Below are 248,949 nucleotides of genomic sequence, written 5' to 3'. Positions count from 1 at the left end.
GATAAGCGACAATCGTCAGTTTATACAACAATTGTAAAACCGACTATTGAGAACTTGAAGAAGACTGTGTAAATAAACGTGTTAAATTCAAGTGTTATCATCAATAATTATTTCAATCACGCATTGTGATGGCTGGCTGGACCCGTAATAAACAATTATCAGATTTCGGGTCAGCTGAACGAGAAGACCTGGGGAAATGATCATCAGATTTCCGATATTAATATATTCCTCTCAAAACGTAACACATCCACCAAAAAGGTAAGCTAAGGTAAATCTTTTATCTAATAATTACTCCTTCCCGGTTTCAGCTGATTGGGTCAATCGAACAACCGTTATGTCGTGTATTGTACTTTATCGGTAATTGGTGATTCAAACTACTGATATGAATCTAACTGTACTTGCGCAATCGATTCCAGTGTCTAACATTTAAATTATTTCACAAATAAATATGATATACGCTGAAAAAATGAGTCATTCTTTTAAGCATTTTCATCGTTGTTAAAAAAATTGTAAGATCTCTTGTTGAAGTTAGGAATTATAACAATGTGATATTTAAAAAAAATATATTTAATTTTATTTTTTGATTTCTAGAGTACAAATTTTGATTATTCAGAAATAGTTTTTGCTTGTAGTGAATGAAACGTAAAAGAATTAATGAGTATTCTAGACAAAAACAGGATTAAACATTAAGGAGTTCATTAATTTATAACTATGAACATTTTTTCGAACAGGAGTGTGTGTTCAATTATTCTTGTGTCTATAAATAATTCTAATACACGTGAAAACGTTAATACGTCTACAGTAATGTTTGCTTCAATAATTCTAGACTGATACCAAAATTTGCGTATATACCAAATCAATCAGAAAAATATCGCTGACCTGAACAGTAAGCGTTTGCTAACCGATACATCGGATTAACCTAATGATACTCGTAATAAAATTATTGCTGCAAAATAGTGATGGAATTTGTGAAAAATAACGTAAGTAATAAGGGTATTTTGAAGTTATCATACGAATTTAACGACTTAGTTTTTCAGTATTAATAAAGTTTGAAAATGCTGCATTTGTAATATGTAATGAAACTTTTATTAATTAAAAAAGACTTTTCAATTCATTGACATATGTATCTTTAAATATCGGAGTCCACGTATCTCAAACGCCAAAAACGGCTCCACAGCCCCATTCTTTGCACAATTCTGCACAAAAATAATCAAAAAAAATTTCATTCGACACAGAAATGAAGAAATGACACGAATTCTGCGAACGCGCAATAGTAAATTCATAGAATTCATGGTATTTTTGATTTCTGCGTTAACTGAGAATGTATTGGAGTGTTTTTGTTCAGAAGCTTCTTGAAAATGGGGCTGTTAAGCTCTTTTTACGTCTTAGGTACGTGGACTTTGAAATTTGGAGTTATATACGTCAACGTCGAAATCGACATGGGCACCCCCTCAAGCGAGATTTTTAATAACCACAAAGCAACAGTCTACTCGTGTTCTTCAATCATCTATAAGTCTTAATTCCGACAAGGGAAGGGTAAGATGCTTGCATCACGTATTCGATTCATCTTTATTACACGTGTAGGTCATGATCAGAAATGTAACAGGTGCAAGTAGTGAGGTGTGCTTCTCGACCATTTCCGAGAAATTAATTAAATGAATTATCAATTGATTAGTAATAAAAATTGAAAATTAAAATTGGTAATCAAAATTTTAGTGGGTTTATGTGCATTTTACGGAATCGCTCGATCGAATCCCGCCGGTGAACTTATTTTCTTTCGTTTTTTTCATTCAAATATTTCACACCTTTTACAAATTTGTGTGTCTCGAATAATGTTTATTTCAGAATAAATTGTAAAAACTTCTTTTTTTAGTGGGAGAAGGGATTCTAAACATATCTTATCAGAGTTTGAAGATTTAGTACTTTTATTCCCAGTATTTTTTACTATTTTAGATTTGAATTTTGATTACTTATCAATTATCAATTTCGTTTGATTTCTCAGAGACGGCTGTGAGAAACATGCCAGAGACGTAGATTAATTTGGTATCTTCGACACAGCTAATATCGTTGCAGCTTTTGCATGTTAGCTTTCCTGTGTCGTTTATCTTTATGTTCAAACGTGATACCGAGGTCACCAAATCGACGCTTTGAGAATCTCCAGATTCCTAGGTAGAAAATACGTATTTAAGAATTATGTACGTCAAACGCAGTGGAGTAAGTATTCGTAGGATTATTTGCGAGCATATATGAGTCTTGCGGAAACCTGAAATTAACAAGGAGGATTTATAAGTACTTACCGAAAGAGATACAGACTTACTTCCATTCAATGATGGATAGTAAGGCCATTCCATGTAACATCATGTTATCTTACCATCAATTCTCAAGTGAAGATCAATTTTATCCTCACTATTTTTGGTCCTCACGAGAATGACGTAATCGCCATTATCGTTCACGTCCAAATTATGTATCTCAAAAAGGTGGCTTAGATTTGCGCGTTTTACCTGGTATCTGGTGTTATTCTTCAATTCGATTTCCATGTCTCCATCATCTTTTTTCCTGTACCTACATAAAAGCAGCGCAACATTTTTGATTTTAGTATAACAGCGATTACACTATGAAGTAATCCTTTACTAACTATGTAAAGGTTTCATCCTGCACTATGGGAAACAGCGTTCATACGAAAATGACCCGGATCCACTCCACGTCCAGTGACACACGCACTCGAGACGGTCAATTCTTTAAATTCTATCAAAGTTCGTGAATATATTGTCCTTGATCTCAGAGAACTTCTCTAATTTGCTTTTGGATTCCAGTGCGAGTATTTTCGAAGTTATAGGGGGTGAAAGTTTTAAATTCAATAAACCGTACTCCGGAACATGGTAATTAATTACGCTTTTCTTGGAATCGAGTATGTTTTTCAATTGGTATAAATATTCGAATGGATATTTCACCTTGATCTACACTATTCAAAACTTTGAACAAAATACCAGCCTGTTTCTTGTTCGATTTCCAATAGAAACTAAACCTTTTACGATGTAGAAGCAATGAAATGCAGACGAAAAAAACACGGTACCTGAAAATTTGTATTGCGAAAAATCCTTCTTAGGATATTCCTTTTTCACACCATAATTTTTTTCGATGAGGTCAATTTGCTGAAACTATAAGAGAAGTTGCGTACAAGAGATTATTTTTACCGGAATGATCCGCGGCACACTATCCGGCCATGCTTTTGTGTTATGGTCAAAAAACAAAAAAACTGCCAAAGCTCTTATTTTTGCAAAAGAATATAATTCTTGCAGTTTTGTAAAAAACGAGTGATTACTGGGTTCCATGAAATTAACCATTTTCAATTACTATTTAAGAATATCAAATCTTCCTCTATATCAACAACGTTGCATCAGACAGAACTAAAAAAATGAGATTTCATTACTTTTGACAAACACTGCATTATTTCTTTATTATCAGTGGATATTAAACGAGAAACATAATGTGCGTATTTTTTTTTTCAAAATTTGTGGTCCTGCAAGTCATGGTGAAAGGTCCATTTGGATATTTATACCGATAACAAAGGATTTCCTCACAATGAAGTGAAATAGACGTACATGTACAATATTGTACACGAGCCAAATTCATTATCTTTAAAATGTATCCCATCTGGGCCCTGTGCGATGAATAAGTCCAAAGATATGAGTAATAATAGTTTTTGTGAAATTTGGAAATGTCGATGTGAATGTTTCCCCCACAGGTGTGCGGTTTGACGTGGAATGACTATCCGCATCATCTTATTTTTATTCTCACAGCGTAATTTGACAAGTACTGAAATATTTCTGATAAATCATCTCGATTACTAGACAACTAAGTATGGAACTGTTTAATTGTATAGAATCAACGCTCACCAGTGCAGCTCAGAATATTCGGGATATGTGTCAATTATAATATTCCATCTGGAAGTCTCTCCCACATTTCCCACAATTGAACGATGACCATTACTGTCGTAGATACTTATATTGATAAAAGAGTAATTCGGATCTGCAAGTGAAAAATTTGGCATGCATTAATGTATCATTCTGTAGAAATTTTGAATGCGCTCTTCTGCGCAGACCGATTGAAGCAATTCACTGTAACAATCTGACGATACGATATCGGTCTCACTTTGTATTATATACAGCCAGCGTTAACGATTCCGATGCTTAACCCAAAATTTTATGTGATGCGTGTCTTCTGTATCCACATCGCCGCGATGTTCCGGTAGGAAACAAGTATAGTCACCGCCATCACTTTCCCTCACACTCTTAATTGTCAGATTGGAAGTGTAAGTGACTTCGTCTGCTTTCGTAACGACTGTGAGCTGGGTGGAGTTTCGCCCCTGATTCAGGAATGTCATTGTCATCACATTTTTCTGATCACCCACAACACTGAATAAATCTATGCGACGATTATGTCATGCATATGTACGTACACGCACAGCAAGACTTGGAATGAAAGGAAGTACGAGGTAATTTTAGCGAAAAGCGATCGAAAGGTGCATTTCTACGAAGTTACATTTCTCTTTACACATATGATGTTATCGGCGTATAATATTATGTAGCTACTCTGATTCGTACTGTTCCTCAGTTACACCGTACTTTGAATTTTTATACTAAATAAATTTGCCGTCGAAATTTTACAAACATGCATGGGGTTTATTACTGTAACGGCGTTGTTGAGTACTTCACTTACCTGGACTGATTTGGGGAGTTTCCAGTCAAGTGCGTCTTTTCCGAGATAATGCGGTAGTGTAACGGTGACTGTGCAAATTGTATTTTGATCTCTCCCCCAGACCATGTGGTGTAACGCGGTTTTATTAATCTGTGGTTTGGGTTTAGCGACGACTTCTGCGTGCAACAAAAAATCATTACTGCAACGAGCAATCATTTATTATAATAAACTCACTTATATTTCTTTAATACTGGCATCCAAATTATCTGAATACAATTTGATCATATATGAGCATGAGCAGAAAAGTGTTCGGAATGCTTTATTGGGAATACCTCTAATACATTCCAAATACAACCTCTTTACCTAATGAGGTCGGAGACAATAAAAACGTTGACTCACCTTCTATTTCGGTTATGCTATACATAACTGGTACTACACCATCTAACGTGTTGTTCTCATTGTCGATTGCGTGACATTCAACTATCTGATCGTTCAGGGATTCTACACCTTACTCCACAATGAACCCGATTTCCGGATCGAACTGTCCCGGCACATCCTTTGAATTTGATGCAAACGTTTAAGAATTGTTACTCAAGTATCATTCGTTTGTAATTTCAAACTTTTAGAAGATTGATATTGCCTCTTTTACGTCAAACTGACCTTTAGTTATCTAGATTTACATTAAGAAAAGTGATATTGCAAGCCCCATTACTGGAAATGGTGTGAATTTCAACGGTTCGTGTAGTTCATTAGACTATTCTCCATAGTTGAATCAACTATTTTCTGGCGTAAATGATGTCAATTTTGCATGCACAGAAGGAGAGTCTACACTATTGACGTACTTTTAGAATTCAATAATTTTCATTAGATATTTCTCTCGGTGCAACAGTGGAAATTACAACATTGATTTTGAATGCATATTCACTTACTTCGTCCAGCAAACGAAGCGCTACTTTCCAGTGAGGCGACGTTGTTCGACATGGAATGACGGCTTGGCCTTTTACCACTATGTCTCTGTATGCGATCGTGTCGGCAAACGGTACCGTAGCTGGAACAGAGAGAATTTTGCATTTTTTTTTTCACCTGAGTACCAGTTTTTGTTATTGTTCTTCAGTGTTGTGACCGTATTTATTACGTGCAATTTGAAGTTCTGGCTGTAGATGATGCAGAGGTGCGTTAATCTGAGTAAACACTGATTAAGTAAAGACATTAAAACAATCAATTCGATTGGCGTGCCCCTCTGGCACTTTGGCCGCAAAAGAATTTGTAAATGAGCGGAATGAGCCAAAGTAGGAAATATCGTTAGAAAAGTTTCAAGGGCCGAAGAGTTACAACCGAAATAGCCTAGGAGGCTGGGTTCTAAGATTTTTATTGAAAAACTAATTCATTAACCATTCATCCTATAGTGAAAATAATTTTTTTTATAAATTCAATAACGAATAATGAAAATTTCTTCTTATTAATTATTATTGGAAATTAAATTATTATTGGAAATTATTTACTATCGAAAATTCAAATTTAATGGATAATAGAGAATTATTACTTGCTAAAAATACAAATTTAATGATTAACCCTCGACTGGCATACTTTTCAACTGCCATACTGGGACGTCTCTTACCCCAGCCACTAAAATACATATCGCAAGTAAACTACTGGTTATTTCAATTTGTAAAAATTATCAGAGAGTGCTCAAATTGATTTCGGAAGAATAATCCAGTTCATTTTGAATGAAAAAAAAATTTAACACAGAAAACAGTAAATTCCAATTCAAATCGACAAAATGAAGATATTAAAAAGAAAAAAAAATCAAAACAACTTTCTACTGAAAAATCTGACACTTCAAATGAATGCACCCAAATATAATACGTCAATTGTAAACATTGTTCGATAGTGGTTGCTGGAAAAAAATATTTATGTTGACACATAAAAAAGCAGGTTTTGTTGAATTTCAACTCAAATTCGCAAATTCTCTGCTAGGTATGCAGAGCTACCCACAACCCGAGATATCAAGATCAACGAAAGGTGATGGTAAAAAAACTGTCAGAAAAAAAATCCAATCACCATACTTGGCACACTAGAGTTCTTAGGGACATTGCTGCATTTACCTCGACAATGAAAACTAGTCGGACGCTTCTAGAATAATACTGACGAATCTCCGAAGAAGATAGCCCTTCTGGCTATAAGGACAGAAGTCGTCACGAGGATCGTTTGACGAATTTTCGATGGCTTAAAATAAGTATGAACAAGAATGGAGCGTTTAGTGCCCCACAGTGCCAGCCAAGTGTTGATGAGAGTTATTTTCCATCAACGATTAAAATTTAATTGCTGAGGGATATATTTTGCATTAAGAATTAGGAGTTGATAGCTAATAAAAATACTGATTCATTAAAAAAATGTGCATTATTTACAACCCTGCCAGGAAGCGATCGGGCGTCGGAGCCTCAGGGGCTGTAAGTCCTCAATTTTCTGATAGCCCGGCCGAATCCCCGGGTCAAGTGCGTGGAAACAGCGCCAGGAATACCCTGAGACGAAGCCCTTCTGGGTACCTCGGAAGGTACCTCTTCCACCACATGGGGTGGGGAGCATGGAAAGGCCCTTGAATCCCTTATATATAAGATAGTACCCTTCCAGCAATGCAGGTCTTCAATCATTCCTCTAGCTCACGAGTTTCCTCACATGTTGAATGAATCTTCGTTCATCAGTTTTCACCTTCAATTATTCCATTGTTCTCTTATTTTCACACCCTATCAAATCCTCAACAAAACACACTTCCGCTAACCTCAAATACCTGTGTAAAAGTATGCCAAGAATTCAAAACTTCTGTTCGATACTTGTGCAGAGTCGATTTTAACCACGAACCCAGCAATTGTAGACATGAAAATTTCGAATCAGCGAGTACAAAACTTTGTAAAAATGGCTACTCGGAGATTGCATTCACGAATGGTACATCGACACTCTCTGCTTTACGGATTTCGAAGTGATCGAAAGGAAGTGTTTACTTTCTGCAAATCATTGCATGGAAAACGACTGATCGCCCATTGTTATTCACTGCAAATAGTGAATGGAAATTGCGTCAGTAGAAGAAACATGCATTTCGGATTCTCATAGGGATCAAAATGATAACTATATGCTTTCTACATATTATCGTGTGAAAAAAAAGGATCGCACAATCGATAGAGACACGCAATCTTAGAACAAGCATGACTCGTCGTTAAATTTTATGCTGCAATATGTGTTCTTACAGATCACAACTGGTCGTAATGGTTTCCAAGCAAGACATGTAAAAATTGGACACGTTAATCTTTCCGTATAGCTCCACTTAGTTCATGAACCAAACGGGCAAAAACTCTAATATTTAAGCACAGAAAATATAGCTTACAGTTTACGTAGATATGAATCCAAGCGATGTCCTTATCAGGGTGTTGAAGAGTTTGGTCAGTGTTGCGGATTTTGATACCCTCCTCCGCACAAGCATACCGTCCTGTGTCTCTTCGAGTAGCATTATGACAAACTAAGGAGGCATTATTCTCACCTAATTTCAGATCATGAATGCACGGGTCTGACTGCTGTAGGGTGTAAAGTTATTAGTGGCAGAGAGATACTTGTCGTTTTTCTACCTGAGTATAGGCATGGTGGCAACATTTGATACTTGCGAGTGGAACTTCCATGACTGAGAAGTGGAGTTTGCTGCCACCCTCACAGGATATTCTCAGTTCATTTCCTTCTTGGATGATGCCGTTCTTCGCGTTGGATATTATCGTTGGTTTTCGTGCCGCGACGCCTGCGTCAATACATGTACAGACGAACTGATTAGACTTATGGTAAGCATACCAGTTCCATGAGTAGAAGAGGTAACATTTACAGGACCGATATGTATACTATCGACGTTGTTCGATGTAAATATCTTCAAAAGTGTTCTCCGTTAACCAGGCGATAACTTATGTCTAAGTAAGCAGCATCGCTTGCTCTTTTTTTCAACTATCGCCGAGCAATGAAAACCAAGCATATGTAATTTTGATCGTGGTTTTATAAAAATACACCCGTCAAATTTGTTCGCACGCTAAAAATATGTTCGAAGTATTTTTCGACCACCAGTAAGAAGCACGAGAGCAATATTTTCAAGTAACATAGGTAAGAGTGGTTGCCAAGATGACATTATACGCACACCAAGTTTATGATACTTATTCTTTTGTGTATTCTTCGTCCAAATTGATAGAACTGATTTGTAACGTCTCATATGCGTGTATGAAACTCGTGTGGATTTGAAGAGTTTTTGAGGAAACCAGTTTCATTAAATCGATCGTACGTTTCACAGAGGACGTGCAATCGGATTATTGAATGACTGAACAAAGAAACCGCAAGTAACACGACTTACTATGAGAAACAAGAATGTACTAAAAAATCCTGTGACGGTTCAGGAATCTAGCAACAAGTAAAAATTGCTGATCTCGTGATTTGCAAACTATATCTCCAGAACAAAAGAATTGTTACCACCTTAAAAAAAATCGAACGACTAGGACGTCCGGGGGAGGTTTGATTGGTTTTCTCTTCGGTCTACAAGATTCAACCACACGGCGTAACTTTTATGACGAAATCGACACGCAGTTTGTAATACAATTATATAACTTGGACCCTATGTGATAATCATACTGATAGCATCGAGTGTACGTCTTTTGCAAAGAAGCAGTTCAATCATTCGGTCGAAAATCAAACCGAAGAAATATCTACTATGGTAAATCAGTAAGGTTTTCAAGATTTTCAAGCTTGAATAAAGTTTGCCCAGAGCTTAGCGAAGTCTTTACGCTCCAAATAATATAATCACCAGATAGCTCGCACTGGCATTATGGTGCATGACATAACTCTCCGAAGTATAGAAAGGAAGTCGATGGTGGTTTCCTGGCCGCAGCCAACGGAGGAATTCAAAACGATTCATGAAGTCAAAGTAATATTGAGTCGTTCTACGTCTCATAGTTATGGGTGAATATGAAAAGTTCAATAGTGAGATACAGATATCAAAAGCCAGGTCTAATTGAATTTCACTGCTTAAAAGTAGTTCGTTCGACATATAGGTTCATGTCCCCTATAATTCTGTTATCTCTAACAATGATTCTGTGTTCACCATGTCGTTTTTAACCCCAAAAAAATAAACTTTCCAACTTTTTGGTATCATAAATTACTACGAAACTAAATATTTGAATGGTGAGTACAGCTTGTAGGTACGTATTGCAACAACTCGACATGGGTTGATTCCAATGATCCGCATTTGCACTATAAAATAAAAACAATTTTCTTTCGCATCATCGTAGATGATTTTACTCAAAAAGTGCAAATTTAAATAAAAAATGTGTCGGTCTTTCTTTTCTTTATGAAAACGCGGTCTCATTCAGAGTCTATTATTCGATAAAGAAAACTATATTCGCTTTTCATGATAACGTATGTCAATGGTCGAGTTAAACATCGAAATTTATACTCGGTAGTTGCAAAAAAAGCGATAAAATTCATCAATTTTTTACAAAAAAAAATTTGACTACCTCATCATCGACACGTCACCACAAGACGATCGATTCGACTGTTCAATACTAAGAAATTTAAAGTCCGAAGTTCAGACTTCGAATTTCTCAAACCTGAGTTCTAAAATCACCCCGAAGAATTTTAGGTTTACTTGATAGTACGTTAGACGTATTGTGTTTAAAAAGTTTTGGAAATTCTGGAATTTTCTTGTGAATCTACTCAAGTTGTGCGTGTGCAAATTTTCTACAAAATACTTAACAATATCGAATTTCAGCCAAGCCCAAAAAATTACCATGTTAATTCTGGAATAAGACAAGTAATCAAATTTTCAAAATGCGTTTTTATCGATTGTAGGTACTGATAAGGTGTTAAAATGCTGCTTGGGCTCACAAAAAATTATCAACATCAATTATACACCCGTTTTACGTCTATTCTTTTCTTCTTGTATTAAATTCACAATCCATAATCTTGTAAAAATAATACACAGATTTCTTGAAACTACGGCACTAATACTTAGTAAATTTACAGTAATGTCACAGTAAAACGAAAATACTCGTTTTTGAAAAATACCTGACAAAAGTAGAGTAAATTTATATTAACAAATATGTTATCAGCATATAGTGTGGTTTAGTGTGGTTTGCAAATTTACATCCATGCAGTCCTGACACGATGAAAACAACGAAGAATGTAAAAATGACGCGATCCATGTTGTTCCACTGACTTTGTTTTACTTGATCACGAAATCTAAACGCATTTCTTTTCTGGCAATCAACTCTCGAAAAATCACAACGCGCCCTCATGCCACACGTTGCCGTGATCGTAATGTCTTCGACATCGAATGCTCGCCTTATACGAAGAAGCCGATAACACTTATCTTACAAATCTCCTCCAGAAGCTGTGACTCGTTTATTCCATTTCCATCTGCACATTATCCCCCCATTTAGAAATCACGACGTTAAACAATGTTGGTCATATTACGACAGTATAACGTTTAATCCAAACGACTGATTTTGACTCTGAGTACACAGATCGATCGTCAGTGGTTTCGCGGTTTATTTCATGCAGGTGAATTTATCCACCATGGTATTCTCACACGCAGTCCACAGGCAATCATCCATTTTGAATTTTCATCCATTCTATATCCAGAGAAATACAAAAACACATCACCTATGCCTTTAAGATTAAGTAATACTCAAAAGTCTGCTTTGAGTCTATGGTAATGGCTGTTTGATATCGCCTGATAAATTAACGAACATCTCTTTCGCAAGCTGAGCGCTTGTGGTCTTGCGAGACTTCCTTGAAACCAGGAAATAGCGGATTAGCACGTAATTGTGAAATATAGGCTATAGGTCTTCTTTATAATCCTTGTTACAGATTTAGCACCAGTGCCGTACCGTTAAAGCAATGTAAATCAGTCGAGATTTGTTTTTGTACTTTCACACAAAAGACCTCCACATATTGTGCATTACGATGGGTGTCGGTTAAGTCGTAAATCTATCTAAATATTAAAGATTATACATATATATAACGAAACACTTTAATTTTAGCTAGCATTGAAAGATATTCACAGAATAAACTTGCAAACGGTGGAATGAAAATTTTATCTATAGTGTGACTGCCAGGTCAATTGAGATATCTTGTCGACGTATCGCGGAGTTTTCCTCGTTTCGTTCGGGATTCTCCGGTTACGTAATGCTGAGCTCAGTTCCGTTTTCTGTTATCAACAAGGAAAAAATGAACGATTATCTAGAAATTGTTGGTAAATGATTAATAGCTAATTAGTTATTTTTAAATATCTGAAAAACAGTTTTTTCCGCATTTGGATCCTATGTAGATAGCGTTCCGAATGATTTGAATATAATTATAAATGATCAGAAAATAAAAAAGTGGAATTCTGTAAATACTTATGTATAGTATTAGTTGGCAGATTAAACTGGAACGAACATGTAGATCGTGCCCATAAAATAGTTAAGAACGTCGGCCTTTGATTTTTTTGACAATGACTTTGATTTGTGATTTTTCCGGAATTTTTCGAGTAGAAATAGCGGAGTTATCGCGAAAAAACTAAAAATCACGTTTTTTGTGATAACTTCGAACAAAATGGAGGTAGAAGGCTAAAATTTGGTATGGGTCAGTCATTTACCAAGAGGAAACAGTTAGTCATCGAAAGAATTCATTTGGTGAAAGAGCACTTTTGGCATGCTTATTCGGCTATGCCCTTTCCTGACGAAATTAAGGCCCCGCTGACCTGGCATGTCATATATATATTTCGTGACGTCAGAAGCGGGGAAATTGAGTGAAAAAGCCTATACGAATCCTGCGATAACGAGAGTATGAATCTTATTTGAAAATATTTTAAATCGTAGCTCGAATAATAGTGTACGTGTGAATCTCAGTCACTGCTCAGGCAAATCGCTGATAATGTTTATAATAAAGAATGATGAAGTGAATAAAATCACGCGACAACAAACATGGCCGATCGGAGCTACCGCATGTTGAATATTCACTGATTGCACTGTTCCACAATTTCTTTCACCCTCGCCAGGGAGATTCACACGTACAAAAGCACACACGTTATCCGGGAAAACTTATACTATCAGTTATTTTTTTGTAAACATGGCTCGATTCGTATATGCGGTTTTCATGTGACAGCAGCCCGTTTATGGTCCACAAGAAGTATGTTTCGATCTGTAACTGACATCATTGGTTGGATCTAACAGAACAAGCCAATGAAATCAGCGGCCTTAGTTCACTGTTCAACGTTCAGAGGCGCTGCACGTATTTATGACGTCACGATTTGATATTTTCAAGTCAGGTCAGCGGCACCTTAATTTACTGCGGCAAAAGTGCTCCCCAGTGGGAATTAAAACTAGTGTCCTAAACTGCATAACGAAATTTTCCGGTAAAGACCCTATAATACTAAACTATATTTTTTATTCTGGAAGTGAGGCCAGGTTTGCTGAAGGCCTAATCCAAAGAGTATGGGATAGAGTGGAAGGTCCCAAAGTTCCAATGTATAAAAGTCTTAGATAAAAGCATACCTCGATTTTCAGCACGCTCTAGTGGCTCAGAGGAAAAGTAAAGTACTCCCACTACGATTTTGGCGCTCCCTTTAAACCGGGGAATGTTGTACTGCATACGTTATCCTCAAAGCTCCATATACTTAGCCCCTCATCCGCACCGATTGGAATAAGTCTTTCAGAAATCATTTGTTGGTCGTTTGTTGGCGTTTGATAGTGTATTCCCGACGTTTGATAGCCAATAGTTTATTTATAATAATTAAAACAAATTTGCCTAGGGAATTTAAGTGAGGTTGGCCCCTCATTAACCTTATTTTTGATAAAACGCAATGTTATCAATATGCAATTGTTTGTTGGTGTTAGATATCATATCATCAAAGTTTAGAATCCAGCCGTTTATTCGTAAAAAAATAAACAACTTTGTTACGGTAATATTTCTGGGGAATTTTATCGATTACGAGAAATTTACCCAGATCTAGAGAATTTCCCTAGGCTTATTTTAGTGAATTTCTGTTTTTCATAAATTTTAATTTTTTTTATACGCAATCGTTTGTTGGTCGTTTGTTGGCGTTTGATAGTGTATTCCCGACGTTTGATAGTCAATAGTTTATTTATAATAATTAAAACAAATTTACCTAGGGAATTTAAGTGAGGATGGCCCCTCATTAATCGTATTTTTGATAAAACGCAATCGTTTGTTGGTCGTTTGTTGGTGTTAGATATCACATCATCAAAGTTTGGAATTCAGCCGTTTATTCGTAAAAAAATTGACTTAACGATCGAGTTATATAGTAGGGTGAAAGTATCAATTTTTCTGAAATGTTTGCATTTCTATTCAATAAAACTTAACTTCCTACGGGCTTTTGCTACACTTAGCTCAATCCTTGTGTGGATTTTTAAATTATTGACATAGAGTAGGAATTTGGTTTTTCTAACATATGTTACAATATCGTAGAAATATTACAGTAATAAAATTGTTTTTTTCTTTACGAATAAACGGCTGAATTCCAAACTTTGATGATATGATATCTAACACCAACAAATGACCAACAAACGATTGCATATTGATAAAATTGCGTTTTATCAAAAATACGATTAATTGAGGGGCCATTCTCACTTAAATTCCCTAGGTAAATTTGTTTTAATTATTATAAATAAACTATTGACTATCAAAAGTCGGGAATACACTATCAAACGCCAACAAACGACCAACAAACGATTTCTGAAAGACTTATTCCAATCGGGGTGGATGAGGGGCTAAGTATCGAATTTGGTATGGACCTTCAGTACACATCCCTTAGCCCCTACCACAGGCATTGAGAAATTGTTAGTACAATTATTTAAAAAAATTAAAAGCATCGGAAAAATAGTGAACAAAATCAAGTTTGCTTCCAAACAATCGCCATTTTCGTAATTTTTTTTTCAATCTTGTTGCGGGCTAAAGTAACTTTTTTACTGATCTAGAAAATGCCTGGTTTTTCTGTTTCACATGAATGGGAACACTGGAATCTTATCAATCGTCTCATCCAGTTTCTTTGTCACGGCCGTATTTAGACGCCCATAACTTTTTAAATTTACTTTTTTTTTTCAAAAACTTGACTGTAAGTTTTTCAAACACCAGTAAAAAGATTGTGAAAAATGGATGGTAAAAATATTTTGGTTTTTTTTTTATATCAGGCCCGAGAAAAAGCCCGAAATTCAGAACTTTAGACTAGAATACCTCAGGGTGTAAAGTGACTATAAGACTGTACAAGGAAATATGAAATCTGGAGGACGTAACACAATGATCAGTAAGAACAAAAGATTATTATTAAAATAATTTATTTACTTATTTTCGCAATATAAGGATTTACAACATCGCAGATATTAGGACAATTTTAAACGCAGATCTAAGAGTGTCGGAGCGAAATGAATATTGTTTCGATCCTATTGTATGATGAACGGTTGCCCAATATACCGTTACAAATATAGCGAATAGTATCCGAGGAATAATGTGTAACGGTACACTTTTTTCAATTTTCATTTAAATTCTAAGGATAAATAAACCTTTTCGATTCACACAACAGCCATAAATATACAGGTAATTACCATTCTGTACAGTACAGTCAGGGGCATTACTTGTGATACACTAATTACTTGATAATCATCAATTTCCATCATGTGTACATTCTTATTATTATCCTAAGTATTTGGGATGCATCGTCAACATTTATTCATCTTTTTTATGCAATATGTACCACCATTTTTATTTTACAATTTTGAAACCCTATCACTGTTACTTTATTTTATTTGATTACAAAATCATAAATCTAGTTAATAAAAGTACCTGATATATGGCAAACGTAACAAAATGTTACGAAACACATTTTGATTATTTGTGACGTTCTCATTTTACAGTTACCATAAATAGACGCGTTCCTAGAACCGAAACATCAAAAATCATCTAGAAAACGTAAAAAAAAACGTAGAATTTGATACCGTATTGTAATATCTTTTATTTATACAGCATCTGCTGGATATTCAGTAAATAAACAACTCGTTCAAACTGTAGCTAATTAATCAAATTTGTTGATTAATTATTGATTTATTAGTTATACTTTGAACGAGTTGTTTATTTACTCAACATTCAACATATTCTGTTTACATAAAAAATATGACAATACGATATCAAATTCTAAGTCTTTTTTTTTACGATTTCAAGATTATTTTTCATGTTATGTAATTTGATTAATTTAGCCTTACAATGTGGGCATATGTTTACTGAATGTATTTGACCAAAAATTGTAATCTCCTCGTGAGATTAACCATTATTCACTGGCCATTGGTCGATATCACGATACTTTTGAATTTTCTATGCCTATTGAAGTACCTTGCATTTTAATGTGCTACAAAATAGAGGAGACGACTATTTGTATAGAAATTAATCACGATGGTTACCTTGGCAAAATATTCGTTCTAATAATTAGTAATAATTATGATAATATCCGACAATAATAAATTTGTCAGACTACGAACACGTATACTATAATTTAATATAATTAACCTTTACCCTGTCATATGGCGTCCTTCGTGCTTTGCATGATTTCTTGTTATGTATATATTTTGTAAACTAGAAAGTGCGCGGCTTTTCTCCCAAATAAATAATTAAATGAACAAACTACTGGATCTTGAATTAGACGCCTCAAAGGACATGCATGAATTTTTTCAGAATTTTTGGCGCAATTAAAATAGCCAAAATAAGGATAAGAAGCAAAAGACCCTGTGTGACACCCAACATATACTGAAAACTATGTAACAGGGTAAAGCTTAAGATTTGATATATCCTACGAGTGCATTCTATAAATCATCGATAGATAAAAAACCTTGTCATATGTTTACATAAATGTACTGTGAAAACGTTTTCTGAATATTGTACGTGACAGCTGTGGAATAACTAAAAACCTTTGAATATTTAAAAATCTGTTTCTCAGAGATTCCTCGTTTAAAATTTCGTACAGATTTGGAAAGAAATTTCAGACAATGTGACGAAAAGTAAAAATTTTAAATAAAATCTAGTATTCTTCTGTACGTTTTAATATGTATATCTACTTTGACTACCTGTATATTCAATTTTAACCAAGATTTGTGGTTGCGTCTGGAGTGTATTATAGTTCAGTGAATACTAAGTAAAGATCAGTTAAACATTGTTTGGACGAAGTCACAAACTGAATTTCGTTGGTAAGCGCATCTACATGGGGTCTGTCCGCATATTTTTTTGTCTTCTAATTATCGCGGACCCCAGTTTAATTGTACTCTTTTCAAAGCATCTACAATTGATATACTGGCAACTGTTGGTAATATCTGTACAATTGCTAGTTGGAATATAATAGTTTTTAAATCTGCCAGCCATAAAAGAAAAGTAGAATATTTGAAAGTAGGATCAAGTTTTTATGCAAAAAGTATTGGAACTGGATATCAACTTTAAAACAGTGAAAAAAGAATATTGAAAATTTATTATAGATATATATGTTAGAGCAAATTAAGTGTCACTTTGAGCAACAAAAAAGAAGTTTAATGTCATCTTGCAATACGGATAATTTATTCGGCATCACTTTATCTTTATAGCCACATTTCTACTTCTTCTTCTATTTTACCCAACGTTACTAATAAGTCATATATTAATTAGGAGTGGTGTAACAAGATGGTGTAATGTTGTAATGTGATATATTGCCAGGGATACGACGCGTTAATTGTAAGGTTCTTGGTCATCGTCCTAATTCGGGTGAAATTAACGACGATAAATTCGATACTCTGTTCGTGAGTCTGGTTAAACGTAATAATAGTAATTGTACACATTCAAGTTGTGCGAAGAGGAGTGCATTCCGAAGAGGATATAAACTCGGTGTCACGCATTTGGCAGGTCGCTGGAATCTTTAGTGAACGTAGCTGGTGGCTGAAGAGGTTTCTCCTGAAGTGCTAGCTTCTTTACTTTTGCTGCCCATATTTGACCCTCAGCTAAGACTCTGAAAATCGAATTAAAGAATTTGTTGTGGTAGAATTCGTACTATTTTATGCATCTTTATATCTCTAGAGAATTGGAATATTTGAGAAAAACTGTCACGTAGCTCAGTTTTAATCATGAAATGAATCGAAAATTTGCATGATTCATTTTTGTTTTGTTAGATACAAATCATAAGTCATGTAGGTTTAAAAAGAAGGTTTAAGAAATACTGGAACGTACATGTAAAGTGAGGAAATCTTGTTCTGAATGTACAGTACGTCTAACGCAACGTAGTTTATATGAGAGTAGATTTGCTATGAATCTTTGAAAAGTCATTTAAAAAGGTTTATTTCGATAGACTCAGCAATTATTTTTCATTGACAATACTCCAACAAGTATATTATTTTGCAAAATAAAATGTTTAGGCAGTTATTGTGTTCTCTAATCGTGGTGGAAAAGCATGGTCCGACAATATGCTGTGGATGGCATTAGAAAAAATAAATTTTTGCGCGCAATTTTCCTTTTAGATTCAGTAAACTAACCTAACCATGCAAACGGAAAAATATTGTTGATGGCGTCAAAAATGAATACTTTCAGAAATACGATAAAACTAGCAAATTACTGATCAAAAATCTCCTTGAATTGTCTAACACATTTACGGTATCAGAATATTAAATCTGATGGAAAATCATGTTCGATTCTGATCAAAGTGTAATTGTTATACGTATTCTGAAGTGCATTTTTAGTAGCTTCCATTTTACCATTTTACCGTTTTTTTTTCAGGCTTACGGATCGAATAAGAATTTTACAGGACATAAGCCTCTGGGAAAATTTTGAAAAAATGTATGACTTAGGTGAAGATTGGTATTTCCTTATAATGTAAAATAATCTAATATTGAATACACCGAGTACGAAAATATAACCCAAATAATACTTGAAATGCAGTCAATATTAATAATGATATTTATAGGATCAACACGTAGAACAAGTGGGGTTTTAATAAGTATTTACACTAAATTCGACTAAAAGTTGCAACTAACTGAAAAAAATGAAGCAATTTCATTTTTCAGTAAAAAATTAGATCCCTATTTTTCACGTTTTTGGGAATATTATTCGAACTGAGTGCAAGCCATACAATCAATATCGTCAAAAATTTGGAATATCCTGATGAAAACATTGATAATAGATCGAAAAAAATTCGACTCATGTTGGATTAGGGAAGACATTTTTTTCTGTCCAGAGAAAAGACATCAAAATTAAAAATTGCGTATTTTCGTAATATGCTATTTCTGGTTTAAATTCGAGAATATCTCGTCATCGTTAACGATAGGATTTCCAGGTATTTTGTTGCAGCAATTTTCTAAAGCATGTCAAATGTAAGACAACTGGTAATTCTTTGCAACTTTTGAAAGTTTGTCGGTCGAAATCATTAGGTGTTAAAAAGAAGTAGGAAAAAACGCTTTGGAGTACAGTTGTACATTAAAAAAAGTAATCGAAAAGAAATTTTTGGCTCAAATCTGAGAGTCAAGATTGAGAAGACTTTCGACCTGATTGTGAGCGAGAATTGCTCGTATACGTATAGAATAAGTAATAATTATCTTTCTTTTGTTTTTTTCCAAACGTTAATTGTAGATATATATAACAAGAATAACTTGTCCTGTAAATTAGCGTTTTGTTTTCAATATGCGTCGGCCACTTCGAGGGGTTTTGAATTCGATATTTCTAACAGGGTTCGTAAACGGTCGATACTTGAATAATGATGAATTTTGCGATACATATGATTTTTTTTATTCTACTGGACTACTTGGTTAACAATAAGTGCTTCATATTGACTCAGCTGAGTCGCTTGTCTATTTAATACTCCATAATTTTTATTTACTTAGCTATGTCGTTGACTATATGAGCTTAATTAACTCACACTGTACCCGAGTAACAAAAAACAAATTGAGTAAAACATCGATCAATAGAATCAATTCGAACCAGGTCCAGTGTGGATTATCGAATGATCATATATTGGAATAGCAATGTTAAGTGAAACGATGCTACATGATGAAAAATCTTGGACATATAACGCATATATTTTTCGGTTATTTTTACACAGATAATGTGTTGCTTTGACTTACGTCATATCATTCCAACCAGGTTCGTGTATAAAGTTATATAAAATATTACCCACATCCAGATGTTATACAGATTATGCTACTGTTTTGAAGAAATTATAAATTATATCCACTAGCTAAAAACGCCGTTAGTGATCAATAATTGCTTGAGATGGCAAGCTTCAAAAAGTCTTCACTTTATATCACTTCGATGTTAATTATCTATTAAAAATCTCTACGTAGGCTCAACATCAGGGACATCAGGGTGGATTGTAGGGAGCACAAAATTTTCTTGACAGCGAAAAAATGGCATACTTTATATCCCTTAAGGTGCTTATAAAGACGCGTTGTACACCTCGACTACGCGGGGATGCAAAACTCTTATACCATTCAAGCGATCAGAGTGAAACTTGGGCAATTAATGCCTTATTTTGGCAAAAAGTGGAGCGTATTTTTACTTTTTCAAAATTTGGAAAAAAATTTTACAGATTGGTTACCACTCACAGAAATTAACCAAATTTTCACAGTTGCACTAAATGGATTGAAATATCCGGTATGATGCCACTCGGCGGTGATGAAACACACATTTTGAGCCCAGTTCCATGAGATTTGATAGTGAAATGACGAAACGGCAGCTGATCTGGTTTTCGATCACGAAGTACAATGAAATCTCATTTTGAAGACATTTTACCGACCGAGATACCGACCTTTCACGCATGCCGGTAATTTTTTAACCGACATTACACGCATACATTACCGGCATGCGCGTAATGTCGGTAACAAATGTCGTCAAAATGAGATTTCGGTGTATTTCGTAAGCGAAAACCAGATCAGCTGCCATTTCGTCATTTCACCATCAAATCTCATGGGACTGGGCTTAAAATGTGTGTTTCATTACCACCGAGTGGCATCATACCGGATAGTTCGATCCATTCAGTGCAACTGTGAAAATTTGGCCAATTTCTGTGAAATCATTTCCTACCAAAAATACCGTCTAAACACGTTTTTCTCGAAACAGATTTTTGCAACTTGTGTGCTCGATATCTAAAAAACTATTTAACAGACTGCTTTCAAATTTGGAAAGCATGCTCAGTCGACGTCCATCTAACGTTTGATGAAAAAAAAGCAATACGTTGGACATTTTTTTGTTTATAACGAAAAGAACGATCTATTTTTTTTTGATCAATCGGTATTTTGAATTCATAATATCACGAATTTTTTTTTCGCATACGTAAAGTAAAATGTTTTTGGATTTTTGCAACAGGATCAATGAGAAGACTCAAATCATGCACCCCGTCAACTGGGGATCATCGCAGGTCGAGGGGGGTGGGAGGCGTATTTTTGGGGGGAAATGATTTTTAATTTTTTTGTGAATAGATAAAAGATAAATAAGTCCACATGTCAAATTTCGCATTGATCCGTGGTGCAGTTTCTTCGCCAAAAAATTTAAAAAAAAGCGATAAATTTAGAGAGAGAAAAAAAAAAAAATCCCCCCTTAAGGAGTGAACTAAAAATCGTCCACGCCACATATCCCTCGGGTATCTGAAAGGATCATCGTTGGTCGAGAGGCGTGGCTATATCTTATAGAATTAGGCTGAGAAAGTGCAAGATTTCGAGTTATGTTATATACCTTCTGGTATTATCGCTGACCAAGCTGTCCGGGGCTCCGTAAACTGGAGGATTGGCGTAGGGGTCGTAGCCGAGGACCGAGAGCATCGGAGCGATGTCGGGCATGTCGCGAACGACGTCATCCGGGATGTGGCCGACCCACTTGGTCAGCGCCTCGAGGTTTACGGGCTTGATTACCTGATCCGATGACCGCTCAACCCTACGACAAGAAACGACGGTATTTGGTGAGGCGATACTTGATCCAATAACGAGATTTTCCTGACAGGAGGGTGATTTTTTATCTGAGTTAAAGAGAGGATCGTTAATCGAGAGTAGAATGACAGAAGACGTTATTACTTACTTGCTGAGAGGTACACCTCCAGGTTTGTTGATAAACTCTTCATGATGAAGAACAGATTCGTTCCATGGAACATCAAGAAAGGCTAGTATTCGCTTCATCCAATCTTTGGGATGAAGAACCAACTGCTCGTAAGGAACCATCAGACATTTATCAGCCCCCACCTCCTTACACTGACCGTGCATCACGGAAATAGCATGATTCCATTTCGTCAGACATTGTCGGTATGAGGTGAGATCGAATCCTGTAATCGTTACCTGAAAAAGATGACCAAAAGCGGATCAGCAACGTCGTTAAATATATAACATCGTCTGGAGAATTCTTGAATTAGAATGATTGAATGTAAAGCTTTGGCACGTGTTCGAGTGGGAAAATATGTAATTTAGTCGTATTGTTCAAAAAGAGAACACTGACAATTGCACATTTTTTATTTTACGGTGAGTCCTTGTTTTAACGTGTTTAACCTAGTTTTCCGGTTGCCACATGAGATCGTTACTAGGTACTCTCATCTTACCAACTAATTCGGACAATGAAATAAATACATGGATTATTAAATTCTGAATTAAATCTAGACTTGTGCTTTCAGATGTTAGTTCACGTAGGTATCTGATGACCGGTGCTGTTTAGTAATGAATAATTTTGTATCGTATACCTTTCAGAAACTACTCTATTATGACGTGGTTATAGTTCAGGCATGTCAATGTAAACATAGAAATTGAACTATTTAAGACACCCAAGTTTTTTCCTGCTGATTACCAATATTTACAACTTGTTGGACAGTCTATCCTATTAGCGGATCACTCTTTTCACTGCAAGAACATGGAACTCATTAAAGAGGTCCTCCTTCTTAACAATAATCCTCCGTAGTTGATTGATCGGTGCATTTCGGACAGGGTTTTTCACCTTAGAAATAAATTAACAGAAGGATCGGGCAGTCATAGGTGATGATAATCCGGAGGTCAACAATAAAGTTTTTATGACATTTCCTTACGTTAAAGGGCTGTCACAAAAAATAGGCCGCGCTCTCAATACGGTTAATGTTAAATGAGTTTTTGAAAATGTAAGCAATTTGTCAGGGCTGTTTGTTTTACCTAAAGACCGCATTCCTATTGAACAATGTTCCAATGTTATGTATAAGATTCTGTGTGGTGATTGCAACAAATGCTATATAGGTCAGACTAGCAGACACCTGAAGACCAGAGGCAATGAATATAAACGTAACATTTTTGCAGACCAGGAAAAATGAACAGCCCTGACAAAACATAAAGTAGAACTCGATCATAGTTTTAATTTCCTAGAAGTTAGTTAGTATCCTCCACCGCGAGAAACATTATAGAAAGCGGCTCATTCTTGAAATGTGTAGTATTGTAGGAGAACGCAATTCCTGCAATTTAAGATCCGACACGGATAATCTCAGCAATGTCTACTTTAACCTCATTTTGAATAACTCAAGACATCCAAATCTTCCCGCGGTGGAGGATCTAACTTCTTAACATGTTGGACTAGTTGCCAACGCCACACCGCCTGTTTGGCTCCATGTTTCCGTCCTCACATATCGCCGTGTTGAAATCCTTTGTTTTGGTTTGTGGTCTTCTTTGCTAAGTCCATTCCGCCATTAACATCGACTCCGTCTTGCTATTTCGTTCTTGGCACGAGAGATTGTACAATTTGGAAAAACATAAGATGGGTCATAAAGAACCTGACATATAAGTCAGCTGGGTCCCCATTTCCCGGTAAGCTACTTTGGCCTGGTGACATTGATTGCAGATAATTCATCCTTTCTTCTTGACCACAATTGACAACTAGGCGATTACACGAGGTTTCCGTCTTCTTCTGATTTGATACCGCTAACGGCCTTTAGGCAAATTTCCATGTATCCCAATGTAAGTTTCCTTCTTTCTATACTTTCTTGTAATAATATTGTTGGTTTATATGAACCTTTATGTTACATAGTGTCGCTAATTTTTGTATGTTGACGATGTTCGTAATGAAAGTTCTGAGGAGGGCCTCCCCCCCCAGTAGGGCCGAATAGTAAAAAATGGATTATTTTCCTGATAATACAGACCGATGACACCGAGAAATCAATATTCATTCAACAGTATACATACAGTTAATTTTCGATACTTAATAACCAAACCAATAATGTACGGAATTCTATTGAGCCGATGCATCATAAAACGGTATATAAAATTTTTCAAGCCGTTTGGAATGACTTCTGACACCTCATGAAATATCGAACCTGAGGTTAGAGCGAAAATAATTTTTGAACCTATCTCCTTATCTTAAGGATAGCATATTTTTGTCTTCGTCGAAAACTCGTAACATTTACCTATTCTAAAATATGCTAAGAAAACTGGAACTTCGGGAAAATGAAAGTCAGGAACTTTCAATCATTGTCGTCCAAAATGTGAAGCTGCAAATATTTTTACCTAAAAAACTGGAGGTATTATCTACCAAGCCGTTATAAATGTGAAACCCTACTAAGAAATCAAAACTTTTGTGATAGGAAATATATTGCCGTTAAGCATTATTGGAGTACAGTTTTAGAAAAATATAGTTGAATCTACCATATTTTGAATATAAAAAGGGTGACTACTATATTTTGTTTTTGAATAAACACCTATTGTATACTGCAGAGTTATAAATTGTAGTAAAAATTTTTTATACACACTTCAATATGTAGCTATTAACCACTTGAACCAATAAATTTATTCCCTTCCATCGTATGCTAAGTAAAAAAAAACGTCGCGGTTTGAACGACGCGGTTACCGACAGTGCCAATACATGCACAACTTTTGCCGGATTGTGAGCCAAGCGTAGCGGACATATGCTGTTGACGAAAACTGGTGTGTTTTGGCGCTAGTGGTGGTGACCCATAACTTAAAGACTGCGCGGTCTGTGCACCGAGCTAAAGCCATGATAAGATGGAGAGAGCAACAGCTGGGGCCGGCCCTCGCCTCTAATCGGTGACTTGGCGGAGGAAATACAGCTTATACAAGTATATTTCCTCGCTTGCCTTATCGCTTTGCCCGCCTGGCGTTGCTCCCTACTGTTACGATCGTGCAACAGAGAGGGCTAACCCAGGACTATCTCTGTCCTTCGGTTTGGGCTTCAGCGGCCCCGTAAGACGCGAAGTCTATCGCTATAAGTCTATGGACTCGGACTGGGTGCTATCAAGAACTTTCCTGTATGTATAACATTTTTAACCTTTTAGTTAAGTTTGCATTTGTAACTCTTGATAAAGATTACGATCAAGATTTCGGTTTCATGACCTGCATGCTCCCACTTCCCTCATGAGTACAAAATTTTTATTACTGCAACCAATATTTCCGGTACAAATTCTTGACGATTCCCAAATTCCCTCCAATCACGATAATCGACCAATCAGCAAGCAGCAGCACATTTCTAAAAATCTTCCAAATTCCTAATCCGATCAACATCAAATAGTAAGTAAACGCAAAAAGGTCGGTAACTTGATCTTACTAAATTAGTAAGGACAGGGGGGGGGAGGGTTGTTTTTTTCTGAATTTTTCTGATTTTGTTTTATTCACTCCAACAGTTCGAAAATAGTACGCTGTGTGCTATTGTTTTTTAAATAAACTCATTTAAAATTCGGTCCATATCAATTGATCGACAAGTTCGTTGTGAATGTGAAGACAAGCTATGCTGTTTAATCGCAGCTGAAATAAATACACTCGTGCGAGTCCTTCACACGCATTTGAGTCGCGAGAAAACTAGCATAGCAAGGAATTCTTACACATAAAAAGTCACGTTGTGAGATTTCAGGGATATTAAATGATTTCAGATAATGTCAGAAGATTTCAAGAGATTTCGAAAATTATAGAAGATTTCTAAGATTTCGAGAAATTTCGGAAGATTTCACGAGATCTCAAAAATTACAGAAGATTTTAAAGATTTCGAGATATTTCGGAAGATTTCACGAGATCTCAAAGATTACAGAAGATTTCCGGAAAGTGCACACCAGATTTTACTAGTAATTAACCCCTCGTTTTGTAACCAGATTTCTTATATTCAACTTGTAAATATATAGTTAGGTTATCCAAGAATCGACTTACCAATTAATTCCCAATTAAATACCCTCCCTCCACTAAAGTGTCGTGCGGGACAATACAAGATATATGCTCTTTACTTTGCAGATGAATCAGCTATAATACCCTTAACTAAACTCGAATAAATTTCACTTTGATTGAAGGGTATAATTCTCATCGATTGACGTTCACCCGCATTAGTTTGGTTCATTTGCAGTTTAACGAGAGTTAGGTGTTGTGCTCAGATATAAGAATAATTGCCAATGTTGATGGTATGCCCCCAAATTTGAGGCTGTACATACAAAATCAAGGGATCACTGTCAACTCAGAGAAATAAGCCCAATTGTTGGAAGTTAACCTGTAGGCTCATGGGGATGAACTTTCAATTACTGATGGATTACCTTCTACTTTTTGGGATATCCCTCGAAGTTAACGTTGAACGCCCAAAAGTAGGGGTTCAATCCACAAATAAGGGGTGTATCCGCAAATTTGCGGTGTCACCATTAATGTTTTTTATTTTTTTTTTATAAAGGGACCATATTGAACAGCCAGAAACATTTTGTGTTGATTTTACGATCTGACGGCTCAATTATACGCACAACGTGTAAACAGAAATTGACGAAAAGTAGCTATTTATGTGGCATGCCCGTAAACCGCTTGTTTTTTGGCAAGGATAAAGATTTCAGGACGAGCCGGAAGCGAATGCTAAAATTATCCGACCCAAAAAACGGTTTACGGGTATGCCACATACAATACTTTTTTACGGTATGGCCATTGAAAAGTAAAACGAAGAGTGAGGTTATGTCGCGATCTGTTCGACGAAGCTACTTTATTCGGCAGTTTGGAATGCGCACTTCGAACTGCGCATCAAAACTGCGAAATAAAGACTTTATTCCGCAACTTTGTTCGCTGCCGAATAAAGCGTCACTTTACGGAACGAAAACTGCCACAAAAAGTGAACTTTTCAATGCCCATGCCGTAAGAACACTATTTAATGTATATGATTGCGGGAGTGCTTACCTTTCTCGAGATGATAGAATGAACTGTTGCTCTGCCATCGCGTACCATAAAGAGGAATTTTGCATTTGGGAAAAGCTCGAGGACGTATGAGCCCATCTTGAGGGTGAGTGGATCTTTGTTGCACAAGCGAGGAGCTGGCTCACCATGTCTTGCGATCACTTCTAAGCAAAATGCGGCAATTGCGCTGTCCATCACCTGTTCAGCAACATAATATCGCAAAGATCTAATTTTGAAGAACAAAAGCGAACAGTTGCAATGAATCCTCGTTGAAAATTTTGTTTCACGACCGCTTTAGCATAAATGTTTAAAACTTTATTCACGCAGAGCCGCAGTATTATTTTATTACTGTGGTACTTCAACAACTTTTCCTGCCAACTTTTCCCGTCTTATTTCGGCATTATAGACAGTGCCGTGCAGCACACGTATATACATGCCGCAGTCCACGTCAATTCGACTAGGGTCTGACCTTAACCCTTTTGGATTGGGTCGGCGATTTTGTAAATTGTTGTTTCGACCCTAAAAATCATTCCAATTTTTTTTCAGATTCTTCCTACCCTCTCCAGAGCTCCCGAAGTGACTTGAATGATCGTATTTCAACAATTATTTCGACATCTTTTTACATTATGAAAAAAATTACGTTAATTCTGTAGCCATGACCAAAAAAATTCCAACCACAATTGTAATGCGCAGAAAAAAACGCTTTTTTTCATTCATTTTTGAACTGACTAATATTTATTTTTCAATTTTCAGTGTTCGGTATATCTTTCCTAAGACAACAATCTTTACATTTTATTTAAAGTTCAAAATTGAAAAATGAAAATAACTAAAAAAATGTTGAATTTTTTTTAGAATTTCAATTGAAATTCACAGATCATTGTTGTATTAAGGAAAACATATCGAACCATGATAATTGAACAAAACTTGCGCTATTTCATTTGTGTCAGTAGATACGTAACTTCCTGGTTCAGTAATTACAGATTGTAGAAAAATGATAAATGTGGAATGGATATAGTTTAGTTAAGTTCATGTAGTTCCTAGATTCTCACCTCTTTTGAGATTCCAGCTTCCTCTAGCCTGATACTTTCTCGTTCAGACTTCAACCAGTGAGATCTCATCTGTAGAATACGAGGTATGACTCTGGTCTCTTGACCACATCTGAAACATAGTTGGTTAGCATAATTTAGAGTCTAATGACAGACAATATTAAAATGTTGAATCAAAATTATGCAGAGATTTTGATGTTCGTTTTCCCTTGGAATTCTTTAAAAATTGACAATACTCGATTGGAGCAGGGAAAAAAATGTTTTCGAAAGTTTCAGTTATCTTTCATAAGGTCAATTTTTCGTAGCAATTCATAATGGAAGTACCAAGAAAATAGTAAATTGTTTCACAATGCCAGAAATTGGGCGATTTCCGATAAGTGTAAAATTAGAAGCACGAACAAAAGCAAACGCTGTAATTATACAAGTCAGACGTGTACCCCCCGCAATTTTTCCAACACTTGTAGAGCAAAATTTGATCTGAGAAGTGTCAAGAGTGCTACTACCGGTGCGCAAATTGTGACTTAGGTTACTTACGCCCAATGAAACAGAGTGTGAAATTGAGTTATTCAGAGTGCGCATGCGCCAAAAAACCCTACTATATGAAATCGAGTATATGAATTGTGCGCATGTGCCAACTTCCTTTTACCACACTACTCGGAAATGGGGCAGTTGATGCATGCTCTACAGGTTTCGAAAATCGAACTTTCCAAGAAGGTATGGGAAAAATTTGTTTTCAATTTTCTCCATAACCAGAGAAGCGGAAGTACCAGAGGTCCAAAAATTTGAGTTCCCATAGTTTTTCGAGACCAGTAACGAAATGTCGTCAATACGAATTGATAAGAAGTAAGTGCAAATTTATCTACCTCAACCCCCATGAACCTCTAATATGCTAGGTCGCTAGCAATGTGGAAATTTATGGATATTTTACTTCGATGAAGAAAATTGATGTAAAATATCACACCAGCTTTTAAACTTTCTACGACGTATACAAATGTATGTCCAAAAATTGTCTACAAATTTTCAATGTCAACTTAACATTGCTTTAGACTAATAGCTCATGTAAGATTTTCTCACTATTTTTATTTAATAAATATTGTAGTTCTAAAGAGCCCCCCCCCCGGACAAGAACCGAAACGTCAAAGTACACTTGACTTTTTATTTTTGAACTATCGACACCGAGAAAATTTTCACATACATTATATGAGATCGAGAAACAACTCCCTTCAAAAAAGATGTGTAATAATAAATGTGCTTTAGACTTCGCCGAAGAAGGAAGAGCGAGAAGTTAAAAATTTTACCTTACAAATAGGAGACCTCGAAAATAAATAAGATCAAAGTGGAAAGATTATCGTATCGCCCTCTTGCCATCTGAACCGGGATCGTTGTAAGGTCGTGTAAGTTATTCATTATTAAGCTTATGACCGATTTGAACTAAAAATAGATGGTCTTTATGTTTTTATAATCAGTGATTAACAGCAGGGTTGTAGATAATGCATTAGCGTCATTAGCCATTAAGGCCCCGCTGACCTGGCATGTCATATATATATTTCGTGACGTCAGAAGCGGGGAAATTGGGTGAAAACGCCTATACGAATCCTGCGATAACGAGAGTATGAATCTTACTCGGAAATATCTTAAATCGTAGCTTGAATAATAGTGTACGTGTGAATCTCAGTCACTGTTCAGGCAAATAGCTGATAATGTTTATAATAAAGAATGATGAAGTGAATAAAATCACGCGACAACAAACATGGCCGATCGGAGCTACCGCATGTTGAATATTCACTGATTGCACTGTTCCACAATTTCTTTCACCCTCGCCAGGGAGATTCACACGTACAAAAGCACACACGTTATCCGGGAAAACTTATACTATCAGTTATTTTTTTGTAAACATGGCTCGATTCGTATACGCGTTTTTCATGTGACAGCAGCCCGTTTATGGTCCACAAGAAGTATGTTTCGATCTGTAACTGACATCATTGGTTGGATCTAACAGAACAAGCCAATGAAATCAGCGGCCTTAGTTCACCGTTCAACGTTCAGAGGCGCTGCACGTATTTATGACGTCACGATTTGATATTTTCAAGTCAGGGCACCTTAATTCCTAATTTTTAGTGGAAAATAATTCCGTTAACCATCAAATTTCAATTTTCAATGGGAATTAATTTCGATCAAACATTAAATTTTAATTTTAGTGGAAAATAATTTCCATTAACCACTGAATATTAATCTCAATAAAAATTATTTTCATTGCACAGTAAAAAATTAATGATTAATGCATTACTTTTTCATAAAAACTTTACAACCCTAGTTAGGAGCAGCGTGGGTCTGTTTATTTAAGTGTTAAAATTGGCTATTTCTTTGACTACTGTTATTTACGTTGTTGCCAGGCAGCAACATTACGTTACCAGCAGAGAATAGCGAAAGCCCTCTTGCTGAATTCGTTTACTTATCCGTCAGCGAAAAATGCTTCACGTTGAAATCCTTCGGCGAAAACTTTCGGTATAATATGGAGTTCGCCACGGTCAAAATTCCAGTCGATAATGGTTTCAACTGTAACCAATAGCAGTATCGGTGCTGCTCTTTCAGGATTTTTTTTCTAGAGTTCGAAGAATAGGACATTACTACCGATTATGGCGTTTAGCTTCTTGATCATTTGTTCCAGACTGTTAATATATATATATCAGTTTTGGAAAAGGCGCCTGGTGCACTGTCGAAAGCCGAAGTAGGCACTTACTATTTTTCGAAGTTTCGGTACATCACGTACAAGGGTTGAGCACCTGATCCTTTTCTCTACCCTCAATAATCATATCGATGATGTGTATCGAAATACAACTTTTTATGAGTGCCAGCTCAATGTCAATCTCCGTAACGTTCCACAAAGGTCATGGACCAATCTAACAAGGAGACTCTATCAACCATGGGAAACCGATTGGGTCCATCTCTAATATACGTGTAGTCCATGACTAGGAGAGTAACAGATGCAAGTAGAAAAGCGCACTTTTCAAGCGTTTCCGAAAAAAAAATCTAAAATTTCTACGCCTTTATATACTTTCCACATTACTCAATTTTCGCCAAGCGTGTGGCGCAGCCAGCAAGCGCCTCGTTTCATAAGCGCAAAGGGGTACCCCTCAAAGTCTCGAATGGGAAATGTTCTGGACACCTTAAAGTCTCGAACCAGCATTGTCGCTTTGGTTCACTGTCCAGAATGCGCAGTCTCGAACACGCGCTGTCCCGAACGAGAAATGTCACAGTCGTCCGTAATATCAAACGAGAAAATTCAAGCCCGCTTCTCGTCCCAAACGAGAGATGTCACGAACGTACGCTGTCAGAAACGAGGAAAGTCACGGCTGAGCATTGTCCCGAACAGGTAAGTCCAGCCCTTCCGTTATCGCGACCGAAAAACGTCACGGCTCGATATTTTTCAAAGTAGAGAATGCCTTGGGTAGGATTGTATCGAGATTCGCGGCAACGAACCGCTGCCAAATACCTTTGACGGCGAAATCCAACCAAGAATCTTTACCCGGCCTAAGTACTCCCTATTTTTCCCTTGTTCCTCGTGCGAATGCAAGTGTTTCTATCTGCGACTGTCAACCCTGTTTATTCTCCCTCATTTCCTGTCGATTTTCAAATATTGTTATTGAAAATAAAAATATTATTATTATTATTATTATCTTCCCGTGTACAAGCAACCTATTATATCTCAGGCATCCAAGAATATTTTTAAATGAGACTTACACGGTTGGTACTCCCAGCCGATATAACCTTAGTGTGAAAGTCTCATAGTAAGCTTTCAAGTGGTTTTGGTACTATTTGCTATCAAAGATAATGAAAAAAAACATTTTTCTTCTTTTTCTTCTCCACACCAGAGCACCCTGTGAACACGATTTCGATCGAACGCGTGCATCAATCTACTACAAGTTTTAAACACAGATATTTGGCATCGAAATCTCGCTCTCTATTGATTTTGGCATGAATCTGAATTCGTATTCGGCTAGTATATTATCATAAAGTTGCGAAGTGAGTCGATAAAAAAATGGCCGCTAGGTAGAACAGTTAATAATATAACCGCCCGATGGCGTTGTGTAGACCTTTAACCGAAATGGCCGCCCCCCTGGTGCTGTCATGCTGTGGATCGTAAAAATATTTATACTAAGTTATGATTAATTGTTTATATGTAATGTAATCTTGAAATCAATTCGTAAATTTGGTGAAAATCGGTCATACCAATTATTTCACGAAATAAGTGAGTGAGTGAAACAGTGATAGATTGTCATAAGAGTGTAAAAGTCCGACGACCGTGGTTTCATGTCGATTGATGTTAATTATCACGGACACTTGGATTACGGACTCTTGTGATTGCACAAAATAGATCCTCTGAGCTAGGTGTAAATGAAGAATCGAAATAACGAAGATGCGATATTGTGCAATCGATACAAATTTGCAAAACAGCCTCAATAACAATCAGAAACATTTGTGTCACGCACAAATTACTAGCAAGAAAGTGCCCAGGAGAAGGTTGTTCGTTCACCATGGATCTGAGAAAACAACGCTAACCAGAGCTAGTGGAAGAATAGTCATGGTGCCTCAAATAAGATGGCATGTTACGTACGTTGATTCGCATTCGATTATATTTATTCACGTAACACGCAAAAGATGAATCGATTAGCCTAAACCTTTTCATTTCCACCAAATGCATGACTCATTTATTTGTTGATTTGTATGTTTCTATCATCGCCTATAGAACATGTCCCAATGACCAATCCGATAGACTAGACGAACATAAAGCTTCAAATTAATAATAAACAACGCAATCAAAAATGAGGTCTGCTTACTGCTATGAAACTCACAATCGACATTGACACACTACCATATTTCATATCGGTTACGTTACCTTGATTTACATGAAACACGATTGAAAAATGAGAAGCAAAAAAGTGGAACCTTTTTGTTGATTGCTTATTATTGTGTACGTTTCACAATCACTTGGACCATTCTATCCTATTATCGATCCGTTGGAACAGAAAGATGTTTTACTGTGACGAGATGACGCATGACGTCGCAAAACAAGAGGTGGCACACAGGTATGGCAAAAGTTAACACTCTACGTATCTCATCAGAATGAACCAACTTCCATAAAACTACCAACCACTAACTTAACCTGTCAATACTTTGGCATCGCTAACTGCTTTCATGAATAGTCATAAAAATTTTTTTAATCTTTTTCATTTGAATAAATATTTTTTCAAACAGATTGAGTTGTGGAATCATTATTTTGACCATTCGTGTGATTTTTTTCGTGTTTTGATCTAATTGATGATAAGTTGAAAAAAAACATACGCCCTTTTGGCTTTAAGAATTTTTTTCTTGAAGCCAAAAGGGCGTATCCCAAAAAAAAAATTCTTCTCATCTTTTCCATAGATTTATACATTATACACATTTTTGAGTTGATTGGGGAAAAAAATTTCTTTTGATACGCCCTTTTGCCATTAGTAATGCGGTATTTTAGCTATTCCGTTATTATTTATTATGCATAAATAAATTAATTTTATATACTCATTGTCTATTTTTTTTAGTTTTCATGCGCCAATTTTACATAAAAATTAATACAAGTAAACATCGTTTCAAAAACACTGGCGTATACACGGTTGACAGAGCGGCGAGATACGCAGGGAGAGCAGTGCAACACGTAGGGCGAACGCTAATTAGCGTTAAACGTGTGCAGTTTCTAAACTATCGAGTAGACCGAAAAATTGTTTAAACATTTTTTGTAGAGAATTGATTAAGGAACAAGATAAAAAAAAAATTAAAATCGGAATTGTAGTTCCCGAGGTATTTACAAAAAAATCATAAAAAGTAACTTTTAATTGTTTAAACAATTGAAGCACTGAAAATTTCTATGTTATTTTTTAGGATTGGCATATTTACTTATGTCTGAATCCAATAAAAAAAATTTCGATGGTTCCAATTTTTCCCTCTAAATAACCTATGACCACTGGACAAAATAGCCGGTGTGGATTAGAATCGGTGATGGTCACTAAAAAAAAGTGGCTCACTTTACGTTAAATGCTTCATAAAACATCGTACGGAAAATTTCCTCAAAGTAAATGTGTTTATATTGAAAGTAGTCTATTCAGTTTTATGTTAAACTTAAATGATTGCTTGTGTTCAGGGTATAAATGGCAAATTGGAACACTATCAGTACCATGCCTTGCTAGTATTGTGCTTTCTGGAAACGAGTTATCGAGTAACGTCACTTTGTTCGGACTTCTCCAATTCTTTAAGGTTGAATTTGTAACACTCGATGGCCAACTCCAAACAAATTGAAAGTAGATTAAACCGATTTAGCTTACCTTACGTCGGGGTGGGCGTCAAGCATTGCTCGCATCAAGGTTGTTCCTGACCTGGGAACACCGCCGATGAATATCAACGGCATTGTTCTGTCATAGGTATAGACTTTGTGATCAGAAGCACCCATTACATATTTCTGCCAAAAGAAAGAAACGCAAATTTAAGAGAAATGTAGTTGGGATCGCTTCTTCGATTTTACATTCTTTTATTTAGTTATGTTACACACAAACTGCAAGCAATAGTATTATAATACCAAGATAAGAAAGTATGAAATAAACGCCGAAGAAGTAGAAGGATATCCGAAGGAATCATTATAATTGAATGCGGTATTTCTATGACATGACGAAATTTATCAAGGAGTCTGTTGTAATTATTCAATGCACTTAACACTTGACAAATGGATTGGAATTTGATGAGAATGAATTAATTTGTGGTTAATAATCAATGCGCATATATCGAACGCTAATACTTGATGAATTGTTATCAACTAATTAGGCTAGACGGTTGAATTATTGGCGGATTAATTGGCCGATCGATAACGTCCACTGTCGAGTATCTAAGGTGCTAACAATTTCTTGACTGAATAACGTGCAATTACAGTAATTGAAATTTTGTTTTTCTGACAATTTTGAAGAACAAAAATGATAACTCTGATGAAGATTAATTTTCGCGGGATTGAAGTTTTTTTTTTTACTCCTCAACAACTATAGTCATTTGAAACCAAAATGCGTTTAAGTTTGTATTGATTATTTAGAAAATATCAAAAAGCAAAGACTATACCTAGCAGAAGGATTAAAAAAGATGATTGAATATCCTGAAAATATCATAATTGTGTATTAAGCTCTCTGGCGCTCAAAATTTGATTGTTTGGTTCGTTAGGTAGTCGGTTACGTTGGCAATACAGATTCAACCTGCAGTGTCATTGTTGGCTGGCCGCTACCTACATCTGCATTGTCAACGTAACCGAGGTGTTCAAAAGCTAGTCGTCTCAGAATCACTGCCCTCGTGTGTACATATTAGACTCGCCATTAATAGGGATCAAATTCAGTTTTGATCTAACTACTAGCAATTCTAGCTGTATAGGTTTAGCGGAAGCATCAAATTTTCTTTATTCGAGTGACTTTAGTTTGCTTCCAATTTTCTCATTACCGAAATCATTTCTTTGAAAATCTCTTCATATGCAATAGTTTATTGGGGTCCTAGTGCGGAAAGTGGTAGATTTCCAAAGAGTGTGAAGCTTGCAGCATGATTCAAGGCGCATGCTGTGATCACACGAGTGCTTAGTCCACAATTTTACAAATCTGTATCAAAAGTATGGTATGTATTTTAGCGACACATGAACCATTTTCGTGTTTTGTTAACCAAAAATCCTAGACTGAAGGCTCCATTTCACGACTGGCGCGTCGGTGTGAATCTTCGAAGCCAGTCTGAGTTTGTTCCATCGGTTTTTTTCCGCTCAGAGTTGAACCGTCTCAAAGACACTTTATCTATGCAATTTTAAATCTGCTGCGTAATTTTCATAGTATAGAGATAAGGGGATACAAAAAATCTACGCAGATTCATATGAAACTTGGTTCAAATCCGGGTTTTACACGTATTAAGTAAAAACTCTCAAAGGAATACGCTGGTAACGCGTTTTACTCCCGTTGCTTGATTGGTCTTCATAGAAATCGTTTAATCTTCAGGTTCTATTACACATCGCATCTTGCATGCGGATACAGTCGAAGTGAGATTCTTTGTCCTATACAATTAATGAAACTTTGCCGATATCTACAATCTTTGCTTAAACCCCATATTTGTTGTTTAAAAAATATGCTTCTATTGTGTAAAGATCAGATATTCCAATTTTAATTGAAAATATCAGTAAGAAAAGCGTTGACGGTGTCGTTCAAGTGAGATCAAGCGTTCACACACAGGAGAACTTGAGTTTCAGCATCAGCATAGGGCGAAAGCTTCAGTAAGTCAAGGGTTATACCAGCATCGAATCAATAGTTCGTGGCTACTCAGTGTTGATGCATTCACCCGAGATTAACTTAATTTCTCCGCATAGGCAAACAAAAACTTGTAGAATAGCATGCTTTCTAACACGACAATCAGCTAAAGTACATGATTCGTTAAGAGAAACCGGGAAGCTTACCTCTTTGGCAATCATCACTGAAGTCGGTCCGTCCTTGGAGGATCCGCAAATGATACCGAGCTGGTAGAGGACCAGAAGAAAAAGCAGTCCCGCAAAGCAGAGAATGGAAGCCTTCCGGCCCCCCCGAGGTGACAGAAGTGACATCCCTCGGGTCAGGCACGCCCTCGCAATATAATGCCGATTGTCACTCCTACTGTTCCCACTGATTGTAAGAGCCAAGCCAAGTGAATGGGCCTGGATGTATCTACGCCTAAGTCATGCCACCTGAAATAAATCAGAATAGTGAATGTTTAGGGATACTTCAAACTGAATGAGAGATAATTTATAATCAAGATCCTGAACTCCGTCAGGAGATGTGAGTTTCTCTATGCAAAATTGCAAAAGATTTGTTGGTGCCGTGTATTAGTTATATTTGCAGTAATACGTAGCTTAATGTCAATAATCAACCTTCAGGAAGAAATATATAATCATGTCATACCAAGAGTCTCACTTGAAAGTGCAAACTCCAAGCAAACTCCAATCAACTCCCAGCGCCAACTCACGCATAAGTTCATATCGCAGCAGCATTTGTCGGCTCGGAGTTTGCACTTTAACGTGATACTCTTGGTACGTTCTGCACGAAAAGATTTTCACACTTAAACAAAGGATCAACTGGAGAATAAGGTGAAAACATATTTAATGAAATTACTGCGCATACTTTTTGCTAATCAAGCTTACAAAAAGTATTTATCTTTATTACCGACTGGGCCTATTCATTTAGAAAGCAATGCGACCTGAGGAAGAAGGAATAGATATTATTTGATCTAATTAAACCAAAATTTTGTCTTTATCCAATCGAATATGATCTGATCAAACTTATGAATTATATATCGTCAGATCTATAAATTATGTATATATTTAGATCAGTTTGGATGAAGATAAAATGTGGAGCAAATTAGATCTAATGAAACTTAAGCAAATCAGACGATATCTATTCATTTATCTTGGGAATGTAGGTCAGTAATTAGTTTGTTCCATTACATTTAAACGATGGTTGTTTTTAATTTAATGATTAAATCTCTCTTGTACCTATTATAATTAGTATAATTTACCGCATGGTTAGACGAGCTGTTTGAGCTTGTGAAAATGTGTTTAGTCTTTAGCTAAAACTAATCAAATTGCATTGGTGAACTACATCAGTCTATCTAACGGCTACAGCTGTGACAACACAGTGACGAATAGTGATTATGATTGGTAGACGGTATGACTCATTCTACTTTTTCATATATACAAGACATTTTCCTGCCGATTAATAACGATAACGCAACGCGTTGTACTATTTAAATTCAGTATTAAATAGGTTCTCCAGCTGTATATTTAATGTTACGAGTTGATGACTCGGTTTTCCGCAGTCTCAAAATTGGATTTCAAAGTATGGGTTCATAATTTTCAAAAAGACATTGCATCTTTGGTGAAATGATACTTGGGTGAAAGTTTACTGCCTAAGATACTTCAATTTTCATTAGAAAATTTGGTCACGTTCTAAAAATTGTATATTTTCAAAAATCACTCCTTCGCGAAAAATCATTAAAATTTCTTCTACTTATGCCAATCGTAGGTTTTTTTCTACAGGATCAGACTCTCTAAAAGTTGAAATTAAACGAACGATCAGCTGGTCGGAACTCCTGCTGAATACACTAAATTCTTTAATAGGGAACATCACCGTAGGATTTTGGAAAATTTGATTTTGCCGTAGTGCCTCGAAGCAGATCGATAGATTCTGACAGTGGAGGTCCATGCTATGAAAACTGGATGAAAACTTAATTCGCAAAAACTAAAATGGCATAAAATGCCGTACATAATATTTTGTAGTCCGTGTTAATACAAACTTGGACTTTTCAAATTCTCTAGATTCTTGAGATTTTGCTAATAAAAATCGACTATTTATACACAATATCGAAATGATCTGGACATAATATGACGGAAAAAATGTACCCAAAGTTAAAGTAGGGAATCGATAATCAATGTACAAATGCTTTTTCAAATTCTCTGATGTTTCGAAATGATAATGCAATTTGTGAGATTAAAGAAAATTACATACTTAGTAGTAGAGACATAATTTTCAAAAACTCGAATACAATATTTTGAATCACTAATTTGCAATACAACAATCAGACGTTTTTCCGCAGCTTTTCCATTTCCCATCATTGTAACCACGTCAATACTATCTTGAAAGTTAGGAAAGCCCAAGGACAACCGATACAAACGGTGGTTTCTGATTTTTTACTTCCATGCACTCTTGTATTTTAGCTATTCTTGCGGCTTGCACGCGGTGCAATATAAACGAAATGCAAATGAGGGTGTGGCTGTAATTTGCTGTCTCTGACTACAATCGATTAGTAAACTCGGTAAGAGGTATTTTCAGGAAATCAGTACAGTTCCGAAAGGTTTATATTATTAGAGAATTTGGCACTCGCAGTTATAGTGAATTAATGTATAGACAATGAGGAGTGGCCCTCAAGCTTCTGTATCATAAACTATAAGCATGTTACCAATACTAGGATGGTACGTGGGATTCGGATAGATTCCGATAACTATTTAAAGGAAACAAGAAAAAGGTACCGAGACGGGAGAAAAGTTGAAGTAGTCAACATGATGTGTTTGACAGAAGTGAAGTTTTTGGCGTCTAAGAATCGCGAAAGATATTTTCTGAACATAAAGATATCTTTTCGAAGTCAAGAAATGGATCATGAGCCATACTTCGAAGGTCTTTACGGTTATCTACTTTAAAATTTGTGCATTCTGGATATACGTATATATATACGTAAGTTTATTATGAAACTTCTATTGCTTTATTGCTGCTACGGTTATACGAGACCGGATTCCATGAAGAATCGTAAAAATGACGACGCTGTTTTTAATACTCAATAGTGTACACGATAATATTCCAGAGACGGAAGGAAAATATACGAATATAACAGATAGGAATGAAAATCTTTACATAAATGTATTGCATGAAAAACTTTCAAACTATGTATAATTTCTCAAGTCTATACCCATCAATCTTTGCCAAAAAATTAATTCAGATATGTCAAAACAAATCACGGATACAAAGTGCACGATTTGAAAAACCCCAAGATGACACGATTCTGTACTATAGGAGTGAATTTAATTATTCATAAACAAAGAAAAAAGAAATGGAGGCTTCAACGAACTTTATGTAACATTTGCAAGAATCGTTAAGAGCTGAAGCCCCAACATTCACGGTGTAGGCAAGGTATAGTAGCATTCACCTACGGGATAAAAAGTTCATTCAGTGAAAGAGGTAAATAAAGTAGTGAAACAAAACCAACTACGACGTATCGCGTTGACCCTATTACTCGAGGGTGGTTTTTGTGGTGAGTATATCCGTTACGCCTTGGGCCGCTAGGTCCACTGTCAAGCAGCCGTTGAAGAGCTTTTTTTTTGGGGAAAGAAAGAGGCCGAGCATTAAGCTCGAGGCGAGGAATGCCGTTGCAGAGACAGGAGAAGAAGTGTCCATTTTTCGGGGGTGGCTCTCGCGCCCGTGGTGCGGGAAAGGCCAGCTATCAACGCTCATATTTCACCCAGCCTGGGTTCTTCGCTGCCGTCTACGATGAGAGATGAGGACAATCACCGCACTATTGCTGCTGGCTGGTTGGCTGGCCCGTTTTCATCTCTATAGTTTCCTTCAAACTCACCGCCGCCATGCTCTGTTCCACGTTGGTACATTTTCTGCTCCACTCTGTGAACTCTTAGATCAATGTTTATGATAGCGCTCGCGCTGGTGGGTGGGTGATGGTCGACGTTCAAACATATTGTTCCTGTGACGAAGAGAGTTTTCGCTCCTCCTTCTAACTCCTCTTCCTTCTTCTTCCCCTTCTCCTTCAAGTTCTGTCGTCTCATCGCTTCTTGGTCGTGGTCGTTCTTGGATTACTGTGCTGCTCCAGTCTACTAGCGTTGTTATACCCACTCAACTCGAGTAGTTCAACCTCAACTCTATTACATCACATACACTCGGTTGAAAGCTTGCAAAGTTTGTATGGTAGTAGGTTGCTGTTGATTTTCACAAAATTTATGACTGATCAAGTTTTGCAGGGCATTATTCTCTAGTTTATTTTTCCCACCCAAGTGTTTTCCGTCATTTAATACTATACCGATACTCACCGCGACGTGTATTGGTTTTGCAGCTTGTACAGACTCTTAGTTTGATTTTCACATATTCAAGGCCACCGATGGTACCTGTTTCATGTGTTAAACTAGTGGTAGCAGACCACATCGGTAGCCTTGATTGTGTCAGAATTCACCTTTGGAAGGTGGGCATGGGACACCTGCTGCTGCTGCTGTCATTTTATGCTTATTCGACTAATTTTTTATCAATGTAACTTTCAATTGTGTCGAAATTTTTTCTTTTACTGAATAGGTTTTCTAAAATTCCAAGTAACTGTTCTGAATATTCGAATCTTTTTTTAGTTACATTGAAATTCTTAGAAAATTCTTGAAACTTTTATCTTCGCCCTGTTCATTAGAAGATCAGTTCAATGGCAGTCATTTTTTTCAATTTTTTTACAGCAATGAAAATTGCAAGACATTCGAAGTCACTGCAACGCGGTAACAAAAATGTTGACATCGTGAAGCAAGCGGGATCAATGTTTTTATTATAAGTATCGTATTTTCGAATAGTTATACAAAAAAAGTTAAGAAAATAAAACCGGTAATTAACCCTTTGCCCTGAAACTACGTGTGAGACTCGGGGTACGTCGATCGGACCAAACATGAGAATCGCTAGTGAGAGTCGTGGTATTTACACGTGTGACCGACCTTGATGTTAATTAGGAGCCCGTGCGATCAGAACTTAAATCGTAGGAGAAGGGGTTAAGGGTATTCCCTGGTCGATTTCAAGGTTGGAACTGAGTATATATCTCCAAATATCGAAGTCCACATATCTTAAATGCGAAAAAGGGCTTAACAGTCTAATTTTAAACACAATTTGAAACAAAAATACTGCGCCACATTTTCGTTTGACGCAGAAATAAAGAAATGGCATGAATTCTAAAAAATCGCAATAGTAAACTTGTAGAGTTCATGCCATTTCTTTATTTCTGCGTCTAATGAAAATGTATTGGAGTGTTTTTGTTTAGAATTGCGTGCAGAACGGGGCTGTTAAACCTTCTTTCGTGTTTGAGATATGTGGACTTCAATATTTGGAGATTCCTACTCTAACGTCAAAATTGACATGAGCACCGCCTTAAGAATCCTCGAGCCAAATGAAAACTGGTGACTGAAAACCTCGTAGATTTGGTATGAAATACTCCATACATGAATGCCAGCTTTGTGCTTTGATTGCTGAGGGAAAGATATCCATCAAAATATAAAAGCGTCTCTTCTCTCACTTGTAACAATAATTCTTATGCTGAAATATCTGCTGCTTCGGGGAGAACAGAGTAAAATTTTTAGAAACTCAAAAAAAAAAAAGATGGACATAGAATGAGGATAAAGAGCTGATACCTAATCGCACGACTTTGATGCGTGACCGAGATGGATTTGACCATGGATTCATAATGCATAGAGTTCTAATGCCCGCGACAACCAATAAAACAATTTTGATGCGAGTGAGACTGTGAGACAAAGAATGACGAGATCGGTCTATCTTTTTATACATGCATGTGTATGAGTCCAGTATATAAAAGACTTGTGTGTGGCTGTATGGATGAAAAGAGCCAGACTCTCTATTTTCTGGCGTAAAAATTTGCAGCTCACGGTTTGACACGAGTCCATGTGTTATAAGCCCATGGATTTGAGACAGTTACCCGTAAGTATTATGAGCAAAACTCGAATGACGTAAGCCTTAATCACATTCTGGCCGAAAGATTCTTGATGTGAAAAAATAGAGATTCTATAATAGTGAATTGTTTCCTTCATACAACCAAGTGCTACTGAAATTTTAATAGAGTGCAGAGAATATACTAAAGATATACCTTTAGAATGTTCGAGTTCAAACGAAAATTAAGGAGCAGAGCTTTTGAAATTTTTGTGCCGTGAAACGCTGTAAAAGCTATATTTCAAAGCACCGTTGATGTGTTTCATTCATCCGAGAAACATGTATCGTTTACACTGACGATATACTAGGGTTTCGCTTTCTCTACTGTATCCGGTGTTAGTTCGGAGTTTGATTAAAAAAGTTCAAGAGCTCTTGCAGCGCTTCGTCCTTATACGGTACTGAAGTTATTCTCTTAAGTTTTTGCTCGGCAACAATTTGTGGGAAACCTGGTTTCAAAATTAAACGATTGATATGAGAAAGGTACCAAATTTTTTGTTATATAACTAAATCTATGTTGCCCACTAGAATGCAAAATCGATATTTTTATTTTAGGAGTTCAGAACACTGCGAGAAACCATATCAAATATACGTACACTTTTTCCGTCGGTGGACGTTTGATTTAGACTACTTGAAGGTCATGTTATTTTAAATTTCACCCTGCGAGATAGGAATATTTCGATAAATATACGTAAAACTACAGCAATGAATCCGTGCAGAGACTTTCGAATGAAGAGTTTATTGTATAACAAGGAGGCAAACACGGTTTTTTCGGGCAGAGTAAATACACGAGGCGAAAAGACTGTTGCCCCGATTCCTACCTTATCGACAGTCAGTATGTCACCTGCACAGAGTAAGCCTTACCGACGGTTGGTGTTACGCTCGAGAGAGTTACCATACGCTTGCGCTGGTGGCGTCCTTGTCATCGAACAATCATTGACCCATCGATCGACATTGCTTAAGCCCCATTTATTCAACACAAGATAGCAAGATTTATGAGGTGGTCGAGGGGGAAATGTGACGTTTGAAAATAACGGTTGAATGCTTTGAATAGACGTTTTTTTACCAATTATGGTAATATTTATTTATTGATTTATTTATTTAGTATTTTTCCAATCTTTACAAGAAATTCACGGTGAGTCATGTTTGGTAGACATCATGTTGGCCGAAGTGCCACCCCATTCTAAAATTGACTTATACCAATTTCTTCACCACACCGCTAATTAGACTGTAATCGACGATGCAATCATTCATGATTACGACTCTGATTTTGATAGATCACTCTTCATAAAACACCGCGAAACGTGAAATTTCCTCATCAATAGCACATTCGCCTGAATCAATGTTGGCGAGAGGCTGGTGTGGTAGCTTTGTTAATTTTTGCCGATGGTAAACACAGGCCCGCCGCGGTAAGATCTCAGGTATAATCCCTGGCCACACGCATTCGCGCCTCCATTGCTGCATCTTGCCGTTGGGCCTTGGTCAAGATGGCATCCGCGCTCCAGCTATACCCGCAGACACCACCCGCTAGAGCCGCAGTAGCACTCAGATTGGTCAGAATTGGAATGGAATGGAATGTAACGCGAACCGTATGCGATTTCTCCTGTATCCAACGCGCAGCAGTTGTTTCCCCATCGGACGCTACCCGATAGCTCTCTTTTCGTGGGTAAATTTCCTCACCCAGCGGAAACTATCAGGTTCAAACCAGCAACTATAACAAAGGCGGCAAAGGGATTCGACGGAACCAAACAGACTTAAATTAAAGATTCAAATGATGGGTGTTTTGGTCAATCGTCAGCGAATTATAATTTTATTAAAGATGAACGGTCGTGCATGGCCGACCATCCTCAGTTTCTGTGGGAGAGGAATACAAAGAAAAAAATAAAACTAAGCCAGAATATCTGGTAATGTGTACGAAACGACTGAAAAAACCTTATGTGGGAATTGACCACGCGGGTTAGCTAATCCTAAAGCTTTACATTGCCTTATTTACAAACTTCAAATTATGACAACAACAAGCTTAATATGTACACCTATATATTATAACAATTGCAATAGGTGCATTGCAGTAAATCCTATTCCAATTATTATTTACTTACAAAATTAGACTTCTAATAGCGTGTCCAGATGTTGTGTGAAGGTGCGAAAGCGGAGAAGTGATCTTTTGATAAAATCAATGTAAGGTCAATACATCAGCAAATTTATTTAACCATTTACCTATATCGAAATTCGCAATTTGAATAGTTGGCATAAGATTTAAAGAAATTTTACAATAGATAGATATAACTCTCATTTTTTACAAGCATGCATAAGGATTGCTAAGATTATCAATATTTTTGCTTATGTTAATCATTTCCCTAATTAAGCCATGTTGAAAATTGGATTCATGGGCCAAAATTTTTGCATTGTCAAAATCAAAATTATATCCTATCGTTAAACTGTGATCAGTTTGAGCTGATTTTTTAATATCTGTGCAAACAATACTGTATTTATGATCTTCGATACGTTTACCTAGGTGTTGCGATATTTGACCAATATATGCGTTGAGACAATCTTTGCAATCTGGTTTGATAGAAACCACGGAGTGGGAAGTTACATCGCATTCTAAACGCGAGTTATACTAATTTCGTTACCATACGGCTAATTGGAGTGTAATAGGCAATATAATTCTGCAGGATCACGAACCCAATTTCGGTAGATCACTCGTCATCAAGAAACGCTCTGAAATGTGAAACTTTCCCATCTTTGGCGGATTCGCGTAAATTAATGTCTGCTAGAGGTTGGTGTGCCACCTTTGTTACTTTTTTTCACCGGTTGTAAACAAGAGCACGCTGTGGTAGAGTCATCGGCATAATCACTTGCCCCACGCAATCACCTCCATTTCTGCATTAGGTCGTTTGACATCGGTCAAGTAGATGCCCGCGCTTTAGTTATAGCTGCAGCGTCACCCTGTCAGAGCCACCTTGAACAGCCAGAATTAGAATGGGATATAACAAGAATTGAATGTAATTTCTCTTGTATCCCATGCATAACTATTTTACCACCAAACACCGATATTAACCTGATGAACTCGATCGTGATTTCTCTGTGCCACCCCGTTATATTGTTTTAATGTTGATGATGATGGGCACCTGAACCGATGTCAAACGACATAATGCAGCAATGGGGGTGATTTAGTTGGGTAAGAGATTATACTGGTGACCCTACCGCAGCGAGTCTCTTTTTACGACCGGAGAAAAAAAAATAACAAAGCTAGCACAGCTGTCTGTCGTTAACATTGATTTACGCGAATCCGCCGAAGATGTTGCGCGTAGGATACTAGAGAAATTGCGTGCGCCTTGTGTTATATCTCGTTCCAATTCTGATTGATCCGAGCGCTCTGGCGTGCAGATATAGCTTTGGTGTAAGGAAACAACATGTAGTCTTGCGCATCCAGTGGCCCTTCGGCTATTCAGAATATGCCCACACTTAACGTCATTTATATTGGACTATAATTATCGTGACGTCACGTGCGGGCTATCACGTGACTTTGCTACTGCGTTCTCCGTTTAAAACACACCTTGTTTTCTAACACCATGGGTATAGCTAAAGCGCGGGCATCTACTTGACCGATGTCAAACGACTTAATGCAGCAAATTTATGCGAGGCCTTGTATGGAGAGCAGATGTTATCGCGTAATGTGCACGGCTTGTTGCATGTGGTCGATGACGTTAAAAAATTAGATACTTCAGAAGCATATAGTTATTGTTGTTATGAAAACAACATGACTGAATTTCGAATATACATCCGAAAGCCTCATCCCCCGCTCCAACATTTTTTCAAAATGTTATACAAACTAAACGATTCGGTTACAGCACCTGTAGTGGATGGCAACGTCCACATCGTCCATCGAAACTTTACGTTAAAAGCTCTCTCGCTAAAGGCATTTCTGATAACCGCAGGCACTTTGCTGAGATCAAAATTGGGAAAGTAACACTTGAAACTAATCTACGCGACAACTGTTGTATTGAAAAAGATAAAACTGGCTATCTCGTTCAAAATATTTACAAGTTGAAATGAACGGTATGTTTATTGTCAAACAAAGACAAGTTATGACACAAATCTACGATTTTAGACTAAAGTCAGATTTTTTTGGTGTATATCATTTCAAGAACGTAGCAGACGAGCTATCATTCAGCACAGCCAAAGAGAGTACGCCCTACGTAAAAATCAAGTAGTGGCAGACTGATCAGGGTACCTAAAAAATCTCAACAACGGCTTCCGATGGGGTACCTGGTTATAAGAGACCTAAAACGGCTGTAACAGTGACGAATGAAGTAGAACGCGCACAAACTTTATAGGACAGAGATGTTAAGCCAATTTCGATATTTAATATTCACGTTGTGAATAAACGATCGTTACTTTTATTAATGATATAAACTGATACATCTTCCTTTATGTTTCCCTTTGTATACGTTAGATCTATATCAGAACTGATGCGTGACTGAGGACATAGCCCGCGGTGTCTCGTTCCGGGCGACTAGCCAAACATCCATTGTCTACATGATCACACACACATATTAATACACACTTATTGAATAAAATCAGAGAAACCTATTTTTTTTCAATAAAAACCATGGCTGTACATCGATAACAAGTAAACTGATGACGAGTAAACCAATGACCAGCGAAACAACAACGAAAAAATATGAGGTACGCGTAACGACGAAAAATGAAATGCTCATAACGACCAAAGATAAAACACAGGCAACGTTGAAATAAATCATTCTCAATTTAAATGTTGGATATCGACAAAAAATATACATAAAAATTGGCTTCGAAACACTTCGCAATACAACACATTTCGTTTCTTCTTATTTCTGACAGGACAATTGAGAAGCAAAATAGAGAAATACTAGAGGAGAGTAGCTGCCGAATGAGAATTTAAAACAAATGTCGTTATACTCACCGCCAGGAGGGTTTCCGTTACAAAGACTTTTTGATCTCGAGATATTTTAACAAGATAAACAGGCGCAGAAAAATTAATACGATAACTACCTACTTATGAAATATTGACGGAGATCGTTGTACACGAGTGGACGAATTCGTCCTAGATGGCCAACGCGCAACGGAGGGTTAATCCTAGCTGTGCCGTGCACATAATGCACCAAATATAGAAATTATGCTCAGAATACGAATCTGGAACGTTGTAGTAAATCAATATGATAATCAAGCCCATAGAAGCTTATAGAAGCATCCAGAATAATAAGAACACTCTGCAAGTTAGTAGAAGGTTGTAGAAGCTGTTCGACGGCGATCGTTCTTATACGCGCGTTCTTTCCAAAAACCAGTAAAGTCCGATCCTGGAATAAACGGTCTTAGTCCAGCAAGGGGAAGAATTTTTCTGAGAATCGCTATACCCCCACCACGCGCTATTCCGCACGTCTTTCTGCTTCGTTTTGTCTCTATCTTTATTTTGATGCGCGATCTCTCAATAAGCTCGGCTGCTCTATCGCTCGTCATGCGAAGTTCAACTCGAGCTGAAGTCTCAAATTCATCGGGAAACGGAAGAAACGCGCTTATTTCGAGGTCGAGCTGTACTTATTACTCGCAACGATAAGAAATTTACAATAGTCGAATAAAACTATTTGTGCTTGAGATAAAGCGACTTCAAACTCTACTAACTTACAAATAATTAATTAATATCTAGAATCTGATTTAGCCTGTAACTTAAAATTTTTAATGCACGTTCGAACAGCTCCCCGAACCCCAGGGCAGAACCCAAAAGTAAGGATTTTGCGATAGTAATCGTCGATAATTTTGGGAAAGAGCGCCAGGACAAGGATCACACATCAGAAACTCTGAGAGAGGACACTTTACAGGCTAACGAAATAAAATATTTCAAGATTTTTGTTTTCGAGTATTCAGTATTGAGCGACATCATCTGGCGACAGCAGCACGGGTGTTTTGGGCGAAGATCGACGTGTGTACGGCGAAAACCGTGAGAAGGCCTGTTACGAGGCAATAAGAAGGGAGTGCCAACGTAAAGTTCTGCCGCGAAGGAAACCGAGGAGGACGAGATTCCTGTCGTTGGCCAGTGATTCGTAGCCTCTTCATGCTACACCAGCGCCTCACCGCATCGTGAAGCCGTCATTACGCCACGAACGAATTCTGGAGCAACGAGTTATACCGCTCATCAGTGTTTCATGACAGCAGAAATCGACTTAGCGATATGAGAGATTAAAGAAATATGTAATCGCAGAGCAAATAAGAACCGGGTAATATTGCGAATCGTGAAGGCAGACGATTTGAACTTCCAGCTCCGTGTAGCGGAGCTAATTAGTCCTGTCTTAAAAATAGTTGCGGTAGAGATTAGAGGTTTCAATTGAGAAATTGAGAAAAAAATTATCTGCTGTAGCGAAGCTACCTTGTTGGATAAATAAGAAGAGCATTGTGAATTTTGAGTCTGGCAACATGGCGGCATGCGCTATAATTGTAATTTCACGATCTTTCGAGAGAAGTAGTCGTGGCAGTCCGAATAAAGGCTAGCCATGTTGAAAGATTGAAGTCGCGAAACGTGATCGAAATTCACCGATCTTCTTGCTTGGTGGCCCGGGCTTAAGTTTTCGCGATAACGCGTACAGTCAAGTTTGTTTGTTGTAAGATTTAGAGTGGAGTCACAGTTTCTAATAGAGTCATTCCGTTTGTAAATTGCGTGTAGCCAAATTCTGTTGCACGGGGTTTAGTCGCGTATGCGCGTTTTGAAAGGGTCACCTCTCGTCTAGGTAGCGTATCCGAGAGCGTATCACTATGTGTGAGCGTTAGGTTAAACTGTATGTTAGTTTGCTTTTGTTCATTTCGGATTACTTCACGATTAGCGCGTTGATTATTAAGGTTTTCTTTGGCGTCGTTGCGAATAGCGCATCGACCGTGTTCATAAATTAATATAATTTTCTTTGGCGATTAGCGTCATAATTAGTTATATGTTTTGAAGTTGTTCTTTAGTTTTCTTTTGTGCTTGGCGGATAGCGCTGTAGTTAAAATTAAACTGAAATCCGTGACGGTTAGCACCTTAGTTGATAACGATCATGGCTAGCACGTTTGAGTAATCTTTTGTTTTTGATTTTGTTAATTTTTTTTTTGTTGGTGAGAGTGCGAGTGGCGCAATTAGATTTATCAATCGTTTGATATTGTGTTTTTCTTTAATTTCACTTTTGAAATCGCGAAGAGCAAATTGAGTCATTTGTTTTTCTTTTTTGTATCGTACGTAGTAGCGTAGTGTAGAAGTGTCCGTTTTTTCTCTCCATAAAATTACCCCTCCCTTCTCCGCGACACTGGGTTATGTGGTGCCGAAAGAATGTAGCCGAGGAGGAGCGAAGCTGACTACTGAGAGGAATGTTGATCACGCCAGGCGCCCAACAGAATCTCGTGATACGTTTTATAAGATCAATTTTCCAGCTTTCATCGCAGCCCGCCAAATTATTGTGCACGCGGTAAGTTCTCGGTCACTTCCCCAGGTGGACGAGTGTAGGAAAAATTCCAAACCATAAAAATGCATAGAAAGCAATAGAACATTCCAGATACACATACGCAAATGCAAGAGATCCAAAAATCTGTGTGATGCAGTAAGTAAGCGATGCAGTCCAGAACCCCTCAGTTCAATACCGCATAATCTATCAACCGCGAAAAGTTGATCTAGTGAAAGAATCTCTTCCTGAATTTGTGAAGTGACCATAATAATATATAACTTAGGTTATTGTGATAAAATAACAATTTCGAAGTTTCTTAAGTTAACTTGAATCACATTATATAGGAAAATGTTCATTTCGTTAATTGGTCAAACACCAATTAATTATTTTCTACATTTCTTCTATATTTTCTGTATTTCTTTCATTTTTTGAAATTCGGAAATGAATAATCAAAATAACTGAAAAAAGGGTGCCAGAAAAGAGGAGAGAGAAGGAAAAAAGTAAGGTGAAATCGGTCAGATAAGGAAAAGAACTAATTCTTAAAAAAAAACGGATTTTTTTATACTGCGAGATAAGTTTTTTTATTCGAGAGATCTCTAGCGTAGTTGTTGCGAGATATCGGTAGTTGCCCGCTCTCGAATCAACCCGGGATCATGTGTCAGATTTAGCTGGCGTCCGGGGTTTCAACGACCAGCGCGGACCATGGAGAGAGGCCCACCGGGTGAGCGAGCTGCGCGAGCGGGTGCGCGAGCATTGACGTCATTTGTGTTAGTTTGAGCCATGTGCGCCGCCGACATCGATACCGGTCAGCCGAGCTCGGTTCGAGCGGGTGAGTGTTCGACCAGGGTGTGGCGGATAACAAATTTGCAATTAAAAAAAAAACTGCTTATTACAATTTCAATTTATCACTAGGAAAAAAAAATTACTATTTACAAATTACAATTATAATTTTTGTTCCTCTCGTTACAAATTCAAAGTAAAATTTTGTTTTTTTATATTACAAATTATATTCGTGATTTGTAATTAGAATGCAATTAATTAAAAAAGCGCCCAACATTGATCTAGATACATTCAAGTTTACTGCACAGAACAATCACAATGTGACTGTACTATATCGACATGGCAATGCAGTCACGACGGGAATGTCATATGCGTTGCATATGAGGACGCATACGTTGGATGCAGTAAGATCAAAGCGTGAGTGTTAACCATCCCAACGTGCACGCATGGTGCCCGCATTGTGAATTCATTTTGTTATCTGGGGAGTTCTAGGACGAGGGTCACACATCTGAAACTCTGAAAGGGAGGCTCAACAGACTGGCGAAATATATTTCAGGAATTTTGTTTCTTCTGTTTTCGAGTATATACGACACCAAGTCATAAGGATCGGTAGCGGTTTTAATGGAATTATGTGACGGCAAAATGGCGGCGATTTCAAACAAGATGACGACGAGCATAAGGTGACCACCAGCAGCAGAGATTGACAACGAGGCTATGGAAGCAGCGCCAGCGTAGCTTACATCAAGCTGGAACTGCCACATTCGAAAATCTGTAACGTCTCCTATGGAATAATTGAGGGTTAATTAAAATGCTCTATTTTCAAATTAAATTCTCCACGTTTAGAAGAAAAAAAAAAAAATATCTGGCGGCGTCACCTCGAAATAAACCTGAAATCGCTACGCCAAAAACAACGGTATCGGAAAGGAATGTCGAAAAACTGTTCTCACCAGAATTAAAGGCTCATTAAAGGCTTCAGGAACCCATAAGTAAAACATTTTTTGAAAGCCACCCCTCGGCGAGAATACCCGCCGAACTGGAAAAATTAGTGTAACTCTTTGACGAAACAAGTTACAAGGTTCCTAGAGGCGTAATTATTACTCTCGAATTGGAGGCTCTTGATATACTACCCGTGCGAATCAAGTGCTTCTGCCCCAAGGGGGCGAAACCAGTCCCGAATTCAAAAAATCGGTGTAACTCTTTTACGAAACAAGTTACAGGATTTCTAAAAGCGTTACATTTATCTCACAATCAAAGGCTCTCTGCTGTACAGTTTACAAGTCTGTATTCCATGAAATCCACTCAACTTTTGAGGTAATTCTATGTTACTTTTCTGATTTCAGTCACTCAAAAACAATAAATTTTTGAACTATCTCGGATAGCAGAAAAATTTCCAAAAACACAAAGCCCAAGAAAAATTATCAGAAAAATTTTAGTGAATTTTTGGGAACACAAAATTTTTCAGTGTTCAGTTGGCTCTACTTATCGCCCGTTAACGATCGAAGAGATTAATCCGTTCTGTTAGTAGGTAATCCAAAATAATTCAAGTTCCTCGGGAATGTTCGCCAGAATAATTTACTACTTTGACTTAGGAATCACGGAACCCCTTTTAATTTATGATCTATCAGACCGATTTCATTGACTTTTTCTCGTTTTGTCTGTAACTTTATTCTGGTGCTTCAATAAGGAGATCTACTGGAACAGGTGTCGAAATTATTCAAAATTCTTTATCGCTCACAGATTTGTAGAACCAAAATGTTCCGCCTGTATAAACCAGTCACCATCATCCAAACGATTTTTCACTCTACGTTAACTAGGTTTATTCCCGAGATAATTTTCCAGATTCATTAAATGAGTTCACCCATGAACGAGAACCGTGAATCCATGACAATTAATCGATGACATTTATCTCAAGGTGGCACCGCCACAGGTTTATTTTGAAAAACACAGAACATTTAATTTGAAAATAGAGCATTTAATTAGCCCTCGATTATTCCAAAGGAGATTTACCGATTTTCGAATGTGGCGGTTCCAGTCTGATATAACTCGTTAATATAGAGCTCTGCTGCGAGCACGGTCTTACATACAGGTCTGGACACTCGTCACAAAATCAGGTGGTGGGGGTGGATGCTTATGGAAGCACTGGAGTAGTTTGTAATCCCGTCACTACTCGTCTCTGCGATCTATCCGCCTACTCAAACCTAACCTCAAAATCCCCGTGTCGTACATTGTGCCATTGTAATCGCGCCGGAGTTTAGATCGCAGCGATCACAGTGGGCGATACATGAACTACACGTCTGGCATCAATAAGCGACCTACCCCCTCCAATGGAGTTTCCAGACCTGTATGTAAGACCGTGGCTGCGAGGGAAACCGAGGGAGACGAGACTCCTGTTGTTAGCCACCTGACTAACTTCCCGGCAAAACACCTGGGCGTTAATTAAACCGGCTAAAGCATCATCCAATTGGCGTTCTGTGACAGCGGACATCCACGTTAGTGATATGCTAGAATTTAAGAATGTCACATGTTCGAATTTTAGCTCTGCAAGCTCTTCTCACTCTTGTCCAGGTTATGTTACAGATAAGAAGTTTTTGGTTTTGATTGAGGAATTGAGAGTGCCGATAGTTAAAGAGTAGAGTTGGATTTTGATATCGAAGTACGAAGAAGGTGGCGAATGTATGGTCTCGGTATGTAGCAGTAAACGCTGTTTAATTTCTCGCAAGCAAATTTCGAGATCGATCAATTACTGGCGAGCCATAAAACGGTTGGCCATTCTGAGTTCACTTCTCGAAAAGGGCTGAAAATTCGTTTGCCGACCTTTGTGCTTGTTGGCCGTATCCTGAGTTTTGTGATTACATGCAGAGTCAATTTTGTTTGATCAATAATATTTTAGAGTAGAGCAATCTTTCCAGATCGATTCACTTATTTCGTTAATTGTGTGCAGCCAAATTCTACAGCATATGGTTCGAGTTGCGTTCGCTTGTTTTGATAGTGTTATTTGAAAAATTTTGATTTTTGATTTCCTCAATTTTTTTATATTCTTTTATACCCCTCAAAACTGCGTTTCTGGTAAGTTTTGAGATTTCTTTGATTACTTGTTTAAAAAATAACAAATTCTCAAAAATCGAAAAAATAGTAATTCTGAAGATACGCTCACTTTCAAAAACACGATTTAACACATCAAACGCAAAAATCTTAATCAAAAATACTGTGAGTATTTTTGTTGTGCTTTTTCCTGTAAAAGCCATCTCAAAACAAAGATTTCCAAAAAAAATTTCAACTTGCACCATTATTAAGAAAGTTATTAACAAAAAACCAAAAAAAGAGCGATTTTTTTGAAAATTTGATATTTTTTAAACAAGTAATCAAAAAACCTCAATTTTTACCAGAAAGGCTCTTTGGAGGGGTACAAAAAAATATCAAAAAATTGAGGAAATCAAAAATCAAAATTTTTCAAACCGCCCGATTTGGCGTGGAATGCCCTATGTACAATGTCGAAATCGACTAGAGCATCCAATTAAGCTCATATGCTTGCTTAATTTCTAGTGAATCAATATTTGGAATGTGATGGAAACTCGATAACTACAAACAAAAATTCACGTTTTGTATATTCTTGGAGAATCTTATTAGCATTTAATTACTGTGTAGTTGATTAATGGAATTTGTCACTCCTATAGGTGGAGATTCACCCGCTGACAGAGTCAGTAGCCCCACAGATACAGAAAGGAATCGTAAAATTTTCGAAAACGAGCATCAAATTTGGGTTGTGGATATTCTTGGAGCATCCAATTAGCATTTAATTACAGTGTAATTACTTTCTCGAATTTTATCACCCCTAGAGTAGATTTGCCCGCTGACAGAGTTAGCATTCCCACAGATAGTAAAAACAACCCCTAAAAAAATCGTAAACAGCGAGCATCAAATTCGAGCTTTGGATATTCTTGGAGCATCTAATCAGTATTTAATTACTGTGTAATTACTTTTTCGAAATCACTTACTCTTACCAGGAGACGGCAAGGGTGTGCGGTATTCAAATCAAAGTAAGGTTATGTATGTAATCAGTAAGAGAACTCATATGACCAAGCCGTAGCGGGCAGTAATGAGTCATTATTAAGAAAAAAAAAATTTGAAGTATGAAAAAAAAACTTCCTTTTTCTACTATATGATATGTTGTTAGGATCAATTTTTTTTTTCATTTTCAGTTATTATTGATTGACAAATTGAATAATTAATCGAAATTCCCAGAAGACAGAAATTTAAATTTCATAAACGGTTGTGATTTAAAAAAATTCAAATCTTGAAAATAATATGTAGAAATTATAAAACACAAATTTTTCTGTTCGTAAAATGTGTTTTATTTGGAGTTTATTTGTTTGACCTGATTGTATTTCCGTTAAGTCATGCTTCTACATATAGAAAAAGATTTACGCAATAGAAAAAGAGAAGGGAAGGGGTCCACAGCCTTGTAATGTTTACTTTTACAGACAAGTTAAAAATTTGATTAAAAAAATACAAAATTGTTCGCAATTAATTGAAGAAAATCGGTAAATTAATTGACCGTGAGGATCGTATTAAAATTCAATCAATCATCAAGTTAATCATCAGTTCAATTTTCGAATTTTTTCGAAAATGATCAAGTATGCTTGGTATGCGTGATAACTATCTAAACATCGAGAAATATTTTCTGAATGTAAATGAATTCTGTTTCCCCGAAGAAATTCTAGACACCTTGCTTTTGTGAAAAAGCTTCGTTTATTTGTTGTACAAGTTGTCGACATAATTGGTGTTTTTCTTGTGTTTATGATAACTATCATCCAGGTTCTTGTATCGAAAAAAGTGAATGATTAAATCAATAATTTCTAATGCTATAAAAATTATATGGTATGTATTCATTATATTTAGTAATTTAATTTTTTTTATGAATAATAAATAGTAATAACTTAGTATTTCATATGTATTCTATTCAAATTTCTTGGTTTCTTATAAATTTTGATTATTAAAAAGTAATCAATCATTGAATTTGTCCTGCAATAACTTAAAAAATTTCAGTAAAAAAATTGAACAATAACAAAATATCATCTAGTAATAAGAGAATTTTTTTTTTTCTACCTGAATTTTTTTTCTCAATAATAACTAACAATAAGTACTGCGCGTTATGACTTGGTCATATGAGTTCTCCTGCTGAGTACTGATTACACAGATACTTTGAATTGAGTACTCGACACTCTTGCCGTCTCCGTATTAGTAGACATCTCGATGTGTCGCTGCTAGCTTGCATCCAAGTTGGCACCACCACAGATTTAGAAGAAAAAAAATTGCGGAGCGACAAATATGGCTTTACAGCATTTGATTTATTATCATTCTATTCTAGATAGTAAACTACATATTTTTCATGTGGCGGTGCCAACTTGATAGAGGCGGCTGTTTTTTATTTTCGATCGATTAGAACCCGAAATACATTGGTTTAAATATTGTCGAAAAACATTTTTGAAAAAGTAGGAATTCTAATATCTTTCTAACTTTCTGATACTAAAGGTCATATAACTGGGGGTTAGTTTTTCGATAATGACTAAGAACCGAGTCGTAGATGCTTGTTAAGGTCTGTGACTACGAATACCCCAAATATACAATTTGTGTGTAAATGATGCAAAAGCGGTACTGTAATAAATGGCGTTTTATCAATGGTAAACGGCGAATCCTATTAGGGGTGAGTATGGATCCCATGATAAAATAAAAAGAACGAAGCGACGTGGGACGCGTGCACAATTGCGCGGTGTATCACAGCAGGGGCATGAAATAAATAATTGCCGATTGCTACCGAGGAATAAAAGATATATAATTATTATTTTAATTTAAAAAATGGTACCACGTGATTCTACATTAATATTCTTGCCGAAAAATGCTTATGATCTTTGTTCGTTGTGCTTATTCTCCTTCTAGTTTTCAAATTTTCCGGTATTCCATATGATAATCATAGCGCGAGATTCATGGAGTGCACTGAACAGAATGAATTAATAAATCTTGCTCATATTTAATCTAAAGATTTTCGGTTTTTACAAGTATACGAATTCTTATATACATATATCAGATATTCACATTTTGAAAAGATTTTATTTATTGCAACTTTCATACCAGAGTTGAAGACATCAAACAAACTTGGCAAACTCATTTGTTCGTTTTTACGTGACAAATTTTGAAAGGATACAAAAAAAAAAAAATTAATTACGTACCTATTCAGAACTTTTTTTCACTTGGAAGCACGATTTTATTGTCATAAGCATGTGGAATATGGTTTACTTTTTTTTTTAATCACAAACCAAGAATTTGATAAATTCAATGTTGTAGATAATGAGATTCAACGATCAAGAGTTTTAGCTGATTTACAATGAACAATCTATGTCATCGAAACCTAGTTTCGGGAACGGGGTACCGACGTCAATTGACGGCGATTAATGAGCGATTAATCTACGCGTCGATAGAACAATGAATTTGGGAACGAAGCAAAAGTTTTCTACAATTATTGCCGGGGGGCGGGGGGGGGGGGGATATTAGGGGTTGGGGTGGTTTTCAAGGGTTGGAAACTGATATCTATTAACAGCAATTAAGTAGCGAATAAATCATGCATCGAATATTTTCAGTATTTCCACGACGTGCTAATACCAGCTCAATCTTGCTGGATTTGTCACGGTTTTTTCTAAAATGGTAGAGATGAAAAAAAAATTGTCCCGAATCAAAAAGCAACTAATTAGTGACTAATTATCACATTTCTTTTTAATGGTTCTGCTACATTGGCATTGCTTGTAAATGAGTGATATTTCTAAAACTAATCGATTACCTATTCGTCACTGGCATACAATACAACAAACTCCTCTAAAGTGGATGGTGCAGGTATATAAGGGATGAATAATCACAAGTTAGAGGCAGGAATTATAACATAGTAGTAAAGATAATGAAAATTAAATGTGTTTGTTTGAAAAAAATCAGTGGGCGTGTATAATTAATTTAATTATGATACCAGATGCGAAAGCCTTAGTTATGCACAAAGGTAAGTTTTCCGTTGTGGAAATGTCAAGTAGATTGTAAGTGTAACGTAATGTATTTATTTATTGTTCCTCCTGGGAAAACATGGATCTCCATCTCCTTTACATATTTTTATAAAATTTCCTCAACCTACCTTATCCACTATCTTAGGTATTTATGTTTCTCACAGTCTTCGGTATTTAGTTAGAATTTTAGCTCTACTCAACCTGTTATCACTACCATTCCGCCTCAATGCTTTTACCTAAAATCGCATCCCAACCAAGTTGGTTGTAAGTGCAATATACAGGTTTGCAAAAGGATTTCTGCATTCTATCCGGAAGAGTAACTGTTCATGTGTTTTAGGGTCACTACTCTGTAAATATATCCTCGAAAATTTTTAACATGGATATTGTGAATATAAAAAAACTTTCGCAAAAAATGCTGCGAATTTTCGACATGTTTATCCGATAAAAATTTTTTCTTCAGATCCCACTTTTCAATTGTTGTAAGAAAATCAGACTTTTGAAAACTTGAAAATGAAAAAAAATAATGACAATTTAAATCATCACTCGATTAATTTTGAGAAATCGGAAATAATCGGAATATGAAAAAATTTCGGGTGGCTTTGATGTATTAAGCCATTCGATAGGTATTGAATCGATCCAAGAGGTTGATTATGTTTACGAGCTGCGACGTTATACAATAAGCTATGGTTTGCTATCGGAAGCCATGAAAATAACTCTAATGTGGTCTTTACGTGGCAGCAGGTTGTGGTGCAGGGTGCACACCGGAGTGTTAATCCAATTAATCCTTAGCATACTTCATATACAGCCATAAATTAATACAGGGCGATATTCGCTCGTTAGCTAATACACTGCCTTTGTAAATATTGTTCTCGTATCGAATACTGCGGGTGGAAAGTCACGGTACATAGAGGTATGATCAAAGTGCGATAGGGGCTTGAGAGCATGACGGGATTAATTAATTCAAAAATAGACCAGAAAGAGAACCTCAAATGTATCTTCTGTTAGAAGACCAGGCACTTTGGTTTTCGCTGGATGCAGACATTTGATATTTCAGATTATTCACGGCAGTGCTTTTGTACAATGAACGCGTAGCCACGTATATTTGTCTTCAAACTTCTACACAATTTAGCAGAGACCGAATTTCACCTGAAATCAAGTAGCAGCGTGTATACCTGCGCAAACAGATTTTAAAATCCACGACTCAGCCAAGTAGCAGGGAGACGAGTAGATTTGAGAATGAGTCGAGTCCTGCACTTAGGTGGAGGCTTTTTTGAAGACGGCCGCGATGGACAAGTTTTTGCAGGCAGGTTGCCGCATTGAACCTAATTTGACTCACATGATCCTCCTTCTACCGCATTTATGGTTGAAATTAAATTTTGCAAATTTTAGGTTATTTGGATGTTGAAATTAACGGATTACTTATTCCATTTTCAATTTCTGCATTATTTATGGGGACTGGATTAACCTCAGTAGTTAGACCAGACAACAAGTCAATCGAGACGGTTTTTCGAAATTTTTTGTAGATCTGTACATTTCAAAAACTTGAGAGTTTTGCGAGAGATACGAATGTAGATTGTTAACAAGGCATAAGTGAAAATCGGGGTCATAACGGCTGGTCTACATAAGTGTATAACAGCCTTTTTCGTGCCGATTTCAATGAATCCAGTCTTGCTGGGTATCTGACCTTCTACATAGTGCATCAAGACCTGCCGGTAATGTATGCGTGTAATGCCGGTCAAAAATTACCGGCATGCGTGAAAAGTCGGTAACAAATGTCACCAAAATGAGATTTCGGTGTACTTCGTAATCGAAAACCAGATAAGCTGCCATTTCGTCATTTCATCATCATATCTCATGGAACTGGACTCAAAATGTGTGTTTCATCACCGCTGAGTGGCATCATACCGGATAATTCGATCCATTCAGTGCAACTGTCAAAATCTGGCCAATTTCTGTGGGTGATAACCAGTATGTAAAATTTTTTTACAGATTTTGAAAAAGTAAAAAGTCGCTCCACTTTTTACCAAAATAAGGCATCAACTACCCGAGTTTTACTCTGATCGCTGGAGCGGTATAGGAGTTTTGCATCCCCGCGTTTTCGAGGTGTACAACGCGTCTTTTGAGCACCTTAACGGCGTTCGATTTAAGCTACAGTACCCACCATGTCGCATTTATCGATCGGTTTGCCACGTGGTAGGAGAGAGTGGAGAACGCTTTTGGTCTCCACGGTCAGGCCCGTAGCATGGCATACATATATTTATTACATGCAGGCTGGTTCGTCCATATAGCGCAGTCGAATTAGACCAAAAAAAGGGCTGACGTCGCAATAATTGTAAGTAGCGATTTTCCTTCGGAAGTCGTTGGGGGGAAGGGGGGTCACTGAAAGTCTACATTTCGGTTTTCAGTATTTACACCCGATTGCTTCAGCCGCCACCTTGAATTCGAGGTCTTAATCGCAAAATATCGATCTTGGGGAAAAATTGATAAGGATCAAAATTGTAGGAAATTTAATTCCAAACAAGTTTGGAAATTACCATTTTGTGTGTAAAATGGAAAATAAATGAAATAATACAATATTCAGATTCACCCCTAACCTCCTTTCAATTTCCAAACAAAAAGTAATGTGTAATGGATGAATGCTCCATTACAAATACGAAACGTAATGTGTAATAAATGAGTGCTCCATTAGAAATCACTGTTTGTACATATAATGGAGCACCTAGCCATTACACGTTACTTTTTGTATTTGTAATTCGGCACTATCCCTTTCACATCACGCAGTGTTATGTGTAGTTCACAACCCTGGTCCCCCGGCAGGCATTCATAGACCTGGGAACGATTCTCGGATCACACGATTATTTTTCTCAAAAACAAATTTTCCAATATAAAAAAGTTTTTCACTCATTTCCGGGTCGAATTTTCGATTCAGAAACCTACGGCTTTGGAGCATTGCGGAGCAAGGTTTCACCTATCCAAAATCAGTTTTAGAAATTTTTATGTAAAAAAATGGGGGTTAAACTACCGTTGAATTTTGGTTTTCGTTTGAACACTATTCATGTCACAGCATTGTTGTTCTGTAGCAATGTTCGGAACAACTGAAGCAATTCAGAGCAACCGCGAAAAATTCACTTTTTCAAAAACGGGGGGCTGGTGTGAAAAAAGGTTTCTTCATATTTATTTCTTCGATTCTGGGCTTGCAGAAATACTTTTTTGGAACAATGTAGAGCAACTCCGGAGCAAACCAGAGCAACTCTCGAAATTCGAAAATTTTGAAAATAGGGGGGGTAACATCCCTTACTCGAGAGTGAGCGCGTAGTGATCACCTGTATACAGTAAAGACATGGGGTTTCATCAATTTGGCGAAGTACGAACTTGGCCCTAGTAATTGAGGTTTTTACACTACTTTCCTCAAACACAGTTATTTGCGAACACTTCGAATGCGCGATTTTATGACACAGGCAAATAACACAAGTACACAAAAAAAAATTTCATCCGGCAAACTAAGCCACCATACGCTATATGTTTTTGGATATGCTGGATCCAAATCCGGTGTCAGGATTGCTCACTCATCCCCAGATTTTGAGTTATACGTGGGTATTTCATTCTAACTTGCAAATCGAAAAATTTTGCAATGTTAGAGGTCGACAAACCATTCTTTCAGGTAGAAGTACTCAAAATCTGGGGGTGATGGAGCAATCCCGATACCGAATCCGGAATTAACATGTTCAAAAACATGTCGGCATGGTGGTCTAGTTTTCTAGACAAAATACTTTTTTGTGTGCCTGCGTGATAAAGTTTTAAACCTGGCCTTGAATTGGCCATAATGTTTATTTGATGTATTAGTAATCATAACGTAGTTACAAAGAAGTATTCATATAAACGTAGATGTAAAGCGAAAATTTACATTTAAATGCTTGTGAGCCTCACACAAGAGGTGAGCTTTCAAAATGAAAGGAAAAACAGGGCAAGACCGCAACAGCTGTGAACAATACCGCCAAACAATAGCGCCGGTATTATATTATCCAATAAAACGACCCTCAATCCGAGTGGTAGCCAGTCATGTTCTAAACGATGACTAAAGATTATGTTAATTCGCATATCAAAATCCAGTGCGATCCCGAGCTTAAAGAATTTTAAAAACTTACCAAAGTCGACAGACGTATTACACACTTTCATCGGGTTCCTTCGGCTTCATCGTTTATTCCAATTAACCGTTATTTAACAAAAAATCTGACGAGGTTGGAACCCACGTCTTTTTGCCAAGGAAGAAGAAGCGAGAGAGAATTATGGGTCGAAAATCGATCGCAATCTAAAAGGAAACTCGTATTATAGTTATGAAATCGAGGGAAAAAATGGTGGGTTCAGATAGTTTATAGAACATTACTTTATAAATTTAATGATTATGTAAAAAAAAATTATTGCAAGACTTCAAAAACTGTCAAATTTACTTTAACCTCGAATAACTTTTGAGCGAGTAGATTCATGGAAAAATTATAAGAGACCTTTTTTGTACAGCTTTCAATTTCTTACAAGAATATGCATCGATCATTCCTCTACTACTGTTTATTTCGAAGATGAAAAATTAATTTGAAAAAGTACAAAAATCCCATGTTATTTAAATAGGAAATGTTACCCCCTTGCCACATTTGCCGAAGCCAGACAAACGGCAGGAATAGAATTAGGCGTGTTTTAATAGCCTTGTCAAAGCTAAAACGCATACAAAGTACACCCTCTACTGGATTGCCCGTTGCAACGCCCGAGATTTTACCCAGAAGAGCATCAGTTGACGAGCATGCCGGCGTGGAAGGAACCCCGTGTCTATAATCCTTTGATAAAGCCGGTACGTATACGGATCGTTGGATTCGACATGCAAGCTGACGTAAACGAACTTGAAAGCAATCGTGACACGTTCCGACGCTTTTAGAAGCAGGCAACCGGAGTGACACGTTATATTCAGGTTGAGCACCGTATCCGCGCCTCAATTACGACAAATGATATTTGACCAGCAGGGTATCTCACGTGGTTTCGCTCTTTGATTATTGCCTATCCTCATGGAAAGCTCTCTCTCTCTCTCTCTCTCTCTCTCTCTCTCTCTCTCTCTCTCTCTCTCTCTCGCTCTCTCTGCTAAATTCTCTTCGAAGTACGAGGTACTGTATCGTCTTTAAATATCGTATCTCGCTAAAATACAACGTGGCTAAGAACTATTACAATATTTAAATATAAACTTGACACATGAAGGATCGTCAGATCATAAAATAAACAGAGAAGTGAGATTTTGACAAGTTGAAATGTTCCTTAGACAATGTAAAACAGTGTAAATGAACCTGTCGTCACGTGAAAATCATCGATTGAGGAGTATCAACAACATTCAAGCCAGTTAAGTTGCCATAATCAGTACGAATTTCAAAGTAAAACTATGAATTAAACAGAGATTTTTGCAAATAAATTACAGAGCGGCGAGAGGATTTACATGTATACAATTTGAACTAAGGAAAGACGTTTTATTTATACCATTATGCCTAAAGAGAACCGATTTACATTTGCAATTTTACTTTATTTATTATATTTACGAATGATTTCTTGGATAAATAAGAGAAGCACACTTTTTTTATAGTCTGTCATTAGAACACCTTGGTCCTCGATTCACCTTATAATACATTTATGTGGTAATCTAACCTATACACAACAAACTGAATTTGATGACAATTCGACTTCTGATTGCCTCATTATTGCCTTGTTTGACTGACTAAATACGATTTTTCATCATTTTTTCTATTTCCTAGTGCGGAGGTTAATTTGACAAATAATATTCTACATTTGGGGTGGCCATGGCAGGATACAGTTCTCAAGCTTAACATGAGCTCCGAGTCCGTATTGTATATGTAGTACCATAAACCCTCAGGAATAAGGTAGAAATCTTCTTTTCCCTTTCATCGACCGAGAACGGGTCCAAAACTGATTAACTGCGGAACGCTCTGGAGGTGTCAGAAGAACGTCGTACTGAAATGAGAAACTCCAAAGCAGAACAAAATGAATTTTTTGACAAAACAAATACTTTTTCCTAACAGCGTGCGCAAAGTTCATTTTTGCACACTAGTTTGCGTGCGCAAAGTAGTACTTTCCCACACGCTTGTACTTTCCCGCACGCTAGTACTTTCCCGCCTCCAAGTAATCACGTTCGTCAAAATCAAACCATTTTTCCAATTCGCGTCCGCCATATTGGATCCACCATTTAGAATTTTTGCAACCCGGTTACAGATTTGGATTCGACGATTTCAAAAACCGTGATTTCCCAAATTACAGTTGAATCAATGAAGTTTAAACACCTTCTTTTTAAATGCTCACATATGTGTCATGAGACAACAATGACACGACTTTTCTCTGCCCTTATGTGTGTCACTGACACTCAAGGGGTTAATATTATTCATATTTCATTATAGTACATTTCTCAATCCGCTATTGGCGTTGTCGTCATGTGGCATTCTAAAGTTTTACGTGTTGAACCACTCATTTACGTACGAACGTGCAGGCGGTGCAGGTCCGAACATGTGTTTGTTTGTTTGTTCTCTTCAAGGGCACACGTCCACTGCTCGCGTCAGAGAGTATTGTATTTACGAGTTTTGTTTTTCAATTTCATTTTAATTTTATCTTCAATCATGGAATGTTTTCAAGTGGCCCAACCCCCCGGTGGGGGCTTCACCCCCTACACCCCTACCAGGGCTTCCAGCCCTGGACCCGCTCCCTCACCCCACATTCCACCGGCCTCTGCCTAGTCACTAACCTGGGGTCCAGTTGACCCCAACACCGACTTTTATGTACAATTTCAAAATCAGCACGCTTGAATCAGGTTTGTTCGTGCAAGTCAAATAAAAATGATAAAATAACTTAATTTCTGGATAGTGCTCGAACTTTGCGCAACTTGTTAGGAAAAATGGTACGCGCAACACGTGCGCAGAGGTGTATGTCGCACTCGTCTTTTTGTCGCCTTCGCTGCGTTCGGGCGTCAAACCCGACTCGTGCGACAAACACCTCCTTTGCGCACTTGTTGCGCAATGTACTATATAAGAATCTTCTTGAATTTTTCGTTTAAAATGATTTGAAATTGAGACATCATGGTCGCAAGATTCGAAAAGGATCTATTCAGGTAGCCGTATCTAGGCCGGATAAAAAAAAAAAATTTCTGCGCTTGAAAGATGTAACTTACGATATATGGGTATCCCAAATGATATAAAATAAATTTACTGTGAAATTTTTTTCGAAAAAACAGCGTTCTATCTGGGAAATCCCCCTTAAAAAACTCACAGTATAAACGGTGTTCATTCATATGGAGAAAAAGTAACAGTTAAGGTGCAGAAGGCTAAGAAGATTGAAAAAATAGATGAAGACATTAAGGTGTCGATGCAGGTTTTGATGTTTTTTATGTTTTTCACATTGAAACTTTACTTGGCCGACGACTGGAAAAACAATTTCCTAACCTATCGGTGGTGATCGATAATGTTGGTAATTTTTTCAGAGATGAGCAATGGACAAAGAAGACTCTCAGGTTTCGGAAGACTGCAACTAATTCATCTACTCATGTTTGACAGGCGTATCGAATTCCAAAGCCACCTGTACGTATTTTTTGCTTCAACATGCTTTTCGCATAAAATTAATCAAAATCTGTGACACGCGGTTGTAACACTAGGTATTCCGGAAAAAGGCCATTCATATATTACGACACGCTCTGGGGGGAAGTGGGTCCAAAATGGCCGAAGACAGGGCGATGAAACCAAAAGGTATTTTCACTCGATTAAAGGACGACGTGACTTGGGGATTGTATCATATTTATTATTTGCAAATTATGGCAATTGTTAGCTGCTCATTTATTCATGTATGCATATTTGTAGAGAATGCTAAGCTGAGGCCATTTTACGCGTTACTAGAATTGTGTTTTCGTGAACCGCTGTTTTTGTCGAATGGGTAAGATTGTCGAAGTATAAAATTGGAGTTGTGTACGATAAGAGTTGAAATCAGAAAAAATCAATTCTGTCACAGAAACTTTCGCGTTTACCAAGTCCAATTTCAAGCATGCACCCTGAATGAAACTGCCCAGCGATATAATCTACATCTTTGGAATACGTATCATTTATTTTCGAAAACTTGCATCAACTTGTTTGTTCACTAAACAAATGTTCAAAAAACGAAGATTACCACTCAATATACCTATAGTTCTGTCAAGTGTTTAAAAAAGAAAATTAGATTTAAGTGTATAACAAGAGTGTGATTCACGTTTTTTCACAAAGCACAAAATTGAGGTTAGGTGCTCGTAATGTAAGATTTGTTCACCTCATCAATTGCATACTGGCGGCCGAGCATATCATTTGATCAGTATAACATATCCTTCATCTAATTTCACTTGATTGTATGATTTTTCATCTTGTTGGTTTAATTTGGTTTCGTTGGAACTCCATGCCTGGCGCTAGGCATTTATTTCATGTCTTTTTTCTGTACTTCTTTCCTTTTCTGGTTATTCTGTTTGACTTATTTTTTTTTTTTTTATTTGCGACTTCGGGCGTATTTAGCCCGTTTAAGACTTGATTCCCCGTTTTGTTAGCACGGCTGTTACGATATATATATGGGGCATTTCACGTCAAATCGACCTGATCAAAAGCCTGACCCCCTCAGAATCGTTCTAAACTTCGTGAAATCTTTTGAATAGTCGTTAAGAGTATGTGTGATTTTTTTCAGGTTTGTATTCGATGCCGTTCAGAGTTGAGCAGCCCATATAGATTATGCAGACCACGAGAATGTCCCAATATGCCGGTTTTGAGTAATCTCAAGAACTAATATTTTTTTGAGTTTTTAAGAACTTTCAGCGGCCTTGATAAATTTTTGAATATTTTCTCGTTAAAGTTCACACAAAACTGAAACTTTTTTATGTAAACATTTTTGTTATATGATCAATAGTTTACGAGCTATAGTTAAATAAAATTGGGACATTCTCGTAGTCTGCATAATCTATATGGGCTGCTCAACTCTGAACGGCATCGAATAAAAATCTGAAAAAATCACACATACTCTTAACGACTATTCAAAAGATTTCACGAAGTTTAGAACGATTCTGAGGGGGTCAGGCTTTTGGTCAGGTCGATTTGACGTGGAATGCCCCATATATATATACATATATAATATTGTTACAAAGGGTGAAATCACCCGTTTTACCCCCTGCCAGTTGATATAGTAGTCGGCTTGTGACGCAAGAAGACTAAGCTTTCTAATGTCTTAAAATGAAGAGGGTTGCTGAGACAACAGGTATTATTGTAAAATCAGTCCTCTTTCAGACATAAAACCGAAAGCACATATAAGCATTAAGGTACTTATATAGACGCGTTGTACACCTCGAAAAACGCGGGGATACAAAACTCCGATACCGCTTGAGCGATCAGAGTGAAACTTGGACAGTTAATGCCTTATTTTGGCAAAAAGTGGAGCGACTTTTTAGTTTTTCAAAATTTGGAGAAAAAATTTACAGATTGGTTACCACCCACAGAAATTGGCCAAATTTACACAGTTGCACTGAATGGATCGAAATCTCTCGTATGATGCCACTTGGCGGTGATGAAACACACATTTTGAGCCCAGTTCCATGAGATTTGATGGCGAAATGACGAAATGGCGGCTGATCTGATTTTCGATTACGAAGTACACCGAAATCTCATTTTGGCGACATTTGTTACCGATCTTTCACGCATGCCGGTAATTTTTTACCGACATTACACGCATACATTACCGGCATGTGCATAATGTCGGTAACAAATGTCGCCAAAATGAGATTTCAGTGTACTTCGTAATCGAAAACCAGATCAGCTGCCATTTCGTCATTTCATCATTAAATCTCATGGGACTGGGCTCAAAATGTGAGTTTCATCACCGCCGAGTGGCATCATACGGGAGATTTCGATCCATTCGGTACAACTGTGAAAATTTGGCCAATTTCTGTGGGTGGTAATTAATCTGTAAAATTTTTTCCAAAAGTTTGAAAAACTAAAAAGACGCTCCACTTTTTGCCAAAATAAGGCATTAACTGCCCAAGTTTCACTCTGATCGCTTGAATGGTATAGGAGTTTTGCATCCCCGCGTAGTCGAGGTGTACAACGCGTCTTTGTAAGCACCTTAAAAGCATTTTTCGCAATTTTTCTCATTTTTTGCCTTTCATTGATTCCGCTAACGAAGCTCTCGAAGCCACTTTTATTCGAAACGCGAGTCTGTTTCAATATATACCTATTTGTGTTTTCTTTATCCGCATGATTTCCCTTGTATCTGACAAATGATGCGGAGCGGCCCTTCGGCACAGATGCAGAAGAAGCAATTGTTTCGAGAATTACAGCTGCCATGCTGGTTGTCAATCGACCGGCTTTGAAATTATCGGAAAAGGCATAAGAAGAAATACTTATTCCTCATTTTCACAGTACAACGGAGAAATAAAGGGGGGGTCAGGAGTTCTACTGGGACGCAACGAATACAGAAATTGGTCGGAAATTTGCACAAATCGATCATTCAGGATGGCTAGTGTGTAAATTGCAGAAAGAAGTTTTGAAATATTATCAATTATTTTTGGATGATTTTATGATCCCAATACCGTCGGTGCTGCCCTTGCAGAATATCTATTTACAAATGTTTGATTTGATTTATTCAATACCTTTCTGAATTTATTTTTTTTCGATTGAATTAATTCACTTCTCTGCGGCTAACAATAAGATGTAACAAAAGAGTTCAACAAGATCACAATGCATGTTGGTATTTATGGGGAGCCAATTATTAGCAATTTTGTGTTCTCTCATTTGTTCTAATAATTATTTCCACCACAAGGCAACTTGAAATTGAAACTATTTCGTTGAAAATGTAAATAAACATATTAAATTCTTCAAAATTTTCCTTCATTTAAAAAAATGAAATACTCAACTACTTTCCATCGACTTGAAGCATCAATCCCCATGGTTCGACAAAACTACGAATCGTGATTCCGGAGTGATCACGCGTCTCCCATAGCCACTATTAACGAAACATTGGGGATCAATGGCTTGTCTCACAAAAAAATGGCAGAGTATTTAACTTTATAAAAAATTGAAAATTGTTGCAAGATTTCGAGATTTTTTTATCGAATGGTGGGTATTGACGAGCGACTAGTCTCTTCAGAGGCGTCTGTTCGAATCCTACCGCTGCCACCAGTTGTTACGAGATAGAGGGGTTGGTATTGACGAGCACTGTGAATATGCTTTATATCCACCCAAGATATTGTTTGGGTCTGTTCGCGTCAGCACCTTTGACTCGGGGAAAGGCAGAAGGAGAAATAAATGAGATGGAGGAAATTTATGATTGAACGTATAAATGATTTATTAGGATAGTGGTTAGTGAGAAGTATAAATAAGCAACTAGATGGAGAAGATTGGTCGAATGTTGGAATTGGAGTTGATCTTTCTAAGATGGACTAGAAGTATACTTGCTGAATCTTGGAATGGAAATGGTTGCAGTTTGTGAATAACCTGCTGACTCGGTATAGAATCCGAGGTAGCTAGATGAGGAAAAGTAGATGAAGTTGAGTGTAAAGTAACTGTAAGTCTGTGGGAAAGGAATCTGATGTCCTGAGGACGTAACATTTTTTTGAAAATCAATCCCATTGAAAATACATTGTCAAAATACATGTTCCCTATCTAAAATCATAAAGTACTTAAAAAATCTCAAAAGTGGCGCAATTCAAAATCAACCCGTATCATCATTATCTTTCCCCCTCAAATCCCTCTAGGTTTTATATCAAACTTTTTTTGTACCTCTTCTAGTTTTCGAAATGTTCGCCTGGAGCGATTAAAACAGACCACCCTACATAATACAGAAAAATTGAAAAACCCGATCTTTTAGCCCAATATTTTGCAGAAGAAAGTTAGCCAGAGCATATATCTGAAGTTGATAGCCCAATAGGACCTCGATTCAAAGGTAAAAAATAGGTTGCCTGTACCATGCTACTACGCTGACCGCTAGCCCAGTCGGGAATTATATTGTAAATTGTATTTATTCCGAAGAGTAGTTTTCCTTTACGAATCGTTGGGGAAGAAGGACATTGGTAGTTTAAATTCAGATTTTCGGGAATCCAGCCTTCGTCCTTCAGTTGCCATATTGAATTTGAGGGTGAATTTTTTAATTATTAAACAACTTGCTTATTTTCAACTTTACACTGAAATTGGCGTAGCCAAACGTGCAGCAAATTTTATATTCTACAACTTTGTGACTACGTGAAAATCAATGAACCCGGTAACCGTATAACTTTCAACCATTTTTGATGATTAATGGGTCTTAGCCGATTAGCTGGTTAAGCCTTTGGTTAATTAACCAGGTGAAGCGTTTTGTTTGGGCAAGCCGTTTAAATTATACAGCTTTAGTATGAAGCACAAGAACACAATTATAAATAATTTCGGTTAAGCTGATCGTTCGAAATAGGAAAGCAGATTCCCTATTTACGCGACGTCACTTTGACGGGTTCAGTATGATTTGAAAGTTCTTCGATCAATTTTTGCAACACACGAAAGTAAAAGTTATCACAAAAGAAAGAAAACGTGTCAGTGAGAAAACAAGACTTTTTGATGGATTCAAATTCTGGAGTCCGGTTTTCTTTTACTTTAGGTTCATCAATGCATTTCAGAATAGGCATGTTGAATCCAATGGCATCGAAAAAGAAGTCAGAAAATTGATTTGATTCTTAATTCCTTTCGATGTCAAGGGGCATTTGCCATGTCGTTTATAAGAATTTTTTTATCGCGTTTGACGTGACTGCGATATTCGTTGGCTTCGAAATCGCCTCTGCCTGCGTTATGACATTAATCTAGAAGTTTGTCCTAGTGTGTGTGATCCCGGTCAGGATAACTAACGACGTACGGGAACCCGTGGACCCGAACCTTCGATCCGGGTCTCAAAGTTCCATCGAAAACTGTTTCCTGACGGATGTAGAATCCTCAGGAGTCGGGTCGAGCAAGTTGGTTTATACTCGCAAATCGCTCTCCTCCTCGCAAGTTCGGCTCTTTGGCTGTAAGACGAGGATTCCTTTTTCGGAGATTAATACCTAGCGGTATACACTTTGCCTCTTGAGATCGTACCTCTTCAGAATCGATAATAAAAAAGGCAGAAGGATGCGAATTCTTCTGCAAGCAGTAGTTGACTTTTGGAACTGCGGGTTGTTGGTTGTTGATTGTCATTTACCGCCAGTATCAAATGATGACAACCGCATAGCACACTTTATCTCATGTCATACCGATTACGATTTTTCCATACAAAAAATTTTCCAAATTTGACGGTATTGCAATACCGATGAAGAAAAGATAACACTCAGCGAAATGAATGAACTTAGTATTTGATCTTTTGTAGATATAATTTGATTTAGTGTTCAATTACACGAATGATTAGACGGTTGAATTGAAACCGATTTCTAAAGTTGAATAACGGAGCAGATGAATTTTTAACTAATCGTTTGATCAAGTGAACACATGACGAGTACTCAGTACTGGATCCTGTACGATTAGATGCCAAATACTGAGAAATAACTGCTTTCTGAAACCAATTGTAAGCTTGCCTCGAGTTTATATACTGGGTATATAAGTGGAGATTGTTTAAGTTATCCAAAGTTAATTTTTGCAAATTCAAAAAGAGACACAAGTTCTTCTCACGGAAAGCCGATGGAGTTCTTCTGTCAAGGGAAAAAATAGATGATCGACCTACGTCGCCGAGCCAAATGTGCACACAAGAGGCGTGGATGTCTTGGTGGACCCGAAATGGGGATCAAAATCCTGAAAGACCAAAAGGTCGACTGGTGGAAAAACCAAAATTTTTGAGATACGACTTTTAAAGTAACGAACAATCAGTGTACCGAAATTCGTATTATTGATAAATAATCCACTAGAATAAGTGTTTTCTCAAAAGTTCATTTAACCGAAGGCTCTTTCATCCGAAAAAGTATGTTCAGAACAGTCATCAAAAGGTACGAGTCTGACATTTGAAAACTCGACTTTTGACTGGTCGGTATTTTCGCAATTCAATATTCGGCCCTTCGAAATCTTGGCCATACTATAAAAAAAAAAAGAAAAAAAAATGTCGGAATGAATTCATTTATACATTTCTGCGTTCTCAATTTATATCTTTCTACAAGTAATCTTTTCGGTTTTATCGTCCTCCTTATAGATTTTTAACTGTCAGTAATTTGACTTTCGGAATTTCGACTCGTCGACTTTTCGTTCTTTCGCCCCACCCTCGACGCGTTTCGGTGTCAACTACTCGTGCCGTGGAGGAAAACTGGGTCTATCCAGCTCTACGTGGAGTTTAGCCACTAAGAAAAACAGCGAGTGGAAGTTCAGAGATCCAGATTTCTCTACGACAGAGGAGGACATCTTCTTTAGTGCCGAAGCAGTCTTGCTGTATGAATACGAAAGTCAAAGGAGTTAACATCATACTTCTCTCAGGCTCACATTAGTACCAGACCGTCCTAACAATTCACAGCTTCACCAAACAGTTTCGTCGTATTACAATTGCAGACAAGCTGAACTTTCGACCAAAATTGAGGCCGGTAACGATGAAATGGCAATCTATAAATGCTTGTATACCGGAACAATTCGTAGAAAGGAATTCGATGGCAAGTGAGCAGCCGCAAATTTTTGCTATGATGCTCACACCTTGACACAGACTCTACTGACAAAAAAATTAGGTTTCCTAAGATGTTACATATTATGATTCGTTTCATGCATGTAAGGATCGTAATCGTATAGACCGTGCACGGTGTCTGCCGTTTCTGAAAAGATGTCCATCTGATAGCAGCCGACGTGGACTTTGTGACTATGGATTAGCAAACGTTGTTTTTAAGAATTGATTTTCTCAAGATTTTGTTACGAGATTTCAGCAAAGTGCTCGAATTCATAATAGCAATCCAGTATCAAATCGATTAAATTTGAATATGATTATCTTACGACAAGTTGGATAATGAACAATTTCATTAAGGGGTAATGCCACTTTAGAATTTTGAAAAAATTTGACAATCTTTTTTAGTGGAATGATGCTTTAGGGTCTTAGAAATAAGGTACAATAAGTTTTATAAGTAGAAAATGGTTTTAAGCGCTTATTCCGTGAATGCGGCTGAACACCTGACAGCGCACTCCGAGCCCCTTCTAAGAGCCTCTGCTCGGCACGTTGCTTTTGTGACTATAGCCCCTGGTGTAATAAAGGAAGAAAAGGAAGAGAATGTCAATACAGAAGGACAGTTGTATCGTGCAGGTATCGCAGACTAGAGGTAGATGAAAAATTTGTATAGAAAAATGTTTGGTAAAACTTGGAATGCGATTTTCTTGAAACTGCATTTCTCAAACTGGCAGGAAACATAACTTCAACGGATATTGATCATTTCGCTTGAAGTTTTACCTGTAGCTTTAAAATTATACATTATCTAGAGAAATGCGTAGGGATCTTACGCTTCGTTGTGAACTTTTTTTGTTATTTATTATTATTTATTAAATATGAAGTTGAAAACTTTTTAGTTTTTATTCCAGGTTGAAAATCAGGAGACAATCTTTCCGACCACTAAAGGCTATCACTAAGGAAAGTTTGCTTATGCTAGGTCCTGGCACTGCCGTTTTGTAAAAATAACATATAAAAAATTTGTGCGTGTATTTTAAAATATGTAGAATAAAAGCTTTGAAACAGATTTTGTGTTCCATTTACTATGTTTCCCCTGAAAAATTGTTAAAATTAGTGGGTTTTTTCGGATGCTAGAGTGGCGTTCCCCGTCAGAATTGTTAAACCTATTAAATATTTTAACAGGTTCACGACTTGTAAGAGGTCAAAAACTATCCCAAAAAACTCACCGCTAAAATTCGCAAGGTTATGCAGATCTGTTATTGTTTGGTTTTTATTCATTCATTCATCATCATAGGGCTTAGAAATTTTTTTGCTACACAAGGCAAGCTATAAGGTTGCAGATAATTACTTGAACACTATTCATAGTTTAATATATTCTTCGAATCATAACTTTGAGTGAAAACATATGTATATGAAATGTATAGCACTCTACTTTAAGTAATCTATTTTTCTGTCTATCCTGAACATTAAAATATTCTTTGTATTTTTTAGACACGAAAAGCTTCGACAAGCTTACAAATTAGTCATAATCATTGGACTACTTTAAATTGGTTTAATGAAAAGCGGAGCTCTCGATAAGGCTTAATGCAGAGTTAGTAGTCTTGCGTAGCCAAAGTTTATGTCTGATTTATTTTTGTTTTTTTTAATTATCATTTGTAGTTAGATAAGTTAGGGATAATCTGACCCCAGTGTGGCAGCAGTGTGATTCCAGAGGGATGTGGAAGCTAAGGGTTAAGTTTTAATCACGCTTTTAATGTGAATTAACAGACATGTACTTGCCGGTAGTATGTGATCTTAATCTTTTTTCATAAAGGATGAAAACAGATTTTTAATTTGCTTGGTGAAAGGATTTGCACGAAAGGTGCTTTTTGGGGGTTCGTCGACCAAAGTCAAGTAATCGTGAAATTATCAGGGTGAAATTCATGTGATTGGATTCTGAAGTAGGTTCGATAATCAATTGCAGCACGTTCCTGAAATCATGTTATTTCCGAACATATTTTACGAAATTCAATTACTGACGACAGCGTTCATCAACTTGTATTAACGAAGTCTGCGTGCGCTGCTGTCAGAGAAAGATATCTTTTCAAAATCGACAGATACCGTACACGGTACATGATTAGCATCCTAACAAGCACGAAGCAAATTATATTTAACATCAGTTGCGTGTCTGCCAGCGAAATATTGTTCGCCTCGGGACCCTTCGTCGAAAATTTTCGGTCTATTTTCTGTATAATATCGAAGAAAATCATGGTGACTAGTCGGTAGTTTCGTATATCGCGAGGAAAGGCAGTCTCAGGCCAGACCTCAATTTTTTTTATCATTTCAGTGCCATAAAGTCACACTTCTAATCGTAAGCGTTCAGAAAATAACCATGGATGTATGACTATTTCTAAGTATGTGAATTGTAAATGAATTTCTTTATTTGTTTTGTTTTGCGTCGTTATTTCACGGTAAAAAATACATTACGCGCACGCCGGTAATGTATGCGACAACAATTTGGTAACAAATGTCACCAAAATGAGATTTCGGTGTTCTTCATAATCGAAAACCAGATCAGCTGCCATTTCGTCATTTCACCATCGAATCTTATGGAACTGGGCTCAAAATGTGTGTTTCATCACCGCCGAGTGGCATCATACTGGATAGTTCGATCCACACCGTGCAACTGTGAAAATTTGGTTAATTTCTATGGGTGGTAACCAATCTGTAAAATTTTTTTCCAAATTTTGAAAAAGTGAAAAGACGCTCCACTTTTTGCCAAAATAAGGCATTAACTGCCCAAGTTTCACTCTGATCGCTTGAGCGGTATAGGAGTTTTGCATCCCCGCGTTTTCGAGGTGTACAACGCGTCTTTATAAGCACCTTAACCGCGAGAGTACCAACGAGAAAAAAACAGCTGCGAAACGGATAAGGATTAATAACCCTGTAAACCAGGCCGGTAAGAGCTATTCCAGCAATAACTGTGTAACCCACAGGCACCATATTTTTATGCTCTCAAACATGAAATCCTGACATCCTCGTAATTTTCTGCCGTGAACTTCGAGGACGGATATTACATCCTTAATAATCGATACCCTTGTTTCCATTTTCCTACGAGAGCAAAAAACATTGAAAGTATGGATTTTTTGTAGATTGAAATAGATTCATTTTTCAACTTCATCTTACACTTCTGTATTATTATATTCAAACCTTCTACTTGAAGATATGAAACTTATTTGACAAAAAACGTGATAAGATTGGCAATCCTGCCTCTCGTTAAAGACAACTCATTCAGATCATTCTATTGTCGATAAAAAAGAAAATAAAAAGTTACTTTAAAGTCGATCAACCTAATTTTACGACGTGAAGAGTTAGAAAGCCGAGAACGGTTAGACAGACACGTAGAGTGGAGAAGGGAAAAAATGGATTTTGGTAAATTCACGTCTGTGTAAAATTTGATTTTGTAATTACGTTAAAGGCGTGTCGCCATGAATAATAATTGAGATTTTCTGCTGCCGGGATACGAACTATATACGCACACACACTTGGCCCCAGCCTTGAACTTACACAGGCGAACACCGTCCATGTCTATGACTCAAGTGTTTGCCACTGTATTACACGAGCTTCTCTAAACTAACGTTAACGGCTATTGACCGATGAATTAATTATGCATAGGTTGGGCCTGTCTATTTCGTTGCGGCGAAAGTTTGCGCCTGTGCACATGCTGATTAAACCTTAATCTTTCTCCAACATTTATACCTCAAATTGCGTACCAACCGAGGCGAAGAGAATCCGCGAAATAATTTCACCATCAAGTCTTACCCTGCGAATGAACTTTGCGCTAGAATACTCTAGCAGGGCTCATTTTCAATGCTGGATGCACGTCTAGAACACATATGCTTATAATGTGCCAGACTGCACACCTTGAATGCAATGGGTGCTGGTTTCGCTCATCTAAGCTTGACTAATGATAAGCCATACCGTGCTCTCACGAGCTCGATTATGCCATTTACTCAACACCGAACTACGGCACACGTGTTCGGATTTTCGGTCCACCACAGGATGATATGAGAGATGCGGGAACGATGGTGTCCAGATAACCACATTCGGAGATTGATCAATTACATGCGCATTAGCGCGTTGACGATTTCATATGTTACTCGTGTGCACATCGAGTCGGTGTATGCTGCACGTAATCTTATTATACACGCTGTTTGAAGATATTGTGTCTTACAATTAGATCTTAGGTCTTTTTGGATGTTCCTAGGTGTCTATTTTGACGGAAGTTCCATTCTGTTATCATAGTTAATCTTCTTTTTGTAGAATTTTCAAGAATCCGAAATGATATGATAGACGAATTTTATAACCAATCACGAATCGAAGTTTTGATGAAGAATCCGTTTTTTGCCCGAAGATAGTAGAAATTTTGTAGTACAGTGCAACTGATTTTATATTTTGTGTTGTTCTTAATTTTTTTTTTTTTTTTTTTAATCAACCTGATGAAATGTGTCATAAGAAAAACAAATTCACAATAAATTTTCTATTCATTTTAGTAGGTATAATACAACAATTTGTACATGGAAGTTCTTCGTCAAATGTGGCATTACCCTGAAGACAGGTAAATGTAATAGAAACTTTTTCGGTATGCAACAATGAATGTGCATGTTGCAATTGCGCGGAGGAGCTTCTAAAAGAAGTTCGTACTACTGCAAGTTGTTTACTGCTTTTCTGGTTTTAGAGCGTGGTTGTCTTGTACAAAAGGCAGAAACAGAGGTAAGGTTAGAACAAACAAAAGGAATACGGAATTGTCGTGAATATGGAACACAGACTAATTCGTAGAGTGCTCAGTGTGTTGTTCGCGAGACATTATGCGCAATTCCTTTTATAGTAAGACACCAAGGTTCTCCGCACCCTTGGAACTTCGAAACTGAATCTAGTTTCAAAGTCTAGACTTTGTGCAAAAAGTTTTTTAAGCTAATGTTTGGCGTAAAGACGTCTTGGTGTCTCAAGAAACAGGTGCCAAGTGGATTCGGATGAAAGTTATAATTAAGCAGCTTGCGTTACGCCTAACATAGGTTGACATGTTTATACAGTCATTAGGTACTTCAAATTAATCTGAATCACGAGTCAAAATGAAGCCCAAAATACGACATTATTTCTACGTAGATAAAATGAAGCGTCAGGAGTAATTTCAAGTCATCAATGTCATGCTCAAAATTGTCACCGTAGTTTTTGAGATTTTTCAGAAAATTAGGCTCCTATGTTACGTCCTCCAGACCTTAGATTCTGTTCCCACACTCTTAGAGCTACCTTACACCCTGCATCCTCTTCTTAGCATCACCTTGATACCTTGGTTTCCATACCACATCAGCAGAATGCTCCCTCTATTCCTGAACTGCGACTAGCTAGTCCTTTGCATCATTCATCCCATATATTCACTCTCGAGTCACTTTTCATTAGGCCAACATCTGAATTCACGTCTCTTCTTCCTCCACCTTATCTTTTTATTGTACTTTCCATATCTTTTACAACAAATCAATTATATATTCAAGCATTCTCCTCAAACAAACTCCTCAATACCAAATTCCGCTCATTTTTTCGTATCTTTCGTATGTGCGCATAGTCAATATATAATAATAAACTCAAAATAACCTGTAATAACATGTCCTCATATTTCCCGCAATTGCATTACGAAGGAATAATATGCTACTTTCGTTCCGCTTTCCAGGTCAAAAAGGTTAAAATTGTGGTTGAATCGGAACTAAAAATTTTTATATAAATTATATAGCAAAAAATCGAATAATGCGATAAGAAATAATTTCAACAAAAATGAAAAAACAATTTTACGAAAAAAAAATCTGTCCGGCTAACTCCTGCGCTGACCTCGGAAACGGCTTGATGAAAATATCTAGAACTAGCAGGATTTTACAAATATATGACGGTCATGAAAAATCGCCATTTCCGTTTAATCTGAACTTCCGGTTCTACCGGAAATGAATCGATTCTCAATTGTTAACCAACAAATCTATACTTTTACCTCTTTCTCACTTTTTTAAATGAACAATCATGTTTTTCTGACTTTATTTATTCAGTCTTAAAAAATTTCATGAAGATTTAATTTTTCGGATTTTCTTTTTTCAATTTTTCTTTCTTCATTTTGAGTTAGTTTCAAATTTTTCATATAACTGTTTTCATGATTATCGCGGAAGCTTGTCGGACAGACTGACATACTCTTCCTTTTTCATGGTGATGAAAAGTATTGCGAAATATACTGTTTTTCCGGCTTGTTTTTTTTTTCTTTTATGTTACGACTGATTGAGCAAGAGTCCTTTCCCAAAATCATGAAGCTTACACAAAGTACGCTGCTACATCCGAATACTTTAACTATTCACATAAACGGTAAATATGCTTTACCCTGAATCTATTAGTGGCGTGAAATATATGTGGAAACAGAATGAAAATAATTCGGCTAAAATGGCGATTTCCTGAGGCTTAATCTGTGGTTTCAGTCAAAAATCCTGTCTTTTTCACACCAAAGCCCCCTGTTTGTAAATAATTGATTCGCAGAAATACCAATCAATCGTTCATGCAGGGTGAAACCAAGGCGAGGTTGATAACGTCAGGAGGGTGTGTCGGATATCGATTTGTCGTGTAGAAATTGTAAAGATGAGTCGCAGCGTAGCTATCACGTGATGTGGAAATTTATATTCTTACCATTTCGCTCGCCAAAATCCTCGGACATGATGAGTAATTGTTCAATCACCGAGGAGTTTGCATTATAGAGAATCAATTTTGCTTAGTCTCTTTTTTTTCGTGGTCCTTGCAGTGTTGCACTTGTAGAAAAAATTTTGAACTTGTTTGAAAAAACAGATTTCATTTTGATAGAAACACACCTCTCTATATCCATAAAATGCTCTTGGTAACAGCATGAAGTTAGCGTTTATAAGTATAGCATAAGGTTAGCACTTATAAGTGTTGGTTCCATATCTATCTATATTAGGGTCGGCCTTATTTGGGAGTTAGAAAAACTTTCATTGGGACGCTCGCCAGATCTGTTCCAAATCATTAGAAAAAGTCTGTATAAAATTTTAAGCCTTTACGTTAACTGGAACACGTGCCTCTAAGCTCCGAGACTTTTAAATGTAAAATACATGTAGTTTTTATAACCATATATAACCAGTAACTTCGTTTTGTATGATTTTGGTAACTTGTAGGATCGGCACTTGGAGAAACGAACTTGTAGGACCACAAGTTGTAGAAACGAACCTTTCGGGGCAAATCGGGAGAAACAAACTTGTAGGATGACCACTTGTAGAAACGAACTTGTAGAAATGATACCCTCTCAAAGAATTTCTGGGATTTGAAAGGGCATTTTAGGCGAAAAAAAAGAGCCTGTGCATAAATCGAGTGAATAATTTAAGTAAGCCCCTAGAATTAACCTTAAATTTAGCCCAGCGAATGAGCAATAAAAGGTATAGGTACCTATATCAAGACCATTTTTGAGGTAACTACAAATATTCCTTAATTTCAATTCTTACCCCTTGACCGCAATAAGATGCTGATCATGTGACACTGATTTTCAGACAAGTAAGCTGCAGCCATATATTAATTTTCCAGTAACCAAGTAACCTTGGAATGTAACGCCTTTGCCTGAGATGTATTAAACAAAACCAAACGGCATTTGACTGAGACCTGGATACTCGCAATAAAACTTATAGCATTCTCACGATAATTGCTATTTCGATATTTTTAGATCGCTGATTTCGAATGCGATATGAATATTTTAACCGCTTAACCTAATATGGTGGCTTTTTACACGAAATTTGTATATATCTGCAGTAGTTTAAAACATTTCTCTGTTTATAGAAACTCAAATTCGTATAAATTTCCCTGAAAGTCATAGACTGAATTAAAATTATCTGAATTATCAATCAAAAACTGTTAAAATTTGCAACCATTGGAGTTTGACGATGAATATCTTTGAAACGCTTAATTTAATCGACAAATCATAAAAGACCATTTTTGTAGAACAGTTAATTTCCTACAAAACTATGGACTGCGCCATTCATAAATTTTTTTTTTAACGAGTTATAAAATTCATAAGCAATACAGAAATTTGTCTTAAAATAATCAAACTTAAACCTTTGATATCTTTCAAACGGTGAGGCTTACGGAAAAATTATACGAGACCTTTTTTGCAGAGCGTTCAATGTCCTACAATAATATGAGGAGAGATATTACTTAACGAACATTTAATAGAGAGATATAAATTTTCGTTTCCAATACTGAGGAACAAATGGAAAACTATAAAGCGGAGGACCTTCCTATCAAAATTAAGAGCTCATATTTGGTGAGTATTTTTTAGAGGTGTATTGCAACCGATTTTTCAGAGTATGAAGTGAAAAAAAAAAATAGTCGGTTTTTTTGACCCACCCTAATCTGCAGTGAGGCAGTTTAAACCGATTCTTTATAAACACCTTAAGTATAACGCTATCGGAAGGGGCGTGTCCGACCACCACGTGGGATCTGTTATAAAAAGCAATATAAGTCTAATTTAGTTTCTGAGTATGAAAGCCCGTATGGTGGCTCTACCTAAAGACATCTAAATCCTTTTTGGGTTGGCACTACTTGCCTCCGACAGGAAGATCGGCTATATACGTGCAAAAGAAGAAGTAAAAAGGCCTGTTGGATGCTGTAAGCGTTCTATTCATTTTAATAAACATTATAAACCACTCTGTTAATTGTGGGACCATGTCAAACTCATGAAACCTAATCACTCTGCAAAACTCAAGTGGATCTACGTTATTGTTAATTAATTTCAAGTCTTTTTCTCATAATACACACAAGTTTTACGTTCAAACTCTCCTACTTCTCTTTAGAGCCCCGTCTCTCGTCCATCCCCCGATCCCAAAATTTCATACGGACTAATTCCCCGTTACAGTGTGAATTTGGTGGCACGAGCTGAAGGCAAGTGCTGCAATCGCATGGGTACTAGTGTGGCCGCAGCATGAGCCAAAGCGATTGCTGTAACGGCACGATTTAGATATCACTTTCCGCACGTGTTACATTCGCTATTTTTTGGAATACCTGTGAAGGAAAGTTTGATTTGAGAAATTACTGAATCGTGTAATCACAGCGCTCGTTTTGCTGATATTGCAATCTTCACACTTCTCGAATATCACCCACTTTCATGTTAATTTGTTTTATAATAATTTTATTTTATTAATGGTCTTCGAAGTAGTTTCTCGCGAATTTTACTACAATTTTCAAGTTATTGATTATTTATCAACAACTGATTGGATCAACTGAATTTGTTGGGTAAATCATTTTTTTCTCTTCGAATGTACATACATTCTGGTCCATGACTAGAATGAAATTGAAGTTTTCTTCCAAAGCGGCTGAATATCATGAGAAAAAGTATGTTATCAGGAGTGTTTCTCTTTTTTCAATACTGTGTCTACCTGGGCGCAATGCTCAAAACAATATTGTTTTCTATCAGGTATTCTTGAAATCATTGGTAATGTAAACACGTGCAGCCCTATGACATAATTAATATTTCTTAACGGTTTTTCGTAGCCTTCTTGATCGGTGTAACCTGCGAGAATATGTGCCACGTATTACTTAGGGGATTCGAGGAAAAAATATCAAACACCAATTGAAAAAAATCGAATGAATTTGAACGCCCATGTCCGTTGAGCTGCGCGTTCCTCCGTCGGTACAACAGCGGGCAGACGGTAAATGTGTTTGCGTAAGCTGTCCACGTAGCCGCATTGAGGTCTGCACGTCGCGTGTGCTATACAAACGTAATTACGCTACGGAGATGTAGGTATACTAGGCGATGCCTATGTTCGAGATTCGATCGCCACGTCAAGATCCGTGAGACGAGATGGCCTGGCAGGTACACCTTCATTGTGCTTGACACATTCAATTACCAACTCCACTCGATCAGAAGCTTCGAAAAGAAAAGAAAATGAGATCGAATAAAGAAAAAAATAACCTTTTCGCTGTCATGCGAAAAAGAGGGCATTGTGTGCCTGAGGTGTTGTTGACATACAAACTTTCCGCTTATTCTGGTGGTCATACTTAGAAGCAAAATTTGAAAAAGCGAAACAAGGGATTAGATACATCGGGTAAAGATTCAAAGAATTGAACTTCCTTGATCGTGACAAAATTAACAAAAAAAAAATGTCTGCGTATGAATTATTCGTTCATCAACGTAATGTAGTGAATGCAGCTTGAAAATATTTCGAAAAATTTCAATTTTACTTTTGAATGAATTGATTTTTATCAGGATCTAACTCCTTTCGGGAACTTTCGTCCATCATATGGAAACTGCCCGTTTGAATTTTCGTGATCATTGTCAAGAAAGAAGGTTGGGACGACGACCATACCATATATCTATCGTCACTATATTTTTTCGAAGAATTACGTGGTCAGTCATATCTGTTAAAATTGATATAGTTGTGCATGTTCCATTTAAAAGGACTCTCTTTGCATCTATCCAATGTGCGCTGCGAGGTAATTCCGCGTGTATTTGCTGAAAACTCCGCCAATATAAATTAATTGTAAGTTTGGTCGCGTACTGAGCATAAGATACATTGCCGAAGTCAAGTGCTCTTCGACGGGGAAACGCTTCGTCTTTTTCGGATAGAGTTCCAAAAACCCATACCGCTGATTAATTCGAAATTTCTTCTACCCACATGTATTTTGACTCACTATAGAATCCTTTGTAGTTAATTGTAATAGAAGAATTTGACTTTGATTTCATGTGAAAATTTAGGGTTCCTCGTTATGAAGATTAAATGAGTGAAAAAATGTTTGAAACAATTCTTGAATCTATTGGAAAAAATGCTTCGTATAATTCATGCACCCAAGATCCCACTGCCGTACCAATGAAAAATTTATCCTCGGTTGAGATGTCACGTTCTTCTTGCACAATCTGAGATGTCACGTTTTTCTCGCATAGTTTCAGATGTCACGTTCTTCCATACTGCCGTCGTATTGTAAACTGCACGAAGAAAGGCCCAGTACGTAGAATTACGCATCAAAAGCCCGATGTGTTAGCCCCAAGAAACACCCTTAGAAGTTTGAGCAGAATCCATGACTTGGAGGTCTGATAAGAGAAACGCCTTCTTCCTGTGCCCATATGCATCATTATTGGCAAAGGGCTCAAAGAGGGGCAAGAAATGTAAAAATTTCTCTAAAAAATAATGAGAAATTCGAGAAAGTTTCCATTTATTTTTCACTAACACTTGCAAACGAAACAGTTGTCACGTTTATAATATGTGACAAAATTAAGATATACTTTTAGTATACGAATGTGGTATTTTGGCACCTTACTGTTTCAGGAAATCGCAAACGAACATCCGTTGTATTCTATATTTGACGAAACTTTTCGACGGTAAGTTCTCACAACAAGACTTTGCTTTTGCGAACAGATGAGACATACATTACAGATACAGACGTCAAGCAGTCCATATATAGGGCATTCGTAGTACTACCTTGCAATGAGATTTTGTGGCTCAAGCGTTCGCTTCCGCGAACGTATACGGAATACATATATTTCACTCAAGTACCATGGTTGACAGAGAAATTCCATATGTGCAAATTATAAAATTGTCTAGTTTACAAATCACTTCCGGATGTGCTTTTCTTCATTCACGCGTAGTACCTACTTGCCACTTCCGGGATGAATACCAGTTCAAAGTGAATGAATGATGATTCATACAATGATGGCTCCCTTGATCGTATATGGTTGCAGGACAATGTAAATGAAGAAGTCTTACGAGGTGTGTTGATCGTATGAAATTCATTCGTACTTTGGTTCTTCATCATTTTCACTTTTTTCGGTCAGAAACTTCATTGTCTTGACACTTCTTCATTCAGGAGATTGCTTCGTCCGATCACTTCTTCGCCTGGAATTTTACCGTCGGGGATACTTCTTCATCTGAACATATGTTCTATCGGACGTTCCTACGTCTCGGAAAATTGATTTCCCAGTATATACACAAAGGGAAGATTAGGGCAAAATAAGTACCTCGGCAGTGGTATCTCGAAAGTTAGAATTGAAGTAGTTTAGTAGAAGAAGTAGAATTAGGCTTGAAGTAGTTTTGTGTCACCCCGAAAGAATAGAATGAGTAGGTGGAGCACAAATATGCAAAAGACCAAAAACTCGAAGGTATGAAATCCCGAGAATCAAATTACCGACATCAGTTACAAACATAGAAAGATTATAAATAAGGAAAGTTGTCTTGTGGAATAATAAAAGTTGAAAACGCAAAAACGTAGAAATAAATTTAAACCGAAATTTTCTTTTTTTTGACAATGGGAAAGATTACGAAGTGCAAAATATTGGATTTCGAAAATACCGAAAAGTCAAAAAGTCGACTTTTTAAATGTGAGATTCGGGTCTCTTTCGGAAATTGACGAATCCGAATTCTCAATTCATCCATAACGACTGACCAAGGACTCGAAAGGTCGAAATCTCGAAACCCACGTCAGAAACACATTTATTCTTTCCAACGTCATCAGTTGCAGCTAATAGACAGGGGACAGAATGGTACACGATTTGATGTAATAATTTCTTGAATAAATTAAACTTATGGGAAAAAAGGTTTACCGATTCAATGTTATTGAAAATATGTTACTTATTCCTTTGCGTTTTTTTTTGTCTTTGATGACACAGGCGATTGTGTAATACAATGAGATAATCTTGATAAAGCTATCATCGAGTTGACACATGTCAGAAATTCCGAATTTTCAAGAGATTCGGTGCTTTTGGCTTTCGGCATTTCGTCCTTTCGGGATTATGGTGCTTCTGCATTTTGCGGATCGAAGTTTTGTTCCTTCTAGGCTTTAATTTTTGATAAATGATTTCTTTGGTATTTCGACTGTTCGAAGTATTGGCCATTTTCAATTTTTCAAGATTTGCATCTTCACAATTTGTGCTTTGTTCATTCGGAATGCAGACTATTTTGAAAATACTTTTTCGGATAAAAGAGCGTTCGGTTAAATGAACTAAGCTAATTGAAAACAATTATTGTACTGGGTGATTTATAGAAAATCCCCATTTTGGTACACTGATCATTCGTTATTATGAAATTCGTAACTCGAAAATTTTGGGTATTCGACTAGTCGACTTTTTGATCTTTCAGGATTTTAACCTCCACCCAAATAAGTTAGGCTTTGGATGATCTGTGCCTCGAAAGGCTAGAATAATTCAAGCTTTTAGTGATCTCTGAAACTCTGACAGTTGGAATAAGTTGGGTTTATGGTGACCTGAGGCATATCTGAAACCGCAATATTGAACTACCTCATAAAAAATAAGGTAAATGTGGCAGGTGGGGATAAAAATGTAGAAATATTAGAAACAAAGCAGGTCAACATATCGAATTTCTTTGTATTCTGTTTTGTTTTTGATATGTAGGAACGCCTGACAATGAAACGTCTGGTCAAAGAAGTGTCTTAGACGAAAAATATCCAGACGGAGATGTGTTTAGACGAAAACGCGTCCAGGACTATTGTCCTTGACGACGAAGTGTCCGGATGGAAAACGAGCGACTAACAAGTAGGGTGCGAATAAGTTTCATATGATGAAATGCCGAGTAACTTTTAAAACTAGACGCAAATTCAAAATTTGTTTTTTTGTAATAATATGCATTTCAGTTTTTCTTCTCTATATTCCGACTGTGTATTAGTGGGTCAGACTATCAACGGGAATTATGAGCCCATAATATATTGATATAACAGATTTTTTTTTAATATGCTATTTTGGATGGTCGAAAATGCGGTTTGGCTGGAACAAGTTGCCGTTTTACGGAAAAATAGTCTCTCGGAAGATTGAAAAACAAATTTAAATTTCTGGATTAGAACTTCTCGGGAGATAATGGAAGTTATGAAACTGACTTCCTAGATTCACTGTTATCTCTCTAAAGAAACTTTGTTCGTACCATTGAACTTGGAATGGGTTCCTTTATCCAACCTTAAGGTACTTATAAAGACGCGTTGTACACCTCGAAATACGCGGGGATGCAAAACTCCTATGCCGCTTGAGCGATCAGAATGAAACTTAGGCAGTTAATGCCTTATTTGGCAAAAAGTGGAGCGTCTATTTAGTTTTTCAAATTTTGGAAAAAAAATTTACAGATTGGTTACCACCCACAGAAATTGGCCAAATTTACACAGTTGCACTGAATGGATCGAACTATCCGGCATGATGCTACTCAGCGGTGATGAAACACACATTTTGAGCCCAGTTCCATGAAATTCGATGGTGAAATGACGAAATGGCAGCTGATCTGGTTTTCGATTACGAAGAATACCGAATTCTCATTTTGGCGACATTTATTACCGATCTTTCACGCATGCTGGTAATTTTTTACCGACATTATACGCATGCATTACCGGCATGCGCGTAATGTCGGTAACAAATGTCGCCAAAATGAGATTTCGGTGTACTTCGTAATCGAAAACCAGATCAGCTGCCATTTCGTCATTTCACCATCGAATCTCATGGAACTGGCCTCAAAATGTGTGTTTTATCACCGCCGAGTGGCATCATACCGGATAGTTCAATCCATTCAGTGCAACTGTGAAAATTTGACCAATTTCTGTGGGTGGTAACCAATCTGTAAAATTTTTTTCCAAATTTTGAAAAAGTAAAAAAACGCTCCACTTTTTTTCCAAAATAAGGCATTAACTGCCCAAGTTTCACTCTGATCACTTGAGCAGTATAGGAGTTTTGCATCCCCGCGTTTTCGAGGTGTACAACGCGTCTTTATAAGCACCTTAATGCGCAAGTTGAGACGAAGAAGTGATGTGAAATATTGCGAAGAGGGGAAAATGAATGAATAAATTCAGATTTATTCCAGTTTACGATCTAGTAGGACTAAACTTCCTTAATTGTCCTCTATGGACTTGCTAACTGTACAGACAGGAGAGTCAAAGTCAGGTTCACCTACCTCGATTAAATTTGTATAAGAGTTCGTTAAAGCATTCAATTACTCCCTAAAACTCTAACCACCGTACATCCTGAATATATCAGCAACATGTGACGGCAAGTTTTGGAGGGTAATTTAATTCACCGATCGTTCACATAGAGCTTCCAGTATATCTTGCTTCGGTGTACTTAACTAAATTAACGTGCTCTTACGCTTATGTAAGTAATGATGTCCTCCATTTGTTGTGGTTCTGAAAAAAAATAGATCTCAAATGTATTTGTGATATTTTTTTTTAAATGCAGGTGCTCGATTGGTTAGTTTAGTCATTTATTCTCCAAAACTGTGGCATCATTATTCTTCGTGAGATAAAATACAATTGAAGGATCGCAGAGTCCAGAGGTCGTTTTCAAAAGAACTGAACTTTTCGGAATAGCAAAGAAACATTGGCATTCCCGCAAATGTATACCGAATCCTTTGAAAAATAGGGTTTGTATCACTTGGTAAACTGGACTAAATAGCGGAATAAATTCTTAAAAATTGATCTTTTTCAGAATGGTGACACACTGTTAAAAATGTTCGTAAATTTATTACACATTTACTGCACAAAAGTGTAGGTGAAAAAAAAATTTGATGCTTTAAACTGAATTACTAAACTTTCTCATTGAATTTGCAATTAAATTTCCTAATTTTGTTCAAACTTAGTTGGAGAAACGCAAAAGCGTATTTTGAATTCACTAAATTATATGGCGAAATGTATTATATTTGTAAATTTACTATACATAATGCTGAATTTACTGAATAAAAGGATAATTACGATTAATTCATTCAAGACAAGTAAAAATTGGTAAACAGTTAGAAATGGAGTCTGGCGCTCCTATCAAGGACATGCGCACGAGAATTTGAAAGCATGGAGCCTGAAGAATAGTTTTTTAATAAAAAGTGAAAAAATTAAAGTAAAACGAATCAGTAAAAATAGAGTTTAGAAATTTTTATCGCGTGGCTCTTTAGTTCTTCTGCAAATTGTGCTATAAATTGTTTCCACATTCTACAAACTGTAACAGAACGCATATAAGATAATATTCATTGGTTCTCCTTGATCTGATTCCCAAAAAAATATGAGATCCACGTTATCACTTCAACTCATGGAAATTAAAAAAAAATTTTTGGTACAAGAGTTTAGTGCTATTTATCTGCTAATCTCAAGTCCAAAGATAAAAAATGCAATTTAATACCTTCCATAGGTATCATCAAAAAGAAATTTTTTTTCTCAAAAACTATTTGACCTATTTTTTCACCTGATTTGGGGCTGCACACACGATGACACTGGTTCTAGAACGACTAATTTTTCGGCCGGTACTTCGAAGGCTAGAACGAGTTAGACCATAGGTTTCACATATTTTGCAAAAAAAAAACGTTCAAATCAACGTGCTAGATAAAAAAGAAACAGACGAACAAACATCTGTATGACAAAATGCTTTGGATGAAGAAGTTTCTCGGTCGATAAAGTATTCGGACGAAGGAACGGAAGACAAGTAAGTGGAGTGCGGATCAGTGACATACGATAAAATATCTGATCAGCGGTTGGGTCCAGATTTCCCATGTGATGTGCAAAATCTTGAGGTGATTCAATTTATATGTTTACAAACCATACACCCACAGCTTCACCTGCATCAAAGTTGGGGTTTCTCATCGAGAGACTCACGGTAATACATGCAGTAAACTGTTCAGCCACCCAGTAGTGCTGCGATCATGGTGATACTGTGTAACGCCAAAGGCTATTCGAATTGATAACAAATTTTTGTTTATTTCGTTTCAGCATCTCGACCACTGCAGTCTCGTAAATTTTCACTACGCCAACCCTTCGTAATTTAATAATGTACGCGGATTTCATAACAAAAACTGACAATAACGCACATTGATATACATGTTTTCACTGGCCTAGACTGTGTAGCATACCAATATTTTCACCACCGCATTGTTGTTCCATACTTCAGCGATTCCTCTGCCCCTGGTATCCGGATTTTCAACAAAAATCTTCATCCAATTTTGGCAACAGGCGCTAATACTAGAGTATAGGCCTGATTGATCTCCTATATTCTACTCGATCTGATGGATAGGATCGCTTAGATGTGCCGCATAGATATGCATACTGTAATGGATCTACCAAGAACTTCGAAGAACGTCACTTCAACATAGGATTCAAGTCACAAACTTAGAGTCACCCGTTTAGTATTTTGTTAGCTGTCATTTATATGCAACAACGGTTGTACTGGTAAAGTCAACACAATGAACAGGGGTTAGCCAAACTCATGGATAATAGAAAAACAGCAGCTCGAAACAGGCTGCGAGGTTCCCCTTCTCTGCGAATACACATGCGCACTAGTCAAATCTTGTCTTTTCGAAAAATACAAAATGGCGAGTACCGTTGCTTTAAAAAAATATTGTCAGGAGTAATTTGAGTATTATTTTCTTGTAAAGAATCCTTCAGTGCCCGGTGTTTCGCGCGTAATGGGTCACCCTGTATAATAGTGTATATTATCCGAGTAATAAATTAGAAGCACCAAGGAATAAAATGTGTTACAATATATGTGCATAAAGAAAAAACTCGATGCGAATTGGTTCGATCATGTTCGGAAAAGGTAAAGAAAAAATGGTTTTCCGTAGATATCTAGCGCATGCATTAATCCTATGAAGAAAATAACGAAGTTAAGAACTGAAGCTTATTAAATTCTGTGCAAAAAACATTTTGTAGACTTTTCTTCTTTAGGCAAACGTTTCAGAGCAGGTGCCATGCAAACATAAACGAAATTTGAGCTACACGTCTTTGAACGCAGTAAATGGAGGGTTTGGCTTGAGCGCTGTAGCAATTGAGCTGGTAATCGAATTTCTAATTTTCATCATAGTCTTTTATAGGAAAAAGAACAAACCAAACGTTACTCTTTGTACGATCTGGATACATACAAGAACCTGAGAGTTGTAAGTGATTGAAGTTCGCAAATTTGAAATTTGCAACCTAGAATTTTCTTCTTTTTCGGAGCAGGCTAAAAGTACCTTCGGAATCCAATATAAAAAATTCTTTGCACGTTCGTAATATTGCTGCAGCCTGCTGAACGTATTAATTTCTAGAACTGTGATTTATATACTTACAATTAATTGGATTAGTACATCGCCGATACCTTTTTCTGCCGCTGTATAGTTTGAACTTCAACAAAGTGTGGTGCTGGAAGAAATTGACTTTAACGACGAATTAAAAGGACATCCTGCGAGCAACTCGAGCATAGAGGAGTCGGAAACCACTCCTCGATCAAGGAATGGCACTGACTCTAAAGACGCTGAGGCAACTCCTAGTCGAGCCATGATGTCAATAGCTGCCATACCTACAGATGTAGCAACATCTAATGAACCACGAAGCATCAACCAAAAGTGTAGAGCCGTAGAATAGCTATTTATGTGGCATGCCCGTAAACCGCTTGTTTCTTTAGCAAGGATAAAGATTTCAGGACGAGCCGAAGGCGAGCCGGAATCGAGTACTGAAATTATCCGAGCCAAAAAACGGTTTACGGGCATGCCACATTCAATATTTTTTACGGTATGGGTATTGAAAAGCAAAACGAAGAGTGAGGTTATGTCGCGATCTGTTCGACGAAGCTACTTTATTCGGCATTTTGGGATGCGCACTTTGAACTGCGCATCAAAACTGCGGAATAAAGACTTTATTCCGCAACTTTGTTCGCTGCCGTATAGAGCGTCACTTTACGGAACGAAAACTTCCACAAAAAGTCGACTTTTCAATGCCCATGCCGTAGAAATAGAACTAAGATCTATACTTGAAGAGCATCCTCTAGGACGATTCTTACTGATAAATACAAGCAAGAATTGAGTTCGGTAAGCCGATCGTACTTGTGCGTCCTGCGTAAGTATATGTGTAAGAAGTGGCTCAAAATTATTTTCTACTGTTAATGCTATACTTTTTCATAATTATAATATATCGCTTATCTTGTGTGAGAGAACCGAATAAACGTTATTCTTTGAGAAAAATAATAACAATTTATTGCAAAACTGAACAATCTTTCCTTCTGATCCACGATTCCGTTGCAGTCTATGATATACAAATTTGAATTAAGTTAGAACGTAAATTCTCTTGATCGTTCATTATTTAAAGATAACTGCATACGGTACTGATAGAATAGCACAATTTATTAACTGTATAAGTCTTCGATTCATTGAGAATTTATCATAGTTGAACTTCTTGATCGTTCAGTTTATACAACTGGTCCGGTTTAAAGAGAAATACAAATTTTTTTACCGACATTACATGCATGCATTACCGGCATGCGCGTAATGTCGGTAACAAATGTCGCCAAAATGAGATTTCGGTGTACTTCGTAATCGAAAACCAGATAAGCTGCCATTTCGTCGTTTCACCATCAAATCTCATGGGACTGGGCTCAAAATGTGTGTTTCATCACCACCGAGTGGCATCATACCGGATAGGTCGATCCATTCAGTGCAACTGGGAAAATTTGGCCAATTTCTGTGAGTGGTAACCAATCTGTAGAATTTTTTTCAAAACTTTGAAAAACTAAAAAGACGCTAGACTTTTTGCCAAAATAAGGCATCAACTGCCCAAGTTTCACTCTGATCGCTCAAGCGGTATAGGAATTTTGCATCCCCGCGTTTTCAAGGTGTACAACAGATCTTTATAAGCACCTCAACAATCTACTAACCCACGATCATATTGAATTCGGGTAGCAGGAGTTTCGTAAAAGTAATCCCTTGCAATGGTCGGTTATTCTGATTGGGAATGCGGGTCGGAAAAGATTATAACGTAAAATAACAAAACGTCAATTACCTAAGTATTATACATTCAGTTTGTGAATTCATACACTGAGGATTGCAAGCAGCAAATTAATCGGTTCGTTAAGCTGCCGCAGCTGACCAATTCGACCAAACTCAACCATTTTATCAACGTTATATAAATTGGACAAAATGAATCAACGATGAAAGAGCGATGAGCTGTGCCGACATATACCTGTATAAATTTACACTCGAAAAAACAGTTCCGGAATTGCATTTGCCAAATTCTGCAACTTTAAAATTCATGTAAATTTATGTTCTCACGGCTCGCCTCTTTTCGCCTTTGCTCTGCACAATTTTTCTCTCCTCTTTGGAATTCACTAATGGATCTGTATGTTGGTATCCTTTTATTGACTTTGAAAGCTCTTTCTATCCCCGCATAACTAAGGTATGAGTATAGACATAGAGTGCTCAATTTTCTTCGATGGCTGAGAAGTTGCAAGTACCTGGTACGAAAGCGACAAAAATTCATCTGCGTAGATACTTTGACGTAAAAATTGACCAATTTTTAATCCGAAATCTAGCCACGATCAAAATCACGAGTGTGGTTGGAAAACTGTTACAAACGAAAAAAAAAGAAGTCAACAATAACTTCGTCGAAAACATTAAGCAGCCGTGACTCGAATTAAATGAAATAACAATTGAAGCATTCATCCCCTAATTAATTACAAATTCTCGATAGTATGACGACGTTTATAAGTCATTTGTTCCTTGTGCTTTGAAAAGCAGAGCCATTGGTGGCCGGAGAATGCATGTTATTGATTCAGTCACATCATTCAATACTACAAAACAAAAAAAATATATACATATATGCATATATATACATTAGGGTGGTCGTTAAATAGTTTTGTTTTTGGAATTTCAATGTTGGATGATCGTAGATCGACTTTAAATATAAAAAAAAAATCTCTAATTTTTTCAGATTTTTCTTTCGAGCCCAAAGTCTCTTGCTGGCCTTTTTTGTTGTACTTAATTGAGCATTAGAATGGAATTCCTCGTAAATCTTCTTTCTATACCATGAAAATTAATGAAGATTAAAAAAAAAGTATAAATTAGGACGTTACATAGCTTGAAAAATGATTGAAAAATAATATGCTAAATTAAAACACCCACGACTCATGTGAATCATATGATCTACAGGGCTGAGAATAAAAATCTAAAAAAATTAGAGAGCGATTTTTTCTACATTTGTAGCCAATTTTTGATAGTCCAATATGATCTTCCATTTAACGACCACCCTAATATACATAATGAAAACGACATTTTGATACACGATAAAAGAGAAAACGTTATGGCAAAAACAAATTCACTTATATGATAGTGTATATACATATAATATACCCGATTATATTACAGTGAATCTATTGAAATTATTACGAACGTAGACTGAACAATACGAAGAATGGATTTGATCGGTTGAATAGGAGATTATTGGTTTTGCATTAGCGGAAAATAAACACGTACCAACACAGTATGTATATACATGAATTATATTTTTCCTCGTTATATATTCGAAACACAACGAGCTGCGCTAGTTAATTGCAAAATGGTAGCGATCCATTAATTATGTAGCTCACGTCAGCAGAAGAAGGTAACATAATTAATTTATTTTGCGAGCTTAACGGGCAGAAGTGTAATTTTTACGGTCGAGGGCAACGTGTATTATCCAGCAGAAGTCGTTACAAGCCAACGTGAATGTATTATTCTTTACTGAATATACGAAAGGCAGAGACGAGAAAAAAAGTCCCGAAGAGAATTGAAAAAATATCTACTACTTAATGAAAAATTGCCAACTAGCTCAAAAATCAATTTCTTTCTACAAATTATTGTACTTGATGATGCGAGACTATAAAATGCTAAAAAATGTGCAGATCTTAGAAATCGGATGTCTCATCTAAAATTACGTGTTAGCATATTTCGAAAAAATAGGAATAAGGTATCGAGAGAAGTTTCAGTCGAGAGTTCGATGATTTCAATATAGACACAAATTAGCAGTGCTAGTTTGACTGCAATTTTTCACTATTTATCACTTATGTAGTGAAAAGAAAGGTACTGTTTTGAATAAAAAATGATTCTCGATTTTTTTTACATTTCCCTACGTTTCATGACTTACAGAAACGAGAAATAAAAGTTCTTAGGGACTCGATTGTCTGCGGAATGGCCATAGCTGGAAATCCAAGATTTTCAAGATTACTTAGTTAATATCAAAGTGGAAGCTTTCCATTTTTGGCTATCCCAACTTCCGGTTGTTTATTCTGCGGTGAATATCTCCTGGCAGCCAAATCACGAAAAGTCCCAAGCAAGCTTGTTTGTCACTTTCTATAGTTTTCTATAAAATTTATAAATGGCTAAAGTTGAGCCAAAGTCACCTGTATTTAAAGTTTATCGCTACGATTATTTTTGTCACTATGACTGCGGTCGTAGGTGGAATTCAATTTCCTGTGTTTTGATGTATTTTGGAACTCTCAAAGTTCTTCTCTAATCCTCAAAGACATGTGCAATTTTTTTCTTGACTATATTTTTAGGTTCCAATGAAATAAAATACATAATTCCTGTTCCAACGAAATAGTCACGGCTAAGATTTTCCAAAATGATCACCATCTTCATACTTCACTTATATTTCAGAATGTCTTAATGGATTATTATTTGAGAGATACCACCTCGTACATATCAGCTATGGAAGACCTGCTTCGAAGGCGATTCATCTGATCAAAAAAGTTTCAGAGTGTTACATGCTTTTAGAAGATACATACCTACACATAAATCAATTTTTCCTGTACGTTATGCAGCTGTATAGGTATAAGGATGCCTATGTGGTGCATAATGCGGGAGAATTATTCAAGAGAGTGGCAAAATATTATTTGTAAAATAAATTGCGTTATTTTTCTCCTGAAGTAAAATATTTCGCAACCCGGGCCACCGCAAGGGTGGCACTTCAATTTTTTATGAAAAATATCATTGGATATTGGAGGACGTGGACATTGAATTTATGACGCATGGAAGGAGTACGTGTGCCTAGAAGACCGTAACTAAAGTAGACATCAGGAATTGTACTAAAATACATTGTGTTTGTAAATCACCGGATTTATGTATATGGGGCGTTCCACGCCAAATTGGACGGTTTAAAAATTTTGATTTTTGATTTCCTCAATTTGTTGATATTTTTTAGTACCCCTCAAAAGAGCCTTTCTGGTAAATTTTGAGATGTATGTGATTACTTGTTAAAAAAATATCAAATTTAAAAAAATCGCTCTTTTTTGGTTTCTTGTTCGTAACTTTCTTAACAATGGTACAAATTGAAGCTTTTTTTTTAAATCTTTGTTTTTAGATGGCCTTTACAGAAAAAAATACAAAAAGAATATGCAGTGTTTTTGATTAAAATTTTTGATTTTGAAATTTTAAATCGTGTTTTTAAAAGTGAGTACATCTTTCGAATTTTTCTAAAATTTGATATTTTTATAACAGGTAATCAAAAAATATTGGAATTTAACAGAAAGGCTCTTTTGAGGGGTATTAAAAAATGTAAAAAAATTGAGGAAATCAAAAAACAAAATTTTCCAAACCATCCGATTTGGCATGGAACGTCTCATATATTCCCGATCATCTCTTAATCGTCATTAGTTTAGTGACTTATTTTCCGATTTTCAAAAATATGATCCCTGTTAAAGGTGACTTTTTTTTAAGTCCATTTTGATCGTTTTCCTGCCTAAAAGAGCCTTTGCAGTAAGAACGAAATATAAAATATGTTGCATGGCAAAGTTCAGTTATGAAAAATGTTTTTTGCTATCAAAAACTTTGCTGCATGGACTTACCTGATCTTTAATATGCTTATTAAGGTTCATTATTTGATATCAACGTTACTATACCTGATTGAAATTTTCTACAACTAGTATTTTGTGAATGAATGTATCCTATTTTTGTGCTCCGGTAGATTTATTTCTGTATTAATTGAAAATAAAAATATCATTATATAACGATTTATAAACTAACCTTTATTAGGGATCAATTTCAATTTTTATCCGGTCGCCTTCCAAAACGATTTCGAACCTGCAAAAGAAGAAAATCTACATTATATCTCAACTTATGTATTAAGTGGAAAGGGAATGCCTGTAAGCATTAATTTTTCTTCATTTAAGTAAAATTAGTTTTTTATGGCTAAGTGAAGAGAATATTATTACATATATTTCTCTCCTTTCATGATTAAACGCGTCGTTCGAGGACTTTATTTAGAATGTGGGTTTGAAGATTGATCGTTTAAGCTTCATTTCAATACAATTAGTGAACGGAAAGCCGATGTATAACAATAATTTGTGGTATTTCAAGTGCTCAATTCAGTTAAGAACTTTTGACTCCTCCTTCAGCTCACAGATGTAAAACATTTTTGCTCAAATGTTGTACGAGCATAAAGATAATATGGGAAGGCATCGCTCTATGCAGAAGTTACTAGTCTAGCTAAGAATCTATCTATATTTTGTCTATGATGCATGGAATTTGCATATACGGATAAAAATGACGTAAAAATTCGCTCAATCCAAGCGAAACTTACATTGCCTTAACAATGTTGTAATTTGGTACATGACAAAATTTCGTTAATAATTCATCAGCTGCGTGACACGTGATATGAACGGATGAAAAAAAAATCCGAGCCAGTTCTTAAAAGTTTGTAAATTTAAGAAAGAATCATAAACCAATAAATAAAATTTACGTCGATTTATATCCGCAATGCATACCTAAATATTAGTAAAAAATGTAATTCATTATTACGTCTAACCGTCTGCTGAGTATTTCCAGCTTGACGTAACAAAATGTGTAATCTGCAGAACAGCATGCTTCGTGGGATGTATTTTTATTTTTGACTCACTAATTATTACACGGCGAGACAGTGAGAGGGTAATTAATTAGAGAATCGTAGCGCTATATGAGTTTGTGGTTCTCGTACAAAGGACACAAACGAAGATTATGTGTCACATCCCTAATGTCTTCTGCCCCTAGATATTAGGTACATTCTAAATTGTGTTATACCTTCTCTTTATTATTTCATTTGTTCTGTTTTCTTCAACCGCTTGGGCGTTTGGCCGTTTTTTCTTCTTTCTTGTAAAACGAAATAATCTTGACATTTTTTAATCGAGATCGAGAAAAAATATTCGATTTCTTGGCCCACCCTACTACGCTGGACCCAGAAGGCAGGCGTAGTTCAGGGCGAATGACAAGGCCCAAAATATTATCTGTACATACTTGAAACTTCCTTATTGGCCTAATTTTGCTAAAAATGGAAGGAATCAACGTTATAAATCTGCACGCTAAAAAATAAATCCTTAAAAAGCAGTGTAGTAGTTCGTCAATAATCTTTTAACGAGACAGTTCGAAATCATCTCTTGAGCTGAGCAATTCTTCGTCGACCTTCTATCGGAGTAGTTCAAAAAATCTTTTAAGATCTTGACGAATTAAATAGCTTTGAAGAAATTCCATGCTTCAAATATTATTGAATAATATTATTTTTCATAACAATATTTAAACATTATAATTTTAATTCAGTTAAATTTTAATAAACCTAATCATTTTGTTTAATTTACATCGCGAGTTAACCTGATTAGTAACCTTTAACGTAAGTAGATCAATCTGAGTTACTTATCTAGATCTCTTTTACCTAATCCATCGACGCCTGTTTGGTCTTGGTGAATTATCTTTCTTTCTGCTGAACATCTTTCACAAAAACCCAATTTAGATGCCAAGAATTAAAAAAAAACGGAGGCAGAGCAGGTAGAAGGGTTAAATTTCGTAAACTTAAAATTTTATTCTTCAGTAAATAGAAGCCATTCAAGTCAAGGTTAAATCAGAACTTAATCAAGTATAAGGAAGGTTGAAAGTGCGGAGAATAACGATATATTCCGAAATGCTAGTAAGTAATTAATAGAAAATTTCGTTCATTCAGACAGAGATGATAACTTAGTTGCCGCCGCCAGAGCAATTGTGCATAAATAGTGTCACACAATTTTTAAACGGTGTGCTTTCAGACAAGATAGAGACAATTTCGCAATTTATTCCTTGTCCAATCTCCGCTGGACTCGCAGAGCCGCCCACACAGCCCGAGACAATCCAGATCGACTGAAGGTAAGTTAAAACTTTTATTTCAAAAACTCAACCAAGAGAGGAAAATTCCGCGTTCATCTCAGGTAAATCAAACCATTTTTCGAATTCGTGTCCACCATATTGAATCTGCCATTTTGAATTTTGAAAATCTCAGTTTTTTCCAACACAAAAGTGGGACGAAAATCTCATTTTTGCTTAACACTTAAGGGGTTAATTATTAGATAGATACTTCGGGTATCCACGTCGCAGAAGCTTTCGTCTTGTTGAGTTGAAGAGCAGCAGTTGCAGGTTGCTGTATCGTGGTTCGAGTGGCATTCACCGGGCTATTTGAAGATATTTTATTATATAATATATATTATATAATAATACTTGCAATATTTTGCCTCATGTGGTGAAGAGTAAGAATAGCTACTGTACATTTCAAACTGCTGTTAAGATGATAAATCACAAAAGGCAACAGATATTTATGTCAAGAAATAATCCTACGAAGGAGATGTGACTTGAGTCACCAAATATGTACGAAGCTCGAAGTACCAAAGCATCGCCGCACTGCTGGCGATAGTGAAGTTTGATTTATCTAACGGGCAAATTCCCTCCCGAGCGCCATTAGTGTCACACGTTTTTTCACCTAGACAGTATTTTCAAATTTACAGCAATTTTTAACTTTCACCAGACGAGGTAAAAGGTTGACGTGTGCATTGGTAAATTAATTCAAAGTGTTAAACTGAACTTGATATCGACCGACCTACGTATCATCAGTATGGCAATGCAGAAAAAATATTTAGTGCACGAATAAGATTTGAATGAAATTTTTCCACTGATTTGGAACTATTTTGGGAGGTAGCAAGATCGAAATTGAATTTGACGCCTACTAAGGACCAGCCTAGTATTGATGTATCTCTGCTATCGGAGATTCCATGAAAAGATATTCCACATTAAAATCCGAAGGTAACAGTTCGAGGAATGTTTTACAGGGTTGAATTAGCGTATTTTGACCTATTCTCAAGTAAGTAGAAAATCTAAAAACGGTAACGTTCCACCTCTTTTCATTCCGTCACAAATTTACCTTAGCGTGGCTCTTTTTTTTTTTGCCCTCCGGAGTTGGAACTTTATTATTGTAAAATTTTGTTCCCCGTGATGCAATTATACGTGTTACGAGCGTCAAAAACAGATTGACGGGTAGGTGAAATGTGGGCGTCACTCCGCTTACGCTCTTTTATCAAAAATCAATTTATAATACAGTATTTCACTTCACGTTTCTAAGGAAAGAACATTCATCACAAAAATTCATTTCTTTAGTTTCTTTTTAAGAAAATATCAGGATTCGAGGAAATCAGGAAATTCGTTCGACCTCTTTACAATGTCTTACAATTTTTCATCATGAGTAGTTGTCTGAGAATTCAGATATTTTCATCGAATCGTGATTTAGAGAGATCTGATCTTCGATTGCGAGCAACCAGCTTCGGGATCAGAAATCTATGGAGTACACATAACAGACGCGTGATATTATTAGTGTTAAACATGTACGAAAATGGGAAGCATGCAGAGAAGGTAAAACCAGCAAGCGTTTGAAATAAAAAACTGTTAAATATTTTTGAACGTGAAGCTCGCGGAAATATTGGGTCAAGACCGAGACAGATTAATGAATATTTAATTCACGGGTAAAGTGATGGCTGAATGTTATTTCAAAATTCATAATAACAAACTTGCATGAAAAAATTGAGGGACAAGATGTCCTCCTTTTGCTGAGTCACTGATAAAAAACAGTTTCTTGACGTTATTCAAGCGTCGGAAGGTTTTTGCGACGAAATTAATTTTAGTCAAAATGAAAGCTATATTATGTTCAAGAACATAATTTGATCGTTTATTTAAAAATATCGATAATGAAAATCAGAAGTACTGATATTGACTATGATATAAAAGTTACTGGTGTACTGGTATTAGGTCATGAAAACAGTTTGATTGAATTAAAAACATTATAACAGAGTATATTACTGCAAATTGTAAAGTAAGAGAATGTGAACCGCCGTTATTGGTGCAAAAAAAAATGAGACAGCCGTTCGAAGTGGCGAATCCTAGGCGATTGAATTTTACACGCACGCACATACAGGGTGTCCGGTATTTTGTCCTTGGAGAGCCTGGGAAAGTTTATTTTACCTACTTCAAGACCAAGAATGTGAATTTTCTTTGCTCTGCTACAATTTCAGGCGGGCAAACCCAACGTCAAATATTTTACCCTGCAGCAATGGAGGGTGGGTCATGCTTTAACGTGCAGGTGCCTAGCAGCAAGAATATCGTTTAGATTTTGCGTTTATGAATTAGGTATGAGTAGAGTGCTCGCAGGAATAAATTCATACGCGAAGTACATTTTCTTGAGGGATTCACATGGTGTCTGCATAGTCTTAAACTCAGACGGAGTTATCCACCTTAGCGGTTTTTCTGCGGACTAAAGCGACTGTCGCGACGGCATTTAAATCCTGAAAGTTTCAAAGTGGTTATAAAAATATTACCTTTAAGCCTCGATTCTGCGTTGGAGGGTGATAAATGACGATAAAAGTGTTTGGAAAGGAAGTTACTATGAAACTGAGCGTTGATTTAAATTTTTTTTACTGAAACATCTTGACAGTATTAACACAGAATTATCTTTCGAAAACTCAAAATTTCGTTTCAATTTTTGAAAGTTATCTGAAAAAGCATGCTGGAGTTTTTTTTAAAGCATATTCATACTGATGTGAATTATGTAAGTCCAATGGGACATTGTAACGTGACTCTAACAATAAATTCTATGTAGAAACTTCATGTTGAATGATGTGACTAAACCAGGTAATTTGATAGCGTTCCTAGATCCTCTATTCCAAAGGAAGATAACGAATAAATGGAAAAATAGGTACATACGTTGAGTACTTGAACTGTTTTTTCAAACTTGATGATAAATTTTACAGCGAAATTCTCGGAATATTATCAACATATAATATTATCAATATATAGCGACATCGCAGGATGGAAAGTCGAGAAATAATATCAATTAATCGTCAATCAAATCTGCTCAAGTTTTGAACTTTACGGGTATTCAGTCAAAAAAAAAAACAAAAAAACAAAACACATTCCATGGCGGCTAATCCTTATAATTACAATGAATTAAGTAACAAACAAGAAACAAAAAGAACTTTAGAAATACTTGTTATACTCTGGATTTTGGGCACCACTGAAGAAGATACAACTCTGGAGAAAAGGGTGCCTGCATTATTGGCTTTAGAATGAGAAATGTAAAAGTATGTGAACCAAGATAAAAAGAATCTCGGGATTCGCACTCGCTGAGGTTTCGTTGATGAAAAGCTTGGGATTTTCTGGGTAGAAAAGAAGCATGGGTTATACCGGCGGTTGAGTGAAGTACCGAAGAAGCCAGAGTGGCTCTATTTTGAACGTATTTTTAAGGTGAGTGCAATTACACGATAATATGTACGCTATGGAAGAACCACTAACAAGCAAAATTAGCGCGCATGTCGAAATGGTCTCGAACAGAATTAGACAAAGCGATGTACATTCATAAAAATTTCGAAAGTTCAACAGTGTATTTCAGTCGATTCGAATTTCAGAATGATTTAGTTCGTATATGTATACGCAGCATTAAATTATTATGACACAATAATTTAATGCTAGACGAGTCTGTGGATAATTTCAGTTTAAATTTTCAGACCTGATTCGTTATTAGTTTTTGCGGAAACAATCAAACAAAGTAAGCATAAGTTTTATGCACCACGTAAAAACTGGGAATCAATATTTTCCATACAGTGGATCGCTCTTAAAATTAGTGTAAAATATCGCAAGTTTAGAGAATCTGAGCGTTTTTTTATCTAAAGTTCGTCAATTTCGAGGACTTAAAAGTGTACGAATGCGCGAAAAATATATGACTTTTTATAGCCATAATCGGATTTCTTAACCTCAAAAATACTTGAAACACGTGCTTTTTTGCGAGAACAGCTGTCTTCTTGATTGTGTTTTTTTCTCTCTCTTTTACCAAGTTAGTAACTTACGAACCCCTAGTAAAAGAATTGAGAAATGTGTGCAAGTGACATGAGAAAATATTTGTTCTCAGATTTGCAAAGCTTTACCTTTTACGGTCGAATGCCACAGTCTACAATGCCAACGTTTTATCGTCAATTACCACCATCGTAATGTTTTCGGTAATTCACAGTTGGCTCAATTGTCGCATCCGACCATCGAGTAAATTAAATTTCCAACGTTGGTCCAGCATTGGGAATGATAACGTGGGGACGATGCTGGTCAGATTATTATGTCAAAGTGTACTGAATTCTCTAGCTACGAATGCCTTGTATCGTTGAATTTAGAAACAGGGTGTTCAGTTATTTGCGAAAACGTAATTCCCTGAGAATTCCAGGTTTTCCAGACAAGAATTATTATTTATCTAGGCTGCTCTCATGTACACAATAAGTGAAAAGTACAATAATTATACGAACAAGAATATTTTACATTTGACTAGAGCACAGCTCATTGTGAGGCGAATTTGTAAGAATTCGCTAGCAAGTACAATTTTTAAGAAATCAGTGCTTAGTTCATGACCGTTGCCTTGAAAGTTGAAGAAAAAATTTCTATTTCTCACCAAATGGTTTAATTTTTTATGAACCGGGAATGAAAATTAGTACGGATATTCCAAATACGACATGAAATTCCCTGAGATTTCCAGGTTTTTTTCTAGGGGATATCAAATTTCCTGAGAATTCCCTGATTCCATAATTTCCATGAATACTGCACAGCCTGAGAAATTCAACCTTTACCAAGAAATAATTCAGAATTCGCTGCACCGACCGAAGTGGAATAACTTGAGAGAAATTACACCAGTTACATTTGACTTGGGTAAAACGTTCTAAAAAATCTCAGTCGAACCCCTTTAATCTCCCGTTTTAATCGTTATTTAGAAAAGAATATCAAGTTTCTTAGTAAGACTTATAAATATATTTCAGTTTTCGATCCATACTCCTAATCGGTCTCTAATTAAGACACTCAACCGATTTTTGGAAGTAGTTTCCGATGAATAATACGTCTTTAATATTCATAAAAAATGGAGCCGTTGTCAGCCAAATAAAAAAAAATCAGTCAAATGACAAATCGAAATTGAATCATGTCAAGAAATTTGGTGGAATTGCGTGCCAAGTACATTAAAATAAATATTTATCACGAACTCGATCACATTTACAAACCGCAACAGGTCTCGCTCGAGGGGGGGGGGGGGGGGGGGGGGGGGGGGGGGAAGAAGCTATCAATCAATTATTTTTATTGTATTTCCAAGTGACATGGGAAAAACTTTTTTTTCTTAGTATATATTTTATTGTAAAAGTAATAATGCTAAAAAAAAAATTTGTAACTGTGAAGTTAGTTAGTCGGCAATAGTGCTGCTGTCTGGGCAAAAATTTACATAATCATACCACGCAATCTCGACGAATTGCACATCCTCGAAATCTAACCTTTTTTTGCATTCAGAGGAAGTGCAATTTGTCTAGATTTGCTGGTATCGTGATGTAAAATTTTTTACAGATAGTAGCACTAATGCTCCCTAAAACCTGGCAGTTACAAATTTTTTTAAATATTATTACTCTTGCAACAATATATATATATATATATATGTATGTATATTGAGGAAACAAGTTTTTCCCATGTTATTTCCATAAGAAACTTCGATCACAAATCGGACTAACCCAGAGTTGAGGTAGAAATCTGAAAAAATTAGGCAATTGTTTTCGAATTATTTGAAGTTGATTTTGGGTGTGGGGTGGTAAAAATTGGTCAACACCCTGAATAAGGGACACCCTAGTGATTACTGCCCGAGCGAAGAAATAATCTCCGACTTTATTCCGTCGATTGCCAAAAATTAATTTTACCAACAAAACCATTGAGCCCCCCCGTTCCTGTAGCAACTTCCGATTGTGCTGAATATGTGTTAATTGTTATGATATACTCGTTGAAACTTCGTGCAAATTAAGTAAATTGTTGGTTGCGAGGTGAAATTTTTTTAATGGAAAATATTAAATAAAAAATTTGTGTACATTTTTTTTTTTACTCTAAACAGCAATAAGGTTTTTCAAACATTTTTCACGATATATTATATTCAAAATTAACAGTCTGGATAGAAACTCTGCGCGGATTCGTGAGTAGTAAAAAGATCACGTCAATAAATATAAAAAGCACACATGCTCAAGTATTCACAGTCGAAACACCTTCAATTATATATATATATATATAACTTCTCTGCTCCGCTTTGCACTTTTAAGTACATTTCGACGATAACTGTTCGATATTATCTCCTTTAATCATTTTTCGGTATTCTATTTTACAACGTTTTTGGATTGAATTTTATTAGTTTCTATTGTCAATTTCGTGTATAGCTTGCCGATCACCATAACAAATGAACAGTTGTTTTCAATATTATTTGCAATTGCAATTTTTATGCATCTTTGCACAGATCAGTGATCTTTGCTTTATAATGTAGTTGCCTTTATGTCTATTGTTTTATAAAACGTGACATGTTTTCAGTTGTTTTCGCAGTACACGACGAAATGCGATGCTTGATGTAATAATGTGTTCTTCAATCGCGTTACTTTCACTAAGGAATCCAAATAAAAAATATATTCGAATGATTTAGAAGCCTTTATCATTACACAAATTCACTGAAAGTCTACTATATAGCCAGATGTATTCTAAACTGGAATAACCATTTCAGAAACGTGAGATCGGATTACAGCAGAGACTTAGTGCTCTTTTGTTGCTAATTCGGTTTCCGATTCCCATGTTGTTGCTCGAACCGTTTCGCCGGAAACGATGGCGGTCCCAGCTTAAGATAAAATTAATAAAACCACGTCTGGGAGAGGATTTGAAAAATTAGTACTAAATCGCGTATTTTGTTGATATTTCGTTGCTGTCTAGTCATAATAATTTTTAAGCATAGATATCAACCATTACTCAAAATGGTAAAATGGTACGTTTTAACGTAACGGTTTTTGGTAATTTCCACGTCAAAATTTTGCTACCGCACCGTGACCCTTCAAAACCCACCCCCATACCCTTAACGCAAATATCTCTCCTAGACTAGTTATGCTGAAGCATAAGAAGTAGTAACCTTTCGGCGATAAACTCTGTTCCTGCATGTGCTACTAAAAAAATACGAGTGGAGGACTTTGTTTATCGCGCGATTTCAGCCAAGATCTCGCTCCTCCCTTTTATTGCTCAACAAATACGAGTCGAGGTGTTTTGACCTTATTTTCTTCATCTAGAATCGGGGTTATTGTTCCGGTCGATACGGCAGGACTCTGCCGTGCGCTCGGGCCTTGGTGTGCTCCAACGGGATGGAGGGTCAGTAAGGGGTTGTGAAACAACCACCACGTCTCAGAAACACGTGGGATCGGAAACTTTCCAATATGCCTGTCAAAGCTTTTTCTTTAATCACTCAAGAAACTACGGATTATAGCGATCCTGAAGAAAAAATTTGACAATTATCGCTCGCGGTGCATGTACGGTGGCATTTCTCCTGTATTTCCTAGTCTCAAAATTTTGCTAATTGAGTATTTTGTCGATGAAAGACCGCCCAGAATTACGCTTCAAGAATTGAAAATGGGAAGTCAAATCGTATATTTGTAATTGATTCAAAAACATATGAGTCAATTATAATTGTAATTTGTGATTTGTAATTAGTTGGTTACAAATTTGTCCAAAATTGTTGTATACACGCTATATATTATTCGTTTTCGCACGGCTATCGTCCAATTCATAAGTTGACTACTTTACGCAATTTTTGCATCGCGATAAGTCAAACTTTCCGTGTAGATATTACAAGTAATTAATGATCAACAAAGATAGATAACATTTGAAGGAAAAGTGAAAAAGAATTTTCAAAATTATTCGGCTACTGAAAAAGTTCATGGGGTATACTAAACTTAAAAGGTCATATTTTCAAATGATGATGTGGGTAATGAAAACTTCTTCAACGCCTCCCTTTTATTTCAGCACTTCACCTCTCCCTCGAACTATAACCAAGGGAGAAAGTCATGGTTTATAAAACGTCACACTGTGGTTAGATCGAGTTCAAATGAGAGCGGTTACCACAAGTACGACGCAAACTACATTGTTTGTAAAATCGGTTGAAATTCTATTGAAAAACAAACCCTGATAATAATAATGTAAGTCTAAGTGACGGTAAATTTTTTTACCATCAATCCGAGGTACAACGGAGTTGGTTTACTGGAACAAAGCCAATTAAAATAACCTTGTGAATTGAATAAACTATGAACTATTTCTACGAAGTTTTAACAGTGTTTGATGAACGATCCAGACTACCTCGCAAAAACTGTTCTTACTTTAACTGCAGCTAACTACGAAGAGCGAAGAGGTTCTGCACATCCTGACTTTTACTTGAATATACTTTCAAAGAACGATAAAAAGACTAAGATAGAAATATGACCCGAGGTGGTTAAAAACTCCACCGCGACACTGTACTTCTCGTGAACTTATTACCAAGTAGAATTGTATTTAAGGTGAAACATATTTCGTGGTGTACTAGCAGGAACGAAGCTTAAGGTGCTTATAAAGACCCGTTGTATACCTCGAAAACGCGGGGATGCAAAACTCCTATACCGCTCAAGCGATCAGGGTGAAATTTGGGCAGTTGATGCCTTATTTCGGCAAAGAGTGGAGCGACTTTTTACTTTTTCAAAATTTGGAAAAAAAATTTATCGATTAGTTACCACCCACAGAAATTGACTAAATTTTCACAGTTGCACTGAATGGATCGAACTGTCCGGTATGATGCCACTCGGCGCTGATAAAACATACATTTTGAACCTAATTCCATGAGATTTGATGGTAAAATGACGAAATGGTAGCTGATCTGGTTTTCGATTACGAAGTACACCGAAATCTCATTTTGGCGACATTTGTTACCGGCATTACGCGCATGACGGTAATGTATGTGTGTAATGCCGGTAAAAAATTACCGGCATGCGTGAAAAGTCGGTAACAAATGTCGCCAAAATGAGATTTCGGTGTTCTTCATAATCGAAAACCAGATCAGCCGCCATTTCGTCATTTCACCATCAAATCTCATGGGACTGGGCTTAAAATGTGTGTTTCATCACCGCCGGGTGGCATCATACCGGACAGTTCGATCCATTTAGTACAACTGTGAAAAATTGGCCAATTTCTGCGGGTGGTAACCAATCTGTAAAATTTTTTTCCAAATTTTGAAAAAGTGAAAAGTCGCTTCACTTTTTGCCAAAATAAGGCATCAAGTGCCCAAGTTGCACTCTGATCGCTTGAGCGGTATAGGAGTTTTGTATTGCCGCGTTTTCGAGGTGTACAACGCGTCTTTATAAGCACCTTAACGATGAAATATGTATACTGAGAGTTTTTGGTCAACTGTCCCGGTGTGAACGATGTTTCGCCAGCAGATAGACAACCTAAGTTACATCTACCTATGTATATTTAACAGAAGTTGAATTGGTACGAGGATAACTAATTGGCAATCAAAATGGGAACAAAATATCTGACTCGTATTTCACTGTACTATTTAAATCAAGCTTTTAAAGTTGAAATTGTTTTCTATTCAAGGTACAAGATAGACAATCTACAATGCCGCTTTTGTGGGTGACATTCTTTTCCTACATTTTACATCTTGTTTACATATTTGGCAGCCACGTTGTCGGGTACTAAACAATTATTGTATAATAATCACATAAATCGGAAGCATACGGTTCGGAACTTCGGCAAGGAATCCAGGCCGATAAATATAGCGATTCCGTGGAGAATGGTTCTAGGGTGAAGAAAGAAGGTACTATTCTATCGAGGATCTATCGAAACCTTGTCATAGAATGTTCAACGAAAATTTTTCCAAGCTTCTCATTTTCAGGTGTAGTTGTTTGACTAGACAGGCATCAAATCAGAAGAAAAATAGCAGCACAAGACAGCCCAAACAGCTTTTCATTTTCAGGTATGGTTGTTTGACTAGACAGGCATCAAATCAGAAGAAAAACAACAGCACAAGACATTCCAAACAGCCAGAATGAACAATTTCAAAAATACATTGATATATCGATTTGTTCCCTGATGATGTTTATCCTGTCGAACGAATGTAACTCGATTAGGCGCCAGAGTTTGACGGGTGATTGAGATATTGATATCCATGTCAGCGTTCCTCTTATCGTTCAAAGTGTCAGTACCAACCATCCAGGAGAAACAAACGATGGGCAAATACTCCTTTCGTGTCATACTTCACGACTCGTCACTACCAAGCCAAAGTTGGCCCTTTTCTGGTAGCTAGACGTGTTTTCAGTTGCACTGCGTCATTTGGTGTATCCACATATGAACCAGAGCTTTGCAGGTCCTCTTGGATACTAGAATGGACGAACTCGTTGAAGAATCAAAAGAACGTGGCGACGAGTTTTTGCTATTTGCAGGACAATCAATGGCATTGGCTAGCGCTACTGGGTTTATTCTATGACTTATTAAACGTAGAACGTACTGGAATGGAGACTTTTGATTAGTAACTGTAACTTTGATCTGTGCTAATAAGAGTTTACAAAATCTTATAATTGACGTGGGAAAGTGGAAGGATTTCAACGTGGCATTTGGCCTGTCATAAAACTTGACTAGAAAAAAAATATTCCTTCGATTGTTTACGATATCAATATGGTGGAGAGTTTTTCAAAAACCTTGTCCACCGAATTATGCAACCATGTTTCAATTTCTGGATCCGCATCGTTGACAATTATCTTTCACTGGAAAGCAGGACAGTCTTTTGTGCCACGCGACGTCGAATTTACTCATTTTGTTGCCCCAGGCCGATAAATATATGACTTTCTTTACGAAAAACTAATGTACGTTGGATGGTTATAAGTTTTTGATGAAATACAGATGTACCAGCATATATATGAATTATGCTCCAATTTCTGAAGGCAATTCTCGATCCCATGGTTTTAAAATTTTCTGTAACTTTGGAAACATGTCCTATCGAATGAAATGGATTTTTCGAATTTTTTCAGATGCTTGTAAATAACCGGAAGCAACGCTTTCGACGGCGTTTTCTTTTTTTTTTATCCTTTACTAGATTTTGAAACAAAATTTCTTCGACAAATTTCCTTTGTGTAAATCTTTTAACTTTCTAGAAAAAAATACAATCGTCGTGATCAAACGATCGCAAGATGGTAAAAAATACGTTTCAAAGAAAAAAATATCTTTCTTAAGCATAAATATTCATTTCAATTTTCAAATTGATATTTCTCTTTGTGTGCAGCGGGTATTTTACCATGAATCTGATATTCACAAGTGTGATCTTAATGAGATTATTCCATACTGGATTCTATCATTTCTCTTTTTCGAATTTTGTACTGCAAAATCTGAAAAAAATTCTGCAATGTAGCGCAGCATTCCTTTTACGTTGGCGTCTCTACACTGTTAAGAACATCGGTCTTGAAATTAATACAAGCATGCAGGAATCGTTTGTGCAGATACAGTTTATAAAATTTAACAGGCAATATTGAAAAGCAAAAGCGTGACATTTTGAAAATAAAAGTATGGACGAGTAATATTGATGCGTCCATGTATTGCAAAAATTGAATATGCAAATGAATTTTCTACCTAAAGTATGAAGAAATCAAGAAAAATTTGCTGATACCAATATACTGGTGTATACTCGTATTAGATTTACTTTAGTTTCATTGACTTGCCGTATAGTAAATGTACTGCATTTCAGGCTTGGTAATATTAAGGCCTTAAATACGTTTAGCAGCGCCAAACACGCGCTACAAGAAATTGTGTTTTTTTTTAGTAAGGATAACAATAGAAATTAATAAAAATAAGTGATACATGTTGTTCATTGGTATTTGAACTTTATAAAAAATTTTATTTAATTTCATTCTTATAAGAATTACTGTATAAAAAATCACGTGATCCACAACTATAAGAACAAAAAGTTTCTCCACGGTCGACATCATATCTCCGGTAAATGTTTATCTATCTGCAAAATTTTAAAAAATTCTTGTAAAATAAAGTTGTAGTTATAGTCTGTCGAGCCGGAATTTTGCATTTCGACAAATTTAGCAATTTATGGCAGTTTAATAAAAAGTATCCGTTTTACGTTTTAAATTTTACACTTTAATTGTTTTTATAAAATTTTTAAATCAAAATATCGAAAATCCGGCTCGACAATCGATAGAGAAAACTATTTCGAATATTTGAAAAAAATCGCATCAATAAATATCAAAAACTGTACGAGTTATCGTGTAGACCGTGTCGGAAAAAGTAGTTTCGAAAAAAACGCGTGTAAAGTTTCAAGTGCGTTTGCTCCAAGTCACGCGCAGCTAAAGCAAGAACTTAATGAATTTTTTCATTTGTTTTGTAAACTTACGTTTGGTTTTCTATTGCGGCTTCGTATTGCACGCCTTCCTTGTCGGTAGTTAATTGTTATTGTTCATTTTTTTACAGTCGACGAGCTGTTCCGGCTTCTTTCGTCGGACAGTCACATTTCATACCATAACTTTGGACCTATGAGGAATTTCGCAATCGATTTTCGCAGAAATAAACCTAAAACTATAGAGAACAACAATATATTTAAAAAAAAAAAAATCGATTTTTTGGAAATTCTGGACGTTTGTGAGACCTTAAACAATAGACTTGTAATTTTACTTTACTCTATTTTAAAATGACTGTATCTGATTAAGCACTTACAAAAAATTGTGCCCTCGGGTACATGTCCTTTTTCTCACCTAGGGTACGTGTAGGCTGATATTTCAATGCTCAATATACTTATGATGAAGCACCTACTAATTAAAACGCATTTCCGCTTAAAAAACTAAATATTCAGATATTCATTGAAATAAAAAAAAGGAAATGGATTAATTTAGAAACACTTATAAGACATTGATTTCATAATATAAAGCCGCTGTTTTTCAAAGAGTTTCATCTAGTCCTGCAATTGCATTTTTTCATGCATTAATTGTTCACCGTTTATGATTAATGAGTAATAAATTAGGGTACAACATTCTCCAGTAATTAGATATACAAAGTTTTGAAGCGAAACGCTATTGTGCGTTGATTACAGGCTTCCCTTCGTTTTTACATTATTTATACCCACTAATAACTGGAGTGATTGATGATAGGGCGGGGGGTGATGATGAGGCCCATCGCATAGACGGATAAACAATATATGTGTTCAACACTTTCGCGGTTTATTGGTTGGCTGATAGATTGATTGATCGTACAAGGTGATTTGATTACCTATAATACCACTGCTAAATCCTGTTTTATAATTGACATTAAAATGAAGTAATTATAATTGTATTATACTTTATAATTTCGTGGGTGATTGCACGTTTAGTTAAAAAAAAAAAATCAACATTTTAAAATGAATATAACATGCGCTCGTACGCATGTTTATAGCATGTACAGTAATGTTCATCAATGCCTTGGGCTTCCGGCTAACTTGTTTTCGGTCCAGAACAAAATGCGAGTTCGATTCTAAACGAATTATGTGACAGTGACTCTCAATCTCTCACGTCGGCTACATCGCCAGACATTGTCACATAAATTCGTACAAAATCGAGCTCGCTTTTGGTTTGGGACGAAAACAAGTTAGTCGGAAGCCCAAGGCATTGTTGTACAATAGTAATGAGTATTTTTTTTTACTTTTTTTTAGTCGATTGCAAGTTACCAATGCAATTAGTAATTTTGATTTAATTAATTACGCAAAGTAATTAGTGGTTCATTACCCCTAACCGATGCCTACCCTATAGTATGTTCCCTACAAGACGACGCTTAGCGGGATTTTTTAACCAGTCGTATCTGGCGAACGAAATTTGGAAATCACATGTTCCTCAGGTTAATTTACTCAACTCAACCTCCTTTTTAACCCCTTTCCCTACCGTTTTGTGTACTTACTTTTGAGTCACCCTGTAGAAGTGTAGAATCAGAATTCCATACTTTGACCGAAATTCGCTAACCAACAGCAGCATTAGACAAATCTCAGTATCAGGTGTATGGAGAGGAATTCTCTGTATAGACATTGTAAAACAAGTTGTCTTGATTTTGTGGTGAAATACTTTCTTGTAAATTAATTTCATCCGAGTATCTGTTACACTAATTTTGTCTAATCTAGTCTGAACTAATTACAGCTCGGCCAATATTTCACGCCATTCTACTACCACTTTTACATAGTGGGGAATATAACATCTTAGTTTCGTTAAGAATAAAAAATACGCGCGAACAAATACTTATGGTTTGCAGGGGCCTGTTCTAGTGATTTTAGTAACAAAAGTAAATACATTGCACTGAGCTCAAAAATGTGTTTGTTTATAATCGCATACCTGATGACAAGTACAGATATTTCAAGTGACCATGTGTACATATATACTGTCAGCACAACGTTGGACCAGTGCTAAGCCAATTGTTGTCATGTTTAATTAACGGTACTTTCCAATGTTGGCCTAGTGTTGGCCGAATGTTTAGAAAAACATCCAGCCGGCCGTGGTTCAACTTTTATTATTCAATTGGAAGTAAAATCAAACGCAACTAAATATGAAGTTGAAGTTATAGAGTTACAAAGAATGATAAATCTCTAAATACAAGCTCACCAATTTTTGCTTTAATGATTTTGAAAATTTTTAATAATCTTTAAGTTAAAATTAACAAGAGAAAAGGATCATATTATATATTTTCAAACCTAACTTTAGACGCACGATTTCGTTTTTGGATATGAGATTAAGATTTGGTTCCAACCAAAAGAAAACATCTTACCGTCACAATCTCTTCTCTCAATTAAGAGAGAAAGAAACAAAATCCGTTAACTCTTTTATACTTCAAAACGCGTGGAGATCAAGTGAAAATTTAACTGTCCATTTCAAGGTTGATTATAATAACTTCACTCTTTTTTGGAAAAAGTTAAAGTATAGTAACTAAAAAAGCCACAAGACTCAAATACCTTTCCTCAATTACAAATACTAACGGTTGAAGAAACGCTTTCGTTACATTTGTCGATCAATGTAGGCCGTTAGGATATGTTAATGGCCTGAAACATTAGCATAATATTCACTGTGATATGGTCATGCCACGTGGCATAAGTTTTAACCGATATCTCTAAGAGTCTAGACTATAGTATACCAGGGTGCAGAGATAGACAGAATTATTTTTCTTCTTCGAACTCAGCGTCATGCTTATGGATTTTCCAATATTTATCTAATTTCCTAGCATTAGTTTTGAAGAAAAACGTAGATGACACAAGTTATGAAGTTCGCTAATCTCCTGTTCGTCTTGCGAGGTATGTTTAAAAGGAAAGTGTTTACATCAGGGAGAGGAAAACTGGAGCGAAATTCAATGAAACGACATTCTCCAGGATGAACTTTCTTCCACCACTTTCTCAGCCTCGTAAAACTTGCCTTGCATATTTCCTACGGAATAAAATATTCCATCGATATGCTACTCATATGTCGGACTTTTTTTCTACCACCTTTTCGCTTCCGTCATCCCCCTTTCTGAAGCCATTATGGTACCTGATTTTTTTTTAATGGGCACAACAATCTCTGATAATAAGTTCGAAAGCCGATGGTTCTGATCATTGGAATGAGAATATGATGGGTCCAAGTTATGTCATGTCAGTGTCGTGGTGAGATACCGTCTCATTAACGATTGATAAAACGTTCCTATAAGTCGGTCCGAAAAGATAGTAAAATAAACATAAATATTGTTTTTCCTAGTATAGAGAGACCGTTGTATCGAGATCGATTAACCTAGTTAATTTTTTTTAAGTTTTAAGAAAATTGCTGTAGTGTATCAAAAACAATAAAGGTTATAGACTCGTTTACGAATTCTAAGGGACGTAAAAATTCTATGATAATTCATTTTGAAAGGTAGCAGAACATTACCAATTTTTAAAGAATCAAAATTACCGCCATTTCACAATAATGAATACCAATCTTCTTCATATTAGCTCAGGACATTTGTAACTACGGGAAGAATGTAAGAGCAGATTTCACTTAATACCACATGCAAAGAGGGACACACAAAGTTTTTTGGTAAAAAAAATATCGAAGTCAACAGTATTTTTCAGTATAAATGTAGCAGATTTTACTCTGCAAACAGTGGTTTTCACTATTGATACAGTAAATTCTGCATTCTGCGAAGTATATTCTACAGAAAAACCTGACATGTCTCTCCCTTTCTGCAATTTTGAGTAGAATCTGTTCTTTCATTCTCTCAGTCTGGGAGTAACCTGAATTCTAAGATATTCTTTAGAAATTTCTACCGAACACTCAATTTTTTGTTTGCAAAAATTTTATTCAATTCGTTGATGAAACGTGATTTTCAGGTACGGAGTATTCTTTGGCGACGATGTTTTTCACGATGCTAGATATGATAGCTGTTTCATATTGCAAGTGTTAGATCTTCAGTTTTCATTCGCTCTCAAATTTTATCCTTCGTCTCACCTGTATGGAAGCCTCTTCATTTTATTCCACTAATCAATTTTTCTACTAATCCACTAATCAATAAACATCAAACTGATATTCTAATCATAGGCACATTTATTGACCCCTACTTTTCAACCGCCCTGTTATTCCGGTAACGTAAAAGCAAATAACCGAAGCCAAAATCGTTATACAAGAGTGCTTTATTGACAAATTGATGAAATTCTCTACGAAATACCGAACCAACTGGGTTCAATATCTGAAATTATCACAACCAAAGCAGTTCATCCATGTTTGACTGACACTGTGCACGGAAAAAGTGCGGTAAAATTTTTCCCTCATCTGTTTGAGTATAATGGGACTAATTCGAGCAAAATCAAGTGAAATCCAATCAGCGAAAGCTTAAGCAGGGACAGAGAGTACGTTTTGTGGTCGAAGCGGCAACGGTGAACGGATGATCCTTCAAAGAGTTTGTGAAATAATTTATGAACGATGAATTTTAACACACCCAATGGTATGTCGAGACCAAGCTATGCCTCGACTCACGCTGCAAAAGTGTCACCCCCCACGAAACATGAAACGAAAAAAGTGGGGCAAGGGTTTAGCGAGCTTCAAGCCTTCGCAGGAAACGACCGAAAGCCACGCCAACGCTAGCTTATTACACTCGCCGAGTCGATATCGGAGCTAATACATAGAAGTGAAAAACACCTCCTTGAATATCCTTTCCGCTAGAGGGAGGGCGCGTCCAGAGGTATTCCTCGACTTTCGATTGATCCTTTGGGATCATCGCCACAGGGTTAAAGACAATGCTGAGGCTTGAGATTGGTTGCAGACAAAGACTATCTACCAGGTACTCGGAAGGACCCAAAGGATATGTAAAAATTTTTTCAGGCTTAAATTGTACGTAAATTTAAAGATACGTCAGCTGTGCAGTACTTCTGTAGGTCCGAAAAAATTGGTTGAATGCAAAAACGAGATCTAATCAAAGTTTGAAAAGTGACATTTCATCAAAGGATCTCTCTTTGATTGGGAAAACACGAATAAAAACTGTGCATTCCAGTAAAAAGGGTGCCCTTGTTTGTACAAAGAACCCTATACAATCTCTATGGTAATTGGCTTTCAGTTGAATTCACTCAAATTCAGTCGACATGTCAAGCCAGACTGATCAAAACCTCATTGTCACCATGACTCGTTTTGACTCTAGGAGCTAGCAAAGGGCGAAATATTTTTGCCACATAAACTGAAAAATGAATTTATTCGAGTAGATTAGCAATCTACCATACCATAGACGACGATATACATATATATATATATATATATTAGGGTGGTCCTTATTTAGGGTATGTTCGAATTTTTTTCCACGATAGTTCTGAATAGGTTCCAAATATATAAAAAAAAATTCGTACCGAACTGCAGCTCTTAATTTTGAAATTGACCCGGCCCCCACGACAGCCAAAGTTTTAAGTTGAATTAACATGGAAAAAATTCTATTGTTACTTTGGAATTTTCTAAGTGATGCACAAATGAAAGTATCATATCGACACAAGATAATTTTTGTAGCAAATTTAAATTTAACTTTAAATTTAAAACTAGAGTTCATCAAAATTTTTACGAAATAAAATCCAAATCTTTCAACAATACGCCCAAAATATCTTGAGTATACCAAAATTTGAAAAATGCTTAAAACTTACTACAGTTCAAGAACATAAAACATTTAATGTAACTAACGTTTCAGGTTCACGGTTGCCCTGAAAGTTTCCTAAAAAAAAAAACCATCTAGTCTATAAATTATAACCTTTTATTCAATTTTAAATCATTAAACTACGATGAAAATAAAAAAAACCATGGAATAGACTAGAATTTTGATTTTGACGTCGAATAACTTTTGAACCAATCAAGTTAAGGAAAAATCATAAGAGACCTTTTTTGTAGAGCGTTAAATTTGCTACAAAAATTATTGTGTGTCGATATGATACGTTCATTTGTGCATAACTTAGAAGATTCCACAGTAACAATAGAATTTTTTCCATGTTAATTCCACTTAAAACTTTGGCTGTCGTGGGGGCCGGGTCAATTTCAAAATTAAGAGCTGCAGTTTGGTACGAATTTTTTTTTATATATTTGGAACCTATTCAGAACTATCGTGGAAAAAAATTCGAACATACCCTAAATAAGGATCACCCTATTATATATATATATATATTATATCTTAGTACTATGACCGAAGTTGTGATTTTTTTGTAAAGGTCGATAATCTGAAAAAAAAGTTCGCAATATATGAAAAAAATTACGACACTTACGATCAGCATAAAAAACACAATATTCACGAACCAAAATTACTTCGAACATAATTCAATCGTAATATCAAAATTGAATATTTCTTGAGACAGCTCAAAGTCAAGCGTCCCGATGCAAACGAAGCCTGACGGTATAGAGGCAATCGAAGTTACATTTTCAGGATCCTTCCTTGAAAACTATCGGTATGTAAGTAAGTTCCGGTTTATAAACGTTTATCTCATTGTGACTTTCGGTTTCTGTCCATTTGCGTTCAAGTGTCAAGAATGTAATTCTAAGGGGGTAAGAAAAGTTGAAATGTGTAAGAGTACGTCAATTCTTTATAAACAAACTAACACGTTGGGTCTCACTCGCGAATTCGCGAAAGCGTTTTCCTTTTTTCGGATCTCATTTTGATCCGAGAACATGTATACGTATAAAACGTATGTGCAGCTGCTCATTCCGCATCTCAAAGTTCGCGAGCCTACACACCTTGTACCTTCGTTGGGTACCTGAGTGCCTTTTATCGTTAGATTCGGTGCCTCCAGCGAGCAGTGCCTGAGTGCGTACAAGCATTTAGCCAATTTCTGACGAATTCCAAGCCGAGGATCAATATTCACGAATATACGCACCTATCTGTTCGCCGCACGTGCAATCCGCGAGTGAAAGTAAATAGCGGGGTTGATATCTGCCTGGCGCTGGAACCGGAATTTAAATTTCAGCAAACCCATTCTTCATTTCTGATGCGTACTGGGTTCCGATTTTTGATTACATTTTATTTTCATTGCGACGCTTTTTCCGTGACTTTTCACTTTAGTCGTATTTGTTCAGAACGATTTTTATAGCCGGTGTTGTCGATTGATGATTTTCACTGACAATGAACGCCGGTAAAAGCTTTGCACCGTTAAAACCGAGGCTCTTAATGGTTTGCCGAAAAATGCTTATAATTACATGTAACAGGTTTATTTAAGTGGCCGTGGAACAACTGCTCAAACAAGTAATATGTCGAGCAAATGTTTTCACGCTAACTCGCCAATGCCTTTTAGATCAGTCGAAACTGAAAAATTCAGTTTCTCAGGACAGTTTCACGGAATAATATGCAGTGTACTATTTTTTTCCTGCTAGAGGAATACTTGACACTCGAAAACAAAACATAACAACGGTAATGTTGATGCGAGGTTGCTTCAATTGCATTGTTTCATAACGAAATCTCAATAGAATTTTAGTTATATTTGTTTATATGTTCATACAGTTACTTGAAAAATCACATTTTAGTCAGAATATTACTACCAGCTACACTACGCCAAGCAACTGCAAGTACATGTCAAATTTATGTGGTTTTATGTTGAAAATTCGATCTACGACTCAGGTAGAAAAGTAAATCATACCTTAAGGTGCTCTATTATAAAGACCCGTTGTTGTACACCTCGAACACGCGGGGATGCAAAACTCCTATACCGCTTAAGCGATCAAAGTGAAATTTGGGCAGTTAATGCCTTATTTTGGCGAAAAGTGGAGAGACTTTTTACTTTTTTTAAATTTGGAAAAGAAATTTTACAGATTGGTTACCACCCACAGTAATTGGCCAAATTTTCACAGTTGCACCGAATGGATCGAACTATCCGGTGTGACGCCACTCGACGGTGATAAAACGCACATTTTGAGCCCAGTCCCATGAGATTTTATAGTGAAGTGACGAAATGGCAGCTGATCTGGTTTTCGATTATGAAGAACACCGAAATCTCATTTTGGTGACGTTTGTCGGTAATTTCTTACCGACGTTACACGCATACATTACCGGCATGCGCGTAATGTCGGTAACAAATATCGCCAAAATGAGATTTCGGTGTATTTCGTAATTGAAAACCAGATCAGCTGCCATTTCGTCATTTTACCATCAAATCTAGTGGGACTGGACTCAAAATGTGTATTTCATCACCGCCGAGTGGCATCATACCGGATAGTTCGATCCATTCAAGGCAAATGTGAAAATTTGGTCAATTTCTGTGGGTGGTAAGCAATTTGTAAAATTTTTTTCAAAATTTCGAAAAAGTAAAAAGACGCTCCACTTTTTGCCAAAATAAGGCATCAACTGCCCAAGTTTCACTCTGATCGCTTGAGCGGTATAGGAGTTATGCATCCCCGCGTTTTCGAGGTGGACAACGGGTCTTTATAAGCACCTTAAAAATTAGTTTAACATCGATGAAACATCAATAAACACTCCAAGGTGTAAGATTTGTGCTGAGTTTCTGAGGAAAGATTTTACATTTTCAAATGGCAAGTATTTTCGGAAGTGTAAGACACAAGGACTCGAAAATCGAATCAATCCGGATTAAAGACGCGATTATTTTGATTCCGTTTACCGTCAATGAACTCGGTACTTGGAGGCATCAGCAGTTCGAACGCGGAATTTGATTTCATCACATTATCAGACGAATGCCGTAGTGTGGGAATAGTAAATAATATTTGACGAAAAGGCAAATCCAAAAGAGATTGCAGAAAATTGTCTCAATAACTATCACTGTATCATCCAGGAAGTGATCTACAGCCGCGTCGTCTCCCGAAGGTATTGCAAATAACCGTCATATTTCCCGAAAGGTCGGGCGAGTAACTTTGAGCAGTGCCTAGGATCGAGTCTCAGGAGAAATATAAAATTGAAACCCTAGTGTCGAATTATACGAGCCTCGTATAGTAGTAACTGCAGCATGCGTATTTTATACTCGTAAGTTAAACACAAAACTAGACATTCGAGAAGTCTTTCGGGAACACTCATACAGCACCCCAATTTCTGCACAATGTGTTATCAACCTGATAGAAGTTTTACGCATTGTAGGTATAGAGGTATCACCTTCGTTTCACGAAAAAATAATTCTCTTTTATACTGCGTTACGTAGTGACGTTAGACGATTAACTTTTATGGATAAAGTACGAGAATAAATGAGATAACATGAGATTTTCACCGAAGTAAATTTCTTACCAAAATGTGAAAACTTTGTAAATCCGAAAAACAAGATTTTTTCTTCACCACAGTAGATTGGATTGGTAAAATTATGGGTTTTAGAAAAAAAAAATCGTCGCAACAAATGCGACTTCGTCATTTTTTTTTTTTTTTAACAGAAACAGAACTTACGTCTAGCCCACCAGTCTATACGTTTCTTCAACTTTTTTATATTTTCAAAGGTCTTCGACATCCTGCATCCTTTTCTTATTTTCACCCGGCTACCTCAGTTCCTGTTCCTAGTTAGCAGGGTACTCCCTAAACTGCTAGTTGCACACTGCAACTAGTCGGTCTCATACATCCTTCTTCCCATAGGTATACTAACTTTGAAGTCATCTTTCATTTCTCGTCCCACAACCAAACTGGACTCTTGCCTTCTCCCCCCTACAAACAATTTCTCTTCCACGTATTTTCATTGCTCTCTTCATATCTTTCTTAACAAATCAATTTCGTAATCAATCATTACACTTCGGAAATATCAGTCTGTTTTATCTTTCTTTGTCATTCATAAGTGCATATCGATGGGTCGTGAATCCAAAACAGACGGTCATACCATCACGGCTGGATGTGGATACGGTTATCGACAGCCACTCGTCGTCCCTATAACCATCTATTCCGTAACACGTAATAGAAATAATCACACAAATAAACAAAATTATGTTTTTACAAAAACACCGGAGGAATAGATCACATATTACGGGTTTTTATGGAATGCGTAATTCTTGATTGGAGCAAAAAGCATAGTCAATAGCCAGAAGTTTCAATTTAGTGTATAAACTGGTAGATATTTTAAGACCAGAATTAATGATCATAAGCGTAATATTTATGCCGAACTGGCAAAACAAACAACCCTGAGAAAACATAGGGAAAAGAAATTGATCATAATTTTAATTTTTCTAATGTTAGCATTCTTTGCTACGAAAGGGATTACAAGAATATACTCATTTTAGAAATGTGCAATATTGTCGGTGACAAGATTACTCTCAATCTCAGATCAGACACTGAAAGTTTGAGCAATGTACACCATAATCTAATGCTAACAAGCATTGATCATCTCCCTTTTCATGGCAAGGGATTTAAAAATTTTTTAAACTAGTTAGTTATGTTTATGCCATGACATTTTACATGGTTACTCTAGAAATATAACTAGCGACTGAGTTTCCGATCACGTCACAATCGATCGATGATCCTTCTTTCTTTTTCGCTTTCGTTCTTTGTGGTGTAGCCAGGCTCCATTTTTGACATCTTACTTTTTGTTATTGATTATTGTTAGTCACCGACTGAATAATGACACCGAAAGAATCTGATAAATAGAACTCAGTTCTCTTCGACGTTTGGTAAGCCTTTCAATTTAAAATGTTTAGACGTGATAGTAACATTAACCTGTCATTCATTAGATGATGACTTTTCCTACACCGGACTTAATATAGTATTTATAAATTTCACCGTCTTGTCGCGGTTTTTTCCGTTTAGTAATTTTGTTTCCAAGTTTTCACTGTTTTAAGGGAATTCTACGTAAATGAATGTGAGTTCATTTTACTGTATTTTTGTTTAACTGCGTCAGCTATCGCTTATAAGGAACAGAATACGGTGTGACATTTCTTTTCTTTTGTTTTTTACAATTGTATATTATATTCTTTTAGTTTTCTCTGTTGAATTTTGACTTTCCTTCCTTATTTGATCTTGAACACCGAGAATATTTACACATAATAAATAATATACGTCAAAGTAGATTTCTTTTGTTAAAAGAGTATTTAGCGATGCTTACATCACATAACAAAAATTTAATGAAAAAGACATAATATTCTATTCCAAGGAAAATCTATAAAGCTCTCGTCTGTACATACTTCATATATAAGGCGTAGAAATTTTCAGCTGAACGCTGAGCAACCACGCATAAGCAATGAAGAATGGGTAACGATAATATCAAAATTGAATTCGAGAGTGTCGAAACACGAGCAGTTCCAAAATTAACGACGTACCATCTACCTACACCGAGAGTTCTTCTTGGAAGGACCTGTTCGTAACGTTCGCGATTCAACTTATTTGACTTTAATTGGAGGATATCCATACTTGCGTATGTATCCTGATGCAAATCGTTACTGACGACAACAAATTCCCTAGAATCGACTGGTTGACAAGTGACAGTCAACCATAACCTCTCGCCTACTAAGAATTGTCGGGTTACCGCGGCAAAGCGATCCACTACACGTTGGTCACTTTGCCTACCATGTTGGCGACATTTTTATGAAGCTGGCTACGCTTTTAAACTGGACGAGTTTCAATTTTCAAGCAAATCCTTTCGCTGGACACAAAGAGAATGGCAGAGCAGATGTTATTCAAAATCACAGGAAAAGAGGAACACATCAAGGTTTTTGATGAAAAATACTCACGTTAACTATATTTTGCACTATAAATGTAGCAGATTTTATTCTGTGCACAGTGGTTATCACTGTTTTGAGAGTAAATTCTCCATGTACGGAAGTATATTTTACCGAAAAACCTGATGTGTCCCTCTTTTCCTGGAGTTGTAAGTAGAATCTGTTCTTTCATCTTTGTGTGAAAGACGAACATAATCATGCCCTCCAACATGTCGTCACACTTTTGCAAATCCTTTGGAAGCAATTTGTATTCAAAGCCTTGTACATAATAGTTCAATGAACAATGTAAATTTAGATCAAAATGTAGTGATAGGGTCGATCGTTAATATGTTCGTCAATTTAGCACAACCACTTAGAAATATCGAAACAAAACCTTTTAGATAATTAGCCTTCAATTAACGGCTAATTTTGGAAAAAAACTTATCCGGAAAACTTCAAAATGAGTTAACTCAACGATTATGATACGACTTGCATAATGTGTGAAGCAGGAGTGTCACAAGTCAGAAACGATCAAAGTATTCTCTGGCACTTGTTTGTTTACGTTGTTTAGCAGAAGAGTTCAGTTTTTTTTATTTAATCCATTCAAGAAGATGTAAAATAACTTAACGAACTTGTTCTGTTGTTAAGGGTAGTTACCTAACCTTAATCTCACGTGCTGTCAGTGGCACTTTCGGTATAGATAGGTAATCAGATAGGTAATATGTGACTTGCGTGATCACATCACTTGTTTAGATGACGCCCATTCCCCGCACCTGTCACACAATATCGTCTTTCGGCACAATTGTCAGAGAACTGCTATCGAGTGCACTTCACTCTGGTTTTCTTCATTACAATTCAAACAAGCCTGGTACTATTACCCGTAGTAACTAATCTGAATTTGATCGATTCGACATTCCAATATTTTGGAAATTCGGAAATTAATTTAATAAAAAATTAAAATTAATTAATTCCTACTTCTGACTTTTGTGCTTTTGGAACACTTATTCCGAAGTACTATAAATACTGAATGTATTGTGTACGCATTCACCTACGCGTGACAATCACGTCGGTACGCACGTAGGTACCGTTATGCAGGATACGTACCGCGGTGAACAGAGATTAATAATTGAACACAGCAACCTCACTTTGTTTAATAGTAGTAGAAGGCTCAGGCTGTGTAACAGGTTTTCCCTAATTTGATTTAACCAAGGCAAGGAAAGCGACGAATTAGCGGAGGCGTGATCATACTGGAACTGTACCAATATAATAATTGTATATACCAACGTAGAATTCGGTGAGTCGCGGTAGCGATTTCCAGCATTATTAGACGAATGTAATTAAAGAAAGCTTGTACAATAAAATTGCCTAAAAATCTTTTTCGTAGCCCGTAATTAATTCATCTTATTGGGCCATGGAATTTGTTGAATGCAATAGAATAAGATTTCATTTTGGACAAACAAATGATCATTTAATCCTTTCAGCCATAAATTAATTTTCTGTTGACCGATTTTGGTAAAAATTGTTGTCTGAAAGTTTTTGGGCTCGCTAATTACGAATCTGGCATTGGATTTTCAAAATTCAAGATGGTGGATATCAAATTTTTAAAAGTAATGAATTTTTAAAATTTGATGTCCGCCATGTTGGACCCGCCATTTTGAATTTCGAAAATCTAATGCCGTATTCGTAATCAGCGACTCCAAAAAACCCGATATCCAAGCTTTGGTAGAATTTGGTACCGTTTCGAAAGTGAAAATGAATTTTTACCAGAAAACGAGCATTTTTTGGGTGATGATTTATTGATAACAAATGAATAAATACATATTTCGAATGAAATAAAATTTGTAAGTAAAGGTGGAGGTATATTAAACCTAAAGACTGTAAAAAACCTGATTACAAATGGTTGAAAAGACGTTTTAAACACCAAAAAACTGATATGATCAAGGTGGGTCACTGGGTGATGATTTATGATTTGATGATGATGACTCGAAGATGATTTATTTTCGAGTTGTCTAAGTAAGAGAATTGCGAGTGACAGTCATGTACAAGATCGTATTTGGCAGTTTAGCAGTTGCAATTCAATAACAATCGTATCTATTCATCTTTCGTTAACATACTCGCACGCAACGTATGAACCTATATGCATAAAATATACCTCACCGCGCAGTCATAAATTGAGTTCAGTTTGATATGAAAATCAAACATTCAAAGGCTTCCTGGCTTCCTACCTCCAGTAGTCAGGCACACGTTTTTTTTACGTATCCACCAGCAATTGATCGGAAAAGGGATTTTTAATAATGGTGTTTTTTTTTCAGGATATAGAACAATATTCGATTTTTGGTGATGGACGTGTGCATATGGGCTCCGTGGTGGAATCGCGAATAAATAACATTCACAAAATAGTAGATAGATAGATCACTCCAAACCTGAAGAAAAACTTGTATGATTGAATGATTGAATTATCAAATGATCGAACAAATTAATACAAACACTACGAATGACTGTAGGAACGACTTAGTATCATTCGAACTTGTGAACTGACGAAACAACTACTAGTGATGAAATAAATCAATGAATGAAAGTATAAGAATAAAAAAGTAGTGATTGATCGAATAAATGAATAAATACATAATGAAAGAGTGTGTAGATACATGAATAGATATGCGATTAGATAAGCTGAACGGATGAATGATCGAACAAGCAAATGAAAGATAAATGCACTTTATATGATGTATAGTATAATGTATTTGCATTATAATTAGATAAATGCATGGTAAGTGAATGATTCCATTGATCAATCAATTATGATCTAAATACCAAATTTCTGTAAAAGTAAATAAATAGATCAGATAATGAATCCAGTGACGAGTGAATAGCGAAAGAAACAGATAAAGTGACTGAGATAAATATGAAATGAAGCAATTAACAAAATTGAATAATTAAATAGTACTTATTGTCAGTTGGAACAGCAATTTGAATACAGAATAACATAAGCCTCGCACGCTGCGTTTACTAATTGTTTAAACTAACAATCCGACATGACCGCCGTCTTCTCAATGAACTTGTCTCCAACGGGAGGGACACATAATGAAGCAAGTCGAACATCGAATCATATTTCAGCCAATATCCAATGCACACCTCAATCACTCGCTTATTTCTATTTTAAAATTTTCACATTATATCAATGTTATGGTCATCACGTGTCTCTGAATTTGAGCTTGTGCTAGTTGAGCAAATTTCGAAATATTCCGATCGTTTAGTGTCGTACAATAAGTGTTTCAACGTACACTCTATCGTACAATTTCATGCATTCATAAGAATGACAGGCGGTTTGAAGTACCACAGTGGAATGCAGGGCATGTAATACGTGAGTCGAAATTTTTCGCGTGCGTCGGATGCTTCATCCTAGTGAGGGGGATTCTCTCAGGCTACATTGTCGATGTTCATTAGATACGCATTAATCATCACGATTTAGTGGCAATTTTGAGAAACCGTTTTGCCGTGGAAAAATATTCACCAATGTATGTACTCAACAATTGGAGACTAGCCTGATTGCCGCAATTAACATGGTTTGCGCCTAGTGGAGTCCCATGATGTAAAGGTGTAGCGCAAAGGGGATCTTGTGTATCTTAACTAGCTTGATTGCAGTTACTTATTTCATTTTACATTTTTTCCCCTCATTTTTGACTCTTATAAATGCCTTTTCACTAGCTTGGGGTAGTATTTTGGGAGCCCAGATGGTTTGACTGGTTGCGTCCGGAAAGTCACAGGGGCCTGCAACAAGTCCCATCCACTTGGTAAGAGAGCTCTCTTAGTTGGTTAGGCGAGCGAATGATCATTCCAACTGCGATAGATTAAGTTAGAAATTAAATCTCGGACTTGTGATGGTTTGTTGACACCTTCATGTACTTCGATTTCACCTGAGTCTGGTCAATAAATTTACTAACTTCCATTGGCTTGCTTGGGCTTTTCCCTCTACTCCGTGAGGGTTTTTAAGGTGCTTATAAAGACCCGTTGTACACCTCGAAAACGCGAGGATGCAAAACTCCGATACCGCTCAAGCGATCAGAGTGAAACTTGGGCAGTTAATGCCTTATTTTGGCAAAAAGTGGAGCGACTTTTTACTTTTTTAAAATTTGGAAGAAAAATTTTACAGGTTGGTTACCACCCACAGAAATTGGCCAAATTTTCACAGTTGCACTGAATGGATCGAACTATCCGGTATGATGCCACTCGGCGGTGATAAAACACACATTTCGAGCCCAGTCCCATGAGATTTGATAGTGAAGTGACGGAATGGCAGCTGATCTGGTTTTCGCTTACGAAGAACACCGAAATCTCATTTTGGTGACATTTGTCGGCAATTTCTTACCGATGTTACACGCATACATTACCGGCATGCGCGTAATGTCGGTAACAAATGTCGTCAAAATGAAATTTCGGTGTACTTCGTAATTGAAAACCAGATCAGCTGCCATTTCGTCATTTTACCATCAAATCTAGTGGGACTAGGCTCAAAATGTGTATTTCATCACCGCCGAGTGGCATCATACCGGATAGCTCGTTCCATTCAAGGCAAATGTGAAAATTTGGTCAATTTCTGTGGGTGGTAAGCAATTTGTAAAATTTTTTTCAAAATTTCGAAAAAGTAAAAAGACGCTCCACTTTTTGCCAAAATAAGGCATCAACTGCCCAAGTTTCACTCTGATCGCTTGAGCGGTATAGGAGTTTTGCATCCCTGCGTTTTCGAGGTGTACAACGGGTCTTTATATGCACCTTAACACCTCAGCAAGTTGTTGTTCGTTCTTAGTTTGTCCGCACAATTGACGGGTTTCTTTTTAAAGGACTCGATTGCTCATTCCTTCCCGAATTATCCCTTTTGTAGAATACGAATAATTCACATATCCTTTCATCAACCATCGAATTATTCACTTTTGAGACCTTAAATATCGCTTATTTGACTAGCAGATTACGATTACCTCGAAGAATGACGAATTTTCATTCAGATCACTGGAAATGATCAAAACTAATTGTTTCGCTAAATAATTACTCGAGCTGTTAATAGACCGAGTTATTGGCTCTCTTTAAATCCTTCATCCGTAGCCTGACTCGGCTCGTTGCTGCTATCATCAAGCAGCTATAAGAGCCGATAGGTACATCGATATCGGAAAACGATTCAGGTTGCTAATTACCTCTATTTCACACTTTCAAGACGATCGTGATCGCTAGGTGTAGGGAAGACAAGCGACTACTGCGACCGCAAACGAGGTGAAATGGGTCGATAATAGCTCAGGCAGCGGACGAGGAGCATTACATATAATACTAGTCATTTAAATTAAATTGCTGTACAAATAACAATAATATGCACCGCAGTGTTTCCTACTGTCGTTTCAAGTATCCATCCATTTAAACTTAAAGACACCTCCGTTATTCCCGTCATTGAAGTGAAAGTTATGTCTTTTGCTACTCAACGGTTAATTGAAGATGTTCAATGTAAGAGTATTTTTTCTCACAGATATGGCAGTTAGACGAAGTGAAAATTCAGAAAATATGAGATCACATAGGTAAACATGTGTATTCACGTGGTTGAATTGAATTGAACTGAAAAAATATCTGCACATACAATAAAAATTGCTGTCATGAATGAAACGTAAGGTGCATAAATGAATTTAATCCCACACCTTTGTTGATAAATTGGAATAATTTATTGATCCAGGGAATTTACTGTGAATGAAATTAGCCCGTATTGCATGTAATATCTATTTTCTTAACCATACTAACCACCCTACCATCTTCAACGCTACATTAAATAATAAAAATCGAAATCATATTTAGTCTCTTCAAACTCTCTCTGCAATTGGTTATGAAAATAAAGTTATTAACACTACAGTAATGATGCGTGTTTATAAAAAAAAACTGTTACTTGACACATTTAGGATTGTCTGAAATTGAACAAACCATTATAAACAAAACATACCCATATATTTAGAAAAGTCGACTCCTTAAAAGTCATACAGACATTAAACAATAATGTTTCCCCCCTGACGATTCGTTACGTCAACGTTACTAACTTCAAGTTCTCTCATAACAGGTTCCTAGTTCCTACACCAAATGAGGTCAAGAGATATATAAAGTTTCATGCCTTTGTTCGTGCAAATCTGACGTGGCTATCATAAATTTGTCTACGAGTTCTCCATTAAAGCAAAAGTGTTTACATGACACCTGGAACTCACTTGAAATTAATTATAATTTACAAAAAGCAATTATAAAAGCTCGCGTTCTTGACCGATAAGACACTGCGAGTTTCGATAAAGATAGGTTGCGATTACATACTGATTCGCAGTTTATTATTTCACGGCCTTTTCATCTTTGAAGGTATTTACTTTAGTCGCAAACGCCGTTTCCTGGGTTAAGGTAAACTACGGAAGAGGGTATAGAAACCGTCTGTATTTGTAGAGAGCAGCAGCGTGTGCAAACAACATACGGCAATAGAAGACCACCGGAAGGATTCCTCGAAGTATCCTCGAGTTTGCTGAGCCAGGATTATACCTCCGTATAACAGAGCTTCTTTACGGTTCTCCTGGCACGAGGCTTACAGCTGTGAACTTGTGTTACGTCGAAAGAGATCAGCATAGTTTCCAGCTCTTGGGATCCCGGGTCTGATTTCTCTCGGCGCAGATTACAATCTCCATTTTGTTGTTATAAGCAATCTCGGACCACTGAATCCTGAAGCTACATTAAATTCAGCGTAAGAAAGCACCGGCTATACAATTTACAAGACACGAATTGTCTGACAGCGAACGTCCAATTAACCCAGAGTAATATCAATAAGTCACTTTTGCATTATCTATAACAGCGATGATAACAAAAGCTCATGAAAATGATTATATTGGCAAACGTAATACGAAGGTCATATTGAAAGTCCTAATACATACAGAATCACATTTCCGGAAACACTGAGGTAAATGTCTGTCTCCGTAAATCAAGTTTACATCGAAACATTCGTGTAAAGTTGCAACGAAGTCCTAAACATTTACGTTCACCGGAGAAATTAACCGATTTCCTTGAGTTTGGAGGAGAACACGCATTTCTTAACCTGCAGCATATGCTGAGAATTTTTTTGGTCATAAACAATAATCGCAAGAATTGACAATAATTGTGTGAAATTTATTTTCGAAAACTAGCTTGCAATTAGCCTAGTTACAACTCTGAATCGTTGAAAACGAGAGGCTACGCGATACAGTTTTTTAACTTCACAGTCACACGAATTTGCTCCATTTCTCCATGAAAAAAATTCAAACTCGCATTGGGAACAATGACTGGAGGTTTGCAAATTTATTTATCAAGTTTAAGTTTCCCAAGAAACGGCAGTATTGATTTTGATATTCTACTTGGCAACAATCTTTAGTCAAGGAAAGAAAATTTCAGACTTAATTCATTACGGGATGATTTTTTTTTATTTAATAATACTTTTTCAATCAGCACTTTTTGAAATGAAACTGACTTCGTCAGTCCTAATTGTAATTAGCTGTGCAAAAACGCGAAAAATTTAGATAATATTTCTTTCGAAAATAAATGAACAAAATTTTATTCTATTTCTCACCATTTCAAAAATTTTATTCAATTTTGGTTTAGTTTTTTGTAAAATTAATTCAACTAACATATTTGGAAATTCTGTACACCGTACTCATTGTCATTTTAATTTTCAAAGGTTCTACTTTAAAAATAAATAATTGGTAAGAAAATTTTAATGAGGTATTTTCGAAACCTTCAATTTTGTGTCATTGTTTTCGACAGGAGTTTGAATAATCATGTTTAAAAAAGTTTGAGTCAAAACGAACAATTTGTGTTTCGGCAGTTTTCTTCATACAATTAGAGTTATCTTCAATAAAACAAATGTTATACATTATCAACTGATAATTTTTAGGAATTTTTAATGATTGATTAGTTATAATCAACAAGTGTAAATAAAAGAACGCTCCCGGAATGTAATTTTACGTTCAAAAAGTTAGCTTGAACAAAATTTTTGAGTCGATTCCAAGAGTGAATATTTATAACCCTTTACAAGTGAGCGAGAATAAGTCATATATCCTGCTGCTAGTTTCCCTACACGCGAGGGAATTTGAAAGCAAGTCTTGTTCTCTATCAGGATTCTTGAACTACTGCAATTCGAAGAGGGAATTCATATTACAGAAGTGAAATAAGATAAGGTGAGTTCCCTAGCCCGCAAGGTATTTCAGGATTGCGGTATAGCGGTATGAAGGTAACAAAGTTAAAGGACGACATGAGGTAGGAAACAAGATCAGAAGCCACAAACTGAAAATAACAGGAATATTGGATTCTCTTGCTGCTCAAAACTTTCCCACTTTCTGATAGATAATATTATTCACGGGAGATTTTTCTTCTGTCCAGCTTTTCTTGAAAGTATGGTTCAGGATGAATCCAGCGTTCACAGAACCGAAAACTTTGCAGCTCGGATTCTGCATCAAGTGATGATCATTTGTTGTTTATTTCGATCAAAGTTCACAATGATATTGTTCGCAACTTGATCCCCGGCATCAAATATGTAGAATCTTATCGTCGTTACAAGTCTACTTGCCGTGTGTAACAGTGATCAACCATGACTTTGCCGAAAATAAAGCACTCGAGAGAAAGACTCCTTTCCGTAGCCACTTCATCGTCGATCATGATTTATGGCATAAACTCGTAGCACGTGGACTCCTCGACACGTAGTGAAGCCTTTTTATGAAGAATGTCCTTGCCCGCTACTTCACTTTATCGTACGGATCGATACAACTTCCTCTGGGCTCTTGTTGAACCACCGAGAATAGCAATTGAACCAAGGGATGCAACGATGAATGGATGTATCTTAAAAAATTGATTCTACGACCATATTCGACAGTTTTCTTCATTGTAGTACAGTCAATAGTAGGCTACATCACACCGCTGTTTAAAGCTACATGATATAATCTAGAAATTGCTATTTATGTGGCATGCCCGTAAACCACCTGTTTTTTTGGCAAGGATAAAGATTTCAGGACGAGCTGAAGGCGAGCCGGAAGCGAGTACTGAAATTATCCGAGCCAAAAAACGGTTTACGGACATGCCACATACAATATTTTTTACGGTATGGCCATTGAAAAGCAAAACGAAGAGTGAGGTTATGTCGCGATCTGTTCGACGAAGCTACTTTATTCGGCAGTTTGGCATGCGCACTTCGAACTGCGCATCAAAACTGCGGAATAAAGACTTTATTCCACAACTTTGTTTGCTGCCGTATAAAGCGTCACTTTACGGAACGAAAACTGCCACAAAAAGTGGATTTTTGAATGTCCGTGCCGTAAAAAATTATTTAGAAAGATTTTGACTGTATCCATTAACTGATTTGATCTAATTCGACTATTCAAAGTTTTGATACATGATGATGGTGTATAGCCTGAGATTGAGGGTATTTGAAAGCTCAATATCGATTAAATAAGACTTGTTAGCAAACTGCCGATATAACTGCTTTTGCTGCATTTATATTGGCTCCAACGCATTTAACGGTTTTTATGTTTACAGATCTGTTAAAGTGGTGCAGAAAACGCGTTTTACGAAGTGAGAATGGAACGTGATTTACACGTACATTGGTCGGATTTGATGAAAAAAAAATTTCAGGCCATGGATAAATATTTGAAACAACATAAAGTCGTACACAATGCAATTTTTTATGACACGGACGTGAACATTTTACAAAATTTCACTTAGGTAAAACCTTTATTCATATTTAAGATGAAATTAACCACGATGATCGATGTAGATTAGGGTTTTATGCCCAAAATTCCAAAGCAAGTCAAATGATGAGTATTTTTGATTATTATAGTATCAGTAAAACCACGTTCTACTTCATTAGTAAAAACGTTTCACGGACCACGATTTAAAAACATATTAACTTTACATTTATATAAGTAGGTAAATTTTAAAACGTTAACGTGTTTCAAAATTTTATGATCTCTCGAGAGAAATATAAATATGATTCTATCAATCGACAATTTAAAGGGATTCTCGTTTTTCTGCGAAAGAGTACAATGTGAAATTTATGTAGGTAGTCAACGTATATACTTGAATTATATAAATTCATGCGGGTATACAAAGTCCGCTACATTCATCCCTCATTTAGTTGAGGAAATAACGTTATTTGAGGGACAGCGAAGGTAGGTCCACTTTCGATGAACAGAGGGACATTGAGGTAGGAAAAGCAGATGCCATGGAAAAGCGGGAAGGCAGACCATCCGCTAGAGAAAATAAAAGGTTGAAAATCCTTTGAAACTGGTTTAGCATTTTCCACATTTTATATCAGGTTTTTTTCTTTTTTTTTCATCCTTCGAACGACATTCTTTAGAGGATTTCACAAAGTGGGCGAGAAGTATGTATATACAACAGACGTATAAAACCACTTGCGGGAGAAGTGCTCGCTTTTAGAAGATATCGACCCAATCTCTAGCCCATGTCCGATTTGCATTCCCAAAATTTAAGACTTCGAGGTTTCATTTTTATGCTCTAGCTTACTCTACGAAATTAGAACCGACTTCAATTCAACTTGAAAGTTAGTGTTTCAATCTACAAGGTTTGCTTGATACACTTGAGAATTTGAGAATACTCTTATGGTATTGGTCGTGGACTAGTTTGCACGACGGATAGAACAATCTAAAGGTGGCTATCTACACTGATAATGGTTGGTACCATTTACGAGTTGGGGATGATCCGGTGATCGTCGCGTTCTAAATGAAGCATTACTGCCACTTAACTCTTATTTATATCCGCTTGGAATACCATCTATTGATTTGGGCTTGTACCAACTGTATTGAACGCTTCCATCACTTTTCTTCTGATTTAGAGGAATCACAATCTGTTGAGTCTATGCTCAGCTAGCTCACTGCTTCCTTGATCTTGCGTAAGACTGCGTTTGGTGCTTTCAGCAATGTTGTAGTGTCGTTTCATGGAAAGTATAAATAATGTTTCCACGTGTAGTTCACTAATTTGGATATGGATCGTCCCACGTCGTCACGTTTTTTGATGCTACTTAATTCGAAAATCAAGCGCTCTTCCGAATAGAAACATCTCAGTATGCATTCATCTTTGGTTTGTCTCTTGTTGAAAGGTTCCATTTATGTCAGTAGTACTTAGCTGTTAAGCTACTAAGATTGCTAGTCAATTGTCCGCCGATGATACAATCAACGCGTTCCACTGTAGACTTTGGGGAGAAGATACCATACGTGCCTCTATGAATCGACGTAATGGTGCCAGTGTTCTAGCCACGATTCAGAATGCAATAAAAAGTGAACTTTCGCTTGTCATACCTGAAGAACACATGTGCATCACTCACATAGAGAATTAGATGAATAAATACAGTCCAGCATTGGAGAAGACATCAGTGAAATTCGTTTCGTCAACAATAGATGAAAAAATCAGTCTCCTAACAGTATGTCATGCAGAGGTCTCTACGATGATGCGCTAATGTCCATATCAATAGACGTTACTTTCGTTATTCACAGTACAGTTATGTTAAGCACTTGATTCTCTAAAAAATGTGAACAAAGTCACTTATTAAAGTAACCACTCGTTACAATAATTACAATGATATTTGTTGAATAAATCGTTATCATCTACTCCTGCGCAGGAGTCATGTGCCCATTACTATATTTTCTTTGTGTGACGTATATATTGTTGAATAATTTAAATTGGTCTTTTAAAGTCAGAAATGATCGCGGAATAAGTTATTATGAATCCTTTGCTTTTCTAAAAATTTGAAATTTTTTTGCGGGAGGGTGTTCCATGTTGCCCCGGAAAATTTCATTTTGCGGGTGTCCCATCTCGCCCCGGTATCCCCTACTTTATGTTGAGGGAGAATGAGGAGGTTTTAATGGAAATACCAAACATAACAGACAGAGACCCATAAACCGCTGAAACGATGACCTACCAAACCAACGTCTTTACATAGGACTGGGATATAGAAAAGATTCAAAGATTAGTCACGTCTCAGTACTATCAAGCGAAAATTTATCGGGTTTGGTTTGTACATCAAAATATATGATTTCAATCAGTTGGAAAGATACGCTTTTAAGGCAATTTTTAGGTTGTCGTTAGCGGTGCCTCGGACAATATGGTCTACTGTGGAGAAATAACAATCATCGAGGTGTCTGAAAATAAATCTGGCTAATTACTAGAATGTCAGAAACCTGAAAATAATAACACGAGAGAATGAGGTTCGGACGTCCAGAACAATAGTGTCGACTTTTATCTTTTGAAGCTGCTATCACGTCATAAGCAAGGAACATGGAACGTTTAGTTGCTATAAATGCTATAATCAGTTCTAAGCTTGCGTTCATTGAGACCAAAATCATTAAAATCCGGTAACTCATATATCATCTATATACGTCCGGACGTCCGGTCCATCCGAAAAAGGTTCTCTAGGTTTCGAAAGTCGAGATCTAGAGAAAGCTCAACTTTTCTTTCTCGAGTTGATTGCAATAATTTCCGTTTATCTCTGAAAACAGAGAAACGGGAATTTAAAACAGTCAGGATTAAAAGATACGATTTGCCGTATTTGACAGACGTTCGATATCCCCTCAAAAGCGAAACGCAAAACACAATCGGATCCTAATATCATGAGTTTTTTGTTTCACGCTAAACCAAAATCTGTTCATCATTTCCTTGCATATTCATTCACATTCAGTCAAATATACAAAAACTGATTGTGAGATATTCAAATGTGTTTCCAATATTTCTACACTTTAGGATATATTTTAAACGCTGGTTAATATGCATTTTAGGTGATTTTGTTTGTGTTTTAATGATACTGGTTTACTTTAAAGAAGATGTCCAGACAAGACTTCATTTTTAAAGGGGATTTGCTAGGCAATAAAACGATTCACTTTGACTTCTCACTATTAAATGCTGCTATCAGATTCGTTTTGAAACTGGCAATTTCGTCTGGACGAGAAGAGTGAGACTTTTTACGGAATCAGTCTGATCTCTGAAGTCCTTTGAGACATTTTTAAGTTTCAACTACCGTGTAAAAGGAAAGGCTCTACAGATGCCTTCTAAAGTTTTCTCGATTCTTTGCTAAAATATTAGAGGTAGAAAAAAACGAAGGTTAAAACAGAACTCATTTGAAGTTTGCCCATTAGGGATTTCCCATCCCACTACGGTATCAGCCAGACCCGTCAGGAGGTAATTAAAATTTGCTTTCAAATTTTAGGAGAGTTTATAGTCGCTTTTGATTAAATGAATATCCGACCAAGTGATCAATTACATATTCCTTTCGGGAAAGTCAACCAGTCCTTCTGTTGATTGCCTTCAATTATAGACTTCGCATAAAGTACGTTTATAATTGCAGAGACTAATTAAAATAGCTCATTTCCCCGCTTTTCAGCTCCTTACCTGAAGGTTGTGCGAACGATTTGGTGACAATTTCTAAGATGATTGAAAAATATTTGTATAACAACGAATATAATGTAATAAACAATGGAACCAAAATGGCTGCCGTAGACAGCTGGGTGTTTCTGTAGCTCTTATAGTTTTTTTATCTGATTAATTAAATTAATGGTACTTGGGTTGTTAATTCTAACGCAATAGATTCCTGTGATTGCTTAGTAAGTGAGATACACTAGTTCTTAAAATTTTGACTGCTTAGACTTCTGAAGTACTCGATCTAACCTGAAACTTAAAAAGTGGTCTATTCGCGTGGTCCTTCAAATTTCTAACTATGGCGGGTAATTACTGTTTCTCTTGCAAAAACAAAGATGGGAATCTTAGTATCAGCGGTGCATCCGAATGTACAGCACTCAAAGCATATTTCGATAAGAGTTATGCTAAACGGCTGTCACTGAATAAACCTGGCATCAGAAATGTATGCTGCTCTAAAATTAATTATGTCACTATCAAGAATAGCAAATCAGTTGCCTCCTCATCTTGGTCTCTAGTAAATATTGGTGCTTAGCTTGATAACTCTGTTGCTCCCTAATGGAAATTGATTGATTCTCATGTACTTGAGAAACTTGACTATTGCTGAAAAGATCGATACTATTGAAGAAAGGATCGGCGTGATCTCAGGTGTTAATCACTGATCGATTTGATATACACCTGATTTCAAGATTACAAAGATCACAAAAGACTTTAAAGGATTTCAAGTGATTTCAAAGGATTTAAAAAAATTTGAAATGTTTCAAAAGATTAAAGACCTGAAGAGATTTGAAAGAATTTTGAAGATTTCAAGAGATTTCAAAGATTACAGAAGATTTCAGACGATTTCAAAAGATTCACGGAAAAGTGTACACCAGATTTCACTAGTGATTAACCCCTCGTGCCTCGGCGTGATCCAAGATAATCTCGATTCTATGATCGAGGAGGTTATAAGCGAAGTAATGAAATAATTTGGCGTGAAAAGAATATAATCATCTATAAGTTTCTTGAATCGGTAATTTATTTTTATGATTATAGATCCCTTAAATCGTATACTAAAGTGTTTTTGAATGGTAAATAAATTATTATTTACATCCAAACAGCGCGGTACCTAAGATAAATAAACATCACTCGAGGTACAATTTGTGGTTGCAATAGATTTTCGTGCTTACCGAGCAAGCAGGTGAATTGATGTCACTTTTCACTTTAACTTAAAATATTTATTACAAGTACTTAACAGTGCCGTTTCCGTTTCTTGAAATATTCGCCCGAATCTGAAACCCAGGGACTTACCGAAAACACTGCATCAGCCACTGGTGGTGTAAACAAACAGTTTGTACAGGTACTATATCTATATCAATAGCGTTTGGTAAGATGGCTGACCAACGGAATCCCCTTCCATCTTTTGGGTCAACTCCGCAGAGGATTGCTTCGTTCATAAATCCGTCTCTCACACTCAAGCAATCTGAATTCTCCAACAAATTGAGGGAGGATATCGAGTTCAGAGTTACCAATGAAACCGACTCGTAAAGATGTTGGCTCTGCTCAGAGTAATATCGAGAACAATCACGAACACAATGAGGCTAGCTAGAGCATCATCATACAACTTCAAAATGCTCTACTAAAATGTGAACAGTATCCGAGGAGGATTATCTGATTTTTGACTGAAGGTCAATATTTTAGATCACTATGATACTATAGTGCTAACTGAGACATGGCTTAATGATGATATCGACAGAAATGAACTTGGCTGAGACAAATTTAACATTGTTCAGTGTGACGGGTAAATCTTTACTAGAACTAAAAAGCGTGAAAGAGGTGTGCTGGTTCCAATCAATAGGAATCTGAACTACAAAAACATTCCACTCACCGATAACTCGTACGAAAGTATTCTGCTGAAGGTGTATTCTGATGGATTATTTCTGTTACTTCGTGCATCGTACATAGCTCCTAATTCGTCATCCAATTGCTTTCTGAACTACGTTTTTGACAGTGTTAAATTCCCTATCTCATTTTGCATGTACGTTGGATTCGAAAACCTTTTAACGGTTGGCGATTTTAACATTCCAGGTTTTAAATGGCTACGCCAAGGTAATTTATTATACGCTCAAGGTTATCACAATAATGGGAAAATTCGAAACGCTGCATCCTATGCTTCTGACTTCTGACAATGTATCGCCTAAGACAACTTAATGGTTTCAGGAATTCGAAGAGTAATATTGTTGATCTAGTTTCTTTCAATATCTTTAACCTTGAATGCCATAATTCACTTGACGTTAACGTTTGTACTAAACTTGGCTATGCAGTTGCTACCATCCACTCGAAACTTTCCAATGCATTAGATACTGTCAACATCGACGTCAACATCAACATGCTATTCGAGAAACTTGATGCGTTCGGCTTATCCACTTCTTTCAGACCTCACAGATGTTGCAGGAACGCTACTTTTGCTACAATGTGTTCTTGTGCAAGCCGTGGAAGGAACTCCTCGCTAATTTGTGCTGACTTTTTTCATTTGGTATTCATGAGTTTCATTTTAGGAGCCAATTAATATTTTCATCATCAATTGAACGGTTAGTTTTTTGCAATTTAGTACGTGACCAAATGTAAAGAAAAATCACTTCTTATTGAACCAAAAGTCTCCGGATTTTTCGACAAATCAGCATGTACGCCACATTTTTTTTCTTTTTCTTTCTATTCGATTTCAATCACAACGTGCACCGGAAATGCTTTACAACATTTCTGGAATGTCACAATTCAGTTGCTCTAATCGTGTAGAATAATTATTTTGTGATTTGAAAAGCGAAAGGAAGGCAATTAGTTGCGATCATCGTTCAGCAGCTCAAGTCCTGTAGAAAAACGATCGCGTAGTCACAGGACCAGTGATTCTGTTGACCTTTTACATCTGTACATAGTCATTATCATTAGTACACTGAAGTGATATATACGACACAGTCTTGAATACAGGTTTGGTGTTAGAGAAGGACCACTTGGTGAGCCTGATTATATCGTGATCTTGTTTTGATTTTGAATCAAGCAGTAACCCTACATTCAACAGACGGACATTGGATTGCCAATCGGATGTTTGCATCAACTTAGGACAATGTGCTAAATTTGTTCAAGTGTTTCTATACAGAATATAAAAAGATACGAACATTTTTTTCCAGGATGACAAATCCATTAAGCTTCCGCCTTAGAAATCATACATGAAACAGCAGGGTAGAAAAGAAATGGTAGCATAATCCGATTTGGAAGTGGGTGTAGAAAAAATGAAGATTAGTGGAGTCGGGTGTCGAGAACAAGGAAGAATGGCTGACATAAATTTTATTGGACCCGTTATACGATGTTTTATTCAGTAGATTTTTGACAACAGATATTGAAGTATGTGGTACCATTTTCCGTGGCATCGAACGGAGAACCAACTCAGCCTGAAACAACTCGACGATCAATTAAAATTGATGGATCCACGGATACGCGAACTGAATGTTTAGTCAAAAAAGAGAAATACCTGTTTCGCAGTTTTTTATTTCTGTCCTCGACATAAAAGCTTCTGGATGAGATGAGCTCTAATTAGCCAAGTTTATAAACTGTCGTAAAGTTCAGCTGAATGAGACTCGGAAATGAATCGAATTACCTCGATTAAGGATTAGTTACTGAACGATAAACTTTTTCACAGCTGTAGACACTCATCAGCGGGTCAACCATCGTATGAAATCCCTTTCTTTTTCTTTTTTTCCGTTTCGTAGAGCGAAATCCCTTTCTTTTTCTCTTTTTCCGTTTCGTAGAGCTTTCTCGATTACGAGTATTTTTACCTACTTCTAAGTATCGACTCTTTGCTCGTCTACTATGTCCAAATCACTTACGAAATATGTGCGAACATGTGAAAGATGCTAAGGTTAGTAAATTTTCAACTGCAATTCTGTGAAAAAATATCAAAAGTTTTATCTGTGTGTAGCGATACCAGTGGAATGTCCCTTCGTGCAACTGTATGGAAAAGCTCTATAATGAAATGTTTTCTGGGCACGATATGAAACGTTATACTGCCTGCCATCACAGCATCAGGCCTAATGAGGCATGTAGATCAGGACACCCGTTTTGCAACCAGTTGTGGTCTGCAACTCCTATCACATTTTTTTGGGGGTCCATTTTTTGAAGAGATATACCTTTGAACTTGTTTTACGTATCACTGCTTTAAAGTTTTGGAAAGATTTGATGGATTCAAGCAAATGTATCAAAACGCGGACCATAATTTTTGAAACTTTACAAAAATTCAATTGCATGCTATGCAGATAGCCACATAGTATCAACACGGTCCGATCACGATAACGATCTCCTCTTCAAAATCATTATATATCAATTTACGTGATGCTACACTTATCATCGATTGTCTTCTACCTTTTTTAGAAAGATGTGATAGAAGCCTGAAGTGCAGTGCAAGCTACAAAAAGTTTAAATTGTAAAAATGTATAAAAAAGATTTGCAGAAATATTTCATTAGGATAAAGTATTTAATATAAAGTTCCGTAGCCACTTGAACCAAATTCGTTTCAAGCTCTATCATAGACCCACATAATGTGCCAGCCGTTATTATCCTGCTATCGTCATAGATAGCCTTTTATATAGAAAACTCTCCTGGACGAGCGATTTGAGGTAAAAGATGAGAGGAAAGCTCTCTCAAGAATCCTTTTTCAAGTCCCGATGATAAATGTACGTACCTACTGATTTACTTGAACGTCTTTTCTTCTCATAATATCCATTCGACATTGGTATTTGCCTATTCATCGGCATTTAGACTGATGCGAATAAAAAGGTTGTGCAAAAAAAGTTTACAGAAGTCAAATAAATCAACCGAACCCTAAAGATGACTACGGGATATTCACTTCTACTATCCGATCTCTAGTTTTTATGAGGCGAACACGTGAAATCGAACGAAATTTCTTGACAATTCAAATCTAATATTGTATAAAACTCTGAATGATCCTATACATGTAAATTCTATATAGAGTCGAGTGAGGTCATTATCAGACACTTTTGAAAACTTTAAAAAAAATTTCTTTCTTCTCATTTTTGCCTCTCGACTTCAAAATGAATTACATAGACTGAAAATTTAATAAATCAAAATTTCTTCGCATGACGTACATAAAATACAATCTCCACTGTATATTGGATACAAATTTTAACCTCAAATTCATTTATTCTCTATGAAACTACTAGAAATATATTAAGCGAAAAAACAGATAATGATGTTTGGATAGTTGAATTATGCTGTGTTATTCAGGAATGAAAAAGTCTATGCAATTTAGGAGTACTTTGATAGGTAGGTTTACATTATTTTTCTCTATTTTTAAAACCTGTCTCATTATTGTCTGACTTTTTTCTTGCCTAACTTTTACTGCGCTTCGCCCTATGAAAGCGGAAAACGGCGTTTCTTTGACGTCCTTCTTGAAATTTTCTCATTACAGTTACTCAAATCTAATTTTTCTATATGGGAACGCATGCGGAATTAGAGCTTTGAATACGTAATTGCTCTGCTCAAGAAAACGCTACGAGGCAGCTTGGATCAAAGAAGAGCAGCAAAATAATTTTTTTCCAAGGTGGCTCCAGTTTTACACACTCGTTTCATCACTCGTTAGAACCGCTTCAAAAGACATTGAGGAATTTATATATTATACGTTTTTTCTGTTAAAATTTTGTGGCCTCGCTGGTGCAGATGCGAATACAAAATATTCTTCCACTACAGGCCACTTTTTTAACTTCCTGATCCTCGTTGTTCAAAGAAAAAAGAGAATAAGAGAAGTCATCATACTCATCCCAAAAGTGAAAAGTAAATTTGAAGTTGTGGAATGTGTTGAGTCGATAATTAATCCTGTATTCTTGGTGCAATAAATCAAATTAAACACGTACCAATTGTAAGTCTGAAAACAATAGACTGGGAAAAAATTGAAAGACAGACTGAATTGACTTGCAAGTTGAGGAAGCTCCAAGTATAAATTACCCTTCTCGTCGCAAAGAGGCTTGTGCATTATCTCGAAAGAGGTACTTCGAGCTTGGATAACAATTGAGACCCTCTTAGGAAGCCAGTCGTCGGTTCTTAATGCAGAAATCAAATATCATCGCGGGTATCGCAAATTGTGGAGCGGGAAACTATGAGATGAAACCAAAGTTCAACGGAAGTTTCTTGATTCCATAAGTGACCCGAAAGTTTCTATACAGAAAATACGGTTATGCATATACCTAGGGCAATGATGCAAGAACACATCTCGTGTGGTGCAAAATTATACGAGGTTTTTTGTTAACTTTTACATAATTTTAACGACACTAGTTTATAGCATCACACGTTGTCAAAGCGCTTACCTGTCCCATCATAGTAGTTTTCGAGCAGTCGTTGTAGCTGAGCAGAAGTATCAAAGAGCTCTTCTGAGTCAAGGGAGATTTAGGAAATTTTGTTTGATTTGAATATAGATTCACAAACTCAAATTATGAAGTAGAGTTTAGAAGGGTATAGCAATCAAAGGAGTAGAAGAATTGAGGTAGAGCAACCAGTTTATTCTAATTTCACAGGAAAATATTGTAGTTTCTGAAGTAGAGTCTGATCGTTAAACTCATAAACAAAACACGCATAGCAAGGTAGATTTGAAAACTAGATTTTTTTAATTTCAATTTGTAAAACCATTTTTATTTTTGTTAATTTTCTTTTTGTACAACTCGCGTTAAGAATTTCTTTTCAGTGTAAATTACAAATTCAATGCACTGTGAGCATTTTCATTGAGCGGCAGATTGTTTGTTTCCTCATATTACAAGGCTAGGAATCGTCTCGTTAACACATATCTTAGCTACGGTGAAACAAATTTGGTTTACGGCACTACATTACTCTGTGTCCGATGGCCGATACTTGGGGATCTCGAGTCTGAGTTAATACCCCAAATTTGCAGGTAGGGAACTGATCGCAAATCAAATCAATACATCAGTAATCAATAATCATGCGAGTCATGCGAGTCATGCGAGTCATGCGAATGCGGCGACGGTAATAAAAAATACTCATTTAAACAAAAGCAACATAGGATTCTATCACCTAGGCATAACCTAAACCTTTTATATTCTGTTCGTCAGAGGTGTTCTTTTTTCTTACAAACTTCAACAAGTAATTATCTTATCACAACTCAGTGAACTCAGAGCCGCTACTGCTTTCACGAGCTGTCGTACTTAGAAAAGCGATAAACGTCACAGTCATACAGTAGAATTTGTTTTGATTTCTGAACCTTTCTTTGTTTTCGCAATTTGATTTTTCACGCAAATTTTTTCCTCAAATTCTTAAACCATCGGGTGAATTCAAAAGAATGGGTTTCGTGTTTCTCTTACAGTTTACAGAATTACAAAGAAATAAAATTTAAATGACGATAGGCCTTATTTGGCTCAAATGTCTTTGTCAACTCTACTACCAGACTTCCCTTAATGAGCATTCATCCGATTAAAAACAGACGTCCATTTGATGGAAATTTAATGAGGCAAAACCAGAAATTCATTTTAGCAAAAACCTACTTCGAATTTTAATTTTTCAGGATCTTGCGTAATAACATTGCGTTCTAAACAGCATTGTGTATCTGTAACGTGGAATACAGTAAGGTGGACTCAGTGCAGCAGTGGGATCTACCGTAAATGGAGATCAAGTAAATACAATGGAGTAAAGTGAATATATGTAAAGTGAAAAAGACAATTCAGAATGAAAAGAATACAAACAAAAAAGAACAGATTCAAAGTCCAAAGACGGGGTCGAAAATGTTCGCCAGACCAATATGAAAAAATCATGACAATTCGTGCTATTGCGGCATCGGACTATTTGTCTTGTACCATTGCGTTTTCACAATGCATGTTATGGACCACCACCCCCACTTTTTCACAAGCTCTTTACAATAGTATCGACAAGAAGCCAAGACTCACGATCTGGTCAAAACTGGATCTTTGAAGAATATTTCTAATTCTGTTATTTTGTATACGTCCTAAAAGTGCCACTCAACTTAACTTTTCCACGAGAAATCAGTACCACGACAGCGCCGAGAGAGAAAGAAAAACAATAGAGGTTAGGACGCTAACGCTGTCTGGGCATTACCATTCTACTGCTGCATTAAGATTCAGCTTGAAGAGAGGATGCAAAGCTACTGTTGCCGAGATGCCGTCAACATGACGTCACTACGAGAGTACCTGTGTGTCTGTCGTTAACAGTTCCAGAGTTGTCGTCACCAACATCGCTGCTCAACCCCACTGACCAGCTGACAGGGTCGAGCGACTTAGGTTAAGGTGCATATAAAGACCCGTTGTACACCTCGAAAACGCGGGGATGCAAAACTCCTATACCACTCAAGCGATCAGAGTGAAACTTGGGCAGTTAATGCCTTATTTTGGCAAAAAGTGGAGCGTCTTTTGACTTTTTCAAAATTTGAAGAAAAAATTTACAGATTAGTTACCACCCACAGAAATTGGCCAAATTTTTACAGTTACACTGAATTGATCGAATTATCTGGTATGATGCCACTCGGCGGTGATGAAACACACATTCTGAGCCCAGTCCCATGAGATTTGATGGTGAATTGACGAAATGGCAGCTGATCTGGTTTTCGATTATGAAGAACACCAAAATCTCATTTGGGCGACACTTGTTACCGATCTTTCACGCCTGCCGGTGATTTTTTACCGACATTACACGAATACATTACCGGCATGCGCGTAATGTCGGTAACAAATGTCGCCAAAATGAGATTTCGGTGTACTTCGTAATCGAAAACGAAGACGGTCTACTTTTTGCCAAAATAAAGCATTAGCTGCCCAAGTTTCACTCTGATCGCTTAAGCGGTATAGGAGTTTTGCATCCCCGCGTTTTCGAGGTGTACAACGGATCTTTATAAGCACCTTAAGGCCCGAAACTATTGGGTCCGCTGGTACAGATTTCGACGGCACTGGCGAGATCTATCCCCATAACTAGGAACCATAACGTTCATTCAGCCTGTCTTACTGCCCCCTCTGTTGGCCAGGTTAACTTTGTATGTGGCCATTTCTATGTAGTCTTATCAAGAGAACCAGTGAGTTGAAGTGAATTCCAGAAGTCTGAACCATCATTCATGTAAATCATTTCATTTGTTATTCCAAAAACGTAAGGTTTTCAGAAAAGTGTCGCAACGCAAAGGAATCTATGTTTCTGCTATGTTGTGAAGCTCAGCAACTTGTCTCTTTGAAAAAAAACGTTTAGGGAAATAATCATAATAATAATTAAAATAATTACGATCAGTCCCCCATACCTTTTCGGGGATGTTCCCATAAGTAGATAGCCTGTGCGAGGCGAGGGAGGGATAGGTTGGTGAACATCATTATGTGTCTCATCTTGTCTATTGACAAAAGCGTGAAATCTTTTACCATTGTGAAGACACTGGTGTACTCGGTTAGGCGTATACTTTCAGAGAGGCTCGAGGGTGCGCAAGCCAGTGAAAGACATGCTATATCAGAGGTTACCCCGGGCGACACGGGCCATTGTTCGCCTTTACTATGAAGGAAAAGGAAAGAGTATATGCGAGCAGGCAAAGAAAAGATGGGATACGAAAGAAAAAGATACCATCATGACGGTGAATTGAAAGAATCAAAGAAACAGAGGTAATAATTGAGAAAAGACAAAGACCGCAAGCGGCTCCGTTGCCCAGGGTGTAGAAACGACAACCGGAGAACAGCCCTATCAGATGGCCCTATCGTAGGTCTAATCAGACCAGGAATGAAGAAGCAATATGCATGAAAAGGCGTTTGAAACAAGAGATTGAGCTTCCTCTCAGTCTTCTCATATGTTTCGGAAAAACGCGAAAACAGATGGTTGTCCTGGTGATATTGCTCGCAGACCCGGCTCTGGAGTTATAGTAGAGAATTGAGTATCAATCGATAAATTACGTGGAGCGATAAGAATGGGAAGGGTCATCAATGGAATAAAGTCATCGAAAAATTCTATGCGAAGGTTCAATAGAAGAAATATCATATCATTTATTTATACATATGTATTTTAAAATAGTATAAGTAGGGTTAGGAACAGCGAGGAAGGACCGACAGTCGTTCGAAAATAACATTTTATCGCTCTATTTGTTGACAGTTAAACGGAAAGGCGGAATATAACTGAAAAAATTAAAAACTGCAAACATAAGAACGAGTAAAAAAACCAATATGAATAAGAAATCATATTTCCTTTTACACCTTGTCATCAACAAATGATGAATGACAACCATAACATGAAAGCGGAACGAATGACTCGGAAAATTCGGCGAAACCTACTATTCAATTTAATGTAAAATTCGATTGATTATACTTGGAAGTTGTATTGAAGCGATGCTATACATTCCAAGAAATTGTGCAAACCTGTTACTGTCAACAAAAATCTTTGGCTCCTCGTACAAATCCACGTAGCTAGGTCAATATCATACTCTAACAGGTATGAAAAAAAAATTGGAATACATTATTTGAAATTTGTTTAGATGTCAAGACGATAAGAAAAAGTTTAAAAAAGACGCTAGCCGTTCGGGCGAATGAACGCTGATAAACTCCGATGCTGATAGGAATTTCAATGAACATTTAACAATTCAACGTATAAAATATTCTGCAGAGAAAATTAGGATTTACAATGTGCAAGCGAAGAGTAGCGGAGATAATCTCTGGTGAATCTGGGTGAAAATTTTTCAACGAGGATAGGGCTTTAGTTTGCAAGTCACGTTATACCTTCTCCCTTCCTTCAGCCCCATCAGATATTTATTATCCCATTTAAATTTGCATTGAAAAATTGGCTAAACTTTTACCACGATAAGGCGAACTTGCTCGATAAATCTCAAGACTTACCCGATAAAAACCTTCGGCGCAAACGCGTCGACTTTCCCCATCCCATAAGGATTGGCGTGGATTAGCAGCAAATTCTTTCGCAGCTTTCCCCCCTTTGAAGATGAGCGGGAATAATTTTTCAACCGTCAAAATATTTTCATCTTACAGAAAGTTATGTGAATTAGAAAAAAGAAAAATAAATGGAGGTCGAAGTTCAACAACAGAAGAGTACGTACGTACGAGGTCTTTCGTGGTCGCTCTTCCCATACCCTTTAAAATGCTTTCTTGTTTGTTCAATTATCTTCATTATTTTTGAAGATATATCCACCAGAAGGAGAGCACTTGTGCCAAATTTGAGATTTGAAATTATATTCTAAGATCGAAAATATGGATACCAAATTTGATTTGTCAAAGACGTACCTCTTTCTCTTGTTCACAGAATAAGTCGCAACAGTCCAAGCAAATTACAAATGGCGACGTTTCGAGAGTGTTTGGTTTGCCGCAGAATGACTCTGATTCAATTGGTTAAAAAATTAATTTTTAAAGTTATTCATGAAACTGATTAACCATTGGATTCTGGCTGGTTATTTGACAGGTCATTTCAGATGTATTCAGTTTTCAGATGTAAGGCAGAGACTTGAAAATATTCTGATGACGAAAAAGGGTTGAATGAAAATAAAGTAGTATCCTCATCTGTTATAGAATAGAATAAAAATATTAAAGACCGTGAAAAATTGCAGAACAGTATTCAAAACTCGAATGGACGTATTTTACTGGATATTATTTTTAGGTAGTGACTGTGTACAATTGATAAATTGATCATCAGCCAGATAACTTGCAAATTTCATCACCAGATTATCCGCACACGAAGCAATCAATAAAAGTGAAATATATTTATACCAACCAGATCGCGTTTGCTTTTCCAACGTGAGGGGAAAGGAATTTATTATTTTATTATGGTGTTCAAGATAAACTATAATAATGTCAAATTGGTAACAGAAATTTTGATAAATTGGAAACGCATATATGCGTACCGTATTCAACAGCAAATATTGAGTAAATTGCAAAGAAAGCTGAAAACAAATAACATAAAAATTATTTCCCAAAATAATGAGACGGGTACGACTATATGTAATCCTCCTAGTCTAATCAATAATTGCTCGCCTTCAATTTTCTCAAGTTACAAAAAAACATAAAGTGTTTCAAGAAAGTATGTCGGCTGTCATAGAATATTTTCTAAAGTGACGTTTTAGAATCACCCGTTACAAGAGCACAAAACTGAAGAAAATTCTCGGAAAACGCGTCCCTGACGGAGTACTTCAAGCGAACTCGATACAAAACAGGCAATATATAACTACTAGTAGGCAAATTTTTTCTTTATAAATTCTGTAAATTCGTGCTTCAGCACAAGCAGCGAAGGTGCCAAGACGAAAACGACGATTCTTTCGATGACTTGATCTACCCACTTCTTGATGTGACTGACCATCGTTTTAAGTACGGAAATGTAAAATCCGCTCAATAGCCGAGTGATCGTCTCTCCTGAATGAGCCAAGGAGCCAGCCGCCCACTTTCTCGGATACCTCGGAAACGGTGTACAGGACACCACACATCCTCCCATTTCGCGACTTCCTGAAAGGACGGCGGATCGAATTGTAAGTACTACTGTTCTAGTCTGTTATCGGCGTCGAGAGTATCTTTCAGAACAGATGACGCGTTCCTGTCAGCAAGGATCACTATCATTGTGGGTCATGGTCCACGACTCTGAAGTGCACTAACAAGGAAACCGTAGGGTAGTCGGGTCTCAGAATATCTCCATACTTGTCGCAGGGGAAGGTTACCTCTTGACTATTAAGTGCACTAAGCCATTGGGCTAGATAGCGAAGAATATTCGAGAAAAACGTCTTTCTAAAATATGAAGTGATTTACATTAAGACTGAGTAGCCTAGACTGTATCATCAAATAGAGTATTTTATTTCGAAATTCAAGTCGAAAATATTGTTCCAAATGACGAAAAAAAGATGCTGTAGTAGTGCTGATTGTATTTTACCGCGTGTTGTATTTTATTTGCTATCGTGCATGCGTTTGTCTCATAAATCGAGTTCGTTAGAGTACAACTAAACGTAGAAAGCACTAAATATCACTGTACCTGATTCTATCGCTTATTAACAATTTGGTATCGATTATTATCTGCTATATCTTCATCAATTTAAATCCCGGTTATTATTTCTGATTTTATTGTAACAAGGTGTATTTGGTGTATTCTGGTGTATTCTAAATAACTGCGACTGTCAAATTGTCAACCTTTTCCAACAAATTGCAGATGGCATGTGGATAGGTTAGACTTTCAACAAAATCAATTTTTTCAAATCTGATTCGTTTCCATATTCACAGATTTTTAAATTCTATTTTGAACTAATAAAAACATGAAATTTTTACAAAATTTAAAGTTTTTATCCTGCTTATTTATGTCAAGTTATGTTGAGGGCATCGTTCCAATCAAATTATTGAGCATAAATTATTTAATGAAAATTAAATAAGTCAAGATTTTCAGTCGATACATTTATGCCTTTTACGTCTGATGTACTGTTTCGTCTCAGTCGGTAATCACGACTACGCTACCAATTACCGACGTGCAATTACCAAACGTCTTGCACGCTCTTACCATAAGTTCTTAGATCTATATCGATCCACACAGTTACGCAGCTTAGCAGTATACCTATAATATATACTTTCACATTTGAACGACATCTATTTTTAATATTAGCTTGCACACAGGATGCATAAACTTAGATCTGGATTAATAAACTCTTGCAACAGATTTTAGACAATAAGACAAAAAGATAAATCTGTATACCGAAACGCAAAGAGCGTGAGACAGGAAATTCGTAAGCATGCTTCATCATCCTCTATTCCTCAGCTATGCGAATAGACAAGATGTCCTCTCAGTATTGACCGATTAGCCTTCACAGACCAATAGTCTTGCGCTGAATTACCTGAGAACCTAGTTCACGAATGAAGAGCTCCTTCTCAAACTCCTCCTAGATTCATCTTCTCAGAAATCTCGAATGATACAAAGCAGACGATAATTTAAGATCAAAGAGTACAGAGCGTAATTGAACATCAAAGAATGAAGAACGTAATTGGACTTCAGGTAATAATCCAACATCGAAGAATCAAGTACTAAATTAAACTTAGAATCATTTCCAAAATCAAGTGCAGAGCAAATGAACTAAAATCAAACAAAATCATAGATTCAGAACTTCGAAGTACAGTATTGCTATTGCAATTGTGATTGAACAACTTCACGGGTGAATTAGACATTGTTAAACCCCAACGCTAGGAATTGATCGATAAAATTTGTTGTTATTTATTAATAAATATGTATCTTAAGTGTGAAGAGAATTATCTCAATCACGCATAGTGATAGTTGGCACGCCCCAAAATAATCAAATTCATAGATAGTGAAGAGCTGAATCAGAATCCTGAACAAACCGACCATCAGAGTTCAAACATATGGACATCGAAAGGTTTGTGAATCTAAATTTTATCTGTATAAAGCAGCGAATAGAAGATCTCTCGCAAACCTTCTTCCAGAATGTAACAGTACAATTAAAAAAACTGCACTATACCAAACAATGGGTTCTTTAGTAAAAAACCGAAAAATGGCATCTAGCAACATCAATATCGTCAATTTAATATAAATTTGTCAGAATTACATTCTATAAATTCTCTTTAAAATTGAGTTTGTCTTCATTTTGAACATTTCGTATTTTTACAATTCTTATAGGTGCAAATTATTTTCCTATTTATCTTATTGGTCGACGTACCTATATCGTGTTAATAATATTTTTTTCCAAAAATGTGTTTTGAATTTATACAAAAGTAATCGAACAGTTGATATTTTAGAAATTTATAAAATCAATCGTACTTCTCATTCTCATTGAGGCCAAAATATTTGGATCACAAAATAAAAATCCTAGTTTTTCCCATTTCTTAAAGATTGTTTTACAACCACGTGGATAGCGTGCTGGATTCATAACTAGAGGGACCCCAGGATCATAAATTCGGAACCCAACTTCGACGAAGAAAATCAACCCTTTGTCTGGTTTGGACGGGTAACTCGGGCCCATATTACACTTAGAATGGTTCAGACAAGATAACAGGTTAGATTGTAATTATACGCTTCAAACGGTCTAGACGAGATAGTCTACGCGCATACATTGTGTTTGCTAGTGAAGAAAAAGACAATTTTCGTGTCTATCGCCTCTTCGTCTGGATTTTGCTTTTATGATTATTACAAATATTCCACATATTTCGTTGTAACATCTCTACCTATTGCAATATTGGTTTCCGAAGTATTTCGCCCTAACGGTCTAAACGTAATTTAGGTTATCCCCTCGGAAACAGGTTTTTCATTATTCAAAAAGTTCATCATCATCATCAGGCTAAGACGTTGGTTCAAAAATTGAAATCATACTGATTGATTTCAATGTTTATCTTGTAACGGTTCAAATCTACCGCGGACGACAGTCAAAACAAAAATTATAGGACAAATTTGACTAGCAGTGTTCATCACGTGATGGGTTCCATCCAATGACACGCATGTTTTTCAAAATGAATATCTGCTCGCTAATCCATGTTAATCTCTCTCTTCACTCACCTCTCGTTGGAACAACATCTTTTAAGTTTTCGTCTACAAGTTTCCACGTTCTTTTAATTTTACATCAAATCAGAGTATGAAAGTAATCTACCAGAATTTATTAGATAAAGAACATTCATTCAACGAAGTTCGAGTAAAACTACGAATCAAAAAGACTTTTACGTTTAAAATAATAAAATTTCATCAAGATTATATTGAAAACACGATACAATGGGCGTGTAGCCATTAAGAACCTTCGACAGAACTGCGCTTTAAAATATAAAAGTTAGGTAAGTATTGACACGCTGGTGAAAATAGAAGAACATTTAAAAGACAACAAATTAATAGATAAATTTTGTCATTGAGAGCAACGATAATCGAAAACTATATAGAAATTGATAATTTGAAAAACGAGAGATAATCAATAAAAATCCTCTTAGTTGGATAAAGACATTTTTACATTTACAATTTATACACGAGAAAATGATTTACACATTTACAATTTTATATTTGCATACGTTTTATTATATACAATTTGTGTTGAATGAATGAATAAGTGCGCGGATGGACGAATGAGTCTATAACGTCACAAATTAAATTAACTAGATGATCGTAAGCTCAAATAAATGAAAAATTTATCATTTTTCAATTTCATAACATAATACTTGTATGTTATGTTTTTTTTTTATATTACCTTGAATTTGATTGAGAAATTAAATAAATATTACAATTTTACAACGTGGTTTTGACATGAAAAACTGGTGGTTCGTGCCAAACCAGATGGGACGGTAGAATTGTCAGAGCCTTACGTTTGCTGTTTTATAGTTACCACTCTGGTTAATACGGTTTTCAACAATATTACCCAAGATTCATCCCTCAAGAGTATAATTTTCTTTAAATATTTAGTAAGTGTCAAATGTGCTTATTTCGTCAACACCATTTGCAAGTTTTATTATAAATACGTCGAAGAGTTGATCACTACGCAAAAATTGCGTGCACTAATTACAATTACAGAGATCACAAATTGATTACAATGATTACAGGGATTAAACATTGGAACCAAATTCAAATAAATAAATATATATATATATTGGAATTTATTGCAAAAAAATCTGCGCCAGCGTTACGTAGAAAATAGTTTTATCGACATAATAAGCCATCACGGTGTGAAATCAAATGAATCTCATGGATCTTTTACTACTTTTAAACCTATTTATAATTGAAAACTGATGAAAAAAACTTTTATGTTGTAGTTTTAATGATTTCGTTTTCAGATAAGTATTTAAATAAGCCCTAAAATATTTTCAGAATAAGCAAAGATTACTCCATAGACGAAAACAGCAACTTGTTAGACAAAATCAAGGCCGGTTTTAATTCTTTTTATTTTTATTTTTCTTGGCCGCGTTTTTGTGGAAAATTTGGCGAACATTGCATGCATAGTCCTTAATCTAGAGCTCCAAACTTTTTACCTTTATTTATAACCCTTTTCTTCATATTTCAAGATCCTTTATTCAAGATTTTTTCGTCGCTGCAATCTCGTGTTATTCATATTTATGGCTTTTCTTAACATCCTTAAAAAAAACTAGAGTGTCTATAGTTTCATTACGTTTTACTGTACACCTGAGAATTACTTTCTACTAAGATCTTCCAAGAAATCCAATATTTAGGTGAACCTTACTTCAACTTCTAAGACTCCTATCAACAGAACCTTTACCTTTAAGTCTTGACCAATCCAGATATTTTAAACAAACGCAAGCAATCAACCGAAATAACAATTTTCTTACTCCTACCCATAATCCACTTACATTCCCATTACTGTCGCAAACGACGAAAATTCTACTTGATTTTTAAGTCAGTCTCGTAAAAATAGACCTTAAAACACGCAAATATTTTCTCTTTCATTTTGGATTTAGTGTTAAGAGTGATCAAAATATATGAAAGTTTTTTTAATGCTAAACATCAGTGAGTGACCATTAAAACAACCAACCGACTTGAACTGGTCACGGCAAAACGTTGTTCTCGTGTGACGCTCGAACACATCATTTTTTTTTTTTTTTTTTTCTAATTTTTGTTTAGGTATGTTGAATTAAAATATAAGGCTAGATTTTTTACAACACATTCAGATATATTTTTACACAAGATACACATATTTATAGATTTTTGAGCAATTTTTATGAGAAAAAAAAAAAAAAAAAAAAATGAATATAAAACTGAATGTTTAGGTATAAAATGAACAAAATTAATCTTTTAAATAAGACTTAAGAGTGTAGATAAATAAAAATGCTTTTTCATATCTCTTTCTACTTGTCACAAAACTCCTGTTCAATCTTTTTCTCTTGTACTTACATAGCTTTAGATATACTTAAAATCACCATAAACAACAACTAGTAAGAATAGATAAATATTTAAATATCAATACTACCATTAATACATACATATATATATTTAAGACAGAAATTGGAAATTAACTGTATTAGTACTGCGAAAAGAGAAAAAAAAAATTCTCAGAAAATTTACGTGATGGAATTTTTTAAATATTTTCTTCATAGATTCGTACCTAATGTCAACCGAAATTACTACTTAGTTTTCTGGGGGGGGGGGCTCGTAGGCTTGCGTAATTTTCAAACTGTTAGCAAATCGAGCAGGCTGAAACGATAACGAGAGCCAAGCGACAAGGAACCTGGGACATTGATGCGTTTGATCTTTGTTTTAGCGACCATTACCGGCATCTGTGAAATAGGACAATGGGTGACCCAGCAAACTACGATATTAGCTCAAAAGACCCTCTCTATGTAAGAAAGTTGATCCCATGTTTGTACAAGAGTGAGTTTCGCGACCTACAAGGAGTTTTCCAAGTGTCGAAAATGTCGCTGGACATTGCAATGTCGATCAATCAACCGACACGCTGTCAAGGGTGTGTCCTGGTCGATGTCGACATTGTAGTAGGTATACAATATCTCAAATTATCCAAGTCAGAAATTTTTTTTAACAAAAGCACTGCAATATATTTTCATCTAACGCAAAAACAAAGAAATGATCGAACAAACCGACAGATCGAAAGCCAGACCGATATTTTTCCAAAAACATATTTTTCGGATTATAGAGGTTCGAAAACGTAAAGTTTCGTTGAAATTAGAAAAAATGATTTTCGACCGAGTAGCAATACTTTTCTCACATCAGCAAAGGTGATGAAAGGTAAAAACAGGCTCAAATTGTTATATATAAATTTTGTATGCAATTATTCGGAATGTTTGTGTTTATTCTGTTGATTTGTTAACTTTATTAATATCGTTAGATAATAACGTAAGCAAAGAAACAGTAGTTCAAACAAAAATAAACAAGTACGGCATACATCTCATTTAAGGGGGTATTCTGTCTAGAGGCCTAAATGGCTCTGAGGCATTTTTTAAAGTAAGATAAAAAAAAAAAAGAAAAAACACTTTTACCATCCATTTTTTTATATAATATTTATTGACATTTTAAGAACAGGAAATAAAATCAAAAATTAATAGGGTTATAGGCTGGTGACGTGGGGGCTACAAAAAAAAAGGTGCATTCTGCTCGACGTGATTTAAACCCTCACAGTAGTCAGAAACAAAAAAACTTGAAAAATTCTTAATTAGTAAAGATGTCGCTATGGTTCAACCGTTGGAGCAAAGAAAACAAAAAAATTCACAAAATGGCGACAATATGAAGAAAAAACTTCTTTACCCGTTTTTTTTTTTTTTTTACTTTTCCGAATTTTTAAAAAATAGTAGAAAAAAAAATTTCTACATATCCAAAGATCAAACTATAGAGGGATATATACAGAAAATTTCCACCAAATTTCAAGAGGATCGTTCGAGTAGAACTTGAGATATCATGTCGAGCAGCTCGAAAAAAGTAGTTTCCAGAAAAACGCGTTTAAAGATTCGTTCCGGCCGGACCGGTTTAGTTAACGCGTCACAAAAGTAACTGTAACTCCGAAAATAATTTGAATTTTGAAAAATCCTCTTAGAGACTTATTCTTAAAAGTCTAAGCTTCGAAAATGTGGAGAGAAAAAATCGATTGTTTCAAATTTCTAGACTAGAATATCCCCTTAAATGAAACACATTGTGCAGACTACAGAGGATGGGACACAGAAGATTTTTCATCAATATAAGAAATATCGAGTAGTTGTAATTAATGCGTATTTGCTACATTTTTTTCCTAAAAGTGTCTGCCTTCTATAAAGTAGTGATAAATATTGTCCCACGCACTCCGATCTAGATTTATTGAATTGCTGAAATAATTTCTTTTCCATTTACGGGCTTTAAGAGTTTTTGAAAGATCGAAAGGTACGAAATGTGAACTTGAGTCACGAGGTGAGTTGGTTAAGCACACATCTCACTTCACAGATCGCCGATAACAGTATTATCGACAGTGTGTCAAGTACTTGGTGGATTAGGTTACTAACTTCTGACAGGCTGCATCTTCAGTGATTCATAAAAGGTATTGGGGGTTAGTAAAGATTTTGATAACGTTTTCTGTAAGGACAAAAAACAGAATTTGCACGCATGACCAGATTTTTCAACGTTGAATATAATATATAATATATACATATATATCTACTAAACTGATGATAATGAAAATTCTTAATTTTGAGTCAAGGCTTGATAAAATTTGACTGTGCGTCCCGTAAATTGATTTGTTAGCATTTCTGATAGAAAAAAAAAATATATATTTCACTTTATTCTTATTACTTTGTAGAAAATTTGCTGTAATAAGTTGTTACAACCTAAAGTAGGTTTAACAATGAATTCAGAAAACGGAATTAAGTCGATTTTGAAAATGCATGCTGGTATCTGAAATGCGTATAACATTTGATGGTTTGAAAATATGTTTAAAATTTAAATCGTTTTGTTTGAGGCGGTACACGATGTGTTCAGTCACCAACCTCTAACTCACATTGGCCTCTCAGATTTTTACAATTTATTTTGAGATCTTTCTTTATAATCTTTCATTGTTTTCGTAAAGAATACTCTGAATTCCGGAAATTCTAAAATTTTTCTAATACGGTGATAGTAATTACTGTTATTGTTGTTTATAATTGATTCAAACCATGGTAACAATGCTTTGCATCTTTGCTTCAGTAATTTATGTAAGAATATATAAAACATGGAATTTTAATGTCAGTAGCGTACCGTAATCTGAAAACAAGTGGAAATTAGCTGCAAGTACATTTAGTGTTTTTGTAAATTTTTCCTAATTGCAAACCACTATAAATTATCTAAATCCAAAACAATGTCATTACTCTAAAGAGGAAAAAGAGTAATTTATGGGCAGTGTGACACCTCACTAATGGGACAAAAAGAACAGACACATTGAAACATTTGGGTTGTGACATGTATCTCAATAGCTGAAAACTCTGAGGACAGCTTCAATGCAGTATGTGTGTGAATGTACATATATCATGCTTTGAGACAGCCTATTGAGAGTCCATCAATTATAGCGTCAAAAATAAAGAATAGAGAATAAAAATGGCCTAGTATAGGCAGTCTTAGTAGGATTTCAAGAAATCCATTTTTACGGCATGGGCATTGAAAAGTCCACTTTTTGTAGTAGTTTTCGTTCCGTAAAGTGACGCTTTATACGGTAGCAAACAAAGTTGCGGAATAAAGTCTTTATTCCGCAGTTTTGATGCGCACTTCGAAGTGCGCAGCCCAAACTGCCGAATAAAGTAGCTTCGTCGAACAGATCGCGACGTAACCTCACTCTTCGTTTTGCTTTTCAATGCCCATACCGTAAAAAATATTATATGTGGCATGCTCGTAAACCGTTTTTTGACTCGGATAATTTCAGTACTCGCTTCCGGCTCGCTTTCGGCTCGCCTTCAGCTCGTCCTGAAATCTTTATCCTTGCCAAAAAAACAGGCGATTTACGGGCATGCCACATAAATAGCTATTATTATGGCTTATTTGAAACAACGCAATAGAAACGAATGCTATTTAACCAAAGCAAAAGTTGACCATTTTACGAGGTTTTCATGGTGTCTCGTACACAGTACTCATAGGGAACGTAATAGTAATTTTCTCATAAAATTCTGAGCATATTAATTACTTTAGAAAGCAAAATCCTCCGAATTGCAAGTATTCAAGCTTATTTATTCTGAAACCTCCACGAGGACGATTTCGCATCAACCTGACGACGACCACATGGGATAAAATACATTCTGGTATACACGTATAATGTAGCTTATGCACGATATTGAATCGCTCATATAAAGCTACCACATTACGTGTGATAAAACCGTAGATATAAACCAATCGTTCTTTACGAGTCATTGAATCAGACGAATGGAACGAGATGGAACAATATGAAACGATATCAAATCACGTTTCGCAAAGATGTAGGCACATGTAGGTATCCCTTGTACTGTACGCCATGGTGAGAATGAATATCTACCGGCAGGAAAAATTAATATTTGCTATGATACATGTAGAAATACTTGTTAGGCCAACTAACTCTTACTTCTCCATTCAACGACGAATATAATTCGCATGTACCTTCTCGTATCTTTTCTCATATCAATTCTTTCGCATGTCATATAGAATATTTCACAGCATTGAACGTTGATCGAGAAATGATAGCTTTCGTAGCGAATATTACAAAAAGCACTGCCAAGAGTGTAACATTATCTACTTAGAATTTGTTTTCCCTATGGTCTACCCGCTGACTTTGTAACCATATCCGGCAGCACTGAAGCTCAGGATCAACTAGCACCTCTTTGTGTAGTCTGCAAAGAGAGTATATATTTGTATTTACGAAAACGACAATTCATCAAGCCAAATTTATCATTTGTATGTTCATTCATAATTAATTATTTACATAAAATGGTCGCTGACACTGGCGATTGAGCTTTTTTAACGAGTTAACATCTCAGTACAAACTTTGCGGTAAAAACATTACAGTTATGACTTTAGGATTTGACATCAGGATAAGTTTTCAACATTCACTGGCGATTCGATTAGTTGGATTTTCAAACCGATTGGCGTTACGTTTGTTCGAAGCAATATCTACGATATTATGGATAGCCATAAAATTGAATTCATCGCGCTCTTGGCACTTTGGAAAATAACGATCTGTGACTTTTTTTCTTCGAGCCAACACGTGAGCGTGATGATGCGCGTTTGGGATTTTGGGGCATTCAAGGGGCGTTTGGGACATTTACAATTCATAAGTTTGCGGTAGACTTACTGGGTGCAATCAAGTTAAACAAGTAGGAAAATACATGTATCATGAAATTTCATTAGTAGTTCAAATTTCATGTCAGTCGGCAAAGATTGGAGTTTGACTGACGTGTGCCTTCGCCTGCATTTCAAACAAAGATTCAGATGCGTTTCAGAAAGAAGGTCAATAAGATGCGATGTGCATCTGAATGAGTGTACCGCTTAGTATATAGAAACAAGACTTATGAAACTGGACCTTCCGAATCAACAACCTTTTCATCAGCAATGGTTATTTCAATTTGTTCACAGCAGTCTCGTTACTTTACTTCTGAAAGCATAAGCAGCCAGCTGGAGTACAAGACCTTTATTATATTGAAGTGCACATGTAACAGTATACGCACTCTTACAAGCCTCGTATACATCGATTACTAACAAAGAGTTCAAAGGTGGTGGTTTGCCAGTTTAAGTACTTGCCTTGAGTTAAGGTGCTTATAAAGACGCGCTGTACACCTCGAAAACACGGGGAAGCAAAACTCCTAGACCGCTCAAGCGATCAGAGTGAAACTTGGGCAGTTGATGCCTTATTTTGGCAAAAGGTGGAACGTCTTTTTATTTTTGCAAAATTTGGAAAAAAAATTTACAGATTGGTTACCACCCACAGAAATTGGCCAAATTTTCACAGTTGCACTGAATGGATCGAACTGTCCGGTATGATGCCACTCGACGGTGATGAAACACACATTTTGAGCCCAGTCCCATGAGATTTGATGGTGAAATGACGAAATGACAGCTGATCTGGTTTTCGATTATCAAGAACACGGAAATCTTATTTTGGCGACATTTGTTACCGACCTTTGACGCATGCCGATAATTTTTTTCCGACATTGCACGCATGCATTACCGGCATGCGCGTAATGTCGGTAACAAATGTCGCCATAATGAGATTTTGGTGTTGTTCGTAATTGAAAACCAGATCAGCTGCTATTTCGTCATTTCACCATCAAATCTCATCGGACTAGGCTCAAAATGTGTGTTTCATCACCGCCGAGTGGCATCATACGGGAGATTTCGATCCATTCAGTACAACTGTGAAAATTTTGCCAATTTCTGTGTGTGGTAACCAATCTGTAGATTTTTTTTCCAAATTTCGAAAAACCAAAAAGACTCTCCACTTTTTTCCAAAATAAGGTATCAACTGCCCAAGTTTCACTCTGATCGCTGGAGTGGTATAGGAGTTTTGGATTCCCGCGTTGTCGAGGTGTACAACGGGTCTTTATAAGCACCTTAACGCTAAGAGTCCATACTTAGTTGAAGAGAAACGTTCGCTAAAACAATGAGCGAAGTATACTCCAATTGAAACATGTAAGATTGCCGACTCATATTATTCTACGGTAATAATACGTTACTTTTCCTTGTGGACGTTTTCGATTAATTTTTGTGCAATTTTTTATCACTGTCAATTACTTGCTCGAAGACATAGAGGAATTTTTTAACGAAATGTATTCCGCATTTTAAAAGGTACAGGTAAATTATATCCACCATGAATAATTGCTAAATCTTCCATCTTGAAAGCCTCACTGTTACTCCCGAGTCTCGCTATGCACTACTTAACCTCTGTAATAAAGTCTGCGGAAGTTCGTGTACGTAGGTACAGGCCACCTGAAGTTTGAATGTACTTAAGAGTTGTCTGAATCTCTTAGTGCCACGTTAAAACTATACAGTAAAGTCAGCAGGAAGTTCATTGTGAACTCACTTAGCTATTAGTAGATTCTATAGTCAACGTTCGAGAACTCAAGGAATGTAATACTTGGACGCGATAACCATCGTTTGCAATGCTACTATGAAGAGACTAGATTGAGAACAGAATCTCACGAGAATAATTATTCAGCCAATTCAAATGTGGCATAATTACTTTATTTGTGAAAGTGAGTTTAAGTTTATTCTACCTACATGTAGAAATGCGTGTCTAATAAAATACAGTTAATAAACAGTTCTATGAGTTAGGGCTAGAAAAATTTTAAACCAATTATGTGTTAATCCATATATTTATATTTGGTAGATGATTGCGAAGTTATTGGAGTAGATTATTTTTGGCCTATTTTTATGGACACATTATTCAATTAGAAATTCTGAAGTCAGTACTGTCCGATCTTTTGTATGATTTCCTTTTTTAATTTTTTTTACGTTTTACGTCATCATATTAGCGAGAAGAAAAGTAGATATTGGTTTCGATGAAAAAATTACTGTAACTAATTTTAACGTCCCTCCGGTCTTGTGACCTTTAGAAACCAAAAAAATAAAGCTATAACGAAATTTTAGTCTCTGAGTCTGCCGTAATGTCCATCAACCGAATTTTTCAGGGTATATTTGATGACCATCCAAGGTAGAAAAGTCTAATTTTTGGTTCGAAAACTTTCAGTACTTTTTTTTGTGGTACATAATATTGTGGCAACCAAGTTATGAGAAATCTGAGACAAGCCTGTTTGCCACTATGTGTCCTTCGTAAGGAGAGATGAACTTGGTATGTCTACGTCACATTATGAATGGATTTGAATCATTCTGTAGGAAACTTCGAATAAGTCGGTTCTATGTTATAACGTTCAAGTTACGAACACGGATTAAGGAAAACGGATTTATAGACTTGCGTAAATTTCACGTGATTATTCGATCTAGAATAAACTTTCACAAGTTAAACAACGCAATACCTAGAAATTTGCTACCGCGAGATGGCCTACTACCCATTATTTGAAAAGAAATCGATCATTACGTATCGAACTGACTCGTAACCATGAAAGTGACTTTGTTTATTACGCTCATTTTATACTTGCCGAATACATAATACGCACCTTTTGAGTATATATACGTTGGTTCTATATTAATACTGACAATGAGATCAACATGAATTTTGCTTCAGAGAAAAGTGCGTCATGGGTACAAAGAGAAAGTAAGATGTATTGAAGCATCCTAAAAGTTTTAATCTTGTTATGTAATCAGCAATTATCTCTAACAAGCCGGTTCAAAAGTTGATGATACTGTTCTGTATTTTCTGAAAGGAATGTCAACCCAAATTTCTAGGCACATGGACAATTAGTAATACGTTACTTACTGGTATTTCGTTTTCATGATAACTATTCAAATGGTGCAAGCGGTTACCTACAACTCTTCTACACGGGCAGAATCTACAAAATTTTCATAGACATACGTATTGATGCTATGAGAAGTGAAAGAGGATGTAGTATAGAGTATTCAAAAAATAATCAACGAAAATGGAGAAGATACCCAAAAACTTTGCTACACAGTCAGGTCGATATCATATACAAACACTAGGTATTTCTAAGGTGGTTAGGTTTGAGTATGGATTGACGTATGAATGGAGGTCATCGGTGGAGGGGGGTCGATTGTAAACTTTTTTGGAAGGTCTACACTTGAATAAAGACGGGAAACTTGTTGTGATCCACAATCCAACAATCTTGAAGTTGTGGTTTAGTGAACTATGTGGCAGTTCAATAAATCAAAGAAATGTTTCACGAGTAAGGTTTTCGGATTCAAAGTGTTACATACCAAAGTCCGTGGGTGACAAGGGTTACAGCTGGAAGACACGTGTACTGAAATCAGAAAAAAAAGAAATTGAAAAAATGTTTCTTTTTAATAATATACAAGCGTTGATACCTCTGATTTACACTTATTACTCGGGTTATAATTATTCAGGCGTTGCGTACAGTCGGTGAAATAAAAAATAATCAAACCAATAAAAACTTGAAGATGATTGCATTTATTTCTTTTGAAGAATGATGAAATTATTTTTCATAAGTATTTAACAATTTGTGTCTACACAATGTTTTTTTGTTTATACGATTTTCTTGTATTGAACTTATCTCAGCCAGCGTTGGATTATTTTAAAGATGTCGATACAATTGTCTTTTCATCGACCAAAAATAAGTTGCCAACGCACATAACAAATACACGTGCTTCAATACAGTGAGAATTGATTTCATAATTTTTGAAATTTTCATGTACATATGATTGCCCTCAGGCTTCGTAGATTTTTTATATTCGTAATAATAACTTCAATAATTGAACAATGATATATACTAATCTGCACTCAAGATAAAATAATACTCAGTAAAATTAAGAATCATGTGAAAAATTGATATATATATATATATATATATATATTTTATCAGGTCACCGTCTTACCACCGAATGCTTTCACCTTTCACATTTCTCACTTTTTTGTCTCTTCGTCATGCATAGCGTTCAAATGTTGCGTTGAATGTTTTAAAATTTAATGGAGCTTAAATTCGAGTAGGATAGTAATTGCTATTAATAATCACTCTTGTGGTTTCAATACTTGAAATGACCTGGGTTTTTTTTTTATTCAAAAATATAAGGTGATTGTAAAAGTCTATTCTTTATACACGTCAAGTTGATTTATGCATCTGGTCACTATAAAAACTAAATAAAAACCAGAACTATGGTCTGTTCAGATTTTTTTGGACTATTTTTTGAATCACAGTCAATGATATTTGACTCAAGTGACCTGCATGAGAAATTTCCTTGTTATAAACACATGCAAATGGTAGCGTAAAGGCAATTGAAGCAAATTTGAAATCAGACAAAAAGAAAGGTAGTGAAGTCGTCATGCCTTTTGACCGCGGACTCAAGGAGGAAAATTCATGCAATTATACAGTTCAAAGAACGAAAAATTTGTATGACACGGCCAAAGCCTGGTAAGATATGTAAGCTAGCGGTGTTCATGGTCCGAGAATTCTCGTCATCCGATAGAGAACACTGTGAGCAAACCACGCACCGCGACAGGTTCCTGCCAAACTTTGCTTGCTGTATTTACCGTAATTGTTCCACCTTGCGAAAGTTTATAATGACCTTGGTTGTAACATCTGTTATAAGATATTCGCCGTTACGCAATTTAAGCGACGATAGTTCAGCTGCTCACGAATTGTTCTTCTAACAGTTTCGATACCCCAACGTAGTGACTGAAGGAATATTACATTAACCGAAATATAATCGTGAAGTTGAAAGTAGGAATTGAATTCTCAGGATTTTGAAATCGCTTTAGATAATTTCATGAAGCTGAAGCTCGCAGCCAGAGTTAACAATCAAAATGTGTTAAACTTTTTGGAAATAGAAAAATGCAGTTCAGTTTTATCCTCATAATTCTATAAAAGTATTGGGGATTCAAGGTGTTTTACAAAATTCAGATTTTCGAATTTTATTACCTTATTCGAATGAACATCAGAACGTTTGGCCGCTAATTTTGGCTGCTAGCTTCAGCCTCGTGAAATTTCGAAAAAAATTCGAGAATTTTTCTAATTGAATAGCTAAATCGATGATACTTCAAGCCTCGTTCTCGTGATTAAACATGTGGTACCGTCGTTTAGTGTGAGATGTCACATATTCACAGTTAAAGTTTAAAAAAGCGCTTATTTTTTGCCACGTTTCAATCTTCGTAACGTTATTTTTTTTTCCTTTTCCTAGGAACACTACACGTTCCTCAGCAATATCATCTTGATGTTCAGAGAAAAACTGTACAACAATTACAAGAAAATCAAAGAAGAGAAGAAGCGAGACAAGACGGATACTATGCAAAAAGTTTTGAAGACGATCCGACGTCTGCAAATAAAGCTGGAAATAGAATCAGACTCGTTAAGGCCCGTCTCGCTAAAGCCACAAAGGTTTTACTATAGGTTTGATATAAAACCCCCAAAAGCGTACCATACAAAAATATACAGTACAATTGTGAAAGATCTCATCACGCAATTGATGAAGATCAACATCGCAATCAATGAAGAAAATACCCTCCAACCAAGAGCTGAATCAGATATTTGATCATGTTCCTGTGACATTATTGGATCTAAGGTCAGAAGGAGAGTTAACCTTACATATTGAAGTTAAAGAGAGGTGGCGGTCCCAGATTTCTTCTGGGTTTTGAGAGGGAAACCAGAGAATCCTTGTTAAGAACATATCTTCGATTAGGGAACTGCTTGATCGACGTTGCAGAACTGAATCCTGAACTTGAATTATCCACAAAAAAAAAGAGTATCGGTAGAGTAGAAAACATGTGCCTGCCAAGTACGTACCTCTTGAAATGATGTTTCAATATCACTACACGAAAAGCGAGGTCCGACTTCACGAAGTGCATGTGCGGGGAGGGCATGTTTGGATTTTTTTCTGATTTCAGGGCAAAGGTTGACGGTAAGTATTTCATTATAACACAACTATGGTACTTGGCAGCGTTTTGTACATTTCAGATGTTTTTTACTCAAATAATGTTATAGAGCAAACCATATGGCAATGGTGTGAAGAAAAAAGGTCACAAGTGCACCGACTGAAAGACATTTCGGTTCTAGCGGAAGGAAAATCATTCCTAAATCTCGTCCTTCAATCAGTATTTACCAAACAAAACTATCGATATAATGATATATTCATTATCCTCACCATCAAATGGTTTTTCTTTGGTCAAAACGGTAGCTATTTCCTATTGTATTACACACACACACACATATAAAGGCAATTTTCTTAAATTTCTAACAGAAAGATTCAACAATGGAGCTTTGTACGACACTCTCAACTCGGTAAGGTTTGCACTTTCAATTGTGTTACCTTCTAGTATATCTAACAATGGGTCAATAAACAGTTTTCTCAAAGGAATCTATAGGATGCCGCCATCAAGATAAAAAGACTTGGAAATATGGAACAGTGATTTTATTATTCAATACCTATCTTCTCTCAATTCTTTGGAGTAACTTGCTATCGACCAATTGGCGGATTGACCATGCGCATGGCACTTGGGACGGCTCATGAAAGACAAAAATTCTTACTCGTCAAGGCTACGAATATCCAGATTTCAATTACGAGAGTGAATATTGAAGTACCAGACCTCATTAAGGCGGTTAAAAGGGTCCCCACGATGGGGGTGTTCACTCGAGTAAAGTCGATTCTGGGCCCCCAATTTTAGCGCGCTAGCATCCAACTTACGCCCATTGATGGGTGGTGTACAACCCAGGAGTGATTTTCATGGATGGGGGTCAAAACTTTGCAGGGTCAATATTCCAGTATACATATAAAAATTTCAAGCATGCGAAAATAAAATAACAAAAGATGAATTGTTCGAAATCTTGATTTTTGATAGTGTCACTGATTAGTAGTTATTCTACTAATAAAGTAGTCAATCTGCCAACTAGTGCAACAGCATTACAACAGAATCCATGAGCTCTGTGAGTATCTGCTTTCGTAGGTGCCAGGACATTGTTTGCTCGACTCCTATTCTTAGTCTGATCGCATTCTATTTCAACTTAGAATAATATCATTTCCTTTGTCTGATCACAATCGAATTCATTGAAATAGTTGATATGTGCCACTAGTCTACTTTTAGTGTATCAGACCTGCGATTGACGCGTACTTGAGTAAACGAAGCTTGTAACGAAGCTGGATACATTTTGACATTGAGAAACGTAGAGATGATATATCCAGTTTGAGCTATACGAAAGCCATTGGTGGCTGGCGCTCGCTCTCACTCTTGGGGATTCGCTTAAATCAACAGCACCGCTTCGAAGCTAAATTAATAGGACGCCAATAGTGGGTTGATATTTTGAGAAAATTGATGAAATACTCATGGAACTAACCTCGACAGTTCGATTCAGTTTCTCTCTCGCTCCAACGTTGTGAAAAGTATTACAGACCGAAAGAAAATCACACTGACTCGTCCATAGTATCAAATTATAATCTTCAGAGTTACCAATAGCATAATGTGAATAAATATTTTCATAATCCGATTGCCAATTCGATATTCCTTTCTAACAACGCATTGCTCTGTGAGATTGAACGATTATTAAATCGAATATTTATTTTAAGTAACTTCTTATACATGTTGTAGTCAGTTAATTTCTTGATTCTTGAATCCTTAGAGATCGCTCAAATAGACATACCTTTACATCCTATGGAGCACTTTTCCGTAATCACATGATTTCAAAGCATATTTTGCGAAACCCAATTTCTGACAGCGTAAGCTTACTGCTGTTTACGGAGTCTTCCTCAACTACGACAGCTGCTCAAGTTTCTGCTAAAGTGCTTGAGTCAGACGGGCTTATGGCAGCCGCCAGGCCATGCATGGTTCCATGGTTATCGTCCTACCCAAATTTAGATGTGCTTTTGGTAGCCTATCTACCAGCACATTGTCAACTTTCGAAGAATGCTCCCAATAGATGCAGGATGTTAGTGTTCGGCGTTCTGATCATTTGGACATTTGAAGGTTCAGAGTTCTGACCATTTGGAATTTAAAAAATTCGGATCCTTAACCAGAACCCAGTTGAAGGTACTATAACAATAACCCGCTATCGAAAATTTCGAGTAGCTGAAGAGAAGTTACATGTTTTCATATTTGTTTGAAACATAAATTTGTATACTTGTTAGGTTTGTAGTGAATAATAAATTGTTTATTTCTTAGATTCTGTGATAATTATTTCACTACAAATTTTTTATCTGTCTCTGAAAACATCGTGAAGTCGTTTCACATAGTAATTTTGGATTTTTTTAAATAATCTCATGTTATACTAGGAAATACGTCAATGCTATCAACACTCAGTTACCACCAATGATCAGCAGAGAATTGATTCGCCAATAATGTAAGCAGTGATATATAAAAAAAAAACTCTGCTATCAGGATGTGTCCTGTTTACACCAGACAAATTGTACCAACCTCCCTATGCAATTTCGACAACTTCATTCTTTTACTGAAATCTGTGGTGTACTGAGGGGAGATTGATTTCATTGAACTTTATTCACCTGTTATGAATAAATTAATAACATGAAAAGTGTCTTTGCACTTATGTTTCTCCTTTAATATAGTGCTATTCGCGCGCAGCGCACTCCTATAGTTTAAATTGTACCGCGAGAGGAATCTCGTGCCTCTTGCTTAATTCAATTCTATTTATTCGTTTCCCTTCACTTTCTTTACTTATTGTCGAGTCTTACAAATGCCTTTCCACGGCCTCGGGATGGTAGCATGGAAGCCCAAATGGTTCGACTGGCAAATTCGGAGGAGATCGCATGGGCCTACACCTGACCATGGAGAGCCAGGTGAAACTCTCCCTCCGTCCTTAGCATGTGAGGACAATTCGTCGGCTGACAACAACAATATTCCATCTCCGAATTTGGGTGAACAAAACCTGATCTTAGATTTTCGTTCAACAACATCGTATGTCTAAAGCGATGAACCAAAATCTGACAACGAGACGAAGTTTTGTTGAACCAAATTCTGAGATAGGATTTGTTGCTCTCAGTCCATGAATTGTAAAGTAGTTTTAGATTAACATAACCCGGTCCTGAAGGGCGAACTCGTTCAGCACTCGGCTACGAACCATAATTTAGACCTGGGTTACCTCCTTGCATGCACTCAGGGGGACATGTGGTCTATCCGCTGTACTGGATGTGGGGTGGTTACCCACGACTGAGCCCTCTGAAAACACTCGACTTAAGGTGCATATAAAGACGCGTTGTACACCTCGAAAACGCGGGGATGCATAACTCCTATACCACTCAAGCGATCAGAGTGAAACTTGGGCAGTTAATGCCTTATTTCGGCAAAAACTGGAGCAACTTTTTACTTTTTCAAAATTTGGTAATAAATTTTACAGATTGGTTACCACCCACAGAAATTGGCCAAATTTTCACAGTTGCACTGAATAGATTGAACTATCCGATATGATGCCACTCGGCGGTAATGAAACACACATTTTGATCCCAGTCCCATGAGATTGGATGGTGAAATGACGAAATGGCAGCTGATATGGTTTTGGATTACGAAGTACACCGAAATCTCATTTTGGCGACATTTGTTACCGACATTTCGCACATGCCGGTAATTTTTTACCGACATTACACGCATGCATTATCGGCATGTCCGAAATGTCGGTAATAAATGTCGCCAAAATGAGATTTTGGTGTTGTTCGTAATCGAAAACCAGATCAGCTGCCATTTCGTCATTTCACCGTCAAATCTCATGGGACTGGGATCAAAATGTGTGTTCAAACACCGCCGAATGGTATCATATCGGACAGTTCGATCCATTCAGCGCAACTGTGAAAATTTGGCCAATTTCTGTGGGTGGTAACCAATCTGTAAATTTTTTTTCCAAATTTCGAAAAAGTAAAACGACACTCCACTTTTTGCCAAAATAAGGCATTCATTCCCCAAGCTTCACTCTGATCGCTTGAGCGGTATCGGAGTTTTGCATCCCCGCGTTTTCGTGTTATTTAAAAATTTTGTTGTTCACCTGTGTCGTCAGGGCTGATGCATCACGTTTAGCACTGTGTGCCTGTAGTTGGTTGTGTGAACGAGACACGATAGGGCTATCGCGTGGAGGTTCATCGGTTGCCACACCACACGAGCGGCGTGATGTCCGAATTAAGTCATCTACGGGGTAAAGACTGTTCCGATTCTTGAGACGTTGGGGTCCTCTAATGAGCTGAACTTTTTGCACTCAGGAATCTTTCTATACCCGACAATCTGACCCAGAAGAGAGGGCGGTCTCCTGGTATCTCAGCGTACGCTTTATATGTCAACGGTATTGTGGAGGTTACACCCTTCAATAAACAAGAGAGCTTTCTTAGTTAATTCAGTGAAGCGAATGATCATTTCAAGTGCGAGAGATGAAGTTAAAATCTGTTTGTGAATGTGGTGGTTTATTCAGCCTTTCATGTACTCGTAATTTAACTGATTTGGATTAATAAGTTTGCTATAATCATTGGCCTGCTCGGACTTTTTCCCGTTAGTATTTATCCGATTCAGTTGATTGTCTACAGCAAAACACATTCAGCGAAACAGCCACCTCATTGTAAGTTCGGTTAAAAGTAAAAGCAAGTGAAAGCTCCGACGTGGCAGAAGCGGAGACTGTTTACGTTGGCAGGAGCCGGAGCAGAAGCTTCGTTCTGTTTTGAATTTCTCAGGGGGATTTTAAAAGTGCAGGCTGGAAAGAGAAGATCGATAAACCCCGATGACGAACGCGATCAAGTGTCAACCGCATTTTACTGCGCAGACTGCAGCGGCACTAAAGCCGAGGTATGGAAAGGGATGAAAGCGCAGTTACGTCGATCGATAGATATCAGAGATGCAATCCAGCGGTGTTTTCAATTCTGCCGAATGATTGCTGGAATGGTGCTAATCCCGTGTAAGTATTTTACATTTTATGAAATTCATTAAATAAAACATTTATGATGTCAATAATTAAACCAAGTTTAGTAAAAAGTACAAAAATCAACAATCGATGGTACTCTAGTTAACAAAATTATTCTAGTGTTTGGCTTCTTATTATTCAACTACACAAAACATCACATACCTATATGACGATTATGACTTTGTTAGATTTTTAAATGGAAATAACTTTGCGCGAATCAACTTTTTTTATACATTTAATATTATCTAGCTGGTCTATAACTTGTCTAACTGAAATATTTATAATCAAGTTAAATTGTAACTAGAGTAAATCACAATTATTATCACATTAATTTGTATGTAAATTGGATTTGCATAAGCACTCTCTAAAACTGAATCAGTGAAAAATTACTTGAATCAGGGATTATACACTATTTCACAGTGATAAGTATACTTGTTTGAATCAGTGGTTTACTTATCACTATGAAATGGTGGATAGTCACTAATTCACGTGATTTTTCACTGATTCAGTTTTAGAGACTAAGCAGTCTTTTCAATCTCCATATTATAGTATTAAGTAATTTAACATCAAATTTTTGAATAATTTTAAAATTATTGTAAATAATCAAGTCACCTTGTTTCTGGAAAAATGATCTTAAAACACAAAAATAGCTTTAAGATTTGACTGGATTTTACACGATTCCTCGACAAGTTCAGGACTTCGTGAATTCGCCTGCGGATTCACAAGCTGATACGGGATCCCTCAGACCTTCAAATGATGCTGAATCCCGCGGGATTGCGGGGTCCCACTTTTCTGGATTGCAATCTTTAATAGACATTTTATCCACAAGCATTCCTTCAGTGGCTATAAAATTCAGGATAAAAATTATCGGCTTTCACTCCAGACTAGATCCTCATCTCGCCCCAGATGCAGCGCCTGCAATGAGGTAAATGTGTTGGAGAAATTCTCGCCCGGCACGATTGCTGTCGGTCAGTCGTGCAGACATTCATCCCTCCAAAACGATCCACGGATCGTTGTAGATAAGGACTCTTGGCAATCTACGATCGGCAGCAACTGATCACTGCAGCCTGTGATTCCGACTGTTGTTCATCGGGCCACGTCAAGAACCCCGACCTAGCCGAAGTCTTTGTTAACATCGAGGGCCGAGAGTGGCTGCAGGAGATGGTGTGAACAGGTTGTTGACCGTCGCAATGCACTGTGAGGATCCATCGAGGATGGTATAGCACCATATCGTTAGATTGGAAGGAAATCTATCAGAGGTCGAACGAATGCTTGCTGAACCTGGACCGCAGCTCTGTTACATCTTCGTTAAATCCCTGACGAGGAGAACTGCGACGCTTAATATAGGTCCAGACTGCAGGACGAGAGTCCTTCTTGAAAAGAAGAAGATAAACACGTACTCATATGCTGAATCTAGATGGATTCTCAACCTCTGCGTACATAGACGATTGCCATGGTGGCAATATCGTCATCTGATATTAACATCCTACGTGAATTTGCAAACATATAACTTTTTTAGTACTGTTTTATTTTGAATAAGTATTTCTTGGATATGAAGATGAATGCAATGGATTTAAGAAATAATTTTAGTATTGAATTGTAACATACGAGTATTTATTATTTGTTTTTGCGTCAATTTTCTAAATGAAAATACAAGTGAAAACAAGAACATTTAGTATCACTGAAGTCTCCTCTCAATCTATACTAGTCTACGTAGTATGAAATCTAACCCAACGAAAAACATATATAATGCATGCGTGTAATATCTGTAAAAAATTACCGGCATGCGCGAAATGTCGGTAACAAATGTCGCCAAAATGAGATTTCGGTGTTCTTCGTAATCGAAAACCAGATCAGCTGCCATTTCGTCATTTCACCATCAAATCTCATGGGACTGGGCTCAAAATGTGTGTTTCATCACCGCCGAGTGGCATCATACCGGATAGTTCGATCCATTCAGTGTAACTGTGAAAATTTGACCAATTACTGTGGGTGGTAACCAATCTGTAAAATTTATTTCCAAATTTTGAAAAACTAAAAAGACACTCCACTTTTTGCCAAGATAAGGCATTAAATGCCCAAGTTTCACTCTGATCGCTTGAGCTGTATAGGAGTTTTGCATCCCCGCGTTTTCGAGGTGTACAACGCGTCTTTATAAGCACCTTAAGTAGCCGCAGTGTTAGGCATTAAAACAGGAAATCGTATCAAGTTAGAGACGCAGAGGGATAATCGTAATTCTTCATTTCAGTAAAGGTGTGGTAAGCTTCGTCATAAAGTGAATGTGATCTCGGGATCATATTTAACACGAGAGACTGCAGCTTATACCACACAACGGAGGTGATTAGTCGACCTGCACTTCCAGTCGTGCTTGTTATTCATTGTTTAAACCTGGCTTTGTTGGTCGCTGATGCGCTGCCTCGCTTGCCTAAAATGGCACTCTGGAGTAATCAGGACGATGCAGCTTGTCCCATGCTCACGTTTCTGAGTGGCTGCTGCATTGCAGGCATTGCTTATGATCCAAACAGAGCTTAAGTCAAGTAAACTTTACGAGATCAAATGGAAGGTGGTAGGTGCCATCGCTATATTCACTCAGCTGTAAGTCAATTCTCTGTAATCACTTTCCCGGGCCCCTAGTCCATCCGACGGCGTAATTCAAACCATCAAAATGCTATGGTGCATGAAAATCCATGTCAAAGTTGCTTGCTGTTCATTCTTGAAAAGTTCGTGTCATCTGTATGCACAGTAATGAGTATACCTGCACATAGAAGTTAACGTTATGTGGAGATAAATTCAGAATAAACATCGCAAAATTCTTGTGCTACTTGATAAAAGGAATAAAGATGCAATATGGAAATACTTGATTCGATCACTGACCTAGATACAAGCACAGACAAATTGGATTCGAACAAGTGTGGATGATGATTGAACAAAGTGCAATTATTTGAGAGGTGGAAGCGCGCAATTAAGCTCTCTCTCTCTCTGTCCTTCATTCATTGTGCATTTTCCACGATTTTATTATCCCTCCGTTACCCTCTTGCTCACTTAAATCATCTCTCTCATGGAACAGTCTCCTCAGTCATGCAGCTATCCGATAAATGTTTGGATCGAGTCAAATAGTAGGGAAATATATCAGCTGAAACAATGATCACAAGAAAATTTGCAGGTCGATGTCGTGTATTGGTAGTGATCGCTTGATAGGTGCTATCTTGCAGGTTTTGATTGGCGTGGGTTATGTGTACTTGCTGCGGCAATTATTAATTGTCTCTCGATTCTTAACGGTGAATTATAATATATCAGATGTCTTATAAATGTTATACGAGGCGACTTTGGACGGCTAAAAGAAGTCACATCCAAATGACGTTTTGCAACCTATGTGAACCTGGCACCCCACTTTGAAATTTTTTTTTTCGTAAATTTGCATCGATTGTGCTTCGTTTGTACTTGTTTGTATCTGGTTGTTTTTCGTTTGTACCTCATAGGGAAAAAAGATATGGCGTTTTCAAAAAATGACCCGTACCCCACTCTCAAAAATTTCGTTTTTTCCAACGGAGATCGCTTCAGAATCGTTTGTACCCGTTTGTACCACCTTCGATTTCGTTTGTACCTCGACTCAAAAAACGGTAGAGCCATTTTTTGATTTTCAGAAAGGCTAACTCTCCGGTTTTCAAAGATAATCAAATTCTGCCAACGGGGATCGCTTCAGGATCGTTTGTACCCGTTTGTACTATTTTTTTTTTCCTTTGTACCTCGACCCAAAAAACGCTAGAGCCATTTTTTGATTTTCAGAAGGGCTAACTCTTCGGTGTTCTGAGATAATTAAATTCTGCCAACGGGGATCGCTTCAGGATCGTTTGTACCCGTTGACGATTTTTTACATTTTTTAAAATTTGGAGCAGCCTCTTAAAAAAAAATTTTTTGAGCTGTCCTTTGGAGTGGACTCTTAAAACATCAAAAACTAACATTTTGTCACACGAGACTCAAAAAAAAAAAAATAGTCGGTTTTTTTGTGCCACCCTAACCTACACGTTATGTGGTTGGTGCAGGATACAGGCGAAAGTAATCGCAGTTGCAAGATGTTGACGTTTAATGTAAGAGTGAGGTAGATGATACAGCGCAGCCACGTTTGCATTGCTACATGTGTATGGGTCTAACGTACAGGTCGGTCGTGGATCTCAGTGAATGAGATTGCCGTCTCCGCAATGCTGGAGTGAGGAGTAGGGCAATGAAAGGAAAATGAGGCCGTGTGACTTGTGCACTAGTTTCATCTTGTAATATCACGACGGTATTATTGCGGGATTCAAGTCATAAGTTCTCAGGCTCTGGAACTGAATTGAAAACCAGCTGACTTCCCTCACATCGCAAAATGTTGTCTATACTCTTCATTCGTATTGACATACTTCATGATCATTTCTTGCCACGTTAGTGATAGTTTGGATTAGGTGTATTGACTCGTGACAATATTTACGTGTGACCTGCGCAAGTCGATTGAATAATTGTTATCGATCGTTTCCTGAGTTTTAGAGGTCATTGCCTTCAAAAGAACTGTCTAAGGAGTTCTCCTTAATATTATGACTTCAAAAAGGTTGAGTCAGTTGAGTGATAGTGGCGAGTTCAAAGCACAGACAACTCGGACGAGGCCCAGCAAAGATCATTATATCGGGTCGCTTGGTTTGCACAACAGACATTTCTTGTTCAGATTCGTCTTTGGGAGGCAGTGGCCACGTGATTAGGTATATGCGAAGCAGTAGATACGGATTACGCAAGATATTTCAAGATTCTATAAAAACTACTCTAGGCTATTCTACTGGGAAAAGGTCAACAGGGTCAATCAAAAAAGTACACGCGTAAATCAAATTTTCCCTTTAATTTGAAGAACCCATTGCTTCCAGCGAAAATCATCAGCATTTTAGAAATTTTTAGATGATATTCAAGCTTCCACGGTAAATTTATAGACCATTAGAAATCATAATACCACAAATATCTCGCTGCATATAGCAGCTGTCCTCAAAAGAGAACGGTGGGCGTTAATGGGCTGGTAAATAATGGCCCAGACATAGGTTTGGGTATTCAGGAAGTCACAAAGGAAGACGCGGCGAGTTGGGACGAAGTTAGCGGAGAAAACTTTTTGCCAGATCGTTTCTCTATATGGATGGAAAATTAATAGATTTCGTATAACATCATTCGATCAAACTACGTTCGTAACTCGTGAAAACCTGCAATAACTACAATTATAAAAAAAAAATGGTTCCTTAGTTACAGCATCTTATTCTGCAAGATTTTCTGACGATGTTTGGAAGAGGGAAACAAATATTTGAATAAAGGAGCGTGAAATTGTGAAGAAACTTAATAACAAACATGCATCGGAACTGCTCGGGTAAGAATCCGGTTCATGAGTTCAAGACCCTCTTTCTTAGGAAATATTTCTCCCTGCCTTCAAACGATGTGTTCACAACACAAGACAAACATAACCAAGGTCCTGGAGTATCGGAAAAAGTTAATTCGGTATGAATATTAAAAGCCGAAACAACAAAAGAGAATTGCTTTTCCACTACCAGTCCTCCATGACATTTTATATTTAGGAGAACATGAAGTGAGACTAGTTTTGTAAATCAGAGTAAAAATAATTTGGAAAAGAGTAAAAATCTGGTTATCAGATTTCATGTAGGTATCGAACTTTCCTCAACTTGATACTCGGAATGAGGTTGACGTTTGTAACGTTAATATAACGATGCATATCGGTGAAAAAAATAACGTTACTTCGCAACTTCAAAAGATTTCAATGGAAAATGGAGAAAATAATATGGGCATCTCTAATATCAATGTTAGAAGCTCATATTTGGCTGGAATATTTTATTTGAGATGCTTTACCGGAAATTTTATGCACGTTAAAGATAAAAAAAAAATGTTGGAACACGCTAATGTATATGAAATCGAAGGTCAGATCTCTTCATATTTTCGTATTAAAATCGTTTTTTGTTCAAGTATAATATTTGCCTACTCGAGACAGACATTTATTGGGTTGAAATAAATTTCGATCAAATGAAATAAAACTTTTTCCCTTACACCAAGTGAATTATTTAATAGGTTTATAATAAAATTAAAAATTTTGTTTCTAAAACAATTCAAAAGAATTTTTATATAAGCGAGGAAAATCAGTCACTAAAGTGAAATTCATTGAATTCAAGTGAACGGTTACTGGTGTGCTTGCGAATGGACAACTTCTCAAGATCAAATAAAATTCTCATTGATGCAAATGTGTGACCGATAAAATCATATTATCTTTTCTTGCTTCAAACAAAGCAGTTTAATGGAACTTGATCCAATTACATATTTTATTGCCGATAGTAATAGAAGTATTTTCTTCATTCAAATTCATACATGAGATAACTCGATCTGAAGAGTGTTTTTTGGTCAATTGTGATGATGTATTGTATATATATTATATTATAGTCAATAGAGAAGACAAAGTTCGAGCGGATAAGCGGATAAAGGAAGTAGCAGGCCTACACTCGTCGAAGGAGAGAGTCGATTTTAAAATTGTGTAACCGACATTTTATGCTGTTTCTAGCCCAAAAATCCTGATCAAGTAATTAACGTTCATAATAAATAAATGGTGAGATTCGACCAAAACGATACAGTTAAATTATTTATGTATTGGTTTGGGTCATGTTTTAATTTATACACTGTGTCGTTGATTTTTATGTAATTTTAGGACTATCAGGTCTAGTTTGTTGTTATTGTATTTTCAATTTTTGTTAATGTATTATATAAAAAGAATAAATAACTGAATAGGTCATTTGTCTCGTCATATTAAACTCGGTGGTATACTTTATTTATTGCTCCATTTGTTATATAAAAAATTAGTATATCGAAATTGTTACACAATGACATTAATTGTAAGTCAGTTTAATGTTTTCTCAACAAAAAATAAATACCGAAAAGTTACGTCACTACTGACTTTGATAACTAATGAGATAATTGTGGTTTTTGAACACATAAGAAAGATTAATAAAACAGAGAACTGAAAGAGAGAGAAAGAGAGAAAGTAATGCTTCGATCTTGGAGCGGTGCTTCTCATCAGATCGCAGTCAGTCGGTTACTGACTCAATGAGAATTGTAATATAGCTGATCGTGAGACCAGTTGGAAAACTGGTCGATGACCTTTTTGCGATCGATTGCATAGTGCACGAGGACAAGCGATTCTCTCCATGAGGACGCGAACGATGCTGACTGGTACTCTGGGGTTGGAAAACGATTTGAAACTGAAAGACTAGAGAGACTTCTTCACAGTCCGTATGTGATTCATCAATGTCAAGTTTTTTCGTGACAGCGCGGTGCTTTTTTCTATCAACCGGATTTTTTTTCTCCCTCAGTTTCACAGCGAAAGAAGCGAGGAGAGCTGGTAAAGACTTAGGAGTTACATCATCAAACACTTGCGTTAACGTTGGGTGAAAAAAAACACGATCAAAGCTGTGAATACGGAATTTTCTACATGCTCTAAATTTGATATTCATAAAAATGAAGAATGGCATATCATAAAACCATTCTCGTCTTGACTTAATTTACTGAATAGATTAACATACATAAATATACCTGTGAGGTATTTCTAACCTGTTGCAAGGGAAAAGAAGAACTGCCAAAAAGAATCTTGCAAGAAAATTGCTATCAACCTTATATGACCGTTAAATGAAAGCACTCTCGTGCTAGCTTTCCTGTTTGGTATATAATTTTCCTATTCTTCGATTTTTAATACTGTTCGATTGACCAAATAATAAACATGATAGCCTAGCTACTAGGGAAAAAGAAAAAATTGGGTTTGGTGAATTTTCTAGCTTTCAAAAAAAAACTAGATATCGAAAATGTGACACGCTTGATTGTTAAGAATTATGCGCTGAGCGTAGACCACAAATTTTATTAGGAAATAATAAATATTGTAGAATAAAATCACTATAAAAAATGATAATAAGAAAACTATAAGTTGAAAAAAATCAGATTACAGAAAAATTGTAATGGAATATATTTGTTTTTTATTCAGTAAAAATACTGATAATATGTTAAATATGAAAAACAAATTATGTACCCATGCACGGGTGTGTTAAAATTTTCGCCATAAGTCCGACCCTCCTGTTGTCTCCAACTTTCCGCAGTTTCGTTTTTTGCCAATTTTGTAATGCACGTTGCTTGCTGGTATTTCACACTTCCTCTTCGTGCATATGCTCATGTAAAATTGCATTTCAAAATACAAAAATGCAGCCGTGTGCTAAAAATTTCGAATTCAGACCTTATTCGACTGGACTATTGTTAGCACATGGATGAGAGACAATGACTCTGTGCAGAAGTGAAGGTAAGAAAAATAAAAGGGCTTCAGATAGAGAGTAAGAAAAAAATTTCACGAAACAATTGGTTAGGCTGTTAGATTTTCGAAACCTGTGGGACTTGCCTAAAGTGTTCCATTTCTGGACAGTACGGTGGCCGGTAGAACGATATTGGTGGATGAGGAGATGATACAACAATTGAAATGTTGTATTTTATACAATAGAACTTCCCTTAGCGCCTGCGCAATTTCGAAGAACGAAAATCATTTGATCTTTCAGTCTTCCATTACTGATTCGTAATAGCGGAACTCGACATATCACCTAATATCCGACAAAGTTTTTTCTACGTTTTTCAAATATTGTTCATTATAAAAAATTTATTCTCATTTGTTGTAGGTAGTTGTATTTCATTATGGCTAATCAACCGGAAGTACCGAAGAAGGTGAATATTATGAAGATAAGGTGATAAAAGCAGCTGGAAAAATCGTTTTTTGAAAGACGACATGTAGAGAATGATGAGTACTGGATCCAGCAATTTAATTGTAGAGAATGCGCTCACAAGGCGTGACCAGATATTTTTCAGTGTTCCGACCAATATACATCTTTAAATTTTTGTTTAGTTAAAAATGAAAACTGGGTAAAATATAATCGTTTATTTGGAAAAAGTAATAAGAGGAAGAAGTATATGTATCGGTTAAACATTAAAAACCGATTAATTTCCGGTAGAAATGGAAGTTTAAATTAAACGGGATATATGATAATTTTTCATACCCATCATTTGATTGTAAAATCCTATAAGTTTTAAATTTTTTCATTAAGCCGTTTCCGAGATCATCGCTGAAGTTTGTCGGACAGGCTGTGACAGACAGACATTTTTCTAAAAACCTGTTTTTCGGGTTCTAAAGGTTCAAAAAGGTCTATATTCGTTGACATTTGAAAAAGTGATTTATGACCGAAACCAATACTTTCCTTTTATGACCAAAGGTTACGAAAAGTAAAAATCATTTTAGGTTTAATTACATCACCGAGAATTGCCGAAAGCTTGATATAAGTATAAAAAACTTCGACAATCTTATGAATTCTATGACATAACCAAAAAAATAACGATAGGTTACTTCAAAACTAGCCTCTGTTTAAGTATTGCACACGAGCATAATGAAAGATACAAAAGTTTAAAGAAAAGCGTTTTTCCGATTTTGAACATCTTTTCCAAGAATTCAGATTCGTGTAACTTTCGAATTATTGATACCAGAGGGCTTTTCTTCTCTTCCGTAAAAGTAGGAAGCAAATTTACTACACTAATGAAAAATGTGGCAGGTACTCCAAAAGTCCACCGCTTGACACAAAATGATTCAATTGATATGCTTTCAATGTATTGAACCGATTCTCTGAGACAGTATTTTTTCTACTATAAGTTACTGGACAATGGAGTAGCCAGAGATTTCACATTCACCGGTTGAACCAGCTCACAGAATCCAATCTCTGACGCCTTCGACATGCTGAAAAGTATTGGAAATACTTGTATTTATACGTATAACTATACAGTGTAACGCCGAGGAGAAAGATTTACTGTTCCGCTGGGATAATGGTTAACTGCGTAGACAAAAGTTCAATAAACCTGTCGCGTAAATTTGTTGGTGAGATACCAAACTTGTTTGGTAAACTGAATGAACTATACCCGAGTAGGAATTTCATCAGGCCAGCCCGTGCAGGCCCTGATCAGGTTGAAATCAGGCCTACCTTATTAAGGCACACCAGACGTAGCCTTGGTTAAATCGGCCTCAAGTATCCCCCTTACCAAGGTGTGCCCTAGTCAGGACATCATCAGGCATCCTTTACTGAGGCGCGCCTGATGTGGCCCTGCTCAGATGATTATCAGGCATGTCTAAGTAGGGCATGCCTGGTCTGGTCCTAAGCAGGTTCAGGTCTGGCAGACACTACTACGGCGCACCTAATCTGACTCTGGACTCGACCTGACACATTGCAAGTACCACGAGCAGCCACCAGGCGGCACGAAAGTCCTACGCGTTCTCATGACAAAAGTTTCAGATGGTTTGGAATAAGGTGTGCCGTCTACCTAAAAAAGTGTACGAAATATCATTTCGCAGTTTATTATTTTTGTTGTATTTAGATAGAGATATATCAAATAATTAATTTTGGTAGCCTTCGCTTAGCATCTACGTAAAACTGAATAATTCGCAAATTTGTGAAAAAAAACCATAAATTTGAACAATCGGTGAATCGTTGCCCGAGTCTAATCAGGTAGTGCCTAAACTTGCCCTGATAAACACCTGATGAGGCCCTGATCCAGTTCTGATCAACGCCTGACCATCGTATCTGAACTCAGCCTGATCAGAGCATTCTACAACAGCACGTTACGTTTCTGGCCAGGCCCTGATCAGGAAGCCTCTAGTGTACCTGATCAGGCGGTAAGATAAGCCTGAACATGATTTCTACCCAAGAGAATTCGTCATTGTAATTGTACTGTATCAGAGAAAGTTTTTGTTTCAGATGCTCCAACAAGATGCAATGATCTTCACGTATTTCGGTGACATTTCTCACCTAATCTGATACTTACGAACAGACTTTCTTTCAATCAAAGCTGGTAAGATTATGGGAATGATAAGTCAGTTAGTTCTTAGAAAGGGGTCTGCATGGCGGAAGGATAAGTGACAGTCAGTTTTCCCGAGCAGATTTTATTCAATGATTCTACTCAGCATTATCACTTTGAGAATATTTTGAAGGGCTAGAGCTGCAAAACCTAAGTACTACCTTCCAAAAATCGATTTTTGTAGCTGATCTTGTTTTTGACTACGAAGTACACCGAAATCTCATTTTGGCGACATTTGTTACTGAGATTACACGCATGCCGGTAATGTATGCGTGTAATGTCGGTAAAAAATTACCGGCATGCGTGAAAGATCGGTAACAAAATGTCGCAAAAATGAGATTTCGGTGTTCTTCGTAATCAAAAACCAGATCAGCTGCCATTTCGTCATTTCACCATCAAACCTCATGGGACTGGGCTCAAAATGTGTGTTTCATCACCGCCGAGTGGCATCATACCGGGTAGTTCGATCCATTCCGTGCAACTGTGAAAATTTGACCAATTTCTGTGGGTGGTCACCAATCTGTAAAATTTATTTACAAATTTTGAAAAAGTGAAAAGACGCTCCGCTTTTTCCCAAAATAAGGCATTAACTGCCCAAGTTTCACTCTGATCGCGTGAGCGGTATAGGAGTTTTGCATCCCCGCGTTTTCGAGGTGTATACAACGCGTCTTTATAAGCACATTAAGTTGGTTAACTGTCTACCTATTGCAGGCTTTACAGTGCTCAAGCCAGGTGTTTTGAGGAAAAATAGAAGAAAGCTTTGTAAAAATAGAGGGGTATTAGGGTTGCAATATTTTTTCATAGTATGAAGTGATGAAATAGAGCAAAATTAGAAACACACTAGGGGGTCCAGTATTTTGGTCGTTTTTGAATTTTTCGATTACACCCGAAAATTATATTCGTTTTATAGATCAACAGAATCCATTGCAAACATAAACATTTTTGAATAACATCAACACGTGCCGGGAGCGATTTAAATTTTGCATGTCAAAGATACTGAAGTTTTCGATGTTTTTGATTCTTTTTTCCCCTGATAAACTAAAATGGACTGAAGAATCAATTTTTTTGCTTGAGAACAATGTTTATATTTTCAAGTACAAGTGGGAATAAAATAATTTGAGATTGATTCTTTTTCCCCCTTATAAACTAAAATGGACTGAAGAATCAGTTTTTTTGCTTGAAAACAATGTTTATATTTCCAAGTATGTGTGGGAAAAAAATAATTTGAGATTAGCGCACGTATTCCGTAGATATCCCATATTATTATATTTTAGGAAATTATTATAGTTTTGTGAAATATAAGAGTTTTTCGATTTGGTTTCTCATTTTTTTTTTCTTTTTTGGTTTTATCAGTCCTTTTAATTTATAAAAAAAAAACAGTTACTTAATGAAAAAATAGGGGGTTTTAGGGAAAAATCGACTGCTTTAGAGTACATTTAGAGGTAACCATCAGTTTTAGAGTGCTTATCGGGCATCTAATCCTATCGTTCGGGGGAAGGAACTTTAGGGTCGATACTCGTCGAAGTGCTGGCAAGGGTCTAGCACCTGCACCGCTCGGGTGAGTAAACCGATAGTTTGATTATTTAAATTTTCAGGCACCTTAATATGAGAAAATTCACGAATCTATTTTTCAAGTCAGAATACAGAGTTTCGATCGAGCAATGAAAATTGTTGCACTTGAAATTGTATTTCGAGGAAAGTAACTCAAGTCTCTTGACTGATTACACGAGTAACTCGTGTATGAGGAAGAAGGAATGGTGCAACTTTTATGAGGATATCGTGCTGGTGATGACTTATGTGAACATCATTCACGCAATTCTTTTACCTGAAAATACAAAAAAAATCTATATTTTGCATGGAGGGTAAAAAAAATGACAAAAATAAAAAGAACGGGTCCCGCTATAGTGGCTTTTGTGACTAAAAGGGTTAAAAGATAAAACGTTCAAAAAATCACTACTGAAATCAATTTTTCTCTCATCGATGTACACAAAGTTGCAACATCATAGAAGCAGTCGTTGATAACGTGGGTGGCGTCATCGACGCTATAGGGATTAGGTACATATCTATTTACAGGGTGTATTGTCGGTATTCGCGAGCTTGAATGTGACACTTACAATTAAATTGGACACTAAGAAAGTGGTTACATTCATCAGGCACAAGAGTCGCCACGAGATGCTTATGGCATGAACAAGTACGAATACAACAGTTGAGTACCAGGCTTGTGCAATAACTTTTCTGAGTCAGCAGTCAACGATCTATGGGAACGAATCCTCTGGATCCCTGCTTGTGTAAGGTTCCTTATGCACGTGAGCATCAGTGCGTAATATGCGTGATGTATGCCTTCGGCAGGTCACGGATATACAATTCAGCGTCGCGACGCCCCTCGGGGTTGTCAGATTACCCGGACGAATACGAGGTAGAGGTTTCGACCCACGGGATATACGGCACACGTGGTGTTGAGACACGCGTGCGACCCTGATACCCGGGGAATCGCAAACGTGTTACGTTTTTCTAACGGAAGGTCTAGATGCTCCGATGTGTACGGATCACCCAGGCGACGACATCGAGCCTCGAGATTCAACGGCGCGAAAATAACTAGTGGATACAGGCCGATATCGTCATGGGTATTTGGTTTATACCTACGTACATACACATGTACACCTGACATATTCCTTGCGGTAAGCATTGCATACTTGAATTCCGGGGCAAGCTGAGAGAATGTGACGTCAAATTTGAGGCAGAATTTTTTCAGAATGCAGATCATAACACTCCATTTAGCTGTATGGATTCAGGATGTGGAAAAACAATGTTTAAACGGTAAAGAGCAAAAATATCTTACGAAAATAGACGAAGTATGAATGTTATGTGACGTTCGTTGCGAAATTTGTAGTAGCATCATTATATTATGTACAATTTTTGCCGACAGAGAATAGTTAGTTTCGTATATGCCTCACTATCTTCTGAGAAAAAGAGTGCAGAAAAAGTCAAGCAAAAATCTAGGGCTACGTAATGGCCAGAACAAAGGACCTGGTGTAACCAACAGGAGCGATCGCAAAAACTAGCACGCGATAAACTGTAAACCAAAATAGTATATTACGTAACAAGGGCGTAAAGTGGGCTTTTGTAGATCGGGTGTGGAGTTTGCAGTACGAGTACGGCAACCACTAGAGATCAAAAAGCCCACTTGGTACTTGGAGCACACCATATTTTTTGTAAAGCATGTACTGATTTCTGCGTTTTTGGTACCTATAATTGGTACTATGGTGACCCTTTTTTGGAAACAACACCTCATAGTTATGTTGCAATTATATTGCATTTTTTCAACAGGTAAAAGTAAGGTAGTAGGTAACAGGAAAACCATAAAGACTTCGAACCTTACTTTGATCAATACAATTAAGCTCCTTCCATTCTCGGAGTTTCAATTGACTCACTCCAGATTGGCTGAAGGATACGGCCTAATTCAATAACTAGGCTCCTCGCATTCTCAGCGTTTCAATTAACTCACCCTGTATATATGTATTCATTATACACACTTACCGTCGTTTTTTCTAACTTTTCAAAACGTGGGCAATGAAATTTCATTTTTTCCCGTGTATTGAAATTTCATTTTCCGCTTTTTTCAAGCCGGTCAAAAAAAGGTCACGTTAAGGCCGCTTGATAGGTCTGAATAACGCAGAAATCGCGCATGTGTTACAAAAACGTGATTACATGGAATTCCTGCGCCACAGGGAACAGACTATAAGGGTGTAAACTTGACTTGCACGTTGCCAGGGGTTAAAGCGGTATCACAAGTTAGTCACTCGGTAGAAAGGTGCTGACTTTCCGTAAATGTCACAGTAACCATAAGACTTACAGCTTACAACTTACAAATTCGAAAAGCATGTGGCTAAGAGAATTTTAAATTTTGAATCGGCTCAAAGTCTGACATAAGGTTAAGTCAGTTTTGTGATATTACAAACATTCGCCAACGTCTAGCTGATCACGAATGTTCAAAGCCCAAATACGAGCATCAAATCAACTGTAAATAAATTACAGAGTGACTGGAACCTTCTACGCGTTGAAAAGGCGGATGAGAAATAAGTTAAACGCAAAGGTAACTTGTGGTGAGTTGATGCCCCTTAAGGAGATGCCCTGGACCATTTCGACGTTTGAGTCCAAATATCAAAGTCCACGTATCTCAAACGCGGAAAAAGGTTTAACAGCCCCATTCTATACGTAATGCTGAACTAAAACACTCAAATGCATTTTTATTTGAAGCAGAAATAAAGAAATGGCATAAATGCTACGAACTTACTATCGCGATTTCGTAGAATCCGTGCCATTTCTTTACTTCTGCGTCAAATGAAAATGTGTTTTTGTTCAGAATGACGTGTAGAATAGGGCTGTTTCACGTTTGAGATACGTGGACTTCGATATTTGGAGATATATACAATTATACATAGGTCAACTTCGAAATCGACCAGAGCACCCTCTTAACTGCAATCAAAACAACAATGACGTTACAGTTAAGTCGTGCAAAGAGAAAAAATCAATTTCATCATTTCCTCACCCAATTAATGATACTGTATCTGATATTTTCGAAACTCTGCCACAACATTGCGGTTCTTTTTTTTGCTCTGTGCTCGCTCTTTATGGAATAACCCAATACTTATAATTTTAACACCGGTAATAATATTGTTACAAGTTTTTTTATTTATCGGATAACCATTCTCATGTTAATCATGTTGACATGATTTTTACGTATACTGCATGTATGTGAATTCGATTATAATTTATAACTTGAGGATACGGGAAAAGACAAAAGCAAAAACAAGGATAAGAGGCTTCAGACATTACCGATCGACCTAACATCATGCGTGATCAACTATTCACCATAATATACGTCAAAAAAGTTGCTTGTTCGGGTCTGCAGATCGAATATATTGTACAGCTCTTTTTCGCCCACAACATTGGTTGCAGTATCAAAATTGACTAGTATTCATTACCATACTGAAAAGTATCTGGAGTGAAAATGACTTTTTACGGCATGGGCATTGAAAAGTCCACTTTCTGTGGCAGTTTTCGTTCGGTAAAGTGACGCTTTATACGGCCGCGAACAAAGTTGCGGAATAAAGTCTTTATTCCGCAGTTTTGATGCGCAGTTCGAAGTGCGCATCCCAAACTGCCGAATAAAGTAGCTTCGTCGAACAGATCGCGACATAACCTCTTCGTTTTGCTTTTCAATGCTCATACCGTAAAAAATATTGTATGTGGCATGCCCGTCAACCGTTTTTTGGCTCGGATAATTTCAGTACTCGCTTCCGGCTCGCCTTCAGCTCGTCCTGAAATCTTTATCCTTGCCAAAAAAACAGGCGGTTTACGGGCATGCCACATAAATAGCTATTATTCTAACGAGAAAGTCAACTCCGATTTCGTGATAACTATCTTATGTATGTCGATCAACCATGGCCACAGTAACTACCCTTGTGTTCATGCAGAGTATCCAACATTTACTGCAGAAAATTGTCAACTCAACTTTGTTCAATGCTAAGATGAATTATACGAATAGTCAGATCAACTACATGCGTCGTGAAATGTTTCTACTACTTTTCAATAGTGGAATTCCCGACATCACTTTGCTCGATATATTATACTATAATGTCAAAGAAAGTTTGATCCTCCTGTTATTTAGTCATCCGAATATGCATTTCGATTTACGTTCGCTGCTAACGCAGGGAATCATTAATTTTATGCGAATTGCGTTGTCTGGGATATTTTAATAGATGGTACGTGAACGTCGAAACCTGAATCCCGATTCAGTTAAAATTTTATTGGGTACCGCAGGTATTAAATATCACGATAACCCATTACCTGCCTGCGAGCGTATGGGCTCTGAATAACGACATACATATCACCACCAAAATCACGTTGTATTAATTAATAATATTAATAGTCACACATCGAGTGTTCACAAAAACCATTTTGTGAATAACTGTAATCCCTTGAACCAATAATGTTAAACGAAAGCATTCACATACTTGCATTCACACCCAAACCAATTCATATAGTAAGTCTCGATATAGAAGTTATTCTATATACTCGAATGTATGAATCGTTAATGTAGGAAAACGGTTTGGAAAGATTTAATGAAAAGTCCATCCAATTAAAGTTAAGTAAAATCACATGAAGTCCTCTCAAGTCTTTGTAAGTTTTCCTGAGTTTCTTGAAGTCTGGTATTGTACATTGTATGACAAGTGCGGAAAACAGTCAATATCGAATCGAGATAGATTTGTATCACAAGCTGAAAATGACTGCTGTAAATCGCACGAGTCAGAGATCGCCTATCTATTCGTACCAAACATGTTATATTTTGTAATTCCAATGAACGAAAATTTGATTTAGAAGCACCGAAGATGCCAAAGGTAGCGTGTCAAATTTAGCTTAAGTAACTCACGTCGATAGCAAAGCCACTGATAATGTATAAAATCAAGTTATTTGCTAGTGCACATACGCCAAAAAAGTCTAGTGTGGAAAGTCCAACATTTCAATCATACAAATGCACTAATTTTCGTACAAAAACTGCTGTAATATAAAACCGGTTTCAATACCTGCTTGGAAAGTGTGATTTTCAAAGCTTGCAAAGCATTCGTAAGCTACTTTATTTCTCAACAGTAGAGAATTAAGAAGCTTGCGCATGCGCACATTCAAAATGTTCTATTTCCCAAGCCAGGGCTTTATTGGCGCGTGAGCACTTTGCAAGTACTTGAGTTTACGCGCTGTCAGTGGCACTTTCAGTACTTATAACGTCGAACTTTTTTCACAGTAATTTCAAATAATATCGTGTCACACGTGTTCATACTGGACCATGACTCCGTGATCATGGTGAACAGATTGAATCGATCACAAAACTTGTGCAGATATGGCTTACTTTCCGCTCTTGTGACGATTCGAATTTATATCATTCAGTACTTTATGAAATTTGTAGGAAAAGTACATGATTAATAAATAAATGTTTTGGAATTTTACATTGATTTGTTCATAAATCTAACTTAATTTGCCTTTATTTGCTAAAAGTTGTGTCTAGTAACTAATATAGTAACAAGATACTTTCGAAAAGCTATATTTCGTGTATAATGTACCAATACGATCAACTGGATATAACTGTAGATGACTACATGAGTACATAATTGACTGCCTGTGGTAAGTTTATAATTGACTTTCATCAAAGTACCGGCGCTAAATTATCGGTCAGTTTAGATCATAAAGTGAGTGTTGTGTATCTATCTTTATGCTGTAGATAATTGGCAAGTTTAGCTTAGTTAAATAGTCATTAGCACACGATTGAGAATTGCCGGCAATATATTTACAGTGATTCAAGTATCGTAGGTACATTTGATAATGAAATACTTTCACTGACAATCACCAATCCACTTTTAAACACATAGTAACACGTTGTGATCAATTGTTCATATACTCGATATATGTGTAATACTCGAGATAATGCTCGTCTGCGCAGAAAAATCGTTCAACACTAGTTGATTCCATGGTAAAAACTAATACTAATAAAATTTCAGATATTTATGCACGCAATTCACCATGTAATTGAAATTTTCGGCTACGCGGATCCGTTTTGACACAGAAGTGAACAGTCAGTACTATAGTATTTATATATGTATATTAGTGTAGCGCAAAAAAACCGACTATTTTTTTTTTTTTCTAGTCTCGTGTGACAAAATGTTAGGTCTTGATGTTTTAAGAGCCCGCTCTAAAGGACAGTTAAAAAAACAATTTTCATAAGGTCGCTCCACATTTTTTAAAACGTCAGAAATCGTCAAAAATCGATTTTTTTTTCTCATTACGGTACAATTTTGTAGACAAAAAAAAATAAGTTTCCGAAAGTTTCAGTTCAAAATTTGAATTTTGAAAGATCGCTCATAATTTTTTTTCAATTTTTCGGTGCGTTTCTTTAGATCTTTTCGAGCGACCTTTCAATATTCATATTAAAATTTCATAAATCTTTTTTCTTCAATTTAGTAAGAAAGAATCGATAACAATACACCACGACATGAATTAAATATCAAATAAAATACTGAAAATATCATTTTTTTAATTTAATTTTTTGACGATTTTTAACATTTTTAAAAATTTGGAGCGACCTCTTAAACATTTTTTTTTACCTGTCCTTTGGAGTGGGCTCTTAAAACATCAAAAACTAACATTTTGTCACACGAGACTCAAAAAAAAAAAAAAAATAGTCGGTTTTTTTGCGCCACCCTAATGTATATATATATATATGTAGAGGTATGAGGTGGTCGTAGTTCATATTCCTCTATTGAGCCAAGCGCTGATGTAACATAATTATCTAACTTAACTAATACGGACTTGATGCTGGCATGTATTTGGCATCTATATTGCAGCCACCAAGTTTAGCGCGAGTGTATCTTACGACTACCTGTAGTCAGTACCTTAGGAAGCCCAAGACATGAGGCATAAGTAGATATATATAACAACGTCTGAGCTACACGGGAACCCATTAGCGTACTTATATAAGTTATACCTGGTAGTTGTCTATCAAGTTGGGGGCGTAAATGCTGGTTAAACTCATTACATACAAATGAGAAATTATTTCCAAGGGGCTGTGTATATACGGTAGAACGACCAGGCAATGATCACATTCATCGACCCTTATAATTAAATTCACGAATCAACCCTTCCCAAGTTTACTCTCTTATCCATTTGCGGAGCACTTGCGACTTGGCTTTGAAGTTAAAAGCATTTTTTTTTTTTTTTTGAATATCAAAGTTATAAGGTCAATTAATAAATGAATAATTGCTTGTGGCAGTTCTAATTGGCCTCCAGGCACCTAACGATTATCGCGATTTGATTTCCAAGATCAATTTTTCAGTATTCATTACGGATCGCCTAATTATTGAAAACACGGTAAGTTTTTGGTAAACGTCTGCGGCTGTTTTATTTTAGGAGTTCAATTTTTGATAAATGTAACAGATACTTACAATCAATAGTAATTGAAAATGCCGCTCACAACTGATAATTATCGTCGACTTTGGGGATTTGTAATTTTTTCTAACGTAGCAGAGTAATTTTTTATTTTAGAGCCCGGGAATTAGAAGAATCTATCGTAATTCAAACTTATTCAAAATAAACGACAACAATTTGTCTTTCATTCATGTATTTCTACGACAGGTTGAAAATGATCAAATATTTTATTTATTTAATACGTACTGCAGAAGTTACTGAGTATAGTTGCTAAACCATTAACCACACAGCTGTTTGTTTAACGCGAAATCTCGGTTTGTCGAATAAGTTTTAATTGAATACATAATTAATTGCAGATATCGAGCTAAGCAGCTTGAAGGGTAAAGTTTGGAACTAGGCAGAGTTCAGCAGTCTTTAGTTGCTAATACGCCAGATAAGCTTGATTTCCATCACCTCGCCACTAGCTGGAATGAGAACTTCGAATGGGATTTCTCAAGTGAATGAAATCCCCAGTAACCAAACGAGAATTGCTTCAATTATTGGCAAGCATCCAATTTCTCTGATGGTTATATCTAAATCGCAACCTTAGAGTTATCGGCGAAAACCTCCAGTTATACCAAGCAAGCATTTCATAATTACCTATATACGAGGCATTCCGCACTAATTCGACTTGGGTCTGATCCACGACCTCTTTAATTCGGTATATAATTTTTTTCCTCGTTGTTTCAACTCTGCAAAGCCTTTGAATTTTTTTTTTTCAAGTTTTAAATAAAACCTCAGTGATTTATGAATTTTCAAAACACAAACATCGTACTTTCAAAGTTAAAGCAACAAGGTGAAAAATCGTGAACGCAATCGGAGAGGTCAAGCATCAGATCTGGGTACAATCGGTGTGGAATAGCTCATATATATTACCGTATCAATTTAAACGTTATCTCAGGATCATACCGGGAGGACATCGTGAAAATGAAGCCAGCACCGAATTGATGTTGTGTTGTTATAATTGACAGTCACTATTCATCGGTCGGTTTGCTAAGCCTTCTCGATTTGATAACACAAAAGACACAACGCAAAATCAATGATTTAGCCAAATGTTGGTCCCGTAAGAACGACATAATCTCGTCTCTTAAGGGGGCGCCCTGGTCGATTTCGAAGTTGACGTACAGCATCTCCAAATATCAAAGTCCATGTATATCAAACGTCGAAATTGACTAGGGAACCCCCTTAAGACCTTGAGAAAAGAGAAAACTACGTTAGAGAGGTCCGTACATTTACAATATTCATAACCTATAAATCCATAGAGATCAGTATCCAAAAAATCTATTCCGTTATATGGCTTTTTTCCCGATATGTAGAGTTTTTCTGAAGGGATAAGATATTCTCTACGCTATACGGAGTTTTTCGTTAAATGAGAATTCGTTATATCCAGGTTCTGTTGTGTACATACAGATTTACTATCCTCAGTCTCCTCTTCGTGCCTCCATTCTTTCATGCCTGAACACGAAGAATAGAGGGCCTTAGTCGTATAGGTTATACTAGTGTATGTATGAATGCTGACAATGAGAGTCACTGTGTAATGCCGAAAAGAACGCGGAAAGGTGTGAGGGGTATCACAGAAAATGGAAGTGAAAACTTCTTATGCGGGTCCTCGCAGAGGGAGAGAGATAGAGAAGCGACAACTACACCGAAAGTTTTCTCGACTCATACCTTTTTTATTTTCAATCTACAGGCTTTAATTGTTGACGCATGAATGAGCTTTTCCGATTTTAACTCTCTAAAGGTATTTGACTAAAATCCATCAGAATTTTTTTTTTTTTTGCGTTTCATTTCTCTTTCCGAAAATTTTACTTGAAATAAGAAACAAAAATTCTTTTGTAACAACCAGATGTAAGCTCATGTTATTTGGCAATGCAAATATTCATGGGGTATGGATGGTCGTAGCGGGTACTGAATACTAACAAGATGTAAATTCACAAGCTGGAACGTTCAGGTGTGCAAACGAAAGTAGATTAAATGGCACGGAGTCACGAGTTTTCCCATGAAAATAAATTGGATAGAAAAAATTCACCACCAACCCACAGAGATTGGATTCAACTTCAATTTTCCCATACTTACCTACAGCCAGTTCAATGTCTGATACATGTACGAAGTGTTCAAAATGCACAGGAAGAACTCACCTGAAACAGAAAATGAAAGAATCTCTACAACCTGAATTTCATTTTATAAAAAAGCTGAGACTGTTTTAATGAAATTCTAATCAAAGCCTCCCTCTAATTATACGTTAGATAACTTTTTACCATAATACACCGTTAATATTTCTTGACAAAAGATATTTACATATTCCTAGTTATTTTCTGTACGAAAGGCTAATGTCATCACACTTTAACCTTTTATCCAGAGTAAGTTTGTTTTTCAAATTCTGCGAATGTAATTATCCTTATGAAAGACCGCAAATGAACTGCGATTTATTTGAACCAAGGCATGAATTTTATGTGTAAAACATGAACCGACCATATTAACTGTACAGGGTATTTCCGAGTGAACACCGCAGTATGTTTGGTTGCTTAGAACCGGGGAAAACAAATCTCAGTACGAGTTATCCGTAGGTAGCCCGTTTCGAGCATAAACTTATAGAGATAGACTGTGCGGTCTTGTGAGACCGAAGGACAAAGCTAGTCCTGCCAGAATCCTCTCTTTGTCGCACGATAAAAAGAGTGGGGAGCAACCACCAGGTGTGAAAAGCCAAGTCACTGATCAAAGTGAGAGATCGTCTGCAGGTATTGTCTCTCTGTCTTGTCACGGCTTCAGCTAAATGCACAGAGTGCGCAGTCCTATCTGTGTAAGTCTATGGTTTGTGGTCCTCGCGAATGAGCTGGAACTGCCCATGTAGCAAACTTGTCTGGGTTTAGCAAGGCGGTTGTTTCGTTGTAGATAAGCGACGCTGAAGCGTTCAGTGTTCGTATTCCGGAGTCACCTTGAAGTGATAACATGACTTGACTTAACTGAAGTGATTATGACTCAGGAGGTCTGTTTTACCGATGTTTTGTTTTTCTCAGTGATGGATCTCCCTATGGGATGAGATATACCCTTTTAGGTATGATTAGGTAGTCATTTCTTTTCCTTTATTAGCTTCGTATTAGGCAAATAAGCAAATCGTTAGAGACAGGACTGAATCCTAGTGCTGTAATCATGCAATTACTTTTTGCAACACCTGTGACTAAAAGTTTGATTAGAAAAGCACAGATGGCACCACTAATAGCGCGTAGAATTTAGGTTAGGTAACTTACGATAAATGATGCAATACGTACAAACAAGTTAGTCGAAAGTGCACATTCGCTAAAGAAAGTTTTACAGTGTAAAATGTAACGTTCCAATCAAATGCATACGCCAACGTTGTTTTTCCGCACGATTTGGAAATAGCATAACTTTCAAAAATCGAACTTTTCAAGTAAGTATTAGAAAATTTACTACTTTTTTGTAGAGAATAATATACTGTACTGAGGTCCATCGTTTTTGTAGATCGCACGATGTGCACGATTTTTCATGACTCTCATGCAAATGATGAATTTTTCCGGAAATTCAGCGAAAACAATAGAAGGCTCGAGGTAAAACACTCGTCGATAATTTTTAGTGTTTCATGTATTACACGTACCATCGTATTGTTATTTTGTGCAAAGCAGTCTGCGGTAAAAATTTTTGTCATTTAATATTGAGTTATATGTATACGACTATTATTATGTAACTTCAGTTCACGAGTCAGTGTATGCTCAAATCCTATAAGGAAACAGGATAAGCCTTTAATAATTACCGAGATATAGTGGCAGATTGTACCGACGTATTTCTCAAAATCAGTTATAGTACCAATTTGAGTCACCTATGAACCTCACCCTCGGAACTCGCCGTTTTAACCCGCAAAAAAATTATTTACTGGCTATTTGATAATTTAAAAAAAAAATAAGATATTCAAGAATTCAGTTCAGAAACACTTCTGAATTACGTTTTTTTTTATGGAAACTAGTGATTTTAGAATTTTCAACCAATGTTGAAGTTTTATGACTTTGACATATTGATGCTTGTTTAGAAAAAGTTGTTATTTTGCAAATTGGGGTTTGTTTGAAATTCGGTGAATTATAAACATCGAGATATATTTATACTTTAGAAACTCGGAGAAGGCTGCTAAATTTTTCTTTTGTGGAACTTCCGTGTTAAACTTACAGAGATACGTCCTTACAGCAGTAATTTCATGTAAAGATGGAAAAAAAAAAAAAAAGTTCCTTACGCCATTTTGGTTCTTAGCCCTCGATATATGCCACGAGCTCCATTTATAACAAAAATTTCAATACGGTTGAAAATTAAAACTGTCTAACAACTTTAATTATTTATTGTACGTACAATAATGGAACGCCATTAATACTCAATTTCAGACAACAACTTCAACTGCGTATCGGAGTGAAGCTTTACAAATGTGTGCGTAAATGCTCGAGCTTTGCTTGATAATACAGCCAGGAAAAAATAATAGGTCGACAGACTATGCTTCGTACTCTGGATCGAATGAGGGGCTCTTATTCACGGGGAATTTCGGGGATTTTTATTTTTCAAGCTCACACAATCAATCGTTAACTCGAGTGTACGTGGCTCAATAAAATGAGGAGAAAATAAATGCACGAGGGGTTACGACGGGATAGGAAATTGAATTTGTTCCCGGGGAAAACAATTAGCAAGAAGAACAAAGTGGAAGGGAAAATGAATGAAAAAAATTTTCTGAAGCCTGTGGATGGCAGCTATGGCCAAATTGGCTGCAGACGGCAAGTATTTGAAACCTCGCATCGTTACTAGGTGGTTAAACAAAAGAATTTTCCTCTTCCTTAGCCAAATTGCCTTCATAATTACGAGGCGATTCAAAGTAATTTTATAAGGTTAATTGAACAAGGTGGTTACACAATTAATGCTTACACAATTATCAAAGTCCAAAGAAAAATTGTGTGCTGTAGCTTAAAGCGGGAAGGTTCAAACGCTGACAGGATATTGTATTATTATTCCCCGTGAACACCCCCGCCCTTACTCTTGTCAAAACTTTCAATGAAAAAAGAAAGAGAAGATCTTGCGCTTTTCAATTCATTTTATTTCTATACGTAGATAAAAAAACATTAACAATTCCAGGCTGTGAATGAAAAATTAGGGAGGCGGTACTGTGAAAGAGTTAAAAGGCCCTTTCTCTGCGATGGAGATGAATATTTTACGCTTCGTTTCAGACAAGGAAAGGCCAGTACAGTAGCAATAACAATTCAACTGCTATTTATAACATTTTCAAATACTACTTTTCGCTTAAAAGAAAAAATTGATGATTACATGTCTGTTAGATCGAATTAAGCTGCACAGTTGTTGACTTGTTCAGGTGACGATGCGTTTCAAATTTGGAACAGATAATCGAAGAGATTGGGAAATGGAAACTAATCAGGTGCGTCGAATTTTGATTTACATATTGCATCAGGACGAACATAGTCGCAAGTAAAGTAGGTGGATCTTCATACGTCTCTTGTATTCGGCTTTTTTGTCACTTCCAAAAATAATTAATCTAAGTTTGAATTATTTACATTTGCTATATGTCTTAAGCATTCGATTATCATTTAATCAAATGAAAATATGTGTAACAGGTTTGGGGTACGTAAGAATCTCGAATTGCTTTAAGGGGGGACAACCATTTAGAACCTTCAAAAACTCGTTTTTTTTTTTTTTTTTGCTGCAAAAGTTACTTTAATATGTCTAGAATCCGAAAAACTTCATGACTTAGGCCAAAACTCGGAGACTCTTCAACCGATGGGACCAAAATTTTGCACTTTTTCATAACATATGAGACCACTTGGTAAGCCTAAAAATATTAAAAATTTCTCAAAATTACCGATTTTTTTTTATCAGCAAAGAAGAAATTTTTTTCGAAAATATTGACTTTTTCGATTTTATGCCAATTTTCAATATTTTTTTATTACTGAAAATGGGAAATACTCATTAAAATAGGTATAATAAACTGTCGAAATTTCAAAAAGATCCATCCATTTCTTCCCCTTCAAGAAAATTCCGAAAAAACTGCTCAATTTCGAGGTTCTAAATGGTTGTCCCCCCTTAAATTAGCAATATATAACAGAATCGCAATTCCTAATACAAATGGAAAAACACAAATTGAAAAAAAACGCACTACCTACGAAAGACGTAGAATACCAAAAAAATCTGAGCTTGATTCCAAGGCCAAAGATAATCTCCGAATACTGAATTCGTGTATGAGCAAAATACGGAAAGAATCGTTCATAGAAAACGAATTCTGCAAGCTTATTAATTCACAATCTCCGCTGCACTGATATTTATAGACATTGAATTTTGGACTTTCTATCCCCAAAAACTTCGTTCGTTTCACTTTGCATTAACAGTCATCACTCAGCTTCCTTGCAGTTACAAGTCATAATAAAACATCGATGAGAATTGTTAAAAACAATTCTGAAGAAAGGCGATTACGCTTTTACTAACCTACTAGGTACTGTCACGTTAGAGAGACTCTGATCGCGAATTATTTTGGAGATCGGAAATCTCAACGACGAGTAGACCCAAAGGATTTTCCGGACGAGCAACCATCGGCCCATGCTTTGTCGGAACACACTGCAGCTACTGGCTTACCAGTTACCTTTGTTCGTTTGATCTGCCTGGAAAACTGTTACGATGCTATTCCTTTTATTCTCTAGATGTCATATCACGATCCAGGAGTGTATCCACTGCAGATGCTGTGATTGCATTGCAGATGGCACCACGCCTGTATGATATCGCAATTTTTACGGGCGAAATATCATAAACGCATGCGCGCATATATTACGAGGATTTTTTTTTATCCGAGAATTTATATGTTTATAATAAAATACTTTTTTAAGGTAAGTGGAACCACAGCAGTGCAATACAATTAAAAGTTGTGTTACAGTACTAAACATTTAAAATACGCTTCTCGCTACTTTCCATTCTCATTTGAGGTTAGGTGACTAGCGTCAAACTTTTGGAAATGAGCCTGATCTCCATCCGAACAGGGTTTGGACCCATGACTCATGATTTTATGCAACAACAAACGTTCCCTTTACGTGAATTTTCCATTGCGAAGCTTTATAAGACGATTGGCAATCCGGAAAGTGTGCGAATATCGGCCACCACGGACGCTTTAAGTCCCAGCTAGACGCTGTAGTATACCATTGTGTACTATGAAACTATGTCCTCTAAAGTCTAAACACCAATTCAGAAATTCAGATTTCATGCAATTGCTGAGCACTTAAATTCTATAAAGGTATCAGGAGTTCAAGGTATTTCGCAAAATTTTGTTATTCGGACTTCACTACCTTATTCGAATGAACATTACAACGTTTGGCTACTACTTTTGAGTCGCGATTCGCAGTCGGTGGATGAACAATAGTAATCATTCCAAGGATGATCAATCCTATGGATTTATATGTGTATCAAAATCCTATGCGTCGTAAAACACAATGAAACTGAACAGTGCTAAGTAAATCTATGATTCTAGTGTACAGGTGGCGTCAATACCTGTTAGTTAGACTTTTAATAGAGTTCATGAAATATATTTGTTTGTAAACTATCGTACGGACAACTGAGTGACATTTGAGTCCAGATACCTAGACACTTCATTAGAAATAGTTAAAGTCTTTATTTTTTGTTTTTTTATGTTACTAATTGTGCTCTTCTAGTATAATATTAACTAGAAGCTATTTTTAAGATGGTACAGACCTAGACTAAGTTATCGGCAGCCTTGGGGTTCTATGCTACGATGAGCCTCTTGGATTTGCCATTTGTCATTCTCGACATTAACCAAATCGACTTTTGAGGTTCTTTAAGGATTCAAGAGTTCGACTCGCGATGCAGGATTCGTAGGAATGTGGTGATGATGAGAAAATAATCCATAGTTATCCCTGCAAGGAAACAGCTGTTTTACGAAGCTTTATGGTGAGTTCAAATTACAAGCAAATCAATAGATTATAGAGTTTCACGGATGTGTCCTTAGCCGGGAATCAAGATTTTCATTTCTTGTGCCATGCTTTACGCGCGTCAATTTGTTTATTTTGCTGAGTACAGTAAAATTCTACCAGGTGTCCTAGACCACCCGTCCACCCCTTCTAAAATCTGGAGAACTGGATTTTTCGAAAATCTGAAAACCCAATATGGCTATATCGACCCTGCCCTATTGAATGATCATATAATTGACGACGTCCGGTGAGACCGGATATGCGTTTTTTAAACCAGAAGTCAATTTTTTTTAAATACGATATACATATTTTTATAACAGATTCGGATTCTACGTAAAAAAATATGTATCTTTTGCTGCTCTCATTTGCACATCTTGTAAATACGCGTTGTCAATAGAATTCAAATCTATTTTATCTAATTAAACTGCGACGTACCGTTGATACATTATCAATAATATATTGTGGTGACCTTTGGTTACACAAATTTTTTAGTCACAGCAAAATAGTGTTCTCAAAATAACTCTTGAATGTAATGGAAAAAAGTTGAACAAAAATTGAACGCAGTCAATAAATGAATAATAACAATACCTGTATCACAGAATTGGGATGCCCAATGATGAAACTAACATTCACTTATGTATTAATTAACATCTGAAGTTTATCCTGGATTTTTGCTTTTCAAGCAGAAATCAATTCAATTGGGTCTCATGGTAACGATGTCTGGTCAACATCTTTGCTTCAACGCGTTGCAACCATGGTCAATTATGGCATCACATTACGGCTACTCAACACCACACAATCGTATGAGATAACACGGTTAATTAAGCCACACATGCCCACCACTGTCAACAACTTGTCGCCCCTCTCTCCTGCATAATTTATCGATGGGAATACGACTAGCCCTGCTCACGTGTCGATACATTATACATACACATTCACCTGCATGAATGACTGTTGCTATGCTAAACTAGCTGGCAACTCCTGAATAGACAGTGCTGGGCCTCATCATTCCACGTCCTTGCAGAACTGATAGGAAATATTAACCGTCAGAAATGAATTTGATACGAGGCCCAACTTGAAATCAAGTATTTTTTTGTAGTTTATGGTTATCTTGGTCAAAGACGACTAGTTTTTCATTTTTAAGGTGCTTGTAAAGACACGTTGTACACCTCGAAAACGCGGGGATGCAAAACTCCTATACCGCTTAAGCAATCAGAGTGAAACTTGGCCAGTTCATACCTTATTTTGGCAAAAAGTGGAGCGTCTTTTTACGTTTTCAAAATTTGGAAAAAAAATTTACAGATTCGTTATCACCCACAGAAATTGACCAAATTTGCACAGTTGCACGGAATGGGTCGAACTATCCAGTATGATGCCCGGTATGATGCCACTCGGCGGTGATGAAACACACATTTTGAGCCTAGTCCCATGAGATTTTATGGTGAAATGACGAAATGGCAGCTGATTTGGTTTTCGATCATGAAGAACACCAAAATCTCATTTTGGCGAGACTTGTTACCGATCTTTCAGGCCTGCCGGTAATTTTTTACCGACATTACACGCATATATTACCGGTATGCGCGTAATGTCGGTAACAAATGTCGCCAAAATGAGATTTTGGTGTACTTCGTAATCGAAAGCCAGATCAGCTGCCATTTCGTCATTTCACCATCAAATCTCATGGAATTGGACTCAAAATGTGTGTTTCATCACCGCCGAGTGGCATCATACCGGATAGTTCGATCCATTCCGTGCAACTGTGAAAATTTGGCCAATTTCTGTGGGTGGTAACCAATCTGTAAAATTTTTTTCCAAATTTTGGAAAAGTAAAAAGACGCTCCACTTTTTGCCAAAGTAAGGCATTAACTGCCCAGGTTTTACTCTGATCGCTTAAGCGGTATAGGAGTTTTGCATCTCCGCGTTTTCGAGGTGTACAACGTGTCTTTATAAGCACTTTAAGGAGGATATCTGCAGCTTTGTAGGATTGGGGATCAAAAAACTGGGCTGTACGATATCTGTAGAAGCTATAGTTGCTATTGTTACGTGACTTTGGCTTGCGACCGATATTATTTATAATTTGTTGATTCATTGGAATGAAAAAGTTCTCAACATGATGCCAGTTCTGCATTACGTAAGTGCAGGCGCGATATGATGAAACTCATTTTCACGATACTTGACTATTATTTATCAATTAGGTTCGTGACTTATAGACATTGCATTAATAAGAGCACAGCATGCAAGTAGCACGATTAAATCCACTGTATCTGAAAATCACGTCGTTGGTACGATGAATATATATTCCAAACAGCGTAAATAGTTACTTTAAACTCACGCAATGTCATGCTCCTCCCACAACCTTTAATTAGACGCATGAATATGAAAGATAATAAAGAGATGAAAAAGTAAGTAGCTTTTGAATGCTGTCCCTCGGGGGTTCCTTCTGACTTCATTGCCTTATAATTATTTAAATCTTATCTTAAAGGTACGAAAACTCGGAACGTGTTAGATAAACCAGCCATCCATTAACGTGACTGAATGAAGCGGAATTTACACTAAACGCATTGTTGTTTCAGAAAAAAAAAACTGATTACGGAATATTTCAAATCATCAAATCATCAGTCATGAAGGGACGAATTTTTATATCAACTAAACACCAATTTATAACGTGCATCTTTGGCGAAAATGCAAGCTATCTCCGAAAACAGGGTTTCAAACTGCCATACGAAAAAGAAGCCCTGATTATATTTTTGGATTCCGCTTTTCTGATTCATTTCACTTAAAAATATTCTCTGCCTCGTGATCTTACGCTGCCAAAAGCCCAGAGGTTAGGTAAAACCTCTGGAAACGGTGTGAACAATCTTTGTAAATTCAGACCTGACGGAAATATGCGACTGCATAGCTCTATGTTCACATTAAGGAAGTCCTTAAAAGGGTTATTTTTGAATTTCGACCGGAAAACCCTCCAAATCGGTTCCAAATGAATAAAAAATACTTTGTGTAAAACCTGAGCGTTGCAAATCAACTGGAAAAGGTACCAGTAAGCATAAATTCATTCTTAGTTTCGAATTTAGGCAGAAACCACTGGTTATCACTAACGATGAAAAATTGCTAAAAAAAATTAGATATAACATCAGCCATTTGAACAGTACTTCCATTGTAGCAAGGAAATGGAGAAAAAAACATAGTTTTGTACGTTGAAACTCTCGAAACAATGTCAAAATGTGGCAAAAAAAATCTCCGAATATTCAAGATAAAAAGATTATACGTCACTTTTTTTATTTCTAATATTTCCAAGATTTTTTTTGCCATTCTTCAAATCAAACATTCTATCACAGGTGCTTCAAAAACATCGTGTGTCACACCGCACAGATGGGCGATATCTAATTCGTATGATGACAGTGCTCATCTTGGTTCACGTTGCAACTTCACAGTCATCACAGAAATCACTCACTTTTTCTACTCACAACGGAACATAGTATTATTATAGTATTTTAAAATGTATAAATATCTAAGTATACACAGAAACCCAAGAGAATCGTCGGAACGAATAAGAAATAAAATAAGCCAAAATAAAAGATCATCAGAATTTTACAAAAAGTTTTTCACGTTCCATTTTTTGACCTGTGCGCATTTTTATACTTGCCTGAACTTTTTGAATTAGACGTTACCAGATTAAAACTTCGGTGACGTTTTCTAATCATTTTTTGCCTCACATTTTTGATTAAATACTTTTTCAACGTAACTTGTACGTTTTATACATTTTTAAGGAAAATACTAAGTAAGTAATCTTTTACGGTGGCTTCATAAACGTTTACTTCGATGAAAACAATAAATAGCGCAGTTTTCTTTTCCTTTCTGAAAAAGTATATTACGAATGGAGGTAGTTGGACGTCGTTGAAAATTATTTTACACTAATCTCGAGGATTATGAATACTTCAATAACTGCGTCTTTTCAGCATATTTTCTATACGAAGGAAAATTCCGAAAATTTACGAAATAGTAGCCTTAATTAAATGTGAGAACTTGCAAATGTGCACTGAATATCGATAAGACCTACCCGCTTTCCTATATACATATAAACCCTCGGCTTCCCTTGAACATAATGATATTCCGAAAACTTTGGGAAGCTGTTCATACATACCTGTTACTATTTGTCAACCGATGCCTCTCACTGCACAGCACACTTTTGAGTAAAGTTTCGAGCAATAACAAAGCAGACTAGACCGGTGTTGAAAGTAACAAGTGTCAAAACTAACAAGCGCCAGTTTACAGTAAGCGTCTGAAGTTTTGGCCGTGAATGTTTCATGAAACCATGTGACACCTCTCACCAAAGTTGAGCCCCGGTTGTTCTGAACATCTGGAGCCTACAGACGATCAACCGTTTTTGTCACGGGTAATTAGATCATTAATTTTAATGCGTTAATTTTTCGGTTACACAGTACTTGTAGAAAAATTGATATAAAAGTTCTTCCAACTTATCATAACATATCTCAATCCTTGTAATTTTGACTCCAAAAAAGCAAGCCCAACTCATCAATGGTATTCAAACCTTTGTAGTATCTGGTTGTGTAGAAGAGAAAATTTTTTCAGATGACAATGATTAAAATTTGAGTACAACAAAAGTTTTCATGAATCCTCAGATGCAGAAGTCGTTACGAATATACGAGAATGATTTTTGACAGACGGTCACGATAATAGGAATTTCTTATAATCTCTTATTACTGTGATGGTAGTAAAATAATTCTTTCCCGCACTTCAATACCAAACAGTATAACCCGATAAATGAAACCGGAAATTGATTAACCAGGAATGACGGAAACAGGTGTTTTTATACCCACATTGTGATACGTATGTCAAGTCTGATTACCCGAGTCAGGATCTTATCAGTTAATTCATATTGTAGCCGCGGAAGACTATAAAGCCAGGATTTATAAAATGAGGTGAAAAAAACGACTGTAGAATTCCTCTATTGAAGGATGAGCATGAAGCGAAATGTTAAATGAAGACTAACTGCAGCCCATGAATAATAAAGTAGAGCAGAAAGTTGAGGGAGAAAAAAAGAGTTCAGACATCTCTAATTGCTTCACTTGACTGGTCACATTGTCCGTGCATATATTATCAAGTATTCGCGTAATTAGGGTGACCAATTTGAAAGATAAAACATTGTGAATATCCGCAACGTACGTAACTAAGTTTCCATTTACAACTTCTTCACGAAATAAATTTAAAGAAGAAAATAAAGTGCCTAATTTCTCATCAAGCGTTGAAAATTAAGATATTAGTACTAATCGTGTAAATATTGCTTTCGATGCTTCGTGAAGCGAGTAAACCTGCCGGTTTCGGTTCCATTTATGATTTACCGTGTCTGGTAGTAACTGGAACGTAACCTCTCGTTCGCTTTCTTGAAAGCAGCGTAAATTTCCATGCATATAAGCGGATAAAGACTTTATAATCATATTAACGGCTTCATTTGAGCTTCTAGCACTCGACGAAGGAACGGGATCTACCGCACTAATTCCACGGCCAAACATTTAAAGAGATCTTTAATTACTTGTTCTAAATAACACAAGAAGCCTTGAAGAGCTTGGATTTCTTTGGATTTATAAAGATTTAAATATGTTCTTTCCTCTTCGATTTGAATGAAACGCAAAAAGACTTTTTTTAAACTTACATTACTTATAATATCTAGGAATGTATTCAATACGCTCAATAGTTGTTTTCATAAACAATGTCATCAGTTGAAATTCTATATTTTTAGAAAAAGTTCGCAGTTTCAGTGTTGAATAATCCTTTAGTAAAGCCGTAGGAATGTTAAAACCTGAACAATTTTATTAAAAATTTTCGGTGGTTCTAAAGATATGACGGGTAAATTTTTCAACAAAAAAATAATAACAATAACAGTCATAATCATAAAATCAAACATCTATAAATTTTTTTTTAATTTTCAAGTAAATTGAGAAGGAAAACGTCCCAATTTTACTGCGCGTTGAGTATAAGTCGAAGTTTAGTCTCGACAAAGGAGCCGCTTCGTTTGTTGTTCTCACAGTAAGTAATATCCATACTAGGGTGTTTCAAAAAAAGACGATTTTTTTTTTTCTTACGGTGTCCAGAAATTGATAGTATACCTAAAACCAAAAATTTTGGCGCCAATATGAGTTCTTAATATCAATAGTAAGGTTTGCCTCTATCCATTTCTTTATTTTCTATTTAAATAACACGGGAAATTTTTTTTGTTTATTTTTGAATTTTTATTACTTTGGAACGGTTCATCGTAACAACAATATGAAAAAAGAAATTTGTAGAAAATTTCACGTTCTACAAAAAACGTTTGAAGATCAAAGTTCCTCAGATCAACCGTTTCAAAGATATCAGCGATCAAAAATAACACTAATAAAAAATTACAAATATTTTCCAATAAAACTACAAAAAAATATCATATGCCATATTTATATTATTATTATATTAGTTTACAGTCTCAGGTTAACAGAATTAAAGTTATTTTACATAAAAAAAATAATATAAATATGGCAGATGATATTTTTTTGTAGTTTTATTGGAAAATGTTTGGATAGGACCTCAAAAATTTCCATGTCACAGTCTTATCACAATTTATTTACAACTCCAAATGATCTTTGTGACTTCGTACGACTGTTAAAATATGGAACAATCTAATTTTCGGTCAGAATCATCGAATTTTGATAGTTTTTCGATTTTACATCCGCCATTTTTGATCAGCCATCTTGGATTTAGAAACAATCAAATCCTGACTTCAGATTCGTGGTAGCATACGAAAATATAAACTGTCAGTCTTGGCGGAAAATGGAGTATATTGTGCATGAAAAAAGTAAAGTAGGTCTTTTTATGTCGTGACAGCGTGAGTTTTCAATGCAATCCGAATACGAATATTATAAATACGATAAGCGTAAAGAAGCCATGCGCGAAACTGACGACAGCGCCAACTCGACGAGCATTTTCCCCTGTTTACGCCAATGATTCAGCCAATCAAAAACTTCCGGGGCTACACCATGGCACGAACAACGTAACCAATCATTTTGAATCGCCCTGTCGTCGCAAAGGGATAGTAAATAACGATTTACTCGGTATTTCTGAAACTATTATAACAACTGACAGCACAACAATTGACCTGCACTTTCGTTACACCGGAAGAAGGCATTTTGTTCGTACAAATACTTGTTTTTTGGGAAAAAATTATGACAAATAATCGCCAGACAACTCTTCAACGTTAGTGCGAGTCCTATCGAAAGTGACAAATTTGGCCACTCGCGGCGCTACTTGTACTCGTGAAGTATGGCGACAAGTGTTTTTCGTGTTTGGAATTCGGAAGCAAATGTGTGGAGTATAAATTGGAGCACTTTCAGGTACTGAGACGTTTGACTATTCTTTTCCGTACGATCAAAAAATACCTGCTCTAACATAAGTACGGAAGACATCTTTTCATGAACTTCAGATACCAAATGTAAGTTTGATATTCAACAGAAATATATTTTCCCACGCGCCTAAAATTACTTTCTGTCTTAAATGACGTGAACAGTTGATGTTTTGAATAAGTCGATTCATTCGACATCGTGACGTCACAACTGCGCATGCGCAGTTACCGCTGACGTCACTGCAGCCCGAGACAGTTTTCTCGGGGTGAGATGACCGATCAAGTTAAGAATTCTTTTTCTCGAGAATGACTGTTGAAATATAAATTTCGATACAACTTACGATTACAACTTTATCTCGATACAACTTTTTAAAAAACATCGACATATCTTCAAATATTATCAACAAATTTTTTTTTTGTTACAATAATGAAAAATATTTATGTTTTTTTTTCTCGATCCGGGCAGCCTTTCTTTTACCTTCAACCTGCAATATGAGTCGGCAAATAAGTAAACGATAGCAGCGGTACAGAAAATGTAGAAAAATTCGTACTGAAAATATGATCTGCAAGACATAGCTTGAATGCAATAAGAATGATAGCTCAATGTTAATGAAAAACGTGTCATTGCGTTTGAAAATACAACTTATGACCACCAACCTCACCTCCATTCAATCGCGAATGTTGAACGGTAGCAACAAGAGGTCTCAGGATATGGTCAAAACTAAATTTGTTAGATTTTTTGACGGCGTTTTCTGTTCTTCCTACTTGACTCATCCTCGAGCAGTCAGAAAGAGGCCAAAAGCTTCAACGTCAAACGATAAGGAAAAATGAAAGCAATATAGTCAGCCAAGTGCTGCTAACAGTAAGATGGAATTCTATGGTCCATTCGCTTTTACCGCCACATGATGTTTCCTTTGTTGAAAGGTTAGCGTCACCTCGCCACACGTTATTGCGTTATCTCTTCACATTCTGATTAATAATAATTTGAATACCGTTTGTCTAATTTGATGGTTTAGAGCAAAATATCTGGTTCCTCTTTAAATTGTGTTATTGCTTCATCATCGCGTTAATCGTGTTAACTGTGCCCCAGTAGGCTCATGGCATCGTTGCAAATGGTACGTTAAAGAGTAGTTGGTTGGTATGAAAAAAGTCAAGGAAAGCCTCATGTTGATGCTAATGGGTATCACAGTGGTCAGAATAGTGATACAGCACGCAACGTAATTTTCATAAGTACAAGTAAATCAGCATGACGACGCGACGGTTGCCTCGGTAAATGCCATTATGCGTGGCGTTCCATGGCCAGAAGTAAATTACCCTTCACATCAAATCAAAATTTGAAGGAACCTGACACTGTCATATAATCAGATAGCCATTAGCGCCCTGAGAGTGGTGCGCCAACGGTGAATTGAAAGGGCAGTACACCGCTTTTGAGTCCCACTGTCAATGGAAAGTTGGAGGTAAATACCATTAGCAGAAAATGAGCTTCAAAGTGGAATACATAGAAATGAAATCCTGAGGGATACTCAAAAGCCACAAGTTATCATGGGGGAGTCGTTCGTGAAACCTCATACAATTCAATTCCAGCTTTACTTGCGGTAAGCACAGATCGAAGTACTCGTGATTGACTACGGAGGTAGTACTGTTGGATAGTTTATCCAATTTTCCACAATATGACTATTTACGTTATATTTTTTGCTAACGTATTTAAAATGTGTACAATTTTTTTTGACAAAAAATCGAATTTAAATTGAAACGTCCAGTATTTTGTATGAAAGAAGAATCGAATTACGGTAAAAGGGATTAACTATTCACAAATACCGTTTCCAAATTTGAAATAAATCGATTAAATCGTTTTTGAAACATCGTTGGCACCGCAAAATACATCACTAAGTGACGTGGTTGACATTACCGTTAATAACAACGTTCCCTATCAATTAGTTCTGACAAAAAAAAAAATTGTACGTCACCGGAATCGATGTGAGTAAATAACTTTCAAATAAAACAAATCCCAATTTCTATGAATAATTTTTTATCGAGATACAAATTGTGAGAAAAATATCTGCCATCTAAATGGCTACCTGCAGGTTTTGTAAAATCGTTTGTATATTTACCACAGCAAAATTGTAGGTTGAGCTGTGCAGTTATGTTTAAGCAAGGTAAATGAGGGCGGAATCCGTATCAAATGGTTGTTTCTACCGATCCTCTTACGTCAACTTTAGAACTACAGCTCAACCAAGTGCAAACTCTGGAACTAATTTATACGTAGTTTGATCCATACGATGCACCTGCGTCTACCTGTGTAAATCGTAGATCAAACTAAACCATCGGAGGGTCTAGAATGACCCCGTTGACCTATTATTTGCGAATGTCAAAGTTCGATGATGAAGGTGAGGATTATTCGGTTTAAAGGATTTACTTTATGTGAACATGTGATTGACGTTCAGTGGAAAACGAAGTAATACATCATCAAAGGAATAGTTTGGATGAAACGTGAGTAAATTCATGACGATTAATGCTATACAGTCTTTCATCAAGGTCTCTACTCCCTAGAAAACTTGGAATTCTGAGGATATTTCTTAGCAAATTATGAGATTATAACGAACTCAATGCAATCGTTCGAATTTTAATACTCGATGAATATTCAGCGATTTAATTTAAAGGCATTGTTAATCATTGGAATACTTTGTGTGGTTCAACAACTATAAAGCATGATTTGCACGACCAGAAATAATTTTAAGGTACCAACGCGCGGCCTGACTGCGGTAGAAAAAAGTAGTTAATTATCTGGCTAAAGGTAAGCGGAGAAGAAAAAATTAGTGAAAAAAGCAAGAAAGTTGCAGTAACGATAGCTTTCGATACCTCCTGTTAGAAAAGCCTCATGTTATTGCACAATTGAATTCCATTTGCCGTAAACAGCGCTGACTAGTGTCTTACAATTAAACACTTGGCAGAGAACATTGCTGATTAAGTAGAGTCAAAATGGCGGCAAATAACGACAGATAATTTTTTCAAAATTCACGAGATAAATAATCAGCCATGAAAAGACTCGTCAGATTAGATATAAGTGTGACGTGTTTGTGCGATGAGGCAATAGTGATGTATGTTCACAGTCCGGAAAGAAGTGTTCGCTTGTCTTCTCAAAGATCATCAGATGATGCTTATTGGCTCAGATTTATGTACGTGAAGTTCCGATCGATCAACTTTGATCAAACACTCAATTTGCTGCTATTATTGACATTCCATGATAAATATTTAAAAAATTATTGAAACTTGGGTAACTTGAAACTCTGCAAATCAGCTGGATCGATCAAAACTTCAAGTACATCGACATTTTGGTGATGGTTAACCGAGAAAATGGTAAATGGGATTTGTCTAAGCGTTCAGCCTTTTCACTGCCCTCTGTTTGAATTGTGAACGGCTTCGGCAGCCCAGAAGATCGAAGATTTTTATTGGTGGACCAGACTGGAGCGTTTTCTGAGCGGTAACATTTCTAACGGTGGCAGCATGGCGCTTCTAAGAGGCTGAAAATGGTTAGCAATGCAGGCGATGGACCGAGTATCGAGACCATTGCTTTCCAGGTGCAAAGTGGATTGACAGTGACCGATGAAACCGTTGGTTTACAACAGTACATGTCCAGCAGTGACATTGATAACAAAAAAAAAAAAGGCGAAACTAGTGAGGGTGTTCAACCATCTGTTCTTACCGATGTCCGTGCGAAAGGAGGTTTATGTAACATATGCACGATTTCAGCGTTTTTTTAGACCAATTGAGCGGCCCTAAAGTGAACTTTTTTTTTGACCGGCTTGAAAAAAGTTGGTAAGAATGAAATTTTTTAGCCGCTCTTTGAAAAGTTGGCGCCACACTTTTTTCTGATACCTACTACCTTACATATTACTTCTGAAAAAATGCAATCTAATTTTAAAAAAGTCCTCTTTGTAAAAAGGTCACCACAAAAAAACGCAGAAGTGAATACATGCGTTAGAAAAAATATGGCGTGCACCATATTTGGCTGAGTGGCTTTTTGACCTGGAGTGTTTGCAGTACTTGTCGTTGGATCGCATACGCACTCGTATTCGGTTCGTGCTAGCTCGCCTCCGACTCGTACTACGAACTCTACACTCGGTCTGGAGAAACCTACTTTACGCCCATGGTACATAATATACTATTTTGCCATACTGTGCGTAAAATTAAATTTTACGCACTGTTATTAGTAGTTGTGTGTTACAATCTATAAAAACGTATTAATCTCTTTCTTCTTTGAATTTACAATTTTGATTTAGTTCATAGTCTTGTCACCATTTCTTCAACAATATAGATATATAAATAAATAGTTTAATCCACTCAAAATGAGCAGACAGACGAACTGATTCCCGAATTAACAATATAAAGGGACAAAATTAAAATATTAAAAAATAAAATATTAAAAAAAGGCACATTTTATCTCTGTGTGAATGAAGAAATGGATGAATGAATAGTGAAGCGTTAAATTACACATTTTTATTTGTATACTTTTATACAATTGATACAAGCATGAAAACATAAAAAGAAAAGAATTGATGGATGAATGATGAAACGTTAATATATACCATTTTATTTATACACATTTATACAACTGATTTGAGCATTAAAATATAAAGGGTGACGAAGGAAACGACTTACTACTCATGTTGATGATAAAAAATTAATTAAAAATTTCAAAAAAATATAACCTGGATTGATTATATATCTATAAATATATGTTTACATCATCTTTCTTTCTTTCTTCATAGTCTAAGCCAATATTCGTAGTTATAAGTTCGTTCTTTTGTTAACCTGATCTTGAAAATTGTTAATTATCAGTAAGAAAACCCTACATCCTGACATTGATATATTTACATCAATCATGAAAAATACAATTACTGCAATAAGAAATTCTCGTTATGTTAATCCCCCTCGTAGCATCACTCTCCATAAATAAAAAAAATGTGTACGTACATACAGATTTCGAGATTAATATCACGTTTATGTTTAATTATTGAAAGAATAGTTTTTAGATGAAGTCCCCCACCAATCTACACTCGCATACTCATAGTATAAACTTTTCAAATTTGGTATTTTTATTATTAACCTGTATTTTCAATTTTCTGCACAATATTGCAAAAAATATCGTAAGAAACACGTGTGTACGTTAAACTTTTATTTCTATATTTTAGATTACATGAATAGACAAAGGAATAACAAAATTCCGAATCAGAAACTTCCCATTTTCACGCTGCAGGTTCCAAGTTCACAGAAAAAAAAAATTATTAATATCAAATACGAATTTAGAACTTCATATTCAGATTTATGATTAACGATTCAAAAGCCCTTAAGTACCATATCAACGAGGCTGAAGTTAGTAACGCGTGTCCAAATTAGATGTTGGACTGAAGGGTCGAGGTAGACCAGCCAGATGGGAGAAGTAATTGGATGTGACCAGATATTCTGCGAGAAAGCGCTCACAGGATCAGTCAAAATAATGATAAATATTCCTTGTAGAGTCGTATTGCAATTTTTTTTTTCCAATTCTTAACAATTGTACTAAATATAAAATATCGTCGATGTGACAATATAATAGTCCAATCTCAATCTCAATTATAATATAACGAATTATCATACATCGAACCCTGTGGGAGGACATTATATATAATATAACGTCAACTAGGATTATCTTAGACGAAGGACCTCGTTTTTCTCGACAAACTTCATATATTTAAGCGCACCATCGTTATTCTTCATCGCAAAATCAGTTAAGTTTAGTAGACATACGATTAGCACGTGTATTTATTCTAATGTTGAAAAATTCTGTAACTTAATTTCATTCTCTCATAGAATTTAGCGTCATTTATATGATAGAATTTAAAGTTATTAAAATTAAAAGCAAAGAAAAAAAAAATGTATAACAAATTCTGGAAGTCTGACTTTCGATTTGTTATCGGTGACCAAAAAAACACCTCCGCTTACAAATTTCTAACAAAAGCTGCGATACTTTTAATATTTTTTTTCTACCATATTCGTTTCACCATTTTGGACTTCGCAAATCTAACTTCAAATTCGGGATCAGCGACCTATCAAACCTTCGAATACCAAAGAATCTCACGGTACCAATTTTCATTCAAATCCGTTCATTCCCTCTTAGGATATTATCATTTTTATTTTACTTTTTGGAATTTTTTTATTCAAATAATTCAAAAAGTATTAAACCGATCACAAATTGAAATCCGATAACTCATTCTCGAGATATCGTCGGACGAAAAAATCGATCACACACATACGTACATACAGACTTCCGCCCGAAAATGGTCGGAGGTAATTTTCTATGGCACAAAACGTCGAGATCATAAAAAAAAACATACATATAATATAAAAAAATTTTGTTGCGTTGACGTTACTAATTCCAAACTCATTTTTATCGGCGTAAAAATGTTTTGTAGGGTTGAAACAGATATTTTTCCAGGTTCACATATTTAAAGTCGAAAAAATCAAATGAACTTACATGTAAAACACTCTTGATGGTAAGTAATGAAAACTACATTTGGTTATACGACGACAGAATTTGACGCAATAGAAAAAAGTAGAAATTCACAAAATTACGTCAACTACATTCGGAACTCACGCTACAAATCAACATTCATGTGAACAATTACGTTAAAGCGAGCGTGTCTTTTTTGTTGGTATTACATGTGACTGTGCAATCTATGTGATTGTAATTTAGGAAGAAAAAAAACAGTACAAACACAAACAGAAATAAATTAACCACCATTATCCACTAACGATTTTGTATGAGCACCAGTCGTTGAATTTAATTTTTTTCAAACTCGGTGGATGATTTTTTTTCATGATTGCCTCACTTTTTCTTTGCAAACGAATCCAGTGATGATACTTTTTTCAGTCACAGTAAATAAACAATCATTTTCCAATCTTTCCAAAATGATCATACCGGGAAGATCTGATTTCGCAATCGCAAAAAAAAAAAAATCTATGGGATTGTAGTGCCAAACCGTTTCTCAGCCATTATAATACATTACTAAGACATTTCGTTCTCTGCGGAGTATAAAATCAACTAAACTTTTTGGTTGTGTAAAAACAATATTTGGCTTTACGTATATAAACCCTTAAATTTCGTTGCCAGGACCAAATTTTGGTTATTACGACCAATTTTGTTTTTTTTGTTATGAACGTATGCGATTACAAAAATATAAGCATACCTACCCAAAAAGACCAGAACATCGTTCCAGAGCCAAGCGATTCGTCGAATTGTCTATATATACTACCTTGTGATGGTTATTTGCTTACAACAGCATCTTCAGCCTGAAGGGAATGGGAATACTGTCTAAGCCAATATAAAGCAAGTCAGGGCTAGAAATAACAGGAACAAGTTGTAATATCACATCTGTCTCCTCAAGTAAAAGAGAGAAGCGAATTTTTATCGAACCCCAAAGATTGGGATGGTTTTTCAATAGTCGGAGTAACGGAACCGAACAAGATTGATATAGAAAATTCACACGTCGTTCACCAATAACTCCACGTTCAAGTGCTTCCAAGATCACGGACCGAATGAAAACTGAATGATTGGTCATATTTTTTTGGAAATGGTAAAGCAATTTTTTTGTTTTCTTGTTTTTTTTTTAACGAAATCTCTCTAAATCACTATTCATAGTGGGCACAGTTGTCTGGAATTGAATGTTTATGCTTTACTTAATTAATTTCATATCTTTTCAATCATGCCTTTGCATCGTGAAAATCGTTAAGCTACTGATTCCAAATTCAACTTTGACGATGGTACTGCATTTCGGGTCTTTTACTTACATGCTAGTGCTAACTTCAAATGTGAGGTTAGATGCATGTAAACAAAAATGTTTATGGCTACGACACAACACAGGATATTTGCACTTTTTTACTTCAAGTGGTTTTATTTTTTTATTACTTTGGTCAATAAACTACTCTTCACAAGATGCGACGTACTATACTGCTAAGAACGGTTTGTGCTTTGAGATTCTCTAACAGTGCTAATCAATGTGTAATGCAAAATTTATTTCCTGTGTGCATTTACATTTGTCAGCATTACTATGCACAATTATTCTAGCGCGTTACTCCAAGTCGGTTTGTACCCTAGTTTGGAATATTGCAAATTTATAAACAATTGGTTTATCGCGTTACTGATGCCAAAAGAGCGTAAATCAAAATATATATGTATATTTTTTTTCCAATCAACTTAAAAATGTGTATATTGTATGAATCTATGGAAAAAATGGAAAATTTTTTTGCCTTTTTTTTTTGACATACGCCCTCTTGGCTTCAAGAAAAAAAATTCTCAAAGCCAAAAGGGCGTATCGTTTTTTTCAACTTATTATCAATCATTAGATTAAAATACGAAGAAAATCACAACAGTGGTAAAAATAATAACTCCACAACTAAATCTATTTAAAATAAATTTTAATTCATTTTGAATAAATTTAAAGATTTAATATTTTTTTCAAATAGATTGAGTTAAAAAAATATTTAATATTTGTTTAAATAGATTGAGTTGTGAAGTCATTATTTTGACCACTTTCGTGATTTTTTCGTGTTTTGACCTAATGATTGATAATAAATTGAAAAAAATAATAATATTCCGTTTTGGTCTGAAGAATTCTTTTCTTAAACCCAAAGGGGCGTATGTAAAAAAAAATATTTTTTTTTTCATTTTATCCATAGATTTATACATTATACATATTTTTAAGTTGATTGGAGAAAAAATTAATTTGAGATACGCCCATTTGGCATTAGAAACGCGATATTTTGTGCAGAAATTTGACCAGTTTACCTGACTTTTAGCCAGTACCAGATGAGTATATACTGGCTGGATCGAACTCGGCAAAGCTGAACCTAATACTAGTAAGATTTCTTCCGGATAAACTAGCCAGAGCCAACTCGTCAAATCTCGGTTTGGCACTGGTCAGGTTTTATTAGGATCTTCCGGCTAGAGCAAACTAGGCAAAGCCTGACTTGGCAGTGGCCCGTTACAAGTACCGAGAGCAGCCACCAGGCGGCGCGGGAATCCATCGCACTCTCGTGATAAAAGCATCAGATGATTTCTGATAAAATGTGGCCGTCCAGTTTGAAAACTATACGAAATATTATTTTGCAATATATATTATTGACGGGGATGTGGTTGCAAATTTCGGTTACATATTGACTGTAGCATTCTCTTTGCAACCATGTGAAACTGACTAATTTGTTACATAATTTCAAAATGTAATAAGTATAATAAAAAAAGCCTGATAGGGTCCTGATCTGGTGTTAAAAAAAGAAAAGTTAGCTTTTCTGAAAATCAAAAAATGACTACAGCATTTTTTGGGTCGAGGTACAAACCAAAAAAAAGGTGGTACAAACGGGTACAAACGATTCTGAAGCGATTCCCGTTGGAACAAACGAAATTTTCGAAAGTGGGGTGCAGGTCATTTTTTGAAAACGCCATACATCTTTTTTTCCTTGGAGGTACAAACGAAAAACAAAGAGGTACAAACGAAGCACAATCGATCCAAATTTGCGAAAGAAAAAAATTCGAAGTCGGGTGCCAGGTTCACATAGGTGGCAACATTGCGTTACATGCCTAGTCTGGAACTGGACAGTTTTGAGACAGACCGACAAACGAAGTAGTAATATTTTTCTAAAATCCTGTTTTTCTGATACCAGAGGTCCGAAAAGTTAACGCTTCTTTGAAATGAGAAAAACTCATCTTCAATCGAAACCAATATTTTTCCCACGTGAAACGAATTTGAAAAAAATGAACACGGATTGTTAAGTATATTTCATGAAGAAATTGTTTGTTTAATTTTATAAGAAATGTTTTTCAGTTGATTGTCGTGGAATGGTGGTTTTTTCATTATTATTATGCCTTTCTTTGTTGCAAACACCTTGTGTTTCGCAAAAATACTGTACGTGATAAACAGAAATGGAAATCATTTTTAAATTCAGCACACTCGACGTAATATGTACTAAAAACATCCAATGCAGCTGAATAAAATTTTATTTTACAGACCTGTGTTATCGTTTGCTGCTGGATGAATTTCTTTCCACGCAAAAGGTTTGAATTTTTTTCACCCAGAGCATAACTTCTTGTGTTTCCTTCATGCACTACGTTTTAATACAAGCTGCAAAGTCGTAATGGACCTCCCCAAATGAGGAGCAAGAGAAAAAAAAACGGTGCTGACATACCCACGGCATGCTGCACTGGCGCTTGGCATTATAAACGTTTTGCATACATACTTATACATGCATTTCTATGCTATTTACAATGTACATGTACTAGATAATGAAGTATCCACGATCACATCTCAATACTTTCTCACAATCCGAGCGCTTGCCAATTTTAATCGAAAAATGCATTTTATGAAGTCACAACTGTATTATTTGTTTAATTGTTTTTTTCTTGAAACAGTTGATTTCGAGCCAAGTGCAGATATGAACAAGCATGAGCATTCGGTTCAAGGTAGGTACTTCCGTTTCAGCATCTGAAATCGTATTCAACTAATCCAATTTAACTATCTACAAGGCTTATAGGTATCTTATGAATGGGAAGTTAGAAATTAACTTTCCATGTCCGCAAATACCACGGCGTTTTGTACGTAGATATTCACTATTGTGATTGAGGTTGCCCATTACGCTCATGCCGGTAAAGTATGCGTGTCATGTCGGTAAAAAATTACCGGCATGCATGAAAGGTCGGTAACAAATGTCGCCAAAATGAGATTTCGGTGTTCTTCATAATCGAAAACCAGATCAGCTGCCATTTCGTCATTTCACCATCAAATCTCATGGGACTGGGCTCAAAATGTGTGTTTCATCACCGCCGAGTGGCATCATATCGGATAGTTCGATCCATTCAGTGCAACTGTGAAAATTTGGCCAATTTCTGTGGGTGGTAACCAATCTGTAAAATTTTTTGCCAAATTTTGAAAAACTAAAAAGACGCTCCACTTTTTGCCAATATAAGACCTTAATTACCCAAGTTTCACTCTGATCGCTTGAGCGATATAAGAGTTTTGCATCCCCGCGTTTTCGACGTGTACAATGCGTCTTTACAAGCACTCTAAAACTATGTGCAAAGTTTTGGGAATTATGTCGACACGGTATCCGCTACTACTTGATTATGGTGTAGCGGATACTGTTACTATGCTTACGTAGTTCAGAGTACCAAGATGGCGAACCTGTCACTGATTTACCATGCTACTTTGGTAACTGTAGCCATCATTTTAGTTACAGTCACAATAAAAAAATTTCAGCTTCAATCGTTTAGCTTGAATTGCAAAATGCTTGCTGAAGAAGCGAAAAATTAATATATGAGTGAAAATTTTACCGTTCTTAGAATGATAAAACTTTCATTATTGGCCACCATATGCTGCCTGATAATCTTCATCTTTGGGTCCACTATTGCAAGCATGACGCAGCCCAATTTCTAGTATCAGTTTGATCGGTGCGATGAAACACACGAATGAAAACACATGTGGGGTATAGAAACACTAATTACGTCCGTACAGCTAATGCAGCGCCCACGCTGTGCCACGTATTTACAACACTATAGTGCTGCTTATCCAACACGTATAATGTATTGATCACAACCGTGGTAAAGATTTTTTACATGATTTTTTTTTTTTCAAATCTCAAAGTTTAAAAAAAAATATTATTTGAAACAAAGAACACTTACAACTAAGAATAGGTATAATCCAAATAAATTAGAATATATTTTTTGCCATGTTCGAATATAAAGATTGTAAATATTTCATTTTTATTACATTTCCTCCGTTTCTATACATCAATTAATCAAATTATATGTTCATCGCCCATCCATTCAATCATTTACTCGCATTAGTACATGATTTATTTGTTCAGAGAAGGTTGATAACGTTGAAATTGTATATGTAAATCGTCTTTCTTTAGTTAAAATTGTCAATCTGCTATTCCTTGGTTTATTTGAAAAGAGTCTAAGCATAGCTGCTCTTCTTACCGAACATAAGATAACATGTATATTATTTTTATACAGTATCTGTTATTTTCTTTTGGCCTTGTTTTCATTTTTTTCTTAGCAAATAACCTTATGCAGAATATGTGCATGTGCATGAATGCTTTAAAGTAAATATGTATACTACGGTGCTGAAAAAAAAAATTTTTTCTTCGAACAGGTACGAAATTAAGTTTCATTTAGGTATAAAAATACGCCTGTTAAAATTTAAGCTCTTAATATTAACATCAAGAGGTTGCTCATCGCACTCTGTTACTTTCCATGAGAATAATTTTCCATAAACAATGGCTATCCAATTCATCTTGTCAAACAACTGCAGAAACCAGAGTTAATTAATTATACAACACAAGTAAATTTGAGGAACATTATGGGAATAACAATTTACCGGAATTCAAAACCTATATTTTTCTTTGGGCCATTCCTTTGATTTAGAAGATGTAAAAATATTAGTAACATAAAATAATTATCAATTATTAATTATGAATGGGACATTTCTCCTCGACATGCTGTCATATAAACAAGATATTTCTTTCAATTTACTGTACGCGAATATGTGCAACAATTCAATTCAGTTCCCAAGGTTTATCTTGTCATATTCCTTACTTTGTATACAAAACGTTTGACTTTTTGAACATCGCTTCAGCCACGATGAAACAACGATCACAGTCGTATGCAAGGTTTCGACCTCTATAATAGCGTTCATTAGTCACTGTCCAGCAATTCTACCACCTTTCCCGTTAAAATTAATTAGTCATTGGTTGTAACGAGGGCAGCGGTTGGAGTATCGGAAGCTGTGAATAAAGGGTGAGAGAAATGTTAGTTTTTCAATAGTCATATAGACGGTAAGTTGAAAATTCTAGTCATAGTACGTATATCCATGAATATAAGCATGAACACAAGGTATTTCCAAGTGAACGCCGTAGTACGTTGGGTTGCCTACCACTGAGGAGCACAAACGTCGTTAAAACAGACCTACCACGTTATCAATACTTACCGATAACTCAATAGGTCTGTCTTAACGATATTTGTGTCCTGCAGTCGTAGGTGACCCAACATACTGCGGCGTTTACTCGGCAACACCCTGTATGCTTGTATATTTTCACATATGAATTCACCTATACGTACAATAAGTATTTTCATATGGAACGATTTTACCATCGATCGGTAATACAGAGCGTGAAACCATTTGTATCCCAAATGATACAGCATATCCAAATTTAATGCCTACTCACGTAGGTTCACGTGGTTCGGTATGCAATTTTAACGCACCACTGATACTTTTCGTGCAGAGTATCACCAGAAACAGAGTGGAAACTCAACTAATACGCAAATTAGACAGATTCGAAACAGTTTGACACTTCGGAGTGAATTTTTTTTTTTGTCGGTGAAACAAAAAAAAAACGCGTCAACATCAAAATTCGTCCCATAGCACAGAGGCTACGAATCAATAGCGATAGAGGCATTCACGGTGCTCTGGACTTCAATCTATTTCTACGCGTAGACTCTTTTCAACTAGATTCTATGATCCTTGAAAAGATCACGTCTGATAAAACTGAAGGAGTATTGATAATCCCGTTATGTCCCACTTGACCTTGATTTTCTTCCGTTTAGAACATTTTTAAAGACCAATTTAATTGATTTTAAACCATTGCGTGATTTATTGAACATTTCCTTCAAGAAAGCTCATCCATTAGCGAAGATTGTTACTGTGGTAGCAGGAAATTATCAGGAAAGGATTTTGGTTGTGGAGAATCCCAGATGAACTTAAACGAATCGTAATGGTCTCACTAGCGAAATCTATCCACAAACTATTTGAAAATCCATTGAAGCTATGACGAAATTATTACTAAGGAGTAAAAGGTTGTACCTTTCAATGCTCCTGTAACAAATGTACTTTCTTTCTTGACTAAAACGCTTAGCAAAGTCGGGGTATACAGAACATTGAATTTCTATAGATCAGCCATTTTTATTATTTCATCAATTGACTTTGGGAATGATCTCAGAATAACATGGTTTCTCAAAGATGTTTCCATGCTAAAACTGCACGAGTATGAATGCAATGAGATATAAGATCCAAATACTGTTATGTGGTAATTGCGCTAGATCTACGTGATCTTTGAATGTTCAACTCTTGAACTGCTTGTATCTCCAAGACGATTAAAGACATTGAAATCCGTCAAGAATCATCGTTTAGAGCGAACAAATCTCTATGGAAACCTGGACAGAAATGAAATAAAAGACAATCATGGTGTCATTATGTACGCAGTTGAATGAAACAAACAACTTATTACTGCGTTTGTACGGACCATATGAACCGTAAGGTGATTTATCTCGTGATTTGTTGAATATGGTTATGTATAGCATACCATTTGATTATAGGTATTGACATTGAAATCAGAGTTCTTGGTAAGCAGTTAGTGATGCCAAAGTATCAATAGGTTAAGTTAGTGGTTGGTAGTCATACGTAGTCATACGTAGAGTATTAACTTTTGCCACACCTGCGGACCACCTCTTGTTTTGCAACATCGTTTTGCCAAAGTGTAACGTCTTTCTATTCTAACGGATTGGTAAAAGGATAAGAATGGTCCAAGGAACTGTAAAACATACAAAGTAATAAGCAATCGAAGAAAAGGTTCCACTTTATCGCTTCTCATTCTTCTGACGTGTATCATGTGGATAAAGGTAGCGTAGTAGATGTGGCATATGGTAGTCGATCATTGTCAACTGTGAGGTTCGGAATAGTAAGCAGACTTATTTTTTGGTTGCGTAGTTCGTTATTAATTTGAAGCTCAATTTCATCCAATATCGGTTAGGTAATTGGAACATGTTCCAAGTGATGGTAGAAAACATACAAATCAGTAAACAAATAAGTCAGGCATTTGGTGGAAATGAAAAGGTTGAGACTGATCTATTCATCTGCTACATATTATGTGAAGAAATGAAATCTAATGAGATACAACGTACATAACGTACTGTCTGATTTGAGGGATCATGACTATTCTCTTCCGCTACTTCAGGACATTTTTTTGTTAGCCATTTGTGCGTGCCACAAATGTTTCTGATTGTTATTAATTCTGTTTTTCAAATTTATATCCGATGGCAGAACATCGCATTCTTTGGTTTGATTCTCTATTTAAGCCTAGATCAGAGAGTCTATTAAGTGCAATCACAAAAAACCCGTAATGCATACGTTAGTGATAATAAATAATCGGCACGACACCACGGTCCTCGACCTATTTAACTCCTACTACACTCGATTGCTGTATAGATTATTTACTTACACAAGACCATCGGCATGACCGACTTTCACCAAATTTACGAATTAATTCCAAGATTGGATAACATATAGATATGTGATAATAACTTATTAAAAATATTTTTATGATCAACAGCGTGACAGTGCCATTGCGCGGCCATTACGGTCAGCAGCGCCATCGTGTGGTTGCTATTAACAGCTCTATCTAACGGCCATTTTATTTTATCGACTCACCTCCCGACTTGATGATTGCTTGCCGTCCGAATACGAATTCAGATTCATGCCAAAATCAATAGGTGGCGAGATTTCGATGCCAAATATCTGTTTCAAACTTGAAGACAGCTAATAGATATGGAACCACTTAACCAATTCCGATCAGGCTTTAACGCTGACGTCACGCACCACTCCCAATAGTATCATGAAACATATTCTAGAAGCAGCCCGTACATTCAATTACTATATGCAAAAATAAATGGCAAATTCTATTATTATTATAAAATTAGAAATCAGTTAGGTCAATCGGAGCTTTGGCCAAAAAGTATTAATGTGTGTTGAGGTTGCCAGATATGAAGGTGATCCGCTTTATCACATGCTTTACCGAATTTCGGTCACCATGCGCACTAGTTAGGAAATAACGATATTTTCCGAAATTTCATTGTTACACCATAATTGCAAACTTCGATGAAATGAAATTTGCAGTATCATTGATGCGATATGTACAACTTCGCACTTCGCTACTTTTTTACTTACTCTTGACGGAATAAAGAACGTAATTAAACGCTATAAAAAAATAACCGATTTCCGTTAATATGCAATGAGTTTAGTGCATAATTGTTACAGTCGCGCTAGTTTCGGTAAAAGGCTTTTTCCGTTCCGTTAGTATTTTACTTATTCATTACCAGGTGACATACTACGTCAGAAGTAGCTCAGGTGTCCTCTGCTTTAATAACATTTATAAAGCCAATAACAATAAGCCGAGTATGTTTGAATAAAACTTCGTGAAACTTGCATATGAATACCTTCTCATACGTATACTCGTACTTAATAAATAATCAAGATACTGTTTACATTCGTGTATAGTACTAACAATAAATATTTACGACGTTAAGGTGCTTATAAAGACGCGTTGTACACCTCGAAAACGCGGGGATGCAAAACTCTATACCGCTTGAGCGATCAGAGTGAAACTTGGGCAGTTAATGCCTTATTTTGGCAAAAAGTGGAGCGTCTTTTGACTTTTTCAAAATGTTGAAAAAAATGTTACAGATTCGTTACCACCCACAGAAATTGGCCAAATTTTTACAGTTACACTAAATGGTTCGAACTATCCGGTATGATGCCACTCGGCGGTGATGAAACACACATTTTGAGCCCAGTCCCATGAGATTTGATGGTGAATTGACGAAATGGCAGCTAATCTGGTTTTCGATTACGAAGAACACCGAAATCTCATTTTGGCGACATTTGTTACCGACCTTTCATGCATGCCGGTAATTTTTTACCGACATTACACGCATACATTACCGGCATGCGCGTAATAATGGTAACAAATGTCGCCAAAATGAGATTTCGGTGTTCTTCGTAATCAAAAACCAGATTAGCTGCCATTTCGTCATTTCACCATTAAATCTCATGGGACTGGGCTCAAAATGTGTGTTTCATCACCGCCGAGTGACATCATACCGTATAGGTGGATCCATTCAGTGCAACTGTGAAAATTTGGCCAATTTTTGTGAGTGGTAACCAATCTGTAAAATTTCTTTCAAAATTTTGAAAAAGTAAAAAGACGCTCCACTTTTTTCCAAAATAAAGCATTAACTGCCCAAGTTTCACTCTGATCGCTTGAGCGGTATAGAAGTTTTCCATCCCCGCGTTTTCGAGGTGTACAACGGGTCTTTATATGCACCTTAACGTCAAAAAAATATATTCCCTAGATGTCTATGACTCGAAGTACATTGAAGATCTGAAGTACATTGAGCAGCTTCTAAAAGATAGCAAATTTAATGTACTATAATGATATATATATATGCATAACCTATGTAATGCAAAAAGAACCATGGCTGGTCAGTAAAGTGCTTTTGGTGTAATTTTTTCTTCTTTCATTTGCGAAGGGTTCTCTTCAGCCGACCGTCCCACACATGTGAACTTGGTCTATTCACTCTTTCAATACAGTCGACGTGGACAAATTGTTTGCGTGTTTTTCAAGCTTTGCTATTGTAGATTGCCTTTCACAAAAGCACTAAAAGGACAATGAGCATATTTCATCTGTACGTGTGTCCAACGACGAGTTGACGTTGTCCTCGTCAAAGTCTGAAAACCCTCATGCTTAGACCTGGGGAGGTATGAATGTCACCACCCCCAGGACGGTTGACTGACCTGCAATCTGATTAAGATCCCTAACGTGCGAATACTTCCAATATTGATGGATCATAAAAATTCTACACATCTTTTTTCGAAGCAGTTGTTATAGTTTCAGTCATCCTTTGTTGTAGTAGGATTAAGTTCATTTTTTGTAAAACTTTACTTCGTGTCATTGGGATTGCGATTATCTTTTCAAACGTTTTGTTAAAGCGCATCTGTTAGCCTGATTGCCATTTTCTGATATTGTCGATATCTTACAGGTTAACAGACGGCTACAGTGAGACCTGGAGGAATCGTACGGCATTGAGTGATCCTTTTCCGGAAATGATCTCTAGTGATCTTATTGTAAGAACCCGTGTCACTGCAAAGGCAGTTCTGGCTGCGCCCGAGTCTATGAAACACACTAGTACACGGTGTTTTGGGTTCAACGAGATTAACCCTTCTTTTAACCCTAATTAAGAAGAAGTCCTTTAATATTAAATAAATCTTTTCATCTTATCTTATCTTATATGAAGTAATGGCCCTAACGAATTTGCTCACTTGTTCACAAATTTCGTTTACAAGAGGATGATACATCGGATGATATATCCACATTTTCAAAATTAGATTCCATTGAACTAACACCTTCTAATTTTTTTGAAGCTTTATTACAAATAGTAACGTAAGTTTTTCGAATATTTTCAGCTACCGTAGCTGAAAAACGGCAGCAATTTTGTTTCATCTCTGAAAGTTGTAACGACGATGATTTAATCCTTCTTCACAATTGAAACCTGAAACCTTTGAAACGGCAGTTTACCCAATGTAGCCAATTTATCGCTCCATTCCCCTTATGAGAACACTGAAGCCGGAATTGAATTAAGGATCCAATATTTTTAAATGGGTGTCTAAAATTGTCATATTTATTAAAAGTGAAGATAATATTCATTAGATATAAAAATTTTCTATTTAAAAATGCTTCAAAATATAAGAAATTTCATCGAAAAATCATTTTCAGAACGTTTCGTATTATAAATTTCAGTAAGCAACAATTTCATTTTGTATTGTAATTTCAAAAATTATTATTTACATGAACAACGTCTTTTTCTTGGATTATATTAACGCCACAGGTTCAAATTTCACATCAGCATAAAATTTATTGAACTGCTTACAACCTCCCACGTACAGTTGTTTATTTCAACATATTTAAATCTCATTTAATACGTTTTTAATCATAAGATAGCATCAATCACTTATTGCAGGTTCCTTTCTCAGAGTGTCGAGGAGTTTTCTAAAATAAAATTTTCCGACTTTTTTTCCCTAACCTTTTTCCTTCCACGAAACTTAGGTAATGTTGGGTGGCTTTTACGACCAAAAGCTCCAGAAATTTCGTAAGTTGGGGGAGAGAAATTGCACAATGCAATTTCCGAAAGCGAGTTTAGCTAAAAATTTACGAAGCGTGGTTGAAGTTTGAAAGCAATTTATAAAAAAAGTACGTTTTTCCATGTGGACACTCCTAATTCCCTGACCTTTTCCCAGCATGTCATCACCCTGTTTTCTTCAACTCTTCAACACTATTCATGAAGTTTTCTATATCTTGCGTTGGATTCATGTGTGATGGTTAACTATTCCAATCCTTGATATTTATCAGAGTATAAGGGATTGAATTCGAGTAACGATTTAATTGTTCTAACATATGTTCACGTCATTTAGGTTTCATTTTCATCTTTAATCAACATGAATTGAACTCCGTTTTCCTTAGCATATGAAAGTTTTCCCTAAGATTACTACTAATGAATAAATTGATAATTGAATATGTGAAAAACTTTCTAAATAAAACTTGTGTCGTATCGATTGTTTGAAATTTTGTTCGACTGAACATTTCGAACTTTAAGCATAATACGAGAACTCATTTTATGTGAAAATTATTTTTTACAATGCCACAGCGACACTTTTGTAGCAGTTTCAGGCATCGTTGGATATTTGATTTTACAAAATTGCACTAATATCGATTATTATCAAAAGTGATAGTATGAAATTGGCAACTGGAAAAAGCCAAATTCGTTTCAGTGAATTTCACAAAAATGTTCATCTCAATAAAATGATTTTGATGGAATTTTAATGATTCTCAAGTGATTTGAAATAAATCTTCGACATGTTCCAATCCCTTCTACTAATTTTGGTAGTTTTATTTAACTTTTTGAAGAAAATCGATTCACAAAACTTAGGAATATTTTATCTCGATACTACCTATTGTGGGACTACTGACTATAACATCTTTAAGCAGACCAGTAACCGAAATTTTAACCCCGTGACATGTGTATAATATATGCTGGAAGGGTGCTGATTTTTTGTGTGAAATTTAGGGTAATAAATGATGTCCCGTAGAGGAATGAAAAAAAACATTTTTTCAATTATTATTTTCAAAATAAACAATCTATTGCAAGACTAAATATTTTTCCTGACTTGGCTCTTTTATCAACTTTTACAATTAATGTGTACTAAAATCGTCGACTCGTCATATCAAGACTTGTAGAATAAGATAGATTTTTGAACAAATAGAAATTCAAAAACGCTCTTTTTGCACTTCAGGCTATTTACCAAAATAATGTCATAATTATGATGATTGAACAATCAATATCAAGTGGAAAGCTTCGAAAAATGAACTTATATTGAAGACCAGGAGACCAGAAACTTAGAACACTCTTAACTTGACCAATAATTATCCGTAATTCTCATTTAGGGCTTGACTGCCTTATTGCAATACGAGGCTGAAGTTAGTAACGTTAATGTATCGAAACATTGAAACGAATGTAACTATTTTTCACCTTAAGAATACCTGAAGAAGTTAAATTTACAAAATCTAAATTTATTGATGCTGTATCAACAGTTTACTAAATTTCAAATACTCCTAAAGTTGCAAAGTAACGACTTTTCGCAAAGATGCATGATTACGGTAACATTACAAACTTCGGTCTGACATCGCAATCAACGTTACTACATTTCGCTGCTCACTCTTGCTGCTACGCTCCAGCTTCGTAATGGGGAAACCCCATTTACAGGCTCCAACGTCCCACATGAAGCAAATAATAGACATGAAGAACACAGGCAATCCCTTCAAAAACGGTTGGATGGATTTCTCAATGTCCAAAAGAGTGAAGCAACTTTGAATACAAGCGTATTCGATTATGGTTTTATAACATAAGAGCCCAACGAAGCGGGACACGGAAATATTCTCAAAAATAGTTTGTTGAGTTCTCAGAATCACCGGAACAGTAAAACATCTATCATGAAAAGGAGTTCTCATAAAAATGTTTTAAAAAAAAGTCAAAAATCGAATGAGCGCCATCTTGGACATAACGTTCAACGCTCATCTTTTGAGAGAATCTTTCCTTAAACACTCCCCCCCCCCCCCGCCAAAAAAAAATTTTTAGACGATGCCACAGTGGAAATTCAAAAATTACTTTTTTATGAAACACCCTATTTTTCATCCATAGTTTTCGCGGACATTTCTATGAAGTAGCAATCGTAGAGTTCTTCATCCCCAAGAAAAAGGATTTTTATAATCAAAAGAATATATATATTTTTTTTTTTTTTACGAAGTGAGATTTTGATGAAGTCGATTAAGTATGGCGGTCAAGATTCGAATACACAAAAAGTATCAATAACAAGATCGATAACCATATTTTACACTTAAATTGACCCCTTCAGTCACACGTTTTTCAAGTTAATATTTTGGTCTAAATTTTGTTACCCGGGGATTTTTGAAGTCGCTGATCACGAATCAAAAGTGAGAATTTGATAATTTCTGAATCCAAGATGTCGCATGCATTATGGCGCATGTAAAATCCACCAAAATTCGATCCTTCTAGCTAAAACATAAAACACAAAATTGGAATTTGCATCATGGCTGTGGCAACTGTTATTTACCATAAAAAAACTGCTCATTTTTAGCTATACTTTTACCTAATTGCTGACCTATTTTAGTCGTACTGTACTCCTCCTACCTCTACACAAAAATATTACTTATAAACTTCAACATCGTTTCTTATTCATTTCAAATCAATCAAATACTCACGACAACTTTATTATACGAATTTTATCGAAAAATAAAAGTTTTTGATTAATATTTTCAATTATTCGAAAGAAATCATATGCGGATGATAAAGCAGAAATTTGATTTTTTTATGGAACAAATTATAATGTAACACGCTGATTGAATCCAGTATTTGATTCTGATACTCGAATTGATTATTATATGACGAATTTTTTTTGTCACTGCACAGTATTAGTTTGTATTGTAAAAAATTCTATTTCTTATATCGAGAGAATTTTGCTACCTGAAAACGATTAATTGTTTTTTTTTTTTATTCGCAAGGAAATATTAATTTCCTCAAAAAAAGATTCATATTTTTGGTAAGCTCGTGCATTGAATAAAATAATTAATTGATTCAAATGACCAATTTCCTTGAAACGATTATATTATTAATTTAATTCAATCGAACACAGAAAAACTGTAACATTTCATACATGATGTAAAGTCAAGTTAGCCGAGTGTGCAGTAATTAAATCAGCCAAATATAAAGTTATAATAATTAATGCCAATTAGCTAATTACGTAAAGTCGATACGTACGCTTCTGAAATGTTTCGGCTGCACTGAATAATTTAATATTGACAGAGGTACCATTTCTGATTAAACTTCTGACAAATGTAAATTTGATGTTGACGATAGTGTTCATTATACAAAGTCTAGAGACGAGGTTATCAATGAAATTATTACATGATCTGAGCTGCAAATTTTACAAAAAAATACGAGGAGCAAGTGAACACATGACTACACTATTGTAACGACTTCGAAGAACTAAAGAGAAACACAAGCTATCCAAGGGTGGTTCTCAATAGAGTTGTTTTTTCATGTTTATGCTCCCAGGGGCTTGAACGCTTTTAAATCAATAAAAAAGGTTTCTCTCAAAATTTGATCTCTAGATCAATTCTAACATAGTCCGCTTTACGATCGAAGTATATTATGAAAATAACATATATAGAAACTTTTTTTGCTCTGTAAAATTTTATAAGCCGTTGTCAGATATACCGAAAATGATGAAAAATAAATATTTTTGTAAAGAATCGAAAGCTTTAGAAAAACAGTCTGATGCATGGAATTTGAAAATGAAAGCCTTAACATGTTAAAAAAATTTTACTATATGCGCCTAGAAACGAATTTTTTAAAGAAATCAAACTTTTCTACGAGTGTGTAAGAGGGGTAAAAAATCAGCGACAGAGAAGTGGAAAAGTACTTGAATGAAACGCGTTAAACACCAACAGGAAAAGAACACGTAGATAAAAACCTTGGTTGGCCAGTCATATTTCAGATTCAGATTTAGTCAGTCTTATCATATGGTTGCCACGGCCTTGTTATAACATACCACGATGATAATGCACACATGTGGATGTGGTTAGTCGCATGCAGTTGAAAGTGGCATCCGGTATGACAGATCAAAGTATATATAGTATATACACGGTATTCTTACCTCACTAATATTAGCAGATCATAAAATACTGTAAGATCATGGTTCCTTAATGCAGCGTAGCAGTTCTACCTTTACCGACCGAGCGAATTTTTTTCACGATTTTCGGAATATGAGTAACCTTCCTTGATTCCGGTACAAAAAAGCAGCGCACCGTCGAAATTTCAATCCACTCCTTTCGTTTGTTTATTTAATATAGGAATAAAACGGATGAGTTCGCTCGGTCGGTAAAGGTAGGACTGCTACGTCGCATTAAGGTACTTATAAAGACACGTTGTACACCTTGAAAACACGGGGATGCAAAACTCCTATACCGCTTAAGCAATCAGAATGAAACTTGGGCAGTTAATGCCTTATTTTGGCAAAAAATGGAGCGTCTTTTTAGTTTTTCAAAATTTGGAAAAAAATTTTACAGATTGGTTACCAACCACAGAAATTGGCCAAATTTTCACAGTTGCACTGAATGGATCGAACTATCCGGTATGATGCCACTCGGCGGTGATGAAACACACATTTTGAGCTCAGTTCCATGAAACTTGATGGTGAAATGACGAAATGGCAGCTGATCTGGTTTTCGATTACGAAGTACACCGAAATCTCATTTTGGCGACACTTGTTACCGACATTACGCGCATGCCCGTAATGTATGCGTGTAATGTCGGTAAAAAATTACCGGCATGCGTGAAAGATCGGTAACAAGTGTCGCCAAAATGAGATTTTGGTCTTCTTCATAATCGAAAACCAGATCAGTTGCCATTTCGTCATTTCACCATCAAATCTCATGGGACTGGGCTCAAAATATGTGTTTCATCACCGTCGAGTGGCATCATACCGGATAGTTCGATCCATTCAGTGCAACTGTGAAAATTTGGTCAATTTCTGTAGGTGGTAACCAATCTGTAAAATTTTTTTCCAAATTTTGAAAAAGTCAAAAGACGCTCCACTTTTTGCCAAAATAAGACATTAATTACCCAAGTTTTACTCTGATCGCTTGAGCGGTATAGGAGTTATGCATCCCCGCATTTTCGAGGTATACAACGCGTCTTTATAAGCACCTTAAACCTGTTCTAAACAAGGAGTATCCACACTTCAAGTCCACTACACACTCCAGTTTGAAATTAATTATTATTCGCTTGAAGCGAGGCTTGAAGTAAAAAAGAAATTACAGTATATTGTATAAAAAATCATCCGAATTAAACTGAAATGACTTTGAAAAACAGTTGGAATCATTATAGAAATCTCCTCGAAATCACAATAAGATCATTCAAAATCATCTGGTGTTATCTGAAATCATGTAAAAATTACCTGCATCTTATACACCGAAGTCCTTCGAACGAAATCTCGAAATTACTTTGAAATCATCCGATTGATACTTAGATCTTCGAAATCATTCGAAGAACGAGGCCTGCACTAAAAATAAATACTTACTCGAATGTATTGAATTTTTATCATTTTGGACGCTTCGTGCAGGGTAATAAGTTTCAATCGTCCCAGACTAATACCTCAGAAATGTAAAGAGATGCAAGATAAAGTTTTATGTAAAACTTTGACTGTTTCAATAAGAAAAGATAAAATTGATATGGGTCGACTTGTGGATTGTGCTATTTTTAAGATTTTGAAAGTGCGTGACATCTGATTTTAGACGGGAAGCTCGTCCTTTGAATCTGAGCAAGAAATAGCAAGATGAAATACGAATTTAAAGTCACCATTGGCAATTCATATGAGAAGTATGAATACGATTTTACTACTAATCCCTAATAAACATAGATATTTAGGATAGTTTTCGAGCAGAAAACGATTTTCTTTTTTTTTTTGACAAGTATGCTTGAAAAATGATACAATTTTATTTATCGAGTCGTCTATTTCTTACCGAGTGTGAAATTATGTTCTTCAAACTTCTACGTATGGATTTAACGATACTCCGATTCGGTCGAGAAAACAAACTTCACTAAGTATGAGGTTTTGTTTTGATAATTATAATTTTCAAATTCATTTTCATTTCAAAAAAAACAACTCCGGATATAAATTTCACGTCCCTACAACACCGGAGCTTCATGTACCTAAAAAAATTAAATGTACCTCCCCCCCCACCTCCACCCTAAATCAATCTATGATACTGTGGCTAACATAAAGAATTAATTATATTTACATGTAATAGCCATACAAAAATAACTCCAAAAGTATTATACAGATAAAAAATGAAGATACGTATTTTTACAAACACGTCGGGTGGGGGTGGAAAAATGTAGAAGGATCAGAAAACAGACAGGTTAGAACATCGAATATTCAAAAATGCAAAATTCTATTTTATAAAAATTCAGACTGCTGGTAGGTGAAGTTCATACACAACCAAAGTATAGAATCGAGCGAATTCTGACGTTTTTACAGCTATGTTTTGGCTTCCTACATTCGTCTACCCAAATTCGATCTGACGATTCAATATTTCAGTTCAATCCGAGGTTCAATCTATACTTTGACCTTTCTACGTTTTGACTCTTCTGTATTTCAATTCTCTGTCTTTTTAAATTCTATGATAAAAATTTTAACGTCTTTGAAAATATGACATCGAGACTTTTATTTTCTAATCTTTATTTATACACTTCAACCCCCATCCATCATCACGGATATAAAATAATGAAAAAATAAAATATCATAGTCACGCAGAAAAATCATGCAAGATCACTTAATTGAAATCATTACAAGTCGTGAAAACATAAGCAGTAACGACCACTGAAATATTGGCCTATAATACTAAAGAAAATGTAGCTAGAATATATATAGTCCATCACTCACTCACAATCAGAAAAAAGAATTTTTGAACCAACTCAAATGCTGCTAAATCAACAAAATTATTTTTTAAACATAAAGTCAACGAAACGATCCGTTTAGCCAACAAATTTTCTTCTGCTATCGGATTGACCTAAAGTAACTAACGCGTTGGAAGGATTTTGTCAAAACTACGCATTACTTTGATGTATTAAAGAAAATCTCTTGGTACACACAATTCCACCCCTGATTAGTGTAAGTTTCTCTACTTCACGTTATGCTGAAGAATTAAAACTTCCTCATGAATAATTCATTAGTTTTGGCTGACGTTTCGATCACAGCATGGTGTCAACTATTTTCAGAGTAACAACGTGACTTCGGTTGACACATGAGATGTTTTGAGATGAGATGTCTTCTGGAGAAACTAATAAATTATACATGAAGACAGTTTATACCCACAAGTTTTAATTCTTTACGTTTAAGAAAAATTTCTCTCCACTTTATGGTATGTACAAAAATTGTGAAACCTTTTTTCATAAAAAAAGAAAAAAAAAAAAACTCATTGTTGTCTACAGATGGTAGATTGTTGAGGAGATATTATCGTAACAGATTTGCCATTTTTCGAGAATCAACAATATTTATCAGATACGCAATAGAACAGTCTAAGAATAGTCTAAAACTATAAGTTTAAAGTTCGTGACGTTGAAGTATCGATGCATTCTTAGAAAAAATCGTATTTTCGCAATATAAATATTGTCAAAAATGTAGTAAACCATAATTTGACGCAAAGCATTTTTATATTTCGCAAAGCCAAAACCCAACTTCCGCAAATTCATTTTGAAATTGTAACTTGACGATTTTTTTATCTCCTGTGTCTCGTTATTTTATGTTAACGTTGCTAACTTCAAACTTGCTAGAAGATAACTTGAAACCGACGAAACGGACCAATCTTGGATGCATTTGGAATGGAATTTGCCAGACACGCGGAAAAATAATATGGGATACATGAACTAAACGTAGTTATGATAAGAATTATCGTCGTGTGATAACATATGTTATGGTTTAGACGAGTAAAAATTTATATTCAAAGTAATCAAGACGATAGATATATTATACAGTATACATAACTAAAGCATTGACCTGGTTATCTCTGCGGAGAATCAATAGTTTTATGTAAAATTCTGGTCAGTTCTATGCATGATATATATTTTTTTGTAAAGTTTGTTGTGTATAAATAACTAAAGGTCACCGCAAAATCTGACTGTAATCGCCAATTGCCATTAATCTCTGTTTCTGAATACTTTTTCCTGGTCCTTCATGAAATACAATATTGGAAAGTAATCGGCAATTTCATTCGAATTCAATTCAAATTTTTGTACGATTTACATTTCGCGGTTGCCTCTTCAACCAAGCTTGTCAATCGCCGTTCGACTATTTTCTACTAACTTGGCTATTATTGAATTTTTAGATAGACACTTATACTGAAAAAAATAAATTAGTTTTAAATTAAAAATTAGGCTGAAGTTCGTAACGTTACTGTAAAGTACTTCACACCTTTTCAGGATTGTCTGAAATTGAGTAAAGCATAATAAACAAAAAACATTCACATTTTGAAAAACGAACTCATTGAAAGTCATTCTAAAATTAAACAATAATAAAAATTTATTTGATGTTTTATTTCGTTACAGTAATGTTACTAACTTCAGTTTCGTTAAATTAATATGACATATATCGTATTGTTACGTTAACGATGCATTAACTTTAATCACAGGATAAAAAAGAGACACAATTACTTCATTTTTTTTAAACTGTTATAATTATATCGTTGATTACTGAACCAAAGTGAGTTTCAAATAGTTTAAACCTTCGAACGGACGACAAACTATGAATACTCGTGAAATTCTCTATATCAGATGTGAGGTAAACCCGATTTCTATGAAATCGAAATTAGTGACTTCACAGCAAGGAAACATGTAAACAGAAATCACTGATTTGCAGTTTTAAAGTGAATCTAAGGAAGTCGAGTTTCCAAAGTATCGTTACATTTTGATTAATTCATTTACCATATTCCAAAGAATCCTACAAGTTATAAAATAACTAAGGAAATTGAGATTTTTTCTAAAAAGAATCGTTACATTACTCAGGGGACGATTTGCTATTTCTAATCGTAAACTGAAAATAATGCCTCAATTGATAATTTTTATGACGAACCTATCCGGTCGATTGAATTCGAGCTTTGCACATGTATATATTTCTTACATATTCAGGTAATTACATAATTTTTTCCAATAACTTTCTTGGAGAAAGACGTCTGTTACCCGTCTTCAACCATGACGTCACTCCATTGCTGGTTGGCATGTTTTCTTCAGTCCGAATAATCTGAAAGAAAGAAATTAAACAACGTTTCACTTCATATACATATATATAGCTATAACATGACCTAGCATAAAAACGACACGTAATTTATTTATTTTTTTATTGCAAAGAAGTGAGCCCAATTTTTTACCGAAATTGATAATTTTGTTTTGACAAGTCGCCACTTCGTCACTTTTTTTATTTTTCTCTAGGTCGTACTGTAGCTACATATACATATATGGAATGAAGCGCCGATTGATTTTGTTGTTTCAGATGACTTGGACTGAAAAAAACATTCCAACCAGCGACGGAGCGACGTCATGGTTGAGGGCGGGTAGTAGACGCCTTTCTGCAAGAAAATTATTGAAAAAAATTGTGTAGGTACCTGAATACCTAACGAATATATGTGCAAAATTAGAATTTAATCAGCCGTACAGTTTCGTCAGTAAAAATTCTCAAATAAGGCATTATTTTTAAATTAGAAAAAGCAAACCCCCCCCCCCCCCCCCCCCCCCACCGCCCCCTTAATATTGAAACATTGCGAATTTCAAATCCATCGATTTCTTGACACGAGATAAAAGCAAGAGTAAGAGAATCAAGAAAAAGTAACTCGATCGAAACATTGACGAAGTAACAAACGAAGAGAAAATTTCGTTATACACGAAAAGAATAAAAGTTGAGATTGTAGTTATTTGAGACTGCAGGAATAAAGGAATACATCAGGTTTTTTAATAAAATATACTTCGTAAAATGCAGAATTTACTGTAGAGCAATGGTGAAAATCATTGTGTACCGAATAAGATGTGCTACATTCATAGTAAAAAAATAAAAAAATAAAAAACCATCATGTGTCCCTTTTTTTCTACAGTTTTGAGTAAAACCTGCTTTTTTTTTCACTCTGTGTAAAAATTTTGTAATCCCCAGGATTACTTGATTACGAGACTTGAAAAGAGTTGCGTTTGCAAAACATGAATACTACGTATGCTTGAATGACTTATAAGAATTCTGCGTCTGCAAAAATAAATTTTTGCAATCCGTAACATGCGAACGCCCATTCCGAATGCAATGTTGTCTATAGTGGCCACGTGTAAAGTCTATAATTAGTACTTTGGTGGAAGCAGTAGTTTGCAACTAAGAATTAATCATTCAGACAATGTTGTTGAAGAATTTTGCATTTCTTGTTTACTAGTTACTTGCAAGTGGTTTTGATGCCAAATGATCTTTGCGCAGCTACAGCTTGGTAAAGTTGATTATTACAAATGCGGAAATGTCAAGAGTCATTGAGATTCGCTGCAAATTTATTAGCAATTTCTTACACCTCCATATTTGTTTGCATTAAAATAACGCTAACTCGCAACAACCACATATCCTAGAGTACGGAGAAAAGTAAAGGTAGAAAAAGAAAGGTTCCTTGATCCAGCCTAATATTCCCAATAACTGAAAAACTCGGTAATAAACAATTAAGTTACGTCGCTCGCTGAAGAACATAGCATACCAAATACATGTAAAATAATAATGACAGTGAAAACGTGACAGGTTGAAGACAGCAAATGCATTGAGGAAACGTGAACCGGTATGAAAGGTACATTTGTGTGTAGCCCGGCACGCAGGTAGGCGAACCGCGAGTTCCACATGCGTAGCATGTTCAATGACGCATCAGGTGTCAGTCACCTCAAAACAAGGTTCGCGTAGAGTTGAGGCAGTTGAGCTCGCACTCTCGTCGTCTGCACTAGCGATACTTTGCGAGGACGAATCGCGGGGTTATCAAAGCGAGTGTGATTGCAAAGGTGGAGAACCTGATCGCAGAGTGATCGGTAAAATCACGTGTAGCGAGAGCACATGGAGATGACGAATGAGTAAAAAAAAAAAAAAAAAAAAAAAAAAAAAGGAAAACAGTTTTTTGCTCCGTCATAACCTAGAAAACTCACCCAATGCCGGTGCGGAATCAGTATCTGCGCTGCTGCGATTCACTCGGGAAACAGAATCTCCGCCAAATATTCCCAATCTCTGCACCCTGCACGGTCACTGTCAAAAATAACACCAGACACAATTTCTCACACGCTTTACTAGCTCGCGCGAAACGTAGAACTGACGGATAGATGTACCCGAACACCTTACTGCCCGGCAGATCAGCTGCGACTACCTTTTACGACGCCAACGGCTCTGCGCCGAACTCCGTTGCCAGGCGGCATCCCGGAGAAACGATAAGCCAAGCCACAAAGACGTTTTGACGGTGCGTTGACTCTGTCGGTCACCGTTTACCGTTCAGTCGGTAAGCGGTTAGCGAGCGAGCAACGCGACTTGTTCGTCTCGGTCGGTATGTACTTGTGCAGTTTCCGATGATATAGTGTTATCTTCAGCAAACGCTTCAGGTATTGTTTTCGTCGACGGTGAGACTCGAAACTTTGCGATCAAGTTATTGTTGCTTAACTGGTGAAAATATGTATGTACGTCTTTTACTCCTTGAACAAGAAACAAATGAGAACACACAACGACGCGAGGCGCGCAGAGACAGAGCCCTTTGATACTAATTACAAATGTTATTTTTAACTGAAAAAAAGAAAATTACTAATGACGATTTTGATTTGTAATTGGAAGAATCAAAAATATTAATTATATTTTCTACTCGTAATTAGAAAAATTTCAATTACAAATTACGAATGTAATTAATAGCGATTTTTCTTCTAATTACAAATTAAAATTGAAATTAGAATCGAATTTCCCTGTAAGTAAATAAAAGGGTATATCCGTGCTTGTATGGGAAATCTGCCCCCGCAGCTTTTTTGATTTGTACTTGGGAGATCGATTTGACATCAAATAAAAATAATTCATTTTTTTACCGCGTTACTTAAAAGTGGCCACCGCCAAACTTTGTCAAAAAGTATCTTCTACACCCCTTTACCCGCAGGAATTTATTCATTTTTTTGAAGTGGTAGTACATACTGAAAAAAAAATGTCAACTATTTTTTTCAATATCTTGCGTTAATCCTATAAAGCATGTATTTTTTAAATAATCGCATGATCGTAAAAATTCTGACACGGGGGTTTTTGGGATCACTGATTACGAATCCGCTATCAAATTTGCGGAATTGAAGATAGTGGATTCAAGATATCTGTAATTTCCCGCAAAATTCCACAATTTCCGAAATTTTTCGCCGCCAAATTGAATTTGCAACTATGTACTTTAAAAGCATGAATTGGGATTCGTTATCAGCGACCCCAAAAACCCGCTTTCACCAAATTTCAAGTTATTTCCTTGGATAGATTCTTCAAAAAGGATTTTTCCCAAAAAATCGTAATTTTTTTTAGCTTCTTTATTTATAAATCTTATATTATAAACAATTATGCTAATTAGACTGTATTTTCATGTTCCTTCATTACTAAAGTAACTAAAAAGTGTAAAAAACCGTATCTGAATACGTAAAAAAGTAAATACATTAGAAAAATTAAAGAAAACCGAGGTAGGAACGTTAGTTCTATAAAAAAAAGTAAGAAGCATGCTTATTGTCAATTTTCAAATTAATTAATAATCTTACCTCAAAATATTTTGTCCCTAAAATTTTCATCTTTTTTTGCTTACAACTTTTTTATTATTGACATTAGCGTAAAAAATTTTAAGAAAAAGTTATTGATAATTGTATCACCTACAAAAAAGCTCTGAACAAAATTTTTGCTAGCTTCACGGTTACTGAGATGAATCAAAAAAATAATCGGAACCCTTAATTTCAAGATAGCGGCCGTTCTACCACCCTTGACGTCCCGAAAATTGAGTTTCACACTCATGGCCGACCCTCCCACGGAATGAGAAAAAAAACTAGCGTTCTACCCAAAATTCTCAGCAAAATCACCATTTTCCCGTACTAATGATCGATGTACAAATGCATACAGAACAGGTCACTGGGATATAACATACAAATGAAACTCCTGACAGTTCCGTCAAATGTAGGCAACAACAGGAAAATTAAAAAGTTCCGGAGCATAATCACGAACAATCAAAAACTAAAGATTATAAAAATCAGGAATATAGCTTCGGATTTTATTGGTATATATTAGAAGAAGAGATTAGTTTTTGTCTCGCTTTTGTTTCTAGCGCCACAGAACTATGCAGCCCGTTGAGTTCAACCGCAGCAGCTGTAACTAGGAGGAAAAAGGCAATACAGACAATATCGCGGAGAGCTTTGCATTCCCATGTTGGTATATTTATCGGTGCTCACGTCGCAGTCTTAGAACCCGTTGAGTTGACAAAAATCAGTTACAGGTAGGATAGTGCATCGCATACCACAGTGTATCTGCACGTTGGACGTTGATTAGGAATAGGAATAGGAGGCTTTCACCCTATTGACAAAAAAAATGACAAGGAGGGCTAGTGACTTACTTGAATATTTCTGTTTGCATATTCAGGGCTATTTCACAGGTCGCTAGGGCCCCGCACCGCATGTGTATAAAAAAAGTTACCCTTCGCAAGTGTTAAGAGCATGTAGCACTCCTACCTTTACCAGCCGAGCAAACTCACTCTTTTGATTCCTATATTAAATAAAAAAAAATGAACGGAATAGTTCAAATTTCTACGGTGCATCGCTCTTTCGTAGCGGAAGATAAGACCACGACATGCTCTTAAGAAAGTAGTTCACTGGCCGTGCTTCCCCGACCAGTCAACTGTCACAATTTGCCTTGAAATAGCCCAAGAACCGTTGTTTATTCAAAAATTTAGTTCATTAATATACAAAATAATAATATAAAATTATTTTATGTTTATTATTGGTGTTAATTGTATTCTTTACTTGTCTGTTATTTTGCTTGATAATTAACTCGTTCGCCTTAAAATGAGAATCTTAAATCAATATGCGTTTATTTGAGTAAAGAAACACTTTTTGAACAACTTTTTGAGATGTCTTGGACATGTTTCATAAATTAAGTTTTTTTTTTCTTCAAAGTTTGCTTTCTTCTTGCAATGTGAAAATAATTCTATGAAACAAATAGCCGCAATCGATTTATCAGAAAATTTTTCCCCTATTTCACATACTTGATAATTATTTAATATGTATATCTCGAGAATATATAGTAAAGAACTAAAATCAAGATCGTACGCTCTAGTATACAAGAAAGCGGATGGGTTAATACGTGGTTTTGATTTCGTTTGTTAAGCCATTTAAATTACTTCAATATATAAAAACTAATGTTTTAGGACAATGCAGAGCACGTGCGAAAAATTGCAGAAAAAATGAGAATGTTTATTACAGGTCACAAGGACCCTTAGCTCTTCGGGTTTTATGGTGGTTCATGAATAAATTAAAATGTGAAATTCAATTTTGTATTCCAAGTAGACTCGAGAGATTGATTTACCTTGAAATTTCGCATGCAGCTACTCATGAAATCCACTAAAATTCGTTGAAATTTCGTGAAATATATTGGAATCCTGTGAAGCATTTTGAAATCATTTGAAATACTACAAAACACTATGAAATCCTATTAAACGGTTTTTAATTACATGGAATTCTTGAAATTGTGTAATCTTAAAATCTGGTTTACACCCACCACATTCAGTGGTTGGGAAGACCCAATTAAGTACAAATAAATTAAGACTGGTGACCGCTGCAACATCGATTGAGTGGCACGTGGTAAGATTTGGTAACGCTTGTAAAGAATGTAGCTTATTTAGGAAGTTTACGAGTCTCTTATGAAAATGGCTTTGAATAAAATTATTACAAATTATTCGTTTCAGTATTTTATCCTCTTTTTTGTGACCATGAAAAGAAAATGAAGTAAAGAATCCAAAAATATATACTCTTGTTATGTCAACTTGAAAAAATATTTGGTTCACCTCGATTATCCGAACCAATTAGAATCGAGACTAGGTCAGATAATCAAGCGTGCGGCTAATCGAAACGTAGTTTTTTTCTGAGACAAGGTCGTAAGCAACATTTTTTTATATAAAAACTATAGATATATATTAAATTTCTGCATTTATATTAACGTTCAAATATATATTTTAAACATCTGAAAAACGTCGTATGCTTATTTCATATCATTTTATAAAATCAACTTTTGATTAGCTTGCACTGGAAATGCACTGGTGAATACGCGCAGGTCTCGCAATATCACAATGAGCAACAATGTATCTTTCACGCCAACGTTTGGCTAATTAAGCGTTCGGATAAAGTAAGTCATCGTTCGGATAATCGAGGTTCTATTGCAAGGGCTTAGGTCAATCCCCAGTAATCTATTCATGATGCAAGAGCAAATCTTGAATCGCACCATTACAAATTGATGACACTTACTTTTCCACAATATAACTATTCTTATATTATATAACAAACTATTGTGCCAATCAACAAAAAAAGGCAACAGTAGAGAAAAAATTTCTGAAGAATTCGACAAAAAAAAAAAAAAAAACATAACAATATCTCAAGATTCATGGCCATAAAAACGACTTGTCTGAAATTAACACACATGATGGCTTCAAAAATCGTTTGTAAGACAATGAATTCTCTGACGTTGCTATATCTATTTTTACCGTCATTTGTACAACTTTTGGCTCGGTTACTATCTGGTAACAGATTTATAATGATACATTTGATGAAACAAAGTTAAAACGAGCGATAAAGCCAAAATGTCAGTAAATAAAAAATCACCGTGTGTTTAAGTTATCCATGGATGGATTGGGAACCTTTTTTCTAATAATTTACCTGATATCAATAATTTGCAAAATCTTAAGTCTTTTCCAAAATTTTAACTGATTTGTGCAATTTTGTTAACGAGAAAATGTTCGAGCGATGTACAGAGGACAGCTATTATCAAATCGAAGGTTATATATTAGGGTGTGTCAAAAAAAAATGATTTTTTATTTCTTCTTGGAAACAGGCTTGAAAGTTTCATTTAGATATATGAAGACTCCAGTCAAAATTTGTAATTTAAATATCAATATTAAGGGGTGGCGCATCGCGCTTTTCGATTTTCCATAAGAATAACATGGCAAAAATGGTTCTTGTTCCTTGCGATTTTTATAACTAGATAACGACGCGTCGTACAGAAAATACAAAAACATGTTTTTGTAAGAAATTGAACGATCTACAAAAAAGTCTTGTATCATTTTACGATAAATCTATTCTTTCAAAAGTTATTTGAGGTCAAACATCGACAAAGGACCTCAAATTATTTTTTTTGACACATCCTATTATATATATATTTTGAAACCTACTTGTATGAATTAGACTTCCCTCATATTTTACATCAACCACAATCTTGGAGTATATTTAAATTCTAATTGCATAATTATTCCCTTTCTTGTTAATTTCTCTATTAAGTTATTCAAATGCTTCAATACTGATGTCGGTATCAGTTATAAAAATTATAAACTAATAAAATATACAATATAATATAATAATGATAATAAGTGTTGTACAATAAAAAATTACATAAGAGGTAAAAAAAAAAAAAAAGAATAAAAAAGGGTAAACTCAGTTTTCAAATGTGAATAAAATTAAAATGTGGCTAGCAATCTCTGTGATCTGTTATAAGAATTATTATTTAACTCATTTTATTCAGTAAACTTTCATCTCTACCAAAGCTATCTCAGGTCTGATAACAAATATAATTGTTCTTACTAATTAGTTCATTAACGAAAATATGTATTCTCTTTCGGCTTAAATAGGAGAAGAACGATAATATTCATTCAGACAGACCACTTTATGCCAGAAAGTAACTTATTCAATCACCATGGATGCAAACAAAATTTGACACATTTTAAAGAGCCAGACGAAAATTCTTCTAAGACCAGGGTATACTGGGTATACAACCAGAGCAACTTTTCAAGTTCACAGGCAGATGCTACCAATTATTTTTCAGAGGAAATTCCAGGGAATTGGTAGATAATATTTAGCATGCAATCGCTTTCACCATTCCCCGTAACATGATTTGCAATACCGATATATTATATACAAGGGCTTAAAATCAAATCTGAGTCTAGATACAGCCAGCAACTATTAAAACATACATAAAGTGGATTTCTTTGAAATGATCTCAACGTTCAAAAGTAAAAAAGAGTCACAATTAGAATGAATGTACAAAAGAACACTAGAAATTGCTGTATGCCTTTGGATTCTATTCACATTTCAAACTAATATTTCTTCCTGGCGCTTATAGCTACTCAAACAGTTTGTTATACCGAATGAGAAGCCCAACTATATGCCAGAAACATTACAATTTCATGTCCGCATATTTGGCACTTTTGTGTAAGTTACGTGGCCGGATAGAACTCGGTAAACCCAAACAGTAGCAAAATAGAGCGAAAAAATAATCAATATCAATATGATTAAGTTGTAAACTATAATCTGAACAAACCGATTTGGCTGCCAAAGTATTGTAAATTCGACCACCTTCTCATGCGTATCTGAAATACAGAGAAAACCACACGCAAGTTAGATAATACATTGAAAAATCATTAAGGAGGTTGGATTGTTTCCTAGGCGAGGGAATTGAGGGAAACAATTCTTGAACACCCAAATGTTTCTCGGTGAGCCTAAATGACCAAACAGTCCAACCCCCAATAGCTATTACCTGCAATCTTGCAACAAATACGCACCAACAGAAGCTAGTCCGTAACCAATATTAGGTGTTCCCATTCTGTACGAACAAGTTGGTATTTCAACCTCGTGAATATCTCCCATATCAAGTCGTAGATGAAACAATCGATTTTCATGTGGAGGTAAGATCCAAATATCACTCAGCTGATCCGTCGCGATATTTAAACTGGTATGCATCGCCTTGTGGTCGTGAGCAGAAAAAATCAACTGTGGTGACAGCTCTTTGACTACCTACATCAACAAAAGCAGGAATGTTTCACAAGATATAATTAATGCAAGTATAACAAGCAAGATTAGAATACTTTTGCCGATAGATCTACAGTAGTTATAAAGCAACAAGAGTTACCTTTACGTGGCTCTACCACCTCAATAAGTTTTAAAATAATATAAGGCTTTGTTTGGCTGTCCAGAGGAAAAGTTCACCTGCTGCTACCGCCAATAATCACCAGTTTTCACGAAGAAGACGCATAAGCATTATGATTGTTTCACACATTTTACTTACACTTTGAACAAAACTGCCGGGAGAGAAAAGCAACGGCATGTGGCTCAGCACCACATTTGTAGTATTCCTTTCTGCATAATCATTCAAAAATGCCTCGCTGGGTGCTCCAGGAACAGAATGGGTCAGTCTGTTTACCTGACACAGAGTAATAGTCGTTATTATTAAGATAAGTGGATCCCAGAATTCGGACAGTTTCCTGTGATCTTCAATTTTTCTTTTTTTTTTAAATTCCTTCTATTCTTAGAGTTTAGAGAAAGTCAATCTTAGAATTTCAATGTTCTCTTGCGACGCATCATGGAATACTTAAAAAAATATTTTATGAAATGTTTCGTAGTAAATTTCAAAGAAAATAACATTCGAATATTTTGAACTTATTTTAAACTATATTACGCAATAACAATGCAAAATATTTCAGAAAATATTTCCGATATGTTTGAATATCATATTTTAATGTCTTAAAAAATATTTTTAGATAATATTTTGACAGCGATTTAGCTATGCGTTCAACGAGAATTTTTACGATGCTAACAAATATTTTGGCGGATCTTATGAAATTATGGTCAGAAAATATTTAATAATTAATAAAATAAATAAATAATTTATAAAAAATCAATTTCTTTTTATTACAATATTTTTAAAACATCGCAAATGCAACATCGCTATGGAAGAAATTAACCCATTTCCCATGGAGAAATCTTGTTAAGGCTGCAGTTGAAGATCTCAAAACGGGATTATCTGATGATCGTGAAACTGTTTCGAAATTCACTTTACGAAACACAGATAAAATCACGGTGTTATTTAATAATTAGTGTATATAAATGAAAATGAAAAATTATCAACTAGGGCGTAGCCTATTTTTCCCATACAGGATCACATTAAATTGTGAATTAAATAAAAAGTTTTCTACAGAGGAAAGAAAGTGTATAAAACAAGGCTAAACTTAGATAAACAATGGGACGGAATAAAAACAGTATGTAAATGTATGTGAGACCGAGAGAAATTAGAAAAGCAACACACGTCGTGTAGCATTGAAAAGATCAACACATAAATGCAGGAGTCGAAGTAGGCTCGCAGAATCTCATAAATGCTCAATAAGCAAAGGGCAGAGGATAAGCAAAAGTGACGTCGAAGATGGCTTAGTCTCAAACTGTAGATCGGTAATGATGAGATCTATGGGAAGAAGACTCAAGGCCGTTCTAAGGTGCTGAAGTTAATCTAAATGGAAGAGTGAGAACTGATAACGTCCAATAGGCACTGACAAAATATGCCAGGAAGGAGGGGAAGCAATAATCGTAGACTGTAGCTGCTAGCATCTGTTGGTAATAGGAATAATCAAACTCTCAAGAGACCAGATTTCAAACACTCGTCAAATAATAAACAACTTTATCACAGAGAAGATTTTGGATTCACATGTTAACACTCGCTGGCGACGAACGTATTTCTGTTGCTTTGTGCTCTTGCTGTAAGCTCATAAACTAATAACCAGACAGGTTTAGTTATTACAACTGACAAGTTGAACATTCGAAGAGCTTAAAAATACCAAAACCAAAGTAAAAAGTGCAATGATATTTATACGGTGCGACTGTTAGCTCTGTGATTTAATTCAGCACGTCAGGTATCCTGAATGACATGTATTACTGAAGTGATGGCTGACGTGCGGAAACTAAAAGAATCCGATGTTGAAACGAAAGCTCAAATAGAGGAAATAGAAAGGTCAGAATGACGTCAGTAATCTATACCAAAACTTAGAGAGCAACGTCCTACTATACGACATATTCGGCGATATCTTGCCATCTAACAATTCAGATGACAATGAATTGAATAAAAATCTACGGGAAAAAACTGAAATAAATATTCCCCATACTTGTATCAAGACAATGTACACAGACTAAAAAAGATACCAGGAATGCGCCCAATCGTAATCAAACTTATCGCTTTCAGGTAAAAAAAACTTTTTTGCAATAATATCAAGACCCTTGGAGCCCTAAAAAAGTACACTATACATAAACAAGTAAATTAAGTCAAAGATTATTCTCAGAGGCGGATTTACTGCCTAAGCAAAGACAAGGATATTGATCACCCACAGGAAAAATCAGTTTTATTTCCATATTGCATATATAAGATTTTAATCCTGACTTAATTGTGGCCGCTTGATTAACTTGAAAAATGGTTACCCCATTGGCAGGAGAAAAGTGCTAGTTTTTACAAATGACAGGAAATAATAACTTTTTCCCGGAAATGCGGAAAATAAGAACTTTTCTCCCATAAATGCGGGAAGAGCATATAAAAGAGAATCTCATGCTACTTTGGCCCTGCTTTTCAGGTCAATGAACTGGCCATTATAGTTGAATCAGGAATAAATATAGATTTTGAAATATAGATTTTGTAAAGAAAGAAAAAAGAAAAAAGTCTACTAAAAATTCGAAAATGTCTAAGAGAAGCCGGAATCACGGAGCCCCATGGAGGAAGATAAACTGTATCATAACAACTCCTGACTTGTGGTAGACAAATTTACCAATGCAGTTAACACAGCAGCCAAATCTAAATCTAATTGCACCTGCAGCACCACGAGGGCCCAATCTCTAAATGACTATCTTAACAATAACAGAGAAAATCAGGGTGGTGACTGAAAATCTCCAGAAATTGTGCTACTTCAATATATAAATTTGGATTTAGAAACACATAGAATTGCTTCATTTCACACGAGTAATAGGAAATTAAAATTTTTTTTTAAGTTTCCGAATGTTAGCTTAACTGAATTTACGAAGCATAGATGAGGTTTGAAATTTATAAAAAAGTCCGTTTTTCCATGTGATCCATCATAATTCCCTGACTTTTCCCGATAGATAAAACTCCTTAACTATTCCCTAACTGTCAGCACCCTAAAAATTTCATGGCAAGTTCAATTTCACCACTCATAAAATTTGAAGGTCAATTTTCCCAAGGCTACTGTGTAAAGAACGTTAGACAATGCATCCAAGATTTGTCACTGTATGGTGTGAGAGGTGCGAAACATGTCCAACTGGGGGAGCACCAATTATTAATCTGAAAATCCTGGTGAGCACTAAACATTCATGAAAAATACATGTATGCAATCCAAGAAATTAATATAGCACCTTACCTTGAAAAAATTCAGGCTTTTGTACCTCAAAGTATCAGGTTGGCTGTAGGTAAATTCAAATCTGTCAGAAATATGTGCAGATACGGTGTCTTCTTCGCCACCGACATCGTTATCTCCAGGTAGATAAATTTTCTACAGGAAAAGCAATTCTTATATTAGTCTTTATTGAGGCAAAAGGGTTTTACTTTCTAATGATGCATTAATTTTCAATATTTATTCTTTCATTATTCTGTACATCATCAACTATGTGAATGAAAAGAAAAAATTCATTTTCCTTTCAATCGAGTATTCAATTAGTTTTGACCTTATTATGTTTCACGATATAGATAGATAGTTGCATATGTATAACACATACCATTACATCATCTGGCGTTTGAAATATAGAATCAAACCTCCGTTTATATTTTTCAAAATATTCTCCAGACGCGATATGACCCTCGTCCATTAAATCTCCCAAGAAAGCAATCACATGAGGTTGTGAATGCGCAAGAGCTCTTGCAAACGTTTTTACCAAGTATCTGAAAATATGAACAATTCAGGGAAAAAATTACAAAATTATTGATTCCTAGTATTTTGCTATTACATTGGATTGAAGTCTATACCTGTAATACAGCAAATAAAAAAAAAAAAAAACTTATTTGTCTCAATCGATAGGATTTGCTTCAACTGAAACTCAATAGATTTTGGAATCAACACCTGCAGCATGGTTTGAAATTTAACGATTCATTTATTTTGTCATCAACATATCAGATTATTGATTGAAAGCTCCGTATCCATATGACCTGAAGTAAACTGCTTTTAACAGTTAATACTATTTGTATAGATGAAATTCCAGAGCTGGACCATCGAGGTCAATTAAATTGACAGCTTGTTTCCTTTCTGTCCTTTCTTAAACTATTCATAATTGCAGTAATTGGAGTTTAAACTTCTATTTTCTTGCCTTACTTGATATTACAAACTTCAACCTCATTCTTTATCAGCCTACATATCAGTGGTATTATCTACAAATTTACCTATCGCTATCCCAAATTGCCACCGATGCACCGGGGTAATTCTCATTTTCGTTTCCCAAAATTTGTGGATCGGCAACAAGTAAGATCCTCGTACAATCTGTGCACTTGTGGAAGGCCCAGTGTAGTCTTTGAATTTCATAAGCGATGAATTCATTATAGGCCACAGTCAGCCCAATAATTAATACAACCAGACCAATTTTATTTTTCACCCTGCAAGAAATATGAGTCCTTTTGATTATTCATATTATCACAAGCTTTTGAACATCACGCTAAGCAATAAAGAACAAAAATTTATAAACGAACAGAATGTGCAAACACATATTAGCTAAAGTTACCATTTTCGTGTGTGGTAAAAAGCATCTCACACCGGCGACTTCTTTGCCTTAAGGTCATCACTTTCTACGAAACACAAAGTAGGTATGTAAAAGAATGCGTACAAAATTCAATTATACATAGAACTTGATGACTTATGCCGGTAGCAAAAAAAAATTCGTTTTCAAATATTTCTTTGTCAACTTTTATTTCAATGATTATTTTATTCATTTATCAGTTACAGTTCTCCAGAACCGAATTAGTTCTTCTCGTGGATTTTAAGAAACTTAGTATAATCCCCAACATAGGGTAGGTGCACTGTTTTCTGCCACTTTAGTACAGCCATATCAATTACACGTGCATAAAGATATGGACATAAATAATAGTATCAAGCCTTTTAACCAGCTTTGATCAATATAAAACTGGATTCCAATTCCTTTGAGTGGACTGTGATGCAAATGCGCATCAACTGTACGTGTATTTCAAATGGGTCCGGTATTGGATGTGCACTCAAGTGTTTAAACAATTGAGTATCGAGTTCCGTTTGATACAATGTCTATAAGGTGCATTTTCGTAATTACTTCAATAATTGAAATTTTCAATTCCATGCATAAGTAAAACTTCGGATACATGTAACAAAAGATAGGGAGATGTCCACAGGTGATGTCCCTACCAGAAAAACTGTTTTTCGAACAAAACGCTAGCCCAGAAATCCTAGCTAATGTAACAGTCGAAGGAAAATATGAATTGGTCTATGATTTAAACGTATCTATTGAAAGATTGATGATTGTAAGGCAAAAGTAAGTCGGTTAACGCAGAAATCATGATCTTGATTTTACAAAGTATAATGCCAAGTGTAGAAGTGAGCACTTGTAGCAAGTGAAACGTAAACATGTTTGCAATAACGATTAATTATGCGACAAAATATATTCACCTGCTCCTTCTGATCATGGTCGTGTTGTAATCCTCAACACGGATAAGCGATGTTGTCAGGTCATAATTCGATTAGATTAAGATAGTACAAGCTCATACGCGATAAGTTTCTCACGACATGCGGTTTACCGTAACGTGTTCAACCGCACATCTGATCGTGATGTAAGTGTAAGTATCACGAAGATACATGTTGTGCCTAGGAGTGCAGCTTCTTTCTCCAAAAAAGTTTCTCTCTCGCGGTGGATTGGACTTAAGTAAGATGTGTACCAACAGCGCTAAAATACCCTAGATCAGTGGTGATTAATTGTTGTGACGTTGAATCTGCGTGGGGAAAAATGAGCGAGGCTTTAATAACCCACACCACAATATAAAAAAAAAATTCCCTAACAATATAGGGATTTCTTTAGACAGTTGGTATATATCTCACCTAAAGGCTTTGACCTCGAAGAAAGGGGCGTGTCGTAGGAGTTCTAGGGACAACATGCATATATATGTTCTAGCGTTTGTATATATGCTTCATATTGCCATGAATACGTTCTAAGCTTTGTATTTCGCAACTGATATTATTAGGTATTATGGGTGCGTTCCACGTTGCATGAATTCGTAATGCACCCTATACATATATTCGGGTATAATGAATGCTAGACAATAGTACTAAGAGAATAATATTTTAATTTTTTTGTAGTGCGAGCATCTCGGAATTTGCTATCAGCTATGGATTAAAGTTATTATTGCCTTGGGTTTCTGGCTAACTTCTTTTCAATCCCAAATAAAATGCGAGTTCGATTCTGTACGAATTATGTGACAATGCGATGCAGCCGACGTACTACTACATACTCATACATACATTAGACAATTCTTTGAGAACTTTCCAGCAAGTAAGCTCCCTTTATCTCCCTTCGCGCTCCCGAGTTTGTAAGTAGCTCTGCCTCTGTCCTAGGGAATTATAAGCTACCAGTTAATTTTGGAACGCACCTCTAGAGTCCCAACAAACTGGACTCTAGCATTAGCTGGTGCGCGCTAAATGCGAATTACCTACTTTCTTGGCATTCTTGTTATTCAAAATACTGTTGCCGTATTTTGTTGCCCATGAAAATCCAACCACAGGAACACGTTCTAGCCATGGTGAAAGGAAACAACATGTGTTCTTGCGCTTCCACTGCCGCTTCGGCCATTGAGAATGTGCCCGCAATTGACGTCATATTATATTCAAGTGTAATTGTCATGACGTCAAGTGCGGGTCATCACGTGACTTTGCTACTGCGATCTCCGTTTAGAGCACATCCTATTTCTTTACACCATGGTTTCAGCAGTGTTCGAGCTTGTTCGAGCCTACGAAGTACCATCAACTATCCAGTAACCAGTTGAATACAAATCAGTGATTTATATCCATTCGTGTGTGAGTGCGTTCCGAAATTAGTCGACAGTGCTAAAAACTCCCTAGGATGGTGGCAGAGCTACCCACAAATTCGGCAGTGCAATAGAGATAAAAGATTGTTGACAGCACTGGAAGCTAATATCGAAACGCACCCTATATCTTGAATGCGTTCCAAAATTAGCTCCTAGTGC

At 36.2% G+C, this 248,949-nt stretch overlaps 2 protein-coding genes and 1 long non-coding RNA gene across 3 annotated transcripts; all 3 read right to left on the bottom strand.

Annotated features, from left to right (window-relative positions):
* Nucleotides 1-17,275: 17,275 nt before the first annotated feature.
* LOC124408184 (protein-tyrosine sulfotransferase) lies at nt 17,276-36,643 on the bottom strand. The gene is made up of 7 exons (XM_046884932.1): nt 36,378-36,643; nt 34,243-34,376; nt 27,890-27,998; nt 26,844-27,038; nt 21,778-22,031; nt 21,439-21,636; nt 17,276-17,731 (listed from the first exon to the last, which is right to left on the bottom strand). The coding sequence occupies exons 1-7, from the start codon at nt 36,519-36,521 to the stop codon at nt 17,614-17,616; spliced, it is 1,152 nt and encodes a 383-aa protein (XP_046740888.1). The 5' UTR covers nt 36,522-36,643; the 3' UTR covers nt 17,276-17,613.
* Nucleotides 36,644-95,872: 59,229 nt separating this feature from the next.
* On the bottom strand, nt 95,873-235,073 carry LOC124408215. The gene is made up of 3 exons (XR_006929401.1): nt 234,846-235,073; nt 161,727-161,770; nt 95,873-95,931 (listed from the first exon to the last, which is right to left on the bottom strand). It is a non-coding gene; the product is annotated as an uncharacterized LOC124408215 (long non-coding RNA).
* Nucleotides 235,074-240,781: 5,708 nt separating this feature from the next.
* LOC124408173 (uncharacterized protein C630.12) lies at nt 240,782-247,529 on the bottom strand. Its single transcript, XM_046884916.1, has 7 exons — nt 247,382-247,529; nt 246,136-246,345; nt 245,478-245,640; nt 245,123-245,254; nt 242,002-242,136; nt 241,499-241,730; nt 240,782-241,306 (listed from the first exon to the last, which is right to left on the bottom strand). Exons 1-7 carry the CDS (start codon nt 247,396-247,398, stop codon nt 241,122-241,124), a joined length of 1,074 nt encoding a protein of 357 aa, XP_046740872.1. The 5' UTR covers nt 247,399-247,529; the 3' UTR covers nt 240,782-241,121.
* Nucleotides 247,530-248,949: the final 1,420 nt, after the last annotated feature.

The sequence above is a fragment of the Diprion similis genome, chromosome 7 (genome assembly GCF_021155765.1).
Source record: "Diprion similis isolate iyDipSimi1 chromosome 7, iyDipSimi1.1, whole genome shotgun sequence".
Taxonomy (NCBI): Eukaryota; Metazoa; Arthropoda; class Insecta; order Hymenoptera; family Diprionidae; genus Diprion; species Diprion similis.
This window is presented reverse-complemented; position numbering and strand designations above follow the sequence as displayed.

Coding starts and splice junctions, on each gene's coding strand:
- LOC124408173 (XM_046884916.1), bottom strand. Junction 245,641..246,135: donor GCAATTTGGGATAGCGATAG/GTAAATTTGTAG, acceptor TCATATTTTCAG/ATACTTGGTAAAAACGTTTG. Junction 241,307..241,498: donor TTACGGACTAGCTTCTGTTG/GTGCGTATTTGT, acceptor TCTGTATTTCAG/ATACGCATGAGAAGGTGGTC.
- LOC124408184 (XM_046884932.1), bottom strand. CDS start 36,521: ATGTCACTTCTGTCACCTCGGGGGGGCCGGAAGGCTTCCATTCTCTGC. Junction 34,377..36,377: donor CAGTGATGATTGCCAAAGAG/GTAAGCTTCCCG, acceptor TTCTTTTGGCAG/AAATATGTAATGGGTGCTTC. Junction 21,637..21,777: donor GGAGGTGTACCTCTCAGCAA/GTAAGTAATAAC, acceptor TTCTTGTCGTAG/GGTTGAGCGGTCATCGGATC.